Consider the following 288,358-nt stretch of genomic DNA (forward strand, 5'->3'; position numbering starts at 1 on the left):
CCTCCCAAGCCGCTGGGATTACAGGTGTGTGCCACTGAGCCCAGCCATTATAATTAACTCTTGATGTTCATAACATTTCCAGATAAGTAGATATGAAAGATATGGATTAGCATCCCACTTTTTGAGGTGGGGAAACTGACACTAGGCTATAGTAAGTGAGGTTGTCATGTTTAATGGCAAATTTTCTGATTCCTGTTCAGTGTTATTCTTTCTCTGGGAAAATTGAGATAGGTAGATTATTACCTATTCAATAAGCAATTGTTGAATAACTGCTATGTGCCAGACCTTATGCTGGACACTGAGAGTACAGCAGTGGGCAAGACAGACAGACGTGTATGCTCCAGAAATTGCCATTGTAGTGGAAGAAGACAGTCAATAAGCAAGCAAATTATAACAAATAGGATATATCAGTCAGTGTGATAAAAATAAAACAGGATGGTGTGATTAAAAGTAACTGAGGGGGATAATGTAGTAAAGGAAGATTTTTCTAAGGAGGCAACTTTCCTGACAAGAAGGAGTTGAGCTAGAGACCTTATCTTGGTTATGTGACTGGGACTTTGGAGGAAAGTTTTTTTTAAAGAGGAGGCACCCAGGCTCCTATTCTGGGTCACCAGAGACAATGGAAGGATCAAGAAGGAGGACTGCAAGGTGCAGGTGATTCAGAGTCCAAAGATGGATGCTAAATTGGAGACTTTCTGGAAAGAGGCAGGAGAGCAAAGAAATTTGTGAATAGTGGAAGGGAATTTTCTTTTTCTCTACATATATTTATTAAGTTTATAGATTTTTTTGGTGTTGGGGATTGAACCCAGGGCCTCACACATCCTAGGCACATTACTTACCAATGAGCTATATCCCCAGCCCTAAAAAATATTTATAACTTTATTGAGATATGATTTAGATAGAATAAAATTCACTAATTTAAAGGGACAAGTTGATGAGGTTTGAGAAATACATACACCTATTAGGCAACTCCCCTGTGAAGATATATAGAATATTTCTATCACCCTAAAATGTTCCCTTATGACCTTTGAAGTCAATTCCATTCACAAGGTATTGTGTAGATTATCCCTCACTTTAGGTTTGTCTGATGGTTTTTCATGATTCAAATGGGGTTATGGGATTTGGCAAGAATGATGCACAGGCGATACGACATGCTCATCTCATCGTATCAGAAGATGCATGTCAGTATGTCTTTACTGGTGGTTTTAACCTTGTTCATCTAATTAAGATGTGCCTAGAGTATTTCTCCATTATCAAGTTATAAATATCTTGGGGGATATAATTGGAGACTATCCCATAAAGATTTAAATTGCCTATGTGTTAAATTAGAGAGTGTCGTTTTATTTTAGTTTTACCAGTCAGGAGCATGGTCTATTTTTCTACTTATCAGTTTTCCTTAATTTTTCACATACATGTTTTATATTTTTGTTCATTAATAAGCATAGATCAGGATTAGTAGGGAGATAGTGTGATAGAGTGGTAGGTATTGACACAAGGCACATCTGGATTTAAAGCCAAAATTTCCCGCTCACTGGTTGTACGACCTTGTGAAAAGACTTTAAATGTAAACCTCTAAATTCTCACCTACAAAAAAGCAGCTAGTAAACCAGGGTGTGGTGTTGCAGGCCTATAATCCCAGTTACTTGGGATCACAACCTGGGAAATTTAGCGAGACCCTCAGCAAATTAGACCCTGTCTAAAATAAATAAAAGGGCTGGGAATGTAGCTCAATGGAAGAGCACCACGGGGTTCAATCCATAGTACCAAAAACAGACAAAAAAACATCTTATCGAAGGCTGGGGATGTATCTCAGTTGATAAAGTGCTTGCCTAGCATGTGCAAGGCCCTGGGTTCAATCCTCAGCACCACCAAATAAAAAAAGGAAAAAAAACAAACACCTCATGAGATTTTTGAAAGAACAAAAGCACCTGATAGTATCTGGCATTACCCTTTCAATGAAGGTCTGACTGGGCGACTCTAGGAAATAGGAATTCAGTGGGTTTTTTTAGATTTATTTTCTGTTCTGGCGCTGCAGAGATTGTAGTGAAGGGGAACTGCTGAAAATTTACATGTCTGAGTCACTGGGGAGAAAGCAGCTGGGATTGTTTTAGTTGATAGCAAATTCTTGTAGTTTGCCAGTATCTTCTATCTTGTCCCTTTGCAAAGCTCATTTATTGCCTCTGGTATTTGGGGATTATATTTTCATGAATATACAAATACATCATTTGCAAAAGTGACTTTTTTTCTGGTAATGGGGATAGAACTCATAGGTGCTCTTAAACTGTACTACCTTCTCAAGTCATTTTTATTTTCTGAGACTAGATTCTCTAAGTTTCTCACTAAGTTGCCCAGGCTGGTCTCTGACTTACAGTCCTCCTGCCTCAAGCCTCCTGAGTTGCAGGGATTATAGGAATGTGCCACCACATCTGCCTGGCATTTTTATTTCTACCTTTCCTGTATTTTCACTTATTTTTCTTCTTTCATTATTAGAACAATTTTAAGATAGAATTTTAAGAGGGGCAATTTTGTATGGGATTTACCTAGGAAGAACTTTAGTTAGGAAAGATGTCCTCTTATGTTTAACAAGAAAGAAAACACTGAAACACTCCCATGATATTTTAAGGCCTAGGTAAAACTTTGTTTTTTTCCTTTGCTTCAAATTTTATTTCCTGGGCTGGGGTTGTAGCTCAGTGGAAAAGCACTTGCCTAGCCCCTCTGAGGCCTTGGGTTTGATCCTCAACACCACATAAAAATAAAATGAATAAAATAAAGGTATGGTGTCCATCTGCAACTAAAAATATCCTTAAAAAATTATTTCCTGTTTTCTAAACTTATTTATTTCCTTCTTAAGTTTTTATTTTATGCATGGATGGCAGTTTCTTTTTTGTAATGATATAAGCAGGCTTTCAGGGCAACATATTCTCTAAAATACTGCCTTGGCAGCCTCCCATTGTTACTCTTATAAGTTTTACCAGTGTTTCCTTTTGCCTCATGCTCCATATTATGGCTTGGAATGGCACTTTTACTGATCTGTATTAAAACATTTTTTCTGTGGTACTAAGGATGGAACCCAGGGCCTCACATATGCTAGCCAAGACCCTATCACTGAGCTACATCCCTAGCCCTAAAACTATTTTTTGCATTGTGGGGGTTTTGGCATTTGTTTTGAATTTTTAAAATAATACGTTGAAATATTTATTTTTAAGTCTGAGGGTTTTGGCCCTTGAGGCCCAAAGTACCTCCCTTTCCTTACCCCACTCTAGTTCTGGCTCTCCGATGACCTCTCAGAGAAGTTCTTCTCACAGTTCCCTTCTGAAATGGAGGCCTGATGTCAGAAAGCCTGAAACTGTCAAGAGACATCAAGTCAATTGTATTGCCTGCCAGGAGAAAATCATGTTTCTCCTCTCTTTTTGCTCCTGCTGTCCCTTTCCTACTATATGTAGGGGTCTCAGTTCAGCATAAGTCCTTGTCCATTTTCAATTGCTGGCATTGAGCATGGCCACATTGCCATTAGGGTGCCTGGGATTGCATCTCATTTACAGAGGTTAAAGGTCAGGGTCTCACTCTCCAGGAATATACCCCAAGGACTATTGAGCTCCTCCAGACCCTTGTCAGGGGCCTTGTAGCCCAAAGCATTCCTTTCTCTGCTGGAGTCTGTCAGTTAGCTCTGGCAAAAATCAAGTTTCCTCACCCTAAACTTACCTCATCCAACACAAGGTTTTCAGAGAAATTATGGAAAAGAGCCTTGTTCTTATAATCCTCAAATGTCAGAACTGAAGGGTCCTTAGAAACCATCTTTCTCCAACCCCCCTCATTTAACAGAACTTATAACTTCCTTTGCTCTATTTGCAAATTCTAAGGAATCCCCAAGGCTGTTTCATAACAAAAATCAGGAGCAAGGTAAGAGCCAAGTTAATCAAGGAAGTAAACTACTATGGGACCCAGCTGTGCTTGGGAAGGACTGAGTCATTAGAAATGCAGCCCTGGTCTCTGGATTTGTTTATTAAGGATTTTCTTCAAGGGCAAAGAAAAGGATCTGTGTTGGCTCAACTCCAAAGCTTTGCACTGGGATAGGGTGGAATTGGAAAGGGTTTGATTAGCTTTCAGCTGGACTGGAGAGTTTGAAAGGTCCTGTTTTAAAGGGACCTGCCTTTTTTTCTGACTGACCCAGGCATTGTGAAGTTGGCAAATTTTACCTGTCTGCCTCTTAACTTCTCCAAAATGTACCTCTCTGGATCCCCTGCTCTGAGGATCTTGCTTTCAGTTCTGAGAATCAAGAGAGTGCTCCCAACTGTGTTAGGACAGGCTTTGGGAGGTACAGCTTCCTTTACATTTGTAACAAAAATCCACCCTTCCCCAAACACCATCTCATTGATTCCTGAGGGGAACAGTCAAAACAGTATGAGAGTAATTTTTAGCTACATTTTACAGATGAGGAAACAGGTCCCAAGTGGTAGGACTGCCTAAGACCTTGCAGCTAGTAAGAGGCAAATCTTTCATGTTTGAATTTAGAGGGACACCATATTCTGTGCTTGGTCTACTAATCCACAGCACCTTGAGGTGTCAAGGCATGTTATCAGAGCACTTGACAAGCTAATAGAAGGTCACAAGATTGAAATCTCTCTCTTGGTCTGATCTGCAATGAACCCTAGCATCACAAATGATTCCTGGGGAGCACAAAACACATCTAGGTATTGTTAGCATCATATCTGCTATTATTCTCCCTCCCCCACACCATTTTACAATCCACATTGTGAACATTCTCATCAGTCATTGGTCTGTTATTAGCCTGCGAACTTTTTAAGAATAGCTCCCCCGCCATTTTCTCTCTCTCCTCCTTGCTTTCATGCTCTCTGATCCTGGCTTTCACTCTCTGATGCGTGCGTGTGCTCTCTCTTTTTTCCTCTCATTTTCTCACACACACCCTTCAGGAAGACACTCTGCCTGTTTGCTTAACAAAATTTGTGAGTTCCTGCATCTGAAGTGGTTTCTGGGTGCTTTCAGGAACATAGTGATAATCCCAAAGGGACATTGGAATTCATACAGAATTTTCCATCTGGTAGCTTTAAGTTCTTAGAAAATTCTTCCTCCAGATTGGTAAAAGAAGATAAGGAAATCTCATTCACTGAAGGAAATTTCTTATCTTTACTTATACATGGGCTTCCATTTTTCTGGGTAGTACTTAGTGCCAGGTGCACTAAATACTGGGGTGTGTCTGTGGGCAAGGCAGGACAATGTCCATGGGTAACACTTTCTAATTTTTTTTAACTTGTCAATGGACCTTTAATTAATTAATTTATATGTGGTGCTGAGGATTGAACCCAGGGCCTCACACATGCCAGGCAAACACTCTACCACTGAGCCATGACCCCAGCCCCATGGGTAACACTTTCTTCAACTTGTTTTTCATCCAAGCTAGCCCATCTATACATTTTTTGTCTTTTTTTGGGGGGAGCCCTTGTGGATGGAACCCAGGACTTGGTACATGTGAGGCAAGTGCTTTACCACTGAGCTACATCCAGCCCCCATCTGTACACTCAACAAAGAAAACTGTGTCTTTTGAAATTGGAAAGGGGATTATCACATTAGGTGTGTAATTCTGGGAGAAACAGAGAGGTCACTATGGCAAAACTCTATGTAGACTGTGAATCGAGATGATTTAGACAACCAGATTACTTAGGGACTTGCATCAGGGTTATATTACTTTGTCTTAAGTGCACAGATAATATCCCAGAATGAAATTTGGACACAAGTCCAGTGCTGTATCACCAGCCCTGGAAATTGAACCCATTTCCTTCTCTAACCTTAGATATATTTGATAAATAAAATGATGACACATTTTTTTTGACTTTTTTTAATTCACGTTCTTGCCCAGCCAGGGCACCCTGTATTTGTGCAGCGTAACTGCTCAGATGTTTTGAGAAGTACAGTCATGTATTGTGCAGTTTTTACTAGCCTGATGGTGGGGTGGCTTCAGCTGGGTTGTAATGCTACTGGGGTGGGGGAGAGGGAGTAAGATGGAGAGGAGTCCGAGGAGTTGTTAGCCTACAGGTTAGCCAGAAGCCAGTCTAGCAGTTGCTTTCTAGCCATGTTACCCACAGCTTCATCCAGTTGTCGTTCCTTGGCAAACTTCATGACTTCCTGAAGAAGATCACCTACGCTGTACCCTTTCTCTGCTGCCTTGGCAGAAACTTCAGGAAGCTGTGGAGAAAGCAAGAACAGCTTGAGTCATCTGATGCTTTTTGGAGGAATGACCTCTGCTGGATAAAGTGAATTCACATCCAGTCCCCACCCCTGCACCTTCTCACCCATGATTCTAGGATTAAACTTGATTCTAGGCTTGAAGTGTGTCAGATACATGACAGGAAGCTGATGACGTGTCTTTCCTTTTCCTTTAAACCTTCTCTAATGGCATAGATCAAAATGCTAAAGGTACTTTCTTTTTGTGCTTCAAAACCAACACTGAAATCAATCATATTCACTAAATACTTCTCAGTGGGTTCTTGACCCTGAAATGAGTCTGTGCTGATTGCTAGGTTAAGGTTTGGGGTTGCCTTCTTAAAAACATTTGAGGAGAGGATGGGGTAGGGAAGGATTGCTTGGGATCAGCTAATGGAGTAAAAATAAATTAACTAAGAGTTTGATTTCTTTGGAATCCATCTAACATGGGAAATCAACTGTAGTATGTGGAGGAAGAGGGAGAGAAAGAGAGTGAGAGGGTATGTGCATAAGTATGAATGTGGGCCTCCTGACTTCTGCCCATTCTGTCTCTTCTTGTGCTTTGGACACTTACCTTCTCCAGTTGTCCATCATCATCTCCCATGAAATAGAGCATGGGCACGTTAAATTGGGAAGCTGCAATCCACTGCAGGACAGCCTGGAGCTGCTTCTGCAAGTTACTTGTAGAACATTGATTGTTAACAATGACTTCAGGTCCAGGAGAATCTTGACAATTCTGTGACACTGCAGCTTCATAACCACATCTGGAACCAGCAAAGTTGGAATTGTTTGCCAATGCTGCTTGTTCTTCTAGCTCAGCCAGGGCTGCCCCGTTGTTGCTATACTTGGCCATGATCAGGCACAGCTTCATCACAGATTCAACCAGTTGATCTATGAACTGGCGGTTCATTTGCTTCATCCCACACATAAAGTCCAGTTCTGGATTGTCCTGGCATTGCTCTTCTCTCTCACATTTCTTGGACATGGAAGCCATTTTGCTTCTGGGTTCAGAACGCTTGTTTTCACCATCACATATGTCATCACAGCTGAAGGAGCTCTCATTAAGAAGTTTTTGAATCAGTGACAGAACGATGTTTGACATGTCAAGCTTCTGAGAGTCCAGCTGTTGATTATCCTTCAGACAAGAAGGCCCAGGAGTTCCACGAGATTCAAGATGTTTCATTGAGAGTGTTTTTGCACTTTGGCCTCCTCCACACTTTTCATATTGGGCACTCTGAGCCATGTAGCCCAATGAAGATCCGGGGCATTCATCTTCAAATGTATCTTTGCCCTTAGCTTGTTGTGTTAAATGGTATTGGATCAGCATAAGGGCAGATACGATCAGGTCCTTGGCCAGTGAATCGGTGGAAGGGCTGATTCTTTCTCTTTTATCATCTTTGCTGGCACATAGTTTGCTAGCCATCTTGCCTTGATTTCCTTGCTTCTGGTTCCACATGGTGAGACTCTCCTTGAGGATATGTTCACTGACTTTCTCTGCACTGGTCAATGGTTTGCAGGGGTCTGCTTTCATTTTGCCTTTGTCCTTTCCTTTCATCTCAGCTTTCATTGCTGAGAATTCAAGGCTCTGATTCTTGCACTTGGGATCATGTGATCCAGCTTTCAAAGATGCATATGACAGAGACTGAGACTTAGTTTCCCTCTTCTCCCCAAGAAGGGCACTGACCAGGCGCTTCAGCATGGCCTCCATGATGTCTGCGGCATTCTGTTTTCCATGGTTGAACAGGTTCCTCTTAACAGCGGAGACAAAATCTGAGTCAGTCATCAGGACTCCAGTTATGTTATGCAGGTTTTTCATGCAGGAATCAATCAGATCAGACACGATTTCCCTGGTGTGCTTTAATAACACCCTCTTCAGGACCACACAGGCTGGAATTGGCTTCCCACAGCTATGCACTTTCAAAGTTTTCATAACAGAGACCATCATGTCAGATGCCACCTGATTTGCATAAACCATGAGTCCCTTGCTGATGGATTCTGCAAATTCTTTACTATCTCTTGGGCACATCTGCTTTTCTCCACTCTTGTTTTTGTTGCACAATTCACTGTACAGAAAGGTTTTTCGGCCATCCTTGCAGTCTTCCCCAGTACCACGCATTTCTGCCGAGGTCAATTCTACGGCTTCGTGGGCCATTTCAGAAGCAATTTTGCTTACAGCACTACGGGGACTGTTTTTTCCTTTGTCTGCGCAGGGTGGATACATTAAATGGTGAAGACATTTGCTTCCACCTTCCAGTTTTTCCTTGATTTCTTTACGTGCCATCTGGATTACCAGGGAAGACAGGCGGTTGACATAGAAGGAAAGATCATCCATGGAACATTCTCCGTCAGGGGAAATAACAGCCCTCTGTGTGCTAGGGGACTTGCCTGGAGGAGTTGAAGGACTTTGATTATTGTTGGTGTTTTTGGCTGCTGCCATTTCTAGACATAGGCTTTGGGGTCTGTTGGCCATGTAATCCATGTTCACGTGATCAGCGTAGACACTGTAACAGTTCTCAGAAGGTATTTTGTGATATTCACCATCTATGTCTCCTACTTTATGTTTACAGCTAGAGGCTGAGGGGCTTAGTGCATGTTGAAAACCCAAGGCATACTTCTGGAGGTCATTGAGGAGCCAGTTGAGGACACTTATGGGATCAGAAGGAGCTTGTTTGAAAAGGCATACAGATCCCTCGGTCTAAAAAAAGAACAACACCTATCCTTAAGAATTTGGGTAGGCTACTTATTTGCCATATTTTATTTAGAAGATATATCTTCTAAAATGCACCAATTATGGGTTTGATTTTTTGGAATTGCATAGGACCAGTTATATCCATTAATACACATTCAAACAAAAAATGGCAACAACCAAACTCAGAGGAGATACATTTGTATATTTAACTATACACAAGTGTGTTCAACATGTTTGTCAATTTCCTGAGTTTGTGCTTGACTCAATATGTGAAAAAGGTGTTGACATAGCTGGGCTTGGTGGCACAGGCCTGCAATCCCAGCCACTTGGGAGGCTGAGGCAGGAGGATCGAAAGTTTGGGACCAGCATCAGCAATTTAGCGAGACTCTAAGCAAATTGGTGAGAACCTGTCTCAAAATAAAAAAGGGCTGGGGATGTGGCTCAGTGGTTAGGTGCTCCTGGGTTCAACCCCTTTTATAAATAATAAAGTGTCAATGTAGCTGGCACAGGCCTGTAATCCCAGTATCTTGAGAGGCTGAGGCAGCAGGACGCTTACAAGTTCAAGTTGAGCCTCAGCAACTTAGTGAGACCCTGTCTCAACATAAACATTTTTTAAAAAGGACTGGAGATGTAGAGCTCAGTAGTAAGGTATCCCTGGATTCAACCCCCAGCACACTCCCTTCCCCCCCAAAAAAGGGTCAGTATATCTGTTGTGTGTGTATATGCAGGTCAATAGAGAAATTCAAGTGTGTGAATGTCTAATAGATGTGAGATTGTGTCAGACTATTGTTAGTGTGTGAAAATGTGTCAGTGTGTGCATGTGTGTGCATATGCATGATTATGTATCATGTATAACAATGTGTTGACATCATTATTCATTGTTCATGTCTACTATATAGGTTACCATGTGTATGTTAGTATATTTGTACATGTCTGTGAATATCAAAATATGATTGTGTATGCTAGTTTATCTCTGAATATGGTGTTAACTTGAGTAATCCACCTGTTTATGATATAAATTCACTATGCATCATGCAGTTATAAAAGTATTTAGGTGAAAGCTAAGTTCACATATTTATTTATATATTCATTAATAAGTAACATATTGATATGATAATTAATGCATCCAAATAGAAATATATGTAAATAGGTGATTATATAACAACTGTGTATGTTAATTGGGTATCAGTTCATGTTATATCTATATGCTATTGTCAGCATTTGACAATATGTGTGTCAGTGTTGCTGACAGTTCGGCATTGGATTATGCATGTGAATAACATTAGTATGGCATTGCATTTTTGTCAGTGTGCATATCAATGCATACAAGTGTATTACCAAATATGTGCCCTCAGTATAAATTTGTAGGTTTGTATGTCAGTATGATTGTGTATGAACATATAGAGCATTGCATAGATGGGTTTATATTCCTGTCTACGCCAATACCCGAGTCTGTATGGTCACTATGTTTTGATCAGACTTGTATGTGTATATTTGTGAATGTAAATGTGTATATAGGTGTTTATGTGTGTCACATGTGGCAAGTCACTACATCTGACTCTGTATACAGTTGTAAATGTGTTTAAATCTTGGTTTATGAATAGGTTAGTATATTTAATTTTGTTAATCAATGTGTTTGTAAATGTCCACTGTAACTAGACGTGTGCCATTGCTTGGATAAATTATACATAAATATATAAAAATGTATATGTTGGTGTGTTTTGCTTTGTACACATTCATATGTGTGTATCTACACTGTATGACAATGTCCCTGTTTGGATATGCATATACATGTTATGTTCACATCTTAAGCTACTGCTGCCCTCTTTGCCACCCTCTTTGCCTCTCCTTTGCTTCATCTCCTCTTTTTTCACTGAATTTCTGGAAATGAGAGGTCATAATGAAGGAAGTTTTTGAAAATGGGCTTAAGTTACACTCAAGGCAATCTACACTGTATGTTGGAAATATGGGCTGCTCACCAGGTATAATTTATTTCCTTTTTTAAGACTCTAAAATGGAGTTGAAACCCCCCCAAAAAACCTGTTAGAATGTTATGTAACCTGCTTTTCTTCCTTGGGGGTCACTCCCCTCAAAACAAATTAGTCTGGGACCATGAATGAGCCTAGAGACACAAAACAGGAAACATTTGACTCCTTCACACTAAAACCAAATATCCGTTCCAATACCAGTCTCTGCAGGCTTGTAGGAATGTAAGGGTGACTTATGTGCTCCAAATTCCCTCTCTCAACTAGGAGCCAAAAAAACACAATTTGAAATTCTTACCCCCCCAAAAAAAAACCCCAAAATGAATTTTGTGTGTGACATTAGCATTCTAATTGCTTCTAACTTGAAGCTACTCTATAGCATGGGTAATCTCTTAGCCAATAGGGTGGGGACTAGGCACTTAGTTGTTATGAATTCTGTTTTGTATCCATTTTTCTTCCTTGTTGAATGCTAAGCAATGTGGGACACACAAGTTCATTACAAGTCATCATGGAACATGGCAAAGGATGTTGTTTATAAGCCCATATCTTTGTTCAGATAAGAATGGAAAGATTATGTTTGGAGTAGGTACTTCGAAATCAGGAGATGGTATTCCAAACCTCTATGATTGATGAATGTTGTTAAGTGTCTAGGTGTTGAACTTACCGTAACCCTGAACTTGTCTCCTGTGTGCTCTAGAATATCACAGTATTCAAGTCGATGAGTATTTTGGACAATAGTTTCCTTACCATCTCTGAACCAGAGTTCTCAGACTCAATATTGGGCCCTAGGAATTAAGAATGGTGGAATCTCAGAGCCTAACTCTACCTTAGACTGGTCTTGCTTTTCAGTGTCCTTGATCACGATAATCTCCTTTTCTTCCAGACTCTCCAGGTTTAAGTCACCTTCTGAGCTGCAACCAGCAGCACCCTATGGAATTAAAGGGTGAGATTCTTAACAAACAGTTGCCTTTTCTTTTTTTGTTGAGGTGGTACCAGGGATGGGACCCAGAGGCACTTAACCAATGAGCCACATCCCCAGCCCTTTTTTAATTTTATTTAGAGACAGGCTGTTGCTGAATTGCTTAGGGCCTCACTAAGTTGCTGAGGCTGGCCTTGAACTCATGATCTTCCTGCCTTAGCCTCCCCCAAGTCGTAGAGATAACAAGGGTATGCAACCGCACCCAGCAACAGTTGCCTCTTGAGACTTCTTTAAGCTGTCCCCTTAGGTTACCACTTCAAATCATGAATGTTATATCCCTTTCTATGTCTTTTTGTCAGAGAGAGAGGCTTGTAATGCTAGCTAGTCTTTGAAGAATGAGGCCAAGTTCCTTCCATAATTCTTTTTTCTATGAAGATGCTAACAGGCCATCAGTCTCAAGAACCATGTTCGATTAGTCACCACATGTTTTGACAAGTTTTGTTTAAAAAAATAAGTGACTTCTAAATGAGGTTTGGTGTCAAGAGTGACAATAAATTCCAAATTGGGGACCCTATGCTCATGAGAATGATAGCATTTCACTTGAGTTCCCTCTGCCTTTCCACCCTCTGCCACAATCTCTCCCTTTCCTCATAGTTCACTGATAACCCTTCTTAGCATTTTCCCAACCTCTCCAACTCTGAACAGAAAATACTCACCTTGGAATCTTTATCTTCCACATTCAGGGTGGACACATCCACAAAGCATATCTGCATCAAATTAGGAGGATGAATTTAGATAAACTCTAGTGAAAATGCCATAATTTCTTTTTCTTGGAGATGATAACAACACTTACCTCATCGGGTTCTTGTGAGGAATAACTGAGATCTTGCGTGTAAAGCTTTTAGCAGAATATGGCACAAAGTAAGTACTCAATGAACATTAATATTGTGACTATTATTATGTAAACAGAATCTTAACACTCCTATATTTCCTAAATGAGAATACCAACCTATCACAAGCCCAAAGGACAATATATACATATATTAATTGAAAAAACTGAGAAGTGATTTGCCCAATTGACACAAACTCTAAGATGGAGAACTCCATTTCCCTGGCTGCTTGTGTAGGACACATTTTACCACACCAGTATTTCTCAAAATGTGACATTTTTACTATTGATGATGTCAAAGATTTTAGGCAGTACCTGGACAGACATTTCCGTGTTGAACAGGTGCATTATACTTGAACCTCAAACCTGTGATATTATGGCTAACATTGCTTAGGGTGCTGGTCATTTAAAAAGTGTAAATCAATTTTAGAACATCACAAGGAGCACATATTAAGTAGATAGTATGAGTGGTATTTGATCACTTGATAAAAAATGTGAAATACTATGCAAATCACTTGAATTTGGGAAACAGAGTCAAAACTATTTGAAATGTTTTTCCCCTCCTGAGATATCCTACCGTAACTTATTGGGAACTAGGCAACATTATGACTTAAGGGGTCTTATGTAATAGAGGCTGGTTACTAGGCAACTATCACTCCGCCCACCCACCAAGTTCTTCCTTGACCTCCCTTCCTATCTCCTTTACTTCACTCTTCCATCCTTCCCCTCCAGATTCATCCTTGTATAACGTATATGTGTACTGTCCCCTGAAAGACCTTACTGAGCTAGGGTGCTTGAAGAAGTCACAGCATTAACTTCCATGAGTTTATCTTGGATTCCAGTGAATCTATACCCATACGCCATATTTTTTCTGCTCCTTGGTGGGAGCAGTTTTATATCTTACCACTTTTCGGTCCTGATCTTTACGTCCAGTTGGGCTGTAGAGATCTACCTTGCAGACACCCCTGCGGCTGTGTAACCAGTCAATATCATCAGACATCTGGAAAGGGAAATTAAATATGAGATGCTGTTTTTAGAAACAGGGTCAGTTTCTTAAGAATCTCTGGAAAGGGTCCTGAAACATCTCTATTTCAAACAGGTTTAGGCTAGGAATTGAGGGGAGGGAGGGTGCGCAGTGGGGAAGAATCAAGTGTAATTTTATTTTTGAAAGAAAAATCAATCTGTTAACTTCCTCGAACACCCCACCTCACCTCCCAACCCCGCCTGGAGTTAAACATAGGAGAAAATGGCAGAAGACAGTGGTGGATATTTTGCTATGTAAGACCAATTAAGAACTCAGTAGACTTGGTATTGGGCTTGAATTTGATTTCTTTTTAAAAATTCAAGAGAAACTTCCTTCAGAATTTAGACCTTTTTTCTCTAGCTTTTCAAAACAGTTTCACATTCTCTTCTTCCCTCTCCCCTTCCTTCTCTTCCCTCCCTCCCTTTCCCCCTCCTCCTCCCTTTCCTTCCCCTCTCTTATCTCCTTTCTCTTCCTCCCTTCCCTCTCCCTCCTTCCCTCCCCTCCCCCCCTTTTCCTCCCCCTCTTTCTCTCCTTCCTTCTTTCCCTTTTTTCCTTCCTTTCCTCTCTTTTTCCCTCTAGCCCAAATATTTTTTGTAACAGCTATTTTGTAATGGATATCCTTTCACACGGTAATACTATGTTTCTACCCCTTACCATCATGGTCAAACTCCCAAGATCTTCTTGAACTTTCCCTTGGAGAATCACTATGAAGCCTTGAAAAAGTTATAGTAAAGGACTTCCCACACCCTTGGAAGAGGAAGTTTCTTTCTCTTATTCAAGAGCTAGTGAACACTAGCCTAGAAAAAGAGAAGAAGGCAGAGAGGTTCCTCATGTGATTTGGATACACATTCAGACCAAATTCTAAAAAAAAAAAAGTAAAAAATAAAATTTATTAACTCATTACCTTGATATATAAGACTTCTTCTTGGACCTTTGGCCGAAAATGTGCCACCCCGATGGGAGATGTGCCCCTTTAGATGGAACTGGGCAGTGCCAAGTTCTTGGGCACCTGCACCTGGCTGCCACCCCCGGTCAGCTGTTGGACCAGACTGAAGGGCCAGGCTTTTTCCTGCTGGTTTTAACCTTGGGTATGACATCAGGGTTTATTAGGTCACAATACCTGATGCTATGGTAACCTAAGTAAAGGCATGGTACACTGGCAAATTCAGTAACCTTTTCACATCAAACACACACCAGGCTGCCTGCTGCTGGACAAAATGTTTTTCATTATCTCTGGAAGGGTACACATATTTCTCTCACATTTTCTCCAGTTCACAGCCCCTCAAAGTCACCTCTTTACTTTTCTTATTAGACTTCCAGAATAATCCTACCACATTAGTTATCAATTTGGTGGAGGACTGCAGTTTTCACATATGGAATCATCACTGGCCTTTAAAACAAAGTTTTTTTTCCACATTTTAGCTTATTTCTCTTTGAGTTCCTTACTAGAGCATCAGAGTTATGTGGCAAAAGATCTTTGGATTTATGTTGAAATAGAAATGCTGACCAAAGGTTTTTCTGAGTATCCCAAATAAAAATTATGAAAACAAAGTTGGAGGCTATCTTAGCAGCTTCTGTGGTTTCACCTCCCCCTTTAAGATTCCCTCTTAGCTAATCAAAAGTAGTCAGAAGAGCTGGGTATGGCAATGGATGCCTGTGATCCCAGCAACTCTGGAGGATGAGGTAGGAGGATCAAAGTTTGAGGCCAGCCTAACCAAATAAGTGAGGCCCTCTCTCAGAATAAAAGTAGAAATGACTTGAGTTCAGCTCAGTGGTAAACCCCCGCCCCCCTGCCCCGTCTCAATCCCCAGTACCAAAAAAAAAAAAAAAAAAAAAAAAAAAAAGAAATAAAAAAGTCAGAAGATGCCCCTACCTTTGTAGTATGAGAGTAGGCTATTGTGTAGGATCTTTGGATGGTATTTTCTTGTTGGTTTAGATGTTGTGATGACTCTTCCACTCTGCTTCAAGATGTTACGTCTTTCCTCAACTCTCCATACTCTCCTAAAGCCTTAACTGCCGGCTGGTACTAGAACTTCAACTTCATGACATGGCAGTTTCTATAGAGAACAGTGACAACATAAAGTCATACCTTTATTCTTAGGATTCTAGGCACTCTACATTGTCTAGCAAGCTCTGACCTTCACCCTGAGACTTAAGTAACCCACAGGATCAACCTTTCATGAACGCCTCAAGCCATAAAAAAATTTAAGACCCACTTATTGTTTTAAATTCTGACCAGTGCTTATTGCTATTTACAGTATTTTTAAAGAAAATTATTCAATATACCTTGAGATATTTTCTGGTTAACCCCAGTTTGAAAACATTAGCCCACACAAAATGACTCTCATCCATGCCCAAATCACATCTTGTCTTTCCTTGTCCTTTATCCATATGGTCCCACTTTCACCTCGTGTATGTCAATAAATACATCTGAATTAAAAATCAGATAAGTTGAGCACCTAAATAGTAGAGCTTCATAGTCTTGGTTCTACCTTCATTTCTTCTTTTCCCTGTTACCCCTGAGATTTAATTTCTTCAACCTGCTGCATAGTTTTGATCCTGTTATTTTATGGTGTTAAAGCAAAATATAGCCAGATATTTCTTTTTTATTTCATTTATTTATTTATTTATGTACTTGTTGATTTTTGTTTAACCAGATATTTCATAAAGGTGGCAAGACAGATTTTATTCAGGCTATCATAGTACAGGAGAGAGACTTCAGATGAACTGGGTTCAACACATTGAAACAAAAGGCAGTGTACTAAAAGAAAAGTACTGAGGGGCTTTTGAGGGTGAGGTTGGCCAATGTGATAGGGCATCTGTGTTTTTCACCTGGTGCTAATTAGTTAGGTTCCTACCCTTCCATAGAGTCTGGCAGACATGAGCCTTATCTTTCTTGATGATTATATTTCAAAGGGATTTCTCCCAAGTTTGAGAGAGACATCCCTGGGTTATGGCAGATAACATTTCAAAGAGACAAAGAAGGATTTATAATTTCAAATTTCTGAAGTACATATTCTAGGGAAAGAGAGTCAGGGCCTGCAGTAGGTTTTGGCTCCAGCCAAAAGACAGTAAATTCTTTTGTCACTATAGAGCTTTCTCAGGCAGGCATTTTAAGAGGGCTAGGGTCATCATTTTTAGGGACATGACCTTGAGCTTATAGAAACTATGCCAGTGTTGTTTAAGTCTCTTAGTAAGTGTTTGTTGTGGGTGGGGAGTAGTGGTGAAATTGTTTGTGCTGATAGTTGTAGTTCTTATAGGTTAATGTTGAGGCCTAGCTGAAAATAGGTCTCAAAGGAGCCTGACTAAAGTTTGGTCAAGAAGAAAGTCTTTATCAATGGTGACAACCTAAAATCCAAAGTACAAGACTGTTTTTCTTATGCCAACCTTTTTTCGAGGGGGAAGTTTCTTCAAAAAATTATTTAAATTTGTTTTTAATTTATAAAATAGCATAAAAATTATACATATTTACAGAGTACCATGTGATGTTTCATTGTATTTACATATTAGATAAAGCTTAAATCAAGTTAAACAGAACTTTTTCCTCAAACATTTGTTATTTATTTATGGGAAAACCATTCAAACTCCTTTTCTCTGTTTTTTTGAAATGTACAGCATATTATTGTTTTCTATAGTCACCCTCCTATGCAATGGCACATCAGAATTTCTGGCCCCTACCTAACTGTAATTTACTAAACATTGATAACCATCATTCTACTCTCAACTTCTATGAGATCAATGTTTTAGATCTGACATATGAGTGAGATTATGTCTTTCTGTTCCTGGCTTATTTCACTTAATGTAATGATCTCCAATTCCATCCATGTCACAAATGACATGGTTTTGTCTTTTTATGGCTAACTAATATTCCATGGTGTTTATGTACATTTTCTCTCATTCATCAGTCAATCGACGCTTAGATTGTTTATATTTCTTAGCTATTGTGAATAGTTCTGCAATAAACTTGGGGGTGCAGATGTACCTTAGATGTCCTTTTTTTGGGGGGGTACCAGGGATTGCCTAACCACTGAACCACATCTCTAGTCCTTTGTAAACATTTTTATTTAGAGAAAGGGTCTCGCTGAGTTGCTGAGAGCCTCACTAAATTGCTGAGGCTGGCTTTGAACTTGCCAACCTCCTGCCTCAGCCTCCGTAGCTACTGAGATTACAGGCATGCACCTCCCTGTTGGGCTTAGAGGTAACTTTGACATACCTATTTCATTTCCATTGGCTATATACCCATTAGTGGGAGTGCTGGATCAGATGGCAGTTCTATTTTTAGTTTTTGGAGCAATCTACATATTGTTTTCAACAATGTCTGTACTAAATTACATTCCCACCAGCAGTGTGAAAAGGATTCCCTTTTGTGCACATCCTCAGGAGCACTCATTAATCTTTTGTCATTTTGATAATAGCTATTCTTACTGGAATAAAGTTCTATCTCACGGTGGATTTTATTTGAATTTTCCTGATTTTTAGTGATGTTAAACATTTTTTTTTCATATACCTGTTGTCCATTTGTAAGACTTCTTTTGAGAAATATCTGTTTTAACAAATGGTGCTGGGAAACTTGCACACGCAGAAGAACAAGACACCTGTCTCTTTCTAGTTACAAAAACTAACTCAAAATAGACTAAAGTCTTAAATTTAAGACCTGAAATCATGAAACAGCTAGATGAAAACACGGTAAATGCTTTAGGGTATTGGAATGGGAAAGAATTTTTTAATAAGACTGCAGTAGCATAGAACACAACAGCAAAAATAAACAAACAGGACTACATCAAACTTAAAAGCGTTTGTATAGCAATGGAAACAATCAACAGAGTAAAGTGACAACCTACGAAATGGGAAAATATTTGCAAACTCTACATCTGACAGGGAGTTAATATCCACGTATATAAGGGACTCTAAAGGGGGAATCTTTTGATGATTAAATACCCAAGTTGCAGCTCCTATGTCTGGCTCTTCTCTGTGGGATGAGAAGCAAAGGAAAAAAATGTTTATGTATTCTCCAAGCACATAACCCATATCCCTAAGAGATTAAGAAAAAAAGAAGCCAACTCTGTTTCCCAGTCCAGAATGGTACAACCATGACCTGTGCCTGGAAAATGTCTTACCAAATCCCCAAATGACAAAGGGTGAACTATGGATGATTAGAGTGCTGTCCCATGGCACCCCAACCCTGTCATCCTGGAGGCTAACCAGGAGCAGACAAGAGCAACATTTTGATGGAAAACCAATAACGAAAGTATAAGGGAAAGCAGAGTTTAGGCAGATGTGGCTCAATTGCAGGTCACAGCATTGCTTTCTCTTAAGTCACTGAGGCTCTCAAACTGGCCTACACAGAATATGGGGGATGGAAAGGGGAGAAGGGGTGTTCAAGAGTCCAAATGAGGAATATGCTGTGTTAGTGAATAATGTGTGAATTGTCTGCACCTAGGTTAGCCTTTAAGAACCCAATATTGTGTTTTCTAACCAGCATCATTCAATTTCTAACTTTGTTTATCTTACACAAACATCTTCTCTTCCATACAAGCTTGTGCGTAATAGTACAAATAGACACTTTAAATATGCTTTCAGTTTGCATTTGGTTTGAAAAAGCTATTAAGATAATAAAAATGGGACCTGTGTCTATAATGTAATTATTCTAAATAATGGCAAAAGGAAATGAAATGAAGTGAACTCTCAGCCTTCATGAAATCACTGTCTGCCTGTTAGTCCTGCTGAGTGTCTTCCACCCTCAGATTTAGCCTACCTAATTTAGTTTATGTGATGACACTGTGACTATTTGGAAAATGGGCAGTGATGCCAATGATTATCAGACATCCTTCATTGTGGACCAATACAATTGGGAATGCCACTTGTTTTTCTCCTGAATTGCTTTCATAAGATTGTATACTGTCATTCAGAGCAGCTTCACATAACCATACTCAAGTGAAAAATTAGATGGCTTTTCTGAATATCACAGCAATGGTGCTGACAATTATTTCTGTGAAGTATTTATGTCTTTAGTTTGTATATCTGTCCTTTCCTATGAGTGAATGAAGAGAGTGGAGAGAGAAAATAAAGGACTTTAAAAAGTTATAAACATTATAATATTTTTTTAATTTCCGGGGGCAGCTGTTAAAGGTAAATGGACTCTTAGGTATGTTGGGAGTTCCTTTATGGGCAAGGGTTTAATTAGGTAGCTAAGGTCTGTTCTATGCTTTGTTGTAGAAAATCACTTACAGCTATTTTTTTTTTTTGAGAGGCAGACTTGGCTTGGCCATGGCCATTTCTGGTCAGGCTCCTCCCTCTTATAATTGTGAAATCTCCCTCCTCTGATTTCCTAGAACATTTGCTTATTGTCAGGATAATTCATCTGACATTTACTAGATCTGGCCTTGTAGAGTTAATTAACTTTTCCTATTCCTGGATCACCTACGTTGCAAGCCTGGAGGGCAGGTTCTCTGTCTCTTTCCATTGTATCTGCCACAATATTGGGCACACAGCTGGGCTCCAGAAACAAATAATGGTTTTGAAATTTCAGGCAGGAAACATAATTCAGAAACCATGGACGCATGGGATCTGTAATAACGACAAAAGAAAATTTAGTTATCTGAGTGGGCAGGCTTCTTTCCAGAGCAATAAATGTCACACTTTAGAGTACATCAGAATCACCTAGAGAGCTTGCTAAATCAAGATATTTGGGTCCCATCCCAGAATTTCTAATTCTTTAGGTCTGGAGTGAGGCCCAACTATTTATGAAGCACTGTATTTTACATTCATTCTTTACTTTCTCGTACAGTCCTTTGAAATGAATACTATTTGAATTCTTATTTTTGACACATAATTGTACATATTTATGGGGTGTGTGATGTTTCAATGCAAATATACATCGTGCAGCAATCAAATCAGGGTAATCAGCATATCCAACTCCTCAAACATCAGTAATTTTCTTTTGGCGGGAACATTACAAAATCCTGTCTTCAAAAGGAAAAAAACTTTCTTTTAGCTATTTTGATATGCACAAAATCATTGCTAACTATAGTCACCCTACGGTGCAACACAACACCAGAATTTATTCTTCCGATCTATTAAAATAGTATCATTTTAATCCCGATTTTATAAATGGGCTGTTGGAAAGCGGAAGCTTGCGCCTAGTGGTTTAGGTAGGTGAGGCACTGGACGCTTCCATTGTCTTGGAGGCGTGGGAGGTGGGTGCACGTGTGAGAGCTGAGATCAGTACACCTCTTCTTTCTTCCAATATCTAGAGATCCTAAAGAGAAATTCCTTGAGAAAAAGAAAAATAGAAAGGCTATGTACTCCGATCTTCTGACCCCATCTGGTGGTTTTAAGTCCGACCAAACCAAGCACTGATTCATTATCTCCCTCTACTGGTGAGAATGATGAGGTGAGCCCCGGTGGCCTCTGGGATCAGTTTGCCTGAGGTCATTTTCTCTGGTGGCGGTTTTCTGGAGGCGGTTCTAAGACGGTGGCTCTGAGGCGGTTAAGCTGAGGCGGTTAGTCCCCTCTTCCTCCGCCTCTCATCCTTGTTTTATTTAGCTTTGTTTTATTTTGTCGTCTTGTTTTCCTTTCCGATTTGTGGAACACTCTTTTCCAATTCTTAGCTTTTATTCGAACTCATCTGGGGTTTGGTAAAGGTACAAATTGTTTGGTGAGCCATTACAAAAGCCTCTTTCTTCATATATTTGTAAATATATAAGCATATTATATGTCAGAATTGGAGATGTGAAGAGAAAAGTGACTGAGGGAACTAGCAGGCTAATCGGAAATTTTTTTCCTGTCAAATCAAATTTTTCCGGAAAATCTGACAAAATAACCTTTTGAAAGTACTTAAAAATAGCATGAATTGGTTATAAAGCCTTTATCCTTGCCTCTAGGTCGTATTTTTATCAGTGAATGCATGTTTTAAACTTTTCGGAAACCTTGAAGGGGATCTGGAAGTGAAGCCTTTCTGGTTCCCCGATGGCACTTGTGGGTGTGCTCCCTAAGGATTCCCCTGATTTTAGGGACATTAAGTAGGGTGAAGGTTAGCTTCATCGTGGACTTCGACGTGTAGCCGCGCTGTGGGGATGGCGGGCTTAGATCGCCTGTACTCGATTTCTAGTCAAGATGGTGAATCGGGGTAGTGTGTGTACCCGCTAGGGGTCGCGGCTGTCGGAAAACCGCGGTCCCTCACAGTACAAGAGCACTCCCTCAAATAAGGCGGTTTTGAGAAGTCGGTCCTCAAATTAAAAGGGAAATTGGTAATTGCTCCTTGATAGATCACTCTCAGTCCTAAAAGATGCATTTTCTGTATGTTGAATTTATTGATACCTTTCTTTGAATTTCTGTCATAAAGATGTTTATACTTTCCAAGAAGGCAGCGACTGTTGAATGCTGTAAAGGACATAAGCAGTGGCTCTTGCACTTAGCCACCGAGTTAATCACTCTAAGTGGTATTAAGATGATTATAACAATAGTGACGGTGTTGACATTAGTGGGCTCAGCAACTTACGTCCTCAAATCCTTAGCAGTTTTATATTCCCCGTGTGAATTTATAATTCACTTATCACATTCTGCCTGGGGTTGTAGTTCTTTCATTATGAGTCTTTCCAAATACAGAACTATTTGTGGAAAATGACGGTGTTTTACTCAATTTAAATTTACCCTGTGAAGGATAGCACAAGGTTCATATAAATAAGTGCTTCAGGATATTTACATAATAGAAAATTACTGGTGATATTGATTGTTCAAGAATTGCTATGCCCTGAACCAGATAGAAGTGCTTGCACCAAGCTAAAAACATTTGAATGACCCTAATACAAACTACCTGAATTATTATAATAACTTCCTAACTGAATCCACTGAGTCTTTCCTTGCCACTCTTCAACATAATCTTGTTTTATTTTTTGGTACTGGGGATTGAACCCAGAGGCACTTTTCCACTTAACTACATTCCTAGCTCTTTTTATTTTCTTATTTTGAGATACAGTCTTGCTAAGTAGCTTAGGGTCTGGCTAAGTTGCTGAGCCTGGCCTGGAACTTGCAGTCCTTGTGCCTCAGCCTCCAGAGTCACTGACTTTATGGGTGTGTGCCACAGTGGCTGGCTCTTGTTTTTTGTTTTTTGTTTTTTATTTTTTCAAGAACTGATATATGTTATTAACTACTGCTAGTACTATACTCTTTAACAACTTCATTGTAATATAATTAATATGTGGTATGAAATGCCCATTTAATGCATACAATTCAATGATTTTTAGTATATTTAGAATTGTGCAACCTGGTACACAATTTTTCCATAAGGCAAAATGAGCTAGTGTTAAGAGTTAAGGTGAAACCTCCCCAAATACAAGTTCCCAGATGCTAGGCAATGGTCAATTTTGCAAGCAGGGTTTTCAAATGATAGCATTTTGAGGTCTGATAAATTAACTCTTCTGCACAGATTTTGATAGGAATTCTGTTGATTCTGTAGATCAGTTGGGGGAGTATTGCTTTCTTAATGTGATATAATCTGACAAATGTGGGATGTCTGTCCATTTATTTAGGTCTTTAATTTCTCTTGGTGATGGTTTGTATTTTCCAGTGTACAGAGGTACCACTTTTTGTCTAATTTGTTTCTTTAAGAATTTCATTCTGGTTGATGCCATTGTAAATGGAATTGTTTTCTTAATTTCATTTTTAGATTGTTCCTTGCCAGTGTATAGAGATTCAATTGATTGTTATTGATCTTATATTCTGAACCTTGAGCTTATTTATTAGGTCTAATGGTTTTTTGTGTGTGTGTTCCTTAAACCATACATATACATATATATATACATACATATATATATACATGTGTGTGTGTGTATATATATATACATATATATATATATGGTTGATGGACTGCATGTGTTGCTTTTTTTTTTTTAATTAGCCTTGCATCCCTTGGAATAAACCCTATCTGGTCATGGTATAGAATATTTTTTATATATTGCTAAAATCTGTTTGCTAGTGTCTAGCTAAGGATTTTGCTCCTATATTCATGAGTGATATTGGTCTATAGTTTTCTTTTTTGATACCAAAATAAAAGGGTTCTCATTAATGATTTGGCATATTCCCTTCTGTTCTGGTTTTTAGAAGAGAGAGATTTAGAATTGATGTCAATTGTTCTTTACATGTTTGTTTAATTTGACAGTGCAATAATTTAGGCCTGGGGATTATTTTGGGGTGAACATTTTAAAATTAAGACTTAATTTTCTTTAAAATTTTGGGGCTATTCAAATTGTCTGTTTCCTATTGAATGTGTATTGATGGTTTGTTCTTTCCAAGGAATTGGTCTATTTCACTTGCCAAATGTATGGATATAAAAGTATTCTCTATTATTCTTTGGATGTTAATAGAGTCTGTAGTGACATCCTGTTTCATTTCTTTTGAAAGTATTTTTATGGAGGTATAATTAACATATAAACAATTGCACATTTTTTAACTGCATATTTAATATACACAATTTTTGGTACCAGGTTACTTATCTGCTGAGCTACATCTCCAGTTCCTTTTTAATTTTATTTTTTTTTATTTTTGAGAGAGGGTCTCACTAAGTTGCTTAGGGTCTTGCTAATTTGCTGAGACTGACTTTGAACTTGCAATCCTCCTGCCTTAGCCTCCTGGGTCTCTGGGATTACAGGCATGTGCCACCATGCCTAGCATCTGTGCCACTTTTTTGTGTACCAGGGATTGAACTCAGTGGCACACAACCACTGAGCCACATCCCCAGTCCTATTTTTTATTTTATTTAGAGACAAGGTCTCACAGAGTTGCTTTGTGCCTCGCTATTTCTGTCAAAGTAACTGCTTTTTATTTCATTGGTTTTCACTGTTAGTTTTTCTCTTTTCAATTTCATTGATTTCTGCTTTTTGCTTTATTATTTACTACATCATGCTTGTACTGGTTTTAGTTTGCTCTTGGTTTTACAGTCTGAGGTGGAAGTTTAGTGTATTTACTTTTAGACCTTAATTCTTTTCTAATATAAGTAAATGTACTATAAATTTCCCTTTCTGCACTACTTTAGCTGCTTCCCACAAATTTTGATATATTGCATTTTTCTTCATCCTGTTCAGTATATTTTTTGATTTGCATTAGGACTTTATCTTTGATTCATGAGGTGGTATTGTTTAGTTTCCAGTTTTTTGGAGATTTTCCTGTTATTTTTAAAATTGATTTCTAGTTTGAGTCTGTTGTGGTCAGTTATGACTTCAGTTCATTCATTCTCTCTCTTTTTCCCTTTCTTTTTTTGGTACCAGGGATTGAACACAGGGGCACTTAACCACTGAGCCACATCCCCAGATGTTTTTTCTTTAATTTTTCAATTTTTTCTAATTAGTTATACATGATAGTAGAATGTTCCCCAGTCATTTAATTTTTTTATTTTTTAATATTGAAACAGGTTCTGGCTAAGTAGAGCCTCACTAAGTTGCCAAGACTGGCTTTGAACTTGTGATCCTCCTGTCTCAGCCTGCAGAGCTATTGGGATTACAGGTGTGTGCCACTGTGCCTGGCTGGTTTCAGTTCTTTTATATATATATGCCAAGGTTTGTTTTATGACTGAGGGTATGATCTGTTTTGGTAAAGGTCCCATGGGTGCTTGAAAGGAATGCGTATTATGCTCTTATTATGCTCTTATTAGGAGGGATGTTTATAAATGTGAATTAGATTCTGTTTGTTGTTGGTGTTGTTGATTCTTCTATATCCTTGCTTATTTCTTAAATCTAGTTGTTTCAGCAGTTATTGAAATAGGGATATTAAAGTCTCTACCTACAAAAATAGATTTGTCTATTTCTTCTTTCAGTCCTATTAGTGTTTCTTTACATATTTTACAGCTCTCTTGGTTGGTACATACATATTTAGGATTGCTGTATCTTCTCAGTGGATTAGCACTTTTATCATTATATAATGTTCCTCTCTGTCCCTTTTTTTTTTTTTTTTTTGCGGTACTGGGGATTGAACTCAGGGCCTTGTGCTTGCGAGGCAAGCACCCTACCAGCTGAGCTATCTACCCAGCCCCCTCTCTGTCCCTTATAGTTTACTTTGCTCTGATATTCCTTCATCAGCCATTAGTGTAGCTACTCTTGCTTTTTAAAATTAGTGTATGTATAAAATATATTTCTACTTTTTAATTTTTAATCCACTAACACCATTGTATTTGTAATGGGTTTCTTGGTGGTGGTGTATTGCATCCCTAGTTTTTTTTTTTTTTCATTTTTTATATTGGGTCTCATTAAGTTGCTTAGTTGCTTAGGGCCTCACTAAGTTGCTGAGGCTGGCCTTGAACTTGTGATCCTCCTGTTTCAAACTCCTGAATTGCTGATATTGCAGGCATGTACCACCATGCCCAGCTTGCCTGAATAATTTTTAGAATTCAATTCTGATGTATCTAATGTGCTTTTTTTAAACATGCTTTTGATTGTCTTTCTTTGTGTTACTATTTCAGTGGTATGTATTATACATACATATATATGTATGTATAATGTATAAATTTCATATATATTATGTGTAGCTTATCATATTCTACTTGACATTTTCCCAATTTAAGAGGAGTGTAGAAACCTTTGCTCCATTTACATCTCTTTGCTCTCCTCCACTTTTATTATTGTTATAAATATATCTTCTACATACATTGGGAACCACATCAGATAATATTCCAATTTTTGCCATACCTTTTAAACATAATGGAGAATACTCAATCAGAAGGCAAGTCTGTTGTATTTTTTCACACTTTTGTTCTTTCTACTCTCCTTCCTGGTGTTTCAAGTTTACTCCTATTATCAGTTTTTTTTTTATTTTGTGAATTTTCTATTTTTAGGTTAAATATGCTTGTGGCAAATTCTTAGTTTCCTTCATCTAGCAATGTCTTGTTTTCCTCATCATTCCTGAAGGACATTATCATAGATATAGATTTCTAAGTTGACAGCTCTTTTGTTTTATTTCTTGGAAATTATATGTTTCCTCCTTCTTTCAACATGATTTCTGATAAGAAGTGTATTGTCATTTAAAAATTTTTACTCCTAAAAAAATTGCTATCTTGCTACTAAGCTTTTTTCCATTGTTGATAATTTTCAGATGTTTTATTATGATGTGTTTCCTGTGAATTTTTTTTTTTTTTGGTTTTGCCCTATTTAGGGTTTCATTTATATTCTTGAATCTATAGTTTTGTCTCTTCCAAATTTGGGAACTTTTAAACCTTACTTCTTGGAATAAGTATTTTTAAGAAAGATTACCAAAATTAGAATCTCTTGATAAAAGGCTGCAGAAATTTAATATTTATTAGGTAGTTTCAAATAATCCTCCCAAAGTTTATTGCAGGTTTTATTTCCATTAACAGTGAACAAAAGTATCGTTTATGCACTCCCTCACTAACAGAAGTTATTAATCTATTAAACCATCTTCAGTGTTATTAAGCCAAAATAATTTATTGCTGCATTTTTTCTCTAATAAATTGTTCACTTTCATGCCAACTTTTTTTTTTTGAACCAGGGATTGATCCTAGGGGTACTTAACCATGGAGCCTCATACCTATCCCTTTTTATTTTTTATTTTGATGGAGTCTTGCTAAGTTTCTTAGGGTCTGGCTAAGTTGCTAAGGCTGGTCTCAAACTTGAGATCCTCCTGCCCCAGCCTCCTGAGTCACTGGGATTATAGACATACACCACCGTGCACTGTCTCATGCCAATTCTTTTCTTTTTCTTTTTTCTTTCTTTTTTTTTTTTTGCTGTGCTGGGGATTGAACCCAGCGCCTTGTGCTTGCAAGGCAAGCACTCCACCAACTGAGCTATATCCCCAGCCCAATTCTTATTTTTTTAAAGGTATTTTTCAAAAAATATTTTTAGTTGTAGATGGACATAATAACTTTATTTTTTTTATTATGTGATGCTGAGCACTGAACCCAGTACCTCACTCGTATTAGGCAAGTGCTCTACCACTAAACCACAACCCCTGCCCTCATACCAATTCCTTTTCTTCTTGAACATAAAGTTCTCATTGTACATTTTGAAAATTATTCTTTGTCATTTGTATCACCAATGTATTTGCCAGTTTCTTGTTAAACAGGACTTGGTGAAGGATTTACAAATAGAAGGATAATGGGATGGATACAAGTCTGAGTCAAAGCCAATAGCCAGGTTTCTGTCCTGATAACAGGGTTATTATTATTTTTAAACTTTTTTTTTATTTTGCCAAACAGAAATTTAAGATTTTTAGTCTACTGAAATAGTTGTTTTGTAAATTTAGAAAGGCTTTCCCTTGAGATTATACAAATATAATTATTTATTTAATTTTAGGTACTTGGGATTGAATCCCGAGGTGTTCTACCACTGAGCTACATCTCCACTTCTTTTTATTTTTAAATTCCAGGCAGGAACTTTCTGAGTTGCTGAGACTGGCCTTCAACTTGCAGTTCTCCTGCATTAGCCTCCCAAGTTGCTAGGATTAAAGATGTGTGCCACTTTGTCTTGCATTATTTTATATTTCATCTAGTATTTCCATGATTTCATTTTCCCATTTAAGTCTTGGATTCATCTGAATTATATTTTCATGTCAAAGTGAGATAGATAATAATAGATTTTAGTATAGGGATATAGGGAATAAGAGAAAGGGAAGTTTGTAAGAATGTTGTATACCTGGAAAAAGGGAGATAGTGGAAAATGTTGGAGTCAAGTGAATGTCTCCTTTTCTTAGTGTCCTTTATGGATGCTGCATAAAGGAAAGGTTAAGTCAACTGGAGGTGTGAAGGCTGAGGGAAAAATATATTTTACAATTCTGGAAAATCGCAACTTTTACTCAGTAACATTTTTGTTTTTATAAAAACCTGGAAAGAAATAGGAAAATGAAATTACTTCTTTTGTGATTTTTGTTTTGCTGTTGATTGCTGGGTAGACCTTTCCCTGTCTTGACTAGACTTATAGTGAACTTATATTAAACTTGCCTTGCCTTTTTAGTGCATCCCAATGGGATAGTTATGACACAGAAAGGCACATATTTACTTAGTTAACAAGTATATATTAAGGATGCAGGTATAGAGGTCATGGTTATTATGTGTTTGGTCTCTGGACCACTTACTGACTGTGTGATCTTGGGCAAGTTACTAAACTTTTCTGTGCTTTATGTTCTTCATATGCAAAATGAGAATATTAATACCTCATAGGATTGTCCAGAGTATTAGAACGGTGTTAAGCATATACTTAGCAACTCATTAGTGTTAATCATTGGCAATAGAGCACAATATATATGGTCTTTGCCATTTTGGACCTCACATTCTTGAGTGAGGAGATAGGTTTAAAAATTATAAATAAAAATGATGGTTGCTCTGAAATAGTTAAGGGAGTGGTATAGAGTATCACAATACAGTGGGAGGAGAATCATCTTTTAGATAATATGGTCAAGGAAGGCCTCTCTGAAGAGGGAACATTTAATCTGAGACGTGAACCTTGAGAAAAAGCTAATGGTTTTAAAAATGGAGAGAAAATGTTCTAGGCGGGAGGAACATCATGTGCAAAGTGCCCAGGGAGAGGGAGTTTGGTATTCTCAAAACTTTGAAAGAAGACCATTATACCAAAGTGGAATGAATGAGAAGGGAAGTGTGATGAGATGAGGTTGGTGTAGTAGGAGGGACCTTGTAGACCAGGGTAAGGAGTTTAGGTTTTAAGTTCTGTGGGAAATCACTGAAGCAAAGAAGAGGCATGATACTATTTTTCTTTTTCTCAAAGACTGCTCTAGTTGTGTGGCTTTTATATTAGAGAAAGGGGGAGAACAGTTGGGAGGTTCTTGGCAATGGAGATGGAAAGAAATGGATGATATACATTTTGAGGTAGAATCAACAGGACTTGGTGAAGGATTTACAAATAGAAGGATAATGGGATGGATACAAGTCTGAGTCAAAGCCAATAGCCAGGTTTCTGTCCTGATAACAGGGTTATTATTATTATTTTTTGCTTTTCTTATATTAATGCAGTCTTCATTTTATTTTTAAAATTTTTTAAAAATATTTTTATTAGAGCTTTATTTTTATACGTAGTAGTTGAGTTCATCTCCATCAACTCATACATGCATAGAAATTGATTTTAGTTCCTGATCCCCCCTTTTCACTCCTGCCATCCCTCTCCTCCTTCCTCCACTCTACTACACTTCCTTTCACTCAATTATTAATTTACATTTGATTGGTTATTTATGTGTAAGTAGCAGTTTTGATGTGGTATTAATTTCTGAAATGGGAACATTGGGGGAAGACTAGATTTGGGGAAGTGATGGATAATTAAGAGTTCTAATGTGAATATGTTGAGTTCGATATTTCTCTTATATGTTCATGTGAAGATGTGGAGTAGTCATTGGATTTGGGAGTCTGGAGTTTAGGGCCAACTGTTAGATGCTGTTTTTTTTTTTTTTCATTCTGTTATTTTTTCCTTCTCCCCCACCCCTCCCACCTCTCTTTTCTAGATGCTGTTTTAAGTCATGGATCTGGATGAGATAACCCAGGGAAATTTTAAAAAAGAAGAGGGCCTGTTGTGACATGAATATGTGTAATTTGGAGGCTATGAGAGTATAAAAGGAGAATGGGCTAATAATAAAGGTAGGGATGTAGTTCAGTGATAGAGTACTTGCTACATACTCAGGGAATCCTAGATTTTATCCCTGGCATCTACACTTTCTTTTTGACTCCACAGAGGAAGGGTAGCATTATAAATTCTGCAAGTATTTTGTCAGTTCCTCATATATGTATTTTTTTCTAGTTCCTGGCATAAAGCAGGTGCTCATTGAATATTTGTTAAACAACCAAACTAATTTATAAATGAAAAAAAAAAAAAAAACAGAATATCTGGGTTACAGTAGCTGCTCTACCACATTGCAGCTTTGTGATATTGGGCAGTTAACAAGCTACAGTTCTGTCATCTGTAAATTGGCAATTAGAAAAGTACTTTTCTTTTCTGGACAGAATTTAAAGCAATAAAATATTTATAGCAATTAGCACAGAGCTACTCCTGAATTAATCTTAACTTCATTAACTCTCTGCACTTGGAGTGCTCATTCATAAAATAGGGGCAATAACTTCTGACCTGCTTCTCATACAAGGCCATTTATGAAGCCGGCAGGAGTTAATGTTTGACTCGGTAAGGGGTTATTAATATTAATGTTTTAGTTGTTTTGAAACTACATCTTTCAGTTGCTCTCCTTTCCCTGTCCTCCGGGAGGATTATTTAAATGAAAACGTGTCTTTGGAGAAACCCATTACTCCCCACTTGTAAGCCTAGCCTGGATCAACCAATTATACTCGAAACCACGCCCCAATGCGAAGTCCATTAGCCGCGGAGTTCAATTGAAAACTACCCAGCCCCCACCCGCTCCTTGCTGGGGGCGGGGGGAGACCATCTTGCTGTGCACGCTGATTGGCCCTCCGCTGGCCAATCACAACTGCGCTTCCTCCTTTAGCTATAGTTTTCAAAATCTATAGGCCTATTGGAGAGAGCACAGGCCAGATTGAGACGGACTCGGGTCGGTAAGACACGGATCTTTTCATTTCCCCGGTCTCTCCTGGTCTAGGGGTGTATCCGTGATCTCTCCTGTTCTGTCCTCAGTCTCTGTGTGAGGTAGGCACTTTTGGGATTGTACTGCCAGCTGGAGTGTCTGCTGGTCGATCCTTGGGCGTCACTCCAGCCCCTTGTTACACGATGTGCTGGAATGTGCAGCGTCCCAGCAGCGAAAGTTTTGTCTCCTCCCATCACTCAGCAGTTCGAATGAACCCACTACAAGGTTGGGCCAGGAGTGTGGACAAGGGGGTAAGATGGCAAAGCAAATGAAACTGGGTCCCAGCTTTTAGATGGAGTGACCAGCACTCGTGCCTGAATCAGAGTACCTTTCAAAACGTCTTTCACAAATGAAAGTGTGCAAGATCAATTTTATTCACAAGTGCTGTGGGATCAGATGCATTTTTACGTTGGATAATGTTACTTTAAGGAGGTCTTTTAAACTACAGGTTGAAGGACCTGAAGAGAGGATGGAAACATGTCCTCTCCCTGTCATAGCTTTTATCTCCACTGGATCTCTTCTATCCTGCCTCCAACCCACTTAAGTTCTGGCTTGCCCCCTCCCCCCACCTTCGGGTAAGGTACACTTAGAATCCTAGAAGGTCAGAGGTGGAAGGGACCATAGAGCACATTCATTACCTCTTAAACTTTAAAGTGTGTGCACATCACCTGGGCATACTGTTAATTTGAGATTTGGAAGGTTAAGCCTAGGGGACACTTAGGGCCTGAGGTTTTAAATTGCCGACAGGTTCCCAGGTGATGCTGATGTTACACACCACACTTTGAATATGGAGGAGGTGCTGGTCCCATTGCCTGATTTTAAGGTGGGAAAATTGAGGCCCACATTGCCTGGTGCCACCCAGCTAGAACTAGACCCTATGAATCCTTCCCAGCCCAGTACTCCTTTCAGCTGACTTTTTTAAACTGGGGAGGGTTTGCTTAATCATTGAGTCATATCCCCAGCCATTTTATTTTATTTTATTATTTTTATTTTGTGACAGAGTCTCGCTAAGTTGCTGAGGCTGACTTTGAACTTGTGATCCTCCGTGCCTTAGCCTCCAAAGCTGCATCACTGCACCTGACCTTTCAGCTGCTTTCATTGAAACCTTGCTGTGTTCTCTCTCCAGTGCCTTGCTGTATGTAACCTGCCTTTATATATAAAATGAAACTGCTACTCCTTCCTTTAGACTATTTTGGTCAACTTCACTGCTGCCCCTGTGTAGGTTTCAGCACCAGCCCAACACAGTCTCCAACAATTATCAGTGTGTATGTAGGGGAGATAAAAAGTCTGAAAAGGGGAAAGGATTCTAATTTTCTTGTCCAAGTAAGGCTCAGGAATTTGTACTTGGTGGAAGTGCAGTGTCTTTCTATGAAAGAATGTTTTTGGTGAATTTAGTCCCCTCCTGTCATCCTCTCTTCACCCCTAACGACAGGGAAGTTAGTTTAGAGGTCATTGTATTTATCCCCAAGTTATTATAGTTCAGGACAATGAATGTAGCATTTGACCACCATCTGAATATCTTTATATTCTCTGAGGTTCAGACTTTAATATCATCAGCTGAGAGTTTTCTAGCCTGTTGATTCCAGATTTTTTTTTCTTTCCTCTTGAAAGATAAAGGTTTCAGAGCATGAGTCTTTTTGGTCATCCATAAAAAAATTGTATAAGGCATGAATAATAATAATGGTGTTCATACAGTGTAGTTAAGCGTGGGTGCACACAATTTTGCTTTATTGTTGCTTGGCTGAGTTTTGAGGGATGAGATGGAAAATAGGTTTGGATCCAAGGGAAGAGGAGAGTAAGATGCACTATTTATTGCATACCTACCATGTGTGCTTTGTAATACAGATTTACATTTGAGCTGCCTGCCTCCTCTTTATGTGGTATTATAGTTGTTTTGCAAATGAGGAATCAAGGATGTTAAGTTAGCTGATGTAGAATTTCAATTGCTCAGACTCTAAAACCTTTGCCAATTTCACTTCCCCCTCACTACAGCCTTTTTACTTTTTTGGAATGTTTTTAGTGTGATCTGAGTGACTTTATGTTATTTTACAAAGAGCCCCTTTCTTAGGTTTCCTCTCAAGTTACAGTCTTATCTGCTTCCTTTCCTAACCAGCTTGACCCTCACCTAGCTTATCAACTTCATTCTAACCAGTCCCCAACATATCCTTTTTTTTCCTATGTATTTATTTAGGTACTGGGGATTGAATTTAGGTCTTGCACATGTTAGGCAGGTACTCTACCACTGAGCTATATGCACAAGTCCCCCTCCCCAAACATATTCTTTATACTCCATACTCTAGACAACTGGGATGTCCCTGAACTCTGCATATTTATCAGCTCTGCTGGAATTGGGCTTTCTTTGCCTGTAAATCTACTTGGGAACCTCTTTGTCATTTAAGTCCAGATCAACTGTTATCTCCTCCATGAAGCCTTCCTTCACACCCTGACTTAGTACTGTCTTAGTTCAGGCTGCTATAACAAAATGCTATAGACTGGACAACTTCAACAGAAAACATTTTATCACAGTTCTAGAGGCTGGAAAGTACAAGATCAAGGCACTGGCAGATTTGGAGTCTGGTGAGGATCCATTTTCTGGTTCATAGGTGGTCATCTTTTGTTGTATTTGCATATGGAGAAAGGGGCAAGCGATATGAGCATTAATCCTATTCATGAGGGCTCTGCCCTTATCAACTAGCCCCCTACAGGTTCCATCTAATAACATCAAATGGGGGGTTAGAATATCAACATATGAATTTTTTTGAGGGGGCAAACATTCAGTCCATAAGAAGTATCTACCTTTATTGGATCATTTGCCACATTTTTATGTTAATGTTAGAGTTTTGCATGTAAATACCTCTAGGATAAATCACACAATTTGTTTCTGTTTGTATCTCTTTCCAATAACTACTGTTACATAGTGGTAAGTTTGTTGCATTGCCTTTGGGGGTTTTTCTTATGGAAGTTTGTTCTTTGTTAAATGAACTTTGAAATCGAATGTGGGTGGAATTACAAGGACATTTGTATCTGAAAATAAATTGCCTCTTATATATCCAAACAATGATTGCTTATTAATAATGTATTTACTTATTAGGGGCACACACACACACACACACACACACACACACACATTCTAATTAATGAGGACTCATAAACTAAAGAACCTTTAAGAATATAAAGTGGGGTCCCCTACTGAGATAGGCAAAGATAGGACTCTCCTGTGGGTTATAATAACTGTTAAATTCTTATGAAAAATGATTTTCAATAATTTCATTCCTTCTATCTCATCTTTTGAATTTTTTCTTGCCAGGTATCTAGGATTGGCTAAGAGTTTCTTCTGATTAAATGCAGCCTTTGAAGACAGTGTGGTCTATCATGTATAATGTGTGTGGTCATTGGCTTGTCTTCTCTATTAAACCATTATAATTGCTGTGTTCAGGACTCCTTGCCTTTTAGAGAACATTAACTCTGTCAGTTTGTCTCCAGACCATATGAGCTATTTTGGACTTGATTGTTTTCAACCCCAAACTCTTATAATTGTTCACAAGCCTATATGAGGGGTTAAGTCACACTCTTGAGTACCTACAGAGGATGGAAGACATTATGCTGGGCTTTTTATATAGAATATCTCATTTAATTTGAACAGCACCTTTTAGAGGTAGGCATACTTATTTTCATTTTATAGATGAGGTCGCCGAAGCCCAGGGAGTTTTAAGTCACTTGTCCAAGCTTAATTGGATTCAAACCAAGATTTAATCCCAGATCTGCCCACTTCAAAGTATGTTTTCTCCTGGCAATTCTATGGAGAGACAGGTTTTTTTTTAAAGAGTCTCCAGAGAATTCTGTGATGTTTCTGGTGAATGATGTTTTAAAGAATCCCTTTCTGATTGCAGCCCTGCCTTAGACAAGATGCCACTGCCACTACTACCCCAAAGCTCCAAACCTGAAACGAAGAAATTTCAGTCTGGAAAAATTGTACCCTGTGATCATGACCACTCCAACAAGGTTAGAACAAGTCATGTTTTTTTTTTTTTTCTGAATAGGGTTTCACATAGTTTTTGTGTTGACTCAGTACCTATCCTCACTCCTGAATTGTTTAGAATATGTCTGATTAATCTGAGAAAGTGGTGAGGGGTGGCAGCCCTTAAAGTTGGATAATACCAGCAAGTTAGAACTTGGGGAGAAAGTACTTTCCCATAAATGTATAATTCACATGAAGTTCTACCTCCACAATTTTCAAAACCAAACACTATTCATTTCTCATTAATGATCCTGTCTGTATTCTTTCTTTGAGAAGTTCCAAGCAACTTGCCCAGAGACTGTACATCCTGGAAAAAGTATGAAGATTATATCAGTAAATGCGTAACCATGCTTTTTATAGATACAGGTTGAGTATTACATTTGAAGAATATGGGTACAGTTTAACTCTGATGTTTTGACCTTGAGGATAGTCTGACATTGTTATTCTGACCCTGGTATGTTCCATGTTGAACATCACACATATATTAATCAGAATTATACTGACACTGATGAACTGTCATCAAGAGAGTATTTCCTAGAACAAATATAATTAGGCCAATTTAATTTTTTTGATTGTTTTTCTCTCAGTGCAGATAAACATTTGCTAATCATGTTCACCTTATTTAAATGGTTTTCACGGAGGGGTCAGGTTTTTCCACTTAAAGTTATCAGGAAAGATTTGATATATTGGTCAAGCTTTTGTCTATATCCATTTTTCTTATTAGATAGCTGCCATTTTAAGTTTTCTTTTGTGGCAGTTATTTCTCCAAACCCAACTTTCCTAGAGCACATTTTCCAAATCTAAGTTTTATTAGGTTCAGTTTCTACTGTTGGACTGATTTTTTTTATACCAGTAATATTAAGTAGGAATTGGAAAGTAGCCTGACAGTTTTTTTCTCAACTAATTTGTGAGAAAATAATATTTTATTTTTTGCTAATAATTTCTACTAAGATTATCATGAACAAAACAAAAGATTAATAGTTTACTTATTTCTCAGCTTAATCAGTTAGAAAACAGAAGTAATTTTTCTCAGCTTTTCAAGGAGTGTTACATTGTGCTGGAATAGCTTATTGTATCATGAATCCAATTCTTTGTATTTCTGATCATTTACTGTGCCATGTACTAATAGTTACTGGCATACCTGGGGAAGAGAGCAAATGGTCAGATCCTGGTGTCCTGTTTCACATTGTAAGAATTCTCTGATATAGGTATAAGGTAGGATTGTTCTCAGAATTTCATAAGGGAAATCTGAGACCTAGGAGACTTTCACTAAATAAAAGCTGTTAAGTAATAGAGCCCTGCAGTATGCCTTGCCCTAACTTCTAACCTCATAGAGATATTACTCATTTCAGAGTGGGTTAAGTCTTGCATAGATACACAATACCTAGGAATAAAACCCCCTCTACTCTAGAATATTCACCCTTCCTCTTCTTCCTCATCCTTCCCTTATATTCACTAACACTAATTCTGAGAATTACTAATTCTGAGAGTTATACTGAAGGTCACCTTGTCTCTTCACAGTCTTGTCCCCATTTGCAGTGACAATCACCTTCTGGGATTCTATTACCATCTCTGAGGACTGAAATATTCATTTGTTGTAGTTTATGTGACTTATTATATGTATCCCTAGTTACTTGGAAATTCTGGAGTTTTCCTAAGCCCTGAAGATGACCCAAAGTTCCTGGAGGGACTGTTCACAATTGGATATATAATTTATCTCTTATTTTTCAGAAGGGAGAGAATCACCAAGCAAAAATATCTCCATTTTCACCTCAAGGGATGGTCAAAAAGAGATCAGCTTTTGAAGATATTACCAATGTGAGTATGCTAGTTCAATTCTTTGCTGTGATTTTTGCACAAGCCTTAGATAACCTCTTCTCTGAAGTATCTTTTCAGTTACTGGACCCTGACCCTCTCTGGAATGTTAAGAGCAGGTTTTATTTGGAATCAGTGACCCTATTTTACATACTGCATGGGCTTTTCTACTGACACATACCATTTGGGTTAATTGGTTCCCTGGAAGTAGCAGTTAGCATGATTAGCAGATATGAAATTATGGATCACTATGAGAACAATGGAATATCATATTTTCCTCAAGTCCAGAGGTGGCTCAGCTGTCTGCCTAGGCTTTGAAGATAAGTATTTTGGTGGAATCATTGTAGTCTATGGCAATATATATCAATTCAAGTACTGTGGGTATTTTGGGCAGGACAGTTTTTCTGTTGTGCAGAAAAACTAGTTTTTTATTTTGTGTTTTTCTATCTACACAATAGGACAGACCTCGGCCACCATATCTGTCTCCCAGATATTAAATTCCATCATCATCCCAATCATAGTGACAATCAAAAATACTTTCCGAATCCACAGAACCATTGAGAACCATGGGTCAAAGGTTTGGTCTTCAACTATGAAGATCTAGAAACTCAATTTTGAATAGAATTATTGAGTATACCTCCAAGTCACTGGCCTTCTGATATTATTAAGGTACCAGCAAAAATGAGAATTAATAAAATATTGCTAGTTGAATATAGAGTCAGGACAAATGATAGTCTTTGGCCTTAGAAAATAGCAATAACTGAGTGCTTACTATGTGCTTGCTAGGCATTAGTCTAAGCACATTTTCCTATATCAACTCACTTAATTTGTATAACCCTATGAGGCAGATACTGTAATTATCTCTGTTTTACAGATGAGGACTTTCCCTTTATTGACATTGAAGTCTTATTTCATCTAGGCTACAGAGAAAACTGGTGAAGTATTCTTGCCTCTTACAATAGAGTATTTCTGCGGCTGCCAAAATACTTGTATCTACTAGGTAATTCTTTAACCCACTAGGCAAGATTGGATAAGCTTTAACAAGGTTCTCTTCTTTGGATCCCTGCTCTTCAGAAGTAGTATAACCATCTTTCTAGTAATGCAGTGTCTTTTCTCTGCAGATTCCAGCATGTATGTTAACTTTCTATGTAATTTCAGATTTACTATCAGTTGGTTTAAAGAACTCCCTTACACACAAACACCTGTAAGTTTAGGTTCTTTTCCTGGCTTATATAACCATGAATCTAGAAAGTTGGCTAAAATAAAGTAGCCACCAAAGCAGGAACAGATGCAGTCCATCTTTGTGTAATTTTCATTTACCTCCAGAGTCTGTGGTGGGAATGTAGTGGAACTGTGCAAGGTATCTTTGTCAATTTAGGCTACTATAACAAAATACCTCAAGCTGGGTAACCTATAAACAACAGAAACTTATTGGTCTGTTTTACAGACTGGGAAATCAAAAATCAAGGTGCTGGTGGATTTGGTATGTGGTGAAGTATCCATTCTTCATGATTGATATTTTCTAGCTGTGTCCTCACATGGCAGTGGGACAATTGAGCTTCCTTAGGCCTCTTTTATAAGGATATTAATCCCATTCATGAGGGTTCTCCTCTCATGACTTAATCACTGTCCTAAAGGCCCCATCTCCTAATATTACAACATTGGGGATTATGTTGCAACATATGAGTTGAGGTATAAACATAAATATTTAGATCATAGTAGTCTCAAAGCATGTAAGAAACCAACATTCTTACCAAGTCTCAGTCCTTTTTCTCATGAGGTTTTTTTCTCCATTCAGAATTAACAGGCACAAATGAATCGTACCAATAATAGAAAATCCATGCAGATATCCAGGACCTTCCTAGTTCTTCAACCAAGTTCAGTATCTGTTCAGCCACATCCTCATAGGGGGACAGAGAATGGGGTACAGGGGATCCCAAAGCAGTCTGTAGCTTTCCAGAAACTTAGAAAGACCATTTCTCTTTTGTGTTAAAGTTCTAAAGATCATTTTGGTCACCTTGAATGGTCTTTGGTGCTTTCCATAGAAAGTTCCACCAATATAATATACCTAAGCTATTCCTAGGATCTAGAGTCTATAGATGACTGAACTTAGACCTATTTGATGTTTGAGGGCTCCTTATTCTGTGAATTTTAGGGATTCCCTATGTGATGATTTGTTTCTTTCTTTCAATATTACTAGATCTCCATGTCCCTATCTCTGTCATATTCTTGTCATTTGCTACAGTGAGTTCCTGACCTGACAGATAGAATTGATCTGTCTTAATTACTTAATAAACTGAGTTTTTCTTTCCATCTCCTTTATCATTTCTAGGGGGAAGAATTTTTGACATTAGAGCTGGTGCTAAGCCAGTAGACAAGGAGATAGGGATTGTACCTTTAAACCATTTGCTTAGATGGTTTTGTGACAATAGGATTTTCATTTCTATTCTCCTGTTTCATATTATGAGGAATTACAGGTAAAGGTCCCCTTAAGCTTACGTCTTAAAATAGCAGTGTTTTGAATCTGCACATATGGCAAATAAAAGGTTTCACCTTGAAGGTTGAGGTCTGCACCTCTCTTCTGCCAAGAATGCACCTATTTTCCCATTCTGAATCTTGACTGCACATATGAATTGTTTGTAAAACTTTGGGTGAAGTTAAATGAAAACCTTACCAAGCTCTTTGAGAAGCCAGAGGTGAATAACTTGAAGTATTAAGAAAGAAATTCCTACTGGTTTGTAGTTGCTTATTAGGATCTGATGATACACAGGCACTCTTTTTCTACCCTTCATTTGAAATTAAGTTCAAATTTACAGTGTTGTAGAAAGAAAAAATAGTGCAAGAAACACCCCTGTACACCCCTATACATACATCATACGCCCTTTATCCCTAATTACTTAAGTGTTTATTTCCTAAGAATAGGTAAATTGTCTTATATAGCCACAGAACAGTTACCAATTCATGTTGATAATTTTTTATCATATACAGTATATATTGAATAACAATATAGTTATACATTTACATTGATACAGCACTTTAAAAATATTTTTTAGATGTTGATGGACCTTTATTTTATTCATTTATTTATATGTGATGCTGAGAATCAAACTCAGTGCCTCACACATGCTAGGAAAGTGCTCTACCACTGAGCTACAAACCCAGCCCGATACAGCACTTTTTTTTTATTGTAAACAAATGAAATACATGTTGTTTCTCTGTACATGGAGGAAAGGCGTACCATTTGTGTAATCATAAATTTACATAGGGTAATGTTGTTTGATTCGTTCTGTAATTTTTCCCTTCCCCGCACCCCTCCCACCCCTCTTTTCCCTCTATACAGTCCTTCCTTCCTCCATTCTTGCCCCCGTCCCTAACCCTAACCCTAACCCTAACACTAACCCCTCCCACCCCCCCATTATGTGTCATCATCCACTTATCAGCGAGATCATTCATCCTTTGATTTTTTGAGATTGGCTTATCTCACTTAGCATGATATTCTCCAATTTCATCCATTTGCCTGCAAATGCCATAATTTTATCATTCTTTATGGCTGAGTACTATATATATATATATATCTATATATATATATGGGCATCTAGGTTGGTTCCACAATCTGGCTATTGTGAATTGAGCAGCTATGAACATTGATGTGGCTGTATCTCTGTAGTATGCTGATTTTAAGTCCTTTGGGTATAGGCCAAGGAGTGGGATAGCTGGGTCAAATGGTGGTTCCATTCCAAGCTTTCTGAGGAATCTCCACACTGCTTTCCAGAGTGGCTGCACTAATTTGCAACCCCACCAGCAATGTATGAGTGTCCCTTTCTCCCCACATTGCCATTCTAATTGGGGCGAGATGGAATTTTACGGTGGTTTTGATTTGCATTTCTCTTATTACTAGAGATGTGGAACATTTTTTCATATCTGTTGATTGCTTGGACATCTTCTTCTGTGAAGTGTCTGTTCATTTCCTTAGCCCATTTGTCGATTGGGTTATTTGTATTCTTGGTGTAGAGTTTTTTGAGTTCTTTATAGATTCTGGAGATTAGTGCTCTATCTGAAGTATGAATGGCAAAGATTTTCTCCCACTCTGTAGGCTCTTTCTTCGCATTGCTGATACTTTCCATTCCTGAGAGAAAGCTTTTTAGTTTGAATCTATCCCAGTTGTTGATTCTTGCTTTTATTTCTTGTGCTATGGGAGTCCTGTTGAGGAAGTCTGGTCCTAAGCCGACATGTTGAAGATCTGGACCTAATTTTTCTTCTATAAGATGCAGGGTCTCTGGTCTGATTCCGAGGTCCTTAATCCATTTTGAGTTTAGTTTCGTGCACAGTGGGAGATATGGGTTTAGTTTCATTCTGTTACATATGAATTTCCAATTTTCCCAGCACCATTTGTCAAAGACGCTATCTTTTCTCCATTGCATATTTTTGGCACCATTTGTATGAGAAAATTGTATTTATTTGGGTTTGTGTCCATGTCCTCTATTCTGTAACATTGATCTACCTGTCTATTTTGGTACCAATACCGTGCCGTTTTTGTTACTATTGCTTTGTAGTATAGTTGAAGTTCTGGTATTGCGATACCCCCAGCTTCATTTCTCCTGTGAAGGGTTGCTTTAGCTATTCTGGGTTTCTTATTCTTGCAGATGAATTTCATGATTGCTTGCTCTATTTCTGTAAGGTACATCATTGGGATTTTAATTGGAATTGCATTGAATCTGTATAGCACTAAGTAGTATGGCTATTTTGACAATATTAATTCTGCCTATCCAAGAACATGGGAGACCTTTCCATCTTCTAAGATTTTCTTTAAATTCTTTCTTTAGTGTTCTGTAGTTCTCATTGTAGAGGTCTTTCACCTCTTTTGTTAGATTGATTCCCAAGTATTTTATTTTTTTCAAAGCTATTGTGAATGGGGTAGTTTTCCTAATTTCTCTTTCTGAAGATTCATCACTTATGTATAAAAATGCATTAGATTTATGAGCATTGATCTTATATTGGGCTACTTTACTGAATTCACTTATGAGTTCTAAAAGTTTTCTTGTGGAAATTCCTGGTTCCTCTAAGTATATAATCATATCATCAGCAAATAGGGATAGTTTGAGTTCTTCTTTTCCTATTCATATCCCTTTAATTTCTTTGGTCTGTCTAATTGCTCTGGCTAGAGTTTCAAGGACGATATTGAATAGAAGTGGTAAAAGGGGGCATCCCTGCCTTGTTCCAGTTTTTAGGGGGAATGCTTTCAGTTTTTCACCATTTAGAATGATATTAGCCATGGGCTTAGCATAGATGGCCTTTGCAATATTAAGGAATGTTCCCACTATCCCTAATTTTTCTAGTGTTTTCAGCATGAAGGGATGCTGTATTTTATCAAATGCTTTTCCTGCATCTATTGAAATAATGATGTGATTCTTGACTTTAAGTCTGTTGATATGGTGAATGACATTTATTGATTTCCTGATGTTGAACCAACTTGCATCTCTGGGATGAAACACACTTGATCATGGTGCACTATCTTTTTAATATGTTTTTGTATGCGATTTGCTAAAATTTTGTTGAGAATTTTTGCATCGATGTTCATTAAGGATATTGGTCTGAAATTTTCTTTCCTTGGTATGTCTCTGTCTGGTTTAGGTATCAGGGTAATATTGGCTTCATAGAATGAGTTTGGGAGGGTTCCCTCCTCTTCTATTTCATGGAATACTTTGAGAAGTATTGGAATGAGCTTTTCTTTAAAGGTTTTGTAGAACTCGGCTGAGAACCCATCTGGTCCCGGACTTTTCTTTGTTGGTAGGCTTTTGATGACTTCTTCTATTTCATTACTTGAAATTGGTCTATTTTAATTGTATATGTCCTCCTCGTTCAGATTAGGCAATTAATATGTCTCTAGAAACCTATTGATGTCTTTTGAATTTTCTATTTTTTTGGAGTATAGATTTTCAAAATAGCTTCTAATTATGTTTTGTATTTCAATTGTGTCTGTTGTGATATTTCCTTATTCATTCCAAATTATAGTGATTTGGGTTTTCTCTCGTCTTCTCTTTGTTAGTGTGGCTAAGGGTTTATCAATTTTGTTTATTTTTTCAAAGAACCAACTGTTTATTTTGTCAATTTTTTGTATTGTTTCTTTTGTTTCAATTTAGTTGATTTCAGCTCTGAGTTTAACTATTTCCTGTCTTCTACTACTTTTGGTGTTGGTCTGTTCTTCTTTTTCTAGGGCTTTAAGCTGTAGTGATAGGTCGTTTATTTGTTGAGTTTTACTTCTTTAATTGGATGCGCTCCATGAAATAAATTTTTCTCTCAGTACTGCTTTCATAGTGTCCCAGAGATTTTGATATGATGTTTCTTTGTTCTCATTTACCTCTAAGAATTTTTTAATTTCCTTCCTAGTATCTTCTGTTATCCATTCATCATATAATAGCATATTGTTTAATCTCCAGGTGTTGGAGTAGTTTCTGTTTTTTACTCTTTCATTTATTTCTAATTTCAATCCCTTGTGATCTGATAGAATACAAGGTAGTGCCTCTATCTTCTTGTATTTGCTAACATTAGCTTTGTGGCATAATATGTGGTCTATTTTAGAGAAGGATCCATGTGCTGTTGAGAAGAAAATATATTCGCTCTTGGTTGGATGGTATAGTGTATAAATATCCATTAAGTGTAAATTATTGATTGTGTTATTGAGATCTATGGTTTCTTTGTTCAATTTTTGTTTGGAAGATCTATCCAGTGGTGAGAGAGGCATGTTAAAATCACGGTGTATTATTGTGTTATGGTCTCTTTGGTTTCTGAAATTCAGAAGGATTTGTTTGACATACATGGATGAGCCACTCTTTGGGGCATAGATATTTATGATTGTTATGTTTTGCTGATATATGCTTCCCTTAAGCAGTATGAAATAAGTATGAAATATCCTTCTTTATCCCTTCTGACTAACTTTCGCTTGAAGTCCACATTCTCTGAAATGAGGATGGATACCCCATCTTTTTTGCTGAGTCCATGTGCATGGTATGTTTTTCCCCATCCTTTCACCTTTAGTATATGGTATCTCTTTCTATGAGGCGAGTTTCTTGCAGGCATTAATCCAATCTGCCAGTCTATGTCTTTTTTTTTTATTGTATACCAATGGGATACATGTTGTTTCTCTGTTTGTACATGGAGTCAAGGCATACAGTTTGTGTAATCATAAATTTACATAGGGCAATGATGTTTGATTCATTAGTTTTTTCCCTTCCCCCCACACCTCCCACTACTCTTTTCCCTCTATACAGTCCTTCTTTCCTCCATTCTTACAACTCTCCTTATCCCTAACCCTAAATCTAACCCTAACCCTAACACTAAACCCTGCCACCCCCCATTATATATCCTCAACAGCTTATCAGCGAGATCATTCATCCTTTAGTTTTTTGAGATTGGCTTATCTCACTTAGCATGATATTCTCCAATTTCATCCATTTGCCTGTAAATGCCATAATTTTATCATTCTTCATGGCGGAGTAATATTCCATTGTATATATATGCCACAGTCTCTTTATCCATTCATCAACTGAAGGGCATCTAGGTTGGTTCCACATCTGGCTATGGTGAATTGAGCAGCAATGAACATTGATGTGGCTGTATCTCTGTAGTATGCTGATTTTAAGTCCTTTGGGTATAGGCCAAGGAGTGGGATAGCTGGGTCAAATGGTGGTTCCATTCCAAGCTTTCTGAGGAATCTCCACACTGCTTTCCAGAGTGGCTGCACTAATTTGCAACCCCACCAGCAATGTATGAGTGTTCCTTTTTCACCACATCCTCGCCAACACCTATTGTTGCTTGTGTTCTTGATAATCACCATTCTAATTGGGGTGAAATGAAATCTTAGGGTAGTTTTGATTTGCATTTCTCTTATTACTAGAGATGTTGAACATTTTTTCATATCTGTTGATTGCTTGTACATCTTCTTCTGTGAAGTGTCTGTTGATTTCCTTAGCCCATTTGTTGATTGGATTATTTGTATTCTTGGTGTAGAGTTTTTTGAGTTCTTTATAGATTCTGGAAATTAGAGCTCTATCTGAAGTATGAGTGGCAAAGATATTCTCCCACTCTGTAGTCTTTCTCTTCACATTACTGATAGTTTCCTTTGCTGAGAGTAAGCTTTTTAGTTTGAATCTATCCCAGTTGTTGATTCTTGCTTTTATTTCTTGTGCTATGGGAGTCCTGTTAAGGAAGTCTGATCCTAAGTCAACGAGTTGAAGATTTGGACCTACATTTTCTTCTATAAGATGCAGGGTCTCTGGTCTGATTGTGAGGTCCTTGATCCATTTTGAGTTGAGTTTTGTGTAGGGTGAGAGATAAGGGTTTAATTTCATTCTGTTGCATATGGTTTTCCAGTTTTCCCAGCACCGTTTGTTGAAGAGGTTATCTTTTCTCCATTGCATATTTTTGGCCCCTTTGTCTAGTATGAAAAAATTGTATTTAATTTGGTTTTGTGTCCATGTCCTGTATTCTGTACCATTGATCTACCTGTCTATTTTGGTACCAATACCATGCCGTTTTTGTTACTATTGCTTTGTAATAAAGTTGAAGATCTGGTATTGCGATACCCCCTGCTTCGCTCCTTCTACTGAGGATTGCTTGAGCTATTCTGGATTTTTATTCTTCCAAATGAATTTCATAATTGCTTGCTCTATTTCTGTAAGGTACATCATTGGGATTTTTTTTTTCATTGTATACAAATGGGATACATGTTGTTTCTCTATTTGTACATAGAGTCAAGGCATACCATTTGTGTAATCATACGTTTACATAGGGCAATGATGTTTATTTTTTTTCCCCTTCCCCCCACCCCTCCCACCCCTCTTTTCCCTCTATACAGTCCTTCTTTCCTTCATTCTTACCGCTCTCCTTATCCCTAACCCTAAACCTAACCCTAAACCTAATGCTAACCCCTCCCACCCCCCATTATATGTCCTCATCCGCTTATCAGCGAGATCATTCGTCCTTTAGTTTTTTGAGATTGGCTTATCTCACTTAGCATGATATTCTCCAATTTCATCCATTTGCCAAATGCCATAATTTTATCATTCTTCATTGCGGAGTAATATTCTGTTGTATAAATATGCCACAGTTTCTTTATCCATTCATCAACTGAAGGGCATCTAGGTTGGTTCCACAATCTGGCTATGGTGAATTGAGCAGCAATGAACATTGATGTGGCTGTATCTCTGTAGTATGCTGATTTTAAGTCCTTTGGGTATAGGCCAAGGAGTGGGATAGCTGGGTCAAATGGTGGTTTCATTCCAAGCTTTCTGAGGAATCTCCACACTGCTTTCCAGAGTGGCTGCACTAATTTGCAACCCCACCAGCAATGTATGAGTGTTCCTTTTTCACCACATCCTCGCCAACACCTATTGTTGCTTGTATTCTTGATAATCGCCATTCTAATTGGGGTGAGATGAAATCTTAGGGTAGTTTTGATTTGCATTTCCCTTATTACTAGGGATGTTGAACATTTCTTCATATATCTGTTGATTACTTGTACATCTTCTTCTATGAAGTGTCTGTTGATTTCCTTAGACCATTTGTTGATTGGATTATTTGTATTCTTGGTGTAGAGTTTTTTGAGTTCTTTATAGATTCTGGAAATTAGTGCTCTATCTGAGGTATGGTTGGCAAAGATATTCTCCCACTCTGTAGGCTCTCTCTTCACATTTCTGATAGTTTCCTTTGCTGAAAGTAAGCTTTTTAGTTTGAATCTATCCCAGTTGTTGATTCTTGCTTTTATTTCTTGTGCTATGGGAGTCCTGTTAAGGAAGTCTGATACTAAGCCAACAAGTTGAGGATTTGGACCTACTTTTTCTTCTATAAGATGCAGGGTCTCTGATCTGATTCCGAGGTCCTTGATCCATTTTGATTTGCGTTTTGTGTAGGGTAAGAGATAGGGGTTTAATTTCATTCTGTTGCATATGGTTTTCCAGTTTTCCCAGCACAATTTGTTGAAGAGGCTATCTTTCCTCCATTGCATATTTTTGGAACCTTTGTCTAGTATGAGAAAATTGTATTTATTTGGGTTTGTGTCCATGTCCTCTATTCTGTACTATTGATCTACCTGTCTATTTTGGTACCAATACCATGCCGTTTTTGTTACTATTGCTTTGTAATAAAGTTGAAGATCTGGTATTGCAATACCCCCTGCTTCTCTCTTGCTACTGAGGATTGCTTTAGCTATTCTAGGTTTTTTATTCTTCCAGATGAATTTCATAATTGCTTGCTCTATTTCTGCAAAGTACATCATTGGGATTTTAATTGGAATTGCATTGAATCTGTATAGCACTTTAGGTAGTATAGCCATTTTGAATATTAATTCTGCCTATCCAGGAACATGGGAGATCTTTCCATCTTCTAAGGTTTTCTTTAATTTCTTTCTTTAGTGTTCTGTAGTTCTCATTGTAGAGGTCTTTCACCTCTTTTGTGAGATTGATTCCCAAGTATTTTATTTTTTTCAATGCTATTGTGAATGGGGTAGTTTTCCTAATTTCTCTTTCTGAAGATTCATCACTTATGTACAAAAATGCATTGGATTTATGAGCATTGATCTTGTAACCTGCTACTTTACTGAATTCACTTATGAGTTCAAAAAGTTTTCTGGTGGAATTTCCAGGTACCTCTAAATATGTAATCATGTCATCAGCAAACAGGGATAGTTTGAGTTCTTCTTTTCCAATTCGTATCCCTTTAATTTCTTTGGTTTGTCTAATTGCTCTGGCTAGAGTCTCAAAGACATTGTTGACTAGAAGTTGTGAATGAGGGCATCCCTGCCTTGTTCCAGTTTTTAGGGGAAATGCTTTCAGTTTTTCACCATTTAGAATATTATGGGCCATGGGCTTAGCGTAGATGGCCTTTATAATGTTAAGGAATGTTCCCACTACCCCAATTTTTTCTAGCGTTTTGAGCATGAAGGGATGCTGTATTTTATCGAATGTTTTTCTTTGTCTATTGAAATAATCAAGTGATTCTTAACTTTAAGTCTGTTGATATGGTGAATGACATTTATTGATTTCCAGATGTTGATCCAACCTTGCATCCCTGGGATAAAACCCACTTGATCGTGGTGCACTATCTTTTTAATATGTTTTTGTATGCGATTTGCTAAAATTTTGTTGAGAATTTTTGCATCGATATTCATTAAGGATATTGGTCTGAAATTTTCTTTCCTTGATGTGTCTCTGTCTGGTTTAGGTATCAGGGTGATATTGGCTTCATAGTACGAGTTTGGGAGAGTTCCCTCCTCTTCTATTTCATGGAGTACTTTGAGGAGTATTGGAATGAGCTCTTCTTTAAAGATTTTTTAGAACTCGGCTGAGAACCCATCTGGTCCTGGACTTTTCTTTGTTGGTAGGCTTTTGATGACCTCTTCTATTTCATTGCTTGAAATTGGTTTATTTAAGTTGTGTATATCCTCCTCGTTCAGTTTAGGCAATTCATTTGTCTCTAGAAACCTGTTGATGTCTTCCAGGTTTTCTGTTTTGTGGGAGTATAGATTTTCAAAATAGCTTCTAATTATGTTTTGTATTTCACTCTTGTCTGTTGTGATATTTCTTTGTTCCTTCCGAATTTTAGTAATTTGAGTTTTCTCCCTCTTTCTCTTTGTTAATGTGGCTAAGGGTTTATCAATTTTGTTTATTTTTTCAACGAACGAACTATTTATTTCGTTAATTTTTCAGATTGTTTCTTTTGTTTCAATTTTGTTGATTTTGGCTCTGATTTTAACTATTTCCTGTCTTCTACTACTTTTAGTGTTTGTCTGCTCTTCTTTTTCTTGGGCTTTGAGCTGTAGTGTTAAGTCATTTATTTGTTGATTTTACTTCTTTTGTTGAATGCGCCCCATGAAATAAATCTTCCTCTAAGTACTGCTTTCATAGTGTCCCAGAGATTTTGATATGATGTGTCTTTCTTCTCATTTACTTCTAAGAATTTTTTTATTTCCCTCCTGATGTCTTCTGTTATCCATTCATCATATAATAGTGTATTATTTAGTCTCCAGGTATTGGAGAAGTTTCTGTTTTTTATTCTGTCATTTATTTCTAATTTCAATCCATTATGATCTGATAGAGTACAAGGTAGTATCTCTATCTTCTTGTATTTGCTAACAGTAGCTTTGTGGCATAAAATATGGTCTATTTTAGAGAAGGATCCATGTGCTGTTCAGAAGAAAGTGTATTCGTTCTTTGTTGGATGGTATATTCTATATATGTCTGTTAAGTCTAAATTGTTGATTGTGTTATTGAGATCTATGGTTTCTTTATTCAATTTCTGTTTGGAAGATCTATCCAGTGGTGAGAGAGGTGTGTTAAAATCGCCTAGTATTATTGTGTTGTGGTCTATTTGATTTCTGGAACTGAGAAGGATTTGTTTGATGTACGTGGATGAGCCAATGTTAGGGGCCTAGATATTTATGATTGTTATGTCTTGCTGATTTATTCTTCCCGTAAGCAACATGTAATGTCCTTCTTTATCCCTTTTGACTAGTTTTGGCTTGACGTCCACATTATGTGAAATGAGGATGGATACTCCAGCTTTTTTGCTGTGTCCATGTGCATGGTATGTTTTTTCCCCATCCTTTCACCTTTAGTCTGTGGGTATCTCTTTCTATGAGATGAGTCTCTTGCAGGCAGCATATTTTTGGATTTTTCTTTTTCATCCAATCTGCCAGTGTATGTCTTTTGATTGATGAGTTCAGGCCATTAACATTCAGGGTTATTATTGTGATATGATTTGTATTCCCAGTCATTTGACTCATTTTTTTTAACATGATTTGGTTTCTCCTTTATTTGGCTATTCCTTTAGGCTAGTTCCTCCTGTTGCTGATTTGCATCTTTGTTTTTCATCTCTTCCTCATGGAATATTTTGCTGAGAATGTTCTGTAATTCCGGCTTTCTTTTTGTAATTTCCTTTAGCTTTTGTTTATCATGGAAGGATCTTATTTCATCATCAAATCTGAAAGTAAGTTTTGCTGGGTATAAGATTCGTGGTTGGCATTCGTTTTCTTTCAGGGCTTGGTAAATGTTGTTCCAGGCCCTTCTATCTTTTAGGGTCTGGATTGAAAAATCTGCTGATATTCTTATTGGTTTCCCTCTGAATGTAATTTGATTCTTTTCTCTCACGGCCTTTAAAATTCTGTCTTTAGTTTGTATGTTAGGTATCTTCATAATAATGTGCCTTGGTGTGGGTCTGTTGTAATTTTGTATATTTGGAGTTCTATAAGCCTCTTGTACTTGGTTTTCCATTTCATTCTTCAGATTTGGGAAATTTTCTGATATTATTTCATTGAATAGATTGTTCATTCCTTTGGTTTGTTTCTCTAAGCCTTCCTCAATCCCAGTAATTCTTAAATTTGGCCTTTTCATGATATCCCATAATTCTTATAGATTCTGTTCATGATTTGTTACCATCTTCTCTGTTTGGCCAACTTTGTTTTCAACATTAAATATTTTGTCTTCAATGTCTGAGGTTCTGTCTTCCAGGTGTTCTATCCTATTGGTTATGCTTTCTATGGAGTTTTTAACTTGGTTTATTGTTTCCTTCATTTCAAGGATTTCTCTTTGGTTTTTTTTCAGTATCTCTAACTCTTTATTGAAATGATCTCTTGCTTCCCGTGTTTGGTCTTTTAACTATTGATTAGTGCGATCATTTATTGCTTGCATTTGCTCTTTCATCTCCTCCTTCAGTGCCTGCATTTGCTCTTTCATCTCCTCATTTACTTCCCTGATTGTTTTAATTATGTACATTCTGAACTCCCTTTCTTACATTTCTTCTGCTGTGCTGTCATTGCGTTTCATTGATATAGTATCTAGGTTTGTTTGGGACATTTTCTTACCTTGTTTTCTCATATTGGTCAGATATCAGTGGGACCCTGAGATATTGCAGATTTCCTCTATTGTCTTATAGTGTCCCTGTAGATTTCCAGTGTATCACCTCCCAGCCTTCAGTAGCCTGATGTCTTGGAGGAACTTGATAATGCAGTGCTTCCGAAGAAGGCTGCCCCTAGCCCACTACTATCTAGGGCTTGGAGCTGGCTCTGTGCAGAAAGGCTCTTACTGGGGGGGCCTGCACCGCGTGGCTGGCCGTGTGGGAGGAGCCCACCGCTGGAGTGTGAAAGGCTACCTAGGGAAGACTCTAGCTGCCCTGCCCTGCTCTGATAAGCCACCCCTATCTGTGCCTGCCGCCCAGGCCGAGCTTCACCCAGTGTGGGAGACTCACCCCGTGGCTCTATTTTAGTCCGAGTCTCTCAATGCCTCCCCTTCTTGAATCCTGGGTTCTGGAGCAACTGGAGATGCAGTCACCCTCTAGTCCGCCATCTTGTATTGCCAGTCTATGTCTTTTGATTGATGAGTTCAGGCCATTAATATTTAGGGTTATTATTGAGATATGATTTGTATTCCCTATCATTTGGCTCATTTTTTTATTTTTTTATTTTTTTGACACGACTTGGTTCCTCCTTTATTTGACAATTCCTTTAGGATTGCTGATTTGCTTCTTTGTTTTTCATCTCTTCCTCATGGAATATTTTACTGAGAATGTTCTGTAATGCTGGCTTTCTTTTTGTAATATCTTTTAGTCTTTGTTTATCATGGAAGGATTTTATTTCATCGTCAATTTTGAAAGTAAGTTTTGCTGGTTATAAGATTCTTGGTTGGCATCCATTTTCTTTCAGAGCTTGAAAAATGTTGTTCCAGGCCCTTCTAACTTTTAGGGTCTGGATTGAAAAATCTGCTGATGTCCATATTGGTTTCCCCCTGAATGTAATTTGATTCTTTTCTCTCACGGCCTTTAAAATTCTGTCTTTATTTTGTATGTTAGGTATCTTCATAATAATGTGCCTTGGTGTGGGTCTGTTGTAATTTTGTATATTTGGAGTCCTATAAGCCTCTTGTACTTGGTTTTCCATTTCGTTCTTCAGATTTGGGAAATTTTCTGATATTATTTCATTGAATAGATTGTTCATTCCTTTGGTTTGTTTCTCTAAGCCTTCCTCAATCCCAGTAATTCTTAAATTTGGCCTTTTCATGATATCTCATAGTTCTTGTAGATTCTGTTCATGATTTCTTACCGTCTTCTCTGTTTGGTCAACTTTGTTTTCAATATTAAATATTTTTTCTCCAATATCTGAGGTTCTGTCTTCCAGGTGTTCTATCCTCTTGGTTATGCTTTCTATGGAGTTCTTAATTTGGTTTATTGTTTCCTTCATTTCAAGGATTTCTCTTTGTTTTTTTTCAATATCTCTAACTCTTTATTGAAATGATCTTTTACTTCCTGTATTTGCTCTTTTAACTGTCGATTGGTGCTATCATTCAATGCATGCATTTGCTCTTTCATCTTATCATTCAATGCCTGCATTTGCTCTTTCATCTCATCATTTGCTTCCCTGATCATTTTAATTATGTACATTCTGAACTACCTTTCTGTCATTTCTTCTGCCATGCTGTCATTGGATTTTATTGATGTAACTTCTAGATTTGTTAGGGGCATTTTCTTCCCTTGTTTTCTCGTATTGTTCAGGTATCAGTGGACCACTGAGATATTGCAGATTTCCTCTATTGACTTATAATGTCCCTGAAGATTTCTAGTATATCTCCTCTTAGTCTTCAGTAGCCTGAAGTCTTGGAGGAAGTTGATAATGTGGTGTTCCACAAGGAAGCTGCCTCTCTAGGGGTGGTGGCCTTCAGGTGGGGTATATTCCCTGCTAGTGGGCAGAGGTGCCTCCACTTGTTGACCAGTGGTCATCCAAAGGGGAACTAGGCTGCGGGCTGAGGCAAGGCCTGTTTGGGTCTGTGTCTCTGTTTTTACCATCCTTGTGGGAATACCTCACCCGGCGGGGAAGACTCACCTGGTGGGGAGGACTCGCTGGTCAGTTCCCCTCCTAGAGGTTCCCCTCAATCCACAACTACCTCCTGGGCTGGTCAGCCTTCCTGTGCAACGTTCCCCGGGGCCCGGACCTACCTCCTGGGCCTGGGAGCCTCACCCTTCACAGATGAGTCTCTGTAGGCTGTCCCTCCTCAAAGAAGCTGCCCGCAGTCCTGGAAACTTCGCTTCGCCCCTCAGCTTGTCTCTGTGTGGCTCTTCCTCCAAGAAGCAGCCTAGGTCCTGGGACCCTGCTCTGCACCTAATCGCCTGGCTATGCGGCCCCTCCTCTGAGCAGCCACCTGGAGCCCTGTACATTCATTCGCTCTGAGTCCATGTGACCCGCCGTGCACCTCCTCTTCCTCCAGGCAGCCGCCCAGAGTTCTAGTGCTGGAGTTCCGGTGCGGTCGCCAGGAGTCCAAGCAACTCACTGGGCACCTCCTCCTCCCTACAGCCGCCCGTAGCCCTGGTACAGTCAGTCTGAGTCCAAGTGACCCACCACGCTCCTCCTCCCGCTCCTCCTCCTCCTCCTCCGGGCAGCCCCTGGTGTTTAGGAGCGGTCGCTCTGAGTCCAAACAACTCGCCGCGCAGCTCCTCCTCTGGGCAGCTGCCCGGAGCCCTGGTGGGTTGCTCCGAGTCCAAGCGTCTTGCTGAGCGGTCTCCTCTACGATGCTCCCAGTTGTCCTAGTTCACCGCTCCAGCGGGGGGAGGGGTGTCTCGTTGGGCAACTCTACTTCACAAAGTTCCCTGCGTTCCGGGACTACTGCCCCATCCGGGACACCTCCCCAACCGGAGAGACTCACCCGGAGGCTTTGAGTTGGTTCCAGCTCTCTCAATATCTCCTCTTCTTGAATCCTGAGTCCTGGAGCAACATGAAATGCAGCCACCCTCTAGTCCGCCATCTTGAAAAATCCCGATACAGCACTTTTATGTAATCAGTCATGCATATTCCAGTTTTGTCAGTTGGCCAATAATTGTCCTTTATGACATTTTCCCCCTCCAGTAAAGGATTGAGTCTAGGATCACATAATGCATTTACTTACTTTGTGTTTAACCTCTTATCTGGAACATTTCCATAAACTTTGTCTCTAATGATATTACCACTTATGAAGGATACAGTCGCACACAACTCCCCCTCTTTAAAAAAAAAAAAAAAGTCCTTATTTTGTATTTGTCTGATTTTTTTTCTTGTGATTAGATTAATGTTATACATTCTTGGTTAAAATGTTGTGCAGGTGGTGCACTATCCTTGTAGGATCAAACTTGAAGACACATGCTGCCTACTGGCCTCTCATTGATAATGCTGTTTATTTATTTTTGTGGTACTGGGAATTGAAACCAGTGGTAGTCTACCATTGAGCTACATCCCAAGCCCTTTTTATTTTTATTTGAGATAGGGACTCTCTACATTTCTCAGGCTGACCTCAAACTTGCAATCCCCCTGCCTTATCCCTCTGAGTAGCTGCAATTATAGGCATGTGCTACTGTGACCAGCTGGTAAATGTTATTTTCATCACCTGGTTAAGCTGTTGCCTGATTTCTCCCCTGCATAATTATTGTTTATTTTTTTCATCTTGCAACTAATAAGTAGTCTGTAGGACATATTCTTAAGAGCTTGCAAATAATCTGCTCTTCATCAAAATGTCCCCTAGGTGGGACAGCATCCATTGATGATTTCTGCCTAAATTAGTCTTTATTATGATTTTTTCTAACTCTAGCACTCTCTCCTCATTTACCAGTCTTTCCCTGGCATTCTCCTACAAGCTTGAGCCTTCCCTTCTTCCCTATAATTATTGGTATGGGTTCATCAATTCCTGTTGTATTTAGTGGTTCATTGTTCGCTATTATAGTTTATTTTAGTGCTCAAATTATCCCAGGTTTGTCCACTAAGAGTTCCTGCAATATTACTGTGTCCTTGTGCCATGCTTTCAGTATTTTTTGAGCATTTTATTTCTAACATAAAAAAATATCCAGGCTCATCTTATGCCAGCTGTGTCCCCAGCTTTATAGCAAACCATTCTTCCTAAGAGTTCTGGTTTCTCTCAGTGGAAGTGATATTAGATACCAAGGTCTCAGTACTAGGTGTGTTACTGGGGTATTTGCTTTTTCTGCTCTTCTAGAAGATAGAGGTAAGAAATTTCTGTACATGTGCTATGGTTTGGATATGTGGTGTCTCCCAAAAGCTCATGTGTGAGACAATGCAAGAAAGTTTATAGGTAAAATGATTAGGTTATGAGAACTTTGACTTAATCAGTGCATTAATCCATTAATATGGGTTAACTGGGCAGTAACTGTAGGCAAGAAGGGTATAGCTGGGGGAGGTAGGTCACTGGGGGCATGTCTTTGGCATTTATATTTTGTCCATGCCTTTGGGGTTTATTTTTTGTCCCTGGTGAGCAGAGCTCTCTCTCTGCTTCCTGATTGTCATATCCTGTGCTGCTTTCCTCCTCCACACCCTTCTGCCATGGTGTTCTGCCTCACCTTGGACCCAGAGCAACAAACTTCTATGGAGTGAGACCTCTGGAAATGTGAGACCTAAATGAACTTTGCCTTCTCTTTGTTATTGATGTTTGTTATTAATGCCAGGTCTTTTGGTCACAGAGGTGGAAAAACTGACTAAAACAACACAAAAACCCACACATATGTGTACTTAGGCATACATATATCTATATACACAGATGTAAACCTATATACAGATACACACACATACCTATTTTGAGAATTCATGAATTTTCACAGCTCCAATTCTAATGCACAGATTCTTTCTTGTATTCCCTGATTCATATTTATATATTCCTTCTTCTACTGTAAACCTGGGTTTCTAAGAATATCAACCTGATTAGTCAATATTATAATATAATCAAGAGTTTCAAAATTATTTCATTTATACCCCTATGATAAAATGACCCCACTAAAAATTTTCAGATTTATTTGTTATATCCATTCCCCACAAACCAATCTTGATTAAGAATGTATACTTTGAGGGTAAATAGTTCAATACTGTGTTTATAAGATACTTGGATTGGTTGTTTGTTGTCTTATCTTTGGTTTTCTTTTTTCCTTTAATGTGATTATAATATTTATTCAAATTAGGTTCATTTGTTTCATTTAAAACTATAATTTTTAAATTTATTTTTCCTGACATTATTGACAATTCCATAATTTTTCCTATTGTTTAATAGATTTTGTCAGGATTAGAATCTGATCAAACTCCTGAGAGTCCCATGTTAAATAAATGTCACTAAAAGAGACAGAATAGTTTTATCAAAGGTATTATTGTGTTAGAGGTCTATCCCCCAAAATTAGTTGATCTTGGCATATCCAGACAGAAAATCCAGTCATATTCCATTTGAACATCTTTTCAGACCAAAGTGGAATGTGATGTTAACAAAACTTATTTTCAGTTATTTGCCAGTCAATATACCAGGCATGGAGATCAGAATTATATCTCATATCCTTTGGAATAGCAGCACTTAGGGATTCTACTTAGCTAATATATACTAGTACTTTATACTGTTTTTTTTTTTTCTGCTGACTTTCACTGTTATTGGTTGTAAGATATTTGGATTCTCACTCCCGGGAACACACAATTGGTCAGGATGGAGATGTGGGTCCAGACTTTCTTATAAGAATCACATATGGGGTAAGTTGTGGTACTTTTCACTTTCCTTTCTTCTCCTCCCCTTTTTTTGTAGGCTTCTCAAAGTCAACTTGCAAAGTCCAAGAAGGAAGTCAGTAAGGAGATTGTAAAAGATGTTTCCAAGAATATAAACAAGAACAGACGTGCTTATGGATTAGCTAAAAACAAGGAGATAAAAATGAATAGGTAAGAGGGGACTCAGATGGTATTTTTTTTTTGGATGGGAAAAAAGAGTGTGCGACATCCTTTTGTCTTCCCTAAGAATACATTTAGTGAGCCACAGTGGTGACTACCACATTTACCCTGGGTGGTGAGGTGGGCTGAGCTATGGTTGCTGAAGAATTATAGGCTACTTCTCTCTCTTTCATAGTGTGTGAACATATTGAAAGTTGTTATCATTGAGAAATTTGCCAAAAGACCTTATGTTAATCATTTCTCTCTTTTGGTAATTCAGTCCTGATTTGAACTTGTCTGTGCATGGGAGTGTGAAGGCAACTTAACTTTTCAGGGACCCTCAGCATATGACTGATACTTGACCAGTCTGCTTATCCCATCAGAAACTTTGAGTGTAATTTACTCCTTGTTACTTAAGAGAAATTACTATCTCCATACGCCAAATACAGGTATCTTCCAACTGTTACAGATAACTGTTCACATGTTCTTCAAGTAGAGATGAGCATTAACCATCTAAGATGGGAAAATTTTTGCTTCTGGGAAAACTTCTTTGTGGTGCTGGGGATCAAACCCAGGGCCTCATGAATGGTAAGCAAGCACTCTAAAACTGAGCCATATCCCCAGCCCACTCCTGGGAAAACTTTTACTGGAAGAAGACTTAGAAAGTAGAGAATGAGACCTTTCAATATTCTCTCTTTATTCTAATGGGAATTACTTCTTTAGAATTTCTTTTTCCAATCTGCATTTGAATAGATTAGGTAGATGGCTATAGCAGGGCTATGTATAGGTTCCAGTGAGTAAGATAAAAAGGTTGGGATCTGAGTGTGGTGGTGCACATCTGTAATACTGCCACTTGGGAGGCTATAGCAGGAGGATTGCAAGTTCGAGGTCAGTCCCAGAAATTTAGTGAGACCCTAAGCAACTTAGTGAGACCCTGCCTCAAAACAAGAAATAAAAAGGACTTAGAGATATGGCTCAGTAATAAAGCACACTTCTGAGTTCAATCCCCAGTACTCTCCTGACAACAAAAAAGAAAAGATTGGGAACTCCAGAAAATTAACCTGCTGTGTGCATAGAACTCTTTGCTAATTACCCAGCAGAAAGAAATCAAACCAGAAAATTAACATTTATCCCTACTTAGTTTCATGCTGAAATGCAATTCATGGGGTTATATAAATATTTGACCTGATATTGGCACTTAATTGGGTTTTTGATCTATTTTTAGTTAATTTTTGTTGTTATTTTGCATGGAGATATCCAGTTCACCCAGTCCTGAGAAGACTAATCTTTCTCCCCTTGTATTGGCAGACTTGTCAAAAATCAATTCACTATAAATGTAAGGGTTTATATCTGGAGTCTTAAGTCTTATTCCAATGACCTATATGTCTGTCATTACCAATCATTATGCCAGTACCACACTATCTTGATAGTATCTTTGTAGTATGTTTTGAAATTGGGAAGTGTGAATCCCTCGTTATGACTTGGATCTGAAAAGTCCCCCCAGAAGCTTGTGTGTTGAATGCATTATCACCAATGCAACAAGGTTCAGAGGTGGAACTTTTAGGCAATAATTAGGGCTCTGATCTTACCACCGGATTAATCTATTGATAGCTAAATGGACTACTGAGTGGTAACTATAGGCAGGTGGCATGTGGCCTCCTTATCATTTCCCTCATCATATGGGGACACACATTATACCATCATTAACCATGATGTTACCTTTTGTATTTTTTTGTAGATGCCTTTATTAGCTAAAGGAAATTCCTTCCTATTCCTAGTTTGTTGAGTGATTTTTTTTATGAAAGAGTAGGATTTTTATCAAATGATTTTTCTTAATTTATTGATAATGATCAAATTTTTTTCATTCCATTAGTGTATTATAGTACATGAATTGAATTTTGGATGTGAAACTAACCTTGAATTCCTGGGATATAAGTCCTACTTGGTTAGGGTTTCTTAGTACTTTATACATTGCTGGGTTTGGTTTGTTGAGGATATTTGCATCTATAATCACAAGAGGTACTGATCTTTAGTTTTCTTGTGATGTCATTGTGGTTTTGGGTATCAGAATAATACTGGTCTTAAAGAGTGTGACTGGGGTGTGGCTCAGTGGCATAGTACTTGCCTAGCACACATGAGGTACGGGGTTTGATCCTTAGCACCACATAACAAATAAAATAAAGGCATTCTGTTCAAAAAAAAACTAAAAAAAAATTTGAAAGAAAAAAAGAGTGAGTAGGAAACAAATTTTTTAAAAATAAAAACTAAAAGAGTGAATTGAAAACTTTCCTACATTTTCTGTTTCTTGGGAGAGTTCATGAAGAACTGGTATTAATTCTATAAATAGTTTATAGAATTCATCATTGAAACCATCTATGCCTGTACTTGTCTTTGTGGATAGGTTTTTGATTATTAATTCAGGGTCTTTACTTGTTAAAGTTCTATTCAGATTTTTAATTTTCTTCTTTAATGAGATTTTGTAGTTTGCATCTTTCTAGGAATTTGTCCATTTCATCTAAATTATCTAACTTATTGGCATGAAATTATTCATATCATTTCTTTAAGTGTTTTTAAGTGTATGAATTTATCAGATATTCAAAACAAGCCTATGAAGAAGATATTATTATGATCCCCATTTCATAGGTGGAAAAACTGAAGTACAGAGAGTTAAACTTGCCTAGTGTAACCCAGGTAGTAAGTGGAGGAGCCAGGATTGGAATTCAGGCAGTCAATATCCAAACAGAATGGATGTTCTTATTTGTTCTATTTGAAGACTGACTCTAAAAGTTCTCATTAAGAAGGACCTGCAATCTGTCTTGTCAGGTAGAACCTTTGAGACACTTTTATTTAAATTGCTCAATTAACTTTTACAACACAGTAGTTTTTATTATTTCTAGAGCTCTACAGCTATTACCACTATCTGATTTTTGAATTTTTCATTACCCACACACACAAAAAAATCCCATGCCTATTAGGAGTCCTTTTCCTTTTCCAGTCTCCCTCTCCACCTCCCCCTGATCCCAGCCTCAGTAACCATAATCTACTTTTTGTTATTGATATATCTGTTCTGAATGTTTCATATAAGTGGAGTTATATGATATCTAGTCTTTAGAGGCACTTATTTCCCCTGTACAGTGATGATTTTATTTACTTTCAATTATTATTCTTTTCTTATTCTGATTTCTAGTCTTCTAGTTATTTGGTCACACTAGGTTAGTCACTCTAATTGGTCATAAAATGCTATTCAGAACAAAGCTTTGCATCTGACACATGTGACAAATTTCTATTTTGGTCTTTTTTATTACTTTCATTGGAAAAGTGTCATCTGAATAAGCCAAGGTGAAGGGAATGTGATTAGATACCACCAAAATTAATTACAGCCCTGCCTCTCTCATTAACTTTCAAACGATATTAATTTGAGCCTATGTTTTACCAGATGTTTGGTGCTAATAGAGAAAGACAAATAAATGCAGCTGGTGAGGAAGACTGATACATAAGTAGAAAACTCATACAGAGTGATAAGTATTATAACAAAAGTATTTGTAAATAAAAGTAATGAATCATATGTGAGACAGCATAAAATGGATTTCAGGGGAAAGTTGTAGAAAAGTGTAGAGAACTAGGCATAGAAACTGTACAGTATGCTGCTTACTTGATTTGATATGGTTCCCATTGTTTTTTACCCTCTACTCTATGTCTCTTGGGGTTTAAACCCTTTTTTCTTCCAGACCTTAATTAATGTAGCAACAAAATGATATGGCAGGTGAGAACTGTAAGAACTACATTCTACTTAGACATTGTTTGCTTTACAGGTCTAAGTTGGAAATCTCACCAGTAACAGCTTCTGCCAATGTTGTGCCAAATATTATGGAGAAACCTCTCATTATGGACATATCCACCAACTTCAAAACACCAACTACTAAAGAGGCATCTCTCTTCAACAAGTCATTAGTTTTAGAAGAGGAAACTGCTACTGAGGAGATAACCATCAATAAGCCATCATTGAAGAAGTGCACAAATCATGGGGACATGTCCCTATCGAAGAAGTCATTATCCTTGCTGGAGCAGAATGACAATAATGATGAGTTTGTAATAGAGACAGTGACTTTGGGGAAGACACATAAACTTGAGGAGGCTGCCATCAGTGAGAAGATCTTATCCTTAAAGAAGAAGAAGTGCACATATCAGAGGAAGAAATCTTGTTGGGAGGAGTTGTGGACTTCCCAGGACAGTGATAATGAAGAAGATTCCTTCCTTATGGAGCCAGTGAGTTTTAGGAAGAAGCCTAAAACTGAGGAGTCATCTCCCAATAAGAAGCAATTACCCTTAAAAGAGCAGCAGCATGACACTACAGGGATGATCTCCCATGTGATGAAGCCACTAGTTTTACAGGTCACCACTGAAGAGAAGTCACTCACTAAGGAGCCACTGACCTTTAAGAGAAAACCTACTTCTGAGAAGGTGTCCCTTTTCTGGAAGCCATCTGCGCTGCAAGAAAAGCATGCCAGTGAACCAGAGGTGTCCATTTCGAAGACATCATTGACCTTGTGGGAGAAGATAGACTTGGAAGAAGATTCCCTTTTCAAGGAGTCATCAGCTTTTCAGGAGAAGCTTACCACTGAGGAGACAGTTATCACTAAAAGGCCATTTTTAAAGAGGAAATGCATTACTCAGGGAAAGTTGTCCTATGTGAAGAAACCAGTAGTATTGCAGAAGGTCACCTCTGGAGAGAAGTCACTCATTATAAAGCCATCATCATTTATAAAGATGTCTACCACTGAACAGGAATCTCTCTCCCAGGAACCATCTATGTTACAAGAAAAGCATACTACTCAAGAGGCTGTGGGCCTCTTGAAGACACCATGGGCATTGCAGGAGAATATGAATAATGAAGATAATTCTTCCATGGAGCTAGTTTCTTACATTAATAAGAAACATACTATCGGAGAGACAACATACACAAAGAAGCCATCACCTTTGAATAAGAAGTTTAATACTCCAGAGATGATCTCCTGCTTGAAGCCTCAGATGGTCACCTTGGGGAAGAAGAAGTCACTCACTAAGGAGCCATTGATTCCACAAAAGGCCCCCACTGAGGAGGAATCACTTCTTGAGGAGGCTGTAAGTTTCCCAAAGCAACATGCCATTGAGGAGGCTACCCCTGCCAAGAAGACTTTACCTTTAAAGAAGCAGCCGCCCATAACTCAAGGGACAGTGTCCCACTTGAAGAAGCCACTAGTATTGAAAACGGTTACTTCTGAGGAGAAGTCACTGGTTAAGCAACCATTGTCCTTTAAAGAAGAAAATGTACTTGTAGGGAACAAAAAGTGTACCACTTACTCAGTTTCCCTCCGGAAAGAACGGTCAGACGGGCAGGATATGATTGATAAAGAAAATAATTCCATTGTTCTTAAGCCAGTGTCATCTAGCAAAAAGGTAACAACCAATGAGACAGTCCTTTCCAAGATACCATTGTCTTTAAAGAAGAAGCAGACCCCTCAGGGGAAGGTGTTCCTTGTAAAGACGCCATTGGTCTTACAGAAGACTACATCTGAAGTGCCATCACTGTGTAGGAAGCTGTTGCCCTTTAAGAAGAAGCCTACAACCGAAGAGAAGTTCTCCAAGGAGCCATTTGCACTGAAAGAGAAACACACCACTCAGCAGGAGGGGTGTCTCTCAGAGCAGCCATTGTCCTTTCAGGAGAAGATTACCACTGAAGAAGAATCATATAGTAAGGATCCAATGATTTTGAGTGAGAAGCCTATCACTGAGCCACTTTCTTTGCATGTTAAACCTACCAGTGAAGATGATTCCCGTTTACAGAAGGCTTTGGTCTTACAAGAGAAGACCAATACCAAAGAGGACTCCCCAGCAAACCTGTTGGCTTTGCAGGAGAAGAACATCACTGAAGAGAAGTCCCTTTTCGATAAGCTCTTTGATTTGGAGAAAGAGCCCTCCACTGAGACAGCACCAAGCATAGAGGGGCAATTATCTTTAATGAAGCCTGATGCTCAGGGGCAGTTGGCTTTGCATGAGAATATTACCAGTGATGAGAAGTTCCTTATTAAGCAACCACTGGTCTTGCAGGAGTTTCTGAACATAGAGAAGGAAGCCTTTTTGGAGGAGCCCTTGATTGTACAGGAGAAACCCAGCGTTGAGAAGGAGACTGTACTCAAGAAACCATTGATCTTACAGAGGAATTACACCACTAAGAAGCAGGCTGTTCTCAAGGAGCACACCACTAACACAGGGGCTCACTTCAAGGAATCTTTGGTTTTACAAGAGAAACCCAGCATTGAGAAGGATGCCATTCTCAAGGGGCCCATGACTTTGCAACAGAAACCCACAGTTGGCGGGGGAGGCCTCTTCATGGAGCCTTTGGCTTCACAGGAGAATCCCAGCCCTGAGATGGAGGCTACCCTGAAGGAACTCTGGGCCTTGCAGGAGAAGCTCAATATTCAGAAGGTGGCCATACCTAAAGAGCCATTAGCCATTCAAGAGAAGGCCAAGGAGGAAAAGGAAGATCTCTTAAAGGAGCCATTAGCCTTGCAAGAGAAAACTACCACAAATGAGATATTCCTTTTCAAGGAGATATTAGACCTGGATGAGAAACCTACCACTGGGAAGGAGCTCTCCTTTAAAGATCCCTTGGCTTTGGAAGAAAATTCTACCCACAAGGAAGACACTTTTTCCAAAACATTCTTGACCTTTGAAGTTAAGAACAACCCACATGTATCCAGCACTGCCCTTGAATCCAGAACAGATAAGTCCAGTTCTGCCAACACGTGCAATGCAGGGTCCAGTACCACCAGCCAATCCAGTGCATGTGAACCTGATTCCAAAAGAACTTTCTCATCTCAGAGTGGGAACACATACAAGGAGGTATTTATCTGTCTTTTTTTTCTTAAATTCAGTGATGTGTTCATTGTATTTTGTAGCTGCTAGAAAAGAGATTTTTGTTTTATTTGGTGCTGGAGATTGAAACAGTGCCTTGCATATGCAAAGCATATATTCTGCCATAACACCTGTAGCCTAAAAGAGGTTTCTTCTTGTTTGCTTTCCTAAGCAGTTGAGCTGTATGTAGTAATTTACAGGAGGACCCTCTCCCTAGGGAAAGGGAGATGTTTTTTGGGTTTACTTCTAGTTTTATTTAATGATAGGTGATGCAGAATCATCTTAGTTTTCATAGCTCAAGGTTATCCATAATATGGGATAAATTTTTGAAATTCTTTGACATTTTTCTTTTATAGCTGGCCTTGTAGATAGAATATCTTTTTTTTTTCTGGTACCAGGGATTGAACCCTGGCTCACTTAAACACTGAGCCACATCCCCAGACCTATACTTTTTTTTAAATTTTGAGACAGGGTCTTCCCAAGTTGCTCAGGACCTCACTGAATTGCTGAGATGGGCTTTGAACTCACAGTTCTGCCTCAGCCTCCCAAGCTGCTGGGATTACAGGAATGTGCCACCACACCTGGCCCTTATAGAATATCTTGACTTCCTGATTGGCATATTAATTAGACCTAAGCAATCAAAGTATTTATATCCACAAGCATCTGGAATATTTTACTATATATCCTTGGACTTTCCAATGTTGGATAAGCAATTTCATTCTTTCTTAGTCATTTTAATCAGCATTACAGTGGACTTCAGTCAAAGATGAGGAAAGTTCACCAAGACATATACCAAGGAAGGTGGTCTTGAAGTAAATTAGAAGAATAAAGGGATGAGATTTAACATGCAGTAGGAGAAGTAAACCTCATAAACGAAAAACAACCTAGGTAAAGATGTAGAAGGGAGGAAGAGTCTACTAAGAATAATTGGGCCATATAAGGTACTTAAGAAGACAGATGACATAGCTAAAATAATAAATTAAGAATGCCTTTCTTAAAATGGCAGAATGAATCAAACAACATTACCCTATGTAAATTTATGATTACACAAATGGTATGCCTTTACGCCATGTACAGACAGAGAAACAACATGTATCCCATTTGTTTACAATAAAAAAAAAAAAAGAATGCCTTTCTTAAAGAGTCAAGTATACTTTTATAAATGACACCTTGTTCCTAGGGCATGGTAGTCATATACTAGGCATTTCTTGATCACTGGACAATATGAAGATTGGCGGGCCAAGAGGTGCTCTGTGATAGCCCAGGATACATGAGACTTGAGGAACCTTAGCATAAGATGTCAGTAGGGAGAAAGAAGTTATCCTTGATGGGTATGAGCTAAGATTTCCATGGACTTTTTCTTCTTCTAATATATCTTTTTGATGATTTCCAAATAGATGACCATACCAGAAGATGTTGACAAGGACCTCAGTGATCCAAGTTTCAATTCGATATATGTCAAGGATATCTTCAATTACATGAAAAAGAGAGAGGTGTGTAGGTATCTGGGGGTGGGCAATGATTTCTAGTCCTCATTTCCTTGTCAGCCTACAAGTTGACAGGGAAGGTAATAATGATGCAAACAACAATAATAAGAACTACCATCTATTGGTAGCTTACTATGGGTTGGACATTGTGTTTAGGGATTTATAGACATTATCTTGTTTAATTCTCCCATTAATTTCATTATAGTAGTTATTATCTCCCTTTTACATTTGGGGGAAATTGTCCAGAGTCTTTCTATTAGTATGTGGTAGAGTAGGGACAGGGACTAAAATCTGATTACCTTGAAGACCATAATCATGCTACTCTAGGTACGAAGGAGACAGTCTCATACACAAAAATAATCAAGTAGTTCACTTCTGGGTAATTACTCTAAGAGATCCTTTAAAAGATCTTTTTCCTTCCTTTTTTTTCTAGGCATGTTTCTGACTTTGCGTATGAGAGCACAACTGTTTTTGTTCTTAGATTACAACTTTTTGTTTAAGCTTTCTAACCTGGTGCAGTTTTCTTTTTCCTTTGAATTCTGCCAGTCTCCTTTACTACTAATATTCATCAATTCCAAATTTTCTTCTGTCTCTCTCAAGGGAGTAGACAAGAACAAGATTATTAACCACCTAGAATTTTTATTAGGATATGTATAAATGGGTGGGTGAATATCTTATCCTCTCTATAGGTGGAGAACAATTGATTATCTGACTTCAGAGTCCATGCTTTTTCTAGTGTATGTATGTGTATATACACACATATATGTGTATATATATTTTTTCTTGACTCTTAAGGGGGGTTATATCCAGATAAACCCCATCATAAGTTGAAGCATCCTAGCTGAGACACAGATCACTATAGAATATAGATTATTTCCCCTGGTGATCATGTGTCTAACTGGGAGCTGTGACTTGCTGCTGCTGCTGCCCAGTATTGGAAGATAATTTTACCTCATATTATTACCCCTGGAAAAATCACAATTAAAATTTGAAGTAGAGTTTCTACTTAATGTGTATGACTTTTACACCATCAAGTTGAAATTTATTAAGTGAAGCACTGTAAGTCAGGGACTGTCTATACCTTAGGGAAAGTAAGAGACAACTTTGCTTTTTTAAAAGTATGAGCCTTGGTTCAGAAGTATTAGTTTCACTTGGAATCTTGTTAGAAATGCAGAAACCTAGCCCCACCCCAAACCTTCTAAATCACAATCTGAAGATCTACCAGATCCCCAAGTACTGCATATGTAAAACTTTGAGACAAACTGCTCTACAACGCATTGTATTGTGCTTTAGACTGAATTGCAAAAAGGGACAGAATCTTTTTAGCATTTATCTATAGCCATAGGTGGAATATTATTCCTTATTCATCCTGGATTCCTCAATACTCCTTCTAACATTTGAATATGATATGTGTCCATTTTCCAAGGATAACTGGAACTTGTCTGGAAAAAGATACTTTGATCTGCCCTTATCTGATATCAGTCAAAAATGAGTTAGAACTGTGAGAGAGAAGTTAATTGAGTTATAATTTGAACTATAAGAAGAGTTTATAACATTTCTTTCTCATTGATGCCAGGAAAAGTTCATACTTATTAAATACATGGACAGGCAGACTGACATCAACAGTGATATGAGGGCCATTCTTATCGACTGGCTGGTGGAGGTACAGGTAAGCCTGAAAATTGCTGCCTTAAGGAGCTTCTGTCTCTTTCTCAGTTATTCATTCAGCAGTACCAGCCAAAACATGGTAAAATTTTACTGGATCCTTAGAGCTGAAGAAACTATAGTTCCTGCTCTAAAGGAGCTTATGATTTAGGGGGCAAGGTAAAATATGCAGACAAGTAAGCATAATACAAAGTAGAATATACTAAGTACTCTAAAAATGCTACAATGTAAGAAGAGACTTTCTAGAAAAGACAGTGATAGTATGGTAGTTCTGTCATTCTCATAGTCTTATAAAAGTGTATCTAGTGATTTGGATTAGGGTCATTGGCATGGTCTTTCAAGCTTGGGTAGAATGGGTGATAGGAAGGACAATGTGGCACCAGACATAACGGGCAGACATCTGTTGAGGAATGAGTATTTGGGAAATACTACTATTGACACTTTATTATTTTGTACTAAGGAAGGAGAGCCCAGAATAATACCTGGCACATATAGGGAGTCAAAAAATATTTTTAATATTTATATAAGTGATGCTTATATATAATACTATATATTTTATTCTACTTTATCACATCTGTAAATAGGCATTTAGTCTATTTTATCACATATGTGAATTTTGTAATTGTCTCTGCAGTCAAGACCAGAAGAATCCCTCATGCTTCTTTTTTGCAGGGAGAGGAATACTGGGGATTGAACTCAGGGGCACTCAACCACTGAGCCACATCCCCAGCCCTATTTTGTATTTTATTTCAAGACAGGGTCTCACTGAGTTGCTCAGCCCCTTGCTTTTGCTGAGGCTGGCTTTGAACTCATGATCCTCCTGTCTCAGCCTGCACTGCATTTTCTTTATCCATTAATCTCTTGATGGACGTGTAGCTTATTTCCATTTCTTGGCTATTGTTAATAGTGCTGTAATAAACATGGGAATGCAGAGTGCTCTTTGAAATACTGAGTTCATTTGTTTTGGATATATATACAGGAGTTGGATTTTAATTTTATTTTCTATTTTTAATTTTTTGAGGAACCCCCATACAGTTTTCCATTATAGCTGTACTAATTTATATTCCTTCCAACAGCATGCAAGCATTCCTCCTCTTCCCTTTATCACCAGCACTTGTTACCTTTCATCTTTTTTATAATAACCATTCTTACTGTAGTGCAGTGATGTCTCATTGTGGTTTGTATTTGCATTTCTCTGATAATTACTGATGTTGACCATTTTGTCATGTACCTGTTGGTCATTTGTATGTCTTTAAGAAATGTCTATTTAGATCTATTGTCCATTTTTTGATTTTTTACTGAGTGTTTGAAGCTCCTTATATATTTTGCATAACCTCTTGTCAGATATACAGTCTGCAAATATTTTCTCCCATTCAGTAGGTTATCTCTTTACTGTTCATTGTTTCATTTGATGTGTGGAAGTTTTTTAGTTTGATGTAATCCAATTTGCCTGTTTTTTAGCATTTCCATTTCCTATGCTTTGGGGATCTTGGCCAAAAATTACTTGCCTATTCCAACGTCTCATTTTTTCTGTTGATTTTGTATCCCACAACTTTGCTGAATTCATTTAATTATGGGTTTGATTTGTTCTTGCATTTCAAGTTCCTTGAGGTACAATGGTAAGTATATTTGAGATCTTCCTTCCTTCTTTCTTTCTTTTCTTTTCTTCTTTTTTGTTTTAATACTGGGGATTGAACTCACTTAACCACTGCCGCTGAACCACATCCCCAGGCCTTTTTTATTTATGTTGAGACAGGGTCTTGCTAACTTGCCTGGGCCTTTCTAAACTGCTGAGTCTGGCCTTCGAATTGAGATCCTCCTTCCTCAACCTCCTGAGTCACTGGGATTACAGGCATTCTCTGCCACACCCTGCTCTTTCTACTTTCTTGAGGTGGGCATTGATTGCTGTGAACTTCCCTCTTAATGCTGCTTTTCCTATATAACCAAAGATTTTGGTGTGTTGTTTCTCTATTTTCATTTGTCTCTGTTGTTCATTTGTCAAGAAATTTTTTATTTTCCTTCTTGATTTCTTCTTTGATCCATTGGTTGTTCAAAAGTAAATAATATCCATATATTTGTATCATTTTCAAAGTTTTTCTTGTCATTGATTTCTAGCTTTATTGTACTATATGTACTCAATATGATTTTAATCTAAAACAATTGTTGGAACTTGTTTTGTGGTCTGTTATATATCCTGGAGACTATTCCATATGCTAATGAGAAAATATTTATTTATCAGATGTTTGATGGAATGTTCTGTAGTTGTCTGTTGGGTCTGTTGGGTCCATTTGGTCCAGGGTGCAATTTAACTCTGGAATTTGTTGTTTTTGTTGTTGTTGTTGTTGTTGTTGCTGTTAACTTTCTATCTGGATGATCTTTCTATTGCTGAAAGTGGAATGTTCAAGTCTTCAACTATTATTGTATTGAAGTTTCTCTTTCCCTTTAAGTCTACTAATATTATCTTGTATATTGTGTGTTCCCATATTGGGTGCGTATATATTTAGAATTATTTTTTCCTCTTGTGGAATTGTTACCTTTATCATTAGATAATAACCTGTTCTCTTTTTACTGCTTTTCATTTAAAGTCTATTTGACAGAAGTATGGGCACTTCTACTCTCTTTTTGTTTCCATTTTGCATGGAATATTTTATTCCTTACTTTTACTTTCAGTCTATGTGTTTCCATAGGAGTGAAGTGAAGTGAGTTTCTTGTAAGCAATAGATAGGTGGGTCTTGCTTTTTAATCCATTCAGTCACTGTGTCTTTAAAAAATTTTTTTTTGCTTTAATTAGTTGTACATGACAATAGAATTCACTTTGCTATATCATACATAATGGAGTATAATTTCTCATTTTTCTGGCTATACATGATGTAGAATCCCACTGGTCTTATAGATATATATGTACATAGGGTAATAATGTCTGATTCATTCTACTATCCTTCCCATCCCCACAACCCACCTTCCTTCACTCCCCTCTACTTAATCTAAAGTAACTCTCTTCTTCCCTAGCCACCCCCATTGTGAATTAGCATCCACATATCAGAGAAAACATTCAGCTTTTGGTTTTTTGGGATTGACTTCTTTCACTTAGCATGATATTCTCCAGCTTTTCCCTAGAGAACTTAATCCATTTAAATTCAAGGTAATTATTGATAGCTATTATGTGACTTATTTTCTAGTTTCATTGTAGTTCCTTTTTTTTCTCCTTCTCTTAACAGTCTTCCTTTGTGGTTAAGTGAATTACTCTAGTACTATGTTTTGATTTGTTGTTTATTATTTTTAGTTTGCCTATTATAGATTTTTGCTTTGTGGTTACCATGAGGCTTAAAAAACATCTTTTGATCATAAAACACTATTGTGAAATGATATATACTTAACACGATCATAAAGATAAGAACAGAAACAAAAGAATAAGAGAAAATATAAGAAAACTCTACAGTTATATTCCATTCCTCCCCAAATTTTGAAATTTTTATTTTCCTTTTTATATTTTTCTGTTGCCTATCTCTTAACATATTAAAGTAGCTACTATTTTAGTTGTTTCTTAATATTAATATTAAAGATACAAATGGTTTACATACCATATAATATTAGAGCATTGTGATTTTTTGTATAATTACTCTTACCTCTGAGTTTTGTGCCTTTCTATATATTTTAGTTCGATACACAGATGCATTGGCATTTTAAATAATCAATCCTATCAGTTCTTTTCCTTTGTGGCTTTAAGATTTGTTCCGTGCTTAGAAAAGTCTTCAGTTTAAAATTACATAAATATTTCTCTGAATATTTTATAGAACATTTATAATTTCATCTTTACTTGAAATCCTTTGTCTGGAATTTATTTTGGTTTTGTGTCAGCATCTAAATGCATATACCCAGTGATTATCCATTTATCCTAATCCCATTTATTGGTTTCATTATGCACTGGTTTGAAATGACATCTTTAGCCTATATACTTGGGTTTGTTTATGGTCTTTACATTCTATTGCCCTGTTTGCCCATTCTAACATCAGTAGTATATTGACTTTATTATTATGGCTTTGTAATACATTTTATTGCCTCTTTACTAATTTTTTACAAAATATCCCTTGTTGTTCTTTATACAGAATTTCTTTCTGGTAGATTAATTTGGTCAAGTTTTCAAAAATAGCCCACTGAAATTAATTCAGGGAAAATTCACAGATTTTACAATACTGAAATTTCCAAGCCAATTATGTTGTATCTGTTTAGTTATCAGGTCTTTTTTTACAATTTTAATTTTTAAAATCTTCATATTGGTCCCACTATTTAAAAATGTTTTTTCTAGGTATTGAGCAGTTTTAGAATGTTACAAGTACTATCCTTTTTCCTTTAAATTTATTGCTTGTAAATTGAGAATGCAATTAATATTTTTGTATTTATTTTGTGCTCATCCACTTTGCTGAATTTAATAATAATTTATTTAATTTACTCTTATACCTTATTTGGAATTTCTGCATCTCTATTCATAAATGTTTCTTTTGTAAGTTTTTGGAGAAGGGTACTATCATTACTAATCTGTGGTTCATGCTTTAGCTACTTAAATATTTAGAAGAAAATTCCTATAATATTAATTTAACACAAGAGTTATATTTTCCTCAAAGAACTCGCCCATGAACCTACTAATGCACATGTGTGATTCTTTGAGAATTTTTTCTCATCAATGATTTTTGTAAATTTTCTAAAATATCCATTTCAAGGATATTTTCACAGTTATAATAGATTATTCATGGTATTCTTGCATAATCCTTTGTAATGATTGTTTTTCACATTCATAATGAATGTGCTGTGTTACCTTTCTCCCCATGTGCTTGTGTACAATATACGTGGTGTCTTTTCCTCAGAAGAGATTTCTTTTCAGTTCTCTGGTCATTTTCACAAAACTAACTCATCATCACTATTACTTTTTCTTATGAAAGTTTATTTTGTTTTTCCCTGCCTTCTTCAACTGAATGCTTACTTTGTTTTAGTTATTTCTACATGACCCAGGCTTAGTTTCTGTTGTCGTTGTTTAAATCACTGCTTACTTTTTTTTTCAAATACTTTCCTTTCTTTAGTTTGTTTGGTTTACTGTCAATTGCTAGATTTGTTATGTTGTGCATTAACAATGTGACCCAAATGATAATTTCTGCTTTTTAAAAGCAAATGAGGCCCCTGTATGGTGGCACACACCTGTAATCCCAGCAGCTCGGGAGGCTGAGGTAGGAGGATTGCGAGTTTAAAGCCAGCTTCAGCAACAACAAGGCACTAAGGAACTCAGTGAGACCCTGTCTCTAAATAAAATACAAAATAGGGCTGGGGATATGGCTCAGTGGTTGAGTGCCCCTGAGTTTAATCACTGGTACCAAAAAAAAAAAAGCCAATGAGATTTTCTTCATAGTTTCAGATATAAGATTTATTATGAATGATTCACTGAAGGACTGTATTTTTCCATAGGGTACAGAGTTTATTAGATCAATTTTGGCTTAATAATTATATAATTTATATGCTAATTAATGTATTTGCTTAATTTATATACATCTGAGAACATTGTGACACCCACCTGCAACTGTTGTTTTCTTAATTTCTACTGGCATTCTTTCAACTCTTTCATCCCACCTTAGCTTCCATGCCCCTTATATTTTTTAAAAGTGCACAATTAATATGATTATAATATGTATATGGGTGTGTATTCATGTATATTTTTGTATGTATGCATAAAATCAACAACCCTTTTCTCCTATGTTATATGGGAAACCATACGAGTTCAATTTAACAGTTTACTTGAACAAGAAAATGTTCCTAGAACATTCTAGACCGAAGGTATTCAGGTCACTACATAAGTAGGTTATGCTCATAACCAGAGACAAGTAAGTGACATACAGAAGCAATCTGATTGGCTGCAGTTGAATTTGCTTTATGTGGTCACATTTTGTCATTTTCAACCCCTGATTGGCTGGAAGTTCAACCTCTGTGATGTGGCTAAGATTTAGTTGCTTAGTTACAGGGTTATACTCTTGTTTAGGTTATAACCTGCTTGCATATCAAGCAAGGTTGTAATTCATTGTAAGATGTTTTATACCAAACTTATCCCTCAAGTACAGAGGCTGGTTTAGGTCAAATTTATTTTGCTTCAACACTCCTTTTCTTACTCTCTGGGAATAATAAGTATAAATATTTAGAGTGTAACCATCCAGTTCATTTGTTGTGTGTCTTATTGTTACTAAGTTTTAACTGTCCTTTCTTCAAAAAACTTAAATTATACGAGTAATACTTTAATGCTTATGTATACATGCATATAAGCACACACAGAAATATAGTTTTTTAAATGGGTATGTGTTTCATGATATTTTTGTTATATGAATAGATCATGTGGTACACATTGCTCTGCAGCTTGCTCTTTTAATAATAAATCTTTGTAGTCTTTCCATTTAAGTGTAGATATACTACATTCTCTTGAACTGCTCTATAATTCTGTTGAATGAATATGATCTTTATTTAAGTATCTGCTTTGATAGAACTTAATTTCTCCTCTATCAAGATAATTTACATGTTTTACTTCATTTCTTTCTCTGCTTTTTAAAATAAACTAGACTTTTAGATCCAAATCATTATTGTTTAATACATTATGTTTCCTATGAATAATTATTTTGACCTTTCTAGGCATGGCCTTTTTTCCTTAATTTCATCTGTTATGTTGCAAGACCTTTTAACATAAAACTTCAGTGTTTCTTTCCCCAATAAATAAAATTTTATCTGCTCTTTCTTTGGTATTTTTACCCTTCTACCTTTTCTCTCCTTTTTTCTTCTTCTATTAATTGTTTTACAAACTTTGTGTCCACGGCTGACTTTCAATAGTTAGCAGAGTGGGAACTGCTCTAACACCTGTGAAATCTTGACCCAGAAGCAGGTTGTCTACAAGTAGTTTACCACTGTATTCCCCAGGAACATATGTTGAATGACAGGTGAGAGGGCAGCCTCCTTTCCACCTGCACCCCATTTCCCAGGACAAAAGGCTCCCTGCAATGGGTTAATATCAGCAAGCTGTGGGGGTGCAGTGGAGTTGGTCAGCACATGCAGACATGTGTAGTCATGCAGCTACTATGAAGGCAGAGGACCCACTACCCCAGTAACTGAAGCTCCTTTGGTCCTACAGTGATGCCCTGTACTTTGGATTTTTTATATATATATATATATATATAAATTTATATATTTATATATATAAATATATTTTTATATTTATATTATTATAAATAAATATTTATATTTCATTGTAGATGGACAGAATACTTTTTTATTTATTTATTTTTATGTGTTGCTGAGGATCAAACCCAGTGCCTCACATGTGCTAGGTAAGCACTCTACCACTGAGCTGCAACCCCAGCCTTGATGCTCTGTATTTTGCCTGAAAGAATTCTGATCCTTTTCCTTCCTTTTGAGAGAGTGTATATATGTGTGTCTGTGTGTGTGTGTGTTTGTATGTATCTCCAGGATCTATTCTCTATGTCTCTGAAGTTTTCATTCATTATCTTTTATCTCTCAGTTTCAGGAGAATTTCTTAAAGCAGTCTTTGGAATATTGATTTGGTTTTTGGCATTATCTAATATACTGTTCACTGTCTGTTACAATTTTTTTTTAAAAACTAATTAACTGTGTTACATCATAAACCAGTTTTTCTGGATCCCAGAATTTCTATTTTCGTAGGTTCAGTGTCCTTTCAAATCTTTTTGTTGTTGTTGTTGAGAATATACACTTTAAAATTGAATTCTGTTCTTGGGAATGAAAGGGTTTTATAGGGAGTTGGTTGCTTGTTTCTCTTTTAAAATTTCTTGCTCCTTTTCATATGTCTGGTTGCTTTTTTCTGTTTATTCATCTTTGTAGAAGATGTTCTTAGAGTTTTGGAATTTGAGATAGATTTTGTCAGATTTGTCTTCTAATTCAAGACTTAGTGTATCCTTTATTACTAGTTTTGATTCATCTGTTGCTTCCCTTTTGTTTTCCCCTTACCTGTCTCCATTAAGAACAATCATTGTTTATTGAGAATTGAGAGTTTTGGTTTTTTTTTTTTTTTTTTGGTTCTGGGGATTGAACCCAGGGCCTTGTGCGTGCAAGGCAAGTACTGTACCAACTGAGCTATATCCCCAGCCCTTTAGTGGGTAAGATCCATAGGAAATATGATAACTGTTTTCAATAGCTGTCACAAGAAGGATTAGACTTCTTTCACATAATTTTAAATGGTAGAATTATATTAGAAGGGTATTATCTAACATTCAAGGAAGAGGTATTACTATAACAGACACAGCTAATTAAAGCTTTATTTGGTATTAGAAATTGAACCAGGGGTGTTTAAACATTGAGCCACATCCTCCTGTTTTATTTTGAGACAGTCTTGCTTAAGTTGCTTAGGGCCTTGCGAAATTCCTAAGGCCGGCATTGAACTTATAATCCTCTTGCTTTAGCTTCCTGAGCTGCTGAGATTACAGGTATGCACCACCATGACCAGCAAATTTAAATATTTATTATATTTAAATTTTGCCCATTCAGATACTACCCACACATTTACATGCTACCATTTCATACCAGCATACATACATGGGCAGATAAGGGCCTATTTAAAGTACTTGAAGGAGTCTATAAATACTTGTTGTGTTATTTGTTCATATGCATTATCTCAGATGACTGCTGCTTTCCATTCCTACCCTGTTTTATTTTTATTTTTTGTAATGACCTGAACTGTGATTTCTAGATATTTAAAGTGATAGTCATTACCTTTTATCTACATAAATTCTTCCCATCCTTTCTTATGATATTTCTTTGGACAGTGTGGTAGACAGAATAAAATATCCATGTCCTAATCCCCAGAACCTGTGAATACATTACCTTATACAGTAAAGTTAAATGAAAATCACTAATGAACTGAATTTAAGAAAGGGGAATTACCCTGGGTTGTCTGAGTGAATGAGCCCATTGTAATCACAAGAGTCCTTAAATGTGGAGGAGGGAAGTTGATTGTGATTTAATGTGAGAAAGACTTAGCTGATTTTGAATGTGGAAGGAGCCATAAACCATGGAATTTGGGCAGCCTCTAGATGCTAGAAAAAGCAAGAAAATGGATTCTGTAGTTGAACCTCCAGAAAGGAACACATCCCTGCTGACACCTTGATTTTCAGCCCAAGGGTGGACTTCTGACATTCAGATCTCTAATATAATAAATTTGTGTTGTTTAAGTCACTGAGTTTTTAGTAATTTATTACAGCTGGATTAAGAAACTACTATAGGTTTCTGAGAAAATTCAAAGCTGTATTCAAGGTACAGTTAGAACTGCTCTTGGTATTTATGTAGTCAGACACTTAGTATGTGTATTGCTGAATTGTCGTATTCAGCCATCTTCTGATAATCATTTGTTTATGCAAATATCCATCCATTTCTCCAATGCTTCTCATTGGCCTGCTTTTTGGTCATCTGGGTTCCTCGCAACATGATTAGCCTATAAAAAAGAAGACCCAGGGAAAGCTTACAGAGAGGGTGATTTCACTCAAGATAAGAGAGAATTTTCTGTTAAAACCATTCAAAGAGGAATTAGTCTGTATTTGGAGGTTTGGAAGGCAGGAGCTGAATAGCTATTTTGTGGAGATATTAGGAGGGAACATTAGTTGAGGTGTATACTAGGAAAGTTTTTTGTTTTTCTTGAATCCTTGGAATTTGGGATTTGTGGGGAAGAAGTATCACTGATGGTTGGTGGATTCACTGTGTACAGACGTATAAATTGTGTTTATACAAGAGCTTTAGCCAAGGCAAAAGCAGCCAGTGGAATTCAGCTCACATTGTTTGTCAAACCAATGGCTGTAGGGTTGTTGTGTACCTTTTCTGATTCCTATAAAGATATTATCTAATTGATGTGTGTTTGAAGGGCTGTATTCACTCAAAGAAGGCACCATTTTTCTTCTAATTTTCACAAAGGTACTACATGAGCCAGCATAAATTCTGGGACTGGGGTTACATGGGAAAGTTTCTCGGAGTTGGTGAAGGCAAGATAATGATAATTAAGAAAAAGAAAGGAAGGGGGGTTATACTACTAATGATTTAATTTTACTCTGGCTCCTCCTATCTCTTAGTTCTCTTCCAAGTTGTGCTGTTGGTTCTTGATCCCAATTAATATATTCTAATAGCATAACTAGTTGAGAAAATTAATAATCAGTTAATTGACTATATTTCAGCTAAATAAACATGATATCTTTATGGAGTTTACTGTACAAATTTATAACAAATGGGGAAAGCAAGAACCCGAGTATTAGAGATCAGAGGGAGAGTGTGTGTGTATCCACTCAAGGTGCTCACAGAGAAGGCAAAGCAACTCTTTCTCTCTGGCTTTCAAGACTGGTTACCTATTCAAATGTGTGAGGACAGATAATGCCAGGGTCCTCAAAGGCATGGGAGATATGTGCAGGTACTTTACTAAAGTAGTTTCTGCATTCCTAGCATAGTCTCAGCTGGCCAGGACTATCCATGATGCCACAGATAGTTCAGGAAGCTAGATCGGTATGGAAATTTTTATGGATCTGTAAGATGTGCTGATTCTTGTTCCATTTGTGTAATCCTCCAGATGACCTTTGAGATGTGTCATGAGACCTTGTACTTGGCAGTGAAGCTGGTGGATCACTACCTAATGAAGGAAGCATGCAAGAAAGACAAGCTACAACTCCTTGGTTCAACTGCCTTTCTGATTGCAGCAAAATTTGAGGTGAGCATGAGTTGCTAAGGTCTAGAGAGAACTAATGTGGTTTCCACCTAAAATAGAGAATGAACATGTATATGTAGTTTTACATGCATTCACACATATATACACAAACATATGCATACATTCATATGTATTTGTATCTATCCATGTGTTTTCAGTTACATACTTTCATACACATAATTTCCCCATCAGTTTCTTATCTGTCTTCCCAAAGCAGGAAAACTGGTGCTAATTGGCAATGGTGCTCTATTTGTTTCCTGGCATGAGCAAGGTTCTTCCATTTCCTCTTTGAAGATGTGTCATGAATGTGTGTGCCTAATTAAATGGTGGTTCTTTTTAAAACTTCTTTCTTGTCCATGATTCTTTGCTTCCCAACCTTTTCTTGTTCTACCAACTCCGTCCCCATCTACTGGAGGCTTGATCTGCATATAGAACAAAATGTCTCCAAATCAGGGGGCTGGAGCTATTTAAGAGAAAATGGCTTGATATAGAAGGCAGTGCATCTAAACACCCCAAGTAAAGTGGTCATTTTTGAAATAGACGAGTAAAAGTGAGTTTCTGGTCTTTTTTTGTAACTATAATCCATCTAGCTACATCTCTGATGCTTTTTCCTTTTTCAGGTGCTAACTAAACTTGTTTAACGGTTATTTCTCCTTCGGTTATGCTAGCAGTCATGCTAGTTATATAATACCTTAAAGTTTGGGAATAGAGAGGCAGCAACTTTTATTAAGAAATTCAGAGAGCTTTAGGACTATGGATTTATTTTTGTGCTGGTCCCCTTACTCCCTCCCCAGTTCCCACCTCCTGTCAGAATCCTCATTACTTTCCTCTACCTGCTTCCTCCCTTCTCCTTCTCTTCCCCTCCTTCTCTGGTCACGCCTCCTCCTTTCCTGCTTACACCAAGAGATACTCTCCACCTTAGCTTCTGTTTGGGCCCTGGCCAAAAGAAAAAGGGACAGTAATGGAGGAAAAGGGACACTTCCTGGCATAGACCTTCAGTGCAGCTCAGAGAGCCACCAGATTCTGGTTGATTTGAGTTGCTCCACAGAAAAAGAAAACCAGAGAACTGAGAGGAGAGAGACCTGTTCGAAAACTGTATTACCACCAGAAGAAGATAGGACCTAATGGGGTGGATTTTTACAGTGCCAGAAGCACCACAAGGCACAGGGCCTGAGAGCAGTGATGTACTGTCCTGATGAATGTGGAGCAGGAGTTGGAGATCTAAGGCCTGCTCTGGGAAAGGGAGGGAAGGAACCCACAGAAAGGGGAGGTATAGAGGGGGAGAATGTACATGGGGCAGGACAGAGGGATTGAGAATTAGAACTGCTGTCCTGGGTGCTCCCTATTATCCCCTGTCTTATGGAGCCTGAAACTTAGCTATAGAAAGATCATGAGGAGGCAGAAAGACCCTTGACTCTTTTTCTTACCAGGTGGTTACTGCCTATACCAGCCTTCTTCCTATAGCTCACGTTCTCTTTCTTCTTCTTGCTCTTCCCCTTCCTTCCCTCCTTCCCTCCCCTTACTGTTTTCAGATCAGAGATTAGATCAGTCATGTACTCTATTAGAAGAGGAAGCTGAGACCCAGAGAGCAGAAATGACTTGTTCAGGTTCTCACACTACTGCTTTCTTTCTTCTATCATCATCCCATCTCTGCACCTCTCTTACAAAAGTACTTTGGTACTTTTCAATTTTGTGAGGAAAAGATATCTCTTATCCATAGCATTTAGTAGGGACTCTCTGTCCTGGCCACCAGAGGATGGGTGCTCTTGGTTCTAAGATTTGCTAAGAAGTGTTCCTCCCCTTCTTCCATCTTTTCCTTCTCTGCCCTCCCTTCCTCTTTGTTGACCAGGGCCCAAACAGAAGGTAAGATGTAGGGTATTTCTAAGGGTAAGTGGGAAGGAGGGGAAGAGATGGAGAAGGGAGCAAACAAGTAGAGAAGGAGTTAGTAAGAATTCTGATAGGAGGTTGAAACTGGGGAGGGAGAGAGGGAGCCAGCGCAAAAACAAATCCATAGATCTGTAAAAGTTGCTACTTCTCTACTCCCAAACCCTAAGTTTTCATACAACTAGCATGAAGGATAGGTTGTCTCCTATCCTTCACCCTTCTTCCCCTTTGCCTTCATCTATAAGCAGAGAAGAGAGTGATATCTGCCTGATTGTGACTGTCTCCCCTCTCCACCCACAGGAACCCAATCCTCCTTGTGTGGATGACTTCCTGTACATCTGTGATGATATTTACAAGCGAGACGAACTACTTGCCATGGAAATCGGTATCCTGCAAGCCCTCAATTTTGACATCAACATTCCCATCGCCTATCATTTTCTGCGCAGATATGCTAGGGTAAGACGGTCAAGGAATATCTTTTTTCTTCCACTTCTGGGTTATAGCCACTCTCTATACCCAGAGTGGCTGACAACCTCTTAGCTTAAAGTTTGGTAATCTTTGTGAAGTAGTTGGGGTGAGGGGCAAGTTACAGATTAACACAATATACTTGTAAGATTTGAGATGAGGACAGAGTAGGGGGATTTGATCAGGAAGAAACACCTGAGACATTTTGGGGGAATGTGGGCAATGCTCTTTCTTGAGTTTCGGTTACAGAGAAGGCCACTTTGTAATTATTCATTGTATCCTACAAGTGTGCTTCATGCACTTTTATTTCTGTGTTATAGATAATTTTTTTTTCAAATAAGAAAAGGGAAGGAACTGTTTGGGAATATGGGGGCACTTTCTAGGGTAGAACCAGGTGCATAGTTGTAGTTGTGAGACTTTGACTCTTTAGAGGATGACTCCCACAGAAAGGGGAGGTGGGAGGGCCCACAATTGATAATTTATTTTAAAACCCTAAAGGTGGCAAATTGCACTGCCAATTTCAGAATATCCTCCAAAAGAGTCTGCTTTTGCAGGCACAGACTGCTGGCCCTGTGCTTCTTGCAGGCATCCAACTTTAGGGTGAGCCATGGTGGCAGGAGAAGTACATTGCTCAAGCAGAAAGCCATTTGGAATGGGGGTAGCATAACTGGAAAGGAGGTCTTCTGCCTGGTACTACTTTTACAAATTGATTGTTGAACCTGTCTTCTTGCTGCCTTTAGTGTGTCCGTGCCAGCATGAAAACACTGACCTTATCCCGCTTCATCTGTGAGATGACCCTGCAGGAATATGACTACATCCAGGAGAGGGCTTCCAAGCTAGCTGCTGGCGCCTTCCTCCTGGCCCTTTACATGAAGAAGCTTGGACACTGTGTAAATATTTGTGATGAGGGTTTGGGGGTTGGTGGGGGTGCAAATTAGGGCTGTGGGAAGCTCTTGGTGACAAAACTGCCATTTACCCATAGTTATGAATTCTTTCATACCTGTAGAACTTAGGGACATGGGTTTTGGAATAGTTGTTTCATTTTTCTTAGTCAAAGTACCCCTTGTTACAAAGAAATCTTTCCTGAAATTCCAGTATTACAAAACAGACTAAGGTGAAGTTATTCTGGTTGTCACAGGTGTTGGGTGGGCCCACTTCTTATCCCTGACCCTATTCCAGCTCTATCCTTTGCAGTCCCTTCAGCAAAACTGGCCCCTGAGGGAACTTGTTGGAACAGGATTTGAAATGCCCTGGCCCAGAGAATATAGAGTAGTGAAGTAACAGGGTACTCAGAGGCATGTCAGTTGTGTTGTCTTCAGAAGAGGAAGGCCTCCAAAGCCATCTACCCAAACAACAAGCAAAACTCATAACTGATGCTTTCTCAATATTCTAAAATGTTGTGAATAAAAACAACTTTAGAGAACTTTGAATTCTTACTGATGTGTAACATGCAATCCTTAGAGAGATTATGCTCACAAATAAAGCTCCTACTGTCAGTTCAACCACTTCCAAGTCCCTCCTATCTATAAATCCTAAGCCACCATTGATGGGAAAACCTCTCAGTACTGAGAAGGAACTGTACAACAGTTGTGTAATCCCAGATAAATCATGATGAAATTTTTGGGAACAGAGAAAGTATTCAATAAATAGCAATGATTATGATGAAAAATAATAAACAATAATAATGGCTAGCAGGGTGTTAAAAATCTAAATCTTCTCTATAATCAGAATGGGTATAGCCATAGCTCTGGAACTGTGGTCCTGGAGTCTCTGTGCTGAGCCAGGCTGTGACCATTGTATCCTGCTGAAGTTCATGGTTCCTAAAGTGGACAACTGAGGAGTTTCAAGATAGCAAACTGTGCACCAACTAGGCTAGAAATATTTCAGTATTTTCATACTCGGTGGCTAAACCAGTGAGTGTCAAATGAGGATTACCAGCTCCAAAATCCTGTTTTATATACACTGCCTTTTCTACAGAGAAGAAAAGCTGTACAGAAGAGGTGACTTTAGTGTCTTGAAAGATAAGTGGAAATTCATGATAAATGTTTAAGGTGGAGGGAGCAATAATGAAAAAGAAGTGAAGGTGCTAAGGAAGGAGTGTGATGTGTTTAGGACTGAATAAGACATCTCCTGTGGATAGAGCAAAGGGTGTGTTAATAGGGAACGGTGAAAGATGAGATCAGAATGGTAGGTTGGTAGGTTGGTAGGTTGTGGCCATATATACCATGCTTAGGGAACCCACTTCACTTCTTTGTGTGTGTGTGTGTGTAATACTAGTATTGAACCCTGGGCCTTGGGCATGATAAGCAAATGTTCTACCACTGAACTATGTCTCCAGCCTGAGAGACCCACTTGTTACTAAGGCATTGAAGGATTCTTAGGTAGAGAAATAACATAACTCTTTTTGTGTGTTTTGGAAACAATCCTTGTGTGGCAGTATAGAAGGAATATTAGATGAAGTGTACTATAAAAGTGGGAACACCAGTAATTAGATGAAGGGTACTATAAAAGTGGGAACACTAGTGAGTAGGGCATTATAATAGTCAAGGTGAAGAATTCAGGGCCTGAACTGACACAGTGGCAGTGACACTATGTAATCTTACTTAGTGTGCGAAAATACTGTGTTAGTCCTTGATCAGCACACCAGTGATTACCTTTTGTCTATGGCAGTGGTTTCCAGACAATACTCGGGGGACTCCTGGGTTTCCTTCAGAAGTATGTAAGGGACCATGTAAATAGAAAGGGTTCTAAATTGATGGGTTTCTTAACCCGACCCCGACTTCCTGATAAGCCCAAATATGGGCTTCCAGGTAAGCTATTTGGGGAACAAAAGGAATTCAGGTCAAATCATTTAAGATATTTTTAGAAAACCACCAGCTTACAGATAAGTCTTCTTCCTTTCTCTGCCTGTCGAGCTCTCATTTGACTTTCAGCATCCACTGTCAGAGTGCCCTCCTCTGTGAAGCTTTCTGTGACTCTCCTAGTCAGAGTTTATGGGTTCTGCTCCGCTGTTCCTCCAGAATCCCATATTCACTTCCATCATAGCACTTAGTATACATTTTGTAACTCTGCATGTTTGTCTCTTCCTCTAAACTAGACTCATCAAGGGGGAATGGGTGCCTTACTCATCGCTGTATTCCCAGCATCTTACTTGGGGTTTGATATATTAATCCTAGCTAGCATTGTTTGGGCACTTCCTATGTGCTAGACTCTTCTCTCTCTCTCTCTCTCTCTCTGTACATATTCATTTAATCCTGTGATTACAATTACTGTAATGATCCCAGTTTGACAGACTGAGAAACTGAGGCACGATGAGGTTAAATAACTCTCTAGGTCATGCCATTAATGGAGCTGGAATTTAAAAAGAAGCTGTCTGCCTCCAGTACCTTTGCTCTTAAACATTGCCTTATTGCTTTGACCATATAATAAGTTTTCTTATAGTTGAGTGAGAAAATGAATGCATGGAATGATAGTTGTTAGAGCCAGAGGTGAGGATATGTGTTAAGTTCCTGTTGGCTGTTGAGTCGGGACCCAGATTTTGTTTGGAGTTTTACTTGGCAATTGGCTCTGGACCTCATAGTAAATTACAAAATCAGTCTTGTTCCTTATGACTTTGGAAGGTTTCAGCTTACATGAATGCCTGTGACCAGGGTTAACATCTAACTGGTGCATATGAATATGGCCATCCTAGAAGTTTGTGACTGAAAACTTTTCTTCTAGATAGTACCCTATAATTATTGGTTGATGTTCATACTGTATGAATCTTTGAAATGTTTTGAATATTATTCATTCTTAAATGATAGATGGGAAGTTTGGATGTAGAGTAGCAGAGATGGAGGAAGGTTATGCTTCTTATGGTAAAAGTCAAACGGTTCATGCTTCTTCTTCTAGGTTCCTATCCTGGAGTATTACAGTGGCTACAAGTCCATTGAGCTCCACCCCCTGGTCAGGCGACTAAACTTCATGCTGACTTTCAGTTCTTACAATAGACTGAAGACTGTGTATTCCAAGTATTCTCACCAGTAAGTACCAAGCCCCAACTGATACTGGGCTTTTATTCGTGGGGAAGATTTAAAATGCCTGGACCAGACTAACCTCATATAAAAGAAAAGTGTTCAGACATATTTCATATTCCTTTCTACTCTAGTGTTAAAAAGCAAGATAGAAAACCCAGGGTCTTAAGTCTTACTTGTTCCATGGAGCCTGTTTGGCTTTGACCTATTTTACACTGAGCTAGACCCCTCTTCCTTTTGCAGGGTCTTCTTCGAAGTCACCAAAATCCCACCCTTGGACTTGTTGAAGCTGGAGGAGATTTTGAGCTCTTAATTATGAGACTGAGGATCTGGCACTTTGGCAAAAGCCATGAGGGCTGAGAAACCATGAAAATAGGCTGTATTTATTATGTGCTTGAGTTTGTCTTTTGGTTACTTTTCTTCATCCTTTTCTTCTCTTCGTTTGTCTTTTTCCAAACTGATGTTTTAAATGTTTAAGTTGTTTTTATGAAAGAGAAGAAATTATTGTTATGTTTGACAAAAAACTTAATAAAAAATTAATGGTTATTGTTGAAATAGCTTACCCCCCCTCTTATGGCTCAGGTGCTCCAAGCAAAGCCCAAGAAATTTTCTTTCCTTTCTAGTAAATGCTGTGCCTCAGCGTCTAGCTTAATCAGTTTCTTTCTGTCTTAGGAAGTTTTCTTCTCATGTGAAAAGGAATTGTGAACAGACAGATGGGTCTATTAGAAGGAGGAACCTAGGCCAAGACCAATGAGAAAGCCCCTTACCCCCCAGGCAAGCCTCAATATTCAGAGCTGGGGTAGCTGGCAGTGTAAGCTAATAACCGTGGGTCCAAATCTTGCTTTTTTGCTGCTTCTTAAATGATGAAAAGGTAGGGATAAAATTTTTTCGTTTGGTAGCAGGGACTGAACTCAGCAGTGCTTAACCACTGAGCCACATTCCCAGACCATTTTTGTGTTTTATTTAGAGATAGTCTCACCAAGTTGCTTAGGGCCTTACTAAATTGCTGAGGCTGACTTTGAACTCATGTTCTTCCTGCCTCCGCCTCCCAAGTCGCTGGGATTACAGGTGTGTGCCACTGTGCCCCACAGTCATAAGAATTTTAACCTGAATCTAGCTCTATTTTCATACTAAGGCAGCTCCTCAAAGTCTAAATTTGAAAGAGATACTGCTTGAAGTGGTACATTGAAATCTTTTTTGGCTCTAATCTTCTGCCAAGAGAAATAATTTCTAGCTGCAAAATCAGCAAGCTGAATGCAAGCATCAACCACTTGCCCAGTCTTTCATTCATAAAACCTTCAGAACTTCTGTTCACTTCCTCTTTCTATTCTATCTTTGGGGTGACGTATACTTACTGGGACAGTGGTTTCATTTGTTAGTAGAGGAGTTGAGCATCTTCTGAACCAGTTGTCCAAGAGCCTTTGTTCAATCCTGCCTCTAGGACCTCCACATAGTCTTACAAGTAATATATGCCACAGTAGCAGACATTTTGGGCTCTATTTTTTTATTGTGGCAGGCAAATGTCCTAATTGGTCTGTGGCCATTTGTCACATATTTTGAATATCAGTCCTGGGGCAGACATTTGATGGAAGGGACTGTTGAACATGTTATAGGGAAAATGACTACAGGATTCTGGTCTGAGACTTCCTGTGCTATTCTGATCACATCACCTTTTCTGATGAATTAGGGACAAGAGGACAAGCATGACAGCCCTGCTTTTTTTTCCCTTTGAGTCTGTTTCCCATTCCCACTCCCAACTTGCTTTGCCCTGGAAACCAGGCATCAATTATTTCCTTCCTGCCCCATTTCACTATATTGCAAGATGACTAATGGGTTTATCCAGAGGGATCCAAGCTGCTTGGCAGTTCAGTCAACTGGCATAATTAATTTTGCATAAACGTCCCAAAAGCACTGGATTGTAAGCTGACTTGAACATCTCCATTCTCACTAAAAACAAGTATCTTGTATTTGATTTTTAATTCGTTTCTTAAAAATATCTTTATTTTATTTATTAATTATTTGTAAGTGGACCTGAGGATCGAACCCCGTGCCTCACACATGCTAGGCAAGTGCTCTTACCACTGAGCTACAACTCCAGCCCCTTGATTTTTAATTCTGGAACTTCATATCAGGAGAAACAACTAATTGAATTATTCCCCCTTTTTTTATTCCCAACCCTGTTCTTTTATTTTTATTTATTTATTTATTTACCAGGGATTGACCCCAGGGGTGCTTATCTACCACTGAGCCACATCCCCAGCCCTTTTTTAGTTTTTAATTTTGAGACAGGGTCTCACTAAGTTGCTTAGAGCTTTGCTCAATTGCAGAGGCTGCTTTGAACCTGCGATCCTTCTGCCTTAGCTTCCCAAGCTGCTGGGATTACAGGTGTATGCTACCATGACTTGCTTCAATCCCTCTTCTTTAGAGGTTGGAAACCATCAGTCATTTTTGTTATTATTACAAATGCCTCAAAATTTATTTTACACTCATCACTACTTCAAATTTAAGATAGCTGTTAGAACTGGATCTTGTTATTTTTTGCCTTATTAAGGAAGCACATGTTTTTCTTTATCAAGGAATTGTTTTTATATTTTGATGACTCTAGTTCAGTATAACTGATTTTCTTTGTAACTGTGTATGTTTTTAACAGTTTTATCAAGATATAATTAACCTACCATACAATTCAGGTTTCAATTTCTCCACATCCTCTCCAACACTTGTTAATTTAGATTATAGCCATCCTAATAGATCTTATTGTGGTTTTGGTTTGCATTGCCCTGATGGCTAATTATGTTGAACCTGTTTTCATGTGCTCATTGCCCTTTTGTGTACATTTTTGAGAAATGTTTATTCAAATTTTTGGCCTATTTTTAACTGGGTAAATTTGTCACTTTGTTATTGAATAGTTGAGTTTTTCCTTTTTTTTTTTTTCGCAGTGCTGGGGATTGAACACAGGGCCTTGTGCTTGTGAGGCAAGCACTCTACCAACTGAGCCATATCCCCAGCCCTGTTCCTTTATTTATTTATTTTTTTTAATGTGATGCTAAGGATTGAACCCAGGGCCTCATGTGCAGATAGGCTGGCACTCTACCACTGAGCCACAACCCCAGCCCCAAGTTCTTTAGATATTCTAGATCATATATATGATTTATAAATATTTTTCCTGATTATATGGATTATCTTTTCACTTTCCTCACAGTGTTATTTGAAACATAAAGTTTTTAATTGTGATAACCCCCAATTTTATCTTTTTGACATTTTTACTTTGGTGCCATAGCAAAGAAACTATCACATAATCCAAGGTTACAAAAATTTATGCAGAAACTGGACATGATAGTGCATGTCTGTAGTCTTGGCTACTCAGGAGGCTGAGGTGGGCAGATCACTTGAGCCCACACATTCTCTATGTGGCAACATAGACACTATATTCAAAAATTTTTCATCTATATGTTTTCTTCAAGGAGTTTTATAATTTTAGGTCTTACATTTAATTTCAAATCCCTTTTGGTTTGATTTTGATATGTGATATGAGGTAGGGGCCCAACTTCTTTCTTTTGCATGTGGATATTCCAATTGTTTGTCCAAGCAGTATTTGTCAAAAAAAAAAGTGTATTTTCCCCCACTGACTCATTTTGGCACTCTTGTGGAAAATTAACTATAAATATGAGATTTTTATATTCTCAGTTCCATACCACTTACTATATGATGCCTATCTGTCACACCTGCATGACTGTTATACAGAAAAACCAGTGAGGGACAGTGGGGGATTAGAAAACCCAAATGGACACAGAGAGAAAGCTGAGACCAGGGGGAGCATCATACCCTGAGAGAATAATGACCCAGAGCTAGCTCAGCATGTTTATTATATAGGTATTATCATCAAAAGGGATTTCTGTGAGAAAGTTTCTTCAAAGCAGGCAGGCTGAAGGATGAAGTACTGGGCATCCAGTTATAATTATCTTTTTTGCACTCATAATTCTCTACCCCCAGCAGTTGGTATCTGTACTCAGGGTCAAGACTGATAGTGTCCTGCCTAGCACAGAACCTCCTTTAAGCAGGGTATTACCATAGCAACTGGACAGTCTTGACCTTCATCTTTGCACAGGAAGTTCTCAGTACAGGTACACAGCTCCTGCTGTGGGACAGTCAGAGACCATGATTCAGATCACCACTCCTGACACCTATCCTTATGCCAGTACCACAATGTTTTTGAAGATTTTTAAAATTGGCATGTAAAATTGTATAACTCTAGCTTTGTAGTAAGTTCTTAAATTGGAAAATGTGAGTCCTCCAATTTTTTTCTCCCTCACAAGATTATTTTGGTAATTCTGGGTCCTTTGTATTTCCCTATGAATTTTGGTATCATCTTGTCAATTTCTGAAAAGAAGTCAATTATGATTTTGTCAAGGATTGCATGAAATTTGTAGGTCAATTTGAAAAGTGTTGTCATCTTAACCATATTAAAGCTTCCAATCTAAGAACATGGGCTGTCTTTTCTTTCCTTCTATTCAGTTCTTCTATAATTCTTTTCAGCAATGCTTTGTAGTTTTCAAAATGTTTAAATTTTATTCTTCGTTTGTTGTATTTATTCCTAAGTATTTTGATTTTTGATGGAACCAGCAGTCTCATTCACTTTAAATTTGTTTATTCCCCCAAAACATGTTTACCTCTGCATCTATCTCAAGTATTTTCATTTCTGTCTTAGAGAATGGGCTGATTCACCTTCTGTTCAAGGCATCTCATTTATCTTCAGTCTTTTCTCTGTCAATTTTCCTCACTTTCTCAGCCCTCTCCCTGCTTTTCCTGCCACCATTTCCTACACTTTCATTCTCTTTTTCTAGTCTCTTCTTCTAGCTTAATAACAATCTGTGCACACCCACACACAATGAAAGGCAAAACAAAATAAAACTATCTTTTTATGTTTTTGTTGATGCATTATAATTATACATAATAGTGGAATTCATTGTGACATATTCACACATGCATATAACATAATTTGATCAATCTCATTCCCTGGAACTTCCCCTTTCTCTTCCCTCCTCCCTCCCCATGCCTCCCACTACTCTACTGGGCTCCATTCTATTATTCTTTTAATTAGTTCACCATAATTATACACAAAAGTGGGATTCATTTTGGTATATTTGTACTTGGATATAGCATAATTTGGTCAATTTAATTCCCTAGTATCTCCCGATGCCCTCCCCTGTTCCCTCCCTCTAGATCCCCTTCCTCTATTCTGTTGATCTTCCTTCTGTTTTTGTGAGATCCCTCTTTATTCCCTTTTTTTCTCTCTCTAGCTTCCACATATAAGAAAAAACATTTGACCTTTGACTTTGTGAGTCTGGCTTAATTGACTTGGCATGACAATCTCCAGCTCCATTCATTTACCAGCAAATAACATCATTTCATCCTTCTTTATGACTGAGTAAAATTCAGTTAGGTATGAATACCACATTTTCTTTATCTGTTCATCTGTTGATGGGCACCTAGGCTGGTTCCATAACATGGCTATTGTGCATTTACTGCTATAAACATGGGTATGCATGTATTACTATAGTATGCAGATTTCAGATTTTTTGGATAAATACTGAGGAATAGAGTAGCTGGGTCATATGGTGGTTCCATTCCTAGTCTTGGGGACCCTCCATACTGGTTTCCATGATTGTACCAATTCATAGTTCTGCCAAAAATGTTAAAGTATACCTTTTCCTTTGTATCACCAGCATTTATTGTTAACAAAACTCTGTTTGGATCCCCTTCCTATCTTCTATTATATCTCTTCTTCGTAGTGAACTTTGTTTAGTCTTAATCCACTATAATCTCATTTTTACCCCCCTACCACTTCATTGACATAACTTTTGCTGAGGCTACTGATGATTTTCTGGTTGCCAAATCCAGTAGATAGCTTTCAGCTCTTAATCTCACTTGGACCTCTTTTTTGCTATATCGGACTCTGATTTCTTTTCATATCTACTTTGCACTTTCTAATAGTTTCTGGGCCACTGGATATTTCTGATACTCTTGTTATTGAAAGTTGGTCCTTGACCCAGATGCCAATTTAATGAGGACACAGTTTTGAAAAAAAGGAAAAAAAAGTTTTATTGCTTGGCTAGCAAAGAAGCACAGGGGACTCCTGTCCTAAAGGCTGTGATTCTGCCCATCAGGGACAACAGAATATTTTTGAAAGAGGATTCAAAGGCTACAATTTCAGGTGTGCCCTGCAGGCAGGTGCAGTGGGGGAGGTCCCACGTATGCCTATATGGTGTGTTGAAATTCACCTGTTACTTTGGGAGATAGACACTTCTTAGATCTTTTGGGGACATCCCCTTCCTGTGGTGAGTATGTACTCAAGGACAGATGAATAAGCCTAAGATGGGGAAGAAAAGATAACCCTGTCTGCCTAATCCTGTTAGGGAGAGGAGAGGGAGAAGAAAGAGAAAAACAATATTACCCTGTAAAATAAGCCTCATTGACAGGGCAGCAAGGCTTATATTCCAAACATTTGGTGGACCACGATTTCATTTCCCCACTGTCAATTTTTACATTTCATTTCTGTGGAAAAGTAGGGGACAACAACTTCATGCTGCTTCCTGCTGAGAGATGGTAAAGTTGCTGGGGAAGTTGTTCTCTGTCAGGTGGGGCATGGACAGTTAAGCATATTTACCATCAGGGCAGGCCCGAGGTCCATGGTGTCAGTTGGCAGGTGATAGGACAAGGCATACATAGGGAAGGGATCATGCTAGAACAACCATAAATGAGACAGCAAAGCATTACATTCTTGTAAACAATTAACACAAAAACAATTAGTAGTTTAGCTAGTCTCTGGAACTCAGGACAAACTTGTGACTCTAGAGTCCTTTGTGATAGTTATTATTAGGCACTCTCACATAAGAACCCTTCCTCTATAGCCTCCAGTTTTATTTACTTTCAGTAGGGCTGACACATAAGTATACACCTCAAGTTATACTAAAAGAGCCATTGTCTCTCATAAATGTCCATGAAGGACTTTTGTTCTTTGGTTATATTCTCCTGTCAGGGGTTTATGACCAAGTCGGTAAAAAAATGGACCTATCTACTGTTAAGGGTCACCTGAGATTCCTCAGGGGATCACTCTTTGTGTGATCACGTGAACTTGTGAAAAAGTTTCTTGGTTCCTATGGCCTTCCTCTACCAATGGTACCATCGCTAGGATGGGTCAGGGTCTTGCCAACCATATGTTTCTTCCTTTTGAAGTATCAGGGACATTTCACTCTTGAGTGCTCCTCCTCTGGACAGAATGTATACTGGTTAGCTTCCTGTTCACTAGGGTCTTCTTGACCCCTTAGAGTTCCTGTCATTCCCTGGATCTTGGCTGACCCTAGAGGGCAAGGCCAAATATTGGCTGCTTTCTCCTTGGCCCTTTTACTTCCTTGACTTTAGTCTCTAATTTTTTGGTTTTAAACATCACTATCAATTAGAAAAATGCAAACAGTAAAAACTTGAAAACAGTATGGAGATTCCTTAGAAAACTTGAAATGGAACCACCATTTGACCCAGTTATCCCCCTCCTTGGCATATACTCAAAGGACTTAAAACAGCATACTACAGCAATGTAGCCACATCAATGTTTATAGCAGCTCAACTCACAATAGCCAAGCTATGGAAACAACCTAGATGCCCTTCAATGGATAAAGAAAATGTGGTATATATGCACAGTGGAATATTACTCAGCCATAAAGAAGAATGATATGGCATTTGCCAGTAAGTAAATGGAACTAGAGAATATCATGCTAAGTGAAATAAGCCAATCCCCCCCAAAAAAACAAAGACTGAATGTTCTAATTTGTGGATGCTAACCCCGAACAAGGGAGGTTGGGGAGGGGAATAGTAGAAATCCATTGGATTAGACAAAGCAAAACCAAGGGGAAGGAGGAGGGAGGGGAAAGGAAAGAAAATAGAATTAATTGGTCATAACTTTGCCTGCCTTGTATTTGTGTGCGAGACGAGGGTAACTCCACATCATGTACAACCTTGAGAGTGAGATCCTACATAGAATAAATTATACTCTATGTATGTATAATCTGCCAAAATACATTTTACTGTCATGTATAACTAAAAAGAATAAAAAATAAAGATACATATTTCTTTCATTATAAAAAATAAATAAATAAAAAACAAATCAAAACCCCAAACATTCAGTCTTGAAGTGAGAGTAATTAACTTCCTTGTCTATAATTTTATAGTTACCACTTCCATTTAATTGGAATTAGGATTAGTACTGGAAGTCAGCCTTATACCTTGTCTGTACTGTAGGTGATGGCTTATTATCTCAAATTAACTCAAGTTGTTCTATAACAGGAATACCTCTGCAAAACACTAACAGGCAACATTTATAAAATTTACAAGGAATATACAAAATGCAATTAACAATAGCAGAAACATACTCAGTTTGTATAATAGCTATGATCCAAGAAGCATTCTTATAATCTTAAACCTTTACTTATGTATTATAGTTCCTGTATGTGTACATATATATATTCAGGGAGCATCAGGGATTTAACTCAGGCACTCAACCTCTGAGCCACATACCCAGCCTTATTTTGTATTTTATTTAGAGACAGGGTCTCACTGAGTTGCTTAGGGTCTCACTTTGGGTGAGGCTAGCTTTGAACTCTTGATCCTTCTGCCTTTGGAGGCACTGAGATTACAGGTGTGTGCCCAACTCTCTGTTAATATTGAGATCATAGTAATCTTTACAATAAAAATTCATCCTTTGAACATAACTTTAAATGAACTTAAGTCTAGCTTATTTTGGAGCCATCCTGACATGTAATAAGGTGAGAGGCAGAGCCTTATCTCAGGTAAGGCGGGGCTCTTGACAAAAAACACAATACAACATTACTTCTGAAACATGAGTCAAAAAGAGCTTTTAACTTTCTTTTTTTGGAAAAAGTGACAAAATGTTTTCATGCAACCTTTAAACAGATCAGGCTTTCCTTATTTTTCAAAAATACATTTAAATTTCCATCCCTGTGGCTGGGGATATAACTCAGTTGAGTGCTTGCCTTGCATGCACTTGGCCCTGGGTTCAATCCCTAGCACCAAATAAATAAATAAATAAATAAATAAATAAATAAATAAATTTCCATCCCTGTGTTAAAAAGGTAACAAAGTTATACACACACACACACACACACACACACACACACACACACATATATATAATTGATAACAGGTTACCTTTATCCAGTTACAGAATATTAAATGACATAAATAAATCCCCAATAAAATTTGTATTTTTATAAGTCTAAAAGAGTACTAATTCAGACAACTTTAGTTTGGGGAACACCAGAGCTTGGTAATATGCTCTCCTAAGCTTTATATTTTAAAAGATTTATATACTAGAAGAATACGAATACATCTAATATACAAAGAAACCAGTAATTTTTAGTGCCACAATTACACAGATATACTATTAACTAGGTTTAAATTTTAAAGTAAAAATTTACAATCCATAGTGTATGATAATGATAATTACAGGTCTGTATAGTTTAGCAGTACTAGCAAAAATCAAAGGATAGCTTTAAATCTCTTACACATTTAGGAAACAGTGTTAATGATCAGAAATAGACTTAGTCAAAGCAGACAGATATAAGCCAGTTCTTCAAACGTCAGTGTGGCTCTTTTATGCCAGATACAATGTATAAAAAAGAACAAAGAGTGCTTATTTGTTACTTTGCCTGTAAACCTACATGAAATTTCATTTTATAAACTTTTGCAGAACATTTAGACAGGGCTCAAACACATTTAGTCTCATATATATATATATATAAAGAACAAATAAATATATATAACTATAAATATATATATATATAACTAAACTAAATATATATATATATATATATATATATATATATATATATATATATATATATGTTCAGGTTATTCATGAAAGCCAAGACTGGTCAAACCTTTAAGTCATCTTTTTCTCTGACAAAGAAAAATTGTACATTACACTTTAAATATTTTGTAGCTCTCACGTCTTGCACAAATTGATACTCATCAGTATAAGGTTTTCTTTTCTTTTTTTAAACAGGCAGAAAAATCATATCATAGAGTATCTGGCAGAGCCGATTCAATTCACATTTTAAAAATTTGTCCAGTAGAGAATGGATCCCAATTAATGCCTCTCTCTTAAGAGGTTATTTTTTCCCCGTGGGACAAGTTATTTCCTTGTTAAACAAAATCTTGGTTAAGATAACATTGATCACCTTTCTCAGGTTCCCTTTTGCCCAAATAGCCTTATTCACTTTTAGTAGCCCTCTGGCAGAGCATATTTAATTTTCATTTCCTGGGAGAGACTTGCAAATGAAGGTGTGGCTTTTTGGGTGAGAATGTTATCTGTACATTTAATTTACACAACAAATTTTATCCCAGAATTGGACAGTCTGGCATATACAAAAAAAACTGTGCCTTAATCCTGTTTTCTTTCCCAGTTTACATTTAAGGGGTTGAAGTATAGGATGTTGAGTTTGACCTGTCTCACAATGTCATCAACTTTAACCATGTTTGCCACTGTCAGTTGTACCCAGAGACTTTTTTTTTTTAATATCCAGGGCACTCTGTCCAATGAAAGCCACATTGACCCTATAGAGACTGTTAGGGACCTCTATCTCTGCAGAAATCACCCAGGCCAAGACACAGGCACTTGCATACCTTGGAACTCCTGGAGTCTCTTGTATTTTAGCTCTGTGGGCAACAGGCACCCAGAAGTGTCCTCTGGCCAAGTGGAGCATCCTATCAGATCTTTAAAAAGGAGAACGTTTTGTCCCTAGGTTATAGTCTAACAGTGCTGGAACATAATGTCATGTGTTTTGTGACTGGCAGCCTTCACCCCCTGAATAATATAAGATAGTCAATCTTAAGGTAGTCAGGGTAATGAACCCCAATTAAGGGTTTTATTTTTCCCAAATATAAAAGTCACCTGGGGAGGTTAAGTATTCTACTCAACTCCTTTGGCCCAGAGTGGGGGTGGTGGTGGTGGAAATGGGGGTGGACCCAAATGGAGAGTACAGAAAAAGTCAGATTCAGGGACTAAAAGTGCACAGCCAACTAGAAGGTTATGGGCCTAGTTAATAGCCTTGGTACCCTCCCAACACCTACACAGCATAGATTCCAACAATTAGCCCCAATGCTTTTCAATGTCTGTTCGGCATGGACTTTGATCAGTGCCTTTATGCAGAAGCTGTAAGTCCTTTCCATCAGTTTCCCCCTTGCATCATGGGAGTTCCATCCTTTTTCCTTTCATTCAAATAAATCTTATTCCTTTTATTTTTGCCCTCTGCCACCATCTGTGGATTTCATTCCTTGAACCCATGAGACAAGAATCCAGAAAGAAACCAGTGAGGCCTACAGGCCACATAGATTTCATTTATCAGCAGAAATGGTACACTGAGCCCGCTTCTCAAACTCTGGGTTTATTTCCATGGACAAAAAGTGGCTGAAAGGCAGGGTAGAGGCCAGGCCCTCTCTTCCCATCTCTCTAAGGCCCAGGCACCTTTCCTGGGGTTTAGTTTCCCCTCAGCCCAGGACTGGTGTCCCTGACCCAGAGCAGGATGTTTTGCAACTGCTGCCTTGGGCCAGGCTGAGAAATAGTGCTGGGATTGCCAACACTAGGTTGAAAGGATGTAAATCCTTTTTAAAACCCCTTTCTTCTGGTGTCCTACTATCCTTGCATACCAAAGCCAGTGCCTTTTTGCATCCTCAACTTAGTTTTTTACTGTTCAGACTCATTATGCCACTGCATACATACAGGTACATACAGAATTTCTTTCATTTATTTTACCTCTATGAGACAAACTCCAACTGCAAAGATTGTACTGAAGGGTTATGGAAAATAATATTCCTAAAAGAGCTCCCTAAGAAAAATGGAGGGACAGTGTGGCTCAGCAAAAGGAAGGGGAAATTGGCCAAAAATTAAACCTCTCCCAGTGAATTCTGATAACAATGGGCCCTGGGGGAAAGGGGCAGATACGGAATGTTGGGCCCTAAACCTTGACCTTCCTCCATGGCAAATTAGTCCTAAATAAAAATGGGCAAGATTTGAGTACTCATCCCTCGGGGTTTGGTTTTAACCTGTAAACTAGCCCCTGATGGTCAAAACTGCAGGATCAAAACTGCACGTGCATGGTTTCCAATGATGACATCATCCTCATTGTACCCTATAAAGCCAAAATTCCCTCTGTCACTGAGGGTCATTTTCCCATATGGAAAATGGGCCCCAATGATGCCCGAGTCTACAAAAGAATAAAGTCTTCTCTGAATCCGTTGAGGACTGCTTCCAGTCCTTTTGTGCTTTCATGTACAATAATTTAGAAAACCATTTTTTGGGCTGAGGATATAGCTCAGTTGGTAGGTTGGTAGAGTGCTTGCCTCACATGTACAAGGCCCTGGGTTCAATCCCCAGCACCAAAAAAAAAAAAAAAGAAAAGAAAACCATTTTTGGGGGGGGGCACTCGACCACTGAGCCACATCCCCAGCCCTAGTTTGTATTTTATTTAGAGACAGGGTCTCACTGAGTCGCTTAGCACCTCGCTTTTGCTGAGGCTGGCTTTGAACTCTCGATCCCACTGCCTCAGCTTCCAGAGCTGCTGGAATTACAAGTGTGTAAACCATTTAAAGGTCACATTGTTATAGTGAAACATCATTTTTTTTCTTAGAAAAGCTTTTATCTATTGGTGGCCCTCTCAGTCATGATCTTTCCCAAGAGACGACCAATAGGATCAAAGTAGTATTGCCCATGTCTTTAAAGGGCCGGTAACAAATAAAAACAAAAAAACACAGTGACAACCACAGAGGATCCCCAAACCATGGCCAACAGACAGGAACCTTTAAAACAGACCAGTATGGGAAAAATCCCCCCAAGTTCCCAACTCCTACTTAATCATGACTTCTACACCAGTGGTGCCACAGATATTCCCACGAAGAGGGGCCAGATATTCCCACAAAGGGGAGCCAGATATATAGAATCAAGGGTCTCAGTTTGCACACCAGAGGAGCTTACCGAATGGCCAATGTGTTGTGACTTTACTCTCAGAGTAGACCAAGACGGAACAATCCATATAGGTCTGGGGAGAAGATGGAGTTCCCTGAAGCAAAAGAGGCTTTGGCAGCTGCTGGGACAGTCCCTCAGTCCCTCCCTTTATTTACAGGATTAGCTTCTTTGGTTCTACCTGAGGCAAACTCACTGGTATCCTAACTCTCCAGCAGTTGGCTCTCAACAAGTTCACCTTATATTTTCAGCTTGGAAGTGGGGTTGCTTAGAGAGCCAGCCCTGCCCAAGAAAGCCAGAGTGGGGCCTGCTCTAGGTTCCATCATGATCACCAATTTTCTTTTCTTGGCAGTTTAATAAGGAGGACACTGTTTTGAGAGAAAGGAAAAAGGTTTATTGCTTTGGTAGCACAGGTTTTTTAAAGTATAGATTCATTCCAGGTGTACCCAGTGGGGATTGTGAATCACCTGTTAATTTGGGAGATAACCATTCCTTACATCTTCTGGCACCATCCCTGAAAGTCTGAATTACTTGGTTCTTGTGGTGGGTGTGTGTTTAAATACAGATAACCTGGCCTAGGATCCTGAAAAGATAACCTTGTTCCCCACCCCCAGGTTAGGGAGGGGAAAAAGGAGGAGAAGAAAACAATGTCCATTTTAAAATTAGCCTCAGTGGCAGAGAAGCAAGGACTGTATTCAAAGCATGATATGGACCACTCTTGCATTCTCATCTTTCTGACCATCATTTTCTATCTTCTTTGCAGGCTATTTGTTTTCAACCATCTGTCCCTCATAAGTTGGTGTTCCAACTTTAGCCTCTGGTTTAAAATCTCTCTGGGCCATCTCCTCTACTCCCAAAAGTTCAATTACCACCAAACCATTTGTCTTTTAGGCTTAATATTCAGCCCGAACCTGTGTTTTCATGCTTATAATTAACTGCTGTTGGTCATATCCACCTGAATGTAACATAGTTACCTCAAACTCAGCATGTCCAAAACTGAATTTTTCTTCTTGCTAACATCGTTCTATCTCTATATTCTCTACCTCAGTCACTGTTCATCAAGTTATGCAAATCAGACACTCCTGAGGAGTTCTTCTAGATTGTCTTTTCCCTCACTAACCACCAATCAGCTAATCATACTGATTTTTTTACCTTCCATTCCTAACTTAAAACCTGGTCCTAAGACTTACATTTTCTAATTATGGCCTTATTACTTTGCTAGCAAAGGAAAAGCGCAGAGGACTCCTGTCCCAGAGGTTGATTCTCTTCCTTAAGGAGAACAGAAGGTTTTTAAAGAACAAATCCATTCCAGGTGTTCCCTGTGGGGGGTTGTGATTCACTTGTTAATTCGGGAGATGGCCATTTCTTAGATCTCCTGGTGCTATCCCTGAGGTCTGAACTACTAGGTTCCTGTGGTGGGTGTGTGCTCAATGACAAGCAACTGGGGCTAAGAGGCAACCCTCAGTCTAGGGAGGGGAGGAAAAGAAAACATGGTTGAGTGGATCATGCCTCTAACCCCAGCAATTTGGAAGGCTGAGGCTGGAGGATCAAGAGTTCAAGGCTGGCCCTAAGCAACTCCGTGAGGCCCTGTCTCTAAATAAAATATAAAAAAGGCCTGGGGATGTAGCTTAGTGGTTATGCACTCCTGGGTTAAATCCCTGGTGCAGAAAAGAAAACATGTCCATTTTAAATAAACGTCAGGGCAGAGCAGCAAGGGCTATATTCAAAGCATGAGGGAGATCACTACTCCATTCTGACTAGAGGACTGAAAGTGGTAATGAGGGAAATGTGGAGAGGTAACAGCTGTCTTCATTTTATTATTATTTTATGTGCTCCTGGGTGTACATTACCAAATTGATCAACATGTGTTGATCTGATCCTAATTAGCATACCAAAGAATTTGAGAAATGAGCTAATAGACCTCCATCTAGATTCCAAAGTGACCATTCAGTGACACACACATACACACACACAACAGACAGAAGATCTAAGAATTGTCTGTCTCCCAAATAAACAAGTGAATCAGAACACCCACCCCCACAGACCTGAGTAGCATTGCGAAGACTTGAGAACTGAACTGACAGTGGAGTCCAGCCTAGAGAGGGCAGGTGGGAACTTGTGCCCCAGGGACTTGTGAGACAATAATGACAGGCCTATCACTTGTGCTATTAGAGTCTTAGAAGGAAAGGAGATTGAAGTGTTATGGAAAATAATATTCCTACAAGACAACTCCCCAAGAATAATGGAGGGATGGAGTGGCTCAGGAGAAGGGAGTGGGAAATTGGTCAGACATTACTTATCCCTCTGGGTCTGGTTTTACCTGTACAACTAGCCCTTCCGTAACTGATGACCATTTTCCTCATCTGGAAAATGGGCCCCAATGGCACCCAAGTCTGCGAAGGAATAAAGGCTTCTCTGAATCGGTTGAGGTCTGCTTCCCGTCCTTTTTCACTTACAGAGATGAAAAAAGAGAGAGTAGCACTGAAAAGTCTTAGAAGAAATAATGCCTGAAAAGTTCTCAATTTGGGTGAAAAATACCAAAGGGTATACGCTCAAGCAGGATAAATGAAAAGAAATCCCTGGATAAATAAATCATAGCCAAACTGCTGAAAAAATCTCCAAGGCATCCAGAGAGAAACGATGCATTATATATAAGGGGATAATGAGTACAATGAATGCGGATTTCTCATCAGAAACTCTGTAGACCAGAAGGAAATAATACAATATTTTTCAGCTGTTGCAAGAATTATCAGCATAGAATTCAATATCCAGCAAAAAAAAAAAAAAAGCATCTTCCAGGAATGAAGATTAATTTTAAAACAATTTAAGATGACGGGAATTAGGAAAATTTGTAGGAAAAGACTTGCAAAAATTCTTCATATGGAAATGAAATGGTACCCAAAGGGAAAAAGAATACATGGCATTGGTAGCATAAAGTGGGGAGGTTAAAGGACCTAATAATCAGGTAAGGTTTTTACATGACAATTGAAGTGACAAAATATTGATTCTAAGAAGACTGCAAAAAGATGTATTTTGCAATCTCTAGAGTAACTACTAAAATACTACAAAAGGACATGCCACAGCTGCAAGAGATAAAGTGAAATACTAAAAAATGTTTAAATAATCTGAAAGAAGGCAGGAAAAGGGAAACAGGGGGGAAAAAAAAACAAGGACCAAGCAAATAAATAATAAAATGGTAAACCTGAGTCATAAAACAAGTCTTAACCTATTAAAAAGAATTGACTTGGGTGTGGTGGGGTACACCTACAATCCCAGCTGCTTGGGAGGCTGAGGCAGGGGGATTGTGAGTTCAAAGCCAGCTTCAGCAACTTAGCAAGGCCGTGAGCAACTTACTGAGAACCTGTCTCAAAATTAAATATAAGGAAGGGCTGGGGATGTGGCTGGGTTCAATACCCAGTACCCACCCCCCCACAAAAAATAGAATTGTATGGATGGTGTGTTTTATGACCAAAATTCTCTGACCAAAATAGAATTAAAGTAGAAATCAATAAGAAAAATGATAGAAGTGCTTGGAAAATAGCATTTTTTCCCTTTCTTTTTCTTTTCTTTTCTTTTCTTTTTTTTTTTTCTATGCTGGGAATCAAACCCAGGGAATAAAATCACATTTCTTTATCAATCGGCCAAAGAAACTGCAAATATTTCAAAGATCCTTCAGTGAGAAAATGGATAAACAAATAAGTGGATCCATACACTGGAATACTAGTCAGCTCTAAAAGGAGCAAACTGTTGATTCAACACAAAACTTTAAAGAATCTGAAGGAATAAGCTGAGTTAAAGAAACATGTGTCAAAAGGATACATATCCCATGACATTCCTGAACCCAGTACCTCACACATGCTAGGCAAGTGCTCTCCCACTGAGCTACAGCCCCAGCACAAAATACTGAATCTTAAAGGAAACGCCCACAAGTCATTGAGATGTAGAAAGCAGTTGTACATCTTGGCCCATGCCCTTGTAAAATGAGGGAAGTATATGAGTGCAGGGAAAACTGGCATGAAATTGTGCAACTCCACCCTGGATCCACCCACATCTATCTATTCTGGCCCCTGGATACAGCCCTTCTATAAATATTGGATCCCCAGTCCATGTCAAGGCTGCTTGTTCTCAAGATAGAGCCCACATTCTCCCTTGAATGTGTATCCACCTTCCTAAATAAACCTCTGTCTATGCCTTTGTCTGGTTCATGCTGAAATTCTTCTCCAATGTGTTTGCCAAGAACCTAGCTGGTCTTGAGTTGAGTTCCCCCTCTCCTCTGGGAACTCCTCAGACCCTTCTCTGAGAGAACTCTTCTCCTGTGGCACTACTTCAAATGTTTCTAGAAGGGAGAGGAATGTGTGATGTTTGGGGGAACAGATTGTATTGTGAAAAGCTTTTTTTTGTTTTATTTCGTTTTTGGTGCTGGGGATTGAACCCAGGGGTGCTTAACCACTGCACCACATCCGAGCCCTATTTTGTATTTTATTTAGAGACATGATCTCACTGAGTTGCTAAGTGCTTTGCTGTTGCTGAGGCTGGTTTTGAATTTGCCATCCTCCTGCCTCAGCCCCCTGAGCCGCAGGGATTATAAGCCTGTGACACTGCACCTGGCCTGTGAAATATTTTTAAAGTTGCTTTATGCCTTTATTTAGCATCTGAACTGTCCTCCTTCCTCCCATTTCACTTCTCCAGTAACTAACTCATTTTATTGAGATCTGTATTTAGAAGACAACTGACTTCTAGAACAATTACAGTGACATGTATTTTCCCACAGAATTGTTTTGCGCTGTAGCTAGGATTTAGAATTATTTTCAGCAGCCCTTTTAGTATGATCAACCCTGATGGCCAGTTTTGGCCTGTGTTGCCATTCCCTGCCCTCCCATGCCATCCCTGCCTACATGGGGCTTCTCTAGAGCTTGAAGGACCATCCAAATCCACTCTCCATTTCCATCGCTATTCCCCACCCCAGGCCGAGGTGAATGATGAGACTCTGGTGTTGATTATATTTATTCATTTATTAAAATATTTTAAGAAGCAATACTTTATTAACTTTGAGGACTGGTGTTCCATTTTGGGGGGAAGAGGAATAAGCACACTTCATGGACCTTTTATTTCTGCTTTTTCCTTTAACTCCATGACTACCCCAGCTTCCTCCCCCAACCAGTCCCTGGCCCTGCTGCTTATTTGCAGGGGCCTCTGAGAAAACAAAAAACACAGAAAACCACAATGGATTACAGATTAACATACAAATAGACAAATGCAATTCCACAAACCATATAGTCAATCAAGGTCCCTTATAGGATGGAATGGTGTGAATGGGTTTGGTAGCTTTGGTATTTATTTCTATCTCTTTTGAAACCAAAATTCTTCTATTTGTGTCTTGAGGGAAGTTGATGTTGATCCCAACTGTTTCATCTGGTTGAACTTTTTATTAAATTGAAAATTTCTTCCTTACTATTTCTGTGCCCTATTATAGAGGGCCTTTTTTGGATAGCTGCTGAACACTTTTAGTATTAATACCAGAAGTTGGTGACAGCTCAAATCTATTGGCCGTCTGCCCCACTACTCTTCTCCTCACCAGGAATTACCCACCTAATACATTTTTCAGAAAGTGCTACCAAAGATAAAAGCAAATCCCAGAGCTTTGGCTCCTAATATTTCTGAACATAATCGAGATGCATATTTGGTGTCTGGTCCCACCACCTGAGCAATTGTGTTCCTGCAAGTGGTTAACAATCTCATCCTGAAAGGAGCTTATACCCTCAGGAGCTAAGACATTTCCCTTGAGAGATGGATCATTTCTTGCTTTTTTTCAAAGTGAGTACATGCAAGTACAGGTGCTCCCAAAGCTGTCTCACTAACTACTAACTAAGCCACTTAGGAGGAATCTGAGTGATTTAGCAAGTCATACCTGCTCTTGGGTCTCCATCATGTATCAGTTCTCCATATTTGGCTTTAGCCCTCAATCCTGGTGGTTTCATTCAATATCATTCTGACTCAGGGTGGGAGGACAGGGTGGATGAAAGGGAATCCAGATGGTAAAACAGAGCAACAGCAGCATTACAGTGTACAAAGACCTATAGTACTTCAGCAAAGTAAGCACAAGAGATGGAGTCCTATTACAGTTGACTAATATCAGTGATAAAAATAATTACAAGACATAGCCCTTCTTAGTCACTGCCAAGATAAGGCTACGCTTTCCCAGTATATTCTTCTGTTTCCTTAATTTTGCTCATTCAGAAATTTCCCCTTTGTGAAAAGGCTCTTCTGCAAAAAGTACAACTTGGTTCTCAACCCCGCAAGTGTGTGCACGGGTGTTAATTCGTGCAGCCAAGGAGGAGCTAAGGTGGCTTGTAATAGTGACCCTTCCAATTTGATCTGACCCCTCCTCCTGGGAAGAAAGGGTGACACAGACAAAGCCAGTGTCACAGCAGCTACACACTCTCCACCTGAATACATACAACACATTCTGATGCTTCAATAGGTTTTAGTTTTCTGTCATGATTTTCCATTGACTTTCTTCTCTAGTTGTAGAGCTAGGACTTTTTTGTTTGTTTGGCACAGCAATCAGACATTTGGGGACTATCCCCTTGTTAGTGTTTTTCTCCTCACCCCTTCAGAGGTGGAACACAGGTGGCTGGTTTCAGTGGGTTAGGCTGGTGGAGTTCTAAAGTTGAGAACCAGTGCTTAGAGTCTGGATTGTGCACCTCGATGAACCAGCCGTTGGACTGAGTCAGGTAATTGAGCACACTAAGTTGGTAGAAGTGGGGAGAAGTCAGTTTTCTGGACTTCTCTTGATAAGTGGGGAGGGACACTTACCTGAAGGTATGAATTTAGGGTGGTGAGGGGATGAGAGGCAGAGCAGAGAAAATCTCTCTGGGCACCGGGATTTGATTAGATTTGTGTGAATGGGAACAGACTTAAAAAAATTTTTGAATTAGGATTTGGAGCAATCTAGGCCAAGTTTATTTTTTTGAGAAACTTGGAAAAAGAACCATGGGGAAGCAGAAGCTTTTAGCCTTCATTTCCCCAGGCCCATGTTCTTTCTGGTCACTCTCAATGACTGAATCCCTGTACTCAGGGAAAGAGACAAGATGGGAAGATTTGAAGGTGGTTTGGGGACTGACTCATCAGCCTGTCTAGAAGATACAGGCCAAGATAGAGTTTGTGGGGAAGGGCCTAGTCTGTGACTAGATGGAAGGGCCTAGTCTGTGACTAGATTGTCAGACAGTCTATAGCTCAGACATCTAAGTCACAGAGCTCAAGGTCTAGTTGCTCCATGTAGTCTTTTTATGGGGAAGGGGGCAGCACAGGTTGGGGCAGTTGCTGATGTAGAGTCTAGGACAAATAGAGCGAAAAAGGCAGCATGCCAGCTTAGCCCCTTCTCTAGGGCATTGATATTTTTGTTCCCCTTTCTGTGGCCTGGCTCAGAATTTTAAGGGGACGTCAGAATCAGCTGGGCTATAGGTAGATCCCAGCTACTTCTAAGACGCTAAAAATGCACCAAAAGATTAGAAGCTCCACCAAGAACTAGGGCAGTTGGTAGAGATGTATGTGTGTGTAGGGTAATGGGTGGTGGGGTGGGATTCCTGGGTTAGCACAATAAATTAGAGGGTCACTTAGAGGTCGAGTTGTATTTTCAGTTCTTAAAAATATATATATATATATATATGTATATTTACATCTTTATGTCTCTATATAATCTATACTGCAGCACAGCGGCAAAACATTTAGTTAAAAAATCCAGCAAGAATGCAGGCAAACACTCTGTGGAGGCATGCAGGCTAGGATCAAGGCAGTAGGAGGGGAGCCTATACGGTTGCCATGAGTGGTGAGTTCCAACCAATGGGCCCACCCAGCCACCAGAGCACCACCTGGACATGTGCAAAGACATACAAGCACACATGGAAAAACAAAGGATTTGCAGAGAGGAGACAGAGAGAAAGAGATAGAGAGAGAGAGAGAGAGAGAGAGAGAGAGAGAGAGAGAGAGAGAGAGAGAGAGGTGTGTTCCTACATCAATATGGAAAGATTTCACATAGTCATTGTAACAGGCAAGTGGGCAAGACCCTGGGACCTAGTTCTCAATTTAAGAAGCCTACTAGAATGGATCTCCTGAAGTTTCCAGTTGCAGTTGGCAGGGTTTGAAGGAGAAACACAGCCAGCAGGCCTGGCTGTCTTGCCCCTTCCCTTCATCTCCCTAGAGTCTGTCATTCATTCATTCATCAGTTTCCACAGTTTCTCTGCTAGTCAGAGGAAACCATTCCCAGACTCCATGAAGAGGTGAACTTCCTTGATTCCTTTATAGATCCCAGGCCATTCATGAAGCAATTATCCCCAAAAATACTGTAGTTGCTCAAAATGCACAACAAGAAGGAGAACTGAACAAGACAACTCGGAACAAGAATCTTTGGCTAATGAGAAAATGTAAACCTCTAAGGAGACCTGATTAAGTCCAGGAAAAATGTGTAAGTATAAAGAATTAGAGGGTCTTTCTTGGTGGTGCTCGTGTTTGTTCTGAAATAATTTTGTCCAGCCTGTATTGAGGTTTTGAGAGTTTTTGTAGAGTCCTAAATGTTGTGAGTTCTCCTTCCAACTTTCAAGGGCTACAGTTGAGATCTTGATGGTGTTGGAGGATTGTCACCTTTTGTTTCATCTTCACGATTTCTGCGATGCCACAAATTACCTTCAGAGAAGAAATAAGTATAGAAATTATGAGGTTAGTACTTTGCCAGATGCCCAAAATGCATAAACCCCCAAAAGAACAGAGTCCATTAGGAGACAGACTGGTTTGCTCTTGTTATAGCAACTATTTCTGAACCACAGGGAAAACCGGCAGATACTATATGAGCCAAACATAAGTGGGATGAATCTATGAAACTATTATCAACTCCATCAAAGTCTTCAGAAATACTCTTAAAGGCCATGGTCTTCTCACTGGCAGATTCTTAGGGAATCAAACCAGTTATACCACACCTGAGAAAATACAGCTTGATCCAAGAGAATTTCTCTTGACCTCTGTGCAAACTCTCAGATTCTCAAAAAAGCAAAACAAATTGCTTTCCTCTAACCATGTTTTTCCATGTCTGCTACTGCTGTATCTCTCAAATCCAGGTTACCAAGGTTCCACATTTAGGTGAGACCATGATATCATTGAATGGACACAACTGAAAAATAACTCGAAGAGAACCTTCTTTTGAGTTCCAGTGACATCTCAACAATGCTTAGGACCAATTGTGAAGAAGGATGGAATGGAGCCAAAATTCAAACAATGAAATATATAGAAATTTTGCATTTCCAGGAACTTACTATAACAAGGAAAATAAGTGTTTAGAAAGGTCATAAAACCTGTTCTTGACTCTTAGGAATGGGTCAAGCAGAACAATTACTGCCTGATGGTATTTTTCTTTTGATCTATATGTATTATAGAGGCTACATGGCAACATTCATTCTCAGGTTCTTCCCTTGCCAGTGTCCATATCATTTTCTAACCTACACCATGTCTAAAAGACTACTTGGCATTACATAATCTTGACTCCAAGCTGGCCTCAGCACCACCATGCCTCTGAATTTTCATGGGGGCTTTCAGTCCCTGGGAGGTACCCAGGCAGCTGGGGAAGTCTTCATGACTCCTATACCTGTAGAAGAGACTTACCAATAAAACCATGAAATCTTTGACCTGATTTAGGCTTGTCTTCATCTTCTAGCTTCTTCTTTCCCAATTTGGGGAACTTAACTTTCAACCTGAGGCTTCTACTATCAGGATCTGAAGATTTTTCCTAGAAAATCACAGCAAGGAGAAGGTCACAATGTTAGTCATTTAATGTTCAGAAATAATTCCTAGGGGCCTGGTCAGGTGATGGACAAGAATGGCTACAGAATGCAGGTGGTTCTATTCTCTATCCAGGTATGAGAGACAACCTTGGTCACATGCTCTAGGAAAGGAATGGATCTTTACCAAGAGTCAGGCACCTCTGGATTAAACAGAGAGGAGTGAAGGGAGGGGAGGGGTCCTGAGGGTAGGAATGATAGTAGAACGGATTGGACATTATGACCTATGTGCATATATGATTATGCGACCAGTGTGAGTCTACATCATGTACAACCAGAAGAGTGAGAAGTTATACTCCATCTATGTATGATATGTCAAAATGCAGTCTACTGTCATGTATAACTAATTAGAAAAAAAGTCAGGTGCCTTGCTAGATACTTCAGTAAATGTTTTCATATAAGTCTCCAAACAACCTGGCAAAGATTGTTTATATTTATATTAGAAATGAGGAAGCAGAGGCTCAGAGAGGTCACTTGAGGTCACATAGCTAGAGATTGGAAGGGTGAGGTTCCCAGGGCTACTGTTATCACATGTGGCTCCTCTGCATGGATTAGAAAAAATGGTGCTCCTTCCTGCAAATGTGAAGTTGATGAATGCCTACTCACTTCTTGGCCAAGTACCTTCTTATAAGGAATATCTTGCTTCCCAGGCCACCTGTTTGCCTGCCCAGCATGTAGAAGGCTCTCTAAACAAAGCTTTTAGTATGTGGGTTTTCTGCTGTACAGATCATATAGGCTCTAATTCCTGCTCAGTCCCCCATACTCTTACACCAGTTAGTGTTCTCCTTTTACTACTGGTCTTAGTAAAACATCATTCTGATGTTAACATTTTTTCCCCTGAGGTTAACTTTGTTGACAGAAAATTCAAACACATCTCAAGAAGCTTTGGGATTATCTTCCTTTTGGGATTATTTGTGTCTTCAATCCCCTCCACTAGGAGAAGAGTTTCAACCCGGCCTCTTTCTCTTCCTGTTCTGGCTCACACTTACCCTCCCTCCTCTAATACTGCTCCTGGTTAAATACACTGGCCTTCAGTATTGCCGTTCAGAAAGGAAGGATATCCCCTCATCCAAAGTCTTAGGAAGCCCAGGGAATAACTGTCTCTCATCCTGTTATTTCCCCAGAAAAGTGCATATGAACCTTCTGTGGCCTTACGTTGAGCAAGTTTGGTGTCTAGTGAATAAGCAACATCTTCCTGGCTTTCTATCCATTCGGTTGTTCACTAGAGTGTCATTCATTCTATGGAAATACTTAGCTCAGAAAAGAGATTATGTCTCAGGCCAGGCAGGCTCACATATAAATTGGGATCTCTGTGTAGGGGATGTGTTTGTCTCATTTCTCTCAATAGTGAATCCATTTGCCTATCTCAGAAGTTTGGTGAGAGATAGCTGAACTGGGTAATAATGGAATGGGATGTAGAATAAAGTTTACTTCCTTTGCTGTCTTAACAGTATATTTCCTTCCCCAGAGAGCTACTGATCAAGAGCATCAGTCACAAAAAGCCTTAGAAATTTCTAGGGTCATTAGAGAAAGTTGTTAAATTGTTTAATACATGACTTGGATCTGGGTGTGGCAGTGCATACCTGTAATCCCAGTGTCTCCAGAGGCTGAGGCAGGAGGATTGCAAGTTCCAAGCCAGCCTCAGAAACTTGGTGAGACCCTAAGCAACTTAGTGAGATCCTGTCTCAAAATTTAAAAAATAAAAATAAAAAGGACTAGGGATGTGGTTTAGTGATTAAGTGCTCCTGTGTTCAATCCCCAGTACCACCACAAAAAAGACAAGAATTTGTATACACTTTTCCTCCAAAATTGCACTGTGAATGCTGTACTAGACCAAACATGTTTCTATATATTACTCACATGCATATAATTGGTGTATGGAGACAGAAAACAGATATAATGAAGAGAGGGTTCAACAGGTTGAAAAGAATGTTTCCATGGTAGGGAATTTTTGAGGATAACTCTTTCATACCATAAAGAAAATAATTTACCTTGTGATAGGTAAACATTTATGGGTCATTTGATTTATGAAACAGGACAATTTTTCAATCTTTGGAAAGTATTCAGAGTTGTTAAAACATGACAGCATCCCTGCAACTATATTGTAACTAGTGCTAACATGTTCACTTTCCTTTTAGTCCACATACCTGCTAAGGAGAGGTGCTGAGAGGGCCTGCTAGCCTCCCAGAGGGAAGGGATATGAAGCAGCAAGAAGATTTACCTACCAATATGGCCTGGACACTAGCCATACTGTAATTCCAGTATGAACCAACCATTTAGAACAGTTGTTGTCTGGAAACAACTGGTATGACCATGCTAGTACATGAGAGATGAAGTTCAGCCCGGGCATGGGTAACTGAGCAGGGTGGGGGAATCTGCAGCCACGAGAACAACATAGAGAAAAACAACAATCTTGCTTATTCCTGATCATGTCTTGCTACAGAGTGAGTCTTCTTTCTGGTTATTTTCCTATGGTCACCTTATTTTTCATGTTTGCTGTCTCATTCTTTCACTTAATGTGAGGAGATGAGTAGGAGGAAACTCTATTAAAGCTGAAGCTGGAAGCTGCAACTGGACTCCTGCTGCATCAGCCACTGTGTCCTGACCCACACTGGAAGGTAAGGCACCAAGGAAGAATCCCTTACCCCTCTATTTTTCATTTTCCATGTTACGCACCTCTGGAACCAGGATTGGGTTCATCCAGTCGATCTCTGATAGCTTTTCAAACTCCTGATTCATGGCATCCAGGGCAGTTTGTAATGTGGCCTCACCCTCGGCATTTCTCAACTAGTATAGAGAGGAAAAACAATGAATGGCCAGTGCCTTGCACCCTGCTTTCATAGACTCTTGCCCTCTCCTGTACTCTCAGGTACCAAGATACCACTCCCAGTGGCCAAGATACCACTGGGGGACAACTTTTATCTCCTTTGGACTGCAATCAGTTCTTTTCTTTCTCACCAGGAAGATCCAGGAAACAACCAAACAACATTCCCTGCAGTTGGGTATGCTCAATTTGGCTAGCAAAGGCATTTTGTTCAATATCGACTAATGCTGAGTTCTTCCCCTACAACTTAGGGTCTAGGACAAGGGTCCTACCCTTGACTTCTAGTTCCTGGAGTCTCCCAGTGTCCTCTTAAATAACAACTGCCAAGTTTTGAGCACATAGTCTGTGCCAGGCACTATGCATAAATTATTTCATTTCACTTTCTCAATAATCTTATAACACTTTACAAGGCACCATTGTTCTAAGTTCATAGTTGAGAAAGCAGACTCAAAGAAGCTTAGCACTCAAGATCACATAGCTAGACAGAACCCAGACTGGTTTAACTCAGTAGTCTATAACACTGTACCAGAAAGGACATGTGGGGTGTCCAGATATTGGGGAATCTTTATTACAGGATTACTGTAATTTAAAAACTATTTGATGAATCGGGGAGAGTGGGTTAGAGAGAGACTGGCTTGAATTGTCCCTTTCTGGCAGAGGGTCTGCCTCCTCAGATTGTGTTGTAGCTATTTGCTCTTGGTAATAGAAAAGAGTTTCGGATGATTTGCTCTATAGGCTCAGGAGACCAAACTCAGGTGCTTATAGTGAACCCTAAAACCCCAGGATGAATTCCATATAGTACATGGGAGACAGAAAATAGATTCTTTTGAGACCATTTCCAACTTAGAAGGCTCAAATTCTAGATCAGCAATACAAGTGAGATCATTCATGTTCCAGTAGATAATGAGCTGGGGACACAGAAGCACACTGATATATTTAGCCCTGACAAGGCTAAGCCTACATCGTTCACCTAACCTGACCTCACTTCTGCCCACCGTACAATCTAATTTTTTTTTTTTGATATGAAGGATTGAACCCAGGGCACTTAAAAAGTTAGCCTCACCCATATATATATATATATATATATATATATATATATAATTTTGAGACAGAGTCTCAATAATTTGCTTAGGGTCTCACTAAGTGGCTGAGGCTGGCTTTAAACTTGTGATCCTCCTGCCTCAACCTCCTGAGCTGCTGATGATGTGCCATCATGCCACTTGCTGCCCTAGCCATAGGTAGAGTCTTGCTGGCTGTCATAAACAGATGGTAAGTGAATGGGCAGGGTTCTGGCCAATTAGGACAGTATATAAGGAAGAGACCAGACAGTGCTCAGAACTAACTTCTTTTGCTTTATATCTAATGACTGCAACAATACAGAGTGGCCCAGATGCACAGGAAAAGTATATGCCCAATAAGGGCAAGTGGGAATAATGTTGGGTGGAATTAATTTTATTAAAAATCTACATATGCATATGAAAGAAAACATTTGACCCTTGATTTTCTGACCCTTATTTCACTTAGCACAATTTTCTTCATGTCCATTAATTCACCCGCAAATGCCATTATTTCATTCTTCTTTATGGGGGAATAAAACTCCATTGTGTATATATGCTATTTTTCTTGATCCATTCATCTATTAACAGGCATCTGAATTGATTCCATAATTTGACTATTGTGAATTGTGCTGCTATAAACATAGAAGTGACTGCACCATTATAATATACTGATTTTAGTTCATTTGAATAAATACTGAGGAGTAGGATAGTGGGTCATATGATGGTTCTATTTCTAGTTTTTTGAGGAATCTGCAGACCGCTTTCCAGAGTGGTTGTCTTAATTTCCAATCCCACTAACAATGTACAAATGTACCTTTCCCCCTACATCCTTAACAGCATTTATGATTATTTGTATTCTTGATAATTACCATTCTGACTGAAGTGAGATGTTGAGAATTTTTTTTCATACATTTGTTGGCCATTTGTGCTTCTTTTGAGAAATTTCAGGTTAGTTCTTTTGCCCATTTATTGATTGGGTTTTTTGTATTTTTGGCACTGAGCTTTTTGAGTTCTTTATATATTTGGGGTATTAATCCCCTGTCAGAGGAGTAGCTGGCAAAGACTTTTTGCAAAATATGGAAAAGAAGGTGGTGGGGCTGGGATTAGGTATCATAAAGATATAGGGAAGACCAGTGGAGTAGGAGTAGAAGGAGAGGGAGGGAGGAAGGAAGGGAAAGGGGGAAGAAATATGGAATAACTTTAATAAAACCATGTTATATTCATTTATAAATGTAGCAAAGGGAATTTCACCTTCATGTATATGTAGGAAGTACCAGTCAAAAGTAAATTATTAAAGGACTGAAAGGAAGATCAGTAGAGTGGGGGAAGGAAAAAAGGGGGCAGGGGAGGAAAAGGGAGGAGGGAATGGGAATTGAAATCAAATTCCCTAAATGTATGATTTTGTCAAAATGTATGTATAATTATAATGCTCTGATAAAAAAGTAAACAAGTAAACAAATCTACATCCCCTGAATGTCCACCAAAGGCCCATGTGTTAAAGCCTTCGTTTCCAGCTTGGCACTGTTGGGAAGCGGTGGACATTTTAATAGGTGGGGACTAATAGGAGGTCTGGTCTTTGGGGGTATGCCTTTAAAAGGGATAGTGGAATCCACCCTTGAAGGGGATAGTTAGATCCCAGCCACTCCTCTCTCTCTTTCATTTCTGGTCATGAAATAAGCATCTTTGCTTCCCACACACTCCCTGCTATGATGTGCTGTATTGCCACAGTCCTCAAACAGTGGAGCCAATGGATCATGAAACCTTCAAACTGTGAGCCAAAATGAACCTCTTCTCTTTATATGTTGATTATCTCAGGTATTTGTTACAGCATCATAAAGCTGACTAACACAATCCCATTGCCAATACCGAACAGCTTACTTCCCTCCTTCTTCAAGGGAAGGAATAACACAAAAATGAAACAAGTCTTATCTTCATCCCACCTCTATGATAACCTTTCTGGAGATACATATTCATTCTTAGTTAACTGCTGCCTGCCTTCTAGCCTCATTTGAATATGTGTATATGTGTGTGGGTCTTCACCAAATCCTATGGAGTGGGAGCCTTATAAATCTTTTGGAGGCCTCCACCCCATGGTATGGTTTGCTCATTTTGGGTTGTAGGTTGGTATAGACCACCTGTCAAGTCATGAGCCTCAAGAAAGCCTAAGTAGCAATGAGAGGTCAAAATCCCATATTTCCTGCTGCCCAAACTGGCAAGAACACTGCGTTCTGCCTATACGTAAAAAGTACTCCTATTGCTGTTGTTTCAAGCTCAAAGAGCCTATCTTGGGGATTAGATGCTGGGACATCCTGGCCTGATTGCCTTAGCCACTCTGCCTCCTGTGCAGTGTGCCAATTAGATGTGCAAATGAAAAGAAAAAGTGGATATACGTCTTGCAATTTCAACTCAGAAGCCTTTCTTCAAACAAACCTTAATTAGATGAGAGGCAGGGAGAGCAGCTGCCTCAGGGCCTTAGCAGCTGACCTCAAGGTGGGGTGGTCATGATAGCTTGCCTCATTAGAGCACGCTCATCAAGTGTGCCCATGGGCTTTGCGTTCTGAGAAACATGCATCTAGCCTTGTAGCCCCCAAACAGAGCGTCAGTCTCTTTTCCCTCTCACTAACAAATACTATCTATTGAGCCACTATTCCATGCCAGGCCCTGCCAGGCACTTGGGATAAAATAATTTGTTAGATCCACACAACAATATAGAGTAGGGATTACACTTCATATTCTGTTGATATGAAAACTAAGACCCAGAGATGCAAAGTCACTTTGCACAGCTAGTATTATGAGTTGAATTGGGCCACCCACCAAAGATATGTTGGAGTCTAAAGTCCCAGTACCCTAGTACCCTATGTGGAATAGGGTAATTGTAGATGCAATTAATTGTTAGGTTGAGGTTATACTGGATAGGGTCAGCCCCATTCCATTATGAATAGGGTCCTTAGCAGGAGATGGCCATATGAAGACAGAGGCATGCAGGGAAAATGCTATGTGAAGATAGAGACAGAGATTGGAGTGATGCATCTATAAGCTAAGGAACATCAAAGATTGCCAGCAAAACACCAGAAGCTAGGAAGAGGCAAGGAAGGAATCTTCTACAGGTTTCAAGGGAGCACAGCCCTCCTGAAACCTTGATTTTAGACTTCTAGCTTCCAGAATTGGGGGACAAAAAGTTTCTGTTGTTTTACATCACCCAGTTCTTGGTACTTTGTTATAGCAGGCTTTGGAAATGAATATAACTAGTAAGTGGCAGATTTGGGATTTGAGCCCTGAGCCCCCCTAATTTTCCCACTATTTCATGTTGCCTTCTTTCTTTCTATAAAGAAATATATAGAAACTTGAGAGATGCAGAGCAGCTCAGAAGAGCTCACTCTTTTCTACTGCAGTTGTATCAGCTATGATGAGAATACCCTACTTTTGATTCACCTGGTCTGAACCCAGGAGACATTTGTCAAAGGAGAGGGAGGGACTTTCTTTCAAGGGTATGGTAGTCCCTATGGATTAACATAACCTATGAAGTAATACAAGCAGTGACAATCCCAGGTGACACAGCAAAGACCACCAGGCAAGCACCTGCTCCAAATGATCCCATATTGCTAGTGCCCTTGAACCAAGCACAGATTCTTAACATCATTCAATAGGATTCATTGCCCTCCCATGCTCCAACCCCCTGCACTCACCAAGTTTTCATCCAGGAAAGCTTTGGTGTCATCGTAGAGCCCTTTAAGACTAAATGTAACATCTACTGCGTCATTTCTGCTTAGAGTCTAAGAGAAGAAGAAAGGACAAGAATGGAAGGGAAAGGACAAAGATAGAGGAGTCATTGGTTAGTAAGCATGCAGCTGGCTTCTCTGGGAAGGGAGAAGCAGGCTTGAGTAGGACATGGCTGTAGGTAAAAAAGTAATACTCAATATATAGCATTACTAGTAGAGTATGGGCACCAAGCACTCAGAACTGATGCCAGCTGTCTACTGATATAGCTGTATTGATGTGCCCTACAAAGTGACATAGCACAACTTGGCTTTTGGCATCACTGATTGGGTGCAGTAGTACAGGAAAATATGAAATATGCAAACCAGAGAGTAAATTTCAGGTCACTTGTCCCTAGGCTAAAACCACCTTTCTCATGGCAGGTTCAGTTAGGCCCAATCATCTCTCTTCTCAAAACTCCAGGCCTTGGTTTCCAGGGCTCTTCCAACTAAGATCTGGCCAAAAATAAATAGTTAACCCATATTTTTAGCAGACTCTGACCCTATTGTATTTATTCTAGCACTAAAGTAACATTTATTTTACTGTGCTGGGGATCAAACCAAAGGCCTCTTGTATTCTAGAAGTGGAAAAAGCCATAGGATGGCTTGCTTATTTATTTATTTATTTATTTATTTATTTATTTATTTGCAGTGGTGGGGATTGAGGCCAGGGCCTTGTGCTTGCAAGGCAAACACTCTACCAACTGGCCTACATCTCCAGCCCAGGATGGCATATTTAAAATAAATGTCTAATCTGGTCCTTTCCTTCAAGAAGGACACCAAAACACCCTGGAACATTGGTTTCATTTGCAGGTGTTACTTTATTCAGTTATACAGGGAACCAAGAGATAAATAAGGCCCAAGGCTAAGTTCCTCTCCATTCATTGGCCATTTCTCCCCTTAGGCTGGTGGGGTAGTTAACTATCAGGAAAGAGGGCTAGTTCTCAGGATGATCAAATTTATTGTGTGATTCCCCCAGCAACCATCTTGGCCCTCTGACAAGTCAAGATATGCCTGCCTTCCTGTCCACTCTATCCATCAGTTTCATGCCATATAATTTGACCAGTTTCTTCACCTAGCATCTGGTTCTTCTTCCCTGTTCATCTCCTTTCCTGTTTAGTGTGACTCCATTCCTTCATCTGCCCCTTTCTCCTTACCTCAATGGGAGTACAGGGAGCTGCTCCTGCCTCATTGCCACTATCTTGGCCATAAAATATATCATTCAGGATGTTAGCACTGGCATTCACAGAATCCATAAGGACAGACACATGCTGGTGGACCTTGCTGAGGTCATTGAGTCTGTAAATAAAGCAAGGACAGATAGATGAGCTGGGAATTTAGCATTTCTGATATGGAGTGCTGGTGGGTTGGGCCAAAAGGGGAGAAATGAAAATCCTAGGTATTGGATTTGGACTTTTTACTCCCTTTTGTTATTTTTGCTCTTCTCAAGGGAGCCACTGATACTTGAAAATGTTTCTACTCTTCTCTACATATTCACTTTTGTCTAACCTGAATTAAGATTCTAGGAAATTGAGGAGAGTGGGAGACTAAAATAGGGGAGGGGTTGCTGACTCCAGAAACTCCAAGGCCCTTCTGATAATTAAGAGTAAGGATAAACACTCTTTAACCTGTTGGGTCTGGGGCAGTAGGAAGCCACCAAAATTCACCTCTGTGCCTATTGGGAAATTTCCAAACTGGTTTATTGCTAAGTATAAGGAATATTTCCTCCATGGATTGTCAGGGGCTCAGTCAATGTTCGGAGCACTAGGTGAGATGCCTGAGGCCAGGCTCCCCAGTTTCCAGCAGACAAATTGGCTGCTTCTCCCTATCCTTTCTTGAGTTTCCCATCCTTGTATCTAGGCCAGTCCACTTACCTGCTAATGAGGTTTTCTGCAAGCCGAGCTAAGTGCTGCATCTGGGCATACTCCTCATCAGAGAGGCTATCTTGAGATTCCTGGGAGTCCAGCTGGGGTTGAGGGGCAGCTTGAATTTCAGTATGCTTGCATGCCCACATTTTCATTGAATTCTCAAAGTCCTAGAGATGAAAATAGTGGCATGCCCTAAGAATTGCTGTAGCTAAGAAGGTACATGACAGGTATGTCTATGAGTCTGACATTTGTGGGTAATGTGTGGGTACAGTAGGTAAATAGGGAATGAGGGTCCTCTGTCCATTCTCCTGTACACCTGTCTATACAGCTACCTATCCTTTTCTTCAACATCTCTTCTGTACTAGACACTTTTAGTTTTGGTTTTGTCATCAATATGCTGGATCATAGGACACCAGTCTTGAATCAGATGTCTGCCTTCCAGAAGGTACTATATGAGGGCATCATGACAGATAAAAGAGTAGAGTACATTTCATGTTTTTTTCTTTGCAAAATCTAAGCAATATGTTGTGATAGAGTTTAGAGCCAGACATACCTAATCCAATTTTCAATCATACTTCTGTCATTTATCAATTTTGTGGCCATGAGCAAGTTATTTAACGTCCCAAAATGGAAATAAGTGTATCCATCTCAGGATTGTTTGGGGGATGCATGTGAGGCAATACATGTAAATTACCCAGAACAAAGTAAACAGCTTATAAATCAGATGTCCCATTCCCTCTTTTACTGTTTCTATGGACTGTACACAGGTCAGAGTAGAAGACAGCCTCCTAGCACTGAACAGCTATATGTTCAGCAATAATGACTCCTTTGTAGCTTCAGAAGATTTGGGTGAAGTGGGCGACATTTATGAATGCAGCATTTTAAGGAAGCTTAGAGGAAACTAAAGACCATCAATGCAAATTAAATATATTGTTGAAAGATCAGATTTCTCTGTTGCCATCTAAGATCTAAAGTTCTCTGAGCATTGGAGAGTGGAAGATAACTTTTGTCTAAAACTACAGAAGAAAGCTCCTTGTCTTGCTCTTTTGGACAGAGGTTTGCAAATGTCAATATATATCAGAATGCCTTGAGGAACTTGTTTACAAATGCAGGCTCCTGAGTACCACTGCTCCCCATTCTGTCCAGTAGACCTGGTATGGGTCACAGGAGTATGCATTTATAACCAGCACCCCAGGTGACTGTGATGAAAGGGCCATGGAGCCCTCATATGAGAAATTCTACTTGACTGCAAATATTCAGTAGTCATATGACAGCTATGGATAAAGCAGTGTGGGAGCCCAATGCCAGCCTTTCCCCTCTTACCCGATCTCTCATCAGCATCTGGGCAGCATTCTTGTATCTAATCTTGATAATACCTGGCCTCTGGACCCAGGCCTCCCCATCCACCTGCACTGGGATACCTTCTTCACCATCAATGGTTATCATCAACTCACGGCACTGCCAAAGAAGAGGAGAGGAAATAGGGGAGAAAAGTGAAGCAACCACTACAGACCAATCTGATAATCTCACAATTGTGTCCTAAATGTGTGCTTGAAGTAGCACTAGCAAAAATATGAATTAGATTATGCCAGAGAAACACCCACTTCCTATGAGGTATTTGCCCCTTTGGTCTCTGCTACCCCTATTTCCAATCTCAGCCAGCACCTTGATACCCATCAGATAACCTGCGTCCTCCACTCTGAAACTTTTATGCCCAATTAATTCCTGGGTTTACCCCCACATCCTGGGTTGCAGATGGGAAACTCAACTCCTTTCTGGTACCAATCTAACCCCTGCCTACCTGGGCAATGCGGTGATGATGCAGGTTGATGATACGGGACATGGCCATCTGAACAGAACCAAAGATTGCCACCACCTCCAGCTTCCCATCATCTATTGCAGGAGCCTCATATTCCTAAGGAGGAAGACTGTATCACATTTCCCACCCTTGAGAAACCATACTTTGTCTATAACAAACGAGGTTGTTTTGAAAACTCTCATTGACAATTTTCTAGTTCAAGAAAAGTGGAAAAACTGCATTATTAAAAGGAGAAAGGAAGAAGTGAGGAAGCTAATCTGGGTAAAGGACACTGAGGTCACCACAAATCTTATCCACTTTTGAGATCATAACTCAGTCAGTTTCTTCCCTGTCCAATCCAACATTGTAAATCCCCAAGGCCAGTCTTATTGGCTTCGTGGCCTTTTTGGGTGAGTGCAGAGGAAAGGGTTCATGGCCAGTTTCACAGGAGATTTTATTGACAGACCTCATTGGAAAAAAAAAAAAGAACACAGTCTGGATACCATCTGAGGACCTGTCAATCTGAAAAGTAAAAATTTTAAAGCTCAGGCAATACCTAAGAGTTGACCTAATCCTGAGGTCTTTGGTTGATTCTTGTGCTCTGGGATGGCAATTACCTAAAAAACCAGCCTAGCTGCGTGTGGTGGCCCATGCCTGGAATCCCAGCAGCCGAGGCAGGAGGAGTGCAGGTTTGAAGCCAGCCTCAGCAACTTAGCAAGGCTGTAAGAAACGTAATGAGACTCTGTTTCAAAATAAAAAAAAAAGAGCTGGGGATGTGGCTCAGTGGTTAAGCTCCCTTGGGTTCAATCCCTGGTACCTAAACAAATGCATTAAAAAAATAAACATTGAGTCTCTTGTTGCTGCTAATAGAAGTTCTCAGTCTCTGACCTTTCCCCTCATTGTCCACTTACCACTGCAGTTGACCAACCCTCCTTTCTGAGAGATCTCAGCAGGGTCGGTCATGCCTTTCTTCCACCCCATTCCTTGTTCCATACTCACCGTGGTCGCTGTGTTGCTTCCCCAGAAGTTGACACCTCCAGCATAACTGGTAATGTTGAGCACTACAATGCCTTGCAGGTTTGGCAAGGAGATGGCTTCTCCATCACACTGCAAGAAAAGATAAGTTCTCATCAGCCGACTTTCAGATAACAATGTGAAGGGACATTTAGAGAGATGGGAAAGGCTCTAACTTCTCTTCATACTATCATTTGCTTATCCATATAATAGAAATTCCTCATCTGGCCTTTCTCCCACGAGCTGTGAGTGAGGATCACAGATAAAGCTTGGTAATAACCAAGGTTATAGTGGAAAGTTGATTTCCAAGGCCATGAGGTTTCCTTTCTCCATGCCCAGGAAGGATTACTCCATTTTGTACTAACCTCTAGATGCACTCGTTCTTCCAGTTTCCTATAAGAGCGCTGTAGAAGCTCCTTGCTTCCCAGAAGGCCATACCATATCTTGTTCTTAAAGCGGCTGCTATGGGAAGATAAAGATGGTCATAAGGTGAATAATATAAAGATAAATGGAGCCTGGGCATGGTGGTGCACACCTGTAATCCCAGCGGCTCAGGAGGTTGAAGCAGGAGGACTGCAATTTCAAAACCAGCTGTAGAAATTTAGTGAGGCCCTAAGAAACTTAGTGATACTCCATCTCAAAATAAAGAAAAAATAAAATAAAAAGAGCTGGGGAGGTTGCTCAGTGCTTAAGGGCTCCTAGATTCAATCCCTGGTACCAAAACAACAACAACAAACCAAACCTGACACAAGAGGGGCTGTTGGGATAGTGTAACTGGTGTTCTTATGCAAACCCGTGCAGAAATGAATTCATGGGCCTTGTTGAAGTTTCAGTATCCTTTTGATGGATAAATTTTCCACTTCTCCTTGCTGCTAAATATTGATCCTGACTTGGAAGGAACAGGCTATTTCCCAAAAGCAATGCTCATAAAAAGCCGTGAGTCTAGCTGGCTGATGCAAACCAGTTACCCTGGCATGTGCCATTCCAGCAGTGCAAGATTTCAGCTGCTGAGAATCAATTTTATATGAAATATCTGACTCTTGGACTGCAATTTTTTGAAGCAGTGACTTTTCTGACAAAGTGAAGGGCTTTTCCCAACACCAGTGCCTTATATTAAATACTTAGCTGGGTTTAGTAAGGATATTTTAGATAATGTGCCATTGGAGAGAATATGAGACAGTAAGAAATTGGGAGACATAGGATGGTGGTGGAAAGAACAGGGTCCTTCTGACTGTAGAATCTGATAAAAACAAGCAGGCAGCCTATAATCATCAGTATTGCTTACTATGAACTTTTAAAGTGTAGATGCAGAAATGAGCTACCACATGAGCTACCACAGGGGATGAAGGATTTTTTGTTTTTGTTTTCGTTTTTTGTTTTTGTACCAGGAGTGTTTATCATATCCCCAGCCATTTTTTATTTTTATTTTTTTATTTAGAGACAGGGTCTCACTGAGTTGCTTAGGGCTTTGCTAATTTTCTGAGGCTAGACTCCTGCCTTACCCTCCCAAGTCACTGGGATTATAGGCATGTGCCACCTTACCCAGTCAGGGAATGAGTTCTGAAATGTAAGAAAGCTAGCACAAAATTATTTGAACTCTATATGAAGCCAAAATTTTTCTGGGCACTTTAGTTTCCTTATCTATAAAAACAGAGGTTTCATTATCTGGGAATGTAAAACACATAGAACAACCAAAACAATTCTAGAAAAAGAAAGGCAAAGTTGAAGGACTTTCATCTTCCAATTTAAAAATTACTATAAGGCCACAGGTATTAAGGCAATTTGTTACTTGCATAGGATAGGTATATAGATCAGTGAAACTGAAGAGTCCAGAAATAAACCATTACATTTACAGTCAATTGATTTTTTTTTTTTTGGTACTGGGGATTGAACCCATGGGTGCATAACCACTGAGTCACATCCCCAGCCCATTTTTATATTTTGTTTAGAGACAGGTTCTTGCTGAGTTGCTTAGGGCCTTGCTAAGTTGCTGAGACTGGCTTTCAACTCATGATTCTCCTGCCTCAGACTCCTGAGCATCTGGGATCTATTTATTTTTGACAAAGATGCCAACACAATTCACTGTGGAAAGGATAGCGTTTTAAAAAATAATGCGGTGCTGCTGGGCTTGGTGGTTCACACCTGCAATCCCAGCAATTTGGGAGGGTGAGGCAGGAGTATTGCAAGTTCGAAGCCAGCTTCAGCAAAAGCGAGGTGCTAAGCAATTCAGTGAGATCCTGTCTCTAAAGAAAATACAAATAGGGCTGGAATGTGGCTCAGTGGTTGAGTGCCCCTGAATTCAATCCCTGGTACCACCTCCCCCCCCAAAAAAAAAAATCATGGTGCTGGGATAATTGGATATCTTCATGCAAAAGGATGAATTTAAACCACATCATATACAAAAAACTCAAAGTGGATTGTAGACTTGAATGTAAGAACTAAAAATAAAATTTTTTCAAAGAAAACTTAGGAGCAAATTTTCAAGACCTTGGGTTAGGCAAAGATTTCTTAGATATGGCATTAAAAGCATAGTTCATAAGGGAAACATGTAAACAATTAGACTTTATCAAAATTCAAAACTATTTTACTTTAGAACATTTCACTAAGAAAATGAAAAGACAAGCAATGGACTAGAAGACACTATTTGTAAACCACCTATCTGATAAAATACTTGTTCTTCACCCCTGGTCTGTTCTGAGAAAGACATTCTAACAGCAGTGGCGGGGGTGGGGTGGAATGGCATGCATCTTTTTATCTATGGTTTCAATTTTTAAAAATATTTTTAGTTGTTAATGGACCTTTATTTTATTTATTTACATGCAGTGCTGAGAATCAAACTCTGCCTCACACATGCCAGGCAAGTGCTCTACCACTGAGCAACAACTCCAGCCCAATTTATAAGGACTCTGAGGCTGCCTTAGGGTATATCTGTAGAAGAAATGTATCAGAAGTTGCCAAATGGGCCAATACTTGATAGGATGAAATCAATAGGTCTAGAGGAACCAGGTTAGGAATACCAAAAACAAGTAGGGGGATCTTTGATATTCTGTAATCTTTCCAAGTGAAAGCAGAACTAAAACTCCTGTTAGAACCTACTTAAGCTCTCCCACACATAAGAGATAGGTGATTTGCTGAAATGAGTCAATATAATCTGTTCTCAACAATACTAACACAGGAAGCTATGTTTATGGCAATTCACAGGTTTCGACTATGACGAGAACCCCAAATTCAGGATGCCAGTGCAGTCATCACAGACCAGCCCAACATTTGGAGCAAGTTGAACAATTAGGCTAGTATTCGGACTAGTGTATTTTACTTTCCAAGGACCCTTTTCTTTCTGTTGCTTGTCTGAGGTAAGGGATGTAGTAATACATATGTGTTCTCATTGCATGTTTGCATGTAGGAAGGGGAGTTTTTGTTTTTGTTTTTCCTTACTTGTATTGTCCTGGATGTTCTTCTCTTCTGGTATTGAACTCCAGAGAAATTTTAGCATCCAGTCCAATTCCAAAGTAGTTGTTCATGACACACTTTTCTTTGAAGCGTCTGAAATGAGCCAAGGAAGAGGACAGAATGATGCAGGAAGGAAGTGATGTTGTCATTGGGTTGTAGACTTCATCTGCCTGATGGAAAATCACTGAAAGAAGTCCTCCTCTACATTAAGCACAATGCATAATGCCCTTGAGAGTCACATTTGGATGTCCTATTGTGTTAACAACTAGCCTGTCAGCTGTAAGAGGGTTCCCAGCCAGTTGGGAAGCTTCAATGGATTGGGACTCAGTAAAAAAGTAACATTCATGATCTTAGTCATCTTTGGAGGCCTCAAGTAAGAGTGACTCATATTTTTCCAAATATAATAGAGGGAAAGAGAGTCATTGGCTTATTCTCATAATGAACTTTTGAGTCTACCACATACAAATGTATTATGGCAGTTAAATCTGCTCTATTGCTTTTAGTGACATCTGACTTCTTTGTAATACTTTTCATGTCAAAAGGCAGAGTGACCACGTCTGCAGAGGGAAAGACTTATAAAAGAGGGCAGATGCACTCACCAAAAAAGCCAAGTAGAATTTTGAGTTTCCTGCATTCATATAGGGTGTTGACATCAAAACTATTGGGGTGCTAGAACCAGGTCATACCAGTTCATATAAACTGATTATGCATATCCGTTCCCAACTTTATGTTCAATGACATTATATTAGTGACTTGAAATAGGCCATGATGGAAGGTTTATACCAAGATTAAATCAGAGCTTCCCTCTCCCTGAGAGCTGGTTTTGAACACTTGCTGGAACACTATGTATCAAAACTCACTGAGTAAAGCCAGTGATGAAGTGGACTGGTGTGGGGATTGGAGATAGGAATAAGAATTGTTTTCTTAAACAAATTATTTAAGAAAACATAAATAATTACTAGTTGTGTTCTTTTGAGAATCTGAAAATGGATACAGTTCAGCTATCGAATCACAGATAACTTTTGTATTCATTACTCAACTGAGCCAATATCCCTCATATGAAATTAGCCTTCAATCCTGAAATTGGAGTTTCTCTAATTGATGTCCAACCGATCTTCTTTTTTATTTTTTAATATATTTTTTCAGTTGTCAATGGACCATTATTTTTATTTACTGACATGCAGTGCTGATAATTGAATCCAGTGCCTCACACATGCTAGGCAAGTGCTCCACCAGTGAGCTACAACCCCAGTCTCAACTGTTCTTAATCGAGTGCAAGATGAATGAATGTGGAAGAATTTGGCTGCTGGTAATATTCCAAAGGAGTAGGACTGGTGAGACATATGTCCTTAGATTTGCTACCTAGTCCCTTAGTGACCATTTGTTCTTTAGTATCTTCAACCATATATGGCTAAAGGCAGCATTGGAAAACCAAGTCCTTTGAAATAATAACCAACATGTATTATGTGTTTATAATAACAATAGTAACTGCTAACACAGCACTGAACTTTGAATGCCATACACTACTCAATGCAAGTATTTTATTTGCAAATACTTTTCATATATGAAATCAATAAATTCAACAAACCTATGTGGCAGGTTCTATTTATCTTCATTACATGTGAGGAAATTGAGGCTCACATTAATTAAGTTACTGTGTAGTCATTCAACTAGTAAGTAGAGTTGGGAATTGACTCTATTCCTAGACTGTGCTCTTAACCAGGAAGAAGACATTAAAAAGTAATTGGACTAGATACTTACATTGTTTCAGGTGTAAAATGTAAGTGTTCCAAGTTAAGGTTATCTAGGTCTTCACTTTTGAGAGAAGATATAGATGACAAAGTGCCACGACGAGAACCTAGACACAAAGGACATCTCCTTGGTGTCAGATGCAAATATTAAGAGTCTTTCTGCCTGCTTGTACTTGATCTTATTTTTCTCTGTTGGTAGAGGGTCAACCTCCATGACTTTCTCCTAAATAACATGCAGTGTTCTCATTCCAAAGAGGGATCCCCTTAGATGAACTGGGACATTGACTGAGAGATAGTAAGGCTGGGATGCTTCCTTGTTGGCAGTGAAAACTGCTTCAAATCTCAGTTTCATCAGCATAGCCTTTTCAACGTTTGTAATGGGATCATTACTCTGGTCATTGACAAGAGATTTCATAGTATAAGGTTTCTTGAAAATGGGGGGCTCTCTACTGCAGAGTAGGTTCATGACTAAAAGAGGATGTATGAAGACAATATACTAATTCTTTGGAAACTAGGTGGCAGTGAATAAGTCTAGAATAACAGATGAAAAAGAGAAAGATCCTTACGGTGTCTTGGGCTCATCTGGTTAAAATCCTCTGAGTCATCATCTTCCAGGAAGAAAGTCGATGTAAAGTTCTTAACTGATAATGTCTGTCTGCTTTCCTCATCCAGAACTATAGAGAAAAAGTGGAAGGAAGGAAGGAAGGAAGGAAGAAAGGAAGGAAGAAAGGAAGGAAAGAAGAAAGGAAGGGAAGGGAAGAAAGGAAAGAGGAAAAGAGGAACAAAAAGAAGGAAGAATACGGGGAAAGAAGGATTGGTCACATTTATTGAGTATCTCTTTTGTTAGTTAATGCTGGTATGTGTGTGTGTAGACAATGGAGACTCCCATTTGACCATCATATCTCCTCCATGATACCTTTTGTATTATCCTTCTTTTTCTTTTTTCTTTCATTTTATTCTTTTTTTTTTTTTTAATCAGGTTCACTATGTTGTGCAGGCTGACCTTGAACTTACTGTCCTCCTCTGGTGTGCACCACTGTGCTCAGCTTGTTTGGTTTCCTTACAGTGTTGTCATGGCTTTCATATCCATGCCTGAACTTTCTCTGTCTTACTGATACTCTTTATCTGTCATCCGTACACGTGGTTGTGAGTAGAAACTTGGGACCAGGGATGCGGGGAACAGTGTGGAAAACCCTCTGCTCTTCTACCTTCATTCTGTTAGATCATTTACTCACATGACTTTTGTCTACACTTGGATCTCTAGAACCATGCCAATCTTTCACTCAATTGTGTCACCCATACCCAGGGTATTTGAGATGTCTCCTTCCTTTCCCCAGCCTATGTGTGGTATACCTCAGGTGCTCAGCCTATGCAAAAGCTATTAGGTTCAATTCCTACCCTACCAGGTAACCTTTATTTGTCCCCTTAGCTGCAAGCTGAACCTATAAATTTAACATATATGTTGATGGAACAGATTGAGTTTCAGTTGTGACAGTGATGGCTGTTTAGATTAATCTGGTCTTCATTTACTTGGAAACTAACTATAGAAATAGAGGTGAACTAACTGTTTAATTCTTCCACAATGCATAAGAGATATTTTCTTTATTTATCGGAAACATGACTGAGGTTGTACCTATAGGCACCAAGGCAGGGGAAGGTACTATGGCTAAAAGTCAAAGGCCAGCCAATAGGACTTCCTTGCTACCTGGGACTTCTACTCAATTTCAGTGATTCCATTAGAACATATTTTGTCTTTCACCATCTTCTGATCTGCTTTTTAAAAGAAGCATTGTGTGGAAGAAGTGGTCACCAAAATTTTAGGTGAAGAATTCGGGGGAGTTGGAAGAGTTTTCATACTGAGTCAAAAGCTTGGGTATTCTTCTGAGTCCTGGGAAATGACAATCATTGTGAGGGCCCCTACAATTATTTTTAGTGCCCTTATCCCTGCTTAATACTTTGCCAGATATGAAGACATGAGCACCATTTTCTAAGTTGGAAAGAAACAGGAGCAGGTTCCATGACCAGGGGTGGTAGATGACAGAGCTTTGAGCCAGGGCACTTAGCACCTGTAATTGTTTAAGATTAGCATTAGCTGACTGCCTGGGAGATAGGAGTAGCCAAAGGGACAATTTATCATGACTAAAGCATTTCAAATCAGTACTCTGAGGACTGTCTTTCAATACAACACAAATGCAGAATCTAGTCAAATTTTGGTAGTGAGGTCAGATAGCAAACCCAGAGTGAGGGAAACCAATAAACCATCCACTGGAACCTTCTCTTTCCCCTACTTCAGTCACCACAACTCTGGATCTCATACCTTGTTCAATCTGGAATATGATGAGCTTCAAGGATTTCTGGAGATTCTGGGCCTTTGTGGCCAGCTCCAATTTGCACTTGGCTATGTGGTCTATTTGAGGGACGAAGGGCTTTCCATCTGCCTTACCACCATCTGTACATACTGTAGCACTTTTCTCAACTGAGGTAGCTGCTGCCTCCTCAGCCAGGACATCAATCAGGACACTGAGCTTATCATACATTAAGTCGCTCTGTAAAGGGAGGAAGGAAATGGGAATTTTTATGAGGGACCAAAGATTGACAGGACAGAATAAGGAGCTAGGGTAGGGGGAGAGATTACAAAAGGTAGTAGTTTTGTGAACATAGAAAAATCACAAGTGAGAAGATCAAGCATGGGGCAAGAAGTACTGGGCTAGATGTGATGAGATACCCAAAGGACATTAGGGGATCAAACATATATCATTTGTTTCTGAGTAGCCTCAGGCATCAGTGTATGTTTCCAAGTCTTTCTTGAGTCAGACTGGCTTTTAAAATGATGTGTAACATGGAAAACTCTCGGAAAGATAAACATTTCTGGATTGGCATGTTCATGGGCATGCTCCTGTGGACGTGGATGGCCTCCGCATGGATGTTGCTAGCTGTCCTTGTATGTGTGTATGTTTGACGACGTACATTTGCTGCATGATATATGGTTTTTGATTTCTAGCTCCATCACTTAAAAGTTTATGATGTGAAGCAAATTACTTAATCTCTTTATCCCTTTATATTTTAGGGCAGCTGTCAGGATTAAATAAATTGATACATTAAGAGCACTTAGAAGAGTCTCTGGCACAGAATAAGTACAATGTATGTGTTAGCTATTGTTGTTACAGAGGTGAATGTAGGCACGATTCTAGTATGTGTTTATATGTATGTATTTTCAAGCATGTTCTGGTATACAACCACACGCATACATGCTTGGCGCACAGTTGTGTCTAGTTGTAGGCAGATGTTTGGCATATGCTAAGTACACAGCATGTGTGTATGCATGCATAATGCCATTCTTCATTTGGTAAAAAATCGAGGGTGACAAGGTTGGACCATCCCCATCAGGAAGTCTTAACAGTTGCCCTTCCTCGCCTTTGTTTTACAATTCCCAATAAGAGGCACATTTGTCCTATTAAAATAATCTGAAATATTACCATTTTAATGTGTAATCAATATAAAATTATTAGTGAGGTATTTTACATTTTTTCTCCATAATTTTATTATGCATATTAATTGTACAAATTCATGGATTTCACTGTGACATTTCCACATATGCATGTATTATATATTGATCATGTCCTCCCTCCCTTCTCTCTCTCACCTTCCTCACCCTCCCTCTTCCTCCCAGTTCCTATCTCATTCAAGAAACCCTTATATACTATTGGTGGGAATGTAAATTAGTACAACCATTATGAAAACAATATGGAGGTTTCACAAAATAACTAAAAGCAGAGATACAATATGATACAGCTATCCTACTCCCAGGTATATATCCAAAGGAAATGAAGTGAGCATACAGATGAAATATCTGTATGCCTATTTTTATTGTGGCACTATTCATAATAGCTAAGATAAGTAATCAGCTTAGGTGTTCTTCAACAGGTTAATGGGTAAATAAAATATGGTATATATACACAATGGTGTAGTATTCAGTCATAATGAAGAATGAAATAATGTCATTTTCAGGAAAATGAATGGAACCAGAGGACATCATGTTAAGGGAATAAGCCAGGCACAGAAAGACAAGCATCACGTGTTTTCTTACATTTGTTTTCATTGTAAAAAGGTCCCCAGTTGCACAAAAACTATAAGACAAAAGAAAAGAGACTTACTTTTAAAATCACAGACTCTACTGCTGTGTTGTTCTGTTTTATATGACTCCAGGCCTTTACAATATCATCCACAAAGTCTTCCACTGCCGAGCACAGGAATCTAGAAAGAAGATGGATGGCATGATATGACATGGACCATGAGGTCCAGAAGTCTATAAAGATGTCATCAGTCTCTATCTTCCACCTTTTTCTGTCTCTTTTTCCTGATCTCTCCTCCCTTTCTGTCTTTCTCTCCCCAACCTTCCTCCCTTTGCTTTTGCTCCATATATATGGCGAAATATGCTCCACTCCCACTGTAGTTCAGTTTCAAACCACTTTCCATGTGAAGTAACTAAGGTGGATTGACTAGAATTTTTAGTCCTAATTCTGCTTTTCCATAATAGAGCATTTACTTGGTTTAACAGGTCAGGTTTTTGCCCTGGATCAATCATCTCTGATTCAAGGGCCTAGATAATAAAGTACTATTATGGGGAGTTGGTTGCAAAGAGAGAGTGATAGCCTAAGTAGGAACCTGGGAAAAATGAAAGACCCACATATTTAGAAGTGGGAATGTGTCACTCAGGTTATAAGAGAGCAGCTATAGGGACGTACTATACAGAATTTTCCCAGTGTCAAAGATGGAAAGCATGGTATATGTAGTGTTGAATGTCTAGAATGTTGTGTTTCTCTCCAGTGACCTTCCTTCCCAATACCTAGCCTGTGATTTTGTGCTTTCGTTGTGGCAGGAGCTCTCACTTCAATATCATCCTTTTTTCTTAAACTTTTCATTAAGGAGGTTTTCATTGGGAGAGATCCAATTTGGAAATATAATCACATACTTTCCTTGGCCTCAACACCCCAGGGTATCAAAATTAGCCCTGTGTATGACACTGGAAGAGCCTGTGAGGGGCAATATTATCCCCAAAGAACAAGAGAGAAAGGATACTGACCTGGTTGCAATGATCATCTCTGTGGGGAACTTGGCCTTCAGGATTTTGTTCAACTCAGTGGTTGCAGATTCTAAGTGTTGGATGGCAGCAGTCTAGGGGGAAAACAAGTGTAGAGCCCTGAAATCTTAGCATTGTGGCCTATCATGCTGCCCATCCTTACCCAACCCACAGCCAAATTATTTCTTCCTGACTCTTGTGATCAACTCAACTGCCTCTCTAGAAGTAATCACAATCAAAGAGTTCTTGTTGAAAGTCCCCAGAGGAAATCGCGGATCTGTAGTCATTCTAAAAATAAGAGATGTATTCTTTTTCTTCTTATTTTAATTAGTAATCAGAAATTCATATGAAGATACTTCAGATCCATTCCTACACTCCCTCTCCTATGTTCAGGAGCCCTAGGATTCTGTGATACACAGGTGCTGAAAAAAATCATAGAAAGAATGCTGCACACCCTGAAATTCAGGAAATGGTGGAAAAAAGATGGCAGAAGGGAGCTAGGTGTTGAGCCCCAATCTTCTCACAACACAGAAAGATGATAGTGAAGGAAAAGCAAGATTGAGAGGTGGGTGACAGATTTTGAGATCTGAAGAGACTGGAAGATAGGTTACCAGAGTAGAAAATAAGTACAGAGGTTCCCAAACCCAAACCCAGACCAGGGTGGGGGGGAAGGGGAAGGAGCCACAGAGAGAGAAAGAGGGAGCAGAAAATCTCTTAAGCTTACCCACTTAAAAACATTTGGAAAGGTGGATGAAATTTAAAGTGTGATTGAAACAGCAGTGTCCTTGAAGCAAATCAAACAGCATAAAACCAAATCATGAAAAGAAAGCTATGCTGGGGATCTGTAGCCATTTTGTGGAGCCTTCAGCCAACTAGTTATACCTTTAAATCAACAAGGCATCTTCCCACATCCAGATAGCTGCAAATTAAACCTGGGAATTCCCCTGCAGAGATCTCTTAAGAATCTGGCTAGAAAGAACTTCTCAAGGAATTGCTACTGCTAAAATCCCTGCCCCCTCCATATGAACCAGGGGAGTAGGTGGAACAGACCTGTGTGGTGAAGTGCACCCGACCTAACACTCTGCACAGCCTCCACAGGACTCTGGCAGAGATGGAGAAGCAAGGAAAGCAGATCCATCACAATTGCACCAGCCCTGGTTCCTGATAATAGGAGGAGGCAGTGTAGGAAGGCCAGGAACTGTCCCCTTGATCATGGGGGCCATACCAAAGGGAAGTTACCTGACTATCCAGTGACATAGAGATCCAGTTTCCAGAAGGTGGCAGCCACTGGCAGAAAGCCACTAGAAGAAGTTACATGAGTACCCCAGGATAGTAAAGTGGAAGGAACCCACAACCATAGCCAGAGGGAGGTCAGCTAAGGTGAAACATTGCCTGATCCAAGGTGGTAAGGAGTGACTGCTCCCAGCCTGACCCATGGTCACAACTGGTGAGTGGAAGGGCATTATTTGGACACTGGCTGAACCTTGCATCAGTCATGTCAACAGAGGGAATCAACACCTGTCATTCACAACCTGCGGCAGTTGAAACTAGAACTCAAGTGAACCAACTGAGTCCCTTTACTACAGTACCCTATAGTCCCTTACTACAGAGAGCAGTGTTTGCTGGGGGAGTACTTCTATACTATAGAACACCCATAGAAAATCCACAAATCCACAACCAGAGGGTCTGTCCTCTTATAGACAGCCACCAAGCATGATACTACCATGAAAAGGATCCTATAGAAGGGAGCAGGTACACACTGACCTACAACAATCATAGGGACACTCCAAAGCCTACATCCTGAACTCCTGCATACAATAGAAATAGTCAAGCCCCAACATTGCACCCTCTGTGCAGTCTGCTACAGGCCCTGAACTGACAAATCACAATCAGCTGATGCGAGGCCCACAGCAACTAGGGAAGTGGCTCCTGTGCCCTGAAACCATGGAGGGATCCACAGACAAAGACTGATGCATGTCTACTAAATAACTAAACTCCAATGAAACAAAAATCAAGATTCAAGAATAATTTTAGTCACCTTGGTATGGTTTACAATAAATAACTCTAATGTCAACTTTGATCATGTATACTCTTTAACTTGATTGATAGTTGTTACCCTAGTAGCAAATGTTGTACCTACATTGAGTGTATTTCTCCTAATGGTTTCAGCTATCAATTGAAATCAATCTATCTTTGTTTTCTGAGCTCTAGTTTATACTTGCTCCTCTTACCCCTTATTCATCCTCTTACATTATCTGCTATTATCTCAATCATCTTTTTTTCCTTTCTACCTTGGTGTGTATGTTTTGTATCCTATCTTTCTTTTCCCTCCCTCTTTCTTTCTTTGTTTCTTTTGTTGTTTGTTTCTTTCTTTCTCTCTCTCTTTCTTTCTTTCTCTTTTTTTCAACCAATTTTTCTTCTTTCTCCCTTTCAGCCCTTGTATGTTATAGCACTTTTACTCTATTTAACATTCTGTGGCATCTCTCAAAGTGGTACTGAAATTGGGATCAGCAGAGGTCACATATTGAGTTGAAGTATCCATATTTGGATATTCACCTGTTATGGTTTGGATGTGAGGTGTCCCCCAAAATATGCAAGAAGGTTCAGAGGAAAAATGATTGGGTTGTGAGAGTCTTAATCTAATCAGTGAATTAATCTCTGATAGGGATTAACTGATTGGTAACTGGAGTGGGAGGGTGTGGCTGGAGGAGGTGGGAAATGGGGCATGACTTTGGAGTGTATATTTGTATCTGACAAGTGGAGTCTCTCTCTGGTTCCTGACCTTCACGTGAACTGCTTCCCTCTGCCACACTCTTTGGCCATGATATTCTGCCTCGCCTCAATCTCCAAGGAATAGAGCCAGCCTACTATGCACTAAGACCTCTGAAACTGTGAGCCCTCAAATAAACTTTCCCTCCTCCATGATTGTGCTGGTTGGGTCATTTAGTCAAAGTAGTGAAAAAGCTGACTAAAACATCACCCAACCTAGGCTTCTTAAGAGAAAGAAGCTTGCAAAGTAATCCCTTGCTTAAAAGAAGAAGTGATAACTATCCTAGTAGATGGGTAGGCATGCAAACAATATAAAAAATCAAGGAAACAAAGTACCCCAAATAGTCCATAATGCTTAAACTAACTGACTCCATCAACAGCACAGTGTAGGAAATGTCAGGGAAAAATTTAGAAAGTTACAGTTAAAATGTTCAATAAATCAGAAGAAGACATATGGAGTGAAATTAGAGAAAAATACAAGTGAAAGATTACTTAATAAAAGAGATACATATTCTCAAAAAGAACCAAACAGAATGAACAATGGACCAAAATGATCAATGGGCCAAATTTAAAATTCAGTGGAAAGCTTCACCAACAGATGAGACCACTTTGAATATAGATTTTCAGGTCTCAAAGACAAATTGTGTAATCCTGAAAATAAATTTGACCATGAAGATGTTAAAAGACCATGACCAGAATATTCAGGAGATCTGGGATAACGTCAAGAGGTCAAATTTAAGAATCATCAGGGTAGATGAAGGCTATGAAATACAAGCTAAAGGGATGCATAAATATTCCAACGAAATAATATTTTTCCAAACCTTAAGAATGAGATTTAAACACAAATACAAGAGGCATATAGGACTCTAAACATACAAAATATCAATAGATTCACTCCAAGACATATTATAATGAAGATGCCTAACATACAGAATATAGATATAATTTTTGAGGCAGCAAGAGAAAACTAGCTGGCTACATTTAGAGGTAAGCCAATATTGATTTCAACTGATTTCTCAACCCAGACCCTAAAATCCAGGAGGGCTTAGAATACTAAATACAAAGCTCTGAAAGAAAATGGATGCCAACCAATAATACTATACCCAACAAAATTAAGCTTCAGAAGTGAAAATGAAATAAAAACTTTCCATGAAAAATAGTACCTAAAAGAACTCATTACCAGAAGGCTGACATTGCAGTAGAACATACCCAATGAACTATTTCATGAAGAAGAAATGAAAAATAAAAATAAAAACCAGCATAAGGATGAATTACACTAGAGGAATAGTCAATTAAAGAAGAATCGAATCTGATTTTATATAAAGAAGAATCAAATCTGATTTTATATACATTAGAAATACATCAAATGGCTGTTTTGGTGACAGTAACATGCTGTTTTTGTTACTGTAGCTCAGTAGGATAATTTAAGGTCTGGTATTGAGATGTTTCCTGCTTCACTTTCCTCACTAAGGATTGCTTTGCTATTTTTCCAAATGAATTTCATGCCTGCTTTTTCTATTTCTATGAATAATGCCCTTGGAATTTTAATGGGAATTGCATTAAATTTGAATAACACTTTTGGCAGTATGGCCATTTTGTCAATGTTAATTCTGCCTATCCAAGAACATGAGAGATCTTTCCATCTTCTAAGGTCTTCATCAATTTCTGTCTTTAGTGTTCTGTAGTTTTTATTGTAGAGGTCTTTAACCTCTTTTGTTAGATTGATTCCCAAGTACTCTATAATTATTTTTGAGGCTATTGTGAGGCTATTGGGATAGTTTTCCTAACTTCCCTTTCAGCTGATACATCATTGGTGTACAGGAATGCAATTGATTTGTATCCTGCTACTTTGCCAAATTCACTTATGAGTTCTAGAAGTTTTCTGGGTCTATATATAGAATCATGTCATCAGCAAATAGGAATGTTTGAGTTCTTCTTTTCCTATTTGTATCCCTTTATTTCTTTTGCCTATTGCTCTGGTTAGAGTTCCAAGGAGTATGTTGAATAGAAGTGGTGAAAGAGGGCATCCCTCTTTTGTTCCAGGTTTTAGAGGGAATGTTTTCAATTTTTCTCCATTTAACATATATGTGTTTAACATATATAGATTTTACAATGTTAAGGTATATTCCTAATATCCCTAGTTTTCTAGTGTTTTGAACATGAAGGGGTGCTGTGTTTTGTCAAATGCTTTTTCTTGCATTTACTGAGATAATCATGTGATTCTTGTCTTTAAGTCTATTGATATGATGAATTATGTTTATTGATTTCTATATATTGAACCAACCCTTGCATCCCTGGAATGACCATGGTGCACTATGTTTTTAATATGTTGTTGTATACAATTTTCCAGTATTTTATTGAGAATTTTTGCATCTATGTTCATCAGGGATATTGATCTGAAGTTTTCTTTCCTTGATATGTCTTTGTCTGGTTTTGGTATCAGGGTGATACTAGCTTCATGGAATGAGTTTAGAAGGTTTCCCCCCTTTTCTATGTCATGGAATAATTTGAGGAGGATTGGTATTAGTTCTTCTATGAAGGTATGGTAGAATCAGCTGAGAATCCATCTGGTCCCAGGCTTTTCTTTGTTTGTAGGCTTTTGGTGGTGTCTTCAGTGTCACTACTTGAAATTGATCTGTTTAAATTTTATATGTTCTCTTGATCAAGATTCCTCAGGAAACTTGAAATGGATGCAACATTTGACCCAGTTATCTCATTCCTTGGTATATACCCAAAAGACTTAAAGTCAGCATACCATAGTGACACAGCCATATCAATGTTTATAGCAGCTCAATTCACAATAGGTAAGCTATGGAACCAACCTAGGTGCCCTTCAACAGATGAATGAATAAAGAAAATATTATATATATATATATATATATATATATATATATACAATGGAATATTATTCATCCACAAGAAGAATGAAATTATGGCATTTGCCAGGAAATGGATGGAACTGGAGACTAACATGCTAAGTGATATAAGTCAATCCCAAAAAACCAAAGGGCAAATGTCTTCGTTGATATAAGGATGTTAACACACAATAAGGGAGGGAGGAGGTAGAAGAGCAATTCATTGGATTAGATAAGGGGTAATAAAGGGAAAGGAGAGGTGGGAATATGAAAGACAGGAGAATGAATTGGACATAACTTTCTTACATTCATATGTGAATATACCACAGTGAATTTCCACATCATGTATAACCACAAGAATGGGATCCTAATTAGAATAAGTTATATGCCATATATGTCAAATAAACTACTCTCATGTATATCTAAAAAGAACATCAAAAAAGCCACTAACATTGACATTGGTGATTCTTTCTGTGGTATGTTCATGTTCAATACATTCTGATTTTTTCTTTGGCTTTGGATTTTATTTTTTCTACACTTTTTAAAAATTATTTTATTTTATTTTGTCCTAATTAGTTGTACATGACAGTAGAATGCATTTATACATTTTGATAGATCATACATCAATAGAGTGTAATCTCTCATTTTTCTGACTATACATATTGCAGGATCATGTTGGTCATGCAGTCATACATGTACATGAGGTAATAATGTCTGCTTCACTCTACTATCCTTCCTACCCCTATATCCCTTCCATCCCTTTCACTCCCCTCTACCTAATATAAAGTAATTCTATTCTATTCTCATTTTTATAAATCTTTTTATTGAACTGGAAAATTTGCTGATAAATTCTTAGTCCTTTTATAGTTTACTAAAAATACATTAAAATGACATGAAATAAGAACTTCTCCCTATAACAACAGTGAATGCAAATGGTCTAAACTCTTTAATCAAAAGACATAGATTGGAAGACTGGATAAAAAAACAAGACCCAACAATATGCTGTTTGCAAAAGACTCGACTCACAGGCAAAGACTTCCACAGACTGAAGGTGAAAGGACAGGAAAAGGCATATCATTGCAAATGGTATGCCTAAGTAAGCAAGGGGAACTATTCTCATGTCAGACAAAGTGGATTTCAAGCCAAAATTAATGAGAAGAGAAAGAGAAGGTCAGTTCATACTGCCTAAGGGAATTGTCCAACAATAAGTTTAATGATTTTAAATATTTATTTCTCCCAAAATGGTGCATCTGTGGACATAAAACAAACTCATCTCAATATTAAGAATCAAATAGACACACAATAAAATAATACTGGGTCACTGCAACACAACTCTCTCACCACTAGATAGATCATCCAGATATAAATTAAGAAAAGATTCTATAGAACTAAAAAATACAGTTAATAGTATGGACGTAACAGATATCTACAGAATATTTCATCCATTGAGGACTGAATTCACTCTCTTCTTGGCAGTGCATGGAATATATTCTAAAGTATATTGCATTTTAGGGCACACAGCAAATCTTTGCAAATACAAAAAAAAAAGAGAGAAAACCTTGCACTCTATCAAATCATAATAGAATGAAATTAGAAATCAAGCATAAGATAAAAAACAGAAACCAATATAACACCTGGAAAATTAAATAACATGCTTTTGAATGATGAATGGATAGTAAAAGAAATCAGGGGAAAATATATAAAATGTCTTTAGAAGTAAATGAGAACATTAATACAACATCAAAATCTCTGGTACTGAATGAAGGCAGTTCTCAGAGGCAAGTTTTAGTACTGAGTTCATACATCTAAAGAATAGAAAGATCAAAAAAAGTCTAATATTGTATTTCAAGGTCCTAGAAAAAGAACAAACCAAAACCAAAATCAGTAGAGTACAGGAAAAAAAAATCACAACTGAAATCAATGGAATATAGAATTAAAAATACAAAGGATCAATAAAACAAAAATTTGGTTCTTTGAAAGGATAAACAAGTCTGATAAACTCCTACCCAAACTAAACAAAATAAAGAGAAGACTCAAATAAATAATATCAGAGATGAAAAAGGAAATATCACCACCACTGAAATATCACACCACTGAAATTGAGAGGACCATCAAAAACTATTTTGAAAATTTATGCTCTAAGAAGCTTGAAAATGTTGAAGATATTGACAAATTCCAAGAAACATATGAGTTACTCAAATTGAACCATGAGTAAAACTTAAACATTTCATTATCAAGTAATGAAATTGAAGCAGCTGTCAATATCCTTCCAACAGAAAAAGCTCAGGTCTGAATGTATTTTCAGCCAAGTTCTACCAGACCTTTAAAGAAGAACTAATACAATCCTCCTCAAATTATTCCATAAAATAGAAAAGGAGGGAACACTACTGAATACATTTCCTAAAGCCAGTATCACAATAATAACCAAACCAGACTAAGACATATCAAAGAAAGAAAACTTGAGGCCAATATCATTGATGAATATAGATGCAAATCTACTTAATAAAATATTGGCAAACAGCATTTATTAAAAAAGAGATAGTGTACCATGATCAAGTTGGGTTCATCCAAGGGATTCAAGGTTGGTTCAACATATGGAAATCAATACGTGTAATTCACCATATAGATAGACTTACAGACAAGAATCACATGATTATTTCCATAAATGCACAAAAAGCATTTGATAAAGTGCAACCCATTCATGTTTAAAACAGTACAGAAACTAGGGACAGAAGGAACCTACCTCAACATCACAAATGCTCAATATGACAAACCCAAAGCCAATAATGTACTGAATGGAAAAAAACCTGAAAGCTTTTCTTATAAAAACAGGAAGAAGACACTCTTTCTATGATCTAGAACTTCTATATACTCTTTCCTTATCCCATTAAGAGCTACATCCTACACCCCTCCCCATCCTCTTTGTCTTCCATTAGAAACTGCAGACTTTATTGAAAATCTATTTGTTATACTGTAGATAAAAATTGATCTCATTCTGTTTATGATGACAATATTATTGATGTGTTCTTAGGGGCTATTTGGTTTAGGGCTGCATATTGTCTGTACTGGGTGGTACACTATCTCTTTTTTAATAAATGCTGTTTGCCAATATTTTATTAAGTAGATTGATCTCCCCCTTAAAGAAAAGGTTTTGGAAACCTATAGGGTCACTATAAGCATATAGGGGGGAAACTGCAATACCCCAGATCTGCACTGCTAGATGGGAAGATATGTGAACAACATGAAAAAACAAGGGAAGAAAATGATCCAAACAAACCTAGATTCTATATTAATAGAATCCAGTGACAGCATGGTAGAAGAAATGTCAGAAAAGGAGTTCAGAATATACATAATTAAAATGATTCGTGAAGCAGAGGATGAGATTAGAGAGCAAATGCAGGCAATGAATGATCATACCAATAAATAGTTGAAAGAGAAACTGCAGGAAGCAAAAGATCATTTCAACAAAGAGATAGAGATTCTCAAAACAAACAAACAGAAATCCTTGAAATGAAGGAAACAATAAACCAAATAAAAAATTCAATGGAAAGCATCACCAACAGACTAGATCACTTGAAGACAGAACCTCATACAATGAAGACAAAATGTTTAATCTTGAAAATAAAGTTGCCCAAACAGAAGATGGTAAGAAATCATGAATGGAACCTTCAGGAACTACAGGACATCATGAAAAGACCAAATTTAAGAATTATCAGGGTTGAGGAAGGCACAGAGATACAAACCAAAGAAATGAACTACCTGTTCAATGAAATAATAACAGAAAATTTCCCAAATCTAAAGAATGAAATAGAAAATCAAGTACAAGAGGCTTACAGAACACCAAATGCAAAATTACAACATTACAACAGATTCACACCAAGGCACATCATAATGAATATGCCTAGTGCAGGCCATATAGCCCATCTCGTAGAGTGCCTGCCTCTCATGCTGGAGGCCCAGGTTCAAGTCCCCAGTACTCTGGGATTGTGGACATAACAAACAAACAAAACCAACCTTCCATAATGAATATGCCTAACATACAAGATAAAGATAGGATTTTGAAGGCTGCAAAAGAAAAAAAATCAGAATATGTATAGGGGAAATCCAATACAGATATCAGCAGATTTATCAGCCCAGACCCTAAAAGCTAGAAGGGCCTGGGACAACATATTTCAAGCTCTGAAAGAACATGGATGCCAACCAAGAATCCTATATCCAGCAAAACAAACCTTCAGATTTGAAGATGAAAAAAATCCTTCCATGATAAACAAAAGTTAAAAGAATTTACAAATAGAGAGTTTGTGCTACAGAATATTCTCAGCAAAATATTCCATGAGGAGGAAATGAAAAACAACAATGTAGGTCAGCAAAGGGAGGAACTACCTTAAAGGAAAAACCAATCAAAGGAGAAACCAAGTCAAGTTAAAAACCAAAAATAAGCCCAAATATGTGGGAATACAAATCATATTTCATTAATAACCCTGAACGTTAATGGGTTAAACTCATCAATCAAAAGACATAGACTGGCAGATTGGATTAAAAAGAAAGACCCAACAATATGCTGCCTTCAAGAGACTCATCTCATAGAAAAAGACATTCACAGACTAAAGGTGGAAGGATGGGGAAAAAACCTACTATGCACACAGACTCAGTAAAAAAGTGGGGGTTTCCATCCTTATTTCACATAAAGTGGACTTCAAGCCAAAGTTAGTCAGAAGGGATAAAGAAGGAATTTCATACTGCTTAAAGGAACCATAAATCAGGAAGACATAATGATCTTAAATATTTATGTCCCAAACAACGGAGCATCCATGTACATCAAAGAAGAGCTCAAAATATCTGTTTGTTAATGATATAACTATATTTAGAAGACCCAAAAAATTCCACTAGAAGACTTCTAGACCTAATAAATTAATTAACCATGGTAGCAGGATACATGATCAACATTCATGAATCAATCACTTGCCTATATCCTATAATCCAATAATGAGTCTGCTGGAAATGAAATCAGGAAAACTATCCCATTCAAAATAAAAAATAAACTATCCCATTCAAAATAAAAACCCCTTGGAAATCAATCTAACAAATGAGGTGAAAGACCTCTACAATGAAAACTGTAGAACACTAAAAAAGAAAATTGAAGTACATAGACCTTAGAAGATGGAAAGTCCTCCCATGATCTTGGATAGGCAGAATTAATATTGTCAAAATGCTCAACCTGCCAAAAGCATTATACAGATTCAATGCATTCCCCATCAAATTATCAATGAAATTTCTCACGGCGCTAGAAAAACCACTCAGAAATTCATTTGGAAAAATAAAAGAATCAGAATAGCCCAAGCAATCCTAAGTGAGATGAGTGAAGCTGGAGGCATCACAATACCAGACCTCAAAATATGCTACAGAGCTATGGTAACAAAAACAGCATGGTATTGGCACCAAAACAGACATGAAGACCAATGGACTAGAATGGAAGGCACAAACAGCACTGTGGCACATGCCTGTAATCCAAGCAGTTCTGGAGTTTGAGGTAGAAGGATCATGAGTTCATAGCCAGCCTCAGCAACTCAGTGAGGTGCTAAGCAACTCAATGAGACCCTGTCTCTACATAAAATACAAAATAGGGCTGGGGATGTGGCTCAGTGGTTGAGTGTCCCTGAGTTCAATCTTTTGTACCTGTCTCTAAAGAAATTACAAAATAGTATGGGGATATGACTCAGTGGGTCAGGTGCTCCTGGGTTCAATTCTTGATACCAAAAAAAAAAAAATAGAAGGCACAAGAGACAAACCCACATAAATACAGTTATCTCATACTAGACAAAGGTGCCAAAAGCATTAGTTGGAGAAAAGATAGCCTCTTTGACAAATGGTGCTGGGAAAACTAGAAATCCACATGTAGAGGAATGAAACTTAATCCCTATCTCTCACCCTTCACAATACTTGACTTCAAAGAGGATCAGAAACCTAGGAATCAGACTAGAAATTCTGCCACTGCTAGAAGAAAATATAGACCCAACATACCAGCATGTTAGCACAGCAACTAATTTTCTTAACATGAATCCTAAAGTGCAAGAAGAAAAACTCAAAATAAAAAAATAGAATGGCATCAAATTTTAGTTTCTGCACAGCAGAGGAATCAAAATTGTGAAGAGCGAACCTACAGAATAGGAAAAGATCTTTGCCACTTGCTCCTCATGTAGGGTGTTAATATCCGAAATATACAAAGAACTCAAAAACTATAACACCCAAAATACAAACAACCCAATCAATAAATGGGCAAGAGAACCAAACATATGCTTTCCAAAGAAGAAATATAGCCAGGGGCAGTGGTGCACACTTGTAATCCAGTTGCTCAGGAGGCTGAGGCAGGAGGATCATGAGTTGAAAACCAGCCTCAGCAAGAGCAAGATGCTAAGCAACTCAGTGAGACCTTGTCTCTAGAAAAATAAAAAAAAAGGACTGGGGATGTGGCTCAGTGGTTTGGTGCCCCTGAGTTCAATCCCTGGTACCAAAAAAGAAAAAAAAAAAAAAGAATAAAATACAAATGGTTAACAAACATGTGAAAAAAAATTTCAACATCTATAGCAATTAGGAAGATGCACTCTAGTTAGAATGGTAATTATCAAGAATACAAATAATAATAAATGTTGGTGAGGATATGGGGTAATACATTGTTGGTGGGACTTCAAATTAGTCAACCACTCTGGAAAGTAGTATGGAGATTCCTCAAAAAAACTAGGAATGGAATGACTATATGATCCAGCTATTGCAGGAATGGAACCACTATATATACCCCAGTTATCCCACTCTAGGCTATGTATCCAAATGATAAAAAAATCAGCATCCTACAATTATTCAGCCACATCAATGTTTATAGCAGCTCAATTCACAATAGTGAAGCTATAGAACTAACCTACATGCCCTCAACAGATGAATGGATGGAGAAAATGTAGTCTATGTACATCAGGGAATACTACTCAGCCATAAATAAGAATGAAAATCTGGCATTTGATGATAAATGAAAGGAACTGAACAATATGATTCTAAGTAAAAAAGGCCAGTTCCCAAAAGTCAAAGGTTGAATGTTTTCTCTAATATGTGGAAGCTAATACACAATAAGGGGTGGGGAGAAAGAGAGAGAGGTAAAAGGGAGAGGGAATTTCATTAAAATAGAGGAAAGATCAGTAGAGTAGGCAAAGGTGATTAAAGGTGGGGAAGGAGGGACGGGAAAAGGGAAGAACAGTGGAATGAATCTGACTGAAATTTCATATGTGCATGGATGAATAGAGTATATTGAATCCCAACATCAAGTATATCCATAAGACACTAATTAAAAATAAAGTGTAAATAAATTGCAGAAAGATCAGTAGAGGGAGGGGAGGAGGAAGGAGGTAGTACTGGATTGAATTAGAGCACATTATATTCCATGATTTTGTGATTATGTCAAAATGTCTCCTAATGTTATATAACTAAAAAGAATCAATTAAAATTTTAAAAAGAAACTCATGAAGGAGATATTGTTTGTTTCATGAGCTATCTTGTGTTACACAGCTAGTAAATATAGAGTTGGGATTCAAATCTACATATTTTCTATGACAGAATATCACCTCTTAAATATTAATTTTACTAATAGCAATAGCATCCACTTACATGGTACTGACTATGTGCTCTCTATTTTCCAAGCTAACATATATACACAATTTTTCATGGAATCTCAATGAACACCCTACATACCCATTTCACAGAGAAGAACACTGAGGCAAGGGGGAATTTATAAGAGGCAGAGCTTGGATTTGAGTCTGCTCTGTATTCCTAAATACAACTTTTACTCCTTCCTTTGGATCATTCCCTACATTCAAACTTCTACAAGACCTGCTAACTCTATTTTTTAGTATGTCCCAAATATATCCACTTCCCATCCCTGTTACTACTTCACCAATCCAAATCACTACTATCTCTTGTCTAGACAACTTTAGTATCTCCTAGCTTTTCTTCTTTCCTCTAGTCTTTTTTTATTTTTACAGACTGCATTTTGACTCATTTTACACAAATGGGGTACAACTTTTCATTTGTCTGGTTGTGCATGATGTAGATTCACACCATTCATGTAATCATACATGTACATAGGGTTATGGCGTCTGTCTCAGTCCACCATTCCTTTCCCTGTCCTCTCCCCACTCTCATTTCCCTCTACACAATCCAAAGTTCCTCTAGTCTTTATTCTTTCAATTGTTTCTCCACACATGGAATTCCTCTGCTTAAAACCCTTCTGTTAGCTAGTAGAATATTTGGATAACTGAATATGTGATAAAGCAAGTACAGTGAAATGTTAATGGTAGAATCTCCAATTTAAGTCTAGAAAAAAGAAAAAATCTTCTGGAATTCTCACTACACTTAGGATCAAAGTACAAACTTCCTGATCTGACCCTGAATACTTCTCTAGACTCATTTTTAGTTTCCCTCTGATAACTTCATCCCTGGCCCCTGTACCCCAGCCATTATGAATGTATTTTCATTCTGTGAATATTCTATGCCTTTTCTTGTCCTTGAAACAATGTGTGCTGTTCCCTTTCTCTGAAACCGGCCTCTTCTTTCATATTTTCCTGGTTAACTTTCTCTGGTCCTCAGGTCTGTTCTGAAAGGGCACTTATCCATAGAAGCTTTCCCTGCCTCCTTCCACAATGAACTGATATACAGATATAGAGATACAGATATATAGATATAGGTATACATTCAAACCCAAATATATGCATATATATGTAAGTATATATCTTTCTCTCTATGTATGTATGTATTGGTCTCTCTATATGCCTTTTTTTAAGCAAATTTGTTGTTTTGGTGTCAAGTTTATTGGTTTCTTTATAAATTTTGGATATTAATGCCCTATCTGAAGAGCAGGTGGCAAAGATCTTCTCCCATTATGTAGGCTCTCTCTTAATGTTCTTAATTATTTGTTTTACCATGCATAAGCATTTTAATTTGATGCCTTCCCATTGATTGGTTTTTGGTTTTATTGCTTGTGTTTTAGGAGTCTTGTTAAGGAAGTTGTTTCCTGTGCTAACATGCTGGTGTGTTGGGCCCATATTTTCTTCTAGCAGTGGCAGAATTTCTGGTGGAATTCCTAGTTCTTTGATCCACTTCAAGGCAAGTTTTGTGCAGGGTGAGAGATAGGATTAAGTTTCAATCTTCTACATGTGGATTTCTAGTTTTCCCAGCACCATATGCTGAAGAGGCTGTCTTTTCTCCAATGAATGTTTTTGGCATCTTTATCTACGCGAGATAACTGTATTTATGGGGGTTTGTATCTGTGCCTTATTTTCAATTCCATTGGTCTTCATGCCTGTTTTGGTTCCAGTACCATGCTGTTTTTGTTACTATAGCTCTGTAGCATATTTTGAGGTCTGGTATTGTGATGCCTCCAACTTCACTCATCTCACGAAGGATTGCTTTGGCTATTCTGGGTCTCTTATTTTTCCAAATGAATTTCAGAGCTGTTTTTCTAGTGCTGTGAAGAATGTCATTGACAATTTGATTGGGAATGCATTGAATCTGTATAATGCTTTTGGCAGGCTGAGCATTTTGACAATATTAATTCTGCCTATCCAAGATCATGGGAGAACTTTCCATCTTCTAAGGTTTATCAACTTCAATTTCCTTCTTTAGTATTCTACAGTTTTCATTGTAGAGGTCTTTCACCTCATTTGTTAGATTGATTCCCAAGGGGTTTTGTTTTGAGATTATTTTGAATGGGATAGTTTTCCTGATTTCATTTTCAGCAGATTCATTATTGTAATATAGGGAAGTGACTGATTCATGAATTTTGATCATGTATCCTGCTACCATGGTGAATTAATTTATTAGGTCTAGAAGTCTTCTAGTGGAGTTTTTTGGGTCTCCCAAATATAGGGTCATATTATCAGCAAACATATTTTGAGCTGTTTTTTCCTATTTGCACTCCTTTAATTTTCTTTTCTTGCCTCATTTTTCTTGCTAAAATTTCAAGGAGTGTGGAAAATAGGAGTAGTGAAAGTGGGCATCCTTGTCCCTGTTTTTATAAGAAATGCTTTCAGTTTTTTTCCCATTCAGTACATTATTGGCTTTGGTTCTGTCATATAGAGCGTTTGTGATGTTCAGGTAGGTTCCTCCTATCCCTAGTTTTTGTATTGTTTTAAACATGAATAGGTTGCACTTCATCAAATGGTTTTTCTGCATCTATGGAAATAATCATGTGATTCTTGTCTGTAAATCTATTTATATGGTGACTTACATCTCATGATTTCCATATGTTGAATCAACCTTGAATCCCTGGGATGAACCAAACTTGATCATGGTGTACTATCTTTTTAATGTGTATTTCTATGGTGTTTGTCAATATTTGATAAAACATTTTGCACTGAGCATGGTGGTGCCTGCATTTAATCCCAGTGGCTATGAAGCCTGATACATGATTATTGCAAGTTCATAGTCAGTCTCAGCAACTTAGCCAGGCCCTAGCAACTTAGAGCAAATATATCTCAAAATAAATAAATAGGGCTGGGGATGTGTTTCAGTGGTTAAGCACCTCTGGGTTCAATCCCTGGTACCAAAGAGAAAAAAATTCTATCTCTATATTTGCCATATATCATATCTAATTATTTGCTAAATATATTTGCTCTAACATTACATGAGGGCTGAAAGAGGATGAAAAAGATTGGGCAAAATATTGAGAAAAAGAAGAAAAAAGAAAGTGAATATAGAAGAGAATGTTGCAGTCTAAGGTGAAAAGGAGAAATAGGTGGCTGTGGGATATGTTTGGTAGTAGCAGGCAGTGTGAGAGGGAGGACAGGGGGTTTGAAGAGCAAGCACAAACTGGGGCTAGGAAGACAGAGTTTGGGAGAATGACCCCAATTAACTCTTTAAGTCATTAGAAGAAATATAAACAAATGGGTTGAAGGTACAATGTTGGCAATTAGGACGACAGCTAACAATTAAGTTAAAAAGTAATATATATGACCAAAGTTGAATTTTTTTCGATTTATAGTAAACCGTGCCAAAGTGAAGAAAATTCTCATTGAATCTTGGTTTGGATTTCATTAGAATTTAGGACATGTAGCAGATGTCCATCATTCTTTGGCTTTGGAAATTTCCAGAGGTGCTGGAGCACAGGAACCACTTCCCTAGTTGCTGTGGACCTCCCACCAGTTGCTTCTGGTTTGCCAGGTTAGGGGCCTGCAGCTAACTGCTTGGGGTGTGTGGTGGTTTGTCTCTTGGTTGGTTTATTGTGTGCAGAGATTCAGAGCACAGGCTCTGGGCTGGGTTTGTGATTGATGGGTCACTGTGTGTCTGTTCCACTGTACAGGGTCCTTTTCTTGGTGGTATAGTCTATTTGCTCTCTATAAACACAGGTCCTGTGGTTGTGTTTTCTCCATGGGACATCTGTGGTACATAACCCCTGCCCCCCAGTTTATGAAGCTCACTGAGGTACTGTTATTACTGAGTAAGGGATTCAGTCAGTCCATCTGGGTTCTAGTTTCCACCGCCCCGGCTTGTGAATGGCAGGTGCTGATTCCCTCTGCTGATTGTGTCTGAGGTAGGGTCCAGCCAGTAACCAGTGTCCTATCATTTTGCAGTTGTGGTAGAAGGTCAGGCTGGAAGACAAGTCAGGCTGGGGGCCATTGTTTTTCATTGCCTTGAGTCCAGGTAAATTTCTAATTTGGCTGACCTGCTGACTATGATAATGGTCTAGGCACATTTCCTTAAGCTTCCTAGGGGCTTAGATACTTTCTTGTTGTGGTTTTCCAGCAGCTGGGTAGCCATGATCTGGAGCTCTGTACCTCTATGCCACTGTATATTCAGACAAGTTCTTCTTTGGCTTCAATGAGGCCCATGATTGGGGACAGTCTCTCTAGATGTCTTGGGACTATTGCAACTTTCCATAGGGTCTCCCTCCCAGTGTCAGCAGGCAGCAGTAGTGGTTCTATGGGTTCTCCTTTCCTTTCTTCAGTGCCCAAACTGTCTTGCCACTCAGATCCAAGCTCTGATTTCCACCACCCCGAATTGTGGGCATCTGCTCCATCTCTGCCCATGCCTCTGCATCAGCTGAGCAAGCACTGGGTTGGGCAAGCACTTCCCAAGCAGGCTTCTCCACACTATTCCTCTCGTTCACAGTGAGGGGGAGGCAGCTTTAGCAACTTTCAGATAGCAGTGATCCCTACACAAGTTCTTTCTATTTGAATTCTTAAAAGAGAACCCACTACAGTGGTGCTCTGGATTAATTCACTGCTATCTGAGGTAGGGGGATGTCATGTCAATTTAAGGTAGTGACTGTTCAACTGTGAGCTCCCCAAAATGGCTGCCGTGTCCAGCAGGGTTTTCCACTTACAATTTGGTTGTATACTGCTTGATCTGCTTCAAGGACATACCTGTTCCTATCATATGTTAAGTTTTCCTGGATTTCATTCCAAATGTTGTTGAGCTTATGTGCTTTTCCACTTCCTCTTTCTCTGTGGTTCTCCCCTTTTCCTCCACTCTGGTTCAGGGTTGGGGAACTCTGCATTTATTTACTACTGATAACAATTCTTCAATTCTCTCCAGGTCTCAGACTTTGTAATATTGGGTCTCAGGGCATTTATTTTTTTCTCCCATCTCTCAGATTTGTTGTTTCTTCTCTGTCTTCTTTTTGTGTTGTGAGGGGATTGAGAATTGCCGCCTAGCCCCTTTCTCCCATCTTCCTTCCATTCTCTATCTCTCTCTACATATATATATCTATATATATTATATATATATCTACATATATAGATGTAGATATATAGAGATATAAGGATACATATATATATATATGCTGTGTGTTATTCTACTTTTATATATGAACATATACAACTTTATTAAAATTATTTTTCTTTCTGAGTAGACTATGAGCTCCATGACAGTAGGGACCATATATCCTTCCTCCTTGTCCACTAGTATATAAGAACAGATCCTAGAATAGTATCTAACATATAGTATTTACCCCGTAAATATTTTGAATGAATATATAAGTATATGGCTTAATAAACACCTAAAAAATTCTTAGAAAACAGTCATTGATTGACATGTTCCCCAGTCCAACCCACAGAAATACAAAAGTTTTTCTCTAGACTTTGCCTATCATTTCACTTGTAATAAAGATGGTGGCTTGAATTATAGCTGGGCAGTAGTTACCTCAAATCTTGGTATGTCCATTTCAACCTGTCCTTTTAGCAGTGGTATTTGTCTGGGAGTCTCACGGATCATCACACTCCATCTGAAAGTTCAAAGATAGATATTTAGGTTTCTCCTTTACTAAAAGTTGGAATCAATGATTCATAGGTCAAGAAAGAGGGCAAAATGTATTTGTGGTCGTGGAGGTGGTTTATAGGGGGTATAAAGCAATTTCTGGCCACCTGATCTTAAGGTATAACACAAGAGGGGACTCTGCTTCATGACTTCTCTAGAGCAATGATGGAAGGAATTCTTCTGAAAATTCTCAGAAAACAGTGCTTCTCAACCAGAGGGAACAGCAAGGTCACCTGTGGTGCCTGCCAAAGACCTACTGAATAAGAATCTTTATGGTGTGACCCAGTTTGGTATCTTGAAAAAGCTCCCCAGTAATTTTTTTAAACATTATTTTTTTGGTTGTAGATGGACACAATACCTTTATTTTATTTTTTTATTTTTATGTGGTGCTGAGGATCGAACCCAGTACCTCACACATCTAGGCAAGTGCTCCACCAAGCTACAACCCCAGCCATCCCCAGGGAATCCTTACAGAGAGTCATAAATCAAATATTTGAATGTTCCTCATCATAGAAAATATTTTTCTTCTCAAAGGTAGCAGGACAATACTCTTTCTAGAGTAGACAATCTAAGTCTAAGGGTGTTGCTAAGTCTAAGGGTGTTGCTGACCCTCCTTCTGCTCTTTTAAAGTTTCTTTATGAACCTGATGAAACTATAGACTCTTTCCTGAGGAAACAAATATGCTTACATATATAATTGGCTATGCAATTTGAAGGAGTTTCATAGAATTCTTGAACTTTATTCATGAGGCCTCGGCATGATGATCTTTTAGGTTTGGAGAGGGCCTTCAGTGATATTTGAAGGAAATATATTACTTGCTTGGTTTCCCAAGCAGCAAGGCCCTTCACACTGCCTTCAACTAAATCCAGAAAGGGCATGGGGCTCTGGGAGAGAGTTTAGAGTATACCTGATTGAGATAATTGGGTGTAAATGGTGTGAAACTGAAAGAGGCACAAATGTCTGATCTTTTGGCCACTCACCTGTCTAGAATCCTCACAGTAGCCTGCTCCACTCTTTTGAGGATGTCCAGTGGTGACTTGTTTTTGTTCCAGAAAGCACCCCAGCCCAGGACACGTGCCAGATCGTTGCCGGTTCCAAGTGGGATGACTGCCAGCTGACACTGCAAGAATAAAAGGTGGTACACTTTATAGACACTCCTCTACCAAACTTCACCCATGAAAGAACCCAGAGGGTGATTTTTTCCCTATTATATTTTTATCGATTGGTACATTATAATTGTACAATTGTATAATTATAATAGTTGTATTCAGAAGGTGCTCTCTGTGAACAATTACAGTCTTAAAGACAGTGGTTTTAAGGGGCTTCAGATTCCAGGACGTGTATTAGGAGGATGTTTGAAGGTAAATGAAATTTTTCCTACAGAGTTGGACCCCACATCTAGCAATACAGAACCTAATTAGTAAAGGAGAAAGTTACTGGAATATGCCAAAAGTCATAGCCATGGTTATAAAAGAGAAATGTAGCCACAAATTTCTATTTGTTCTGGGCCCAGTAGGTGGGGTGCCCCAGGAGACAAGCTACTAGTCAGAAGAGCAGGGACTTGCCTAAGGATGGGCAGCTCTACATCCTTACTCTTTCTAGCAATGGCTAAATTGAGTCAGTCATGAACTTACCCTTTCATGTAATCCAAAGGCATCGATCAGAGATAAGACCCAGCTCACGCTGCCATCTCCACCGCAGACCAGAACACGAAAGCGAGCAAAGTTCTTGAACATGTGCAGCCTGAAAAGAGGAAGGAGAAATGGAGTCATTTCATGAAAATTGAGGTTTTATGTGCCTTTCCTACAATGTGTGAGGACCCAAGGACTACTGCTTTAGCACCCTGGTAACTGGCACCTGCTTTCTTTCCCTTAGCCACTACTTCTGTGCAGACCTAAGACCACAGGCAGTTTCCTACAGGCAATCCCAGAGGTCAGGCCTTGCCTCAACTCACACTCGTTCGTTCTGATCCTTGCTCTAGAAGCCATTAGTAGCCTAGTCAAAGCTTTGTGCTGAAGCCCAGGAAGAATGCCTGGTATAATGGCCAGTGGGCTCACAGGAACCAGGACTGAGCAGCCATTGGTCCCAAAATAGAACAGGCCTATCATAGTGAAATATATATTTCACTACACAAGGAGAGGGTTAAAAATCCTCCAATTGGCCAACCCCAAATGTGATGGAGTTATGTGAGAAAAATAGATCCTTCCTGTCCAGGTACAATGACAGCTTCTAGGACTCTATTCTAATCCACAACATATACAGGGAGTCCCTTCTACGTACCCAACTATATCCCTTGCCCCATGCTTACCCTGCTTCAGGTCCACCCTTCGATAGGTCAAACACTTGAGACGGATTAAGGTATTGCTTGAATTTTCGGAGGAAGACGACCCCTTGATGATCGCCGCTTTTTGAGTTGATGAAGATGAGCAAGGGACATGAACAGGCAGATGACCAATCGAGATTCCAGAAGTCTGAAGATACTACTAACTGGCCTGATGAACAAAAAGAGAAAGAAGAAAAAAGGAGCAAAATGGTTATTGAGATGGAAATGAGATATGACTTAACAGCATACTTTGTAATGACTTTTGGAATCCCAGTCCCAGTCTCCTGAGGGGCACAGGGAAATTCAGGACACCCAGGGGGCTTAAAAGTCTCTCTCTTATCTGTTTTTAGGCAAACAGCATTTGTTGAGCAAGTATTATATACCAAGTGTCATGCTAGAGGCTGCCAGGCATATAGCCATACTGGGGATACAGACCCATACACAAGTGAGGATGTAGGAACACAAGAAATTGGTGCCAAGACCAAGTATGAGTAGAACTCTGTGGAGGCACCAAGAAGGGAGCAGATTGAAAGCCCAGGAGGCCAGCACACCAACTACTCCTCTCTTTGCCTAGGCTAGCTGAATTCTCACAGAAAGAAGATATTGGGAGAGAGAGGGGAGGGAAAGGCTGTCATTTAGCCAGGAGTTAAAGACAGAACATATCAATGTGGAGTGAAGTAAAGAGCCTTAATCACTTCTCTAAGGCACTGGCAGAGCGATCCATGTTATCATAGCACTTCCAGGGGAAAACAAGACTATAGGGAAATTTTCTGAACAAGAGAGAGTCTTTTAATAATCCCCAACACTGGAGTTGCCCATGGAGAAGTGGGGTTTTAACAGTCTCAACAGCCAAAGCCTGCCAGCTCTTACTGAGTCTTAAAGCTTGTTGGCAGGGAGACAGGCTGTGAGCAATGGCCCCCCAGGAGAGGGATGCTAGAGAAATAGCAAGTCCCTGAACGTCTGAGTTCATGGCTTTCCAGGGATGCCCACACAAATGCACATGGCTAAAAGCACATGGCTCACTCCTGAATAGTTGAGATGTCCCATTTATTGTAACCTGAGCAGATTTCATGATTGTTTTGCCTGGAAAAATCTAAGGCAGGCTTCCTCTATGAGCCATTTCCAATTCACTGACCCGTAGAGTTTGAAGGCATCCTAAACCAGCTACCAGCCATGCACCAAACTTTCAGGGCTTGCTAGGACTCATAGCTATAAGAGCTATCTACTGTGTCTCCTCAGTGGGGTAGCTTGGAAGTAGTTACTTTCCCCAATCAAAAGCAGTAACCCTTATTGGGGTATTTTAATAAAATATAATATGTTGGCACAATGGTAGTTATAACATTCATTCATTCATTCATTCAACAAATATGTATTGAAGGTGTTCTCTGTGCCTGTCTTTGTTTTATGTTCTGAGAATACAGTGATGGATAAACTATAAACAGTCTCTGTTCTTGGAAAGTCATATTTTTTAAAAAGTATTTTTATGGGTGCCATTGGGAGCTGGAATGTGGCAATATTAGGCAGATTCATAACCAGGTAATCAACCTCACCTACAAAGTTACTTTTGAGTAGGCTGATATTAATCATAGGAGTACACATTTTATTTGACAATTCAAATGTGAACATAGAAGGCTGGTTTGTGAACTTTGAAGTATTAGAAAATGACCTCAACAGGCCTATGGGTCAAAATCAACAGATAAAATATAAAGGGAATAAGTATGAAGTTTGGCCTTTAGGCTCAAGGATATAAATTACACTAGTACAGGACAACAGGGACTTGACTTGGCAGCATCAAGTGTGAAAAGAGCTTAGGGGATTTATTTGACTTTAAGCTCCAGATGAGTCAACAGCCTGAAAGAACCTTTCAAAAAAGCTCATGCTTCTTTGAGCTGCATTAATAAAACCACAGAACCCCAAGCCAGGAACCAGTAGTCCCACTCAATTTGTTCTGTTCACTCCATAGAAGGATACTAAATTGGCATAAGGTTGGCTCACATTTTTTTCCCTTCCTGTACTTTTAAAAATCCTCTTTAACAAATGTTAGCACATTTAGCCTTTGCAATGCACCTGAGTACAATGATCATTCCCTATCAGCAGAAAACAAATGGTAAATGAGGCACAGAGAGGTTAAGTAACTTCTACAGGGTCACACAGCAAATGATCTTCTGAATCAAAAGCTCCTAGGGAGCCCAGAAATCTGTGTTTTAGTAAGCCTTCTAGATGAATCTAACATGTGCTTATGTTTGACAGCCATTGTACTACACTATTTTTCTTCTGTATGAATCAGTGATGTTCTCTTAGTCACCTTCAGTCTCTAGACTGCTCAGTACTAGGCCTTACAGACAGACAGAATTCTGAATATGGATTAATGAATTCATTTAACAAGTCTTGACTCTGCATATACCATGTCCTCAGGTCTGAGTTAAGTGGTAGGGATAGAGAGTTCATAGTCTGGGGTGGGAAACAGACTAGGTATTTAGGTGTTCAGGAAGATTATGAATTTAGTTATGTGCTCCCTTAGGACTATGCTTGTAGATATCTAGGCCCTTTATATATTATCATTTTATTCTCACAATTAAAAGCTTAATTCTCAGTTATAGATGGAAAAGGCAAAGCTCAGAGAATATAAATGACTTACCATCTTCTAGCTAGTAAGTGACTAAAACTCATGGTTACCTGGCTTTCATTTTTTCTGCTTATACCATGCTGCCTCTTTGACTCATCTATTCTTTTTTTCCATATTTGATTGGTGCACTATAGTTGTACATAATGGTGGGATCTGTTGTTACATATTTGAACATGCACACGATACAACAATATAATTTAGCCAATGGCATTCCCCATTATTTCTGATTTCCCTCCTCTCCTCCTTTCCCCAGTCCCTTTCCTGTATTCTACTGATCTCCCTTCAATTTTCTTTTCTACTTTAAAATTTTTAAAAATTTGTTCTAATTAGTTATACATGACAATAGAATGCACTTTGATACATCATATATAGGTGGAGTATAATTTCTCATTCTTTTGGTTGTACATGATGTAGAATACCATGGTGGTATAGTTATATATGTACATGGGGTAATAATGTCTGTTTCACTCTACTATCCTTCCTACTCCCATACCCACTCCCCTCCCTTCACTCCCCTCTACCTAATCTAAAGTAACTCTGTTCTTCCCTAGCTCTGACCCCATTGTGAATCAGCATCCACACATCAGAGAAAACATTCAGCTTTTGTTTTTTTGGGATTGGCTTGTTTCGCTTAGCATGATATTCTCCAGCTCCATCCATTCACTGGCACATGTCATAATTCACTTGTTTTTATGACTGAGTAATATACCATTGTGTATATATATCACATTTTCTTTATCCATTCATCTGTTGAAGGGCATCTAGGTTGGATCCATAGTTTAGCTATTGTGAATTAAGCTGCTATAAACCAATGTGGCCACATCACTACAGTATGCTGATTTTAAGTCCTGTGGGTATCAACTGGGGAGGAGGAGAGCTGGTTCAACTATTCTTTAAAAACAAATATAGAAACTAAACAAAACACCCCTTTCCTTTTCCCCTGCTTCCTCTAATAGTACTAGACCTCTTGATAGAATAAACAAAATACTCTTGCTTCATTGATTTCATTCTTACCTTCTTTTTTTTAAATTTTTTTCATTCTTACCTTCTTTATGTTCAACTTGCTACAAATGGTTAGCCCCTCCAACACTTTTTGATCTCCAAGTGTCTCTCCTATTCCTTTGGCACTTAGCATATACCATATTGAATTGTTAATTTCTTGTATTATATTCAGATCCTGGATTCATAATAATCACTTAGGCTGGCAATGCCTGTGTCTTAGGTCTCTTTTAGCTTTCGAGCAACTTGTGAATAGAACTCTCAATAAATCACTATTGTCCAGGAATTGACAAAGCCTCAATGAACAGTATTGGGGCAATGATCATGTTAGTTTCATATTTAGGAGTAACCTTGGTATTAATTTCTAATTTAAAAGTAACATAACCCAGGCCTTGGTAGCTCTTCTTTGACTACCTGTACCCATACAAACCTGTTTCATGGATTATCTAGTATTTGGAAATTGTGAAAAGACTGCAGTCAATTTGATCAGTTAGAAAGAATTGTAACAGAGGCAACAGAGAACATCTCCACATACATATCCACCAGAAGGACCACCATGCACCATCCCGAAGTTCCAAAGAGAACCAAAACTCGTATACACACATACACATTCCTATTTCCCTCAAATATTGGGCTCATGAAGGAGAACAATTTATTTCATCCTTTCTTCCCAGCATGCACATTCCCTCCCTCCCCAGTAAGTTTCTGAAGTTATGGTTTAGCAACTCACCATCGCCCTTGGGATCGCTGAGGGCGGTTGGCGGGACCACAAGTGAGCGATGGGTCCCCAGGAAACATTCCTTGGAAAACCGTCTCTGACAGTCATTGTGCACCTGAAACGACAAGAACACAGCAGAGAGAAAAAAAGGAGGGGGGAGAGAAGAGGAAAGCCTTGATCAGTGATCAGTTCAATCTCAAAAATTAGATACTTAATATTCTAATCTCCCTTTTTGAGATTCGGTGCCATATACATACCCTTAACTCCCTGGCCATCCCCACCCGACCCTGACTTCCCCATGCATGGCTGTTCTTCCCAGATTTCTGACATTTTCAAGCATAACTTCCTGGACAATTATAATTTTTAGGGGACATTAACCTGACCTGGTTATTCAAAAGCAAGTCAAAGAGCCAGAGGACAGAGTCTTTAGAGAAGAAGACCATACTTCAATTTCTACTTGAATTAGAAAATTCGGTTTAAGAGAAACATCTAAAAGGCTGGAAAGTCAAGAGTAGGGCCTCTCCATCTCAGCCTTATTGCTATTTTAGGTCAGATAATTGTTATGGGATGCTATCCTTTGCATTGTAGGAGCTTTAACAGAATCCCGGACCTCTTTAATGACCAGAATCCAGTAACATGCCCCACTGGAGGTTTAATAATCAAAAGTGTCTCAAGACATTGTCAAATATCTCCTGAGTTTTGCAAATTGATCCCAGTTGAGGACCACTCATATAGAGGCATAGTAGTATTGCAGTTAAAACTATGGTCTTTGCAGAATTATGTAGGAATCAAGACTCTTATTTTCTGGCTGCATGACCTTGGGGAAATCATTTCACCCTTCCGAACCTCACTTTTCCTCATTCATAAAATGGGTACAATGAGGCATAGTTTCAATTGTTGAAAGTATTAAATGAGATTATGTATATAAAACATTCAATACATGGTGGCAATACAAATTTGTTAAAATTATTGACCATTATTAATTTGTAAAGATTATGAGCTCTTAGGAAACACTGAATGAGGAAGAGAGAAGGTTTCTTAAGGATAGTTTCAGAATATATTTTTTATTTGGCCATACTGCAATTGAAGATTTCAGCTTTGCTTTTCCCAATGCTAGAAGGTCCTACCAATTAAGATGTGAGCATCCTATATCTCTCCCAAAGACTACATAGCCAGGAGGATAGGGTACTGAGCTCTATACTGTGGAGTCTGTATAATATTTGGGGGTTAGTGTCTCTGATAGTTCTAACTATGTATAGGCACCATCAAGCTCCACCCACCCCTCTCTGAAAGTCAAAGAGATGAGAAGAGTCTTACCGTAGAATTGCACCACAGACAGCGGAAATCTTGAAGTCTGTGATGACTGCCACAGCTCTCGTGACAAACAGCACACTGAGAGCTGACAGGAATGTTTCCTTCTACCCACTGATGGGGCATGATTTGCTGAAGGGGAAAAAGAGATAAGAGGTAGAAGTTAGTGATATAAGGAACAAAGGACGAGCTGGAATAATTTTCCTATGCTATGAAGGACCTTAGGTAAAAGCCCCAAATTATTCATAATCCTGCCTTCCCTGATCCAGTTATAGTGACCAATAACTGGTGAAAGTGTGTGTAGGGGGTTCATTTTTTGAGACTGATTGGATTGTGAGCTTGGGAAAGAGGTCTACTTTACTTGTCTGGCTACCCGTGTGTGTCATAACTGAAAGGGACATGATAGAGGCATGTCTGGTACTTACTATTTCATCTGCAGGCAGGAGAAGGTCATCAGTAATGGACAAGGTATTCCATTTGCAGTCCTTGCTTGCTCTCAAAGCACATAACTTATGAGATTTCACTTTGCACACTGCGAAAAGAGGGGAAAAAAAAGATGGGTGTGAATCTAGTGCCAATGAAGATTCTAATTCCCTTCCTTAAGCTACTCTGAAAATTAGAACTCAGATGCATCCTAAATAGTTATGATCCACTTCCAAAGGCCTATTTCTAATATGAATCAGTTCCTTTTGATTCTTACCAGCTGAACTTTCTACTATCCAATTTGAATGGAAATTAATGGTAAGAATGAGTTGATTTATTTCCTATGCATGTGACCATAAAGTTCCACCCCCCATTCCCAACTTTTCATTTTTATGAGAATTCCCCTTCATGCTAGTTTCTCCCTTCTTCTTTTCTCAGTCAGGGTTAACCTCATCCCAGAGTTAGTGATCTAGAGCTATTCAGTGATATTAAAGCCACATGAGCTCCTTCGCCCCTGTCTCCACCCACTGAGTTCCACTTTCTAAAGGAATCAAGAAGGTACCTTCACAGATGATGGCATCTCTAGATAAGGCAGGAATGCTTTCTCGACAAACATTGCAGTGCTGAGTCCGGGAACTGTGGCTGGAATACCAATAGTGCATTCCGACGAGGAAAGGGTTGTTTTCTGCGGCAGGTATCTAAAATAAATCAAAGAGAAAAGAGAATGGACGGTTAATTACAGAGAAATATTAGAGAAGTCTAGAAAATTTGCTGCTAAAATTAAAGTGGTCTGCTATATTGGTGTCTGAGCATATGAAGGGGAAGACTGAAATTTGGAACCAATATCTGTGGTTTTTGTTTTTTTTTTTTGGTTTTTGTTTTGTTTTGCTAGTGGTTTGAGAAAGGGAAAAAGAACAGAGGGGCAGATCCTGAACTAGGAGCAATGTTCTTTATACTGCTTGGCCAATTGCTGTATCAGTTTAGTCCAAGCAAATTTTGTTATTAGCATTGTCCTTGGTTCTCTTTAAGTAGATAGCAAAGAGGAGATGTTGAGTTAGAAATTCAATGATATTAAAATGCTCTGACCCAGGAAGAAAGAAAGGAGGCAGGGCTCTGACTCTGGACTAAGGAATACTTGTCGAACTTCAACTACTTCCTGGAAGAAGGGGAGTAACTCCCCTTCCTGACCCTACAGATACCAGGTGAGCAGAGCATTGCTTTACCTGGACAACAGTTAAAGGAATTTAACTCCTTATCTCAGCAACTTTTGCTCAAGCATGTTTTTCTGAATACCAAGCTCTGACTGCCTATAGCAGTTTCCTGGTTAATTGACTCAATTTATTCAATAATTCGCTAAACAAATTTCTACCAATTGTTATATGCTTGACACTGTTTAAGATATTTCGGATATAGTGATGCACAAAACAAAATTCCTGCCCTCATGAAGTGACATTCTGTTTGGTATTCTCTTTTGTGGTAATGAAACTGAGATTATTGTTCATCTGCCTATGAATACTGCATTTGTATATCACAGCCTGACTCTCATGACTGTGGGGAAGGCACCAGATATACCAGTGATAGTTTGGGGGTTGAAAGGAAGGAAGGGGTGGCACTGAAAACTCCCAAGTTTACTTTGAGTATATCTTCAAAAGACTTTTCTGTCTTTCCTCCAATTCCTGTGATTGTCTGATTTTCTCCTTCACTGCCTTCCTCTAGAGTTTAGACATAAGCACACACAAAGCTTTTTATTCTTGGCATTATAATGGATTGGGTGTGTAAAGGGATGAGAAGAGTTTAAAAATAATTTTGTATTTTCCCTGATATCATCTGATTGTGATCCATTAGAGGGAGAGATATTGAGGGCTCTGTCTTTATCAATTTAAGTGTTCAACTTTTATCAATTTTTAGGAATTAACCACTCAAGATAGAACCTGCATACTGCATTTGCTGATCGCTCCCACTCTACCCCTATCAGCATGCTGACTATAGGCTAAGTGACTACTGGATTGATTTGGAAAGTTCTGGAAGGAAAAGTATTCTGATGAGCTAAAGGCTCAATGAGTAATGGTCTTGAATTTCTTTCTGATTGGAAATTTGTTGTATATTGAGGACCTGGAAAACTCTAGGAATATCAGAGTAGAAAATGAAGAGGCTCAAGAAAGTGGCATAGTCTTGGCTTTGGCACTGTGAGCTCTCAGTATCTTTCTATTCCTCAAGCCACTGGACCATAACTTTACAAACACCTTTCTTCCTTCCAATCTTCCCTGCTTCCTCCAATAATTATAAGAATTCTACAATGTGTTTTATGAAGCTCTTAATTTAGTGAAGGAGACAAATTCTAAAATAGATCACTTCAGTGTACAGTAACAAGTAAAAATCTTTAAGAATATGCAAGGTTCTACAGGACCAAGTGGAAGAAATGCAAAACTCTGCCTGTATAGAATATTGAATTCCATGGTCCAATTGGCTACAGAATATGAAGGAATATATTGAGTGAACAAGGGTTCGCAGTTAAGGAGATGGAATTGATGTTCCTTGTGTACATCATGTTCTAGAAGGAAAACTTGATGCATCCAATCTTGGATAAGTATGTGTGGTGGGTTGAATTGTGTGCCCCCAAAATATATTCAAGCCCTAACCTCCTATCTGTGAATGTGACCTTATTTGGAAATAGGGTCTTTAAAGATGTGATCAAGCTAACATGTACTCATGCTGAATTCAAGCAGGTCCTAATTCAATGACTGGTGTCCTTACAAGAAGAGGAAAGTATGGACATAGGCACACACATACATAGAAGAGAAGACTGTAAAGATATGTAGTGCACAGATATGGGGGAGAACACCATGTGATAACACAGGTGGAGATTAGAGTGATGGATCTGCTAGCCAAAGAATGCCAGGTTTTGGCTATAATCATCAGAAGTTAGAAACAGGCAAAGGAAAATCCTCCCCTCGAACATTTAGAGAGACTATGGCCCTGTCAATACCTTGAATTTAGACTTCAAGACTCCAGAAACTTGACAGAATAAGTTGCTATGCTTTTAATTCATCCAGTTTGTGATTGTTGCAGCGGTCCTAGAAAATTAATATAGAGCTTGATACTGGCCTATGGGAGTTTTTGTAACAGATACCTAAAAATATGGAAGTGGCTTTGGAATTGTGTAATGCATAAAGACTGTAAGAATTTCCAGGCACATGATTTATAAAACCTAGATTGTCTTGAACAGAATTATGCTAGAAACATGAACATTAAAGATGCTTTTGGTGAGGTCTCAGACAGAAGTGAGAACCAGAGGGGACTGGAAGAAAGGTAATCCTTTTAATAGAGTGACAGAGAACTGACTGAATTCCATTTTACTGTTGAGTGGGCTCTAAAATATGTATGTGATAAACCTGGTTATTCAGCTAACAAGATACCCAAGCAAAGTAAGGAAGGTGCAGCTTGGTTTCTCTCTGCTATTTAGTATAAAATATAAGAGGAAAGAGATAAATTGAGGAAAGGATTTGTGTTAGTCGGCTCAGGCTTTCATAACAAAATATCATAGACTGGGTGGTTTAAACAACATAAATCTATTTTCACACAGTTTAGATTTGGGAAGTCCAAGAGCAAAGTGTCAACAAATTTGGTTCCTGATGAGGGCTCTCTTCCTGGCCACTTTCTCACTGAATGCTCACGTGGCCTGTCTTCAATGCATGTTTGTGGAGAAATAGAGATCTCTTCTCTTCTTCATTTGAGGCCAACAGTCCTACTGAACTGGGCCCCCACCCTATGACTCCACTTAAATTCAATTTACTACTAAAAGTCATACCTCCAAATATAGTCACAATGGGGGCTGGGGCTTCAACATATGAATTTGGGAGATACAATTCAGTCCCTATTAGAACTATTAAGTGAAAAGTCACCAGAACTTGAAGATTTTGAAAATTAACATTCTATCCATATTCCAAATCACAAGAAAGTATGCTCTGGAAAGAACATCAAGCATACCCATTTTCCCTAGAAAGATTAGGTGTGGAATACATGGATCCAATCAATTATCTCAGCAGATCACTCTTACCTTAGACTGAAAAGGATAGAGTACAAAATTAAGGAAGATTGTCAGACTTCTGTGGTTCTATTAGCATGAAACAGACTGATAAAGCTAGTCATCTGTGAATGTGTATCATCCTTCAGAAAAGTGACTTCAAGGGATGGTTCAGAGCCTAGCAAGACTGCTGAGAGAGGCTCAAGGGCCAGAATCATTGCTGTTGCCACCAAAGAAGTGTGGGCCTACAGGGCAGGGCAACTGCCTCTTTGGTTCCAGAGGGTAGGGTTCCCTCCTGAGTTCCAGAAGGTTCGGCTACTTCCTTGGTTACAAGGGACGCATGCTGCTCAGGTGCCTGAGATGGCAGACTCAGGAGACAGAACATAAAGGTACAGATTATTATTCTCAAGCCTGGAAATCTAATGAAATTGTCTTTCTTGGTTGTCAACTTTCTTTAAACCAGTACAGTTACAATCCAATGACTGGTATCCTTATAAGAAGAGGGAAATTTGAATACAGAACATACAGAAAGAAGAACACCTTGTAAATATACAGAGCAAAGAGACACAGGGAGGAGAACTATGTGATGATAGAGGCAGAGACTGAAGTGATGTATCTGCAAGCTAAAGAACACCAGGGTTTGCCAGCATCTACCAGAAGCTAGGAAGAGGCAAAAATAAAAATCCCTCCCTAAAGCTTTCAGAAAGATCATGGCTAAACTGACACTTTAATTTCAGATTTCTGACTTCCAGGGCTGTGAGAAACTAAATTTCTGTTTTTTAAGCCACAAAGGTTGTGGTAATTTATTACAGCAGTCCTACAAAACTATCATAGCCATGTCATCATAGGCCTTTTTATTTGCTGATACAGATTTCAAAATCCATTTTGAAGATAGTCAAAACTGTAGCATGTACACAAACCACCAATCTCTAAATGCTAGAAGGGTAGATTAATTAAAGCTTTTAGTGTGTAGTGATTTTTAAAAATTTCGATCACCTCTAAAATACTTAGGTGAATATATTCATTCACCAACACATTCATTGCTCCACTCAGATTCTTCTCTAATTATGAACTGAATGTGTGTATGCCTCCTCTGATACATATGATGAAACCCTAACCTTCAATGTGATGGTTTTAGAAAGTGGGGACTTTGGGACATAATTAGATTGTGAGGGTGGATGCCTGATGAATGGTATTAGTGCCTTTATAAGAGATCCTGGATGCTTCCCTCACTCCTTTTTCTGTCACAGAAGATGGCTGTCTATGAACTAGGAAGCGGGTCTTCATAAGGCACTGAGTCTGACAGTGCCTTGGTTTCGAACTCCCTAGCTTCCAGAAATGTGAGAAATAAATGTTTGTTGTTTAACACATCGAGTCTGTAGTATTTTATTATAGCAGCCCAAATGCACTCAGACAGGAATCAATACCAAGAAGTGGGACTACTGCAGTAGCAAATAAATAAAAGTGTGGAAATGGCTTTGGAACTGAGTAATGGGAAGAATCTGGAAGAGTTTTGAGGTACATGCTAGACAAAGCCTACATTGCTTTGAATGCAATTTTAAAGGTGATTCTGACAAGAACTCAGAAAGAGAAGAGGAGGATAATAGAGAAAACTTCTATCTTCTTAGAAAATACCTAACTAACCATGAACAGAAACTGGTAAAAGTATGGATGGCCATTATGATGAGGTCTCAATGCAAATGAGGATTATACTATTGGACAATGGAGAAAAGGGAATTCTTTTTAGAAAGTGGCAAAGAACATGGCTGAATTGTATTTGTGTTCTAGTGTTTTGTGGAAGGTAGAGGTTGTGAGTAATGAAACTGTAGTTTACTTGAGGAGGTTTGGTTCCTTCTGCTTAGAGTAAAATGTGACAGAAGGACTGATGTCAGCAAGATGGAAGAATAGTTCTCCCGCTTTGATGCCTACCCACAGAAGTCCAAGTAGTAAATACCCTCAGGCTAGAAAAGCATTTTGAATATCCCAGAACTCAGAAGGGAGACTGAGACACCCTCCTTGGACTGCAGAACTAAGAAAAGCTGCAATAGAATGATAGGAATGGTTCTCTTTTACTGCACCACCCCTCCCTCAAGTTGTCACAGTACCACACAGGGAAAATTCCCCTTGCCTCACAGTTTCTACAGTGGGAAAAGAGTTAGAAGTAGACATTGCACTTCCCCATCATTCTGGGACCTATGCAGAATGTTTACTCCTGTTTTGTCCCCTGGGAAGCATTGGTACTACTGACAGGACCTGAGCACTTGGGGTTAGTTAGAGCAAAGAAGATGATGGGGTTCACAGTGCACAGTGTGTTGATCTTGGTAATTGTTTGGCATTTTTGTCAATGGAGGCACCATACTAGAGTAACTAACCAACTTTCACACGGAAGGAAATACAGTATACAGGTCTTCTAGGCTCAGATCCCCATTCAGCTTCCCCACATAGCTCAGGTGCTATTAAGTATTTTCCTGGGTGGAGAGGCAAGTGAAGGTCAATGATTACCCATTGAAGGAGCAACTGGCCCCACCCAACCGTAGCATTGGGGAGGTGATCCAGCTAAGTTCTGCTGCTCACAGCAAGTCTTTCCCAGACCGGGAAGCAACTGTACTTTAGTGATTACTTATAGAGGGAGCATCTGGCCCCACCCAATCCTAGAGTTGTGACTCCTCCAAACCCTAGTGCTTTGCATAATTCTACCCTAGGTCTGGAGGCAAGCCCACACACATATATAGAGACCAGCTCCTGGTCCTGCCCACCCTGTGGGGATGAGCAACAACCCCAGACACCTCACTTAGGCATAGAGCCCATCACACAGCCCTGCCTAGCTACAGATTTCAACAACAGAACTGCGCAGCCAAGGAAGATAATCTGCAACCCTGTCCAATCAGAGATGATTAGAGCCTAGCCAGTAGCCCCACCTAATGGCAGAGTCCCATCAGTGGTCTCATCAGACCATGGAACACAGCCAGCAATACCACTCCACCTGAGAGCACAGAAAATAACACACTCAAGCTACAGAACTCAACACTAAGATCTGCCTGTGCAGGGTTGCTACCAGATCATGCATCTTGAATCCTAAGCTAAACTAAGGAAAAGTCTGTCACTGAACACCTGTAAAGGCAAGAAGAGGTGGCCATCTCCTCAAATGATCAGCCATGTAAGGATACAAGTAGTATGAAAAATCAGAGAAATTTGATACAAGTAACAGAAACTAATAAAGCTCAAGTGATGGAACCAGAAGAAATAGGAATTTATGAAATGATTGAAAAATAATTCAGAAGGGAAGCTTGTAGAACTATAAGAAAATACATATAGAAAAAGCAATTTGGAAAATAATTAATAAACAAAATGAAAATTTTGACAAAGAAATAGAAATAATAAAAAACAAATAGAAATCCTAGATATAAAGAATAGAAGAATCTAACTGAAAACATCAATAGAAAGCTTCAACAGCAGACTTGATCAAGCAAGATAAAGGAATCAGTAACCTTGAAGACAGGACATTTGAAGCTATCCAATCAGAGGAGCAGAAAGAATAAAGAATGAATGAAAAATGAAGGAAGATGACTAATAATAATTGTGTGACACCATCAAGTGAACTAACTATTGTGTAACTAAAGGAAAAGAGAGTGAAAAGGGCCTAGAAAATATATTTAAGGAAGGAATGGCTGAAAATATCCCAAATCTGGGGAAAGATGGCAACAGTCGGATATAGGAAACTCAATTGTCTTCAATTAAAAGGGAGTTTATCAAGACTCATGAAAATAAAATGATCAAAAATCAGGGATAGCCAGGTGCAGTGGCACATGCCTGTAATCCCAGCAGCTCAGGAGGCTAAGGCAGGAGGATCACGAGTTCAAAGCCAGCCCCAGCAAGTAAGTGAGGTCCTAAGTAACTCAGTGAGATCCTATCTTAAAATAAAACATATAAAGGGCTGGGGATGTGGCTCAGTGGTGAAGCACCCTTGGTTCAATCCCTGGTGCCAAAAAAAAAAAAAAATCAGGGCTGAAGAAGAATATTGAAAGCAGCAAGACATGAAACATTTCACATCCCCAAATCCCCAATATAACTTTCAGTGGTTTCTTAGCAGAAATTCTAAAGGCTAGGAGAGAGTGGGATGGTAGATTCATATTCAGTGCTGAAGAAAAAACTGCCAACTAAGAATACTTTACCCAGTAAACTATCTTCATAAACAAACGATAATCAAAAACTTTCTCAGAAAAACAGAAGATAAGAGCCTGCTTAAAAGGAATAGCTAAATGAGTTTTTTTGGGCTAGAACAAAGGCTGCTAATTAATAATAAAAACATGAAAATAAAAAGCATAATGATATTGGTAATACATCATTATACTCAGAATTCTCTGATACTGTAAGGGTGGTGTGCAAAGAAATTTTATCCCTTACCAGGAGAGTTAAAAGACAAAAATATTGACTGGGGATATAGCTCAGTTGGTAGAGTGCTTGCCTTGCATGCACAAGGCCCTGGGTTCGAATCCCAGCACACACACACAAAAAAAGACAAACTATTAAAAACAACCATAGAGGAAACAAGATGGTGAATTAGAGGAAGAGTGTACTTCCTAGTAGTTCAGTAGCAACAGAAGTCTGGGCTGGGGCTGTAGCCAGTGCAGAGCGCTTGCCTGATACATGTGAGGCACTGGGTTTAATCCTTAGCACCACATAAAAATAAACAAAGACATGCTGTCCATCTACAACTACAAAAAATTGTTAAAAAAAAAAAAAACAAGACATGTGCTCCTCAGCAAGGAGGGTAGCTGAGGGAACCCACTGAAATTCAAAACTGGATGGTAAAAGAAACCATAGAGATATAGAAATTTGGGAACTTTGAACATAAGAAATCACATGTTAAGCAGCAGCCTCAGCTACTGAGAGGAGGGGGAGTGCAGGCAGAGAGAGAGAGAGAGGAAAGTGAAGCAGAAAGAAGAGGCAAAAAATTGGCTTGGGAAGCCTGTGGAATAGAGAGGAGACTGATCTTAATGAACCCAGAGATCATGGGAGAAGTTGTTCAGTGGGAAGCAACCAAAATGCTTTGCCCATGAACAGACATGAACCACATGAACCAGGGTTGTTGGTGCAGGAACCATTTATAAGCATTGCATGGATTCCAGCAGAGGCAGGAGATGGGGAACTCATAAAGGAAGCTGCCAGATGATCCAACAGTTGCCTATTATGGGCCCCAGAATGTGCCTGGTCCAGTGTGACTGGAATAGGCACAAAGAGAATTGTGCCTAGGGCATCCAGCCTCCAAATACCAAGGGGAGAGACCTCCCTTTGTTGCTGGCATCCGTAAGAGCTATTGGGAAGATGCCGATAATGGCCATACAGGAGCTTCTGCATTCCAGGGCTGATGTTGGGTAATTCATATCCATAGCAGTGAATATGAAACCTGTGGAGGTTTGGACTCCACACTGCAAAAGTGGAATTTACAGGAGGCACCTGAGATACAGATATTCAGCAGAGATTGATATCTTCCCAGCAACAGGAGGTATGGATCAAATTTCAAATACCCACTGCAGAGTTCAGTCAAAACCAAACCCCAGCTACTGAAACTTTCAATACAGAAATCTGTACAGCCTCCATTAGAAGAAGACACAATTTGCCAGCACTCACCAGTCTGTTCCACCCTGTCAGGGGAGACAGGAAACTACTACAGCCAGCTATGGCTACTGGCCAAAACAGCTGGCAGCTAGATGAAGAACACGAAGAGGTTGGCCTTAACAACCCCCAGCCCTTGACCCAAGGGTTACAGAACCCAAAAATAAAAAAACAGAAAAGAAAATCCGTCCTTGTCGCCAATAGTTCTGATCACCTTGGCAGTAACAAACCCTTTATTTCTCATTAAGATTTTTAAATCTTTATTTCCTCTTTTTCTCCATATTCCCCTCATTTAAAAATTTTTTAAAGAAATATTTTATTTCAGCTTTTTCATTAATCAGATTTAAAAAAAATATTTCACTTTGTTAGATTTTATTGTCATTTAGTTTTCTTCTTTACTTATATTTGATTCTTTGCTCAGGCACTGGAAAGAACACTTGATTAACTATGATACCCATGCTACATTCCCTTTTGATCAACACCTACCTTATCTAGTGCTCTATTGGCTTCCAACTTGAAATTATGCTGTAGTTCTTTTATTGTGGTATCTCCTTTTATAAATTGGTAGCCTTGATTAATAGCTGAGTTGCTTAATTGATGTTATTTTCTTCCAAGGAAAGTTCATGTGTGTTATAATTCTTACTTGAGAATTTTCCACATATAGTCTTCATACTTGAAGAATGATTTGACCGATATAAATTACTAGGTCAGCCCCCCTTTCCCTTGAACTTTAGACATTGTTCTATTGGTTTCTGGCATTGAATGTTCCTATGGGAAAGTCTAGGGCAAGACAGATATTTTTGTTAGATATCTTGCTTTCTCTGTCTAGATACCTAAGGAAATCTTTTGGCCTCTTTGTTTTTATAACCTTTATACATTAGCGCAAATTCAAACATTATTTATCATTCTATGTCAGTTTTTCCAGAAATAAATTCTTTACATTAGGTTTTTACTTATTTTAGTAAAAAAATTTATTACAACTTTGTCTATATTTTTGTGTCATATGTTTCCTTTTTATGTTTTTGTTTTATTTTAAAATTTTTATTTATTAATGTATTTTATTATTAGAGCTTCATAGTTATGCATAGTAGTTGAGTTCATCCTGACAAACTCATACATGCAAGGATTTTGATCTCAGTTCAAGATCCCCCATTTTTTACTTTTTTAAAATTTAAATTTAAAAAAATTAAAATATTATTGCATTAGATTTTATTATTTTTTACTTTTTTCCATTCTGTGAGATTGTGTGCCATGTGTGCGTTCTTACTGTGCAGAGAGGTTCAAAACAAATGTGTGTATATACACACACACACACACACATATACACATACACACACACAAAATTTATATTCATTTTAATTGATTTCTTCTTCACCCATTTATTATTTAGCCTTGGTTTGGTGGAGTATAATTACATGTGCATTTGAATTGTTTGATCTTACATTTTTTGTTCATACTTTGGTTTTTGTCCCGATTATTGCCCCTTTTCACTCTCTTTCCCCATTAATAGCCAAATATTCCCTTTCTTTATTCCTCTCTTTCATTTTTTTATCATTTTTAGTTTTTTTAATTTCTCCTTCTTCAGAGCTATCATTTGCTACCTTTCTCCTGCCTCTACCCTGTTCACTTTTTAAATATTTCAAACTTTCTCTTGCTTCACTACCTTATATTTTCTTCCCTTGAGAAACTGTAATTCCATAATCTAAGATAATTATATAATTTATTTAATTCCTACCCATTCATGTTGTCGTGAGTATTAATATAGTGGATGACGTAGTAGACACCTGATTTTTGATATCTGATCAAGTTCACAGTTTTTTATTGTTGGTGTTGATGTTAAGTGACAACCCCTTCACTCCTACACAGGTAAAAATTAGTGTTATAGATGTCAAAGTAGACACTGGAAATTTATCTTAAGGTTGTATATCTGTTGCTAATACTTGTACTATTTCTGACTCCACCCCTCCTCTAAGAGGGGCTAGAAAGTGATTGGGATTCTTCAAGTTCACAGGTAGAGATCCTGCTGCTGAGAAATGAAATACTCATGATTCATTCATGTAACAGTGAACCTTACTCCACACATGATCTAGAACCACCTGAGCCTTAACATTACTTCAACTCATAGAACTGGGGAGACAAAAACCCTAAACCAACAACCAGGACCCAAGGAGGAACAACCAGAGGGGGACCTCAGGTTCCATTCCTGGACATGTACTCATACATGAAAAACAGAGTGAAGTCCCAAACCAACCAACCAAACAAAAAAAGATGACCACAAACAAACAAAAGGACAATATAGAAGAGGGAGGAAACCATCTAAATTGATATGTAAATTCAATATGTCTGAATGCTTTAGGAAAAATGCAAACAAATTTCACCCCAAAATTCACAATCCCCAACAAAGGATCCTATAGATATGCAAGAGGATGAAATTCTAGAGAAAGACTATAAAAACTGATTACTGAAATGTTCTATGAACTGAAAGAAGATCTAAATAAATGAATTAAGAGAGCAAATACAGGAAATGAAAGACCATTCTAATAAAGAAATAGAGATAATGAAAAGAAAACCATTCAGAACTCTGGGAAATGAAAGACACAACGAATCAAATTAAAATTTTACTTGAAAGCATCACCAACAGATTTGATTTATAGAAAATAGAACTTCAAGCCTTGAAGACAGAAGTTCAGGCTTTGAAGATAGTGTATATGAACTTGAATTCTCAGTATTCAATAAAGAAAAAAAGAGACCATGAACAGAATATACAAGTCTGGGACAGCATCAAAAGAACAAACTTAAAGAGTCATTTAGGTAGAGGAGGATATGGAGATATAGGCTAAAGGCATTTAGAACACAAAGAGATATGAATGGAAAAATTTCCCCATGTTAGAAATGAGACACTCACATACAGGAGGCATGTGGGACTCCAAATAGAAAATATTTAAACACAATCTCTCCAAGACACATCGTAATCAAGATGCCTAACAGAAAATAAGAATACTGAAAACTGCAAAAGAAAAATGTCAGTTTGCATTTAGAGACAAACCAATAAGGCTCACTTCTGACTTCTTAACTCAGACCCTAAAATCAAGGAGCGTCTGGAAGGAGATATTCCAAGCTCTAAAAGGAAACAATTGCCAGCCAAGATTGCTATACAGCAAAGCTATCTTTCAAAATTAATACAGAAATAAAAACTTTCCATTACAAGGCTAAACTAAAAGAATTCATGATCACTAATCCAGCACTACAAAGTATACTCAAAGATAAATTTCACACAGAGGAACCCAAAAACAAACACGAAAGCTCCTAAACAGATGAAATTCACCAGAAGAGCAACCAACTAAATGAAAATCAAGACATAATTAAATATAGCAAATGAACTAAAATGGCAAGAAATTACAAACACACCTCCATAACAACACTGAATGTAAATGGCCTCAATTCCCCAATTAAAAGACAGATTAGCAGAATGGATCAAAAATAAGATTCAACTATATGCAGCTTGCAAGTGAACCAACACATAGGCAAGGACTCACAGGATGAAAGTAAAAGGATAGAAAAAGTATTTAATGCAAATGGAGTCTAAAAGTAAGCAGGAGTAGTTATTCTTATGTCTGACAATGCAGATTTTAAGCACAAATTAATCAGAAGAGACAAATAAGGCCACTACATATTGAGAAAGGGAATAGTCCAAGGAGAAGATATAACCATAGTAAAAATACATGTCCCAAATATTAGTCCACCTAAATACAAAATAAAATACTTCTTCAAAATAAATGATAGACCCCAATATAATAATACACGGTAGTTTCAACACACCCTTACCACCAATAGGTCATCCAAACATAAAATCAATAAATATATTTCTGACTTAAATAATACTATAAATAAAATGAACCCAATAGACATTTACCAAATATTTCACCCCAAAAGAGCTGAATTTATTATATTTTCAACAGTTTATAGAACATTCTCCAAAGTAGAACATATTCTAGCTCACAATAAAAAAAATTGATATAATCCATGTATCCTATCAGAACATAATGGAATGAAACTAGAAATCTACAGCAAGAAAAATTATAGAAAATATAAATAATGGAAGTTGAAAATACTCTTTTAAATGAAGAATGGGTCAGAGAAAATATGAGAGACAAAATCAAGACATTCTTAGAAACAAAGAAGAATAGAGATACAACATTTCAAAATCTCTGAGATAGTATAAAAACAGTTCTAAGAGGAAAATTTATAGCATTGAGTGCCTACATTTGAAAATTAGATCTCCAAGAAATAAGCTTATGTTTCATCTCAAGACTTAAAAAAATAATAAAAACTAATTCCCAAATCAGTAGAAGATAGGAAAAAGTTTAGTTTGGAGCTGAAAACAATGAAATTGAAAATGAAACACTAAACAGGATCACAGAAACAAAGAGTGGACTTTTTAAAAAGATAAATAAGACTGATAAACCCATAGGAAATTAACCATAAGAAAGGGGAAAGAAGATGCAATTAACAAAATTATTAGCAAAAAGTTAATATCACTACAGACACTGCTAAAATCCAGAGGATTGTTAGAAACTATTTTGCAAATTTATACTCCAATAAAATGGAAAATCTAGAAGACATTGACAGATTTATATGCACATGACCTGCCCAGGAAGATATAGAAAACACAAACAGGACAATATCAAGTAAAGCAATGGAAACAACAATTAAAAACCTTCCAATGAAGAAAATCCCAGGACAAGATGAATGCTCAGATGAGTTCTACCAGATATTTAAAGAAGAACTAACACCAGTCTTCTTTTCAAATTCCTCCATGACACTGAGAGGGAGGGAACATTCCCCAATATATTCTATGAAGCCAGTATAACCCTGATACCAAAACCAGACAAAGACACATCAAGGAAAGAAAACTAGACCAATATCCCTGATGAACAAAGACACCAAAATCCTTAATAAAATCTTAGCAAACCACATTCAAAAGCACATCAAGAAGATAATCCACCAAGACCAAGTGGGTTTAATCCCAGGGATGCAAGGTTGTTTCAAGGGAAGCAAATCAATAAATGTAATTCACCACATAAATAGAATTAAGGACAAGAACCATATGATCATCTCAATGAATGCAGAAATGGTCTTCGGTGAAATCCAACACCTATTTATGTGGTAGAAACTAGGGAGAGAAGGAACTTACTTCAACATTATAAAAGCTATATATGACAAACTCAAAGCCAACATAATACTGAACAGAGAAAATCTGAAAGGATTTCCTCTGTAATTAGGAACAAGACAAGGATGTTCAGTCTTACCACTTCTATTCAATATATTTTTGAAACTCTATCCAGAGCAATCAGGCAAGAGAAGGAAATTAAAGGGATAAAAATAGGAAAAAATGGTTAGGTATGATGGCACATGCCTGTAATCCCAGTGGCTCAGGAAACTGAGGCAGGAGAATTGCAAGTTAAAGCCAGCCTCAGCAACTTAGTGAGGCTCTAAGTAACTCAGTAAGACCCTGTCTCTAAATAAAATATAAAAAAGGACTGGAGATATGGCTTAGTCATTAAGCATTCCTGGGTTAAATCCCCAGTACCAGAAAAACAAAGCAAAAACAAAAACAAAAAAACAAAAAAACCCTGAAACAAACAAAAAACAACAAAAAAAAGACATAGCTACTACAAATTACAAAAATTATTATATATTTTAACATCAAAATCAAAAGGCAGGGAGAGTGAAATTTTTGAACATTTTTTATGCAATTAAAAGCAATATATTGTCAGTTTAAAGTAGCCTGTATTAAGGAGAAGATATTTTATGTAAGTTTCATGGTAACCACAAAGGAAGACCTATAGAAATTACACAGTATTAAAAGAAAGGATTCAAACCATACAATTACAGAAAACCTTGAAAGCATAAAGGAAGACAAGAAGCAAGGAAGAAATAAATAAAGGGCCTACAAAACAATCAAAAACAAGTGGAATAAATAATCTTTAAATTTGTATAGAACCACAAAATTTGTATGGCACTTAGTCCTATTTGGCTGCCAACACATGCCATTATTGAAGACAAGGAAAGAAGAACCCCTAGGTGATTCAGAGATCATGAGATGTGCCACTCCCACCAAAGGCCCAAAGTGAACAGGACAGGGGGGCAGGGTGACCTCATTCTCAATTTATTTTCTTTTTAAATTTTATTGGTCCCTTTATATATGACATTAGGATTCATTTTGAATTATAAAAGCATTAAATATAATATGTTCTAATTCAGACCCCAGTACATCCCCTTTTCCTTCCCTCTTCCCTTTTCTTGTTCCCTTTCCTCTACTCTACTGATCTTTCTGCAATTTATAGTTTTTTTTCCCCTAAATTAGTGTCTTGTGGGTATACATGATGGTGAGATTCACTGTGGTATATTCATATACGTACATGGGAAAGTTAGGTCAGATTCATTCCACTGTTCTCTCATCCTGTCCCTCCTCCCTCCCCCTCAATCACCTTCTTCTACCCCACTGATCTTTTCTATTTCAAATTTTCTTTCTCTTTCTCTTTCTTTCTCTCTCCCCTCACTTTAATATAGACTAGCATCCACATGTCAGAGAAATCATTCAACCTTTGACTTTTTGGTTCTGTTTTATTTCACTTAATGTGGGATAGAAGGAACTTACTTAATGTGAAATAAAACAGAACCATATACCAGCAAATTCCATAATTTCATTCTTTATGGTTGACTAATATGTCACTGTGTACACATACCACATTTCTTTATCCATTCATCTATTGAAGGGTACTTAGTTTGGTTCCATAGCTTGATTATTGTGAATTTTGCTATTATAAAAATTTGATATGACTGTATTCCTATAGTATGCTATTTTAGACATTTTGGATATATACTGAAGAGTGGGAGAGCTAGTTCATATGGTGATTCATTCTTATTTTTTTTTGAGGAATCTCCATTTTGTTTTCTAGAGTGATTGCACTTATTTGAAGTCCCACCAACAATGTATGAGTGTACCATTTTCCCCACATCCTCACCAATACTTATAATTATTTGTATTCTTGATAATTGCCATTGTGACTATAATGAGATGAAGTCACAATGTAGTTTTGTTTTGCATTTAACTAATTGCTAGAGATGTTGAATATTTTTCATATATTTCTTAGCTATGTGTATTTCTTCTTTTGATAAGTGTCTAGTTCTTTTGCCCTTTCATTAAGTGGGTTATTTGTTTTTTGGTATTAAGTTTATTGAGTTCTTTATATATTCTGGATATTAATGACCTATCTGAGGAGCAGGTGGCAAAGATTTTCTCCCAGTCTATAGACTCCCTCTTCATGCTCTTGTTTCCTTTGCTGTGAAGAAGCATTTTAATTTGATGATATCCAACTTATTGAGTTTGATTTTATTTCTTGTGTTTCACGGGTCTTATTAAAGAAGTTGGTTCCTATACCAACATGTCAGAGTGTTGGTCCTACATTTTCTTCTAGCCATTGCAGTTTCTGATCTAATCCCTAGGTATTTGATCCACTTTGAGTTGAGTTTTGTGCAGGGTGACAGAAAGGGATAGTTTCATTCATCTACATATGGATTTCCAGCTTTCCCAGCACTATTTTTTGAAAAGGTTATCTTTTCTCCAACATATGTTTTTGACACCTTTGTCTAGTATCACATAACTGTAATTATGTGAGTTTCTCTCTGTGTCTTATATTCTATTCCATTGGTCTTCAATGTCTGTTTTGGTGCCAGTACCATGCTGCTTTCTTGTTATAGCTCTGTAGTATAATTTGGGTCTGGTCTTGTGATGTCTCCAGATTCACTTTGTTTTCTCAGGATTGCTTTGACTATTCTGAGTCTCTTATTTTTCCAAATTAATTTTATTACTGCTTTTTCTAGTTCTATGAAGAATGTCATTGGTATTCTAATGGGTATTACATTGAATCTGTATATCACTCTTTATTAGAATGGCTGTTTTAACAATATTCTTCCTATCCAAAATCATGGGAAGTCTTTCCATCTTATAAGGTCCTCTTCATTTCCTTTCTTCAGTGTTATATAGTTTTCATTGTAGAGATCCTTCAACTCCTTGGTTAGATTGATTCTCAAGTACTTTTTTTAGATTATTGTGAATGGGATAGGTTTTCTAAATTCTTTTTCAGAAGATTCATTATTGAAGTATATATAGGAAAGCAATTGATCTATTTATGTTGATCTTTTATTCTACTACTTTATAAAATTTGTTGATCAGCTCTAGAATTCTTCTGGTGGAGTTTTGTTGGCTCTTCTAAATATAGGATCATGTCATTGGCAAACAGTTTAAGCTCTTCCTTTCCTATTTGTATGTTTTTAATTTCCTTCTCTTGCCTTATTGCTCTGGCTAGTTTCAAGAACTATTTTGAATAAGATCGGTGAGAGTTGGTATTCTCAACCTAAATTTCAAAGAGTGGGACAAAAGTCTAACAGAGCTGTTGGGGTGGATCCAGCTCACCCAGAGACATGGGGTCATGACCTCTGACCCAGCAAATAATCATGGCATGAATGGGGTCACTGTAGAGAGACACAGCATTGGTCATGCCCTATGGTATGTGGGGTGACAGTGCCACCTAGTTGATGTGGAATGCTGAGATCTCCACCCTAGTATGTGTTTGGAAAGTGGTTCCTCTGACCTAGCATGTTTGGAATGAGAGACTACCATGCCATTGAGTCCAAAATGCAGAGTATGAAGCCAAAGAGGGTTATTCTTGGACCTTACATTCTCATGGAGCTCGCCTTGCTAGGTTTGTACTTGCTTGGAACCTAACACCCCTTCCTTTTTCCCATTTCTCCCTTCTAGCAGGGAATGTCTACTCCACGCCTGTTCCAACATTGTGCTTTGGAAGCACATAACTTGTTTGAGTCCACGGGCTCACAAATGGAGAACAATTTTGCTTCAGGATGTCTTACCCATATCTGATTTAAAAAGGAATTTAGATATTTTGAACTTTAGATTTCAGAATTAATGTCAAAATGAATTAAGACTTTGGGGACTTTTTTAGTTGGAATAAATTTATTTTGCATGTGAGAGGGACATGAATTTTGATTTAGATTTTAGATTGTCATGAACTGAACTTGTTTCCATCCAAATTCATATATTGATAGACTAACCCAAAATATGATGACTGTAGGAGGTGTTGGAGTCCTCATTAATTGGATTAATGCTCCAATAAAAGGAACCACGGAGAGCTCTCTTGCTTCATTTTCTGTCATATAAGGACACCATGAGAAGCAAGCTACCTATGAACCAGAAAATGGGCCTTCACCAGACACAGAATCTGCCAGTGCCTTGATCTTGGTCTCCCCAGCGTCTAGACATATGAGAAATAAATGTTGTTTAAACCATACAGTTTTTGGTACTTTTGTTATAGCAGTTGGAACTGCCTAAGGCATTGCTGTTCTATGACAGCTAAGGCTATTTCTCCATTTCCTTAATCTCTTTGAGAATAATCCAGAACTCAGCTATATACATTAATTATTTGCATAATTGTTAAATGAGAATCTGTTAGTCCAGGTGTTTTTCAAACTCTAAAGTACTATCCAAATGTGAGGAATTGGCAATATTACATCTTAAAAGTGCATAAAAGTCTCAGATGAAAAAAGCACAAAATTTTCTGAAGATGTAACTTCTTAAAGAATCTTGTTTGGAATTGCTTATATGATGAAAGTTTCAGTTTAGATAAAACAAAGTCAGTGATTTGTGGTGTAATGTGAACTCAACTGCTCAGTTTCATCAAGATTTGGATAACTACAGAAGACTGTTAGGAACTCTTAGGTTGGTCATTGGTAAGGTAACCATATTGTCCAAGTCAGGACACTTTCAGCAGTGAAAGGGGATGAGTGTAAACTGGATTAATCCTGGGAAAACCACTAGGTATGGAGACACTGAGTTAAATGGTCTTTTATTCCCTTTGAAACTATTTGTCAATTTACATAATTCAATTGTCTATCTTAGTATTCTTATTCCATAATCAGAAAGGATGGGAATTAAAGGAGCAAAAGAAGAATGTTATTTAGGCAGAATTGAAGATGTCTTTCCAAGAGCATAGATTAAAAATTAAAATAGCTAAGATCTCAATATTGCCAGAATAATCTGTGATTTCAGGCAAGGCAACTGAAATCTCTGAGGCTGTTTTCCCATCTGCTTAGTTAAATCTTGGACTCATATGCTTTTCAAATTGAAAGGAATGTTGGAGTTCACTTATTTTGTGCACCTGAAAAATTAATTTTCTATACAGTATGCTGACAAACAGTTGTTCAAACAGTTTGTTATAACACATTCGATGATAGGAAACTTTCTTCCTCAAGAGGCAGCCGATGCCATTGTTGTAGCTCACTGTGAATGTTAGAACATTCTTCTTCTACTAGACCAAAGACTTTTAAAAAACCTTGTAAGATTTAGGGCTTTTGGAGCATTGAATGAACTCTTGCAAGAAACATTTCCTTGTCTTTGGAAGAGTTCAAATGAAGGCTTCATGACTCATGATCTCCAGATGCTCTAGCATCTAGAATCTGAAGTCTAGATGACTTTTAAGGCCTATTTCTGTTTCCATAGTCAGCGATTATATGACAATTCATTAAAAATAAATAACCTTTTCATCAATCCTTCAAACAGTTCCTTATTTCCAATTTTCTTCTTTCTATTCTTTTAAAAAAATCTTCCAGCCTCAAACCTTTCATCTGCATGTGACTCCTCTCTCTCCTTTGACTCTTTTTCTTTATTCATTTCTTTCTTTTTCTCTTCTTTACCCTCTCTTTTTCTTTTGCATTGCTGGGGATTGAACCCAGGGCTTCTTGCATACTAGAGAAACACCCCCTCTTATATTTAGGTTCTCTCCTGCTCCCAACTCAGAATCTACTATTTGTTCTTACTGCCTTTCCTCATTCTGGTGCTGAACTCCGTCTTGCCTGAATTAATATATAGCCTCCTCTCTGAACTACTGGCCTCCATCTTTTTCCTTGAGGAATTCATCCTGTATTTCTAAAGTGTTCCTCTGATCAACTCTCTTCCCTTTTCACTCCCCCTTCACCTTAATTTTGATAATTGAAAATCTCTTCCACTCTTTATCATGGCATTGAAAACCCTCCACCATCAGGTCCAACTTATCTCTCTAGACATACTTCTTGCACTCACTTTCCTAAACTCTTCAAGTGAAGTGGATCCCCCTTGCACTGTCTTTCAAGAAAGTTCTGTTTTCGTGTTATTCAGCTTTTTATTATACCAGTTCCCGTGCTCAGGATTTACCCTTGCCCTAATCCCTTGCACCAAAACAGTCCTATCCATGTTTCAAGATCAATCTCAAGTCTCTTTTAACTATTCCTAAACAACTCCAACCTACTCAGCTTTCCCCATTGAATGCCTATACCATTTTATTATCTGTATCTTTCATCTAGCAATCCATCATGAGTTGCCTTAAAACATCTGTGAAAATTATTTACCTTAAGTAGTGCCATTTGATTATTTCTTTCAAGTATATCTTGTCTTATCAATTTCCTTAAAGTTCACTGAGGCCAGGAGTTAGGTTTATACCTTCTTTTAAACTTCATGGAACAGAACTGAGCATGTAGTAGAATTTGGCTCACCACTTTGTACTGACTAGTTTCCAATAGATTACCCAATTATTTTGTCATTGCTCTAATAGACCACTAAATCCATGATTAATCATCCCTCACCACATTTGTCAGGCACTGGTGGTGACAGAGGATAGAAGAGACTGTTAGAGATAAGGTGCATAAGAGAGAAAGCATATTTGACTGTTTAAGCCTCAAGCAAGACAAATGGCTAAGATGCTGGTGGTGAGACATTTCCCTATCAGCTACGAGTGTTCCTTAATAGATTTAGGTCCCTGGGGCAGCTCACAGAGGTTGTGATTATAACCTGATACTCACAACTCTTCCAAGAAAGTAAACAGGCAGATTATTTTTTTTCCTTTCTGCTCTGTGCTGTGTAATTCAGTGTTTAATTCAGTGGAATCGGGAATAACACATCAACTCTCTGATGATGTTTTCTAGCATGTTTTGCATTCCAGGACTAATAATTAAAATTCAAAATATCCTATGTGACCATTTATGCCCAATTTAAAATGTCACACACTTTGTAAGAAGCATTGTAGTTTGAATAGAAGTAAGTTAAGGAAAGGAAAGAGATTGTTCCACAGGGATGAGGATGGGACAGGAGCATAGAATTTACAGGTTTTTGTGGCTACCTCTAATGTTGTACCATAGTGGCCTCACTGCCAGGGAGGGGATATGCTTCTCCATCCCAAACAGAAAAAGAAAATAACAAAGTTATGAAATGCTGAGTCACACGAAGGACCATTATCAAAAGCTAAGCAAAAGATCTTAATTAAGTATAACACATCATGGATTTGGAAAAGGCTTTAATAACATGTGGAAAGGCACCAGGTCAGATACCTTGTCATGTTCCCTCATCACAGCCATAGGTATCAGAATGTATATTTATAAGAGTAATGGCTCAAAACTCTAAGAAGTCCTAGGAGAGTAAGGATACATGGTTCTTCTCAATAGTATTATTTTTACTTCTAAAGGCCATTATTACTAAACTACATTGCACAATGCTTCATCCAAAATACCTAGAATAATCCTCTGCCCTTTGCTAATTATTTAAGACATTGAGGTCTTTTAAAGGATGCATTCATTTCTTTATCTTCAAGACCTTCAAAGAAGAATGTTGCTTTAATAGGAACCATGTATCATTCCTTCTTCAAAACCTGGCTCCACTATACAGATACATTTATTCACTCAAAAATACTTATTGAGTCTCTGCCATGTGCCAGACATTGTTCTAAATAAATAAATGCCACAGATCCCTCCTCTTGGAACTTATATACCTTACAACTATAGTAGATCTAATAGAAGAACAGGCTAAGGACATAGCCCAAAGTTTGAATGTTGCAGGAAGCAGTGACCACAGACTTGATATTGCCAAGGAGAGAAAGAACCCTGATAAGGTTTGGAGAAGAATGTGCCTCACTCTTCCCTCTATGCTCATTTTGTGATGAACAGAAAAGAGAGATCCAGAATTGCATGGCAGTTAAGGACATAGGCTTTGGGATGACATGGCCTAGGTTCAAATCCTGGTTTGGTTACTGAGTAGTTATTTCACCTTGGTCTGATTCCTTCCTGATTCTGAGCTTCAGTTTCTTTAGCTGTTACTATAGTCATTCAGAAGATGCAACTGAAGATTTCCAATTGCAGCCTTCCTAGCACAAGGGCTGCTCATCTACATCTTGAGTACCTTATTCATTGGGCATACAGTGACATCTACATATCAAGTGCATGTGTGCAGAGGTATATAAACCACATACTTATTAGGGTCTAAGTGACTTATTCCTTTTCAAGTATAGTTCTAAACAGGTTTCCTAATGCCATCCATTTACACTTCCTGACTCAATAGTCTCTGAATCTATTATATTATTTCACTGTTTGAAATGTTGTTTAACCAATGCAATCCACCTGTTTACCTATGAGAGTTGTGTGGGTTCTCTATTATTTCCCTTACCTTACGAACTTCTCCCTGTTGGACAGTTTTTATGACATTAATCCATTCTTCCATATCTTTCCGGTTAGGTGCTGCTAGGGTGACTTTTCGTTCTGGTGTAATAACCTAAACAAAAAGTCACATTATTAGCTCATTCTCAATCCACAATTTTTCCTCCACAACGGTCTGTAAACCCTCTAAGGAACTAGCTAGATCTAATAAACACAATCCAAATCATTTCTTCAATACAAGACACAATTTCCCAGGGCTCCTCACAGCTCCTTATATGCACAAATACTAATAATGACAATAATAATAGCTAAGACTTTATTCGAACTTCCTATGTACTAGAGACTATTCTAAAGCACCTCACTACAGCCTTCACTACAACCTCTTGACATAGGCATTGTTATTTTTCTCATTTCATAGTCAGGAGAACCAAAGAAAGATAAATGACTTTCCCAGGGTCACACAGCAGGCAAAAAGCTAAACTAGAATGGAAAGATAGTCTTTGGCTATCCAGAATCCATGTGTTTTCTTTTTTAATACTGTAGATTGAACCCAGGGGTGCTCTATATCTAAGTTATATCCCAACCCTTATTAGGGTTTTTTTTTTTTTAATTTTAAGACAGGGTCTCAGTAAGATGCCCAGGATATCCTTGAACTTGTGGTCCTCCTGCCTCAGTCTTCTGAGTCACTGAGATCACAGGCAAGCAAGCACTACTGCACATGGAAGAATTCATGTTCTTAAATGCTAAAGCCATGCATCATCTATTACTCAGATGAGGTTGCCTGATATCCCTACATGATTACTACTGCTGTCTACTTGAAGTGGTAAAAGTGTACATGCTTTAATAGGTGTACCTCTTTCTGTTTGGGGATACACCAAGGTGAGATGTCCAAAAATTCAGTTTCTTTCTTTCTTATGGGCAAGGACAACTTGAAGAAAATTTTATAGCTGTCTCTTAATCTTGCCTGGTTCAAGAACCCATTCAGGAATAATAAGTCAGTCATGCTGATGGTCTAGCAGATGTAGACTATGGGCATAAGTTGGCTTTTCCCCAGAGGGCAAGTGGGAACATAGATAGTTATGGCACTGGTTATTGTTTCAGTGGCCTTACTTGCTTTGACTACCAACACCACAAATCTTGGAGCTAAAGCTCATCACACCAAAAAGCAATTTCATTTTCCTTTTTTATGTAACACAGCAGGATTCTGTGGCAGAAGGGTGTAGCAGGTAGTTGTGATTGTGATCAGAGCTCCTCCTTTGATCCAAACCTATTCTTAGTTGGGACTGATGTGCAGTGCCTCTGTGCTTACATTAGGCTAAGGAGCAGCCTTGCCTGTAGGATTTCTTTGTAGAATCAAGGCCCAAAACATTAACCCGTTGGCTCATTACACAAAGGTTCAGCTTTTTGGGACCAATCAACAGAACTCCCAGCTTTACCTTAGGCCAGTATCATGTAATGTGAGAGAAACGAAAGCCGGGTTTCTATGTCAGATCTATCTGTCCTACTTTCAAAAGAGGATGGACCTGGACCAGACATGGAAGAATGGTATTACGTCTACAGTTTTTTAGTCTGCTCAATAGCATTCCCTACCTGCTGAAGAGGAACACCCAATACCCACTGTTGAGACTGGGAAGAGACAGCTTTGGGAGGAGGTGGGTAGGAGATTCCTGGGTCAATGTACTTGCTATTTTCAGTGAGTTTTCTGGTCTGGATTCATTTTAATGACAAAAGCCATGTGACATTTCAGGCACTCTAAGCCCTTGAACACTTCCTTAGAAAATCCTCTGCTTTCTTTGAGATGCTCTCATCAGTAATATCAGCATGGGGTAGATTTCACTTTGGATTTAGGTTCTTATCTATTTCATCAAAGGAGGGGATACTATGTAACTAGATTATCCTGACATTTTCTATGACATATTAGTAGTCTATTGAAACCCTCCCAATGATACTCTTACAAATCACCTTTACCAGGAAGATTGACTGATTTTTTTTTTAAGTAACATACCCTGAGATCAGCTTAGCTTTATAGTAGGTTGGTAATAAGGAAAAGGACTATCACTTTTGACCCCAAACAGTGCATTTGTAGAACAATAACACTTTGAGATCAAAGGAGCCCTGGGAAACCTGACATCCTAAGAGAAAATAAGTGGGCATGGCAGCCCCTTTTCAGCTAGCCCCCACCCCTGCTCATTTAGTCATTCCCAATCATACTTACACAGAAACTGTGGCAAAGATTTCTACAGCTGCTTTCTGCCAAGATGACTTGAGACAGATCAATTGTTTCAAAGTGTACAAACTGGAAAGATATAAGAGGAAGAGGAACCATTTGGTCAATGAGGCAAAGGGATGTTATATGGTAAATACACATAAATATACATGCATACTCCCTGACAGGCATTTTTGGCAGTCATGATCCAATCATTCATTTATCTTGAGGGTTAAGATTTATTTAGTAACATGATTTTTTTTGTGGATGTGTCACAGGACAACAAAAAATAAGCCAATCTTAACCAAAACACAACTTTTCCAAAATCTTTTATGTGTATTTATAGGAAGCTTGGGTTGGTCAGTCTACAATTATTCAAATATAAAGGTTATTGCTGGAGGATATAATGGAATGTCATCTGTTAGTGTACTAGTAGTACAGATTGTTATTAACATCTGTTCTATTGGGTGACAGTCTTTGACCATGTTGCTTGTCCCATCCAGTTTGAACTTTATATCTGCTTGTATATTGGAGATACATACATTGGGCATAGTAGATACTACCCGGTCAGCAGCAGGAATTCAGTACTACCAATATAGACGGATGACTTCACCAATATGAAACCTATGAAGTCACACAGGTCCCAATATTCAGAAGGGCCCCACACTTGGTTTCATGGTCACCTATCGTCATATTGAAATTTGCAATCATTTTATCTTTGAGTATGTATTTTGCATAAAAGTTCAATGGAACAGTGGATTGTGATATGAGCAGAGAAGATACGGACAATATACATCCTCCCATTTGCATATGTGATATCCATGAGCATAGAATTACCCATCATATATGGGTCTACAGTAAAACTTAAAGTAAATACAAGATTTAGTGTGTTATATCTATGACTGAGTAAGCAAAGGATCTCACAGCCCTGAGAGGCCACATTTGCTGCTGGAAATAGAACTTGCCACAATCATAGAAAAGAAGCAATGGTGTTCTGGAAAACATGGACTATCAAGGAGTCCTATTGTATTCTTTCTTATTCATGTTGCTTCTCTGTGTTAGCCAACCACTTGTGCTGAAAATGATGACATTGAAGGAAAGGGGAAAATAGGGCAAACCATGCATAGTTCTTTCAGTTGGAAAGTGTTGATAGAGTGTATAAGTATTAAAAAGTGGAAAAAAAGTTGAGCTAATTTTGTACAATTTTGTATACCAGTGAGAACACAGTGCATATGCATGTATGAACTACTAATACAAATTGTACAATTTTGTTGAATCTTTACATGACGTATTTGTGTCTAAAAGCATAATGGTGCAATGAAATGAATGGTAAAATTTGTGCTAATCATGTAAAATTTTATTTTTCCTTTACTTAGAACACCATTAAATATTAAAAGCACAAGTACTTGTTTATATTAAAATATGAATATAAAACATTATATGTTAGTACCTTTAATGACCTATTCCTCCTGATTTTTGAATAAAGGGCCCTGCATTATGATTTTACACTGGACCCTACATTATGATTTTATACTTGACTCTGTGTGTAGAAACTAACTGAAGAAGAAAGGAAAGAGATACAGGAAGGGGAAAGGCAAGAATTGTGTCTCTCATTTGATCCCAAAGGAAGTCAAATTAATGGAAGAGTAGAGGGTTTTGACTTCCACCACATTGTTTGCCACCATGGCTTAAACCTCTTGGCCATCTTCCCACCCAAGCATTTCCTGGCACCCACCCACTAACTCAATTGAGAAGGTTCTATACCTTACCGAGGGATGGTGTGCAAAGTAGAGCTTCCGTCCTTGAACCAGACAATATCTAAGCTTCCATCTCTTGTAGGAGTTACAGTTCTTCAGCAGAGGTCCTTCTTTTAGTATTTTCTAAAAGACAGAAACATAGTTGTTGGTTAGATCAATTTGTAAGGCCATGCAGCTTGTTCTCTCAGATGGGAAGATTAGAAATCTACAAGACTCCATCTCTGTTACGTAGCTGAGAAATGTCCTATAAACCATGCGCTAACCCAGTGAAGTTAGTATGATCAGAAAAGGAATTCGTAACCCTTGTGTAACACATTCAGGGTGATATAGGCTTCAAGTTTTTTAGGGTACAAGACCCCAAAACCACAGAGAATATCTCCATTTGTCATAATGAGTGGGAGGGAGAAATATGAACACATAAATATAAAGATAATATTCCCAAGTAAGTACAAGTGTCAGGGGAAAAGGCCGAGTTCAGTTAAGGAAGATATGCTCAAAGTAGCAAGGTTGTAGCTCTAGACAGGACATTCCTGTTAGCTCTTTTAGAGTGCTCCTTTTAGAATATTAAGTTGTGTAATGCCCCTTCCCTGCTCAAAGCCTCCAATACCTTCCCAATACTTTTAGAAACAAATATAAATTCTATACCAAGACCTTCAGAGGACTCATGGTCCGATGAGGGAGCAAGAATGTAAAAAGCACACCAAAATACAACTACTTTCTAATTATTTTCCTTACATATCTTATAATGGGATCATCGATTTTCCAGCTATGTGCAGAACATGCCAATCTCAACTAGGACATTTTCATTTATGTAATAGGGCACAAACCAACACACAAGACTGATATTTTGGAGAAGTACTCATCCCTACCAAACTGGAATCAAACCTATACTTACTAGACAATGAGCCAGACAGTTTAAATCAACAAATCAAGCCTCCACCATGAATTCTCTCCATCATCTAAATTAGAATTCACTATTGAATGACTGTGAGAAGGTTTATTTGTCTTACTTAGTTTATTTCAAAGATTTTCACTAGTTGATAATATTTTAAAGACAGAAGATTCCATATAAAAATTCTTATTTACAGTTTCTTTAAAAAAATCAGAGTATTTAGCAATAGTGGGATTATATTCTCACATGGCAATAATCTGCTGGAGCCATGTAGCAACTGCTCCCTTCATATAAGGTGCCTGACTCCAGCAGATATTCAAGTTTGGGACCCTGATCTAAACAATTCTTTACCACCATTATCCATCACATATACATCTATATGTTCTGTTATATTCTCTAGCCAGGAAGATAGTACTAATGAACAGAGTCTCTGTATCTCAACTGAAAAATCAGTTCATAAGCAATCACAATTTGCCTGAGCATTTTTGATAACTCAAGAATTCCAAGGTTATGGTCCTAATCTTAATATGAAAAAGGATGGTGTCCAGGAGTCAGAATAACGAGAGAACAATAAAATCATATGGGAAAGGGGGAGGTGGCATGGAGAATGAGAAATTACATTTAAATAGTTGAGACTGAGTCATCAATGAGAAAACAACTTTTGTCTAAACATTAGCAATATATATTTCCTTTCTTTTTTTCTCTCCAGGTGGCCTGTATTGTATACTTTCAATTACAGCATTTGATTTTCTCTGCTGTAACTTTCTCTCCTCTGCCATATCCTAAGTCCTGCCACACTAATCTTCATGATACTTGGAGAACATAGGAAATCATATTTACCTCTTTTTGTTAATGACTTAAATTTAAAAATGTAACTGTTCCACTAGATGTGTGGCACACATTCGTAATCCCAGTGAGACAGGAGGATTGAAAGTTGGAGGCCTGCCTGGGCAACTTAGTGAGACCTGGTCTCAAATTTTTAAAAAGTAAAAATAAAAGGGACTGGGGATATAGCTCTCAGTTGGTAGAGTGCTTGCCTAGCATGCACAAGGCCCTGGGTTCAATCCCCAGCACCACCGGAAAAAAAAAAAAGTAAAAATAAAATAAAAAGAGACTTGGGATGTAGCTCAGAAGCTCAGTGGTACAGTACCCCTGAGTTCAGTTCCCACACAACCAAATCAAAAAAAAAAAAGAGAGAGAGAAGAAAAGAAAGATCTATTAAGACCATCTATTAAATAGACTTATGTTTTCTCTTTAAAGAAAATTTGTTGTTCCAATCTTGTAAAACTGAAGCTACACCTATTATTTATGCCCTTTTCTCCAAGTTGTTCAACTCTATCAAGTGTTAAATGCTGCCTTTACTATTCTTCTCATATACAATATGACCTCTACTAGTTCATTTTACAGTCTTTGGCTAGATAATTCCCCTTCCAACATTTCAGTTTAAAGCCTTGTAGCTCATACTGGCAGATATTTACACAATTACATTCTCTTCTGAAAAGCAAGTCCCCTTAAGGAATCCATTTTTGAGGTTTTGCAAACCATGGATCAGTAAACTAAGATCTCACATTTTGTAACCTGTGAATATGATAGCCCAAGAGGACTCAGATTTTAGCTTAGGCATTTGTCAAATTCTTTCATGATATTACTATGAACAAGAAGGAAAAATGATTATCTTTCCCAAAGTTCCTATTTTATCTGTCTCCAGACCACATCCCCTCTCCCAGAAAACCATCCCAAATGTCAATGATTATTCAGAGCCCACTCCAATCAAGCCAGCACCCACCCTCAATTCAGAGACCCCAGCCAAGCACCACGAATTAGAGGACCAGTAGAGATAATAGGAGTAAGAGTTCTGTATCTCATTGTAAGTAAGTTTGAAGTAGATTCTGATAAGATGTGCATTGCAAGCCCTGAGCAACTACCAAGACAAAAAGTTTAAAATATTGTTGAACCATGATAAAACTACAAAATACACACTACATACCTATTATTGGCTAAAATTCACCAAATGGGCAGTAACAAGAATTCTTATTCATTTCTGGTAGGAATACAAAATTGTACCATCAGTTTAGAAGACAGTTTGGCAGTTTCTTTTAAAATCAAACATATGACTCTGTAATTGCAATCCTTAGTATTTACCCAAATGCAATGAAAATTTATGTCCACACAAAAATCTGCACACAACTGTTTATTGGTACTTTATTCATAATTGTCGATTCAGGTTTTTTTTTATTTTTGCGTGTAAAGTGTGATCATTTTGAAATGTTAGCAACAAGTTAAAGTTAAGAAACAAACTTTTGAGGGCTAAACAAAACGTGTGCAGGCTGTAGTGGCTCACAGGCAAGCAGTTTGTACTTTGTGAACTACAACTACTGTCACGTCAGAGGAGGTTGCAGTGAGTGAGTTCAGAGTTCATGTGAGGCACATAATTATGAGATATATATTACCAAAATGGGAGCAGATAAGTAATGTGATTTATGTATAGTAGGGAGAAGGGTTAAAATGCCATAATGAATTTCTTAAGTTCTAAACACAGGCTCTGTATTATCAACTTTGAACATCTAGAAATACCCAAACCTAGATCTTAGTCTTTTTTTCTTCTTCTAAACTCTGTCCTCCTTCAGGGAAACTCACATACTAACCCAACACTTATTTCTGAGAAAAAAAAAAAAACTTGTTTATTTAAAAACCCAATAAGCAGCCCTAGGAAACTGGTTTGAATAGGCAGAAGTTAAAAATCACTCAATCAATGGATTTTTTCAAGTCAATAAAATAAATGCATGCAAAACAACCTTTACATGCTCGAGGCTACTAAACCAAACAAAGACCTAAGAGGAAGATTGGAAAATTACAGCAAACAAGCAAATACATCCTGCAAATGGATGTGTTGGAAGGTAAGCCCTCGACTTTCCCTTAAGAGAACCCTGCACAGTGCTGCCCAGTCCCTGGCCTCTTGCAGATAACATCTCATTGCCTCCTCAGCACAACTATGCAGAGTGTCATCTCCAATTTCCAGATGGCACATCTGAAGCTTGGGCATTTTCCGCTACTTTGTTTAAAGACCCACAATTACAAAATGCTGGTGGACTCTGTGCTTTCTCTCCCCATGACAAGGAAACGGGGAGTGCCTGGTTAATTAGTATGTGCAGGACACGGTGACCACATAGCCCACCCAACCCCCCCCAACCAAACTTTGTCCCCAAAGACAAGACCATAGATAGCTAAGAATTAGTTGTTCTGTGAACAGCTCTGAATACTTAGTACTAGAATTGTTCATAAACTTCCCTCTAAGAGGCAAACAGTAAACCTTATTTTTCTAAAGACTTAATGTTCCATGGTGAGCAAAAAAAGGGAAGTTCTGCTTTTTTTACAGTGATGTCCAAGATTGACCAGAACACTAAATAGAATTCACATGTATGCAGCACTTTGCAATTAATAAAATGCTTTTATTTTCATTATGAAATCCTCCCAGCAGCCCTCTGAAGTAGGTAGTAAAAGGTATTTTCTAACTCAGTTCTGTCCTATGAAAGACACCCTGATCTTGGTTTAAGTGGCTTGCCCATATATTCAATCATCAAGGAACTTGAAAATTTTCCTGTCAAATAAGATAGTCCCTGTTTGCTTTCCACTTTTAAGACTTTGCGGCACCTTGATGTTACAATATTTGCCAGAAAAATGCATTTCTTGTGCTGTTATAAAAGGCAATGAGGAATGGAACTCTTTATGGGAAACTGCTTGGTGGCCACTTTTGCAGGCACAGAGCTATTGCAGAAAATGGGGCATATTTATAATCTTCTTGGTCCAAGCTGCCATATTCCTGTGGCAAACATCTATAGGGAAAAATTAGGAAGGGTTGCAGGATCCTAGGATGTACTGAAATGCCTCACCCCATCCCCCGCCTAATGCTTTGTAAACCAGAGCACACTGCAGGCAGATCTCCTAACCTTTCCTGCCAGTTCTATCACACATTAAAACCCATATAAAGTTGGGCACAGTGGTGCACGCCTATAATGCCAGTGACTCGGGAGGTTGAGGCAGAAGGATCGCAAGTTCAAGACCAGCCTCAACAACTCAGTAAGGCCCTAAGCAACTTAGTGAGACCCTGTCTCTAAAAATAAAAAGGGCTGGGGGTGTAGCTCAGTGATAAAGTGTCTCTGGGTTCAATCCCCAGTACAAAACAACAAGAAGTAACACCATGGTCTCTACTATTAAATTCTCATGGTTGGCAGTTTTGTAGTGGGAGTATCATGTTAATGAATCTACTCTCCCAAGTTCAATCACCATAGAGATCAGTGTTGTTCAAATCCCAAGAATGTAGGACTTCAAGGCATAGGGAATTCAGGTCCTTTGTCCAGGGTTCACAAAATGTCTGCCCAAACTACAGAAGACCTTGCAGAAAAACCTAGAGCTTTGGAAAACTCTGTTTTCGCTTAATTTTGTATCCTCTTTGATCAGTCAATCCTCAAATCTATTTCTCCCAGAAACTCACACTCTGGCATGGGTAGTCTCTCTTCCTGATGCTCTCTTCAAATCAGCATGTATAAATTAATTGCCAACAGCAAGGATAAGCATTTCCCTTGTTCCATATTTATAAAATATCTTCTAGAAAATATCTCAACAGGGTCTGTAAAGCAGCCCAATTTCCTATATGTAATTAACACCCCGCCTGCTGTTTAATTGAGAAAGGGCAAGTACAGCTGCTGCCGTGACCTTTTCATATGCTCCTCGCAAGTCCCCAAAGCTTCTACTAACTGCTGCATATTTTTTTGTGGCTTGGTGGAGTTTTGGTGCACGAGGCTTTAGGGAATCTGTTACACTTTCCTGGCAAAAGGATCCCCTGTTACGTAGAAAAATTGAATTCCACCCCCACCCAATCAAAAAGTAGGCAAGCATCATGACATGCACAACTACCTGTTATTAGCTGGCTTCTCTTCTCTTTTAATTGTTCATGCTGCTCTTGTGAGAGAGTGGGGATCAAGTTGGATTAGGGGATGATCACTCTCCATGTGAGAACAGGACTCCCACTATGGATACAGCTGCAGAGACCAACTTTCTTCTTATGGCTCCTTTTGTCCAAAAACCCAGACCATCTATTCTCTTTGCTTTGGGGGTGGGGGGTGATGGGAAGAAAGCCATTTCCCAACACAGGCCTGCCAAAGTTGATTCAGAGCAACAGTGTTTGATTTAGTTAAAATGCAACTCCGGGTGCTTTAGGCTTTAAGAAAGGCCAGACCCGCTGCTTCAGTGAAAGCTTTACATTCCCCAGGGTCCTATTGACGTGGCAGGAGTCAGACAGACTGGCTCCAGCACTTACTAGCTGTGTGACCTTGGGCAAATCACTTAACCTCTCTGAGCCTCAATTTCCTTGTCTGTTAAATGAGAATACCTTGCAGAGCATTTCCTGCCACTCTGTGAGTCCCTTGTCTCTTGTGGACTATTGGAGGCAGGAGCTGGTACCATAGCTCCACTCATTCCACTACCAGAATCTTCCCTCCCTGACTGGCTAAGGACTAGAGCAGAAGGATGAAGGATAGGGTGATCTACTGTTTGGTATTCCCAGGAGTTTCAGCACTAAAACCAGGAGTATCATGGGCAAACCAGGACCTGTTCTTCATCCTAGCACTGAGAAGCCAACTCCTTCTACTGCCCAAGACTGCAAGGACTATACCTTTGAATCCTCTCCCACTCCTGTTCTAAGGAATAGTCGTAGAGGACCATCCACATCCCTGCTCTCTGTCAGTGAAATAAAAGAAAACGGAGAATGATGATATATTTATTTATTTTCCTGCCTAGGCAAAGCCTTTAACTAGCTCTTTGTATAGCAATCAAAACATACTTAGCACACATGAATGAACATATATACACATCTATTAGTTTTTCTTCACATAAATCATAGCGTTTTATGTACAATATTCTTGTTTTCCACAATCAGTATATCATGGAGCTCTTACATATTGCTATATATTAAGCACTGTCATTTCTTTTTACAATTGCACAGCATTCCACTGCATAAGTGTAATGTGATTTATTTAAAGAGTTCCCCATTGATGCACAGTGGTTTCCAATATTATTCTTTTACAAGTAATTCTGTAACAACTGTTGGTATATACATGTAATATTTAATTAATTAACTAATTAATTTATTGGTACCGAGGTTTTTACCCAGAGTACTTAAATGGAAACACATCCCCAGCCCTTTTAAAATATTTTATTTAGAGACAGGGTCTCGCTGAGTTCCTTAGAATCTTGCTAAGTTGCAAAGGCTGGCTTTGAACTGTTGATCCTCCAGCCTCCACTTCCTGAGCCACTGGGATTACAGGCATGCGCCACTGCACCTGGCCTATATGTCATTGTTATCTGGTATGAGTACATTGGTAAGATAAATATCAAGAGTTAGTGACTTTAAAACCAGTCCAACCAGCTAATAAAGCTTAAATACCTATACGGCTTTTTCGGGAGCCAAAAGCTTAGAAGCAGGAAACAGTGAAAGGTATACTGTTAAGTGGAAGCTTAGCCTATAAGCTCTGTCTTCTCAAATCTCTCTGCCCCCTCCCCCACTTCCCTTTTTCTATTACTGGGGTTTCTTAGGAAGGCTAAAGACCACTAATTGCTTGGGGCATGGACAGAAGGTGAGTGATCTGGGCCCAGGCTAACAAAGTACAGAAAATGGTAACTTGGCTCTTAGTAATTGGCCTGGGGCTGACAGCAGCCAGGAAAAGGGGAGAGCTCAGTTTAGCCCTCCCAGTCCTATACACAAGTCTGAATACTAGTTTTACTGCACACTGGCTGTATAGCCTTGGACAAGCCAATTCACTCCTCTGAGTAAGTTGGCCAGATAGGGATATGAGTTGCTCTGGTCTGTGTAGTGCAAAGTCTGTACTCTTGCCACAAAACTGCCTTTCAAATTTCTGAGCTAACCTTGACCTTAGCAACAAGTACTTGTGGGATGGGGTTGTAGCTCTATGGTAGAACGCTTGCCTAGCACATGTGAGGCACTGGATTCGATTCAAAGTACCACATAAAAATAAATAAATAAAATAAAGGTATTGCATCCATCTACAACTAAAAATACTTAAAATAAGTACTCTTAGCCCTCCCATCCTGTTAAAGTTGATGAAAATAAAGTCCAGGAAGGGACTGCACTTACCCAAGACAAAGAGCAAATTGGTGGCAGACCCAGGAGAGGGCTTTAGGCCACCCTTTCAATTGGTAGAGTGTTTCTTCACCAATCTTCCTAAGGTGAATGCAGGTGCTCTGTAACCACAGCCATTGAGGTTTGCTGTGCATCAGCAACGCCTCCTTAACATACACAGAGTTCTGGAGTTCTGAAAAAACAGCATGAAAAGCGATGCAAGCAGACCAGTAGGAAGATGACTGGAGTCCATGAGTGGCTTGAAGAGGAAGGACTATGTCAGAGCATTGGAAGTTGGTAGAGAAAGGTGGCTTCTGGGAGGGCTTCCTGCAGAAGGTTGGTTTTCCTTTGCAAGTGCAGGGAAGACTAAGGGTTGCCATCAGAGGAAGGAAGATTGTTTTTGAGCCTTGGGGGAGCCAAAGGCTTAGAATAAAGTAAGGTAGGAAAGAGCAAAGTAAGTGGAAGCCTAGCGGGAGACCCCTATTGCTATAGCAGCAGTTGCTTGCTGACTAGAAAAGGAAGTACTGTGGTCAAAGAACGTCCCCAAAAGAAAGATACCAGGGTATTTTGAGTTGGTATTCCCAACTTAATCAGACACACAGAGGCCAAAATACCAATTAGCTTATCTAGTGCCACCAAATTACAAAGAATGACAAAGCAATACCTGCTTCCAACTGCCTTCTTCCCCACCCTTCCACCTGACCTTCAGCTACCAGAGATGAAGGTTCTAATATTCTATGGATGTTTCTTCTCTCAGGATTTCTCTGACCACTGCTTCTAACCCTGGTCTCCCACCATCAAGCCACATGTGCTCTTTATCTTAGACATGTACTATAAGACCAGTGGCTCTTGTTCTACTTTTGGTGATGGTCCTCATTAGGAGTAGTAGGAGCAGTAATTTCTTATCGAAGTTTCTCTTCAACCATTCCCCTTCAAAGGAAGAGTTACTTCTGTCTGACAAATGCCAGTTGTGTTTCCTTGATTAACATGCACTATTTCATTTAATGTTCACAGAAGCAGTCTCATGAGGGAGGTGGAGAAGTTGAGGCTTAGAGAAGTTAAATGACTAGTTTTAAGTATAGTGAGTAGCAGATCTGTGGCTCAAATGCTGATCTGTTTGACTCCACTGCATGCTCTCAATAACACCAAAGAGCTAAGCTACATAATCATCATCATGCTATGTCACATCCAATTCATGGATCACTTCAGTTCACCTTTTTTTCTCCTAGGAGCCACTCTTTTACCAAGCAAGAAAAGCCATGAACTGGTAATGTCTGAAGATTTCTAACTAATTTAGTTGCATTAACTTAGTTGCATTTCTAACTAATTTAGTTGCATTTGATCTTCTTGAAGAAGACCATGTACTGCAAATGATTTCACAAACAGGAGAAAAAAAATCACAGTACCTGAGAGGTACCTGAGATGTCGTAATCCCAATTTTTGCATATATTGATACCTTCATTACAATATGCTGGACCATATCTAGGATCTCCTAGGTCTGGACTTTAACCTTTAGGGGTTATGGCTTGGGAGGCTTAGGTAGGAGGATCATGAGTTCCAAGCCAGCCTCAGCAATTTAGCAAGACTCTAAGCAGTTCAATGAGACCCTGTCTCTAAATAAAAGACAAGAAAGGGCTGGGAATGTGACTCAGTGGTTAAGCCCCTGGGTTCAATCCCTAGTACCAAAAAAAAGAAAAAAAAAATGCTCGGCAGGCTAAGACCAAAAAAGGAACCATACAAATATGTAGCTCATTTGGTTAAAACTCACTCATTTTGTGCTTTCTGTGCTCTGGTCTTTCCATATCACCCAACCACACATTCTTGGGAAGTAAATGTTTACTCCTGAGTTGGAAAGTTTGCTTTATTGTTAAACTGGCCCAATGCTGACAGCCACATAGAACCTGCATAGGACCTAAGAATACATTCACGAACATGTTATCTTGGGTTGAAGTGGTCAGATAATGGAAAATGTATTATGTTTTTTTTTCTTAGCCTTATGAAGTTGTATTGACAAGAGTCACGAAGAGGGTAGGTAGAAAATGATGTTAGGCCAGTTGATTCCGATTACTATTTTTGTAGCAATGGCAGTCTAGAGAAGATGAAATTCACTAATTCACTAGACACTATGTGTGAATGGTTAGAATGAGATGTGTGTATGTGCATGAGAGAGAGAGACAGACAGACAGAGAGAGAGAACTAGGGAATCCTTTATAAGTGAGTAGGTGAGAAGAGGAGGAGCAAGTTGTAAGGTCAACTCTGGGGTGTGATTGGCTTGGGAGTAGAGTTGGGTGAGTGATGATGGACCAATGGGAGACTCCACTCAAGCCCTAAAGCTGTGGATGACTTTGTTGCCTTTAAGAAGAGGACTGTCGCTGCTGAGAAAACTTGTCTCAAATAATGCCAGAAGGTGTGTTAGGTTGACAGCTCACCAAACCTGGAGGGGAATGGGTGGGTCGAACCAGGATTGCAGGTGATACTATTCCATCAATAAAGCAACTGTTGTGGGGCTTGGTTCCAGAGTAATCACTGGCCAGGTAACAAAGCTGAAAAGCTGTACTAGTTGGTAAAAAAAATAGTTGCCAGGGACAAGCTTCCTGGAGTAATAATAAGGATAATGTGAGCTGCTAACTGTTGCTGAGTTCTTACTATGAAGACTATGCTAATAATATTACATGGGTGATCCATTTAATCCTAATAACTCTAAAAGGTAGATGTCATGATAATTCTCAATTTATAGATGGAGAAACTGAGTTTTGAAGAGATTGAGCCATTTCCCTAGTGGGTTAATACAGGGTAGATCTAAAAATCCTTCTTGGGATTTCTAGGACAAGGATGATCAGTTTTTCCTTTGGGGACGGAAAAAGTAAGGTCTCCGTGACTGGTCTTATTGGAAGTTATACTCTATTCCAAGTCAATCAACAGAAGGAGGGAGGTTGGTGGTATGAATCACTGCTTGCTGGTTCAGTTTTGCTTACTTTTGAGTATTAAATACTAAAGTAATCAATTTAATAATAATTTTATTTACACAGCATTTTATGGATTATAAAGATCTTAAAGATTCTCATTTGACTCTGAAGACAGCCCTAAGGGGTAGTCAGGGTAGGCAATGCTATTGGCTATTTTTTAAAAATGAGAACACTATGTCTCAAGGAAGTGAGGGAAGTGACATTCACAGGGTCACTACTACGTGGTAATATTACTGGCCTCTTGACTTCCAGTATAAGCTTCTTTTCACTGTATTTCCACATTTTATGTTTCCCAGGTTTGATGTCATTTTAATCAGCAGTCCATATTTCAAAGCCTGCTTTCCACTTTCCTGCCATCCTGCAATATAACTCTCTGCCATCACTGCTGGTAAAGAAGTATGACATAATGAAATGTGCCATTGGCAGGCATACTCAGTTAATGAAGGTAATATCATACTGGACTCAAAGGGAAATTCTTCTTTGACCTGAGTGGCTCTGTAATAAAAAAATCAACGTGGTCATGCAACTATTGCACAAAAGCATCCCACAAGGATCTTATAGAAAAAGACTGAGCATGCTGCTCTTACTGTTGCATCACCCTCCAAGGGGTCACTTCCAGAGCTTGTTCAGATGTTTTACCCCAAGACCTGCTGCTACCCTTTTCAGAGCTTTGGATCTGAATTTATCTCCCTGTTGAAATACCATCCAGATCTTCATCCTTTTCCTACTTCTCCCTGCAGGCAAACACCTGATAAAATCACACCCTCTTCACTCTTCTCTAGACAGGCTATGTTTAAGGGATTAAGACTGCTCAACTCCTAAATAGCCACTAACTACAGTAATCAAACTGTGACACCCACTGGCCAGGGCTTAGAGCAAGGCTGACTGTTACCATCTGGATTTCGTGCTGCTCAACTCTTCACAGCCTATCCAGAAGGGATGGCCAGAAAAGAAAAAATGCTGTAAGAGAGTGAAGGAGGGAGGGGACAAGAGAGAGATGGGGGTGGGTATCAGTGGTATTACAACTCAATATGACAGGCCTGGAAGTAGGAGGAGGAAGAGAAGTAGAAAGAAATAATATTAGCATGTTACATTGGAAGAGCCTTTAGGGGGTGGCAGCAAACATTCATAGACTCGTAGATGATGAGAGATGCTCATTTTTCTGCCAGTGACTTACAGGATTCCCACTGGTCCTGGAATAATCTCTGAGCCACCATTTTGTTGTGCAGCTCTCTGTTCAAAGTTGCTGGGGAAAAGGCACCAGTGACTAAAATTGGAAGAGAAGTGACATCACTTGCAACCTGGGGCATAGGTAGTTTTGTTTTTAAATATTTTTATTTTATTTATATGTGGTTCTGAGTATTGAACACATGCCAAGCAAGTGCTCTACCATTGAGCCACAACTCCAGCCAAAATAGGTAATTTTTCCTGGAGGAGTGGGAGGGAACTGTCCTGTAATTGGAAAAGGGCTTAAGAAAGGGAAGGAGTCAAGCATGGTGGTGCATGCCTTATAATCCCAATGGCTCTGGAGGCTGTGGCAGGAGGATTGAGAGTTCAAAGCCAGCCTCAGCAAAAGTGAGGCACTAAGCCATTGAGTGAATTTTAAAAAAATACAAAATAGGGCTGGGGATGTGGCTCAGTGGTCGAGGGTCCCTGAGTTCAATCCCTGTTACCCTCCTCCCCTAAAGAAAAGACAGAAAGAAAGAAAGAAAGAAAGAAAGAAAGAAAGAAAGAAAGAAAGAAAGGAAGGAAGAAGGATCAGTTGAGAGTCCAGTTTGAAACAAGCTCACTAATAGCAATGTGCACACTCCAAAACTGAAGCAGAAATATGGAGACTCAGCTATCCCTTTCTTGACTTTTCTACCTCTGCATATATATGATAAAAAGTAATGGTCTCATCAGACTAACATCTGATATTCACTCCATTTTTGAAATATCCTACTACTTTGTATACATTATTGCTAAGACTCACAACAATACTGAAAGGTAGATATCATCTTCCTCATATTACACATAAGGCACTGAATCACAGAATGGTCAACCTACTTCTCCAAGATCACACACAGTCCCAAACAGTGATGACTTTGAAGTCAAGTCTGTCTAAATCTAAAACCTAGGCTGATTTCTATTCATTACACCCTGCATACTATATGCATTGTCTGTCTCTCCTAGGAATTGAGGGTTGGTTTTAGGTGAGAGAGAGGGATGATAGTTTGCAAAACCATGAGAGATCTGAATGAACCCATTTGTGAGTTTTTACAGCAATGTTTGTACACAGGTACAGCATTGGAAGTAATATGGCACCTGGGAGAGACAATGGGTTTAAAGGCTTCTGAATTCCATGGAGTTTGGTCCTCAGCTGTAATATGCTATACAAGCAAATCATCTCACTTCCCCAAGCTGCCATCTCTTTGCTAGAAATTGTGGATAAGGATATAAAGATTTGGCACTTGATTCATCAAGGGAAGCCAAGATATAACAGGAAAAAAAGAAACTATTAATATCACTCGGGTCTGTTGACATAAAGTAGCTTCCTACCAAATTTAAGACTGCATGGATAGCCCCTGGTCCCAGGCTAGAAATTTTCACAAAACTGAGCAGACACAAAAGGCAAATCTCAGAATAAAATTCTCCAGATAAATCATAATAAGCATCATATCTGAGTTATATTTGATAGGCACAGTACCCACAGTGCCACAGCTTACCCATAGTAGGCACTTGGTGAATGTTTATAAAAGTGAAATTGAGTGAGGAAAAACCACACCCAGGGAAGACAATGAGAAAGGGTGTTCTCAAATGTCCAGGGATCCAGCTCTTATCAATTGGCTCCTAAAAGCTAGTTGCTGTTGCAGGAAACACGTGAAGATTGTTATATATCCAGGCACTTATATTTAGGCAAAACCCAATTTAGCACAGTGAAACGGAATGTAGATTTTGGACTCAGATAAACCTGGATTTGAAACTCAGCAGCATCGCTTACTATATTAGCTGTGTATCTTTGAGCAAGCATTTAAGTTTCAAATCTCAGAATTTTTATTTGTGAAAACATGTATAGTGACATTCAACTTGAATAAGGATCAAGACAACTCAGGAAAGTGCCTAGTGAGGTTGAAATAAAATACATATTAATTCTTTCTTTCTGTGGATATGGTGTTCATATTTTTGGACCCCTAAAACACAAGGCTTGTCAAGTGTGGTTACAACAGGGTCTTGAGGCTGCATTTGAAATCAGTGTTTGCCCCAAATTCAGGAACATAATTTACATATAAATAGTCTAAACTCAGGGGGTCTTTACCCATTGAGATTAGGATGCTTTTGAATTTTGTCTGTTAGTCCAGGAAAACACCTGGGAGAGACAATGGGTTTAAAGGCTTCTGAATTCCATGGAGTTTGGTCTTTCCTTCCCTTGAGTAACAAAGCAAGGATAACTGGGAAACAAAGACTATAAGTAGAAAATCAAATTTAAATCTGTAGAATTTGTACCTGCTAACCCTTTTAAGACAATTATTAAATACACCACAGTGAATCTCACCACCGTGTAAACCCATTAAGACTAAGATCCCAATTAGAATAAGATATACTCCATGTTTGTATAAATACATCAAAATAGATTCTACTGTCATATATAACTAAAAATAACAAAGAAAAATAAAAATAAAGACCCTTATTGTGCTGGGATATATAAGCTCCTCAGGAAAAACAGAACCTAGAGCATCAGGACTTCTGTTATGGATATGATTTGAACTAAGTTAAAAGAATGGAAGAGTTCTACTTAAGCCTGGAAGAGAAACCAGTGTTAGGACAAGTGGTGATTAGAATTGTTAGTGGACGCCAGTGTTTGTATCTCTTTAAGTTTAGCACACAGACATATTAAATCTGATGCTCTCTGATATTTGTATTAAAACAGCAAGGTAATTTTCAAAGGCCTAAAAGGCCAACTCAGTTGAAAAAACATCATCTTCTGTTGCATTCCTTTACTCAAAGATATGGGAAACATTGCCTCAAGAGCTGCTATAATCTGCCATAATAATACATCACTATTTACCTGATATAGATTTATTCAACACATAGTATATTCTAACTCAAGTCCAGTTACCCAGGAGGAAATCGCTAGCTTTTAGAGTCCAACCTTGCACACTCAAAACTAGTTAAATGAAATATGGGTAAATGTTATAAGTGCTATTTTCCCATATAATGAACTACTTTAAGAACGGTGTTTTATTTCACTTAGTATGATATTTTCCAGTTCCATTCATTTTATTTTTTATTTTATTTTATTTTTGAGGGGCACTGGGGATTGAATTCAGGGGCACTTGACCACTGAGCCACACCCTCAGCCCTATTTTGTATTTTATTTAGAGACAGGGTCTCACTGAGTTGCATAGTGCCTCGCTTTTGCTGAGGCTGGCTTAGAACTTGCGATCCTCATGCCTCAGTCTCCCAAGCCACTGGGATTACAGGCATGTGCCACCATGGTTGGCTCCAGTTCCAATTACCAGCAAATGCCATAATCCTACTATTGTGTATAACTAATTAGAACAAATAAAACTAAAATAAAAAAGAGCAGTGTTTTATCTATGGCTTTACTGGACAGGACCCAGAAGTCTACAACCATCTTCATAACAGCATGTGTCATACACTTATCCAAAAACAAAAACAAAATTCTTTCTCATTCACCTTTGTTATTCATGTGCTTTGGGCTCTCAAGGGAAGTCTAAATGTGCAGTTCTACATTGAAGGCTGGCAAATGCATCTTCTCATGTTATTTGTATACCTTTGAAAAGCTGAAGAGGATTGAAGTGGACTACATGGTCAAAAATCCATCTCCTTTCTAATGGCTATATGGGATAACTATATCCTATATCCTTAAGCTATATCCTTTAGATGGCTATTCTTTCCTTTCTTAAGTTTCTGCTCTTCCTTTTATCATTGATGTAGAGGCAGGAAACACTTATTCTACTTAGTTCTTAGTTCTGCCAGGAGCAGTTGAAGATTTGCTATGCCAATGTGAGATCAGTGGAAAATCAAGAACACTTGTAACATAGAGTATAGAGCAGGTGGACAATAGCCTGGGCCAATGAACTCTCTAAGGGTATTACAGAGAAATTAGCTCTAAGGGAACTCTGTCTTCCTACAATTCACATGGTTTTCCTGAGGATTTGAACTTACAACTCAGTGTTCCCAATTTGATGAACATTATTTTTTCTTCAGGACTTTCTTACTTGGAAACATGATGACTCTTTTCCAGGCTCATGATTTCTAAACTATTATTACTCAGAGGTAGCAAGTTACATAATGAAAAATAAAGGAAATGTGAATTGAAAACCTCATAAATCTTGAGTAAGTATGAAAGGGGACAATCTTTGTGACCTCAAAATGTGTGAAGTACATAGACATACTATCTCCTCATTTAAGCACTTGGGTACCATGGGATCCCGTTGGTCTATATCAATTTCTTATTTGAGTCCCACATATATGTGTCCTCCAAATAGCACGTTCAGAGTTAAGAGGACATGCTCTTTGATGGCTTGAAACTAGGGTGGATAGATGGACGTTTGGATGAAATAAGGTGGCTCTGGAGGCAACTCTTTTATTAGAATCAAAGAGAGAAGCAATTCTTTAGAGGAAAAGCATTCAGTGAAGGGATTTGGGGAAGGCAAAATTCAGTGTATAAAACCTTTTGCCTTATGGAAAAAGAGTATCAAGTACACATTTGCCATGAAGTTTAAAATGTTTTATACACTGCCTGGTTTGTCCTGTCAACATCCTATAAAGGCAATTGAGGAAGTAGGTCATTATTTTCATAACTCATTGCCTTAATAGATGCACTTAGAGTGCTTTTCCTTCCCCAAGTTTAAAGTGCAGTAAAATGTCATATTTTCTCAATAGCATCTATTTCCAAGAATGTCAAAGTGTGTTGCAGACCATGTTCATTTTGTGTTATCACACTTACATGTATTTTTTCAGAATGTGTGTATAAATATATATTAGTCTAGGTATAAATCTTTTAGTAAATTGATATAAATAAATAAAAATGATAAAAAATGATGCCATTTTCCTGGGCCGAATGCTTTCAGGGTCTCATTGATACAGTTTATCAAAGGATCTTGAGAAATTCCATTGATAGCATTCTTTACTCTCTTTTTGAATTTTATATTCTAATGCAACCTATAATCTCCAAAGAGGTTTTTGAATCAGAATATTAAATTCATTCCTCAAGGTAGATGTCACAAGGCTATTGCTTCATATAACAAACAACCCAGGGAAACTTAGAACTAAGAAATATGTGAAATGCACATTTTTCAAGTCTCAATAGGCATTGTGCTTAAGTTGGGTACTTGGCTTGAGTATAAGATATAATGCTATTTTCTGAATGAAACATGAAGTTAGGCAGGCTCATATAACCATATTTAAGTGAAAACACAGAATGTGTTCTAAAAGCCAAATATAAATATATTTTGATCAGTCATGCCACAACTAAGAACTGTTTATTACAGAATACTAAGCAAACCCTATTAACTTGTCCTTTACATTTTAAAACTGGGTTGTAAAATTCTGGCCCCAGCCAATTGCAGGTATTCACTTTATCAAGAAAAATAACATTATTTCAAGACATGATCAGCAAGAGAAGTGTGAAGCTGCTCTTTTTGACCTTTCTCTGCCTCAAGATGATGACACAGGATCAATGTGGCTTATGACTTCAACTCTAAGTTGGACTCTCCAAGGGACTGATGTGTGCATTAGGTTTCAGTTGCTCAGTAATGAGTTACCAAAAACTTAGCCACTTAAAAAATTACCTGTTTACTTTCTTGCAGTTTCTGTAGGTCAGAGGTCCAAGCATAGCTTGGCTGAGTCTTCTGATTCAGGGTCTTACAAGATTGTGATTCAGGTGTCTGCCAGGGTGGTAGTCTAATCAGAATCTTGGCAGAAAAAAGATTTGCTGCCAAGCCCCTTCAGGTTGTTGACTGAATTAATTCTGTTCCTTGTGGTTGCAGGACTAAGTTTTCAGTTGCTTGCTGGATATCATTCTTATTTCCTACCAACAGTTCTTTGCTACTTGGGCTTCTCCAACATAGCCACTTATTTCATGGCTGCTTAATTCTATAAGGTCAGTAAAGAGAAGACAGTTTAGCTTACTAGACAAAGTTTTATACATATGTATACCAATATATGTATACATATACATACATATATTAACATTATCATGGGAGTGACATCCTATAACCTTTGCCATATTCTGTTGGTTGGAAGTAAATCATATAGTTACAGATTCTGTCCACACTCAATGGAAGGGAGTACACAAAGGAGTGATCTCCCAGGAGGCAGGGATTATTGGAGGTAAACTTAGGATCTATGGACCACAACATAACAATGATCCTACTCCAAGAAACTCCAAATTCAGTAGCATAAATCCTCTCATTGACATCCCTACATGAGAGAATTAGGATAGATATCAGAGTCTTGAATATATATATATATATATATATATATATATATATATATATATATATATGACACAGGACCAAAATAGTAATTATGAGTGTTAAATTTTGGTACTATGGATTGAATCCAGGGTTGTTTAAACACTTGCCACATCCCCAGCCTGTTCTTTTTATTTATTTTTTTAATTTTGAGACAGGGTCTTGTTAATTTGCTTAGGGTCTTACTAAGTTGCTGATCTTGAACTTGTGATCCTCCTGCCTCAGACTCTTGAGCCTCTGGGATAACACACATGCACCACCATGTCCAGTGGAATTATTTTTAATACACAAATTAATTATGATCTATATATAAAACAAAATATACAGAATCCAAAAAGGTTACCACTGGGTTTTTAAAAAAACATTTCTTAAGATTTTAGAATAATTACAGACTCACAGGAAAGCAATGTGCAGTGTGTGTGGTCTTGTGGAAGTTTCACCCAGTTTTAACATCTTGCATAGTACAACATCAAAAGTAGGAGATTGATATTGGTAAAATCCATACAGCTTATTTAGATTTCACCATTATACATGCACTCAGTGTGTGTGTGTGTGTGTGTGTGTGTGTGTGTGTGTGTGTGATTTTATCACATATATAGCTTTGGGTAACTATCACTACATGCAGATACTAAACTGTAAGCATCACAAAAATACTCCCTCATGCTGTCCTCTTATAGCCATGCTCATTCCCTCTTCCTTCCTATCTTTAACCCCTGGCTACCAGAAGTATGTCCTCCATTTTGATAATATGTTGTTTCACAATCATTACATAAATAGAATCAATGAGTATGTATCTTTTTTATTTGTTCTTTTAGTCATACATGACAATAAAATGCATTTTGACTGATTATATATATGTAGAGTATAACTTATTCTATTTAGGATTCCATTCTTGTGGTTGTACAGGATGTGGAGTTACCTTGGTCATATATTCAAATCCAAGACTAGGAAAGTTATGTTTGATTAATTTACAGTCCTTCCTATTCCCCCTCCCTTCCCTTCATGTCCCTTTGTCTAATCCAATGGATTTCTATTCTTCCCTTCTCCACAATCCCTTGTTTTGGGTTAGCATCCCCATATCAGAGAGAACATTCGGTCTTTGGTTTTTCAGAATTTGTTCATTTCACTTAGCATGATATTATCCAGTTCCATCCATTTATCAGAAAATGCCTTTATTTCATTCTTCTTTTTTAAGATTGATTTCTTACAGTATAATTTCTTTTGGGTCCATCAAAGTTGTTATGTCACTCAGAGTATTCCATAGCATAGATGTGTCACAATTTGTTTAACCATTCATCCATTGAAGGACATTGGGTAGTTTTCTGTATTTGGATATTATGAATAAAGCTGCTAGGAACATTTGTGTACATGTTTCTCCATGAAAATAAGTTTTCATTTCTCTGGAATATATACTCAATATAATCACTGGGTCATGTGCTACATCCATTTTTAATTTTAAAAGAAACTGGTAAACTATTTTCCAGAGTGATTGCATCATTCTATATTTCCACCAACGGTATGTATGATACAGTTTGTCTATATACTCTCCAGCATTTGGTGTTGTCACTGTTTTTTTTTTCCTAGTCATACTAATATGTGTATAGTAATATCATATTGCAGTCTTAGTTTGCATTGCCTAATTGTTAATGATGTTGCACATCTTTTCATGTGCTTATTTGCTATCTGTAAATCCCTTGGCTTAAATACCTTGTGTGTGTCTTTTGACCATTTTCTAATTGGATTTTTTTGGTTGTTATTTAAGTGGTGAGTTTTTAGAGTTATTCATAGATTGTAGATACAAGTTATTTTTAAATATGTGATTTGAATATGTTTCCTCCTAGTCTGTACTTTATCATTTCATCCTCTTTACAGGATCTTTAATAGAAAAAAATTTTACATTTTGATGAGGTTCAGTTTATCAGTTTTTACTTTTGTTCATCATGCGTTTGGTAGCATATGTGCTGGTTATACAATACCTTTGGAGAAATATCCCCCATAAATATTTCTATTGTCTTTCATACTTTTGGAGGTTTTTATGTCTGTGTGCACATGTGTGTGTGTGGGCACACATGTGCTGACTGGCCTAACTACAAGAATTAAAGCTGATTGTGCAGAATTAGTAGAGCATATATACTATAATGAAATTCGTAGACCCATAGCTCCTGGAACTGCATGTAATATTGCAAAACATACACCTAGTGTGAATTTATTTACCATGCCTGATGTGAGCAGGAGGGAAATTGCTCATAAAATTACAATCCCTCTTCAAATTATATAGCTGTCTATGTAGACAAGATAAATAAGAAAGCATGACTAGTATATGTAAATATACATATATAGATATACATATATATGTATGTGTATAATATTATATAAATTTGTGAAACTTCTAACTTGAAAATATGTTTTCATACATAAGAAGAAAATATAAAATCCGAAGTTCTTTAACTTTGAGGAGAAGCAGTATATGTTTTCACAGCCTTTGGGACACACCTACATTTTGTTTTGTTTTGTTTTGTTTTGTTTTTGATTTGGTACTGGGGATTGATCCCAGGGGTGCTTAACCACTGAGCCACATCCCCATCCTTCCTTTATTATTATTATTATTATTATTATTATTATTATTATTTATTTTAAGACAAGATCTCGCTAAGTTGCTTACGGCCTTGTTAAGTTGCTGAGACTGGCTTTGAACTTGCTATTCTCCTGCCTCAGCCTCCTGAGCCACTGGAATACAGGTGTGCGTCACTGTGCCCAGCCACACGTCTACTTTAGTAAGACACCAACATGAATCTAATTCAGCAAATGGGAACTCACTGAAAAACATACGTTTTAGGTGTTTTATACAAGGACAATCAGATTCCATGAGTTTTTATTGCCAAGTACAGATCAGTTGTCATAATCAGCAAACTCTTAAAACCCACCTTGAACTAAAGTAGATTTCTGATGCTAGACCTCTGTACCAATATTTGACCAATTCTTGTTATTTGCACAGTAATCTTTTGTGTTTAGGGCAGACAGAGAATCCAAGTGACTTGCTTGGATTCTCAGTGAGAAATTCCCTCGGGAATTTAGGGAACAGTATCCCAACTTTTCTGTGTTCTTTTTAGAAAACCTTCCAGATGTAAATACTGCTTTCTTCCAAGGGAGTGGCTTAAAGATGATCTAAAAATAACTTAAATACTGAACACACTACCCCCACACCAGTTCACTGCCAGATAAATATAGTGGAAGTATATTTGGAACCCTTAAGAAAAAATATCAGCAAAGATCCTTTGACCCCTTGTTAAATGCAAAATAAATTGATCTCAAGTAACCTGGACAATTTAAATGCAAGACCTATTTATGTGTTGTTTCCAAACATTGAAGGAGAAATCAGGCATATGGCAGGGGGACTTTTTACTCATTTACCAAACCTCCTTTCTCTCCTCTTTTCCTATTCCCATCCCCAAGACCTCCATTATACAGGTCCAGTCCCAATACCTTTTCCTAGCTCCCAAATGGCTGATCTGAAATTCGGGCTATTTAATCTTCTGGGAGCTCCCCAAAGAGTTCTGATTTGAATTGGTCCTTTTTGTAATCAGCCCAGTCTGCTTAGGGACATCTGGAGGTGGGAAGTTCTTTCTAAACAAATTGCTCTATTAATTCTCCTGAGAATGCCCCTCTTAGGATTTGACTAAAAAAATATAATGCTAAACTCCTACACAGAAATACTAACTCACACTGGTAGGAAGAGAAATACGAATGCATCAGCAGGGACAAATCTATAGAATGTGCATAAGTATACAAAGAGTAACAGATGGACTCAATAGTGCATGGAGGGGGTGACATAGGGGCTGGTGAGCTTCAGAAATAGGTTCTCTGGTTCTTTTGAGGGTCTGTAAAGTTGATATAACCATCAAGGGTTCACAGTGAGCACTGGTTGACCAACATCTTTTAATAGGGTGACTCAGAAGATCAGGTGCCTACTATGAGTCACAGTCCAAGGTGTTCCAATAGTGAACCAAGCTGCATTCAACAAAACTTAAATGATTCTATCTGCTCCCTGACCTGGAACTCCCCCTGCAGGATTCTCTAGGAATAATGGTCCTTGCTACCCCAGAGGCACCACAGGGACTTGTGAAGTGGGGAGGGTTGGGCAGGTGCCTCTGTATTTACCCTGACAAGATCATTGCCAGGATATGTGAATGAACTGAGTTGCATCTTTACCGAGTAAGTCTTTGGGCCTTTTCTGTTAGAGCAGGGAGAAGGTAAGGCAGAGGTCAATCTTGTCAGCTACAGTCTCAACACACTGCCCACACCAGCTTGGTTTTTCCCAACGAGTATCAATTGCCTTTAAAGATACTGCTGCACAGGAAGTCCAAGATCCAGAATGAGAGTTACGTGCGAAACCACACAGTGACATTAAACACACACACACACACACACACACACACACACACACGAACTCTGTGCCCTTTAGGGTGGCAGATGGGGGAGTTGTCAAGAGAGGAAATATTTGACATACAGCCTTTGAGAAATATTACCCACTAGAAACGTCCTGTCTTCTCTCACTCCTCCCACTTTTCCCCTCCTCAAGGGAAGCTGAGAAAGGCTCTCCTAAAAGTTATGAAATACTCAAATGCCCCATCAATAGCCATCCCACAAAGGAAGTGTCTGCTGTGGTGGAAGCCTTAACCCAAACAGCCAAGACAGTTCAATAGCAATGGGAATAGAAAACAGTGAGCAGAGAGAAGGTCGATTAATTGGATTGTTTATTTTTCCTCTATATGCTTAGAGTTAGAAAGAAACCAGGTGCTAGAGAACAGAAACCCTATGATGCCTTTGAGCAAAGAATGCAAAGGGTCATACACAGACCACAGATACCAGACTTCCTAGCAAGAAAAGCCAATAATAACACACTCTGACCTCAAGAACTGGGCCACCTCATAACCCACCCTGTGCTGCTGTTTATGCAAGAGTGGGTACAATGCCCACTCTTGCTCAGGCACACATAGAGCATAGAGGCTCTTACTGTTCAGTGAAACTTTCGTGGCTGACTTTTCCACCTACCTGACTTTAACTTTCTCCCAAAAACTCTCCCTGGCAACCAAGAGTCAGTCCCTAGGATTGACTTTAGTCTAGAAAGGATGCTAAGATGCATGCAACACTTTGTTCATTTTTCCCCCCAAAACATAGAAAATGTGTACATTGGCTTTTTGTAATATGGATTTTGGAAATAAGGCACACATTTCTGTATTTCATGCTGAAACGTGCTAAGGTTAGAGTGATGGCTGGTTATGTATACACATGGCTGCAAATAACTTCTGAGGGAGAATCTCTTCCATGCTCTTCACATAAACTCTTTCCATGAGGCCAACCTTATCCATTACTCACACCAGGTGTTTTTTATTCCTTTACAACTAAGATTCCTATTTGGCTCATTATGTAAAATGATATTCTGTTTCTGAGACTTCCTGACTAGAATGACCTGCATATACAATTTCACTTGTAAGTTGAAGGCCAAGCCATACTATGTCTTAGAAGCTTTTCTTCATTCTCTCGGCTTCTGATGGCCTCACTTCATCATACACTACCTGTTTAGTTTCCAGCTACTGTTTATAACCCACACAGTGCCAACTCAGGTGGGTGAAGGTGTGATGGGAACTTCAATATTGCTGCCTTAAACTTTTGATATGGCTGACCTTATTCTATTGGTGGACTTTAAGTGGTAGTTTTCTGCTGTGTCAGCAGTGGACATACCTTGATCCTGTTGCAGGATGACACATAAGCTGGGTCTGCTTTATGCTTCTCAGAAGTGCAGGGCTGTTCACATGTCATTTGTAATCACTTGCCTGTCTTCTGAGGTGTGTGCTTAGCAAACACAACCACGTAATGACAGCAGTGTCTACATGAATATCACTAGAATTCAAATGTTATTTTAAACTACTGAATCTAAGAATTTCCCAGAGGATAAGACACATGCTCTGCCATGGTCCTCTTCTATGAAATTTCCAAGCTACTTTGTACTATGAATAAAAAACCTAAAATCTTCTCTTCATTTCACCTAGTGATGAAGAGGTGGCTATACAAAGTATCATCAACTGTGAGAAACCTCAGTATCTTGGAGACATTATCAGGGCAACCAAAATTGATATCAGAGCTCAGTTCTCCTAATAGTAGCAAATGTACTATGAGGGCATTTTGTCTTGTTTTCCCCAGTTCTTCTCATGGTTATTTCATTCATGCAACAGAGATTGGGGTTGCCATGTTGGCTATGCTGTAACCTCAAATTACAAGGCAATCCTAGGAAAATATAGTTGCCAGTATTCTGTGGTGGTAGATTCAGAAGAATTCTTGTAACAGTCATTATTACCTCATGTATATATACAAATGCATGATTGATGTGACCCTAAAATATGTATAATCAGAAAAATGAGAGATTATACTACATTTATGTATGATCTATCAAAATGTATAAATGTATTCTACTGTCATGTACAACAAATTAGAACAAAGAAAAATTAAATAAAAAAGGAGTGGTGGGGAAAAATATAATGCAAAACAGTTTTTTTTCTCAAAGTGGAAGAATGATAAAAGAAGTTTGACATTCAATGGGATCTCTCTAATCTTCTATCTAACAGGAAAATCCCTATGTGGATATTAGTGTCTCTTCTATCTGCTTGAAAATTTTCCCTAAGAGGACCCCCAAGTAAAAAGGGCATCTCCCAGGACTTAGGTTTCCACAACAACAATTTCTTCAGAAGTTGTTGTCAACACTAGAATTTGTAAGCTCCCATTTCTTGGTTGCAGAAGCTCATCATCATCTTTGCTGAAGGAAGTTTGTCAACTTGTAATGATGAAAGTCCATGATATCCTTGATGACTGAAGGAAGATCACGCATGTGTTATTGATAAATTATTGCTAAAGGGCAGTATAAATTAAATTGGTGCCAATACTATGCACACTGGAGAATATCCATATATCTAAATCTCTATCTCTCTATCTATCTAGGTATATAGTACCTATATTTACATATGTAGATATACATATAATAAAATGTAGTAATTAGTCAGAGATAGTGGTAGCTCAGATGTCAGGAGAGTAATTATTGATTAAACCTTAGGAAATCCTATAATTATTCATGTCAATGAAAGATTTCCCATCCCCCAATAATTTATGGCAAGAGAAGATAAGTGATTTTGAAAGGAGTCAAAAAATGTTTCAAAGTACTTGTTGAACTGAATTGCACTTCTTTCTTGATATAATCCTTTAACCAGAAGAAAACAGCAGTAAGCAAAGGGGATGTATGACTCTGATGTTAAAATACATGTTTAGGAAGCAATGATAGTCACTCTTTCTCCTACTTTTTCACATCCTGTATGAAGCACTCCTTTGGAAAGGGAAGGAGAGCAGAAGCAGTGAGCAAGTATAGCATTTGTTTGAAATAAAATCAGTGTCTTCTACAACATAGCATCTACTACTTTTCAAAGAATCAACTAGGTACAAGGGATTGAACTAAGCTTTCCATATGCCATTTGATCCTTAGAACAATTCTACAAGGTGGGAATTATTAGCCTTATATGATAAATGAGGAAAACAAGACTCAGAGGGTCTTTACCCAAGGTTACAGAGATAACATGTCAGATCTAGGATTTTTAAGTCAAATGTGTCTGTATGATTCTAAAGCTCACTAATTATACTGCAATTCCCACATTTAGCTTCACACTCCACACTTTTAAGATCTGCAGGTAGAAGCAGATATTAACAATTCTGTTTTATAGACAAAGACATTAAGGCAGTAGACAGAGAAATATTATTCAAAAGGGCGTAAAACATTGTTCTTTCAACACTGTCCAGTCTTTAAAGTGTGTGGGGGGAGATGAAATGGAGAGTTAGTTTTCTTCAAATTAGACTTCTACCTTAGAAAAATCCCCATCCAGTGATATCAGTCTAGTGCCTTATTACCATACAGGGAGTACGATGCAAGATAATCCAACTTGCTATGGCAATACCACATTACGGCAGAGATGGAAGCAGAACAAAATACTTAACTGCATCTATTAAAAACAGTAGTAGGCAGGCAGAACTCTTTGCTCTGACCATGTATCCATACACTTGTTTTTAATGAACAAATTCCATTTTGTATTGACACAGATTCATTTTGAAGCTATGCAAAGTGCTCTACAGAATTTATCAGGCATTAAAATGTCTTTGAGTCTAGAATTTTAAAGTGCTTCCTAGATATTCTATGGTGGAAAATGTTTATTTACAAATGGATGAATAAGACATGAGAGGTTAAAGGATTTACCTCAAATCACAAAGGCACAGCTAGGAATAGAATCAACCTCTGAAATCTCAATTTTGGCACCAAACTACTAGACTGGTGTGTTTTTAATCTCTTAAGACTGTAGAACCTATTGAGAATTCTGATCTCCAAGAGTTTCAAACCATTTAAAGGATGAATCATCATTATAAGAATTTTAAAGCGGTTTTAGCTTTAAAAAAATCATTACAATCACCTTAAAACTGTATCTCATCTAATGTTTATGAATTTGGTTAGCTTTAAAGCAGGTAATTAGTCCTAAAATGAAGTCCCTCCATTATCCCACATTGTTTAGAGGAACCTGGATATTTCTGGGCTCAAAGAGTCTGCTTTGAAAACTTTGTATAAACAAGCCTGAGGTAGATTAGGGATTGGTTTTGTAGTCAGGAGTCTGGGATTTGAATCTTGACTTGAATTCTTAGTGGTTACGTGGTCTTTAACTTTAGTTTTTCTCATCTGCACAATGAAGATGAAATTAATACAGTTAATCACTCAGGGTGGGAAATGTGGAAACATTTTGTGAGGATGTAGTGTATGATACAAAAATCAAATGACACTACGTTTTATGGCTATCTCATGCCTGATTAGGAAGGGTCTCTGAAAGGCTCAATCTGCAATTTGAATATCACAAGCATATTGAGAAAGCTGATTAGAAGTCATACTGCCTACATTCATGACAAGGCCTTCCAAAGGTATGCCAAATAGACATATACAGGCAGCACAACTGAGACTGAAAGCATCTCTTGAATGACAAGGATTCAATATAGATGCTGATTTGTTTAGAATCTGTTCCTGTATGAAATGCATGAGGGAATTGGTCCCCTTCTCAGACCAGGGCATCTCTAGGTCTAATGCTCTCACATCAGAGAAAGATGGCACACAGAAATAGGCAATCCAGAAACAAACAAAAGCATCTCAGATCCCAGGTGGCAACAATAAAGAATCCCAGAGAGAGATCAAGAAAAGAGCATGTTGCAAAGTAGAGAGAAAATATGAAACTATCACTATTCTATGCTACCTTCTCTGCCGTGTTCACAACCTACCTACTTCCTCCATTTATTTGTCCTCACCTTCACCTTCTTCTAGTTCTTCATTTCTTGCTGCACCCCCAAATCTTCACATCATCTGGTCTCTAAAAACCTGTGTTTTCACACTTTACTTCCTTTGCTTATACCATTTTTGCTTGTTTAGAATTCCCTTCTCATCATTCCTCTCATCCCCTCCATCCAAATATAATTTTTTGGAATGTTCTTTTACTCATATCTGTACACAAGTCTACTCTGCCCTGCTAGGCCCCAACCAATTCTTATCTCCTTTGAATGTAAGAGTTTCTCATGTCCTTTCTCATTTTCTTCTTGGAATTAAAGTTATCCATACACTTGATTATTTTTTTTTTTTTTTTGGTACCCGGAATTGAACCCAGGGGCGCTTAACCACTGAGCTACATCCCCAGCCTGTTTTTTTAATTTTGATACAGGGTCTCACTAAGTTGCTGAGGCTGGCTTTGAACCTGCGATCCTACTGCCTCAGGCTCATGAGCTTCTGGGATTACAGGCATGCACCACTGCCCCTGCCTTGACTTGGTTTTACTTCCTTTACTTGGCTAGAATTTCTCCAGGTAGATTACAGTTATTGGCCTAGTGGCCTACACAGAGTAGGTACTCAATAAATGAGTTTTGTTCATCTTTGTTTGCAATAAGCAGGCCACCATCATCTTTCACTTGGATTCCTGCAACAATCTAGGTAATCTTGCTGCCTCCTATCTTTCTCTCCTCCAATCTACCCTTTACACAGTGTGCATGTGTGTGTGTGTGTGTGTGTGTGTGTGTGTGTGTGTGTGTTTATACAGTCCTTTTATTATGTTGTTTTCCTACTTGAGAAACTTATGTAATATTCTTTTGTACAGAATAAGGTCCAAATCCCTCTGCCTTTCTCCCAAAGTTCTTTGATATCAGTTGAATACAGTTCTTGCTGCTTCCAAGTTTTTCTGAATGTTGCTCCCTGGTAGTGGATCTCTCTTAGATCTCTCTATAGATCTCTCTTAGATCTCTCTATAGATCTAAATTCAACCTCCATCAGTAAGCCTTTCCTAATGACTCCATCCTTTATTGGTCCTCTTTTATAATTCTTTTGTATCCCTTTCCCATTCTTTTTTTTTTAATTTTGATTCATTGTACACAAATGGGGTACAACTTCCTTTCCTCTGGTTGTACACAAAATAGAGTCATACCATTTGTGCAATCATACATATACATAGGATAATGATGTTTGTCTCATTCTATAATTTTTCCTTCCTCCCACCCACTCCTGATCCCTCATTTTCTTTGATACAATCCATCCTTCGTCCATTCTTGCTTCCCCCCCAACCCAGCATTATGTATCAGCATCCACTTATCAGAGAAATCATTTGGCCTTTGGTTTTTTGGGATTGTTTTTTTTTTCACTTAGCATGATATTCTCCAACTCCATCCATTTACCTGCAAATGCCTAATTTTATTCTTCTTTATGGCTGAATAATATTCCATTGTGTATATATACCACAGTTTCTTTATCATTCATCTACTGAAGGGCATCTAGGTAGGTTTCACAATCTAGCTATTGTGAATTGAGCTGCTATAAATATTGATGTAGCTGTGTCACTATAATATGCTGATTTTAAGTCCTTTGGGTATAGGCTAAGGTGTGGGATAGCCGGGTCAAATGGTAGTAGCATTACAAGTTTTCTAAGGAAACTCCACACTACTTTCCACAGTGGTTGCACCAATTTGCAATCCCACCAGCAATGTATGAGTGTACCTCTCTCCACACATCCTCACGAACACCTATTGTTTGTATTCTTGATCATAGACATTCTTATTGGGATGAGATGACATCTTAGGGTAGTTTTGATTTGCATTTCTCTTATTACTAGAGATGTTGAACATTTTTGCATATATCTGTTGATTGCTTGTAGATCTTCTGTGAAGTGTCTGCTCATTTCCTTAGCCCATTTATTGATTGGGTTATTTGTATTCTTAGTGTAAAGTTTTTTGAGTTCTTTATAGATTCTGGAGATTAGTACTCTATCTGAACTATGTGTGGCAAGAACTACAGAATACTAAAAAAAGAAATTAAAGAAAACCTTAGAAGATCTCCCATGTTCTTGCATAGGTAGAATTAATATTGTCAAAATGGCCATACTAACAAAAGTGGTATACAGATTCAATGCAATTCCAATTAAAATCCCAATGACATACCTCATAGAAATAGAGAAAGCAATCATGAAATTCATTCAGAAGAATAGGGACCCAGAATAGCTAAAGCAATCCTTAGCAGGAAGAGCGAAGCAGGTGATATAACAATATCAGAACTTCAACTATACTACAGAGCAATAGTAACAAAAACAGTATGGTATTGGCACCAAAATAGACCAATGGTACAGAATAGAGGACACAGAGACAAACCCACATAAATAGTTATCTCATACTATACAAAGGTGCCAAAAACATACAATGGAGAAAAGATAGCCTCTTCAACAAATGATGCTGAAAAACTGGAAATCCATATGCAACAGAATGAAATTAAATCCCTATCTCTCACCCTGCACAAAACTAAACTCAAAGTGGATCAAGGACCTAGGAATTAGACCAGAGACCCTGCACCTAATAGAAGATAAAGTAGGGCCAATCTTCATCATGTTGGCTTAGGATCAGACTTCCTTAACGTGACTCCCAAAGCACAAGAAATAAAAGCAGGAATCAATAATTGGGATTGATTAAAACAAAAAAGCTTTTTCTCAGCAAAGGAAACAGTCAACAATGTGAAGAGAGAGCCTACAAAGTGGGAGAAAATCTTTGCTACGCATACCTCTTTTATAATTCTATAGCATTACTCTCTATACACCTACTGTAAGTAAACCATATCTTTCTTTGCATTGTTATGTACCCATCTCCTGTATATGTTTTGTCTTCCAAATTAGATTGCAGGCTTCATATCTATTTTGTTCTTCCCATACTAACTAGTAAAGTGTTGGGGATCTATAATGGACTGTCAGTTCACACTTTCAAGCCTTGGTTAGTTTATTCCCTGATTATTCTATATGGTCTTTGTTTCTTCCACCATCTGCAGATATTTAAAGAGCTAACTATTCAATTGTTACTTAAAAGACAAAATTTACTGGGTAGGACAAATTCATTTGAAGAAAATCTCTATTTTCCCTCAACCTTTTTCAGAGCAAATCTTATAATGCCCTAAGTATATCTTGGCTTGCTCACTTTGGAGATATTTTAATATCTCTTTCTGTCTATCTACCATAATATCTGGGTTTTGTTGTTGTTGTTTGTTTGTTTGGTACTGAGTGTTGGCTCCAAGTGTGCTTTACCACTGAGTTACATTCCCAGACCTTTTTTATTTTTAATTTTGAGACACAGTCTCGCACTAAGTTGCTTAGGGCCTGGCCAAGTTGCTGAAGATTTCATCACACTTGTGATCCTCCAGCCTCAGCCTTTCAGAGCCACTGGGATTATAAACCTGCACCACTGTGCCTGGCTGATTTTTTGTTAAGCACTTACTATGTGTGAAGAAGTTTAAACTAGAATCTTTGCCATAGAAAACAATATATTATCATTATTTTAACATAAGTGAAGTGTTCTCATGCTCTTCCTATTGATAACTGAATAACGATTTACCTTCTTTACTGCTTTCTCAGAACACAGTATATTCCTGGGCTTATGAATGAGAACTTGCATTATGTCCATTGACAACACATTAACAATATTCCCTTTCCTTTCAAAATCATTCAGAGAATCTAAAGAGAAAATAATTAGAGGATAGAAAATTTATTGAAAAAATTACTTAGTATCAACTCTTTAAAATAAAATTTCTTTTAAAAATGTTATTAGTGCATTTATAGTTATATAGAATAGTGGAGTTCATTTTGACATATGCATAAATATGTATAACATAGTTTGTTTCATTCCAGTCCCCCATTACTTCCCTTTTTCCTCTACTTCTCCCTCCCCTGGCCCTCTTCCTCTACTTTATTGGTCTTATATTTATTTATTTATTTAAATTGGTGCGATATTGTTATATATAAAAGTTGAATGTATTATGATACACTCATACATGCACATAGAATAATTTGATTGATAAAATCAAATTTCCTTAAAAATTACTTATTCTCTTCCTTCCTCCCTCCTTCTTCATACTTCAACCTCCGGTCCAATTTTTTCCCTGTCCATTTTCCTAAACTTATTTACCCACATTCACCTCCTTTCCTTCATCCGATTCTACTGATTTAGTTTCATTGTTTTCAATACAGTTGGGAGCACACAGACTTTTTCCACCCTGCCTAACTTTCATGGAAAAATATGTGTCCCTTTAATGTCTAAGTCCTAGGCTCTCACTAATCACTGTCTCAAGCTCCAGCTTCACCAACACCTCCAACTGAAATTCTTGAAAACTGAACTGACGATCATCTTCCTCTAACTACTATGTAAGCCTGCTTTTTATCGTGTGTTCTCCATGATTTTTGATGTACTAAAAGGTCTACCCATGTCAGTCTCTGTGGGAGTCTCAGAGCATTTTCCTTTCTACCTGTTCTAAGACTTTGCTTAAGATATTCATTCCCTCTGCCTCATGGGTCTGTTTTCTTGTGCCCTTCCATCAAAGTCCTACTGAATCTTCAGACACAGTTCAGATCTCCGCTCCTTCTTACAACCTTCCAAGACTAAATGGCTTCCATCTGTACATAACAGAGGTCTTTGTCACTAGTGAGCCCTTAGTAAAAATTTATTAAGTTATATTCACACAGGAGCTTGTAAACTGTAGGGAACTCACTGCCTGTGGGAGTGAGACAGGCTGAAAATAGAATAAAATAGGAGAACTGCACAAGAAGTTGATACCAGAGCAAATAGCCAGAGCTTCTTCCTCCTTCATATGCACCTCTTCATATGTGCCTTTCTCTCTCTCTCTCTTCTCTTTCTAAACTTTGTTTTGTGATTCTACAATTGGGCAACATTTTACCCATAAAATAGATTTAAATGTTCCCCTAAATCACTATTTATTAGTGTGAATATGCATGTTTAACAGTCAGGGTGTTCAGCAATTGGAATATGTATACTTGGGTGCATTCCTGGGAGTGAACTTAGCAGTGGGTACTGGTGTCTGTATGTCTGCCTATGTTTGGGTCCCTTCAATCCTGGTTCAAATCCTTATTACAGGTTTCTGTTTTTAAATGATTCTTGGATTAAATACAATATGGAATTGAATAGGCACTTTTGGAGATTAGTTATGAGCATATAATTTATTTTCTTCTAAGGTATTGCTAAGGAAATTACTGTATTTAAATGTAAGGAATTAATAGTAGGGTCACCCACAAGACACCTTTGAGCACATCAGGAAAAGATACCTTTTCCTAAAGATACTTTACTTTCATTTGTCAGAAAATTGTCAAAACATATTTATTTTGTTAGAACTAGGCACTTGATTGTTAGAAAATTGTTAGAATAAATGCATACATCTGTGATGTCTGTGATATGAAAACTGTTCCCATGGACGCGGATCTTCTTATAGTATGCAACCTGCAAAACTTTATGTGGTGCTCCTGCCCTGCAAACTATTCTAGAAAGGGTAGAAGTTTTTAACTCATATTTTTAAAATTTTAGTTGTCAATGCACCTTTATTTTATTATGTGGTGCTGAGAATTGAACCCAGTGCTTCACACATGCTAGGAAAGTGCTCTACTACTGAGCCACAACCCCAGCCCCTTTATCTCATTTAAGAAAACAATTTTTCCTTCTCATTTGAAATAAGATAGCTGTTAGGGATCTCTGCAGTCTGAAAAAAGACTCTGCATTCTCTTTCCTGACCAGGCCATTTTCCAGCTCAGGGTGCTAATCTGACCAGAGACATTGGTGAAACAAGTTAAGGCTTTTCTTGTAATTAGTGGAAAGCTATTTTGGATACAACTTGGACTACTAAAGGAACATCAAAGCTTAGCTGTTGCTTCTCAGTCCTTCCGAAAAAGGGAAAGCCTGGAGTAGTCCTACTGACACCTACCTCCAAATTCAAGTGACAGCTATAAGAGAAATTTGACACCAAGGTAATGACTCAAGAGCTTTTCAATTAAAATGAAGAGAATACCATAAATAGATTAAATTTTGATTAACAGTTAAGATTAGTAAAAAGGGTACCAAATGGTACCTAGTTACTTGTTTGAATCTAGTCTTTATATAGTAGACTTAATATAATATTCTTTAGTTTGGTTATGCTTGAATACTTTAATAAATTAAATACACTATAATAAATTAAATAGATTTTAATAAATTAAATAGATTATAATAAATTTGCATTTTGCTATTGTTAAGAACTGATTAGATAACTCTGTTCTCATTTTTATCAAAATTAACTATGATTGAAGGCTAGTAACTTAAGACCACATGATCAAGTGCATAAATTGTTCCTGTGAGAGATAGAAAAATCTACTGTTATTTGGGAAGATCTGAGACAGCCCTGTCAACCATCACCTCCTGGTTAGGCACCTGAATTGCTATGTCCATTTTTGACAGATAAATATATTAAAATTTACCTGCATATTTAAACATAGGAAGAATTGACAGCAAATATCTTGGCACATGTACGAATGATACTAAGACAAGCTGGCATTTGTTTGTTTCTTATTTTTGAAATAAGTTTTTAAAATCTAATTTCTCTGATAAATGTCTGAGGTGATGGATAAGTCAAATACCCTGATCTGATCCTTATATGCATTGTACACATGTATTAAATTATCAAACTATATTGCATAAATATGTATAATTATCATGAGTCACTTAAAGATGAAAGAATAAAATCTATATTTCATCAGCCTTTATAACATTCTTTTATGTTAGTTACACCAGCATTTATTGAGTGGCAAGCAGTATGCTAGGCCCTAAGGGTCTTCTTGTTCTTACAATCTAATGGGATACCTGATCTGGTGATTTCAGTATATGGTAAATAAGCAGCAGAGGTTTACATAAGGTACTCCAGGAGCCCAGAGGAAGGGGGATGCAGCCTAGATGGGATACCAGTGAAAGCTTTCAGGAGGAGACTGCTGATCTGAATCTTTGGCAAATTATTGGCTTCATTTCAGAGACACAAAAGCTAAGTCATGGAAAGATTAAGCAAGTTACTCCATATTGGATAATGATCTAAAGTGGAATCAAGTTAGACCAAAGAGAAGTGACTCCCAATCTAAGAAAGAGTCCAAACTCTTGAACTTCTGGCTACAAGTTACTATGGAACAAGGGTTTATTTGAGAAAGTTCCATACTGATGTGCTTCACCGACACATGCATTAGAATACTGGAAAAATGCAGGCACACCAAAATAACCCAAGCTTGCAGCCTTCTAGGACAGCTAATTAACACCTATACCACAATCCTGGCAACCTTTAGTTCTTCATTTTGTGGTTGCAGCAGCTTGCTACAGGAAGATGTATTGCATAAAAATGAGGCATCGGCTCAAACTTCCTCAGATACCAACTTTAAGAGGGCTGAGTCATTCAAATCATTCCCTAAAGTCCTTCAACCACCCAAAGCAGCAAAACAAAAGTACTGCTAATTAAATGTGTAATTAGGGTTTATTATAACTAGCACATATTAGTTTTAGGTCTCATTCATCACTGCTTTGAGATGGCTTTGTTCTGTTTTTATTTGTTCTTAATCGTCCTATTTTATACACATTTAATTTTGTAAGATACTTCATGTTCTTTCTGGATTCAGGCAGAGTGTAAATTCTAAATAAATAATAAACAATACATTCAATTTGTGTACAATTGGCTCTTTTATGTGCTCCATGTACAGTTTATGGTGTACTGGGGCCACTTAGAAAATCAATGTGTATGGTACATTTTTGCCCATTTTATAGGACTTGGAACAATTTTGCTGCCTTAAATGTTTTCAGAAGCTTAAGAGTTATAGTTTAGTTTTTACTGGGTATTTTTAGTTATATCTACAGTTTACTATGTGTGGTGTCCTTGCTCAGGAACACAATCGCCAATAATAATGTTCCTACAAGTAAAGACAGTGCTGAGACAACCCACTTTATGAGATAGTTTTAACACTCTGGGGTTGGGGGAGGGGAAAGAAAATCTCAGGAAGAACCATATTTCCAAGACAATACTATCTAATTTCTGGAATATTATATGTCACTTTTTAAATTCTGACTTACTTCTCTTCCCTGTCCAATTTGCTTCCATATCACCAACTTCCTTGCTAAGGAGCCAATAATAAATAGGGTATGCAAACTCACTCTCTTATTAGCCTAAAATAAATAATTGGGGTGGTAGTTCAGTGACAAACCCATTTTAGCATGGAAAATGACTAATGAAACACAACTTCTTTTATATTAATGTGACTTGTTTTATGTTAAATATTGGGTTTTCTTTCATGATTTCATTGAAGAAAACATAAGATTATATTACTAGGGGCTAGGGATGTGTCTCAGTGGTAAAGCACTTTCCTAGCATGTGTGAGGCACTGGGTTCGATTCTCAGCACCACAAAAAGTGAATAAATAAATTAAATAGAAAAAAGTAACCTTAAAAAATAAAAATTAAAAATTAAAAAGATTCTATTACTAAAACGGTTGAAAAAACATTGGACTAGCTCTTTACCAAAGGCCCTTTCCAGAAACATTCTATGGTTCTATACTACTGAGGATAAAAGGTTTCATTGAATTCCCATCATGGTTTATTATTTTGACTATGGAAAGCACTGGGATATAAAATTTAAAACAATAATGGAGAAAGTAGACCAGATTTCCAAAAGTGGAATGTGGGTCAAAGAAGGCCTGAAAAAGTGGAAAAAGAACAAGATAATATAATTATTTTCTCCCATTTTTAGCTTTTATAGGTAAAATTGGTATACAAAGAAACTGAGAGATTATTTTAAAATTATATGTCCCATCTGCCCACCCTGCATTTCAGTCATCTTCTACTAATCTATAGTCCTCTGATGGTTGTATGTCATCACATGATACCCCAAATTTTGCCAGTTGTCTTCAAAGTTTCAGTGGTATTTACCCCATAAAATTTGTTTTCCACAGTATTTCAATCTATACCCTATGATTCAATCAAAGTAGTCATTTAAATAACTTCATATTCCAGAGCTTCATTCTTCGACCCCCAAGTCTGGCCTCTTCTGCCCAATTCAGTCATAACTTGCTGCTACTAATACTTTTTATGACACTGATTAAATTAAATACTGATTTTTCTCTATAGGTGTAAGGAGGCTGTGTCATTCTCACTTATCCCAAATAAACTCTTCATTTTTTTCCCCCTAAGCTTCTTATAGCAAAGTGAATCTAGTATCAGGAAATTCCTCATAGCTGAAACTGATACATCCTTGAAAATTTGTTAAATAGTGAATTTTGGAAACTGGGAATCTTTATTCCACTATTTGAGTTTGAAAAACAATAATGCAATCCTATTCCATCTAAAATCCCAGACCAATTTCATCCAAACATTCTCAAATACCCATGCAATGATCCTCCAAATATGCATCATATTAAATAGCATTTAAACCATTAATTGTTTAATTATTAAAAACTTAAAGAACTAATTATCAGATTTATTTGCATGAAGTTCATTATTTTTATTTTATTATATTGAATGCAAAGGACCACCACCCCTGCCTGCAAACTTCCAGTCTAGAAATGTCTATCTTTGTTTTCCATCATTGGAAGAAAAAATGTAGGAATTCTTTAAAAGTTTAGTGCTGATGAGGGATGCTAGAAAGGCAAAGTAAGGCTTTTCGAGGAACTTCTAGAAAGAGGACTTACTAGTGAGAACCAATATAAGAAACTCATGAAGAAAGCCACTGAGTGCTTTTATCCCATGTGAAACCAAAGTGAATTCACTCCACACCCACCCCCAAAAGCCTGGTGATCTTATCACCAAGTTGAGTAAATTTAAGCAGAAGAGACAATAGCAATGTCATAGTTATCATTTTAATTAGTCTTAAAAGTCAAGCTGAATATTTTGTTGTTAGAGGTGAAGGATAGAAAGGAGAACGATATCCAAAATTTGGGGTAAGAAAAAAGTTAGGTTTTACTCAAGCCTGTCAGGAGTGAAACTGTAACAGTATACATTAGTTGAGGTTAGAGTGAAGAGCACAAATTTGTTAATTTTTTGAAAGCAAGAATCTTGTTTTGTAGCTTCGTCGACTTTGCTCTTTACTGTTTATGCTTACCTGTTTTAATAAAGCAAGACCACATTTTCCTTTATACTGCAAGGAACATGTACAGTAACATACATAAACCATGAAACAGCATGTGAAAGGTACATAATAAATGTAAATGACACTAATCAAAGGAAATTAACAATTAAGATCATTATAAAATAGGCTCAGAGACTACTGTTAGGGTTCACAGACTGGTGCTCTGAAACTGAATGAAGCCTGCTTCAGGAGAGTGAGGACTCAACTGACAGAGCCCAGAGTTAATGAAAATTTTCCTGGAGTTTCAATTCTCTCTATTCATAGCCAATCCACAAATTTTGCTCAGCAGGTACTTTTCATATCCTGCCTCAAAGCTGCAAAATCCCAGAAGAGAAAAGGTAGAGACATTAGTTGCAGGAGAATGCAAATGAATGAACACCCAGGATTAGGAATATCGTTAGGACCCCCACTGCTATTCTTGGAGGCAGGGTCCAGGCTCAGTTCCCAGGCCAACTGTCTCTTGTTTCAGAAGAATTCTGTAAATTTCTGGGCCAGGGGAGCATCATGCCTCTCTCAGAATCCCACAGTATTGATTAGGAGTCTCCAGTCCCTGGCTCTTTGCTTGAGGGAAATGAGGTGGGAATCCCTGTCCTCAGGGGCCAATATCTCTTTTACAGGCTCTTTAAAGCAAGAGGCTTAAACAGTAAATGCCTATAATGCTTTGAAAGATAAAAATCTCTAAGTGCTACAGATGGTTGAAGATTCTGATCTTACTCAATAATGCATTACACTTGCCTTTTAAATTACCGATTCAACCTTGGTTGGATTGTATACAGTTTATTAACTCTCAATGAGAGCTGGATGGATTGAATATTCTATCTCCTTATAATTTGTCAATAATGTCCTCACACTTAAGGATTTCCCTTATCAGTCCAAAGTACCCAGCTGAGCATGAAACTGTGTATTAGAAATACAGTCACCAATGGTATTTTTGCTTATGGTTAAAAGTGACCCAAGAGGTCAGGTGTAGTGATGTACGCCTGTAATCCTAGTGGCTCAGGAGGCTGAGGCAGAAAGATTGCAAGTTCAAAGCCAGCCTCCACAACTTAGCAAGGCCCTCAGCAACTTAGGAGCACCCTGTCTCAAAATTTAAAAACAGGAGGGGGCCACTGGGAATGTGGCTCAGTGGGAGTGCCTCTGGGTTCAATCCCTGGTAACTCCCCAAGAAAAAGTGACCAAGAGTGTCTCAGAAATTTACATTTTCCTTTTGGGAATTTAACAGTGGAAAGATGGTGGATTTTGTTCTGGACAAATGAAATCTGGATATTCAAGAAAGCACAGTAAGTGAAAATGAAATCAAACTGCTATTTTATATGGGAATATCCACAACAATTATGTTTTCACAGAGTGTATTATTACCTTGTTGCTTTGCACATCAAATACATGCCTGCACAGTTACATTTTAAACACATGTTTATCAATCAGATTGTAACAGTGGTCCATGTCACCTTTGGAATACAGCTCTGAGACTTACTTCTAAAAGGGTCATGTTTTCCTTTTCCTCTTCTTCCTCTTCCCTTCCCTAACCTGGGGGTAGAGAACAAGACTACCTTGTGTTAGTTATCTGTGCTCCACAGGAAGGAGATGTTTGCCAGAGGATCTAGGAAGTGAGTATCTCCCAAATTAACAAGTGAATCCTAACACACCATCAGGGTGCCCTGGGACCCCTGTCAGGGCACACCTGGAATGTGCCTTTGAAGAGCTCCTTTAAAGTCCCCCTGTTCCTCCTTATGGGCAGAATCATAGCCTCTAGGACAGGAGTTCCCTGTGTTCCTCCCTTGCTAGCAAAGCATTGAAACAACTCTTTCCTTTTTCTCAAAACCATTTCCTCATTATTAAATTGGCATTAATTGGCATTGGGGACAAGGACTGAGCTTTCCGTTACAAATTTGTCACCCCAGATGGGACCCAAGAGCAACCCCCCCTCTGGCTTTCTTGGGTAGGCTTGGTACTCCAAGCAATCCCACTTCCATGCTGAGGATGTAAGGCATGCTTATTGATAGCGGACTACTGAAAAGTTAGGAGATGGGTGAGTGTGCCTGGCATTGAACCAGAGGAGCTATTCCTATAAGTAAAGGGAGGGACTGAGGAACTCCCAGCAGCTGCCAAAGCCCCCTTTGCTTCGGGGAACTCCTGCCTTCCTTACCTGCACTGTAAGGACTGCTCCACCTTGGTCTACTTTGAGAAAAAGGAAACTCAATGATTTAAAGTCCCGACACCTTGGCAAATTGGTACACTCCCCCAGTGTGCACACCGAGATCCTTGATTCTACACTTCTGGTTCCTCTTTGTGGAATCGTCTGGTCCCCTCATGGGCACCTCTTGTGCAGAAGTCACGGTTAAGTGGGAGTTGGGAACTTGTGGACATTTTCCCCTATCTGGTCTGTCTGTTTTAAAGGTTCCTGTCTTTCCACCATGGTTTGGGGATCCTCTCTGTTTGTCTGTCTTTATGTTTTTTTTTTTTTTTTTGTATCCGTTTCCATCTCTTTGAGACATGAGCAATACTGTGTTGATCCTATAGATTATTTCTTGCAAAAGATCTTGGCTGAATGGTCCACATATAGATATAAACCTGTGTAAGAAAAAGATGATGTTTTACTGTTACAATCTGGTTTTTGAATGTTTTTCTGAATTATTGTACAATCTTGCAGTTGGGAGTTGGTCTGTTAGAAATAAAATAGTGAAAGATTCTGTATGTACAGGCATGTAGGCAATTACATAATAAAGAGTCTTAGCAGTCAAAAATTAAGTTGGATGCCAAAAGGTGCTGCCTCTAATGTGTGAGTACAGCAGTACACCAACAGAGGATTGAAAAAAATTGATTTTTTAAATCCTTTCAACCCAGTACTGACAGTCTGAGCACCACTTTTCAGCCTGGCCCCAGGCAACTGCAATTCATCTTGCTGTGGGTCAGGAATACCAGTCTTTGGATAAAGAAAAAAAAATCCCAAGAAAGCTGCCTGGTGTATAGTGAAATGGGCAAAGAGGACCTCACCTCTACCCTGCTTTCCAGCCACTCTTTGCCCATGGGAATAAAATTGAATTTTGAGAACAGGGCTCAGTCCCCTGTTTGAACTCCCTTCTGGAGACAAATGAAATCTATATGGGCTGTAGGCCTCACTGATTTTCTTTCTGGGTTCTTGCCTCATGGATTCAAAGAATGAAATTCATGGATGGTCACAGAGGACAAAAATAAAAGAAATAAAATTAGACTTGAATGAGAGGAAAAAAGATGAAACTCCCCATGATGTGAGGGGGAAACTGGTGGAAAACTTTTCCACTTGAGTATACTAGTTCAGGTTCTTAGGCTTCTGGATAAAGGCGTTGGTCAGATTTCATGTGGAAGAGACATTAAAAGTATTGGGGCTAATTGTTGGAATCTATGGTGTACAGATGTTGTTAGCTTGGCCCATTACTTTCTATTTGGCTGTGTGCTTTTAGTCCTTAAGTCTGAATTTTTTGTAACCTCCATTTGGGTCCACCCCCATTTCCATTTTCCCAGTCACTCTGGGACAAAGGAGTGGACTGAAATGCTTAACCTCACAGGGCTGCCTTCACATTTGAAAAAGCTTTATCTGGGATCCATTACACTCACTCTCTAACTAGCCTATCTTAATGGGGGTGGAAAATGAAATCTGCCAGTCACACGGAATGGGGCAATGGGTTACAGTACTATTAAATTATAACGTGGGAGACAAAATAGTCTCCCCTTTTAAGATCTGATGGGATGCAGGCAGCCCTGCCTGTTGCCCACATAATCTAAAATATGAGGACATCCCCAAGTCCCCATGAATACAAGCACCTGTGTCTTGGCCCTGCTGATTTCTGTGGAGAGAGGTCTCTAACTATCTCTGTATGGTCAATGTGGCCTTCATTATACAGAGTGCCCTAGATACATAGGTATATAAAGAGAGAATCTCTGGGTACAATTGATAGTGGGGAACTCACTTAAAGGTGATGGCATTATGATGATGATAAGGGAGACTGGTCAAAGAACAATACCCTATACTCCAACCCTTTGAGTGCAAACTGCAAGGAAACAAGATTTAAGGCACAGTTTTTTAAATATGCCAGACTGTCTGATCCCTATCCTGGGATAACATTTGTTGTGTAAATTAAACATACAAATAACATGCTCACCCAAAAAGTAACAACTTGATTTGCAAGTGCCTTCCAGGAAAAGAAAACTTGTTCTGCTGGAGGTCTCCTGGAAGTAAGTAAAGTCTTTAGTCAAAGGGACCCTGAAAAAAAGTGATCAACGTTATCTTAACCAAGATTTTGTTTTAGAGGAAAATAACTTATCCCAGGGGCTGGGGAGAATAACCCCTTAAGAAAGAGGCATTCATTATCTTCTGAACAGTTGTTTAAAATGTGAGTTGAGTCAGCTTTGCCAGATATCCTACTCTGCCTGTTTAAAAACAAAAATCCAAAAAAAACAAAACAAAAAAACCCTCACACTGATGAGTACCAATTAGTGCAACACTTGAAAACTATAAAATATTAAAGTGTGATGTCCATTGCTTTTAGGATTTTTTTTTGTCAGAGAAACAGATGACTTAAGATCTTGACCAGGCTTGATGTTCATGAATAATCTTAATATATGTGAATAGAGATATGTTTAAGCCTTATTTAAATGTTCTATAAAAGTTTATAAAATGAAAGTTCATATAGGTTTAACCAATAAGTGCTATCTTTTATACATTGCATCTGGCATAAAAGGGTCATAATGCCATTTTGAAAAACCGGCTTATAGCTATCTGCTTTAACTAAGCCTAGTTCTGATCATTAACACTGTTGCCTAAATGTTTAAGAGATTTAAAGCTATCCTTGATTTTTTTCTAGTCCTGCTGAACTTTGCAAGCCTGTAAATTATCTGTGGATTCTGAATTCTACTGTGAAAATTAAAACTAGTTAATATAAGGTAATGTATGATGCTGTGTAATGGTGATGCTAACTATTAATTCCTTGTATATTAAGTATGCTCATGTTTTTCTAGTATACAAATTTTAAAATATAAAGCTTGGAAGAGCACTTTACCAAGCTGGCATTCTCCAAACTAAAGTTATCTAAAATGGTAATTTTAAACTTATAGAAATAATAATTTTAATTGGAGATATATTTATATCATTTAATGTTCTGTAACTGGACCTGTTATCAATAAGATGTATGTAAAATTTTATGTTACTTTTTACACTGGGGTAGAAATTTAAATGTATTTTTAACAGATAATGAGAGTGTGATCTGTATAAAGGTGGATATAGTAAAACATGAAAACATTTTGCCACTTTCCCACAAAAAAAGGGTTAAAAACTCTCTCAGATTTTCTTTGATTCATGTTTCAGGTGTAATGTTGTATTGTTATTTGTGAAGCACCACCTTACCTGAGATCAAGCTCTGCCTCCCATCTTAGTCTATGTTAGAATGGATCCAAAATAGGCTAGACTTCAGCTCATTTAAGTTGTGTTCAAAAGATTGATTTTTGTTGTAAAGATTACTGTGATCTCAAAATAAACAGGAAATATAACTAAGTAAGGTTTGGGGTTATAAACATTATGTTTCTTGGATCATAGCAATTATAAACTCTAAATATGTCTTTGCTGCTCTTAATTTCATTTTATATTTTCCTTGTAAAATTTAACTGTTATCTGTTAGTGCCTTATAGAAGTGTAACTTCTAATACAACAATCTGAGTTAATTTGAGATATAGGCCATCATCCACAGAAGACAGACAGAATGTAAGGTAAACTTTCAGGACTAATACTAACCCCAATAAAATAGAATTGATAAATAACTGTAAAGTTATAAACATTAAAGTTAAAACTCAGTTTTCTTAATTTAAGACTGGTGAAACTGGTCTGCTTTGTGTTTAAAATGAAAAACGTGGATTCCAAAGTCGAGGAAGTAAAAGGACCAAGGAAAAAACAGCCAGCATTATGGCCCTTACCCTCTAAGGTCAGCCAGGTTCAAGAGAACAACAAGACTCCTGTCTGAGTCCTACAACTCTGGTGAGTCACCCAATCTGCTAATCAGGGAGATTGAGTGGACCCTAGAGAACAGGAAGGCAACCAGTGTATGTTCTGCAAAGAGGAGGGTCAAAGGAGACAGAAGTCTCAGAAATTTACATTTTCCTTTTGGGAATTTAACAGTGGAAAGATGGTGGATTTTGTTCTGGATCTGATTCTCCAAGGCCAACGCAAAAGCTACCTGGACAAATGAAATCTGGATATCTGAGAAAGCACAGTAAGTGAAAATGAAATCAAACTGCTATTTTATATGGGAATATCCACAACAATTGTGTTTTCACAGAGTGTATTATTACCTTGTTGCTTTGCACATCAAATACATGCCTGCACAGTTACATTTTAAACACATGTTTATCAATCAGATTGTAACAGTGGTCCATGTCACCTTTGGAATACAGCTCTGAGACTTATTTCTAAAAGGGTCATGTTTTCCTTTTCCTCTTCTTCCTCTTCCCTTCCCTAACCTGGGGGTAGAGAACAAGACTACCTTGTGTTAGTTATCTGTGCTCCACAGGAAGGAGATGTCTGCCAGAGGATCTAGGAAGTGAGTATCTCCCAAATTAACAAGTGAATCCTAACACACCATCAGGGTGCCCTGGGACCCCTGTCAGGGCACACCTGGAATGTGCCTTTGAAGAGCTCCTTTAAAGTCCCCCTGTTCCTCCTTATGGGCAGAATCATAGCCTCTAGGACAGGAGTTCCCTGTGTTCCTCCCTTGCTAGCAAAGCAATGAAACAACTCTTTCCTTTTTCTCAAAACCATTTCCTCATTATTAAATTGGCATTAATTGGCATTGGGGACAAGGACTGAACTTTTGGTTACAAGAACATATAGGAGTTTGACTAAATAAACATTAAAGTATAATTTATGTGTTTCCTAAAAACAATATAGAACAATGAATATGATCTAATAATTAAGTTTGTGGTTGGGGGAGATGACTGGAGCAGGGGGAAGGCTGAGACACCGTTCTATATTCCCTGACATCTTACCATATAGTCTAAAAGCATGTGTTCAGAGAAAATAAATGGATAAATATATGAAGATATTAACAGTGATTATCTCTTAGTGGTCGGGTGGTAGAAGATTTTTATTTACTTTTTGAAAATTTCCTTGATTTTCCACATTCTCCGAAATTAGCACAACTTCTTTTATTACACTGGATTTTTGAGAAAAGATACGTTGAGAGAACTGGATGTTAACAGTGAATATTTCAGCAAAGCATCTGATAAAACAAATAATCACCATCGGTATCTTTGTTTTTGTAATTGAGTCTCTCATCTATCAGTTTTGCTTGAAGTAAATCTCAATTATGCAATTCTGTTTACCATGAACTCTGGTGCTTTGCACAATGCTAAGTACAAAGAAGACATAGCAAATACTCAATTTAGTTTTTCGTGTGTGTGTGTGTGTGTGTGTGTGTGTGTGTGTGTATACCCACGTGTGTGTCTGTGATACTGGAGATTGTGCCCAGGGACTCTCTACCAGTGAGCTACCTCCCCAGGCCTTTTAAATTTTTTTCTTCTGGAGTAGGTTCTCACTAAGTTGCCCAGGCTCACCTTGAATTTGGAATCCTCCTGCCTCAGATTCTGGGGTATCTGGGAGTAGAGGTGTATGCTACCATACCCTGCTCAATTTATTTTATTTTATTTTATTTTTGGTACCAGGGTGCCTAACCACTGAGCAACATCTCCATCCTTTTTTGTATATGATTTAAGACAGGGTCTCACTAAATTGCTGAGACTGACTTTGAACTCATGATCCTCCTGCCTCAGCCCCCTGAGCTCCTGGGATTATATGCATGCATCAATTTAATTTTTTAAGAAATAAATGAATTTAAAAATGTGGAAAACATTGAGTCTTATTCTCTGCCTATAAATATGATTTGCAGATCTTATGCATTTGTGAAAACCAAGTTTTTTACCACCCTACAAGAATGTTAATTGAAGCCAGCACATCTTGTGACAACCACTGTAAGATAGTATATCACCCCCTTGACAGAATTGGCTAAGGGTCCTTGCCTGCTAGATAAAGGCATGTATCTCATGGAGAGTTAATAGCAAGAGTCACTGTTTTAGAGTTTACTATTCACTCTGTAATACTAGAATTAGTATTAGAAGAAACAATGATGCAGCTAATCCCAAAATCATTTGTTTGGTTTGGGAAAGAGGTCTATGGCTTTTCCCCAACAGGTTTGCCTTCCCAATTCTTTTTTCTTTGGACAGGCTTTGCCTTACTGAGTGCTTACCTTGCCTACTTATGGGAAAGGTAACTGGAAATGGGCTGAGGCAGAGGGAATTCAACCTGGGATTATATATGCATCTCCCTTCAGCCTTCCATGCTCAAATTGAAATTCACTGGCACCATTTAAGAGGGATATTTATTACCTTTTCTTTGTATAATAATTCTGAGTCTGTGGAGGGACTGGGTCAAGAGGATGCTTTTTTTAGAAGATAGTTTTTTTCCCCTCTCTTTGTTTTGAAAAACCTCCTTAGGGCAATAAAGTTCAACAGTGTTATGGCCAACTTGACTTGGGGTAAGAGGGTCCCAATTATATTAAAATGTTTTTTTCTTCTGGGTGTAGACAGAAATAAGACCATTGATTTTAATGAAGTTTAAGGTATTCCCTGTTGGGATAGAAGGATGTTTATTAAAAAAATTTGTGGGGATAAGAATCTTTGCTTTAGATAGGGTTGAGTGAACACCTATTTTTAGGTTTGGAGAATTTCCATTAAAAATAAGTTTGTGAAGAGGTGCTACAAGGGTCACCAGTATTAGTGAAGTTGGGGAACTTTCCCTAGGAGTATTTTTCTTTTTCTTTTTTTAAAAATAAATAATTTATTTGGAAGATATTAAATTGAGGACATCTCTCCTTGAAAATATTTCTTTTTATTTCCTTTAAAAAATAAACAGTGAAGATTGGAAGATAAAAAAAAATTCCCTCCAGTTGGGTGAATCCCTGCCCCCCGACCTTGAGGAAGCTATAGAAGGAGGTTTTGTGGTGTTTCCTCCTTATTGTGGGGTGGGGTGGGTTGATTATTAGAAATAACATGCATTGTCTTCAAGAAGGTGTGGATGCATCTTTCCTGAGAATTTCTTCCTTTTAATTTTTAAGGAAGTATCTCTTCATTTATTTATATTTGCAGTTCTGGGGATGGAACGAAGGACCTCCCACATGTGAGCTGTACCTCTGAGCCCAACCCCCAACCCTCTTTATTTTCTTTTTTCTGTCTTTACCTTCCTCCTTCCCCATCTCCTTCACTACACACTCTGCTCTTCTCCCCCTCACCCATCTTTCTGTCCCTCTTGCCTCTTTGTTGTCTTTCCCTGTTTCATCTTCTCTCCCCTTCTCTCCCCATCTACTTCCTTCTGTTCTCTCCCTCTCTCCTTCCACCTCTCTCTCCCTCCCTTTCTCTCTCCACTCCCTCCTCACCTCCTCTCTTTGTCTCTCTCTCTCACCCTCTTCTTCCTTTCTTCATCTCTATCCTTCTTTCACTCACTCATTTTGTTTTCAGAAAAATATTCCAGGAGCCAAGCACAGTGGCACATGCCTGTAATCCCAGTAGCTCAGGAGACTGAGTCAGGAGGATGGCAAGTTCAAAGCCAGCCTCAGCAACTTAGTGAGGTGCTAAGCTATTCAGTGAGACCCTGTCTCTAAATAAAATACAAAATAGGGCTGGGGATGTGGCTCAGTGGTCGAATGCCCTGAGCTCAATTCCCAGTAAATGACCCCCCCCCAAAAAAAAAGAAAGAAAAATATTACAGGAATTTGGTGAGATTCCCTTAAAAAGGGAAAATTTAAAACCCTATTCATATTCTTCCTTTTTTCCCCCTCTAATTCTAAATGTATTTACCTATTTTGAGGAAAAATAAGGGAAGGGAGTTTTGTTGAGGCTGGGGATGCTTTTCCTTAAGTGGATGTTCTTGGCTTTGTTTCCATTTCTCTCCTACGTTTTCTATTTCTCTTCCAATTTTAAAAATAATCCTATATTAAGGATAAAGCTTTTGGGTTTGTGTGAATTTGGGTCAGCTCTAATTAAAAGGATTTTCTTTATTTGCTCTTCTTTAAAAATTCACATTTATTTACATTGTGTTTTGGCAGAAAAGTTCATGGATGTTTGTGAGGCTAAAGCACTTCTCTTCAAGAAGATTTTGTTTTTATTTTATTAATAATATCCCCTCCACCAACACATACCTCTTTCCATTATTAATTTTCTTTTGTATCTTAAAACACTGTACTTTGAGAATAAGGCTCATGTGCTTTGGTCATATGGGAGTTGTATTTCTTTTGTTTCTTTATTCCCTTTTTTGGAGTTAAGAATTCAGGATATTTGGTAAGATCAGGGACCCTGTATTTTAATATTTTAATTTTTAATTAAAATGCATCTATAGGGACACAAAAAGTACATTTCATTGGCTAATGATTTTGAGAGTATCTGCCCTTAAATAGATTTCCTTTTTAAATTATTTGACTTCGAAATATTAAAAATTGGGGCAGGTGAGAACAATGGTTATTTTCTTTGGTGAGGTTGGAGGCACTGTCCTTATGAGGATCTTTCTTTTATTTTCCTTTTTACATTCTTTTTTCAATCTCTTTGAGGAAATATAATAGATTCATTATCTTGAGGTTAGGGAATAGACTTGTTTACTTATCTTTTATTTTATGCAGTTCACATGCCATAAAATTCATCATTTTAATGTGTACAATTCTGTGGGTTGTAGTGTATTCACAAAGTTGTGCAACCATCAGTGTTATCTAATTCTAGAATATTTTAATATCCCAATGGAAGACTTGTACCCCTAAGCCATCACCCGCTCTTCCACTTCCATACCTTCCTAGTCCCTGGGAACCAATCATCCCCTTTCTCTCTTTAAGGATTTGTTTGTTTTTGACATCTCGTTGAATTGGAAGAAATAATGTTAGGAAACTTTGATGATGTTGGTGGGCCTCCTTGTTAGAAGAATTTTTTTGTCCCTATAATTTTCACCAGGAATTAGGCATAGGCTGTGCAATGCAAATAGAGTTTGCCAATTTCATGAATTTTTGAAGATTAGAAATACTGTTTAATATATTTATTTCTATTTTCATAATTTTTATTTGGGGGGATAGAAACTTCATTGGCTTTGTTGTGGGTGAGGAATTCTTTCCTTTAGAATTCTTTCCTTCCTTATCTTTCTTTTAATAATTTTTGGAGGAGAGATAAGTTTCATTATCTGCAGTGACTGTCCCTTTCTTTTCCTTATATAAATTCATATTTTTTTTTCTTTTGAGAATAAGGTTTATTTGCTTTGTAGCATCTCCCTCTAGGAATGACTGCATTCTTTCTTTTTTAATTCTTAAAACATTTTTTCCACTGAGGGATTATAGTTAGCAGGCATTGTAAAGGCTGAACACCCTATCCTTTAGGAGGATTTCTATTTATTTCATTTTCAAAAAAAGGTCTTTTTGTGGGTAATAGGATCAAGGGCTTGTACTTCTTCTCTTTCCTTGAGAGGCTCCTGTTCTATGCTGGCCCCCTCTGGGAGCATGGGAAGTGGAACAGCAATCACTGCTTTGGAAAAAAATCAGAGCTAATGAAATGTCAGCTAAAAGACCTTGCTTAGACAAATGAGGATCTTGTGTGTCACAGAAAGCCTTATATTGTATATTCCAGAAATATCCACAATACATATATTAACCATTATATCCTATTTGCTGTCAAGTTTTATCTTTCCCCTCTGCCATCCTGCTGACTTCCTCGGGGGAATAAAAGGGTTAATAATGCAGAGGAAAGCATTCTGTACACAGTAAAGTGCCATACTAGCAGAATAGATTAAATAATCCTTATTACAATGTCCCTGAATGGTTTCCTGACCTCTATGGAGTTTTATCCTTTCCTGGGAGGCACTTTGGGTATAGGCTCAACCTTTCCTTTTGGGCCACAGATCTGCAGAAGTCCAAATCATAGATTTTTTAAACACCTAAGAAGAATTCCTTGGAAAGGAAAGACCCACTGACCAAACGCCTCATTATCTTTTCTCAAACATCCTGCAGCAAATGCTCAGGAGCTCTCAGAATATACCAAATAAGTCAGATGGTATCATCAAACGCTTGTAAAGAGGGGGAAATGAACCTAAGAAGAACGAAAGTGATTTTGTTCTGATTTCAACAGGTTAAACATCAAAATCTATATTCCAAAAATTGTTCACAGTCACTGCAGATATTCTGTTCTCTTAGGAAAAAAAATATTACCCCTGAAACCAACAACATCATCATTAGTCTGCTGTTGCTGGAACTGTATGGGATAAGGACACTTTACAGCCATTTTTTAAAAGTTAGTAATTTGATTCTTAATTATGGTTCCAATGTCCATTCCGAAAATGGAAAGATTGACTGCATTTCATTAAGAGCTATATATTCCAGGCTATTTAAATAAGTATTTACTTCTCACTCTGAAACCAAAGAGAATGCATTTTTATTCATTCACAGCAGTAGCCTCTGTGTTGCTAGAAATGGAATTGATAGGTTTCAAACTTCAGCAACTATTTATTCAGAAAAAACTGGATGGGCTGCATGGATCAGGTACTGAGAAAGGCAGTACCTACTTCTGGGAAGCTCACAAATAGGCAAGATAATAAAATATTAGGATAAGAATTGACAGACATAATATAAATAAATGCTTACTATTTTACAAGGAAACGTGTGTCCAAAATACCATTTTGTAGGTGAGAAATGTTCTGTTCTGATTTTGGAGTAGTACTTTGTAGACATTAGAATGGATATACAGACCCCCTTCCTCCTTGAATAAAGCCACAAAAGTGTATTTCTCCCCAGATTTTCATTGACTGCTGGTATGGTATGATTATAATTTCATGGCTGGTCAAAATCCAGTGAATAAAAATATAAACTGTCTTTCTTCAAAGCATAGCAGAGGGGAGAAAAATATGATCCACTTCATATAAGCCCCCCATACCACCAAGAGAATACAGAATTGTTAAAGAACCAATTCAAACATCCTTACTTACACTTGTGGCCAACAGGAGGGAGATCATGGCTCATTTCCTGGGAATCAAAACATTTTAGAAAAGAAGGAATAGGCAGGTTTGGTTCACATACTGCATAACCCTGATAGCTATTTGGAAAGAAAACAGGAGCCCCCCTTTCTTAGTCACTGTCCACAAGCTTGGTACAGAATTCCAAACAGCAGGTCCCAAAATCCCCAAAGAAAACAGATGACAGGCTGGAAGATGTTGTATTTTTACTGCAGTACCAGTCAGTGAAATTAGATGGAAGAAGCTTGCATTTGTGTTCTAACACTTGGCTTTGTTCATTTCATCCTTTGAATTATTACACTAGCTTCATGATAATTATGTGGATTTTATTGTATGAAATTTTGTTTTTTTCCTCGATATATTTGTGTGTGTGTGTGTGTGTGTGTGTGTGTGTGTGCACGTGCGCCCGTGCGCGGTTGTTTTCTCCCTCATTTTCCTCAAGGAGGCAGTGTTCAAGAACAATACCACTCCAGCTAAGATGGCAACCTGTTTACCTTGAATGTTAAGATGCAAGCCAGCTGGTTGCAGTTGCTACTTGATTGAAGAGAATGCAGCAGAGAATAGTCCTATCACTGAAGCTCGGATATTCTCAACTGCTCAGAGAGCAATTACAGAGCAACATGGAGGGTATTGCAGAAGAGTTCTGCTCCTAGCAATCTGAGCATATAAATAGATCTTTTGCATTCTTCAAAATCCTCCAGAGTCATTGATTATTTAATCTACATGGCTGTCTTGATGGATGGTCAGGCAAAATAAAACCCCTGGGATCCTGTCTCCTTCCAGTGCTGCCAAGTGTCTGTGGGACAGTGGTCCAGCATGTGTGAATGAACAGTATGTACAGAAAGCTAACCTGATACCCTTGCCTGGATCCTGGTGGTAGGAAGCCTCAAAGTATCTCCTACCAGTTTGACAGGATGATTTTCATTCAGGATTGAGGAGAGAGTTGGAGGGTGGAGGTACTCTGGGCCTCCAGTCAGTTTTCCAGAGGCCCAACAATATTAGCTGGCCATCTTGGTAATTAAGTCACCATGTGTCAGTTTCTTAGTCAGGTTTCCAAAATTTGACTTAAGATGGCCACTGATCAGGTGATTCCTGCTGGTCTCCCTCCCACCAGATTCATGTAAACTCTTCCAAAGAGACAAGAACAAGCCTCAGGGTTAGGGTGACCCACCATGGCTAGCTGACCCACCCTTCCCTTTATTGAGATCTCAGCAGGGAAGGGAAGGTATCTGCAGGAAGGGGAAGAATCCACCCCCTTGTGAGAGTGGGAGTATTAGATTAAAAAAAAGTCTGAGTCCCCTATCAATCTATTGTATTCATTTATTTTTTAAACCTCTGCACTTTTTGTCTTCTTTGAAACTTTTCGCTTTAGACTTCCTATTTTTCAGTCATTTATCACTGCAGATATTTAGCAAACTCAAGCCTCCCTACTAATAACTCAGGAAGCAACCAGCGCTTCCATTTCATGGTGCCAATCTCTGTTCCCGCCTCCGCCCCCGCATTTTACATTCTACAAGTGTGCGGTCCACAGCGGAAGGGTTCTGGAGCCTTGTCCTTCTGCCCTGCCAAACAGCAGGACTGACTGGCATTGTTGGTGTGTTGTTCATTTGCTTGTCTCTGTGTTTTCCCAGGGTAAGCTATATTGAAGCGTACGTAAGCATTACTGTGATTTTTCACTGATTTGTGGAACGAAGTTTGGAGGAAAGATAGAGTAGGGGGAGTACAGAGAAAGAAAGAAAGACAGACTCTCACTGAAAAGTAGACAGATGAGGTTTCAGGGATCCACGATAAATACCAAAAAACCTTCCTCCCTCCTCCCGTTTGGGCGGGTGCCCGAGGACCCTCGACGCATTTTTTTACTGCCTAACTGCAACGTTTTAGAAGGCGTCTCTGTAGACTGGTAGAGATGAGTGTTCCCATTCACATGCTCTCAAATCCCAACTCTTATTTCTTGTCTCTAAACCAGGACTCCTGAACCATTCCAACTGGCCTGGTGTGGGATGCCAGTTGCGGGCTTGTGACGCGGCACATCATTGTATCACTGTTTGCGACTACCTGCTGGGAAATCCTGCAGACAGATGGAATGGTGGCTTCGACACACGCATGCTCTCCCCTTCCTCCTAGCGAACCCTGCCCTTCCCCTGCAGTGCGCGTGGGCGCCGCCCATCCCCTCATCCCCCACAAGGAGTATCAGTGCCCTGCAGCCGGCCAGGCGCCAAGCCCCTCCCTGGACCTTCGCCAGTTGCGACCCAGCCTAGGCGCCCCTCCTCAGTGGCAGGGAGGGGGGCAAGTAGGCGGCAGCTCTGCAGCTTGGGCCTCTGCGGCAGTGACCATGGCTAAGAAGTGTGTCCCACCGCCCCCATTCAATCTCATCCGCTATGTACCCGGGGCCAGTCCAAAACACTTCAGGTCCCTTGCGCTCCCTGAAGGCATCTTCCCCCTCTTTTTCCAGACAGGCGCTTATTACACTCTCTCTTCTCCCTATGAGGAAAACTGCTCCGACTCCCACCCCTAATGTCACCTCCATTCCTAGCCCCCCAAAACCCACTCTTGCTTCCCACATGTTGCTTCCCGCCTCCTAATCGCTTCCCACTCCTTCGGGCTCCCCTATTCCTGCATCTTTCCGAGAATCTTGATCAGTGGATGCCAGCCAAATGGGATGCAAGGGATACCAGGAGTCCCTTAAGCTCAATAACCATCTGACTTCGCCTTGCTTCTTTCCTCCAACCAGGGGGTCTTTTTCTTACCTTTATTCTGGACCACGTCACTGGGATTCGGGGTGACGGCAATGGCGAAGTCTTTAGATCCCTCTCTCGGGGGACCACCGGACACTGCAGTAGACATGGTGCTGGACTCGGTTTCGGACAGGACTCTGGAGCCAGCTCAGGGCAAAACTCTGGGTCCGGCACTGGGTCAGGTTCTGGGGCCGGCTCTGGGGTCGGCTCTGTGACTGGTTCTGGAGTTGGCTCTGGGGCCAACTTTGGAGCAGGATCTGGGACCGGCTCTGGGGCAGGTTCTGGGGTCAGCTCTGTTACCAGTTCTGGGACCGGCTCTGGGGCCGACTCTGGGGCTGGTTCTGGGGTCGTTTCAGTGTCTAGTTCTGTAGCTGGTTCTGGGGTCGCCTCGGGACAGGGACCTGGAGGAGGCTCTACACCGGACTCTGGTGCCGGTTCCGGTGAAGGCTCGGGAAACGGTGGAGGAGCCGGCGGCGGTGGAGCTGGCGGTGGAGGAGCCGGCGGCGGAGCGGGCGGTGGCGGAGGCCACGGCGGTGGAGGCTCTGGAGACTCCAGGAGCTGCTCTCCATCCTGAGGCAGGGCAATGCCCTGGGCCGCAGCAGCTTCGTGGTCCATGGCTGCACACCGCTTCAGGTCCAGGCAGCCTGAGCCCTTGAGCTTAGAGGGCTAAAGAGCTCTCCGGCGCCCCGCCCACTCCGGTCCGACATCCCCTTGCGGGGTGCCAAACTTTCCCCCGCCGCGCTTCATGGCTGGCTCCGCTCTGAGGTCTAACCCAGGGGCGCTCAGCGTCTCCTTGTACTGGAACACGCCCCTCGGTGTGCGCACACCTCTTCGTAAGCAGCCACGGGCCAGATGGGCGGGAAACAGAGGGGCTTGCGAACGCGGACTGGGCAGAGCGCTTGATGACCTCCTAGCGACGCGCGCTGGAGAGGAGGGGGGAGGCATAAAGGGGAGGGGGAGTGGAGCAGGCTTCGAGCGGAGGATTTGGAGCCCGGCCGCGTTTAACTCTTTAGTGACACGAATGAAGGGAAAAAGGAAAAAAAAAAAAAAAAAAAAAAAAAAAAAACAGGCGAAGTTGAGGGTCTATGTAATCCCCCTAACCACTCAGTCGTGAGCTGCTGCTCATAGCAGCTTCCATTCTGTGACTGCTCTCTCACCTCAGCAGCAGGTGAGCCTAGCCTGGGACCAACCTCTTGCCCCATCTTCAAGCCTCGGTGGGCAAGTAATCCTTTTTATCTAACCCGGGAAAAGAAATTAACCCGTATGGGGGGTTGGTGTGTGGGTGCACGAGGGGCAGGGGAAGGGTGGTACATCTCCTTTGGATTGAAGTAAAAATTTTCCCCCCAACCTTGCCTCAGGTTTTGCATTTCTGTGCTTTGCCAGATCCGAGCGGTTTGCCTTTGGGTACAGGGTTTGGGCTGCTTCGGGAAAGGAGTGTGATGAGGGAGGATTGGAGCCCTGGTTTCCGCAGCCTGCAGCCCCGAGAGCAAGGCGAGAGTGCCCTGGCAGTCGCAGCTGGGCTACGCGCTTGGGCGCTGAGGGTGCCCTGATCTCCGCAGCTATCAGGGCAAGTCTGGTTCGGCTTTGCCGTAGGAGACAGCCTTTTGCTTTTAGCTGGACTTTCCAAGGATCGGCAGGACTTTTTACCGAACTTGTTAATGTTTGTGCGTGTGTGTCTTGAGCTGGGAAAAATTCACTGCAACACCCACACCTTTTTCACCTCCTGAAGCACTCTGACATTAGGGATGGGAGATTTTATTGCGAAAAGAACGACGGGTCGCTGCAGCAGCACCCTTCCCACCACATCAGGAGACTTGAGAAGCTCTCTTGGTTAGTCACGTACGCATACATACAAACCATGGTCTTAGTCAGACCTAGACTTTAGACGCCAATATGCTGCCAATTGCAATTAAAATTTGAGAAGACTTCCCATCAAGCCACTGTTGGGTGGGGGTGGGGTGGGGGAGGAATACCTGTAAACCTAATTTGAAATATGACAAGTGAATTTATCTCCCCCACACATAATGCTGCAGTTGTGTATGGCAGCCCTCCATCTGCAGTCCCTCCTCTCTATCTCCTCCCAGACCATATCCCTCACTAGTCCCTCTTCGTTTGCCAACTGACATTGACCCGCCCAGAATTTTCTAGAACCTGCATCATTTTTCTCTTCCGTACACCACATCCCAGCAGTAAATAATACCAGAGAACAGTCTCACCTAACCCCCTCCAAAGACCAGAATCTCTGATGAAATCTGCATTTCCCTGATCCTTGTTGCAGCATGGCAACCTATGCCCACCCTTCCAGAGATGTGTTTCATTGCTCGGCAGCTACTAAGCCTAGTGCAGTGACAATCTCTAACCTCTGAGGATGGAGAAGCCCGGGGTAGGTGAGCCCTAGAGTCTCTCAGGCGGCAGGCCTCCCAGTAAATCGACCCTAGTGTCCACCATCTTCACCCTCCTTGTGCTTTTTCTCCTCTCTCCTCCCCCACACTCAAACAAACAACCAAGGTGCCTTTAACCCTAAGAGTTCAGAGCTGAAACCTACAGGTGCCAGATCCCATCAGCTAATAAGCCCTGGCTTGGAGCTCATTTCTCAGGCTTTCACACCTTGGTGAAATCCCTGTCCTTAGAAGGAGCCAAAAACCCACATTTAAATATTGCTTTTCACTAAACCTTGCCATGTAGTTAGAAGGACTGAAGGCTGAACAGTCACAGAGTAAGATGGCCTCTTAGGTTAGAAAGCAATGAGGTGGGGTTTGACATAGCCAGCGTGTTTGTTGTCAAGCATGACACAACCAGGTGACAACTTAGAGCTATTGCCTTATGTATGTTCATTGAAACTCCTGTTTATAATTCTATGATCTATCATAATAAGTCCAAAATTATGATGTAAACTCTTAATGCAAGGTCAGTTTGAGCTTGTTTGTGTGTGGCTTTTGCTCCACTAGTGTGGGTTACTGACAATACATTGCCTGAATTATGTTATGGTTAGATTTGAGGGTATTAAAAAATAAGTCCTCAGCACATCACATAGTGTCTTATGGCCTTCTGCCATAGTAAAGGGTGTCTGTTCTGGTCTCTCTTCAGCCCAGCATTATGCTTTACATTGGGGAGGGGATGGTCAGAATACTTCATCAGTACTATTTGATTTGGGAAGTCACCTTTGTTGTAACTAGTGTACACCTTCCTTTACCCTATAACCTGTTAGTGTGTGTGTGTGTGCGTGTGTTTAACAGAGAAAGCTTTGCTTGGATTCCTGGGTATTTTCCTCAAAACTTAATCCTGTGCTGAGGCCATAATAAGCATTCAGGAAATGTCTGTTTAATGGCTGATTCATTGCAGGTTACTGGTTTGGGTGTCTTTTTGCTGCATTGCTTGTTAGCATTATTTGATATTTCAGATGATTAATGATCTCCTAAGAGGCTCTTTTCTAATTGAACAATACTGATAAAAGGCCAAGAACTACAAAAGAATTTCTTCAAGTAGGCATACTGGATTGATGACTATCTCCACAGAGTCTTGAATGCCTCCAAAGAGACATAGTTCTGGATGTCCCAGGGCAGACATGGTTCCAAACCTGATACTGTTGGGCATGTTGTATAAAAGTTACTTGATTGGGCTGTATGATGCCTTAATCAACATAGTGGTTTATACCCGTTCATGTGTACAATGTTCTATTTCACCCCCACATCCAGCATTTACTCTGATTCCACCCCAAATAAAGTCCATCCAAGCCATCATCAATGTCCTTCATTTCAGCCATGCTAGGAGTTTTGGAGAGGCAAAGGAGAGAAAACCTGAGAAATGTAGCATAATTTAAAGCTCTTCCTCCTTTTTATTTTCATTTCCTTATTGAATGAGAGAGTAACACTGCAGTGCTAGAGTAGAAGCCCCATTTCCCTTGATCAATCATTTCAAATTCCCTAAACCCTCCCTTTTAGATAAATTTGGGAAGAAATCAGTGCCTCTCCTGAGTCTTAGCAGGTACTGACCTCCCCCACCCTTGCCACCTTGGCAATGTGCGAAGCCAGAATAGCAACCTTTACAATAATCTGCTGAACAAAATTAAGAGATGGGACCATGAGCAGCATTTACAGAGAAAGGAGGGGATTCAGACAATTAATTGAGATGGGATTAAATTACAAATCTACTATCCTTCACTCATTCTGTTCTTGTAGGGTTTAATTGATACAGGATTGAAGAGTTAAAAAGTTAATACCTTGCATTCATATAATACCTTTTGATTTTTAAAGTTCTTTCACATGTAATATCTCACTTGAGTCTCACAACAAATGTGTGAGGCAAATAAGTCTGAATCCCCACAGCACATCCCCACTCCCTAACCTTTTACAGAGCAAAACACAAGTCCAGTGAGATTAAGTGGTATGTCTTAGGTCACAGAGATAATTAGTGTTGGAACAGACATTTAGAACTTAAGTCACTCAACTCCCAGCTGAGGGACACCAAAGCACAGTGCTGACCTGGGAGTTGTGAGACAGGCTATGTAAATCCTCTCTGGAGCAGAAAGGGACCCTGTCTTAATGCCCCTTTTCTTCTTGAGCCTGTAAGAGGAGGTGTGACTCTTAGATTTTTATCTCTGTGCTTCTCAGTTCTTTATTTCTCTCTCTCTCTCTCTCTCCCAGGGACCCCCAGCCTCTGAACAGTAGTTAAAGATCTATTGATCTGTAACCAAACTCACTATAGGAGGTCCTTGTTTAGAGGAACCTTTTTGAATATGTATGTAATATAATAATTCAATCAGAGTGTACTTGTTTTATTGGTTCTGTTCGTATATTTTTTTGAAACGAAGCATTCTGCAGTTAAGATGCATTTACTGCCAGTATGAAGGGTGTATGGCTCTTTTAAGAGACACAGAGAGGGCTGGGGCTGTAGCTCAGTGGCAGAGTGCTTGCCTAGCATGTGTGAGGCGCCAAGTTTGATTCTTAATACCACATAAAAATGAAACAAATAAAATAAAGGCATGCTGTCCATCTACAACTACCAAATAACAAAATAAACAATTTAGTAAATTTTTTAAAAAGTACCTGAAAAAACAAAGAACCATGGAGGAGAGGGGACAGAAATATGAGCCATGATCACAAGGATAATCAGAACCTGGTTGTTGACATAAGTCAGACATAGATGAAAACCAATCCAAACACGGATACCAGTTTATAATCATGATATCACAGTTTTGTTTTTTTGAGGGAGTGGGGTTAGGAGAGTGGGGACAAAGTGTGACAAGAGTGGAAAGGAAAATGCAAAGGGAGGAAGAAATCTGGCTTCAGATTAAGGTTCTACCACTATAACCCATAGCATAATCTTATACTAATTATTTAGTATCTTTGGGCCTTGAGTTTTCTCATCTGAACAAATGGAGTTGAAGATAAAGTTGAACTTGATTGGCTAGCTCTAAACTGCTACAACATGAAATATCAATGTTGCTGTGAGTGACTTAGAAGTGGGTCTTGAATAATTCAGTTAACATGGCTCAACAAGGTGGAAGTGGAAAGGCGCTGTGGACAAAGAGCAGGGAAAGCATAGAAACCTGGTAGTGAGAATGAGCCAGCTGGTTGAGGCAGAGGGTTCATACCAAGGACTGATGAGAGATGAGGTTAGAGAAAAGTGATAGGATGACAGGGAGTTTGTAAAAGGCTTTGGATGCCAGATTGAAGAGTTTGAAGGTTTTTTTTTTTTAATGTATTTTTTTAGTTGTAGATGATCTTTTATTTATTTATTTTTATGTGGTGCAGAGGATGGAACCCAGTGCCTCACACATGCTAGGCAAGCACTCTACCACTGAGCCACAACCCCAGCCCTGAAGATTTGGTTTTAAAAGTAATTGGACACTGGGATTGTGGCTCAGTGGAAGAGTGCTTGCCCAGCATGTGCGAGGCCCTGGATTCGATCCTCAGCACCGCATATAAATTTAAAAAATGAAGGTCTATTGACAACTAAAATAAAAAGTAATTGGGAATCAACTAAAGTTGTTTGAGTATAGGGGTGACAAGGTAAAGCCAACCAGTGAAATAAATTATCCTTGACACTGTACTTCATTCTGGAAGCATCTACAAAGCTACTTTGTTCCCTTGAACTGGTATCTAGTTTATGTGGGGTCACTTGTGAAATCATGATTCTTTCTTGATTTTTTCTGCAACCTCTAGTTTCAGGTCTGAATTGCCAAGGCTTGGGCCAAGCCTCTGGCTCAACCTGCTTAATCACCTGCCTATATATTTGGATTCAGTCCATAATGGGTCATTTGGCTTCCATGGACTCAACATGCTAATGGGATTCCTAATTTGAAATTCTAAGTGATGATGAATGACCAGGGGATGAGAGAAAGGTCTTTGTAGGCAGGCTGGAGTGTGATGGTTGTGGATCTGAAAGCAGATTAGGAAATAGAGAATAGTTTGGAGGAGGAGAAAAAAGAAAATGGATCTTTGCAGAAGCTTAGATATAGGGGAATGAGGATGAAGAACAGCTATTCAATCTTGAAACTGCCAAGGATCTAAACTGAGCTGGATTAAGAAGAGATAACAGATTGTTCTAATGGCATAGAGAAAAAGTGGAAAGATATGGTTGTGGGGGTTGCAGGTATGTGTGGGGTTGGGTGAAGGTGAGAGAAAAAAACACAGAGCTGACAGTGTACCTAAGGTGATGTTTAGAAAAAATGGAAAAGACTGTGTTTTAGAACCCTCAAGGTGTGATGTCACTAAATGGAGGAAGGGGAACACTTGTAATAGTGATCCTCAATATTTAAGAAAGAGAGAGAAATCTTACGCAAAACGGAAAAAAGAGCCAGGCATGGTGGCACACACCTATAATCCAGCGACTCCCCAAAGCTGAGGCAGAAGCATTGAAAGTTCAAAGGCAGCCTCGTAACTTAGCAGGGCCCTAAGCAACTGAGTGAGACCCTGTATCTAAATAAAACATAGAAAGGACTGAGGATGTGGCTCAGTAGTTAATCACTTCTGGGTTCAATCCCCAGTACAAGAAAAAAAAAAAAAAAAGAAAGGAAGAAAGTAAAAAGGACTCATTTAGTAAGAATTGTTCTTGCATAATACAATTACCTTACTACCCCAGCACTCTCCACAAACATTTCTTTCTGACACCAACCCAAGGGGGACCAAGTGATAGAGGGAGAAAGAGGTAGGGAAAGGAATTTAATAAAAACAGGGGTTGACAGACAGAATTGCTTTGAAGAAGTTGGTTTTGTTTTCTAGATGTCCTTTTCTGTTCCCCATAGTTCTGCCTTACTGAGGGATTGCTCAAAATGTACAATTCATTGGTTCTGTGCTAAAGGGGAATCATAGGGGAAAGTCTTTACACATTGAAATGAATTACAAGAACAAGGTGTCACAATACCGTTTTTCAATGTGTCAAAATGTATTTTACTATCATGTATAACTAATTGGAATGAATTCATTTAAAAAAAACCTCAGTTTTTAGATGGTGATTAAAGCGTTAAATGGTCAGTTCCAGGTTTTCCTTGTCATCATTCACCTTTTAGGTTTAAGACCCCATTCTCTAGTTATAACTTTTGGGATCACTGCAATCTCTTATAGTGCCTATTCCATTTATCCACACTCCATATACCACAACTAGGCTGAGTCTTCCCACCTCTCACTTACTCTCGCCTCACAGGTCTCTTGCAATAACAAGGCCTTTTCCCAGTTGGTCCTCAGGCCTTAACTTGGCTGTAGGAGCAAAACCCCAGCTGCCTGATCCCCAGGGATTGCTTCATTACTTCATTAAACAAGTAATTATTGAGCATCTACTATGTGGTAGGCACTTCTGTCAATGTAGGGGATTCACCAGTAAATAAGACAGACATCTACCTTGTTAAAATAACATCTTTGGAATAGGGGCTAGAGCCATACTGACAAAAAACAGACAAATAAATACATATTTTTTTTTTCAGAAAATGATAAATGTGATGAAGAAAATAAAAGAAGATGGTGTAAAAGAAAGCACCTAAAGGACTATTCTGGTTACTATATCTACTTGTTTGCTCAATCCTATAGCACATCCAAACAGTTTGAAATTAACTTTATCAATACTACTACCAACAACAAATGCACTAAATAAAGTTCAAAAAAATTTTATGATTTTAGTTTGGAAAAATTTCAACCTTTCAAAACTGCAAGAATAATACAATAAACACTGATATGTTCTTCACAATCATTAACATTTTTGGCACTTTTACTTAATTTCTCTCTCTGTCTTTGTCTCTGTCTGCATCTCTCTCTCTCTCTCTCTCTCTCTCTCTCTCTCTCTCTCTCTCTCTCTCTCTCTCTCTCTCTAGCACACATGCCCAGTTTGACTGAATCATTTCATAGTTGCAAGTATCAAGACACTCTACCATTAAGTTTTTCAGCAGGTATCTCATAAAGGTCAAGAACAGTCTTTTGCCTGCAAAACACAATTATCACACTCTGAAAAATTAACAACAATAAACTAATATTATCTAACATACAATGCATATTTGAATTTTTCCAATTACCCCAATAATGCTCTGTATATACATTTAAAATACATACTCACAGATTACCTTTAGTTGCTTTGTCTCTGTAGTTTTCTTAATCTAGAATAGTCTCCAGTTTTTATTTTACTTTCATGAAAGATTGACCTTTTTGAAGAATATAAGCCAATTGACTTACAGACTGGACATTGATTTGGGTTTGTCTGATTGTTTGAGGTTGAGGTTATTTGAGATTATATGGTTATGGAAGGCTTCACTGAAGAAGCAACTTTCTGATGAGTCCTGCAAAATAAAAAATAAAAAAATAAAAGAAAGAAAGAAGAAGTCAGTCATAAAAAATCTGGGAGAAATGATTCCAGGCAGAAGGAGCAACAACTAAGTAACAAAGTAACAAAGGAGTAAGCTTGTGTTTGAAGAAGAGGTAGACTGAAGTGGTTGAAATCTGGAGATCACGGAGAAGAGTGGTATGAAATGAAGCACAGGTGAGGTATAAAGAGCCATATAAGTTTGTAAAAGAGTTAGGATTTTGTTCTAATTGCAATGGCAAGACTCTATGGGTTTTAAGCAATTGATGACATAGATTGATTTGAATTTTCTCTTAAAAGTAGTTTTGATATTCTAAAAATAATACTTTATATGCAATTTTAAGAAGAATGTTATTTGTCACAGCTATGAAAGTACAAAAGCCCACCTCCATTATCTACTCACTAAAAGAAACTACTTTGAACTATCCTAGCTAAATAGTATACTTATAAAGCTGATTGATAATTTTTCAGATTAATGCATTCTATGGAAGAAGAGAGGTTTTTTTTCATTATTACCTTCAGCCCCATGCACACACAAACACAAGCTTCTCATTCCACTCTTTTCTCAGCACAGTTATGTCATAATTTTGATTATCTCAATATTCAGCATTCATAGAAACCCTATTCCCAATTAAGTTATGTAGCATACTACTATGATTACTTTTCCTTGCACATTTGCTTGCTTTCTTTGGTTTTTATATTTATTTATTTATTTTTGTATCAGGAATTGAACCAAGGGGGACTTACCCATTGTGCCACATCCATGTCCTTTAAATTTTTTTTTTTTAAATTTAGAGACAAGGCCTTGCTAAGTTGCTCAGGGCCTTGCTAAGTTCCTGAGGCTGCCCTGAACTTGTGATACTCCTGTCTCAGCCTCCCTAGCCACTGGGATTGCAGTTGTGTCCCACCATGCTCAGCCATCTGCTAATATTTAATGGAGCAGATAATTGTCTTGTTAATTATCTTGCTTATTTTTCTATATATTTAACATTAGTTCATCCACAACCTGTTCTTCAGTTGACTAAATCTTCTCCCAATATTTTTAGATGCATTAATCCTTCTATCAATTTCATCTTCTAGTGGACATCCTTTCAAATTGCTTCAATCTGGCTCAATTGCACTTTAAATCTGTAGAATTTCTGTTCCTTTCATACTCTTAATAATTTCAAAGGCATTTCAGCATTGTCTTCTAGATTCTACCATTTGAGAAATCTGAAGCCATTCTCATTCCTTATCCCTTTTAATTTTTCTTCTCTGGAAGCTTTTAGGCTCTTTGTTTTGCCCTTAGTGTACATCACATTTATATTCCATGATGCATGTCTATTCTCTTCCATTATACTGAGCACTCTGTGGAACTTTTCAATTATAAAATAGACAATTATGGGAAATTTTCTTGAAATATTTTTTCTCTCCAATTTTCTGACCTTTTTATCTTTGAACTCATACAATTCTTATGTTGGACTTCCTGCACTGGTCCTATAATTGGCTTACATTTTATCTTCTATTTTCCTTCTCTGAATCTGTTTGTCTGTTTGTTTCTTCTAATTCTAGGAGATTTCCTCTGCTTTATCTTCCAACTCTTCTAAAATTCTACAATGCAATTCTAACATTAACTTCCCACAGTTAGCACAAACCCCACCAGTTCAGGGCACAGTCCCCAAAAGACTGTCCTCATTTCAGAGACCAGCCACAAATTCTTGGCTATCTCTACTATGCCCACACTTTTGACCAACTGGATGAAAATTGGGGGTTTCATTGAGCCTTCAGGTTTGAAAATTCCCTAGAATTACTCACTGAACTTAGAAAAGTGCTACTTTATAAAAATTTTATTATAAAATATAAAAATCAGGACTAGCCAAATGAAAAGACCTATAGGATGAGGGCTGAGAGGCTCCCTTTGTGGAGTTTCCATGTTCTTCAGGATGTTATTTTCCTGGCATATCAATGTATTCACCAACCAGGAAACTCACAAGCCTTGGTGTCCAGAGTTATCATTTGAGTTTCATTACATAGGCATGAGTAATTGAATCATTTACCATACAATTGGACTTGATTTATAATCCCCCTTTCCCTCCTCAGAGGTCAAATTGAGCTGATATTATCTGACTCAAATTCCTAATTCTCTAATCACATAGTTGATCTTTCCAGCATGGACAGTCCTCATCCTTAAACTATCCTGGGGCCTACCATGAATCACCTCATTGGCATCAATTCAGGCATGGTCCCAGAGGCCCAGTACTAACAACAATGACATATATTATTCAACAAATTTCAACGGTTTAGAAACTTTGTTCCAGAAGTCTGGAACAAAAACCTATAATTTTTCATTATATAAAAAGTTGTAAGAATTTCAGAAGCAGGAATTTTAAGAGCAATTTTTTGTTCTCTGAGTATCTTTTTTAATTTCTTCTTGTTCTTGTTTGATAGATACAATATCTTCTCTTACTTCTTTAAAGATAATAATGGTTGTTAATATTTATCTGTTTCTTTGGTTTGTTTGCTGATTTAGGTCTCTAGTATTTGGTATTAGAGGCTTTTCTCAGATACCTCCTCATCCTTGACTACTTGTTTATGTTTATGAGTAGGTTCCTAAAAAATGAATTGGAAGGTCAGAGTATTTAGTGAGACTTGTGGGTTATAAGTATATTAGTTTTCTACTGCAGTGTAGTGAGTTACCACAAACTTAGTGACTTAAAACAACATATATTTATGATCTCATAACTTCTGTGCATCAGTATTTCAGGTCTGGTATAGCTAGAACCTCTGGTATTGGGTCTCCACAGACTGTAATAAAAGTATCAGTCAGGGTGTAGTCTCATCTTGGGTTTTAAGTGGGGAAGAATTTGCTTTCCAAGATCATTCAGATTGTTCCCAGATTGTATTTCCCTGTGGCCATATGACTGACTTTTTGCTATCTGTTGGCTGGAAGCCACCCTCAGGTCCTGGCGGGGGGCATCCAAAGTCCCTTAAGGTCACTGGCAGTTTTTTATCACATAGGTTTCCCAGCATAGTCTCTTGTTTTGTCAACTCCACAAGATGAGACCCTGGCATCAGTCTGCTAAGGCAGAGCCTTATATAATCTAACTTAGCACCTTTGCCATATTTCATTATCTTAGAAGCAAGTCACAGGTCCCACCTGCATTGAAGAAGAGAGAATTACACAAAAGTATAAACAACAGAAGTTGGGAATCATTGGGGATTTGTTTGGGGCTTGTCTACAATAATGAGTTTCACTAAAAGGTGGCATGGCCAGGTCATTTCACTGATGAAATTTCCTAAATTTGTATCTTTAGGTTTTATGGAGGTTTTTCTCTTTCTCAAAGAAGAATCTTCCAATACCCTGCCTGGAATTTGTAAACCTAACTGCCAGTATCCTAAGAAGTAACTAGAATAAGGGGCTAGGAGTCTCAATAATCTATATGTAAACTTATTAGTTTTCCTGTTTTCCATATGAAACCTCTTCCTCAACTGTGCTCAATACCTCTCCAGTCCAGAGACCCTCTGTTCTACTCTCTCTAAAGAATAAAACTCATATGCAATGGAGTTGGCATAGAGAATAACCCAACTGTGTGGAGTTGTGGGGGAGATCTTGGGATCTAACTGCATGATTAAAATTTCTCCTTTTCAGTTTCACTATTGTCTTTGCTTCCAGAGGTAATGATACCACCAATTTTTTAGCCTTTTGGAGATTCCTAATTGTGAATTGTGTTGTTTATGAATTTTCTCCATTGCCAATTTTTTATTCAATTTCCCTGGGTCTGCTAAGTCAGTTTCCCTTGTATTTCTATTTTCCAGCTTTGAAAATTGCAATGTTATCGCCTCTCCTAAAATTACTGTCATTTTAGTGAGGTTTGGCAATGGAGTGGAGGTAAATGCTTGTGTTCAAATTGTTATGGTCAATCGGATGTCCTAATTTACATGTTAAAAAGATTACTCTGACCTTTTTGTGAAGAATAGGCTATGAGGGAGCAGTAATCATAGAAGTTGGGAGAATAGTTAGGTAGCCAATCAAGAGATATTTGAGAGGAGAAATAGAGCTTGGTAGTGGATTGAGATTAGGGGACAGAGAAAAAAGAGAGAGAGGAAGTCACTGATGACTCCTAACTTGCATTGCAGGATGGGTTTCATCTATTTCTTTTCTTTTCTTTTTCTTTTGGTACTGGGGATTGAGCTTAGGGGCACATGACCACTGAGCCACATCCCCCACCCTATTTTGTATTTTATTTAGAGACAGGGTCTCACTGAGTTGCTTAGTGCCCCGATTTTGCTGAGACTGGCTTTGAACTTGTGATCCTCCTGCCTCAGCCTCCTGAGCTACTGGGATTACGGGTGTGCCCCAGTGCTCCTGGCTTTATCCTTTTCTCGATTCATTGTTTTCATATTATTTTCTAGGATTGCTATCAACACACTTGCCTCCCCTTACTGCTACAATTGATGTCACCACAATACCGTGTCAGAATAAATCCAACATTGCCAGGAACACAGTAACCATGATAAAGAAATCCCAATTCAACCAATAACCCCCAACGTAATAACAACATCACAATATCCACAACAACTCCCATTCATGTAATGTTTACTCTAGGACCAGTTCTATGTTAAGCATGTTCTATATATTTTTTTATTTAACTTCCCTACCAGCCCTATGAGTTTGACATGCATCTGTAGTTCATTACCATTGAAATCTTCAAATGGATTCTTTCCAAATCAATCAAATTTTGGAGAAGATAGTCTTACTAAAAACTATGTCAGAGGCTCTTGAAATGACAACAGGGCTTATCACATCAGCTATTGTCATTCCTACTCCTTTGCTGTCCACTCCACACTTGTGGTAGTTTGCCCCTGCTCTTCACTCATACTGCCTCTCCCTTCTGTTAACTGATTCCTCCTGTTTTTTCCTCAGAATTTTGTTACCTCTAAAAAGTCCTCTCCTTTGCTTGTATTATTTCCCAAGAATGCCCACTTCTCTTCTAACTCCAGCTCAGAAATGCAATCTTATTCTATGCTGCACTTTCTTCATAGGAAAGGAGGCTCAGAGTGGAAATCAGATGAACTTGTCCCAGTCTACAAATATTTGGTGGAATCTCAGGAATAAAAGGCATGAGGATGAAAACATCTTGAGTTATTCATATAGCCTGGAAGTGAACAAACAGGAAGAATAAGAAGAATTGACTTCAATGCAATTTGAGACTTTTCCGGAGCTTCTTGAGGAATGGAAGGGTTGGGGGAATGGAGCAGACAGCATACACTACATTCACTTATTACTTATTATATTGGGTTGCTACCCTTAGGATTAAACCTGGGAAGGATATTTTAGTCAACTCAGACTGCCATAACAAAATGCCACAGACTGTGTGGGTGGGGTGCTTAAATGACAGTTATTTCTCACAGTCTTAGAGTCTGACAGTCCAAGATAAGAATGTGAGGAAGTCAGGTTCTGTAAAGGACCCTCTTCCTGGTTTGCAGATGGTCATCATCTTACTGTGTCCTCCTGGGGCAAAAAGCCATCTTTCTGGTGTCTTTTCTTATAAGGTCACTAATCCTGTCATGAACAACTCACCCTCATGATCTTATCTAAGGGTCCCATCTACATCAACCATCAAGTTGGGGGTTATGCTTTCAACATATGAATTGTATGTGGGGTACAATTCTGTACCTATAAAAGATTAAGCTGTACTTTTCCATGTCCTCACTGAATATTCCCCCTAATGTTAATAATCAATAAAACTGAGAACATGGGAGGTTAACAGCCAAGTCAATTAGCAAATATAGTTGAGATTGCTTGGACCCTTTTGTTTCATTTGTGGCATTACCTATAACAGTGCCTGTAGAGCTGACATTCTTTGTCTCTAACCACTTTTGTTCCACTGACTTCTGGTTGGATTTTCCCTTCTCTATAAATCTCTTTCTTTTGTGTTATATTAAGGTTCATTGAGATGTACTTCTGGTTTGATGATAAAAGATGTGGCTAGATTGACTACATACTAAAATATCATTGACTTTCCTCCCTTGAGAAAGGTTCTTTTTTTGTGTGACTAGTGACAGGGGTGAGGGTAATTCAGAGAATAGAATTTGTAAAAGAGGTTCGACTTCTTTGAAGACAAGAATGACGAGGAAAGATTTTGTAGTCTTGACGACATCAAACGTGTGCTCTCTCTCCTCCATGGAAACGGAAACGTGTGAATGAGACTGAAGGAGTCAGCTAATTCTCACTCCCCCTCCACTCCCACCTCCACTGCTAGCCTAAGGGCTAGTATTTTTCTTCTTTAGTGCCAATAATGAACATACTAAAGAATAGAAGGGAATATCACAGTGCTTTAAGTAACTAAATAACTTAGTTTCCTGGTTATTGTATTTCTGGTTGCTGCTATAGAACTTCTGTTATTTCCTGAGGCACCTTCACAATAGAGTTTGTGTGTCCATTCACCATGAACTCAGATGACTGAGTTCCAAACAGTCCATAGGTTTCAATGCATGAAACTGTTTTTGTTTGTTTGTTTTTCATATACGGCAGGGAGTGTCTTTCTAGACAGTTAACCATATTCATCCTTGCACCAAACTTTATTGAGTATTTACTGTGTGCCAAGCACTCTAGTAGGTATTGGAGTTACAGAGAAACACATAATACATAATCTGCTTTTGGTGCACGTACAGCTCCACACACAGATCTTTCTTCAAGACAGAGCCACACACGAATTGCTGAGGTACAGTGTAATAAGTGTGATGATTTGATGCCTGGACAAAGTGCTAGCTCAGGAAGAACAGCATATCTCTGCTTCAGGGGAACCAAGGAAATGTTCATGAATGAAGTAATATTTTCTGTTTCAATGATGGAGAAAAAGGGAAAAGTCAGTCTGGGTCTAAGGAATTGTTTATGTGAAGGCACAGAAATGTAAAGAAGCACAGAATGTTCAAGGATCTGAAAAAAAAATGTTTGGCTAAATCTGTCAAGTGATTTTGCTGTAAAAGGAAGTTGGATTGATTAGGAAGGACATTACTATGCCACGCCAAAGAACTTGGATTTAGTATTGAATCTTTTGTAGTAGAGGTGTGACATAGTATCATTGACAATTTATAAAGTCCACTCCAGCAAGTACATGGAAGACAGTTTGAAAGGAGGCAAGAACGAATGCAGGGAGACTGATTAGATGATTGTTTCAAAACTCCAAGTGGGAGGTGATACAGTTTCAAACAAAGGCAGTGACAGTTGGAAACAATGAAGAGGTACTATGATTAAGGAGCAATTCCAAAGAACATAAAAGAGGACTTTGTAGCCAATGAATGTGTTTACTGGGAATTGTGTGAGTCTAAGATTTCTAATTTAGGTGCCTTGATAGATGACAGTGTCATTAATGGAAATCAGTTGGAGAGCTCCAACAGACAGTTCAATATTTGGGTCTGGAGTAGAGGAGTTAGGTTACGGTTGGAGGTAAAAATTTATGTATCACTGATGGGTAGTTGAAGCCGTGGAAGTAGAGATTGCCCTAAGAGTTTGCAGAATGATATGAAATGGGTATTATGAATAAGGTCTCTGGAAGCAACAATATTTAATGGGTATGCACAAGAAGAAAAGTCAATGAAACAGAAGAATGAATACTCAGAAAGACAGGAGGAAAACCTTGAAAGAAGAAGGTCTTGTTCATAGAGGTCAAAAAATGGTGACAGGAGTAGGACCCACTTGATTCAGCATGTGAGTTGGTAGTGGCCATGAAGAAAGCATATTCAGTAGAATGGTGCCAAAGGAAAATGGGAGGGAAGGACGTGGAGACAGAGAGTGTAGACTACACTTTTTTTGCCACTTTGTATTATGAAGTCATAAACATTCTAATAACAATTAACCCAGCCCAGAGGTTCCCTCTTGTGCTGAAGTACAAAGATGAAATGATAGTAACAGATGCTGTTGTCTATATCTAATGTTCGGTGTTTCTTTTTGTGTATCATGCCATGGTTTATTAAATATAATAAATTATTATAAATTATTATGATAATTATTAATAGAATTATAATTTTTATAAAATTATAAAAATTTTACTTACCCCTTTGGTTCCCGTAAAGCTCATACCTGCTTCCAATCTGCTTTGTCCCCAGTGAAGGGGAATGTTACCATAAAGGACATACAGAATCTCCTGGAAGCATTTGTATTTACCTGTGCTGGGAATGGTACTCTTCCCGTGAACCATTACTGAGCAAAAGAGTGTCAATTGAGGCTCAGGAGCACTCCTGAGTCCATCAGGGCTCCTGGAGGCAGTTATGAAGACCGAATCCAAAATCTACAGAGGCACCTTCTCAAGTAGTGATGCACGACCTGTTTTTTTTTTTTTTCACTCTAACACACCTGAGAATTTGTCTTATACTTCAGTAACAGTAAATCATTGATAGTAAACCAGGAGGCAAGATAATAATGATGACCACTTTTATTAAATAGCCAAATAGTGTCCTCAATAATTTACATCAAATAAAATTACTGTGTGCCCAGGATACAGTTGTGCAAACTGAGTCAGACAAGTCAGGCACTATGGTTTGAATTTTGAATGTCCCACAAAGGCTGATGTGATGAAAGCTTGGTCCCTGGCTTGGTGCTTTGGGGAGGAAGTAGAACATTTAAAAGGTGGGACCTAGTGGGAGCACTTCAGGTTATTGGGGGCATATATTTGAAGGGGATAATGGATCTCTAACCTTTTTCTCTTTCTCCTCTTTGCTCCCTAGCCAAGAGAAGGGTGGTTTTGCTCTGCCACAATCTGGCCATGATGTTCTGTCTTACTACAGACCCAAAAGCAATGGCTCTAACTGATCATGACTGAAACTTCCAAAACTGTAAGTGGGAAAAACTTTATCTTTATAAATTGATAATCTGAGGTATTTGTTATAGAAATCACAAATGAGTCTAAGAGCAGTGCCCTGACAGACTACCCTTGTAAGAGTTGAAGAAAGAGAAAGTAAAAGGAACAGGTGTGAAGAAGGCAGACTGAGTTTGCCATTCAGCTGCATTCTTATATAAACCATATTCTATTCTCTGGAAAAGATGTAGGATGTGTATCTGGCCTCATGTTGGGACAGACATAGGTCGGTATTGGATATGAAGACGGTATGTACCCAATTTTTAGGTAAGTATGGAGTGTTTGTCTAGGTTTGTTGTTTAAATAAATAAACATAAGAAAAAGTAAAGAATAGATGTTTCTTTTTTCTTGGAACAGAAACACCATTTGACCCAGTTATTCCACTCTTCGGTTTATACCCAAAGGACATACTACATACTACATCAACATACTACAGAGACACAGCCACACAAATGTTTATAGCAGCTCAATTCACAATAGCTATATTGTAGAACCAACCTAGATGCCCTTCAATAGATGAATAGATAAAGAAACTGGTATATATACACAATGGAATTTTACTCAGCCTTAAAGAAGAATAAAATTATTGCATTTGCAGGTAAATGAATGGACCTAGAGAATATCATGCAAATGAAATAAACCAATCCCCCAAAACCAAAAGCAGAATATTTTCTCTGATAAGCAGATGCTGATCCATAGTGGAGGGTGTGTAGAGAAGAATGAAGGAAATTTGGATTATGCAAAGGGGAGAAAGGGGAATTGTGGGGATGGGAAGGAGGGTAGGATGAGACAGACATTATTACCTTATATTCATGTATGAAAAAATATTTTTAAATAAAATAAGAATAGATGGTGTTTTTTAAACCTGATTGTAAGGCAGTTGCTTGGAACTTGGAGTTCATTTACTGTGGGGAACTTAAAGATGTGTACCATTGTAGGTGCATCCATAAATCCAATTTGTCCCATGATATAGCTGAAACACTATATATTTGTTATGAAAATTAGTATGAAATAAAATAATATTGTTGTGGTATTGATAATTAAGCAAAATTAACTATAAAGTTGCATGAGACATGGGTTTTAAATTGTGGCACTTGAAGAGAAGTTGGTTTAATTAGGAGTGGGATAGAGTAGATGAATACTTTTATGGAGATTCTGAATAGGACTTTAGACACTTTCAAGGACTTTAGATAATGCTGCACTTGTTCTTTATCATGTATTATTTCACTTTAAAGCACATGGCTCTTCATTCTTCAATTTGGTTGTAATAGCTCTGCTCTTAGACTCATCAACTATAATTAGAGCTTTTGACTGTATCACAAATAGAACGAAGAAGAAAATGTTAAGGCCACCACAGATTTGTGGTTACATTGGAATGGTCACCTTTTTTATCTCCTGAACACTTGACCTTTAATTTCCACCCAACCTGTTTTTTTAACATGTGATAATCAACTTTAACATAAGATAATTGTTGTGAAAAACAATCCTAAGGTATCAGTGACTTAACAAAGATATATTTCCTGCTCACATGACATTCCAATGTGGTCAGTGAGGATATAGATCCCCTGATCTCCATAGGCATTCAGAAATCTAATTTCTCCCATCTTGTAACACTACTATCTTCCACCCTGTGACTTCTTGTCTGTCTATAAGGAAAATAGAGTGGATTGCTGAACATATAGCAGTGTTTTAGCTGCAATGACATTCAACAGAAAATGGCTAAATAAACTATGGATACCTATTCTTTAGAGTGCTATTTAATATTTTGCTGGGCACAGTGGTGCATACCTGTAATCCCAGCAGTGCAGGAGGCTGAGGCAGGAGGATTTCAAGTTCAAAGCCAGCCTCAGTAACTTAGCAAGACCCTAAGCAATTCAGTGAGACCCTGTCTCTAAATAGTATATAAAAAAGGGCTGGGGATGTGACTCAGTGGTTGGGCACCCCTGGGTTCAGTCCCCAGTACCAAAGAAAAAGATATTTAATATTTTAAAAAGAATGAATAGCCTCTATGTGCACCGGTATGAATATCTGCAGAATATTTGGATGATTAGTTGGAAACATTTTGAGAATGATACCTTATAACACCAATATTTTTTATTAGTGCAGTATAATTACACATAATGTTGGGGTTTATTTTGGCATAATTGTACAAGCATGGAATATAACTTGCTTCACTTCAGTCCCCAGTACTTCCCCTTTTCCTCCTCTCTTCCCTCCCCTTGTTTCCTTACTTCTACTCTACTCATCTTCCTTTTATTTATAGTATTTTTTAATATATAACAAAACAATGCTCTAGTGTGGTGATGGAACCTTTTAAAATATTTTATTTGTTCTTTTTAGTTATACATGACAGTAGCATGTATTTTGACATATCATCCATATATGGAGTATAACTTATTCTAATTAGGATCCCATTCTTGTGGTTGTACATGATGTGAAGTTACCCTGGTCGTGTATGCATATATGAGCATAGAAGATTTATGTTCACTTCATTCTACTGTCTTTCTCATTCTCATCCCCCCTCTCTTTCCCCCATTCCCCCTGTCCAATTTAGTGAACCACCACTCTTCCCTCCTCTCTGCCTATTATGAGTCAGCATCCACATATCAGAGAGAACATTTGGCCTTTTGGGGGGGGGGGGGAACTGGCTTATTTCACTTAGCATGATATTCTCCATTTTCATTCATTTACTGGCAAATATCATAATTTCATTCTTCTTTATGGCTGAATAGAGTTCCAATGGATATACATAACACAATTTCTTAATCCATTCAACTGTTGACAGGCATCTGGGAATTTAGCTATTGTGAATTAAGCTGCTGTAAACATTGATGTGGCTGTGTCACTGTAGTGTGCTGATTTTAAGTCCTTTGGGTATATGCCAAGGTATGGTATAATTGGGTCAAATGGTGAATCCTTTCCAAGTTTTCTGAGGAATCTCTGTATTGCTTCCCAGAGTGGCTGCACCAATCTGCAGTTCCACCAACAATGTATAAGTGTGCCTTTTTTCTCACATCCTCTCCAACATTTATTATTACTTGTATTTTGATAATTGCTATTCTGACTGAAATGAGATGAAATCTCAGTGTAGTTTTAATTTGCATTTCTCTTATTGCTAGTGATATTGAACATTTTTTCATGCATTTGTTGATCATTTGAATTTTTATTCTGTGAAGTGTTTGTTCAGTTCCTTTGCTCATTTATTGATTGGGTTATTTGTTATTCTGGTGTCACTTTTTTGAGTTTTTTGTATATAGTGATGGAATCTTGATTGTACTGATGGCTATATATCATATGCAGATTATAATTTAGCATGGAATCATATACACACATTGTATTCATGTCAAATTCCTCTTTATGTTATTTTATTCTCATTATGTAAGATGTAAAAAATGGTGGAAACTGGTAAAGAGTACAAATGAAATTGATACAATTTTGCAACTTCATGTGAATTCACATTTTTAGATTAAGAAGTTAAAAATATCAGGGTTAAAAAGAAAATAGGAAATTGGATTTAATAAAAAACAATGCTCTATGTAAAAAATATGCATATTCTATATATGTGTATATACATATGTGTGTGTGTGTGTGTGTGTGTGTGTGTGTGTGTAGAAAAAGGTGTAGAAGGATTCCAGAACCTAGACTGTCAACAATAGTTATTTTTTAGGAGAATGTGAGTGGACCTTGACTGTTGATGATACACAAAGTGAACCTTATATATAGCTAATACATAACTTCCAAATTTTTACAAAGAAAATGAATTCATGTGTTATGTGTATGCTTTAAATTTATATAAAATAATACTTAATGGAGATGTGTATTTTTTTATTTCCAAAAAGGATTTTAAGGTGTGAGTTTAGTTTTTTACTTGTTGGATTTAAGGAGTTAATGGAATATACAGGTTGATCTTGTGATTGGAGCCCAGTAGGTAGCTGGAAAGGCAGGCTTGCAGTTCTGAGGAGAAGCTGAAGCTAGAGATGTTGATTTGAATGAAATTTATTTGAGTAGGAGTGAATGTTGAAGCCAAAATCATAAAAGGACCTCAAAGGTGATGTTTTTCAAAGTACCAGGCCATGGCAAGAGGAAATAATTGTGGCAGAATGTAAATCCATTGAGTTTTCATTGAGAAAACTTTGTTATAAAAAAATGCAAACTAAACTAATCTGTGTGCTTTGTGAGAGGAGTGATTTACATTCTACACATGCTTATAATCTTATTGTGGACCAATAACTGACTGTGTGTTGATGGACAGGGGTACATGAACTACAGTTTGAGTGGTAATACTCTATGAAAGGAAGAATCCAAAGAAAGAAGCAATTTCAGAAGAGATTTCTAGAAGAGAGAAGAGAACCTTAGGATGTAACCACATTTGGTAGGAGTCGTAAGAGAAAGTGTTATCAAAAGAGAAAGAAGTCACAAGAGTCTGCACTAGTGTACAATGTCTCCAGGCAGCTGTGAGGAATTTTCAAAAAAGGAAGTAGTCAATAGTATCAAATGCCATGAAGAGGTAAAGAATGAGAGAAGGAAAACCAATGGAGTTGTATGTGTGTGTGTGTGCAACTGTACATAAGTGAGTGCTTGCCTATGTTTGGGAAGACCTATCATGTTATTGAGCACTTATTCTGTGTAAGGAACTGTGCTGTGTAATCGACATGTATTAGCTCATGTCATGGGTTTATTGATTAAATAACAGTGTAAAAGTGAGATGGAGATAGAAGCCAGAGTGCTGGAGGTTAAGGAAACGGTGGGTAGGTGGATACGAGCAGTCATTGCAGAGAAGATGGATGATACAAAGAAGGATATATAATGTTAGGTAGAAGGGTACGGAGGAGGGAAGTCTGGGGAGCTCACTTCAGATGACATTGATTTCAATAAGGTGGGAGGCAAGATTGACTACAGGAGGCTTGAACGAGCTGAGAAGGTATGTGACATGCTGTGGGAACGTGATGCAGGAGCCAAAGAAATATGCCTAAAATGATTTAAGAATTATTTCATGACCTCTTCTATCAAAGCTCAGAAGGACAGAAATCACTAATACAGAAGAGAGAAGTACTGTTGACCAAAGGGAAAAAAGGGAAAGGTAGTTGGTAAATTTGTGCTACCAACACCAAGCTACATTTAATTAATCTTGAATTTAAAATAATTTCTTTCAGGATCCTATTTCTTTTCTGTGGTTTTCTTTATTGGTGCATATAATTATACAGAATAGCAGGTTTCATTGTGACTTATTCGTACTTGCACATAACATAATTTGATCAATTTCAATTCCCCTGTACCTCCCCTCAGACAATTGTGACAGCTAAAATCCCCCCCTCTAGATTGGGATGTCATTGATGTGTTGGCAGAAAAAGCCTTGGAGGTTTCCAGCTCTGCTCTCTTCTCAAGAAATCAGAAAATAAAACCAACTCATGTAAGTAAATCCATGGGATCATGGTTTCCTGCCCTTCCTTAAATGGCTTTAATACAGAAAGGATGGCTGGGAGCCTGGCTGACCTGCAAGGAGACAGAAGATTGGGCACGATTCAGTGTGGGGTGACACTATTACATGACACAGCCTAGGGCTAAGGACAATCGAAGAGATTGTACTGGGGAATGAAGGACCAAACCTGGCTGATTAATAGCAATACAAAGATGACAGCCACTGGACTCAGGGATCATAAAATTCTCAATAGTATTTGCAATATGACTTGCAAATCATTTCTGGGCAGATTCTGTCAGACTAGTGTGTCTTGGAAATTTCAGATCTTCACAGGTTCTTATCCCCACTTAAGGGGATAATTACTCAAGGGAGTAATTTGAAATCCACTGTACTTTCTTATACCCTCTCCCTGTTTTTCCTTTATCCCTTCTTTGTGTGTCCTTTCTTTAATAGATTTTCTTGGGTACTTTTAAGGTTGTATGCCACTGAGAGAAAGAGCAATTTTGGGCAAGGTTGTGAATAAAGGCAATGAACTGGCTATTTCAAGAATGGATTGGGGAGTCAGGTCTGCCACAACTTTGCTATGTTATCTTGGTCAAGTCCTTTCACTGTTTGGAATTTAGGTACCACATCTTTAAGAGGGCATTGAAATAGATGAAATAAGGGTATGCATTAGAAACAACAGGGGGTACTTTTTTTGTAGGGGTACCGGGGATTGAACTCAGGGGCTTTCAACCACTGAGCTACACCCCCAGCCCTATTTTGTATTTTATTTAGAGATAGGGTCTCACTGAGTTGCTTAGCACCTCACATTTGCAGCGGTGGGCTTTGAACTGGTGATACTCCTGCCTCAGTTTCCTGAACTGCTGGGATTACAAGTGTGCACCACTGCACCTAGCAGGATCTGGATGCCCAGGTCCCCTTGTTGGAGCCTCAGTAGATGCAGAGCAGGCACCAGGTATCTGTGGTTCTGTAAAGCCTTTAGAAGCACTGGCAATAGATGATTGTTAAGGGATCTCTAGATGTAAGACAGTATGAGAGGAGAGAGAGACATGGAGATTTTCACCCTTTGGAAAGGAAGTTAACTATTGTTTACAAAAGTCAAAATTGGAGACCTGGGACAGTCATGCAAACTGTTCACATTGTTAATGTACAGAGGTGTTTTGGATGATTTAGTAGCTAATGCATTTGGGCACTCAATTGCTTTTCCCAAAGAAATAACAAAATATGAAAAGAAATAATGCAGAATAAAAACAGGGTCTTCCTAGGAGGATTGATATAGAAGTGTATCAGTCAGGGGCCCAGCATTCAGCAGCTTGGATTTTGTGCCCCATTTTTTCTTAGTTTTCTGATACTTGTCAAGGACTCCCAGAATCAGTGACACTTTTGAAGTGTTATCGTGCCAGGGCAGTTTTCATTTTGAGGAGCCTATGCCAAACAAATGCATTTTGAACTACTATTCATGAGAGAAATTTGAGGAAAGATTGCCTTGCCTACCTGGAGGTTGAAATCTGGTTTTTGGATTCCCTTCATGGTGTGGAGGGAACTAGATAATTGAGTGTACAGTGGAAATGGTTGCTTGAATGGCCACTAGATCTTTAATGGACAGATCGCTAAGAAGCAGTGGGGATAGGGGCTCTGTATGAACACTACTGGTACATTGCTAGCTCCTATTGGTAGCTAGATAAGAGTTTATCAAGGTGAATGTGGATGTCCCAGGGAGCAGAATTCCTAAGCATGAACTTTGGTTTGTGGGAGAACTGAGAAGCCCATGTTTCCAAGTTCCATCATTTTTAAAATGAATTGTTGGTAAGACAGTATTTCATAGTTGCTCACTCAAAAGGAAAGTCCATGTGTGCCAAGTAGTTTGTAAAATCAGATCTACAGCCTCCACATCTCCCACTAGCTCCCAAATCCCCAAGGTGTAAACTTGGGCCTGACCCAGCACCAAGAATATGGCTTGGACATGACTAGAAAAACCCAAAGCACTCTTCAGATCTGGCTGTTTGCCACTGTGGCTCCAGTGAGCAGTCAAGAGGAGATTCTTGCCTAGGGCTTTCTCATGTTGCACAAAGTAGCTATACAGTGTCAGGATAAAGAGCCAGCCTATAGCTTTTTATAATTAAAAGGACAAGTCCCTTGCTCTAAAAAAGTAATCCTGCTCTGTACCTCTCTGTAGGCAGAGTTGTAGTACTTCAGCTTCCCTAATCCCCTATTTAAAATGCAGTTGTTCTGGGAGCATTCACACTTTATTATCGTCTAAAATTTCTTGAACTGCTTTTAGCTACTCTTTGAAAGCAATCTCTGGTTTTAGAGGTTTAGTGTGTTGGTCTTTAGCATAGTCCCCAGATTAGGAGCAGCAGCAACACTTGGGAAATTGTTAGAAACCTAAGATCTCAGGCCCCACTCAGACCTCAAGCTCTGGGGTTGAAACCTGGTAATCTGTGTCTTTTTTTTTTTTTTTTTTTTTTTTTTTTTTTTTTTTTCTTTTTTTTTTTTATTTATTTATTTTTTTTACGTTTACATAGGGTAATGATGTTTATTATATTTTTCCCCTCCCCCCCACCCCTCCCACCCCTCCCACCCCTCCCACTCCTCTTTTCCCTCTACACAGTCCTTCTTTCCTTCATTCTTACTGCTCTCCTTAGCCTAACTCTAAACCTAACCCTAAACCTAATGCTAGCCCCTCCCACCCCCCATTATATGTCCTCATCCGCTTATCAGCGAGATCATTCGTCCTTTAGTTTTTTGAGATTGGCTTATCTCACTTAGCATGATATTCTCCAATTTCGACCATTTGCCTACAAATGCCATAATTTTATCATTCTTCATTGCGGAGTAATATTCCATTGTATAAATATGCCACAGTTTCTTTATCCATTCATCAACTGAAGGGCATCTAGGTTGGTTCCACAATCTGGCTATGGTGAATTGAGCAGCAATGAACATTGATGTGGCTGTATCTCTGTAGTATGCTGATTTTAAGTCCTTTGGGTATAGGCCAAGGAGTGGGATAGCTGGGTCAAATGGTGTTTCCATTCCAAGCTTTCTGAGGAATCTCCACACTGCTTTCCAGAGTGGTTGCACTAATTTGCAACCCCACCAGCAATGTATGAGTGTTCCTTTTTCACCACATCCTCGCCAACACCTATTGTTGCTTGTATTCTTGATAATCGCCATTCTAATTGGGGTGAGATGAAATCTTAGGGTGGTTTTGATTTGCATTTCCCTTATTACTAGGGATGTTGAACATTTTTTCATATATCTGGTGATTACTTGTACATCTTCTTCTGTGAAGTGTCTGTTCATTTCCTTAGCCCATTTGTTGATTGGATTATTTGTATTCCTCGTGTAGAGTTTTTTGAGTTCTTTATAGATTCTGGAAATTAGCGCTCTATCTGAGGTATGGTTGGCAAAGATATTCTCCCACTCTGTAGGCTCTCTCTTCACATTTCTGATAGTTTCCTTTGCTGAGAGAAAGCTTTTTAGTTTGAATCTATCCCAGTTGTTTATTCTTGCTTTTATTTCTTGTGCTATGGGAGTCCTGTTAAGGAAGTCTGATCCTAAGCCAACAAGTTGAGGATTTGGACCTACTTTTTCTTCTATAAGATGCAGGGTCTCTGGTCTGATTCCGAGGTCCTTGATCCATTTTGAATTGAGTTTTGTGTAGGGTGAGAGATAGGGGTTTAGTTTCATTCTATTGCATATAGTTTTCCAGTTTTCCCAGCACCATTTGTTGAAGAGGCTATCTTTTCTCCATTGCATATTGTTGGAACCTTTGTCTAGTATGAGAAAATTGTATTTATTTGGGTTTGTGTCCATGTCCTCTATTCTGTACCATTGATCTACCTGTCTATTTTGGTACCAATACCATGCCGTTTTTGTTACTATTGCTTTGTAGTAGAGTTGAAGATCTGGTATTGCAATACCCCCTGCTTCGCTCTTGCTACTGAGGATTGCTTTAGCTATTCTAGGTTTTTTATTCTTCCAGATGAATTTCATAATTGCTTGCTCTATTTCTGCGAGGTACATCATTGGGATTTTAATTGGAATTGCATTGAATCTGTATAGAACTTTAGGTAGTATAGCCATTTTGACGATATTAATTCTGCCTATCCAGGAACATGGGAGATCTTTCCATCTTCTAAGGTTTTCTTGAATTTCTTTCTTTAGTGTTCTGTAGTTCTCATTGTAGAGGTCTTTCACCTCTTTTGTGAGATTGATTCCCAAGTATTTTATTTTTTTCGATGCTATTGTGAATGGAGTAGTTTTCCTAATTTCTCTTTCTGAAGATTCATCACTTATGTATAAAAATGCATTGGATTTATGAGCATTGATCTTGTAACCTGCTACTTTACTGAATTCACTTATGAGTTCTAAAAGTTTTCTGGTGGAATTTCCAGGTTCCTCTAAATATATAATCATGTCATCAGCGAACAGGGATAGTTTGAGTTCTTCTTTTCCTATTCGTATCCCTTTAATTTCTTTGGTTTGTCTGATTGCTCTGGCTAGAGTCTCAAGGACGATGTTGAATAGAAGCGGTGAAAGAGGGCATCCCTGCCTTGTTCCAGTTTTTAGGGGGAACGCTTTCAGTTTTTCACCATTTAGAATGATATTAGCCATGGGCTTAGCGTAGATGGCCTTTATAATGTTTAGGAATGTTCCCATTACCCCAATTTTTTCTAGTGTTTTGAGCATGAAGGGATGCTGTATTTTATCAAATGCTTTTTCTGCATCTATTGAAATAATCATGTGATTCTTAACTTTAAGTCTGTTGATATGGTGAATTACATTTATTGATTTCCTGATGTTGAACCAACCTTGCATCCCTGGGATAAAACCCACTTGATCGTGGTGCACTATCTTTTTAATATATATTTGTATGCGATTTGCTAAAATTTTGTTGAGAATTTTTGCATCGATGTTCATTAAGGATATTGGTCTGAAATTTTCTTTCCTTGATGTGTCTCTGTCTGGTTTAGGTATCAGGGTGATATTGGCTTCATAGAACGAGTTTGGTAGGGTTCCCTCCTCTTCTATTTCATGGAATAGTTTGAGGAGTATTGGAATGAGCTCTTCTTTAAAGGTTTTGTAGAACTCGGCTGAGAACCCATCTGGTCCTGGACTTTTCTTTGTTGGTAGGCTTTTGATGACCTCTTCTATTTCATTGCTTGAAATTGGTTTATTTAAGTTGTGTATGTCCTCCTCGTTCAGTTTAGGTAGTTCATATGTCTCTAGAAATTTGTTGATGTCTTCAAGGTTTTCTGTTTTGTTGGAGTATAGATTTTCGAAATAGCTTCTAATTATGTTTTGTATTTCACTCGTGTCTGTTGTGATGTTTCCTTGTTCATTCCGAATTTTAGTAATTTGAGTTTTCTCCCTCTTTCTCTTTGTTAGTGTGGCTAAGGGTTTTTCAATTTTATTTATCTTTTCAAAGAACCAACTATTTATTTTATTAATTTTTCCGATTGTTTCTTTTGTTTCGATTTCGTTGATTTCGGCTCTGATTTTAACTATTTCCTGTCTTCTACTACTTTTGGTATTGGTCTGCTCTTCTTTTTCTAGTGCTTTGAGCTGTAGTGTTAACTCGTTTATTTGTTGATTTCTACTTCTTTTTTTGAATGCACCCCATGAAATAAATCTTCCTCTAAGTACTGCTTTCATAGTGTCCCAGAGATTTTGATATGATGTGTCTTTGTTCTCGTTTACTTCTAAGAATTTTTTAATTTCCCTCCTGATGTCTTCTGTTATCCATTCATCATATAATAGTGTATTATTTAGTCTCCAGGTATTGGAGAAGTTTCTGTTTTTTATTCTGTCATTTATTTCTAATTTCAATCCATTATGATCTGATAGAGTACAAGGTAGTATCTCTATCTTCTTGTATTTACTAACAGTAGCTTTGTGGCATAAAATATGGTCTATTTTAGAGAAGGATCCATGTGCTGCTGAGAAGAAAGTGTATTCATTCTTTGTTGGATGGTATATTCTATATATGTCCGTTAAGTCTAAATTGCTGATTGTGTTGTTGAGATCTATAGTTTCTTTATTCAATTTTTGTTTGGACGATCTATCCAGTGGTGAGAGAGGTGTGTTAAAATCGCCTAGTATTATTGTGTTGTGGTCTATTTGATTTCTGGAATTGAGAAGGATTTGTTTGACGTACGTGGATGAGCCTATGTTCGGGGCATAGATATTTATGATTGTTATGTCTTGCTGATTTATGCTTCCCTTAAGCATCATGTAATGTCCTTCTTTATCCCTTCTGACTAGTTTTGGTTTGAAGTCCACATTATCTGAGATGAGGATGGATACTCCAGCTTTTTTGCTGTGTCCGTGTGCATGGTATGTTTGTCCCCATCCTTTCACCTTTAGTCTATGGGTGTCTCTTTCTATGAGATGAGTCTCTTGCAGGCAGCATATTGTTGGATTTTTCTTTTTAATCCAATCTGCCAGTCTGTGTCTTTTGATTGATGAATTCAGGCCATTAACATTCAGGGTTATTATTGTGATATGATTTGTATTCCCAGTCAATTGACTCATATTTGTTTTTGACATGATTTGGTTTCTCCTTTATTTGGCTATTCCTTTAGGCTAGCGCCTCCTGTTGCTGATTTGCATCGTTGTTTTTCATCTCTTCCTCATGGAATATTTTGCTGAGAATGTTCTGTAATGCTGGCTTTCTTTTTGTAAATTCCTTTAGCTTTTGTTTATCATGGAAGGATCTTATTTCATCGTCAAATTTGAAGGTAAGTTTTGCTGGGTATAAGATTCTTGGTTGGCATCCATTTTCTTTCAGGGCTTGGTATATGTTGTTCCAGGCCCTTCTAGCTTTTAGGGTCTGGATTGAAAAATCTGCTGATATTCTTATTGGTTTCCCTCTGAATGTAATTTGATTCTTTTCTCTCGCGGCCTTTAAAATTCTGTCTTTATTTTGTATGTTAGGTATTTTCATAATAATGTGCCTTGGTGTGGGTCTGTTGTAATTTTGTATGTTTGGAGTTCTATAAGCCTCTTGTACTTGGTTTTCCATTTCGTTCTTCAGATTTGGGAAATTTTCTGTTATTATTTCATTGAATAGATTGTTCATTCCTTTGGTTTGTTTCTCTAAGCCTTCCTCAATCCCAATAATTCTCAAATTTGGCCTTTTCATGATATCCCATAGTTCTTGGAGATTCTGTTCATGATTTCTTACCATCTTCTCTGTTTGTTCAACTTTGTTTTCAAGGTTAAATATTTTGTCTTCAATGTCTGAGGTTCTGTCTTCCAGGTGTTCTATCCTATTGGTTATGCTTTCTATGGAGTTTTTAACTTGGTTTATTGTTTCCTTCATTTCAAGGATTTCAGTTTGTTTTTTTTTCAGTATCTCTAACTCTTTATTGAAATGATCTCTTGCTTCCCGTATTTGGTCTTTTAACTGTTGATTGGTGCGATCATTTAATGCCTGCATTTGCTCTTTCATCTCCTCCTTCAATGCCTGCATTTGCTCTTTCATCTCCTCATTAGCTTCCCTGATCGTTTTAATTACGTACATTCTGAACTCCCTTTCTGACATTTCTTCTGCTCTGCTGTCATTGGGTTTTATTGATGTAGTATCTAGGTTTGTTTGGGACATTTTCTTCCCTTGTTTTCTCATAATGGTCAGTTGTCAGTGGGACCCTGAGATATTGCAGTTTTCCACTATTGGCTTATAGTGTCCCAGTAGATTTCCAGTGTATCACCTCCCAGCCTTCAGTAGCCTGATGTCTTGGAGGAATCTGATAAAGCAGCTCATTCGAAGAATACTGCCCCTAGCCCCCTACTGGTTCCACGTTTTGGAACTGGCTCTGTGCGGAAATGCTCTCACTGTGGGCCTGCACCGTGCAGCTGGCCGTGTGGGAAGAGCCCACTGCCGGAGTGTGGAAGACTACCTTGGGAAGACTCAAGCTGCCCTGCCCGGCTCTGCTAAGCCACCTCTATCTGGGCCTGCCACCCGGGCTGAGCTTTACCCAGTGGGCAGACTCACCCGTGGCTCCACTTCAGTCCGAGTCTCTCAATGCCTCCCCTTCTTAACTCCTGGGTTCTGGAGCGACCGGGGGTGCAGTCTCCCTCTAGGCCGCCATCTTGGATCGCCCCGTGAAGAGAGCCTGCAGCCGGAGTGGGCAGAGCCGCCTGAAGAGGTCTCCGGCTGCCCTGTCCTTATCCCTGAGGCTGACTGCAGATCGAGGCTCTCCGCTGGTTCTTTGCAGGAGTACACTGCACTGCAGCAGCTCCGGGACTCGGAGCGTGCTCTGTTCAGACAGGCTCTCACTAGCGGGCCAGTTCCGTTCCGAGAACCTGGAGAAGCTGGCTGTGTGGGCGGGGCCCACCGCCGGAGTGTGCAGGACTGCCTGTGGATGACTCTAGCTGCCCTGCCCGGCTCCGATAAGCCACCTCTATCTGGGCCTGCCACCCGGGCCGAGCTTTACCCAGTGGGCAGACTCACCCGTGGCTCCACTTCAGTCCGAGTCTCTCAATGCCTCCCCTTCTTAACTCCTGGGTTCTGGAGCGACCGGAGGTGCAGTCTCCCTCTAGGCCGCCATCTTGGATCGCCCAATGGTACTTACATGGAATGAAGGTCTTTGCAGCTGTTGAGGCTGAGTTTGAGCTGAGGGGAGGCCTCGTTCTGACATGCATCACAGAGAGCTGTGATGTGAGCTCCTAATCTGTGTCTTAACAAGTGTTCTAGGTCATTTCCAATGCAGGCTAAGGTTTGAAAATCTCTGGCATAATAGAAGGAATTTAGATTTTGGGGCCACATAGTCCTGGGTTTGAATCTGGTCTTCATACTGCCTAGGTAACCTTGGATAATGACAATAGCTAATATTTATTGAGCAATGTGCTATTTACCAGATAATGTGCTAAGCATTTTTAAGGGATTATCATGTATACATTAATGTGTGTGTTTTCCCTATAGAATTAGACATCCAAATATGTAATGTAGAATTAATTCTATATTATAATTTATCCTTGCTATTAGAGCTGGGAAAGCTGAGATTCTATAATGTTAATTGAAATCCCCAAGATGACAGAGCAGTGGAGCTCCGCTCAGGTAATTGGGATCCAGAGTCTGAGCTTTTAAACTTCAACTAAAGCTGAGTCTCAGTTTCCTCACTTGTAAAATGGTGTAAATATTATTCTGCTATGAATAAATATAAATAACATATCTTAGGATCAATTCTTTTTTTGGAGGGAGGCAGGTGCTAGGGATTGAACCCAGGGCCTTGTGCTTACAAGGCAAGCACTCTACTAACTGAGCTATATCCACAGCCCTCAATTCTCTATAGGTGGTCCAGAGATAGTGCTTTTAAAAACAACACTTCAGTAGAATCTACAGTCAATGATGCTTTTCCATAAAGATATCACCAGCAGTGTGGCTAGGACAGCGAGAGAGGCACAACTGTAGAAAGAGCTCCAGAGGAGTCATGGAACCTGTCTCTTGATTTACAAGCTTCAGCATTAATTCAAGTTAAGTCCCTTCCTCTTGCCATCTCCACCTTTTACCCAAGCCTAAAGGAGTTAAGGGAAGCAGCCCTCTCCATGGAAACTCCTCCCGCACAATGATTCAGGTAGGCCCCAAGGGAACACCTTACTGGGAAATTGGCGCTGTGCTGCACTCCTCCATCAGTGCACTCAAGTGGCGATGAGAATGATGGAGAGGTTTCTCCCAAAAACCTACCCTGGAGATCCACACCCTGTTAGTGGAAAGGAGAGTTTACATTGGCCTCCTCAAAAAAATGCCTCTCCCTTTTCTCCTCTTCTTTATAGCTCCTAATTGGCATAGGGAAGAGGTATAAGATAGATTCCTTCCTATGCTTTCTCCTGAATGGTTGTTATGGAGACCAGGCCTGTTCTTTGCCTCTGGCCTATTGGCAGTCAACAAATGGCTCCTGGACTGCTTTTCTTATTACTGTGACCACCTTTCTCAGCAGCTGTTCCTATATCAATGTTGCACACAATAGGCATTTAACCTTTGTTAGTTGAGCATCTACTGTATGCCAAACATTGATCCTAGGTTCTGAAAAATCAGTGGTAAGCAAAAAAATAAATTCTTATTGAATTAAATTAAAGAAATTGGGTTGAATTGCTTAGCCCTGGGCAAGTCAGTAAACAAACTCAGTACTGCAAAGGATCTCAACTGCTTTTCACAATAACTTATTTCATGAATGAGAAACTCTTCTAGCTGCTGTAGATACAGTTGTATCAGCCTTTTCTTTAATATAACTTGCTTTTTTTCAAGAGTAAGACACACAACAAACAAGTATATACTGATATTAGATGGTGATGCTAGCTGTGAAGGTAATTATTTAGGAAGTGACTAGCATTGGTAACAGTCTTTAAATATGTGATCTAGGAATGGTATTTGATTTGAGATTAGAAAGAAGAGAAGGAATTGGCCATGGAAGAATTGGAAGAATCTAAGAGATGAGCAATCTAGGCAGGGGAATAGTATTTGCAAGGTCTCTAAGCTGGTATAGCATGTCTGAAAGGAAACCACCAGAACAAGGTAAATAGTAAAAAGAGGTAGATAGAGGTTGAATCACCCATGATCTGTTAGGTAAAGGTAGGGAGTTTTGATTTTATTCTCATATGATGCAAAGCCATTGAAGAATTATAAGCAATTATAACAAATGATATGATTTATATTTTGTATATGTATTTATATTTTGTAAGCAGACTGAGTGGAAAATGGGCTATGCATAGGAAAGAGTGGAAACTGGGAAACCAGTGGAGTAGATATGGCAATGTTCCATTTAATTTTTAAAAGTTGTGACCAGAAAAGTATGCAATATAAGCAACAAATTACAACGATTGAGTATGCACGCCTTGAAGTTAAATTAGTGGCTTGCAAAAGTGTCAGGCTATATTCATTATGCTACCTCACATCTTAGTTAACTGGGATTCTTTCAGGTTAGAGCTGAGACCAAAGAAGTCTCTCTAATTTACAAACTTTTCTTTCCCTGTGCAGAGGTGTGTGTGTGTGTGTGTGTGTGTGTGTGTGTGCACGTGTGTGCATGTGTGAGCATGCACATGTGTTTGCATAAGGTGCCTTAGTGTCTTATTTAATGTTCTAAAATTAATTCTGACTCACTTAATTCATACATATCCCAAAAAGAAAAAAATAGGAAAATCGTATGAAGTAATCACAGGGTGATGTGTATGCTTGTAGAAAAAAATTACTTATGAAATCCTAGACATACAAAGCAGGTGAACTAGGAGATAATTATTCATATTACATATTCTTCTTTTTTCTGCTTTCTCCAAATAGTTACTAACATGTTTTTTTAAATATAAATTTCTCTAGTTCAATTAAGTTTTTGTTTGTAGATCATGGACCAATCATTACTAATCATTAACTGTGTGACAGGGAAGCGAGAGGGCAGAGAAATTCAATTCAATTCAACAAACATTTGTTGAGGTCCACTTTGTCCAAATAAGGAAGAAGTTAAGTCCTAGGAAAAATACAAAAATAAATAAGATTAATTCCTTGTCCCATGGAAGCATGAAACATTGTGAGCAAAGATATCCAGTACACAACTAGTTATAACATGATGTAGCCTAGAATAGAGGTCTGTAAAAAAAAGGTGCCATTAGACCTGGAAAGATCAATTTGTTCTGGCTGGGAAAGGTGGGGAAGCCTTCATATAAATGAATTTTCTTTCATTTATTCATTCAGCATCCTTCACTGAACACCTATTATGTGCTAGAATCTGTGATAGATACTGGGTCTGTCATGGTAAACAAGAAGCCAAACAAGTTATTACAATCTAGGGTGATTAGGGTTATGTAAGAGTGAGTACAGGGTGCTGTGGGAGTACAGAGGATGGCATCAAGTTAAGACACAGGTTTCTTGGAGGTAGTATGGTATCATCTCAGTTCAGATAGAAGAGTGATGGGTTGCTGCGTAAGATCTGGGGTGGGAATAAGGGACAGGATTCTAGGCAGAAGAAGTAACATGTGGCAAGGCTTAGAGGTGTGCACAGGGAAAGGAAGAGAGAGACAAAGTAAGATAAATAAAACATACCCCACAGTGATCTACTTCCTCCAGCCTTGCCCCACCTGGGTACAGTCATGCTCAGTAATCCTTTTAAATTATTAATCCATTAAATGGATCAATCCACTGATTCAGATCTCATAATCCAATCATACCACCTCCTGCATTACCTCACACATGAGCTTTTGGGGAATGCTGCATCTCCAAAATTCTAACATCCTGCCTCTGGTGCCCCCAAACTCAGATCCATCTCACAATGCACAATGAATTTTGTCCATCTCCAAGAGTCCTCAAAATCTTAACAGTTCCAGCATTTTCCAAAAGTCAGAGTCTGAAGTATCCTCTGAGACTCAAGGCAAATTCTTAATGGTGAGTTCCTATAAAAATCAAAAGCAAGATAGACACATGCAACATAAAGTGGCACTGAGTAAACATTTCCATTCCAAAAGGGAGGAATGGGGGCATAGAAAGAAGGAATGGGACCAAAATAAGACTGAAACACAGCTGGGCAAGTAAGTCCCATACCTACTTGTCCAGCATCTAGGGCACATGGTAGAAAGATGTGATCTCTAAAAGGCTTGGGAAGCCCCATCCTATGGCTGTGCTGGTTGGAGCACAAGTGACCTCTCCTTTAAGTTAGCTCTATCCACAGTCAGCAGATTTCCTTGGCACACATTCCATTTTTCTGACATCTTATAATTTGGGGGGTTTCCATTCCAGCTTCACCTTCACAACTTTATGCATCACTCCCTCAGTGTCAGTCTGCAGGGATTCCAACTTTGCCACACACTTTGCCTGGCCTCCCAGACCTTCCTTTGAAATCTTAGTGGAAGCCTCTGTGACCCCCTAACTTAAGCAGTCTGCATTCCTGCAGAACCAGCACCATGTGGACAATAGTAATGTCTACAACCAGCTGAAGCAGTAGCTGGACCTCTTGGAACCATAGCTGCATTGGCTTTGAGTACCTGGGCAACTGAGAATAGTGAAACAAGTACTGGGGAAAACAACTTTCTAAGCAACCCTGTGTAAGCAGGGTGACCCAATGTCTGTTCTCAAAGGAATTTTCATCTCTACACCCTTTTATCTGCAATGCATGTGGTCTTGCTGATTCCTTAGATAACCTCAAGGCATCTTTCCTATCATCTCTGTGCATAGTACTTAACTTCTTTTTGGTGGTTGGTAATCTTTTCAACAGCCACATCTTCCTTGGTCCCAGTTTTATACATGCTTTCTGGCCAAACTGCATTTTCCAAAATATTTATTCACTTATTTCTTCTCCAAATGATCACAGCAAACCTGGCTAAATGCTTCTAGCAATACTCATGCCACCTCCTGAATCCCGTGCTGCCTTGAAATTTCTCTGCCAGACTACTGTACATAACCTTTACATTCAGCTTCACAGCGTCAGGACACAGGCAAAATGTAGACAAGTTCTCAGCCAGAATGTAACATGTCTCTAGTCCAGTTCCCAACAGAGTTGTCATTTTCATCAGAAGCCTCATGAACACAATCTTAATGTCCTCATTCCTATCAGCATTTTGGTCTTCCGAGATCCCACCAGAATTGCCTATTAACCTCTGCTTGCAATATTCTAAGGCTTATCCAGCCTGCATCTTCCAATTTTTCCAAACTCTTCTCACAAACCAGTTCCAAATGCTTCTGAAACACTTGGTCATATTAGTCACAGCAAAAACCCTACCTCTTGGTAACAATTTCTGCGTTAGTCAGCTTTTCATCACTGTGAGTGATAAAAATATCTAGCAAGAATAACTTAGAGGAGGAAGAGTTGATTTGGGCCTCATAGTTTTGAAGGTGTCAGTTCATGGTGAGGTATAACATCATGGTGGAAGGTCATGGTGGAGGAAAACTTCTCAACTCATGGCAGTCAGGAGAGGGAGGGAGAGAGAGACAGAGAGAGGGAGAGAGAGAGAGGGCGAGAGAGAGAGAGAGAGAGAGAGAGAGAGGAGAGAGAGAGAGAGAGAGAGAGAGAGTGTTTTACCATGATTTTTATATTCCTAACCAGTCTTTGGTAGGTTTGGGAAGAGAGGTGAGATGACCATCCTTGGATATTCATTTATTCTGTAGCAGAATTGTGTCCAATTAGTCACTGGGCTTTAGATTGTGTCAATAAAGGACAGTAACACAAACATTTTTTTCAGAGATTTTTCACTCCAAATTCTTGTAAATCTGCCAGAGGTAACTATCTTTCTTTGGCAGTCACTTTTATGGGCTTTTAGATGATAATCAAGGCCTTATCACTTTCTGATAAGTTTCAGAGATGATAAAGACAACTTTAACACAGCACAAAACACTGCCTTATGATCACTTATGATCACATTTAACTGCTTCTTACTATCTCCACAAGTCAATTCACTTCATCAATTGAAAACAACATAACTTTTAAAATACATTTTATTAAATAAAATGCAAATATAGAAAATATATGAGACATAAATTTCCAGCTTAAAATTATTTTAAAGTAAAGAACTGGCTAACCCCTACCCATTTCTGGTACTAGAATATTGACAGTATATTAGAAGTCTTTTGCATTTCTCTTACCAATCACAGTCCCTCCTTACCCACTAAATGTAATCAATAGCCTATCTTTTATGAAAATTTTATTTTCTTACTTTTGCTAATAAGTTACTACCTAAATATGGTTTCTAAATTATATATAGGAGTATACATAATTATATATACTCTATATACCCTAAATAATTCATTTATGTCTATTTTATAATTGATATAAATTTAGGTAATATAACTTTTGGTTTATTTCACTCAAAGTTGTGCTTGTACAAGTTATCAATGTTGTTGCACATAGCTGTAGAGTGTGACATTGTGGGCATATACCACAATTTATTTACTCATTCCACTGTTGCTAGGCATTTGAGTTCCTTCTAGTCCATGACCATTATGAATAATTGTCCTGTGTAGATTCTTGTATATGTCTTGTGATGTGCATTTTCACACATTGCTCTTGAGTATATACCTAAGAGTGAAATTGCTGAATTACAACATATGTTCAACTTTCATAGATGATATCAGTTTTCCAAAGTGGTTGAACCAATTTGTATTGCTTCCAGCAGTGAGAATTCTTACTGCTTAACACCCACACCAGCACTTCATACTATCAGTCTCTTTAATTATAGATATTCTGGTAGCTATTTAATGGTAACACATTGCAGTTTCAATTTACATTTCCCTGATGATTTATATGGTTTAATATAATTTTGTGTGTTTAATTGGTCATTTGGATGTCCTATTTTTGTGAAGCTCCTGTTCAAGTTTCTTGCCCACATTTATATTTGGATAAAGCAGCATCACTTCTGAGTATTTGTTTTAAGTTGTACAGGTTAAGGATGTAGTTCTTTGGTACAGCACTTGCCTCACATACATGAGGCCCTGGATTCCATCCCCATTTTGTCAAAAAGAAGTTGTACAGAATTTTGTCAAGCATTGTTGAAGAACCTGATGTAGCTAGAATAAAAAGTATATGTAGGAAGTCTGTAAAAGTAAAACAGGAGTCAGGATGCTGAATTTCTTCAAGAATGGTGAAAGTAGCATGATCCAATTTACATTTTAAGTGTATTTTCTTTGGATGTACTGTAAAGAATGAATCGGAGGAACTGAGATGAGAGACAGTGAATCCTGCTGGGGGCTCTTTCTCTTGTCTCAATAAGAAGATATGGTGACTGGGCCAGATTGGGACAGCAGAAACAAAGAGAAACAGGAAGGTTTGAGATATGTCATAAGGTAGAAATAAAGGATCTTGGAACTGATTTTTGGTGTGAAAACTGGAGAAGGAGAGTCAACATTATTCCCAATTCTTAGATAAAGACTACAGATGATAGAGTTGAAATGGAAGGAAATAATGAATTTTATCTTCAAAATGTTGGTGTTGAGGTGACTGTGTAAAATCAAAATGATTTCCTTCAGGTAGCCATTCAAAATATGTGAGTATGCTTGTGTGTGTGGGCACATGTGAGCACACATGTACATTTGTCATACTTTCTTTAAAAATGTTAGATCACACAGTCTGATAGTGTTGTTACTTGGAAATGTAATCTTTTTTCCTAAATGTTTTAGATTATGGTTGCTTTAAATCAGGCTTTCTCAACTTCAGTGCAATTGACATTTTTGGGCTAGATAACTTTTTGTTGTGGGGAACTCTCCTGCACATTGTAAAAAGATATTTAGCAGCATCCCTGTCCTCTACACACTATATGCCAGTAACAGAACCTTTCCCAGTTGTGAGAATCAAAAACATCTCTAGATATTGCCAGATGTCCTCTGGAGGGTAAGAAATCACATCCAGTTCAAAAAGACTACAATTGATTTGGGTATTATAAGTGAATGGGTGACAGGTAAAGGAATGGGAATGGATGAATGAGTTCATGAATGACACATAGAGAAAAAGTTGGCTAAGGACAGAACCTTAGGAATGCCTAAATTTAGGATATGACTGAGAAATCAAGGAAGATAAATCAAGAGGAACAATCAAAGTTGTAGGAGGACAACCAAAGGACACAGAAGATAAGGAGGAAACCCTATCAACCAAGAAGAAGAAGCAGGTCAATGGTATTAAAGGGTACACATAAGCAAACCTGGTGAGCTCCAGGAATAGGGGGACAAAAGGAAAGCATGTTTATGCTCAGGGGAAATTAATTATTTCAGGAACATACAGGAAAGTGGCAAACACAATGCTAGGTTATAGAATGTTCGTGTTATCTCCTCAGGGGAAATGATGCTGCCAAGGGGTATTGTGAAGGAGTAAACTATTAGAATATGTATCCCATCATGTAACAATAATTTGTTTATATATCTGATATTCTTTATGAGTGTCTAGAGATAGTGTCTTAAATCTTACTCATTTTTAAAAAATCTGAAATACCTACTGAGTGTGTGACTTATAAATGGCTCAATAAATATAGGTCAAATGAAGAAATGAAAATGTGATTTTCTTCCACTGTGTTCCTTATGGGGTCAGAGAAATAACTGAAACACATGTTTGGCAAAAAGACCCATGAAATTAGAATGGGTAAAGCAACTATGGTGAGTTGTTTAATCAAATAAGTCATGGAACTTGAATCAGAACTGGAGATGAGAGAAGTTGATAAACTAGGAGTGAAAGAAACATTCACTATCTTTATGAAGGTGGAATGAGAGAGATGAAAGTGCTGGAGGGAGGTTTTAGTGAGAAAGGAAGCTTTCTAAGAGGTGACAGTCACTGAGCTCCTATTATGTGTCAGCATTCTTCTGAATTAGTCAATTATATCTTAATAATGAATAAATAGATAAAATTGACATCCATTATTACAAATTATCCTCATAATGGCTTCACAGAGATGGAATGAGTCTTATGGTGGTTAAAAGACTTGTCTGTGTTCATCTAGCCAGACCTCACATGAACCACTTAGCTGGACCCCTCCAAAAGGCAGCTCTTGGGGAAGGAGGATAAGCCAAGGCTATAGCTCAGAGTCCTCATGGACAAACAGAACAGTTCCCAAAGGAAGAAGCTTTAATCACAGTTATCAGGATGGCATAGCAAACTCTCCTTGCCAGTGGGACAAGACAGCAAGAGATTCCAGGCAGAGTTGGTATTTGCAATATACACAGGTTCATGTCTTACAGCTACCATTTATCAGCAGGTCACTTCAATTCTTCAGACTTCAAATTTTAATCTGTGAAATGGTAGAGTGAATTGTATCCCACAGGTTGTCCTGAAAATTAAATGTAACAATGGATATGAGGAATCTTTTTTTTTTTATATTTTTTTAGCTGTCAGTGTACCTTTATTTTATTTATTTATATGTGGTTCTGAGAATTGAACCCAGTGCCTCACACATGCTAGGCAAGTGCTCTGCCACTGAGTCACAACACCAGCCCGGATATGAGGAATCTTTACAACTGAATTATGCTATGCAATTGTTAGCTGTCATTATCATCTCCTAGTCCTATTTCTGTTAAAGCACCTCTAAGGGATATTTTTTAGTGTGTAAGATGTAATCCATCCCTGCAAATGGCATTTAAATTCTTATTTATTGATTGATTTATTCTTAATTCATTTTTATTGTAAACAAATGGGATACATCTTGTTTCTCTATTTGCACGTGAAGTAGAGGCATACCATTTGTGTAATCATACATTTACCTAGGGTAATAGTTTTTGATTCATTCTGTTACTTTTTTCCTCCCCCACTCCAACCACTCTTATCCCTCTATACAGTCCCTCCTTCCTCCATTCTTGTCCCCCTCCCACCGCCCTTTATGTGTCATCATCCGCTTATCAGCAAGATCATTCATTCTTTGGTTTTTTTGAGATTGGCTTATCTCACTTAGCATGATATTCTCCAATTTCATCCATTTCCCTGCAAATGTCATAATTTTATTCTTTTTTATGGCTGAGTAATATTCCATTGTACATATATACCACAGTTTTCTTATCCATTCATCAATTGAAGGGCATTTGAATTGGTTCCACAATCTGGCTATTGTGAATTGAGCAGCGATGAACATTGATGTGGCTGTATCTCTATAGTATGCTGATTTTAAGTCCTTTGGGTACAGGCCAAGGAGCGGGATAGCTGGATCAAATGGTGGTTCCATTCCAAGTTTTCTAAGGAATATCCACACTGCTTTCCAGAGCGGCTGCACTAATTTGAAGCCCCACCAGCAATGTATGAGTGTATCTTTTTCCCCACATTCTTGCCAACAACTATTGTTGCTTATATTCTTGATAATCGCCATTCTAATTGGGGTGAGCTAGAATCTTAGGGTAGTTTTGATTTGCATTTCTCTTATTACTAAAGATGCTAAACATTTTTTCATATATCTATTGATTGCTTGTAGATCTTCTTCTGTGAAGTGTCTGTTCATTTCCTTAGCCCATTTGTTGATTGAGTTATTTGTATTCTTGGGGTAGAGTTTTTTGAGTTCTTTGTATATTCTGGAAATTAGTGCTCTATCTGAAGTATGAGTGGCAAAGATTTTCTCCCTCTCTGTAGGCTCTCTCTTTGCATTGCTGATAGTTTCCTTTGCTGAGAGAAAGCTTTTTAGTTTGAATCTATCCCATTTATTGATTCTTGCTTTTATTTCTTGTGCTATGGGAGTCCTGTTAAGGAAATCTGATCCTAAGCTGATATGTTGAAGATTTGGACCTACTTTTTCTTCTATAAGATGCAGGGACTGATTCCAAGGTCCTTGATCCATTTTGAGTTGACTTTTGTGCAGGGTGAGAAATAGGGGTTTAGTTTCATTCTGCTGTATATGGATTTCCAGTTTTCTTAGCACCATTTGTTGAAGAGGCTATCTTTTCTCCATTGCATATTTGTGGACCCTTTGTCTAGTATGAGAAAATTGTATTTATTTGGGTTTGTGTTCTTTTCCTCTATTCAGTACCATTGATCTACCTGTCTATTTTGGTGCCAATACCATGCCGTTTTTGTTACTATTGTTTGTAGTACAGTCGAAGTTCTGGTATTGCGATACCTCCTGCTTCACTCTTCCTGCTAAGGTGTCTTTAGCTATTCTGGGTTTCTCATTCTTCCAGATGAATTTCGTGATTGCTTGCTCTACTTCTCTAAGGTATGTCATTGGGATTTTAATTGGAATTGCATTGAATCTGTATAGCACTTTTGGTAGTATGGCCATTTTGACAATATTAATTCTGCCTATCCAAGAACATGGGAGATCTTTCCATCTTCTAAGGTTTTCTTTAATTTCTTTCTTTAGTGTTCTGTAGTTCTCATTGTAGAGGTCTTTCACCTCTTTTGTTAGATTGGTTCCCAAGTATTTTATTTTTTTCAAGGCTATTGTGAATGAGGTAGTTTTCCTAACTTCTCTTTCTGAAAATTCACCACTTATGTATTAAAATGCATTGGATTTACGAGCATTGATCTTGTAACCTGCTACTTTACTGAATTCACTTATGAGAGCTAAAAGTTTTCTGGTGGAATTTCCAGGTTCCTCTAAGTATATAATCATGTCATCAGCGAACAGGGATAGTTTGAGTTCTTCTTTTCCAATTTGTATCCCTTTAATTTCTTTGGTCTGTCTAATTGCTCTGGCTAGAGTTTCGAGGACAATGTTGAATAGAAGTGGTGAAAGAGGGCATCCCTGCCTTGTTCCAGTTTTTAGGGGGAATGCTTTCAGTTTTTCACCATTTAGAAGGAATATTGGCCCTGGGCTTAGCATAGATGGTCTTTACAATGTTAAGGAAAGTTCCCACTATCATGTTTTGAGCATGAATGGATGCTGTATTTTATCAAATGCTTTTTCTGCATCTATAGAAATAATCATGTGATTGTTGACTTTAAGTCTGTTGATAGTGTGAATTACATTTCTTGATTTCTGGATGTTGAACCAACCTTGCATCCCTGGGATAAATCCCACTGGATTGTGGTGCACTATCTTTTTAATATATTTTTGTATGCGATTTGCTAAGATTTTGTTGAGAATTTTTGCATCAATGTTCATTAAGGATATTGGTCTGAAATTTTCTTTCCTCGATGTGTCTCTGTCTGGTTTAGGTATCAGGGTGATATTGGCTTCATAGAATGAGTTTGGGAGGGTTCCCTCATCTTCTATTTCATGAAATACATTAAGAAGTGTTGGAATGAGCTCTTCTTTAAAGGTTTTGTAAAACTCGGCTGAGAGCCCATCTGGTCCCAGATTTTTCTTTGTTGGTAGGCTTTTGATGACTTCTTCTATTTCATTGCTTGAAATTGATCTATTTAAAATGTGTATGTCCTCCTCGTTCAGTTTAGGCAATTTATATGTCTCTAGAAACCTGTTGATGTCTTCGAGATTTTCTATTTGTTGGAGTATAGATTTTCAAAATAGCTTCTAATTATGTTTTGTATTTCAATCATGTCTGTTGTGATATTTCCTTGTTCCTTTCGAATTTTAATAATTTGTGTTTTCTCTCTCCTTCTCCTTGTTAGTGTGGCTAAGTGTTTATCAATTTTGTTTATTTTTTCAAAGAACCAACTATTTATTTTGTTAATTTTTCCGATTGTTTCTTTTGTTTCAATTTTGTTGATTTTGGCTCTGATTTTAACTATTTCCTCTCTTCTACTACTTTTGGTATTGGTCTGTTCTTCTTTTTCTAGGGCTTTGAGCTGTAGTGTTAGGTCATTTATTTGTTGATTTCTTTTTCTTTTATTGAATGCACTCCATGAAATAAATTTTCCTCTAAGTACTGCTTTTATAGTGTCCCAGAGATTTTGATATGATGTGTCTTTCTTCTCATTTACTTCTAAGAATTTTTTTATTTCCCTCCTGATGTCTTCTGTTATCCATTCATCAAATAATAGTGTATTATTTAATCTCCAGGTACTGGAGAAATTTCTGTTTTTTATTCTGTCATTTATTTCTAATTTCAATCCATTATGATCTGATAGAGTACAAGGTAGTATCTCTATCTTCTTGTATTTGCTAACAGTAGCTTTGTGGCATAAAATATGGTCTATTTTAGAGAAGGATCCATGTGCTGTTGAGAAGAAAGTGTATTCGTTCTTTGTTGGATGGTATATTCTATATATGTCTGTTAAGTCTAAATTGTTGATTGTGTTATTGAGATCTATGGTTTCTTTATTCAATTTTTGTTTGGAGGATCTGTCCAGTGGTGAGAGAGGTATATTAAAATCACCTAGTATTATTGTGTTGTGGTCTATTTGATTTCTGGAATTGAGAAGGATTTGTTTGACATACATGGATGAGCCACTGTTTGGGGCATAGATATTTATGATTGTTATGTCTTGCTGATATATGCTTCCCTTAAGCAGTATGAAATGTCCTTCTTTATCCCTTCTGACTAACTTTGGCTTGAAGTCCACATTATCTGATTGAGGATGGATACTCCGGCCTTTTTGCTGTGTCCATGTGCATGTTATGTTTTTTCCCATCCTTTCACCTTTAGTCTGTGGGAATCTCTTTCTATGAAATGAGTCTCTTGCAGGCAGCAAATTGTTGGATCTTTCTTTTTAATCCAATCTGCCAGCCTATGTCTTTTAATTGATGAGTTTAAGCCATTAACGTTCAGGATTATTATTGAGATATGATTTGTATTGCCGGTCACTTGGCTAATTTTTTTTTTACATGACTCGGTTTCTCCTTTATTTGGCTGTTCCTTTAGGGTAGTTCCTCCCTTTGCTGATTTACATCATTGTTTTTCATCTCTTCCTCATGGAATATTTTGCTGAGAATGTTCTGTAATGCTGGCTTTCTTTTTGTAAATTCCTTTAGCTTTTGTTTATCATGGAAGGATTTTATTTCATCGTCAAATCTGAAGTTAAGTTTTGCTAGGTATAAAATTCTTGGTTGGCATCCATTTTCTTTCAGGACTTGAAAAATGTTGTTCCAGGCCCTTCTAGCTTTTAGGGTCTGGATTGAAAAATCTGCTCATATCTGTATTGGTTTTCCCCTGAATGTAATTTGATTCTTTTCTCTTGCGGCCTTTAAAATTCTGTCTTTATTTTGTATGTTAGGTATTTTCATTAAATGTGCCTTGGTGAGTCTCTCCCACTGGTTGGGCTCCCCGGATGGGTCTGTTGTAATTTTGTGTATTTGGAGTCCTATAAGCCTCTTGTACTTGATTTTTCAATTCATTCTTCAAATTTGGGAAATTTTCTGATATTATTTCATTGAATAGATTGTTCATTCCTTTGGTTTTTTTCTCTAAGCCTTCTTCAATTCCAGTAATTCTTAAATTTGGCCTTTTCATGATATCCCATAGTTCTTGGAGATTCTGTTCATGATTTCCTACCATCTTCTCTGTTTGGTCAACTTTGTTTTCAAGATTAAATATTTTCTCTTCAGTGTCTGAGGTTCTGTCTTCCAGGTGTTCTATCCTATGGGTTATGCTTTCTATGGAGCTTTTAATGTGGTTTATTGTTTCCTTCATTTCAAGGATTTCTGTTTGTTTTTTTTTCAATATTTCTAACTCTTTATTGAAATGATCTTTTGCTTCCTGTATTTGCTCTTTTAACTGTTGATTGGTGCAATCCTTCAATGCCTGCACTTGCTCTTTCATCTTCTCATTTGCTTCCCTAATCGTTTCAATTATGTACATTCTGAACTCCCTTTCTGACATTTCTTCTGCCATTATGCCATTGGATTTTATTGCTATACCATCTAGGTTTGTTTGGGACATTTTCTTCCCTTGTTTTCTCATATTACTCAGATATCTACTCGTCCAGTAGTGAAATTCTGGGATATTGCATTTTTCCTCTATTGACTAATATTGTCTCTGTAGATTTCCAATAATTCACCTCTTAGCCTTCAGTAGCCTGAAGTCTTGGAGGAACTTGATAATGTGGTGCTCCACTAGGAAGCTGCCCCTGTAGGGGTGGTGGTCTTCAGTTAGGGTATATTCCCTGTCAGTGGGCAGAGTTGCCTCCACTTGTTGACTGATTGTCAGCCAAAGGGGGACTAGACTACAGACTGGGGTACGTTTGGTCTGTGTCTCTGGTTCTAATGCCCTGGTGGGAAAACCTTGCCCAGCGGGTAAGACTCACCCAGTGGGGAAGTTTCGCTGGGCAGCTCTCCTCTGAGAAGTTCCCTTTGGTTCAGAACTACCACCTTCTCTGGGAAGCCGTCCTCTGTGATGTTTTCAAGGTTCCTGACCTACCACCTTTGCTGGGGAGCCTGTACCTGTGAGGGACTCCCTCTCTGAGCAGCCCTCCTATGCTACATTCCCTGCGACTGGAGCTACCGCCTGGGCCTTGAACCCTCACTCTGCGTGGAAGCCTCTCGCTGTGCGGCCCTCCTCTGCAATGCTCCTGGTTGACTGGGTTCTCAGCTCCAGCAGGGGAGTCTCACTGGGCCACTCTACTCCAGGAAGTTCCCTGTGTTTCGGGACTGCTGCCCCATCCGGGGAGCCCAACCAGTGGGAGAGACTCACCCGGTGGCTCTGAGTTGGTCCCAAGTCTCTCCATAACTCCTCCTCTTAACTCCTGGATCTTGTCAAAGGTCCTCTAGCCTCCTGTAGGTGTCTCAGGAAGGGAGCTGCCCTTCCAATGATGATGGCCACGCCCTCAGGAATCATTCCAAATGCCCGCACCAGCCTATAAAGAAGCCTCTGGCTAGCTCCACATTGCAGGCGGACTGGCTTGTCTGCAGGCTTGCTCCATGATGGCAACAGACCTTGGTGTGGTGGTCAGGCGGAGTTGCTCAGTGATGGTGTCTGCCTTTGGCTTGCTGGTATATTAAAATCACCTAGTGGTTGGGCGGGTTGGCTGCCCGCCGCCTAGCTCTGCAAGGCAGGCGGGTTGGGTGCTCAACAGCTACCTCCGCAATGCAGGCGGCCTGACTCACCTGCCAGCTTGCTCCGCGACTGTGACCGACCAGCAATGGCGCCATCCTAGGTGCAGGGGTCAGGCGGGGTCGCTCCGGCATTTAAATTCTTTAATAGTATGTGGAGCAATATATTTATTTTCTTGAAAAACAAAATAAAGACTAGAATGACTTCAAATTGGTTTTTGTCTTTGGATGTGGTGTCACACTTTGAATTCAGTGAAAAGGATTTATTGAGCAAGGTAGGTTGATTAGGATCAGAATATTCTGATTCTTGATATGACCTTTGGGTTCAGAATGCTCTCTGGGAGGAGGAAGTAGAGGGAGGAGAAAGCATCCCTGCCTAAATGTTCTCCAAAGCAATAAGCAGCTTTCAGCCATCATTACTGGGAAGTTGCTGCTCTTCCTTTTTACCTTAAGACAGTTCCTTGCAGAATAAAATGGAGCCACTGTATATCTACAGAATATTAGATCATATGGTACATCTATTTTTAGGTTTTTGAAGAAACTCTATACCATTCTCCAAATTAAGGAAAACTTGTCAATACCTCATTTTGCAAAGTTCAAAAAAGAACATAACATTTAAGAAAAGAATACTGGGATTTTCCACATATTTAATATACTCTGTATTTTGCATAAAAGTATGTGTCTAACTCTTTGCTCGACAGTGCTATGAACAACTGCTCTCTACTCTCAATGAGTACACAGAAAAGGCAGCAAACCTTATAACCCAACTCAGAGTAAGGTGGATGCCATAAGCAGGGCAGTAGGGCAGATGGGGGCCATTACTGGGGTTAAAGTAATCTAGAGGGCAAAGTCTTAGCAAAGATAGAGGCAAGAATAAATTTGAATAGATTTTGGGTATCTCTGTGGAAAATTTTTTTACCCCCCCCCCAACTTTCTAAAGGGGTATGCACATGAAAGAGAGCACACACACGCACATCCTGACTCACACAAATACCTTTCTTGAACACTCACGATGTACCAGGCATTGAACTAGGCATTGAAGGCATAATGATGACTAAAGCTGTGTCTCATTTGGCTCTTCACATCAGGCACCTCTTAAAATAGCTGGACCTCAAGTGCTTTTTAGCTTCAATTTTCACCACATGCTTCTCTTTTCCTTGCCCAGTCTCTTTTGGGCTTCATTTTCTGGTTTTCTTTTTCCTCATTGCTTCTTTTTACCATTCCCCCACCACCACTTGCTTGTCCTTTTTATGTCAAATCTGTTGAAGAATTAATGAAGAGTCATTATATACAGCTCATCCCTAAAGACATCCCTGAACTGTCCTTCACTGGCTGCAGTCATCGCAGACTGCATTCTACCCTGAAGCCCCTTTCACTTTTTTATTCCTACAGCAGACCACAAGCAACATCGCTGATTTTCTTTTCCATCTTCACTGCTGTTAGCATCAGACATTCCTAGGTACTTACAAGCCCCTTTCCCACCCTTCCTTCTCCTCCCCTCTACCATATTCATTAGTTCTTCATCTCCAACTACCATCTCTTAAGCATACACAATTCTTCTATTTTTCATTGTCAGTGATCTTTCAAGCCATTTCATTCCTGTTATCTAATTATCTCATTTCTAGTCTATTCTCATCCAGGTATCAAACAAGATTTACCTCTGTACAGTGTGTGTATCTAACTATATATCACAAATATATTATACAAATATACATATACATATATATGGTCTATTTTTATTGCCTTGATTTCATCAGATTACATGTTTATATGTGCCTTAAAGTACCTTCAGAGAATTGAGTCCACTCTTCATTATGTGCACTCTTCAAAATTATCAGTGGTACTGAAAATGTTAGAATTATCTCCTTTTGGGTTAGAGATGTATTTAAGAATTTGTTTTATAGCTACCTCAGTTCCTAATTCTGTTTTTCTTGGCCTGATATTAGAATGAGTTTGCATTTCCTGAGTGCACATGAATTGCTGGCAAAGGGAGGGGGGAGCCTGGTGATTGAGAGTGGAGGTGCCTGGATGCAGTCTCTGCAATTGGGGGAGGGGCAAACCAGGGCTCTAAATGACCACAGATAATTCACAAAATAAATGATCCACAGGCTGATAATCAAGCGGTGAATGTGCTTTAAACACTGCGGCAGGCTTCAAGCCATGATGAAGTGTTTTTTGGAGCTGCTCTTTGTCGCAGCTGTGAAGCTGCTTTTCATTATAGAGCAGAGCAGTACTGGAGACTTGCTACTATGCTGAGGCCAATTTTTGAGGGGCCACTAAAAGGACCAATGCATGATATCCAAAGAATGGGATAAGCTCAAGTCTTCTGAAAAACTGATTGAGACTCGGAAGCCCAATGGGAGAGGGATCTTTGAAGAGGGGACTTCTCTGCTGGGCATGTAGCTCAGTGATAGAGTGCTTTCCTAGCAGGGCTGAAGCCCTGGGATCAATTCCCAGTATCCCCCACCTCAAATAGGTCAGGAGCCTTTGGATAATTAACCTATTTACTGTAGACTCCAGTCAGGGACTAGAAGGGTCAGAGATGTGGCTCCAGCCTCATCCATATGGACTAGAATTTGGAGTAGGGCCTTAGGACCAGAGCAGTTCAATGTTAAGTAGGCTATGGAATCAGACAAATAGACCCCCCTCTTATACTCCCTAGATTAACACAGAGCAGTTGGAAGAATTGAGAAAAGAGAAGAGGTATTATGGAAGTGTTGTAACTTAAAGGTTATACAAAAGGTTTGTGTTTAGCCCTAGCACTGATAATGTATGGCTAGTGAGATGATTTTAGATCACTATTTTAGGTGGGGCTAAAGATACAGATATTATTAATTTTTCATCAAATTTAAGATGCGAACATTTCTTTTCTTCGAAGACAGAATAGATCTTGCAATCAATTACTACTTATAATTGTCCTTAGTCATTTTTCCTTTTGATATTTTTGAAATTTGTGTGTAACTTCCATTTGATGTCATCTTAGACTTGAAATGTGCTAAAAGCCTTGCCAGAATAAGTTTTTGATGAGGGCATGACTGAACTTGTAATGACGTAGCTGTGGAAGGGTTAAGTTAGTTAGGGTTACTGTCCTTTTAGAATTTTGACAACTATATCTCACTTTTGGCAGGAAAGGGAGTCAGTGTCAAACCACAAATCTACATGGTTCTCACATGTACTGGTGTGAAATCACAGCTCTCCATCATGGTTCTTAAGACCTACAGGCAATCTATTACATTTATTCCTTTAAATTTTATTGTGTTTCACTTAACTCATCATCCCAATCATTCACACAGCCAAGTCTTGTGCTAGATGGATACAAAGGCAGCCCTGACCTCCATGTATTGTAGGGAGAATAGGCAACAATAAGACTGATATATAAATGTGAAGTTAGAAGTA

General features: G+C 38.5%; 3 protein-coding genes across 3 annotated transcripts; 1 reads left to right on the forward strand and 2 right to left on the reverse strand.

The window, feature by feature from the left end:
• Positions 1–6,045: 6,045 nt before the first annotated feature.
• Positions 6,046–13,701, reverse strand: Akap4 (A-kinase anchoring protein 4). Its single transcript, XM_047537054.1, has 5 exons — positions 13,606–13,701; positions 12,529–12,579; positions 11,720–11,821; positions 6,794–8,914; positions 6,046–6,201 (listed from the first exon to the last, which is right to left on the reverse strand). Exons 1-5 carry the CDS (start codon positions 13,699–13,701, stop codon positions 6,046–6,048), a joined length of 2,526 nt encoding a protein of 841 aa, XP_047393010.1.
• A 20,090-nt stretch (positions 13,702–33,791) lies between these two features.
• Positions 33,792–84,639, forward strand: Ccnb3 (cyclin B3). Its single transcript, XM_047536393.1, has 12 exons — positions 33,792–33,837; positions 35,151–35,262; positions 37,010–37,096; positions 56,668–56,798; positions 60,599–63,668; positions 65,078–65,173; positions 66,744–66,836; positions 77,433–77,570; positions 79,752–79,907; positions 80,657–80,806; positions 83,808–83,938; positions 84,173–84,639. The coding sequence occupies exons 2-12, from the start codon at positions 35,167–35,169 to the stop codon at positions 84,240–84,242; spliced, it is 4,218 nt and encodes a 1,405-aa protein (XP_047392349.1). The 5' UTR covers positions 33,792–33,837; positions 35,151–35,166; the 3' UTR covers positions 84,243–84,639.
• Positions 84,640–105,561: 20,922 nt separating this feature from the next.
• Positions 105,562–238,258, reverse strand: Dgkk (diacylglycerol kinase kappa). The gene is made up of 28 exons (XM_047537008.1): positions 237,656–238,258; positions 183,853–183,963; positions 182,093–182,173; positions 179,888–179,992; positions 157,264–157,399; positions 156,704–156,810; positions 156,285–156,410; positions 154,980–155,082; positions 150,610–150,793; positions 149,936–150,044; positions 149,282–149,421; positions 148,188–148,269; positions 129,388–129,479; positions 128,459–128,558; positions 126,622–126,850; positions 124,871–124,978; positions 124,315–124,411; positions 122,539–122,646; positions 119,469–119,565; positions 119,089–119,196; positions 118,093–118,206; positions 117,615–117,749; positions 116,298–116,458; positions 115,581–115,722; positions 114,355–114,441; positions 109,463–109,573; positions 106,611–106,734; positions 105,562–105,641 (listed from the first exon to the last, which is right to left on the reverse strand). Exons 1-28 carry the CDS (start codon positions 238,256–238,258, stop codon positions 105,562–105,564), a joined length of 3,780 nt encoding a protein of 1,259 aa, XP_047392964.1.
• Between the last annotated feature and the right edge of the window lie 50,100 nt (positions 238,259–288,358).

Source organism: Sciurus carolinensis, chromosome X, assembly GCF_902686445.1.
Source record: "Sciurus carolinensis chromosome X, mSciCar1.2, whole genome shotgun sequence".
NCBI classification, from domain to species: Eukaryota; Metazoa; Chordata; class Mammalia; order Rodentia; family Sciuridae; genus Sciurus; species Sciurus carolinensis.

Excerpts from the sequence above, each read along its gene's own strand:
- Akap4 (XM_047537054.1), bottom strand. The coding sequence starts at position 13,701 with ATGTCTGATGATATTGACTGGTTACACAGCCGCAGGGGTGTCTGCAAG. Across the intron at positions 12,580-13,605 it reads AAGATCAGGACCGAAAAGTG|ATATGCTTTGTGGATGTGTC; the intron begins GTAAGATATAAA and ends AATTTGATGCAG. Across the intron at positions 8,915-11,719 it reads AAAAGCAAGACCAGTCTAAG|ACCGAGGGATCTGTATGCCT; the intron begins GTAGAGTTAGGC and ends TTCTTTTTTTAG.
- Ccnb3 (XM_047536393.1), top strand. The coding sequence starts at position 35,167 with ATGCCACTGCCACTACTACCCCAAAGCTCCAAACCTGAAACGAAGAAA. Across the intron at positions 37,097-56,667 it reads CTTTTGAAGATATTACCAAT|GCTTCTCAAAGTCAACTTGC; the intron begins GTGAGTATGCTA and ends CTTTTTTTGTAG. Across the intron at positions 83,939-84,172 it reads TATTCCAAGTATTCTCACCA|GGTCTTCTTCGAAGTCACCA; the intron begins GTAAGTACCAAG and ends TTCCTTTTGCAG.
- Dgkk (XM_047537008.1), bottom strand. The coding sequence starts at position 238,258 with ATGGACCACGAAGCTGCTGCGGCCCAGGGCATTGCCCTGCCTCAGGAT. Across the intron at positions 179,993-182,092 it reads ATCTTTGCCACAGTTTCTGT|GTTATTACACCAGAACGAAA; the intron begins GTAAGTATGATT and ends CTTTTTGTTTAG. Across the intron at positions 156,411-156,703 it reads TCCTGCCTGCAGATGAAATA|CAAATCATGCCCCATCAGTG; the intron begins GTAAGTACCAGA and ends TTTCCCCTTCAG.